Raw genomic sequence first — 224209 nt, forward strand, 5'->3', positions numbered from 1 at the left:
AAAGTTGGAACATAGGGGATCCCTGTAATAAAAGCCCCCCTTTCCCTGCCTCTACCCCTCTTTATAAGCCCACCCCCACACGTCCAACAAAGTGGACCCCACAACGCGTAATACCTCACAAACGAATAAGCCCGTGACCGTAATGTAAATTAAGTAAAGGGGTGCTGAGAAAAAAATCGCATACTATACAATCATCAACGAAGTAAAGAGATCAATTGATTTATATACTTCTCGATCAATATATTTTATAAAATGAAATATTTTTTTAGTTTTTTAAATATTACCATGTTCAATTATTTTTACCAATTCGTAAATATTTTTTTTTTTTTATATATTTTTTCAAATCAATAATGTAAAAAAAAAAATATTAGAATAATGGTGACGATTTTTAATGTTTGATAAATTTTTGGGTGGATATTTTATTATGTATTGTTGTCAGAAATTTTTTTTAAATATAAAAATATTTTTGAGAGTTTTGAGGTTTCAAAAAATCATGAGTTTTTATGATTTATCGATTTTTATTGATTTTTATATTTGAGCAGTGAAAATTGGAATAAAAAAATTATTTTTGATAATGATAAATCGATTCAAAAAAAGAGAATAAACTTACTTTTTAAAAATCATTTGCTTAAAAATTCTAAATTAATAAAATATATTAAATAAAAAATTTACTTTTTCTTAAAAATAGTTCAAGCTTATTATATTATGTTGTATATTTAAAACAAATCAAATTGAAATTAATTTTTATTTCGTGTGTACATATTTCAAACTTTTAAAGCTTGCTTTGAATATCGTAGCTATGTGGTTAAGCTGTCTTCTTGTAACACGGTGAAGCTTATGTTCAATACTTGTTTCGGACAGTTTTTCTTTTTCTTTTTTTGTCATTAACATCACATTGTGCTTGAATCATTGTCGTTGATTCTATTAGACCTCAATATTACATCTGAAAAAAATAAGACAATTTCATATAAAAAAAAAATAATTAAAAAATCGAAATGAGAGATAAGAGTCAAAGCTTATTTCGATTTATCTAAGAAAATCAATTATATCATTCAAAATTCCTTTTTTTTCAATAGAAAAAACTCAAGAACTTCTAAAAAATTTTGAAACCCAGAGTCCAAAACAGTTACTAGAGTTAAATAAAAAATATATTTCAGACAAAAAATGGATATCGAAGGCTTGCAATTTCTAAAAATTTCGTTGATCACTGTGCGATAGAAAAAGCAAGAGCTTATTCATGCGCGCGCTGCGATCACATCCACATGAAATGCATAATGTACAAATATACATATATATATACCGAGTGTGTGCTTTCAGCATAGGTCCAATGTGACACAAGTAAAAGTGATGAAAAGACATTCACACTTGTAAAACCCCTAAAAGACACTAGGTTTCTAGTCATAAAATTTATTTACCCAATTACTTATTGAAGCAGTGATGTTATTTGTCATTCTGCTAATTTTTACATCAAACATTATGTCTTGGGAACATTGCAAATATTGAAATTCAAATTGTCATTCATGCACATTCTTTATGAAAGAACTTTAGTCATTCTTTTTTACCGAAAATGTTGTGGTCTTTTAGAGCAAGTGTTGAAGTAATTGATGAAAGATTAGACAATAGACATTTGTTTGTTAAAAATGTTATAGAATTTGTAGATTTCTAGATATGACAACATTCTAGATGAGTGGAGTTGAACTCGAACTGCTACACGGTCAGTTAGAATGCTACATTCAATAATGCATTCTCTCACTAGTATATATTTCATCCCAGCTTTATTTCCCACCCATGTTCACTGTCAAGAGGGTGGTACGTCGCTCACTACATCATCTGTCCCCTTGACCAATCGACAGGCTAGCGCATTTTTTTCTCGTATTAGTCAAAAATAAAAAATTGATATAAAAAAATTAAAAAAAAAAAAAAATCAAGCTAGGAATTATACAATGCTACGATTGAATTAACGTATGAAAAAAAAAAGCATTTTTTTTTTATACATAGCACTGACCATGTCCTTGTTACTTCTGTAGAATAAAAAATTGTTCTTTCTTTTTTCATCAATGCAGCAATGAGTCATAAACAGATACAAACTATTATCCATAACATAATAAAATTTTATATAAAACATCAAACAAGTCGACAACTTTGAACATCGCAATGTTGAACTTAAATATTTTATTTCTGGTAGATTTCATTTTTACCAACAATTTTAAATGCTTAGAGCGCCAAGACAAGACTTATATTTGAGTTGCATCGCTGTCCTCACTTTCTCGGTGATTTTGAATTTCAAGAAAAATGTCTTTATCAAATTAAATTTTATTTTCTTGTTGATAAAATGTAAATGAATGACAGTAATTTTCTTAAAATTAAATGAACAATTTATAAAAATAATTCAATGATTAATTTAGAAATTTATCGATTTAATTTTATGATACTTTGAAGTATATAGATGAGTATTTGTAATAATTTTAAATTGATTAATAGTTGATAAATAAGCTAAATGAATTGATGTAAAATTCAATTGATATGAATAAATTAAAACACGTTGAAAATGATTATCTTTGATGATTTTGAATTACCCTCGCGAATGTCAATTATCTCGTGAGCGCATAGTCATGATGCATTTGAAATATTATAATGAACTACTACGCGTCCCTTCGTCATGACACACCAGTCATTAAGTCAAGTATTTTGCGTACAAAAGGTAATTGAGATAAGGGGAAGGAAGGATCATTAGTAATCTTAATAACTAAGAAATATAAAATTTTAGATTTTAGAAATAAAAAGCTTTTTTTTATTTTGTTAGTTAACGGTTGATAAAAATATATAGAAAATGAAATAAACAGAAAGTTTTGAAATTTTTTATTGTCTTAGTTTTTTATGAAAAAATATTGAAACTAAATAAATATTTTTCATGCTATAAATTGCTTATGTTGTTTTTAAATTAATAAGATATATTTTGGTAAATAATAATAATTAATAATTATTATTAAAAAATAAAAAAGGGGTATTTAAATAAAATTATTTTTGTTGATTTAATTTTCCTTGTTAAATTTTAAACAATTTAACGTTTTTATTTTCTATTAAGTGAAAATTTTAGAAAATATTTTAAGAGATTTTAGAATAGATTTTAGAATAGAAAAAAATTTGGTTTGCCGTGGCAATTTTATCGGTGAGTTAAACCTCCACAAATTTTGTGGTGGCGTGAAGCCAAATCATCAATAAATCATTTCGATCGAACATCAACGGATGATACTTCAAATCAAATCGAAAAATAATCAAAGTACACTAAAAAAAAAAAATCGATATAAAGAAAAATTTTGAGTTTTATAAAATCGTTTTTATTTTCTGACAAATAATAGTACAAACAAAAAAATTTATAAAAATATTAAAAAAAAAAACATTTTATTATTTATTTATTTCTTAAATAAATAATTTTATTTATTAAATAATTTATTATTTAAAAAAAAAACATTTTATAAATTTTAGAAAATATTATTTTCATCAATTTAAAAACGAGACAAAAAAAAATTATAAAAAAATTCCATTCCATAAAATTTTAAATTACAAATAGATCATAATCGATAAATTTTTCTAAATAAAAAAAACAAATCAAAACATCCTCAACAATATAAAATTTTTACCGAAAAAAAAATTTCGATTATTTTTCATTTCTTACGTCTGACTTACGGAGTAAGTGTCGTTATTGATTTGATAGATCCAAGCGCTGACTATGTCAACTCGTGTGATTCCATCGATCTTATACAAACGATATATTATTATAAAATAAATTTTAAAAGTAACAATGTTTTTTTTGCTAAAACAAATTTCAGGAGTCTGCAAGTTTTTTCTATGTTATCGAAATATTATAAAAAATGCTCTACGAGGTCGTATCGTCAATAAAAAAGAAGAGGGTGAGAGGATGGGAATCGTTGGGGCTGAGTGGTGTATGGCAGATCAATACAATTGCACGTTAGTGCTAATAAATAATAGGCGGTGGGAGCGAAAAAAGCGCGCATTGCAGCAATGAACGCAACACACAAATAATACGCGATACATCAGCGAGGCTGGTCGGGTCGGTACCTAGTCGCCTCTCCCTTCCTCAATTTTGCCCCTGTCATTCTTTTGCACTCTTCGTATACCAATCCCTTTTTTTTTTTTTTATTTTTTGTATTTTTTATTTTTTTTTTTTCCGCCCCACACCTTTGATGGTGAGAGTACCGACAACGCTCATCCTCTATACCTCTCCCACCCCCTGGGGCACCGCCATTTCCGGACAAATAAACTCTAGTTGACGTAATTTTTGGGCTGGCCATACGAACTCCACAAAAAAAAGTGAGGTCTTCAGTCAGGCTATTTTCGATCGTCATATTTTTTTCTTTTAATTTTTTTGTCTATGCCTCCGCCCATATTGAACATTTTTTTTTAACTTTCTTTTCTATGTCATTTGTATGTAAATTTTATGATACCTCACTAATACTTGACATATGATTATTAATATTAATTATATATTTTATTTTTTTTTATTTTATACTTCATCAATGCACTATGTATTATGCTTGATCGATCTTTTGGATCATCGTTCAATGTTGGGTTCAAAAATAAATGACGATTCTAGGATTTAATGAAAATCCTTGATTTATCGATCAATTTTAAATTTCTCCTTTTTAGCGCTCAAATGATTTAGTTTTATACATATTCTTATCCCCTAATTAACAAAATAATTCTCTATCTCTTCCTGTCTACCAGCTTAAACTGCTGTCCCCTCGATACACAACAGTGTTCTTTCCATTTTCAACCCTCATGTTTTTTTATATATTCCCGCTGTTCGATCACTTGCGCTTTGCACCATACGTTGCTCCCCAAACTCTTCAACCCGTTGCATGCACTGATTCTTGAAAAATGAATTGTTTGTTTTTAATGTTTTTTATGTATATAACCAGAATAGCTAGAATAACCATTGTATAAAATATTATTTTCTTTGATGTTATTTTCAAAAAAATCCATACTTTGTTTTTCGTTTTTTATTATTTTTTTTCTTTAAAGTATATCATTTTTTTGATTTTAAAATTACATAATATTTTGATCGTTTTATAAATTTAATAATACAATAAAATTTAATAAAAGTTATATGAGGGATGTATAAGCAATTTTGTAGAATGAGTGTGGATAAGCAAACGACCCGCAGAAAAAGAAAAAAGGGAAAAGTTATGGTGAGTTGACGATTTGACTACGTGACTACATCTTTCCATCGACTGACCATAACCTTTCCTGTAACGAATATAAGCTCATCCACACGGGTGTCTCACTAACCTCCTTTACTCGTTATTGAAGCAATATCTTTTTTTTTTATTTTTTATTCTGGCTTGCTTTTTTTTTTGTGGCTTGGGTAAGTCGTGTGAAATAAATGACGCATAAATTCGTAAAATAATTACAGCAAACAATAAAATAATATGAATCCATTTGGAATTTATTATGTATCATTTTTTTTTTTTTATTATTCACAAAAGAATAATTGTGTTATTTGAAAATTAATAATTTGGTTTTTTTAAAAACCACTGTAATGATGTACGATCAATGAATGATTAATCGATTGGAAAAATAAATTACTCAAATTAAATTGTTATTTTTATTTTTAATAAATTAAAAAAAAAAAAATTAACTAATTGAATTTTCGAATTTCATTAATTTTTAAGTCTTTTATTTCGAACGGAAATATTTTTCAAATTTTTTTTCGATTCTTATGATTTTGAAGCAAGACTATCATTGTATAATTTAAATTTATTGCTAAAATTTAGTGTACAAAATAAAGACCATAAAAAATTCCAAAAATTAGAAAAAAAAAAAAATAACAATAATTTTTTTTACTGTCGAATATTTTCGCGTAGAAAAAGAAATTAATTTTGTAACGATAAAATGAGCTTGAAATTTTTACAAGTTAATTATTTTTTTAACAAATCTTCAGTTGTATTATTTACAATGAAATTTCAATCTTATTAAATTTCATTTCCTGATTTAGTAATTAAATTATAAAAAAATTAAAATTCTTAAAAATGCATTGTTTATTTTTACCTTGAAAAATAATCTGGGGATTTCGATTGCGATCTATCTATCCGGGTTGAGAACATGAAATCGCGATTATCTATCTTTATATAAATACACAAACATGCCTGGAGATATACATCCATCTCTCTCATTCAAGGTAACATTTACTACAATCACATTCCCTCTACCAACTAACAAGCAATATTATTTCATAAATATGTTTAAAACTGGTTGCATATTTTTCCACTTCTTACGATTTTTATCGTCAACATTGTCATTGGCCAAAGCAAGCTAAACTCAATAAAGCGTTAATAATTAATATTAAATATTTTTTTAACTAATTTATGAGTTTACATTTTTTCAAATTAATTATAATAATTAATTTAAATGTCTTTTTTTTTTATTTGTATAATTTTTTTTAATGTTGAAAATAATTTCATCAACGCATTGACACAATCTTTAAATTTTTAAATATTATTTTCACGGTTAGATTTTTATTTCGAAAATGATTGCATATATTTCTTGATCTTCTTCAAAATTATTTATACTTAATTTTAATTTATACGTTTAAAATATAAACCTAACACAAATCGAGGTTAACGCGTTTGGATTTATTCTATTGGCTTATTTATTTATAATTTTTTTTTTTATAATTTGATAGTAAACAAGTAGTTGTAAGTGGGAGAAAATGAATGTACTTTGAGTAGTGTATTCTCCTGGTTAAACAGTCACAGTTTTATATTCCAAAGTAATACAATAAAAATAAAAATAATATTAGAATTAAAAATAAAAAAGTGTTCCAAGTTACACGAGGATTCAATTTGGGGTAAGTCATTTAAGTGTCATTTAAAATTTTTATCGCGTTCTTTTTTGCGATATTGCATATCGCGCAGCAATAACGCTGCGATATCATTGCTAGGTCAAATTTCTAACTAAAAGAAAATTAATTTTTCATTATTATTTTTAAAATTATTTTTCATCACTAGAAATATATCTAAGTTTAATTTCAATTGACAGGTAAATTACTTGACAGTCACTTTTGATTTAAATATTAAATTAAAATTTATATATTTATTATAAATATGAAAAAAATTTTTTCAATGAAAAACAATGTGATAACAATACAAGGTTAATTCAAATAATATTTCCTTTCTATTTTTTTTTATTTTTAATTAACGTTTATATATAATTTTCATATATGATGACAATAATCATCCTTTCATATATAATTTCGCATAATTTTGTAATTGTACAGCTGGTTTTTTCTCTTTGTGATTATTCAGGTCAACTATATTGTGAATCAAATAATTTAAAAAAATAAATAAACGATAAAAAAGTCAAAAAGTTGGATGTTTATTATGATTTAATATTTTTTCAATCGATGTCAAATGTCTTGAATACCTGAATAAATATTATTGCAATTATTTTTTGTTATGAATAAATCAATTTTAAAAAATAAATTATAAGTATTAATTTATGTTTTTCAGTTCTTGGTGAGATAAAATATATAAACAAACAAATAAAATGATCCACGAGCAAGAAATAACTAGAGAAGAAATTTTATTTGAACCATCAGAACGATGGCGAATATTGAAAAATCTGTTGTTAATAAGTTTTGCATTTATGATTCATTTTACGGCTTTTATGGGAATGAGTAATCTTCAAAGTTCGATTAATCAAAATCAATCATTAGGAACATCTAGTCTTGCGGTCATCTATGGAAGTCTTATTATCAGTAATATTTTTTTACCAACATTGATTATTAGGTAAGTTTATATACATTTATTTATAAAAAATATTTTAAATTTATTCATGTCATTATTTAATTTAGCCTCAGATTATTCGCATACTCAAATTTGAAGCTTACATTTTTGAGAATTAAAAGAATATAAAAAGAAAAATTAAAAAATTATTTAAACAATTAAATATTGTACTAAAATAAATATTAATTTAAAAAAAATTAATATTAATATTGACTGAATAAAAAATATAAGTTTTTTTTTTAATTTGAAAAAATAAAATTATATAATTAAATATTTTCTTTAATTAAAAAATAAATAATACTATTAATAGTTTTTTATATCTGGGTCAATAAAAATTAATCATGTGAAACAAAATCAACTTCATTATTTATAATACGAGTTGCCGGGGTCGGCGTTTTGTAATAAGGGTTTACATAAGATTTTTAAGGTAGACGTGTTTTATTTTAATTTACAAAATTATTGATGGTCATTGAATTACTATTTTGATGACTATATTTTTGGTTCATGATTGTTTCACATATTTACACGTGTATATGAAAGAAAGAATAATTTTCAAGTATTTAAATTTTCTAAACTGCATATTTAGCTGCATGTTATCAAATTAATTAATTATTTCATGTAGCTATTTTTTTTTTAAATGTAATACTTAGATTTTTGACCTTGTAAGTTATATTTTTTTTCAAATCAATAATAAAGTATAATTAATTTTGTGAGTTCATTGAGTAAGCTGATGGTCAAGTCAGCAAGAGCCCTGCCTTCAGTGCTAGTACCTCGGGTTCAAATCCCTATCATGGATTTTTAATGTGTGAGTGGCACACTCAACCTGAATTTTAGTTATTATTAGGTTCGTATCTTCTGGTGTTTGGGGCAAATATAATCTGGTGTAGACCATGTGAAATACGCACTTGGTCTACGCCAGGAAATATCTGCCTTACAAACCTTAAAAAAGGGGTATCCTTTTTTTGTTTTTTAAAGAAAGGATAATGTAAAATACACACTTACACATATTTTATCTATCTCTCTCTAACAATTATCGATGACAACTGTTCTTTTTATAATAGGAAGGATTTACTAATTAATTATTTAAATTTCGAATTTTTTTTTTTATAAATTTCAAAGAGTCTCGTCATTTCGATTGTTTCTATTTTTTTTTCAGTGCCAACTTAAATAATATTGCTGTGTAATTTAGGATATAATTTTTCTTAAATTTAAAAATGAATTATTTTTAAATATTTAAAAGAAAACAGTGGTGATAAATGTCCCCGTTTTTCCCGTAAATTTTCCCGTATCGATGCCAATACTGCCAATAACGATTTCGAAAAAAAAACCATAGACAAAAATTATTGAAAATAACGAAATGTAAACGTAACGAAATATAAACAAAAAAAAATAACGATGAAATTATTTTAGTCAATCGCAATATTATATTTTGCTATTTAATGTTAATTTTTTCTAAATGTAAATTTGTTTTTTATTTTTAGATGGTTGGGTTGTAAATGGACAATATCTTTAGCATTCATAGCTTATATGCCATTTATTGGTGCTCAATTTTTTCCAACATTTTGGTCAATGATACCAGCTAGTTTTGCTGTTGGTTTTGGTGGTGGACCATTATGGTGTGCAAAATGTACATATTTAACAATAATGTCAGAAGCGTATGGAAAAATTTCAAATATTCCAACGGATTATTTAGTCACACGTTTTTTTGGTTTATTTTTTATGTTTTATCAAATGGCTCAAGTTCTTGGAAACTACATTTCTTCATCAGGTAAATAAATTAATTAAAACCTTGTAAATAAATTATAAATTCATCTTTGCTTTTTTAATTTATAATTTATAATTTTTTATATTTAGTACTTTCATATGGAACAATTGAGCAAAGCACAAATACAACAAATCAAACAGCTGTCATTGAATTTTGTGGATCACGATTTTGTCATATGGTAGAAAAAGAAAATCCTTTATTACAACGTCCTTCCGATGAAAGAATATATTTTATTTCAGCAATATATCTTGGCTGTATGGTAATGGCATCTTTAACAGTAGCATTTGGAGTTGATTCTTCAACAAGGTAATAAACAAATCTCAAAACAAATTATCTCATTACATCAAAAATTAAATTGACTTTTCCAATAACACCAAATTAAAATATCCATATCGTCTTTTCTAAACTAAAAAATAATTATATATATTTTTATTTAATAGATATGAAACTGCCAGAACTAAAACAACAACTAAAACAACTGGACTGAAATTATTGCTAGTCACTCTCAAATTATGGAAAGAAAAACGTCAACTATTATTATTGCCAATAACAATATTCATTGGTGCTGAACAAGCTTTTTTATTTGCAGATTATAATGCCGTAAGTAACAAGCAACAAATATCTAATATCTAAGTTACATTTCAATGATGATTTTTCAAGAAAAAAAATTGATCCACAATAAAATCAATCGATAAACAGTTGATAAAACAAATTCAATCAATTTTTTACAGTCTTTTATATCATGTACCTGGGGAATCAATCACATTGGCTACTTTATGATGTGTTTTGGTTTTGTAAATGCAATTGGAGCACTTCTCGCTGGATCTGCAATGGAATTATTTGGACGTATACCAGTTATAATACTTGCATTTGTATTACATTTGGCAATTTTAATAACACTCTTACTTTGGGTACCGTCCTTAGAACACTATACATTATTTTTAGTTCTTTCTGGATTATGGGGAATATGTGATGCAATTTGGCTAGTTCAAGTTAATGGTAATTTTTATATTTTATTTACATGATTTAAATAATCATTCTTGATTGATCTACGAAATTATTGCTTATTTTTTAATTAAAAAAAAATACAAATGATATAAAAAAGTTTTAATTGGATTAACTGGATATATTGTTAATTTATAATTTTTTAAAAAATATTTTTTAGCATTGAGTGGATTACTTTTTCCGGGAATGGAAGAAGCAGCTTATTCGAATTTTAAATTATGGGAAGCAACTGGCTCTGTCATCACATATGCATACAGTCCATATTTATGTACAGATACAAAATTATTTGTATTGATAGGAATTCTTGTGATTGGCGTCGTGTGTTATCTTATAATTGAGTTTATCACTAATCAGACTAAAAAAATACAATTACATGATGATAAAACTAATTTTGAACTTGATAATAATGAAGATAATTCAAATGACAAATATTCTAAAAATGACTCATAAAATTTCATCGAAAAATTTACAAATTTAGTTATATTTTAAAAAGAAAATTTAATTTTAATTTGTATTTTTATTTAACAGTGTTAATAATGTTATTATAATTTTTTTAAATTAAAATTTAATTGTAATTTTAAGTAGATATATATTTTTTTAGTTGAAAAATAAATATACCATATAAAAAAATATTTTTATCTATTCAGACTTAACAGTGGCGTAACATGAATGTTGTTTTATAAATTCCAATGGAAATTATTTTTATGAATTTAATCGTGTTTAATTTTTCAACAAGTAAATATAAAAAAAAAAAAAAGGTTAATTTATTATGTAATATTCTTGAGCATGAATAAAGTTTTTAAATAATTTTATAGCTGTATTATAGAAAATGAATTTTAGAAAGGCAACACCTACTCATGCCTGAAAAATAAATATACCAATGGCAAAAAAAAAATTCTCTACAACACAATCATACGTATATTTTTTTGTTTGCATTTGTATTGCATCAATAAATTTGTTTTTTGTTTTTTTGAATTGGTTTTTTTTAAATTGCTATTTTTTTTTTTTTGATGCAATGAGTTTTTCTAGCTTATCAATTGTTATTCGCCGATAATATATCCTCCTAGCATTTTCCTGTAGCGACACTAGATTGTCAGCAATTTTTTTTACACTCTGGTTGGTCAATTCTAAAAAATTTTTACGCGAAAATTCAATATGCGAATGCGTGACTTGGTGTGATACAATCTATACAGAGACCTTGACTGAGAAGCTTTTAGAGCTTTAAAAAAAAACATTGACACAGAAAAACTTTTTATATTTGACAATTATTTAATAAAACTTCTTGAAAATTTAACTATTATTAGACACATGATTATTTTCAAATAATAAAATGAAAATTATGTCAAATAAAATTACAGGTTTAAATAAAAATAATAAATTTAGTATTTAAAAAAAATTCTAAATTTAAAATAAATAACATAAATCGATCAACAAAATTATTTAGAAAAAAAAAAAAAAATTCCATGTAGGGTAAAATAATAATTAAACTAGAAGCAATTTAAAATAAAGAAATTTACAATGGTGTGCAAAATCAGATAAATAAATTCTCAATAACCAAGGGTAAATACCCACCCCATTTTTTTTTTTTTTTCTAAATGCAACCCTTTCTTTTATTAAACTCTTATTATCGACTTGCGCAGAACCACCACACCCAATACAAGTATGGATCCTTACAGTATTTAACATCAGACACGTAGTGTGCCCATTCAGAGTTAATACACTTAAACAAAGTGTACCTAGTGAAACAAGAAAAAAAATAATATATAAATTATTGTCTTTTATATATAATAAATTAATTGTTAAATGTTACGTGTTTTTTTATAATAAAAATATACTAAATTATAAAAATAATAAAAAAAAACATAATTAATAATGTCTCAGGATTATTCATACGCATGTCAAAGAGCTGAATTACTTGGTGTTGCTCCACCAAGTGAAGAAGAATGGAAAGAATCACAAAAAAATATTGGGGTTGATAATGATGATGAAGAAATTATCAAGGACACTGCTCTCGAGGTATAATTATATTATAAAAATAATTTTATATTGTTTCTAAAACATTGTAAAATTTATTAACAATCATTTTCTTTTTTTTTTTTGATAATGTTAATGTGATGTGGATCAATCAGGATGTGGATCAATCTGGGGAAACAATGACTCGAATTGGTGGTGGTCTTGAAGAGCTAAACAGCATTTTAAATGCAACGCAAAAAAAAATCAACAGGTTCAAGGTAACAACTAAAAAACATAAACAATAATTAAATAATTAAATGTATTTTTTAATAATTATTCTAGACTGTATGTGGTAGCATTGGATCATTGTTAAAAGTACGTGTTAATTCACGTAGCAATACACCAGATCATAAACCACTTGCTCAAGATGCTGATCAATCAGAAAAAATTAAAAATGAAGAAGATGAAATATTGACAATTGAAACATCAAATAATACTGATAATGCTGGTGGTAGTGTTGTTGATGATTTATCAACAAATAAAAAAATTGATTTAAATGAAAAAATGGGATCGCATTTGGATAAATTGGATTCATTGATAAGCAAAGCTGAGCATGCCCAGTACAGCATGCAACATCAAACAAAACAGATGAAAACAATTTTAAATAAGTGAGCGTTTTAATAATCTTATTCCCATATCAATATGATTATTCTATTAATTATAATGACAAATATATACACACTTATTGAAACATATTATACCTGAAATGGAATTGCAAATTAACAATATAATATATCTATTTTCCGTCTATATCTGCTAAAGAAAAATTTTAAATCAATTATATATATTTCTGCTAAAAATTGTATTTAATATATTTATTATTAGTTTAGCTTTTATTAATTATAAACAAATTCTCAATATTATACTAATGTTACTAACTATTTCTTGATAATTTTTTTTTATTTTTTATTATTCAATGACACTCTTTGTCATGAATATATTTGTAAATTATAATTGACTGATTTTTTTTGAAACTTGAGGTGTGCTTTTTTTCATGCCTCTATTGTTGTTAATGTTTTTTTTTAGTTTAGGCTTGCTTAGATGATATATAGCTTCCGTCTTGAAATATTTTTAAAAAATATACACACAGGTAGATTATTAAATTGAAAAAAAAAAAAAACGATTTCGCTTCAACGAACATAAAATTATAGTGATAAAAAAATTATTTATGTTTATATTTATTATAAATATATATTGTTGAATGATATAATTTTTAAATGATAATGATATTTTTATTTATGAAAAATTTATAAATATGTAACTGATGTTACTGATTACGCTTGTCCAAAAAATTGTTGTTTTTATACATGTATTACATAATGTTAATGAAAAAATTAAATCATATTTTAATTTTTTTGTCGTTAAAAAAATATTATGTATTCTACAAATTAATTATTCATTGCTTTGTTTCTGCATGAAAAAAAAATAAATATCGTTAAAATATATAATTGTTTACACATTTTTTTTTTGTTCATTATAAAATTTATTCACCGCAAAAAATACCAAGGCAAATGATTGTTTGTTAAGTCATCATTGTGGTCAACATTATTATTTATTTTTTTTTAAATTAATTGTTTTTTTTTTTTTATTTTAGTTTAATTAATAAATCAACTCAAAAAATAATAACTTAATAATTTTTATATTCTACATTATGCCTATAAGCCAAGAAACCATGAAAAAAAAAAATTAAAAAAACCAAAAGTATTAGTAATTAACAAATTAACGACTGTTAATAATTTTTTTTTTTTTTCTTTGTCAACTAACTTAAAACTCTACATTTATAACCAGCAATTTGTTCTTGTCCTTGTGTAACATAAAAAAACATTGGTTCATCTTGTACTGGCCATGGAAAATCAATTTTAATTAATTTTTTTTTTCATCAGTACATATGCATTATTTTGTAATGATCCTTCGTAAAAAAAATTTGATTGGAAAGGTGATAAATCTAGATGTATATGATATTGTATCAGAAGACGAAATGGACGTATATCAAGTACAACTGAATGTGCAAATAATAGTAGTGATGAACCAGCATGTGCTGTTTTTTCACACATAAAAACTGGTCCTAATTGACAATGATCACCAACTAATGGTAATTGTTTAGCATCAAGTACAGTGATGCTTAACTAGTACAAAAAGAACCAAGAAATAACAGCTGGATGAAAATAAATTAATCAAAGAAAAATAATTTGGTAATGAAATTTAATTAATTATTTTTAATAAATCCTCACAATTTTATTATATGAATACATTAGTATAGTAATTAAATTCTAATGTTGTATGAATTTGTATAATTATCAATTTTTTAAAAAGAAAATTAAACCACATGTAGGTACTTATATTGTACAAAGAAGAATAATTTTATTCGTTTAAAATTATGCCGCTGAAAGTTATGTTTGATTTCGTTTCATATCGGAAATCATCAGGAACTTCAAAAGAAACAGATATATTTAAATTTATTTCACGACGTTCTGCCAAGTCACATGTTTCTTCGACATCTTCAAAAGTAACTTTTGTATTTTCAAGATTTAAATTGTTTAAATTTGGCAAGCCTTTAATAAGTTTAACTATTGAACTATTAGCGCAGATGTTAATGCAATTCGATAAGTTCAAGTCTGCTATTGCTTTGTTAACCAAACATTTAATTGATTGATCAGTGATAAACTTATTTTTATTTGATTTGCTTAAAAGAAGACTAAAAAATTGCAATTGATTTAAATTATTAAGTGCAATTATACCTTTATCCGTTATATTTGAACCACTTATATATAAATTTTTTAAATTTTTAGAATTATTGGCAAGATTTATCAAGAATTCATCTGTAACACTATGATTCAATCTAATCACTAGAAACTCGAGATTTTTCATACTGCTAACTACAGCCATTAAAGATTCGTTTTCTGGAGGAATTACCTGAAAAATAAATAATTTAAATTATTATTATTTATTGAAAAATAAAATTTTTTTTTTTATTGTAATAAATGTAAAATTTATATTTACTTCAACTGATGAATCTGGTGAGTCTGGTGAGTCCAAAGGATAAAACTTCTTAGAACCACATGTGATTGAAAAATGTTTCAAGGTTTCACAAACTTGTGCTAATGACTCGATCAAAGTCATTGGTAAATTTGAATCTTTACAGTTCCAACGAATATTCAATGTTTTAAGCTGAGACATGTTAGAAAAAACATCTTCAAAATCTTTACTTTCTATTTCACTAAATTCCAAAAAAAGATTCTTGAGATTTGGACAATTAGACTTAATCAATGGCATTATTTGAGAAGAAGAATATCCATCCATAGATAGCACCGTCAAATTAAATCCACAGAGATTAATCATATATTTTAAATCATTTGGTATAATAGTTTTATCAGACTCATTCCTTTTACAACGAAAAGCATAGTCTGTAAATCCTGAATCAAGGAATCTATTCGACAGATCCTTGCAAACTGAAAAAATATAGAAATGAAAATTATGGTTATTTATTTAATTATATAGTTTTTTTTTTTTTTTTCATTCAACATTATATTGTTAATTTGATTTTATTACTTACTCATTTCAAATTTCGGCTCAACATCAAATAGTGGACGCATGCGCATCAGGAGCGAGTTACGTTGTTCTGAAACTTTTTTTTCATGTTCAGCTATTGCTCCGTAATATTCTTCATCAGTAATATTTACATTATATTCAGTAGTACTATAATTCTCAGTCGTATCGATGTCACTGTCTTCATTGCTCATTACAATTGTAGTACGTGAATAAATATGACTTGGATAAAGATCATGTATTTTAGTTGGGGACTTGGCCTATGAAATAAAATTAATTAACAACCAACCATTACAACAATTAGAAAATTAATAAGTTATATTTATTTGATCTTGATTAATCTAAGAGACATTATAATTAAGTACTCACATCTTCTTCCGCAATTGAAATTAATGTTTCACGCCATTGAGTCTCGCTCATAATTGCATCAGTCGTCATTTTTCAGGTTAATCTATATAGAAATAAAATCAATTGATTATTTAATGTAATTCATAATGGTAAATCTTGAGGTTTTTAAATTAAATTTTTAAAAACCTCAAATAAATTTAGAAAATTAAATGAAAGTACTCGATAAATTATTTGCACGTGATCTGCATACCTTTTTTTTTTTTCTTTGCACGGTTATAAAATTGTGTCTAATTGCCAATAAAACCACGTTGAAAAGAATGTCCACGTGTTTCAGGTGTTTCAGTTTACCTGAGATTTGCCAAAGCTCAGGAGCTATCCCCTCTATTTTAAATAAAATAAAATAAAATAAAAGCGGGGAGCTTATTGGCCAGCTTTAGTAAAAACAGGTATTCTACTATAATGGTATCTTTTTCATGTTCTTCTACTGCTTTTTATTATTTTTTCAATATTTATATATTTTTTACAGGGGACATAGGGATTTTCTTGGGCTCGGTCCTCAACTTCTATAATCAATTATTATTAAAATAGAGCTATCCTCGTAATTTTTTTTTTATTAAATTGTCTAGGATCTAAACTAGTTTAAGAAAAAAAATGGAAATTTTTGAAATGGTCAAAAAGGGGTAGGGGGTGGATTTTAATTTTTTAAAATTTTTTTAACTCTGATAGAGTGAAGCTATCCTCGTAATTTTTTTAAAATTAAACTGCCTAAGATCTAAGCTCGTTTAGGAAAAAAATTACGAGGGTGGCTCAACTCTATCAGAATTAAAAAAATTAAAAACAATTAAAATCCACCCCCTACCCCCTTTTAACCATTTCAAAAATTATAATTTTTTTTCCTAAACTAGCTTAGATCTTAGACAATTTAATGAAAAAAAAATTACGAGGATAGCTCAACTCTATCATAGACAAAAAAATTGAAAATAATTAAAATTCATCCCCTACCCCCTTTTGACAATTTCAAAAATTCTCATTTTTTTTCCTTAATTAGCTTAGATCCTAGGTAAAACTTTTGTATGTAATTTTTATTTAGTGATTGATTATTGATTGATTTGTATGTCTATTGTTTTTTTTTTTTTATTTATTTATAGATTGAGTCAAAAGCTCTTTACAACTATTCCCGGATTCTTATGTTGTACGCTTTAATAAGCATATCATATTAAATAAAATCTCAGTATGGTTTCGAAAATCATCCACCAAGTTCTGACTGTCCACCCTGATAAAATAAACCATCCATTAGTGATTGAAAATCACCAGCGACAAATGAATCATGTGATAGTTCAGCTTGGCTCAAGTCTGATTGTGATCAAATAAAGCCTTGCCAATACATAGACATGTAGTGAAGTACATAGGCTTCTTGAAGTAGCCCGTGATAAAAAAATATATTTCAATATATTTTTTTATAAATATATAAACAACACGTGAATGTGTAAACTAGTGCTAAAGTCCCGGTTGTCAACAGATGTTTACGCGTTCATCTGACATAAACTCCCGGTGATGCAAACAAGTAAACAAAACAAGTAAACAAAACAAATAATAAATAAAAAATAATCATGAAAATTAGTGATTATCAATACCAAATATCATTAATTCGTAAATACGCCAAAGAAATTAATATATCCGAGGATGAAACAACGCAAATTTTTAAAAATTGTTTCACCAAAATTACCAATGAAAAAAAGCCATTAAAAAAATTATTTATTATTTTCAAAATTATAAAAATATGTTTTATTATATTTTTATCATTATTATCAGTTGGAATTATTCTATACAATCATCCAACAATACACAATATGGTACTTCGTCATTTACAAAATTTTATTTATCCTGGTTTTAAATTATTACGTGAATTATCAGTACCAATCATCATCAAGTATCCTTCATTGACAGGTAATTTTTTGGTTTGCTATTTTATAAGTTTAATATGCATTAGAAAATAATAGTAATTAAATTTATAATGATGATTTTAATTTTATAGAGCTTTATGATGAATCATGTCTTTGGGAAAATCCAAATTTTCGAGTACGTGGTATGGACTGTTGGCCTTGCAGTATCACTCAATCAATTCCTGACATGACTGGATGGAATATGACAAAATCACATAGCCTTGCTGAACCTTTTACAAGATATGAGAGTAATAGTTATGTTGATTTTTCAACATTATATTCTGTTTATAAAAGCCAGGAAAAAATGTTTATCACAGATGCTAGAAAAGTATCATCAACAAGTTTTATTTACAATGAAATTAATGATGTCATGGAGAATAGACTGGATCGAAATCCATCTGAGGATAATGACATTCATATTTCTTGGAGAATCAATAGAATGAAACCTTCAAGAGCATTGAGAAAATATTTTCCTAAACCACCTGGTACTCCAGAATGGTGGAGTCAAAGTTCTGAAAGATATGTTTTTATTGACGAGCCAAAAGCTTCTGCTTATCAGCTGGTAATTTTACAAATTTATCCACCAAAAATAGTGATATAATTTTAGCTTGTTTATAAATGTGTTAATGGCTTTTTTTTCAGCCAATTATTGAATGTGGCAATGTCATATTGAGATGCACAAGTGGCTCTAGACTCATCAAGATGATTCCAAGTCCAGACTGCCAAAAAAATTGTAAAACATTTTCAATTTATTTATCAGCTCAAGAAACATGTAAGACATTTTTTTTCGTTTGTAATAAATAGTCAACTAAATAGTCAACAATTAAATATTTATTTTTTAATTTTTCAGTATGGTACAATTGGTGGTATTGGAGACCAGCTAGCTATCCAGCAAATTCAACTGAATTAACAATAAGCTATCTCACTTCATACTGCTAATAAAATTAGAAAAAAAAAAATAATAAATATTTTTTATACACAATTTATACTACTTTTTTAAATTAACAATAATATTTAAATATTTTTTGTATTTTAATATCGAAAATTTTGTAATTAATTTATAAATTAAATCATGACAATAAATTATTATTTAAAAATCAACGATCAACGTTGAAAATTCAATTTAGCTGTCTTTTTAAGTTAAACAATAATTTGAACTGGCAATTAATGGCTGATTGATAAAAAAATTAAAAATAACGTTCAAGAGTTTTATGAATTAACATTAAAAAATACAACATTAAAATTAATCTAAAAATTTTGTACGAAAAAACATCTTGAACATTGGATATTTTATAAAAAATTTCAATGAAAATATGCTACTAAAATTTTATAGTTTTTTTTTATTGTTATAAATATTTAATCGAATTTTTTTTGTAAATTTTTTTTAAATAGTACTGGTACTAATGATAAAAGCGCAAAAATTAATAAAATAATAACACTTGACCAAGACCATGCATCACTGGAAGACGTTAACTTGTTGAGTGTTTGTCCAGCTTGAATGGCAACAAATGAAGGTGGTGCAACACCAAAGAATGTACCAATTGTAAATGGTATCATTGGTACACCAATAACAGGACTGGCCAAGTTGATAAACCAATTTGGTAATAAAGGTGTCATTCTTAAAAATAACATGTAATTTAATAAATTATCTTTGTGTTTGATAACTGTTTGAGACCATTGTGTAGCTTTATCTGGAAAATATTTGAATAGTAATTTTCTGCCAAGAAGTGATGAGAGAAGATAGCAAAGTGATGCACCAATTGCACTGCAAGTGCAAACCATAAGAAGAGCCAAGTAAAATGGAAATAAAAATCCTGATAAAATTGATAAAAATATTGATCCTGGTATGGCGAATGTTTGAAGAAATATGTATGTTACAAAAAGACCAGCTAATACTTCCAAGTAGTAGAGATCTTTGTAGCTTTCCAAGAGTCTACCAAGATTTTGAGCATCTTCAATATTGAATGGTAGCTTTATGTGCTTTTTTTCATGTCTAAAAATAATTTTTTTCTCATATTGTTATCATGTAAATTAATAGATACTGTTTTTTATATTTTTTAAATAAATTTTTCTTACTCTTTAAGCTCTGGGAAATTTGTGTAGACATAGCAAAGTGCTGTTAATGAACCAAGAAAAATTACACCAACTGTTAAAATTGCACGTCGTGTTGACATTCCAACAGCGAAATCAATTGAATCTAAAAATTAAATTAAATTTGCTTATTAACAAAACATAGAAACATGAAATAAAAAATTACTTTTCAAGTCTATAATTATTATTTTTTAGATTTACAAAAAAAGGAAATTAATTTCCAATTACTAATTCAATTTATTTATTGTTAAAATGACATATTTTTGTTTATTTTTAAGTAGCCCAATAAATCTATTTGTTTACCAAAGTTCAATCTTGACAAATGAATCATAGGTTATGTTTTTATTTGTCATTTTGTATAATAAAACATTGAAAAAAACAATTAACAAATTTATGAATTAAATTATAAATATTTGATGATTAATATGTGTTACCTGGTCTTGATAATTTTGTAGTTTTTATCGTCATAATTGCTTCTTTATTTTTGGAATGATTATTTAACTTTACCAACTAAAACAATGGATTTGATGATGAGCTAGATGTATCACCAGATCTGCGCAATAAAAAATGAAAACACTGCGCGAGTTTTTTGGTGTCATTCATGGCGTGGCACCAAAACCAGATTAAAAATTTACAATGATATAAAAAGAGCAGGTGATATAAAATTTATAGCACAAAAAAATTCACATAACTTCATGAAAATAACAGTGATATATATATTTAAAAGAGAACATGAATAATTATAAAATTACAAATTATAACTTTTGTTAAATTAATTAAATATTTTTTTGTCATTAAATTCACTCAACATCATATGATCCAGCATCAACATTAGTAAACAATTTTTTCTTTTTTCTCTTGGCAATTGTGTCATCGTCTGGAGCTCTTTTTTGTGCTTTCTCCAAAGTATCATTTTTTTTTCCTCCAGTTTTTTGAACTTCTAAATCAGGCCAACTGTAATTAAATGTTTTAATTATTTTTGTACTACATATACTTCAAAAGATCTTGATAAATTAAATGAAAAACAAACTTTTTAAATGCAGATGTTGCAGCTGGAGTTTTTTTCTTTCCTTTTGTTGATGGAATTTTTGAATTATCATGAAGTGCTGGATGACTAAATTGTGTTCCTTTTTTTGTCAATTGCTGTGTCAAATGTTCAACCTAAAATAACAACAATTAATAATTCAAACAAAGCAATTTAATTAATATAAAATTTACCCTAGCTTGAAGCTCTTCAATCTTTTTATCTTTGTCAGCAATTTGTTCTTCATATATTCTTTTTGTATGTTCCATATTCATGTTAGCCTGTTGAATTTTTTTCGTCATTTGTTCTTCCTGATAAGCTTGATTTGATTTAACAATTTCAAGATCTTCTTCAAGTCTTTTAACTGAAATAAAAAGGAATTAAAATCATCACCAGCATCATGACAATTTCCTTATATCAATAAAAATAATAAAACATAATTTACCTTCTTCAAGATGTGCCTGATTGACACCCATTAGATACTCATTATTTGCAGCTTCATTTGCATGACATCTTTCCTCTAATTGTAACTTTGCCTTGTTGGCTTGGTGAAGCTCTCCCTCAAGACGATTAATTGTTGCTGTATTTTTTATTTGATACTCAGTAAATGCTGTCACCAACTGGTCAAATCTTTTAATCGTAGCATCAAGCTCCATTTTTTGTAAACGTATCAATTCTTCTTTTGTTTTTGATGATTTTTTTGTATCACAATATTGCTATAAAAAAAAATATATAATACAGTTAAACATACCAATGTTTTATTTAATTGAAATTTGCATTATTAATTAATTTACAATTCGAAATTTGATAAATTTATCAAGAATACTTTGATACTCTGGGCTAAGACAAGTTTGATCCATTTAGATATATCTAAAAAATAACAATGCCCTTTTCGTGGAAACAACAAACAACAACAACAGCCATTATTATTTATAATTTTATCAACAAATAACATTTTGTTATTAGGACTCTAATCTGGAGCAATCCAGAGAGTTTTTTTAAAAATTAAGTACATGACCAATCAGTGACCAGGACCTTGACCAATCAAAAATAAATGACCTCAGCGCCAAAAGTGGCTAACAACTCAATCAATTAATAAAAAAAAAAAAAAAAAAACACACACATGTTTGTGTAGTAAACCTAACCGTGATAAATCATTGTTGTTAATTATCAAAATATAATATTTAAAACAATAAAAAAATGTACAGTCGTAAATTATCAAGTTTATTAATTTCATTTGGTTCGAAATTTCAACAAAAACATGTTGCTGGAATTAAAACTATTACTAGTAGCTTGTTATCATCATCACCATCATCATCAATTGTTGAAACAAAAGTTAAAATAATACCCAATATTTCATTAATTACTGATAGAAATTTTTGTACATCAACTCGTCCACCAAATAAAGATGAAATAGCTGAAATGCAAATGAAAGAATTTGTCAAAGATCCAGAAAATAAAAGATTATTTGACATAATTAAACTTGAAGTTGAAGTAATGAGACAGAATGGTGAAAATGTACCTGAAAAATTACGACCAAGAGATTGGTATGAATTAATATTATCACCATCACGTGGTAAAAGAAGGTAAAAACAATTATTAATTAGTTTATTTTGAAAAAAAAAAATTAATAATTTATTAAATTAAAAATATTTCAGACGTTTATTGGACTTTTTATTTGGCATAGAAAGAAAGAAAGAACACGAGAAAGAAAAAAAAGCTCTTAAACGTGATGAACGTGATAAATATTTTGCTGAAAATGATGATCCAACAATACCAGAACATTTACAATATAAACTAGGTGCTAATACACCATTTTTACGTTTGTATGATACAACAATTAATAATCATTACAATTGGCAGTTGATGAAGGCATCAATGTTTGGTACAAAAATAATTGTTGATTGTGGTTTTGAACAAGATATGACAAGATCGGAAGTTAAAAATTGTGCAAAACAATTACAGCTGTCATTTGCAGCTAATCGTGCTCATAGAGATCCATTTGATTTACATTATTATAATTTAAATACCAGTGGTATGTTGCATAGTGATTTTTATGCATTTATACCAACAATGTATGATCCAACTTTTCCAATTAATTTAACACAAAAAAGTTACCTAGAAGATTTTAAAAAAGAAGAATTAATTTATCTAACACCTGATGCTACAATAGAAATGAAAGAATTTAATCATAATGCTACATATATTATTGGTGCTATTGTTGATAAGGTATAAAATTATTTCAAATTGTTTGATAAATTTAAATGTTAATTTATATATTGAGATAATAATTTGACTGTTTTATTTTTAGATAAGTGGAAAACCATTGTCACTTGCTAAAGCTAAACGAGAGGGCATCAAAATGGTTAAGCTACCAATGGATACTTATTTACACTTTGGTTCTGGTAGTGGAAAAAGTTTGACTATCAATCAAATGGTTGATATTTTGTTGGATCTTAAAATGACCAATGATTGGGAATTTGCATTACGACATGTACCAAAAAGAAAATTATTTGACAGTCGTCAAAATGCAATGGAAAGAAAAGCACGACGTTATTTAGCTGAAACTTCTCAAGAAGCACAAGCATATACAGCACCAAGAGATTTTACACTTGAAGCACGAAAAAAATTTCAAATTAAAAAATAATTAATCAATTTTTTTTTTTGTATTATTTTAATGATAAAAATAATAAAAGTTAACAATTTTTTATTTAAAACATTTATTATTTATTTGTTTTTTTCTTGTAAATTTATAAAATATATATAAAAAGCTTTACAGTCGTAGATTATTAAGTTTGAGATGAATTATTGCCACCAGCTTGAAAGCTTCTTTTAATTGAAACATGTGGATAAAGTTTTCTCCATTCTTGAATTTTAGTATCACTAATACCATCACAAAAACTTAAATCAATCATTTTTAATTGTGGACAACATAGTAATATTCTTAGACAAATATCTGGTGTTAATGATCTTGCTCCAAGTAAATCAAGTTGTTCAAGATTATGACAAAGTAAAAGTGGCTCAATATCACGATCATTTAAACCACGAAGAGCTGCTAGAAATACTTTTTCCAATGAATGACAATTTGTTAAAAATACTTTTAAAGAATCACCAGGTGCACCAATTCCTCCACTGAAATAAATAACAAAATCTTTTATAAACATTTATAATAAATAAATGACAAATTAAACATACCACCAGCCAAAATCAACTTCACGAAGTTTTGTACATTTTGTTAATGCTCTAACACCAACTGGTGTTAATGTTTGAACTTTCCAAAAATCAATACTCTCAATATTTAAACAAGAATTTGATAATTCAATGACAACATCATCCATATTTAAACGTTCATGCATACCAGCTAAATTTAAATGTTTCATTTGATAATTATTTTTTAATATTGCACACATTGCTGGTGTTTCAATCAGTGTTCTATAAAGTTCCAATCTTTCTAGACAATGTAGTTTACTCAATGAATCAAAACCATCTTTTGTAATTGACGTACAATTTCGTAAACATAATTCTAAACAATCAAAAAATTATGTAAAATTGATTATTCAATTATAAATAATAAATTATTATTAATAATGATAAATTTTACCTTTTAAATTTTTACATATTGTTGATACTTGAATGATAAAATAATCATTAACAAAATGACAACAATTTAATCGTAAATGTGTCAACAATGATCCACATGAAGTTAAAAAATCAACAACACAATCAGTTGTTATTTTATTATAATTACCACACCATGATAAATTCAGCTTTTGTAAATATTTACAACGTGGTGCAAGTACTGTTAGAGCATCAGAATCAATACAATTCCAATAAGGTTTTAAATTTAAACTAGTATATAACAATGCATCTTTAGCAATATTGTTAAAATATCTATTAACACGACAACAACAACAAAGAGATTTTAAATCTAAATTATTTAATATTTTAAGCATTGTTTCATCCTAAAAAATAAAAACAATTAATTATATATAATTTTAGATGAATTATATTATTTAAAATACTCACTGGTAGTATTGAAAAATTTCCACAAAAATTTCCAACTGTTGATTCTGTTATTGTTGATGAATTTGATGTTGATATATTTATTTCACGAATTAATTTTGGAAAATCATCTTGTAAAAATTGCTGAAGACTGTTGAATGCTTCTTCAATTGGTGGTATACAATAACAATGAAGACCCAATTTTGATAATAATTTACCTTTTGGAATTTTATCTGATATTTTACTAGAAAAATAAAAATTTAAAAGTTAAAATAACTTATCTTATAATTTAATTTCTAATTTACCTTTTATATAAAACACAATGTTTATGTAAAGTTTTTTTTAATTTTTTTAAATCATAATTTTGGTTTAAATAATCTGGTGTTAAATTAAATGGATCATCAATATTATTGGTTGAATTATTTAATTCTTTGAGTAATGCACTGATACATCTATTTCGAAATCCAACATGTGGCAAAATAAGTTCAACAGTACCAATTAATAATATAGCATCAAGCTCAGTATAGTAATCAAGATTACTATGATTAAATTCAATTCGAATTTTGTTTGTTTTAAAATTACAAGATTTAAGTGGTGGTGAAAATATTCTTGGTTTATGAGCTACAGATTGAGGTGAACCACTCCATAATTTATGCCATTGTTTATTTGTATCCATTGCCCATACTTTAACAACACTTCCTGGATTGTATGTTTCGAAAATTGACACACGAATTGGATAAACTTCTTGATGATATTCAACATCTGTTTAATGACAATATATATTTTTAATTATGTAATTAATAGTAGCTAAACTTGTGCTATTAATTTTCATTATAATAATTATTTACCAATGTAATCTTGACTTTCATAGTCTTCATTATTTTGTGGCATAAAATCAATTAATTTTGATGGTGACTCGTCCCACCAACGTCCATAAGTTCTCTAAAAATCATAATGACATTAATTTGTGTTAGCTAATTTTTTAATAATTATATTTTTTTTTATAATAACCATGACAAATGCCTGGGGGTAATCTCCATAGTCTGGAAATTTACTGGGTTTACCAGCTATGTTATATCCAGTGTAAGAAATACTATTACTACTACCATACTGTGAACTAAAATCACAAACATCTTTGACATATTGCTCAACAAATGTTACTGTTTCATCTTTTTCATTATTTTTATTGTCATGTATTATTGTTACTTTTTCTATTTTTATTTCATCAGAAGATACCATTCTATTATTGTTTTGATAATTATCACTGTCAAGGTTGTTAAGTAATTAAAAAATTTAAATTATTTCGTTAAATAACATTCAATAATAAAACACTTAAAATGTTGACATTTATAAAATTTATTTATTATTTTATTTGTTGGTGATTGTCATCCAACTGTAAATAAATATTTTAATTTTACAAATGTCATCCTTTGTTTTTTTTATTTTTGTTTTTTTTATTTTTAATAACACAAAAAAAATAAATAAATAAATAACAATGTCGACAGCGCCATGGCAAATGTCAAACGCAACAATTGATAAAACAGATATCGACAATATTCACCTTTTGCAAAATAGAAAAAAAAAAAAATACATATATAATAGAAATAGAAAAAATATTTAAACCAAAACTTGCATAGCTCATTTGATCAAATATGACTCAGTTCAAAAAATTACGTGAATCAGATTTGGAAAAAAACTTGGTAAAAAAATATAAAGCTGAGCAAATACCATTGAGTACATCTTCACCTCCAAGACAAATTTCAACACGTTGCAGCGAAATAAAAAATAAGGTTATAGTCAATGATAGTCAATAATTATTAACAGTATATAATATGAATATTAAATATAAATGTTGATATCATTTTCAGCTATATGGTCATCATAATGATCATTCATATGCCAAAGATGTACTGATAATGAAACGTGTTAATGATGATTGCTTGGCTGAAATATTCATGTATCTTTCAGCATGTGAAAGACCAAAAATTGCATTGGGTATGATAATGATAATTAACATACATATAAGATAAATTATTTAATAATGACAATTAATTAATTTTTTTAGTATGCAAACAATGGAAAAGAGCTCTTGATTATTATTCTTGGATTAATGTCAAAAAACTTGAACTAACTTATTGGGAATATGATGAGTATCCAAATTTTTTAACGAAAAATTATCCAACAATCGATGGACAATTTTCTTTTTTGACATCACTTCTTAATAAATGTGGTCGTTATTTAAGAAAATTAGACTTGACAGCATATAGCCATTGTAACATAGTACCAGTTATCAATGAATCTTGTCCAAATCTTGTAGAACTTCGAATAAGAATTGAATTTATTAAATATGCAGTATTAGATAATGCATTCACACATCTTTTGAAACTAAAAGTATTGAAAATTATATTTCAATGTTATAGAGTGCCTGATACATTTATACCTGTTACTTTAATCAAGTCATTGTTAAACGTTGCTGATACATTGACTGAACTGAATTTGTCAAATTGGGCTGAATGCATAGGGATCTATACTAAACTTCCAAAAGAAACCACTAGTGTAAGTTAAACTTTATATTAAAAAAAAAAAAGCAGCTGCTTACTAGTAATATTTCTTTTTATTCTTTACATATAGGTACTTATGAATGATTTGTTTTGCAGGTGCTTTTTGAACTAAAGGCTTTGAAAACGTTTCAAATTGCTGGTATACGTTATCCCGATTGTTTAACTGATTATGTAACTTCGGAAGATCATGGAATAATAATCACTGCTGACGAGTGCAAATTTAATGAAAATAAACTTCATAGCTTCCAAATATATGAGTGGGTCAAGAAATTAGATATTAGAAATTCCCGAGTTACTGATGATTTTTTATATAATGTTGCCAATGTCATGAAGAAATTAGAATCACTACGAATGTATGGTGATTTTATAACCGATGCTGGTATAGTAGCAATTTCAAAGATGAATTATTTAAGAAATCTTGATTGTTACGGATTTAATAACGTCACTGACTCTTCAATTAAATTACTCAAAAATATGGAAATTGTGATGTTACCATTCAGCAATAAAATTACAGATGAATCAGCCATGAAAGTTCTTGAAAATTCACCAGAGTTGGAATATTTTAGAGTTAAGAACACAGGTGTAACTTCTAAATTTATGAAAAAAGCAGAAGAAATATCAAGAAATCGTAAAAAAAAACTGATAGTAGTCATGTCATGTGAAGATGTTGCACCTAACACACAAATTGAATATGAATATTTAACAGTCGATTATGTTAAAAAAGAAAAACAATAAAACAAAAATTAGATAATTCGTAAGCTATATATATGACCAATAATTTTCTATTTAATAACAATTTAACAATTTAACATTTGAAACGACTATAAAGACAGCGCCATGGCAAATGTCAAACGCAACAATAGATAAAACAGATATCGACAATATTCACCTTTTGCAAATATATAGGTAATACATATATAATAGAAATAGAAAAAATATTAAACCAAAACTTGCATAGCTCATTTTATCAAATATGACTCAGTTCAAAAAATTACGTGAATCAGATTTGGAAAAAAACTTGGTAAAAAAATATAAAGCTGAGCAAATACCATGGAGTACATCTTCACCTCCAAGACAAATTTCAACACGTTGCAGCGAAATAAAAAATAAGGTTATAGTTAATGATAGTCAATAATTATTAACAGTATAATATGAATATTAAATATGAATGTTGATATCATTTTCAGCTATATGGTCATCATAATGATCATTCATATGCCAAAGATGTACTGATAATGAAACGTGTTAATGATCATTGCTTGGCTGAAATATTCATGTATCTTTCAGCATGTGAAAGACCAAAAATTGCATTGGGTATGATAATGATAATTAACATACATTGTATAAGATAAATTATTTAATAATGACAATTAATTAATTTTTTTTAGTATGCAAACAATGGAAAAGAGCTCTTGATTATTATTCTTGGATTAATGTCAAAAAACTTGAACTAACTTATTGGGAATATGATGAGTATCCAAATTTTTTAACGAAAAATTATCCAACAATCGATGGACAATTTTCTTTTTTGAAATCACTTCTTAATAAATGTGGTCGTTATTTAAGAAAATTAGACTTGACAGCATATAGCCATTGTAACATAGTACCAGTTATCAATGAATCTTGTCCAAATCTTGTAGAACTTCGAATAAGAATTGAATTTATTAAATATGCAATATTAGATAATGCATTCACACATCTTTTGAAACTAAAAGTATTGAAAATTATATTTCAATGTTATAGAGTGCCTGATACATTTATACCTGTTACTTTAATCAAGTCATTGTTAAACGTTGCTGATACATTGACTGAACTGAATTTGTCAAATTGGGCTGAATGCATAGGGATCCAAACTAAACTTCCAAAAGAAATCACTAGTGTAAGTTAAACTTTATTAAAAAAAAAAAAAAAAAAAGCAGTAATATTCCTTTTTATTTTTTACATATAGGTACTTATGAATGATTTGTTTTGCAGGTGTTTTTGGAACTAAAGGCTTTGAAAACGTTTCAAATTGCTGGTATATGTTCTCCCAAATGTTTAACTGATTATGTAAATTCGGCAGATCATGGAATAATAATCACTACTGACGAGTGCAAATTTAATGAAAATAAACTTCATAGCTACCAAATATATGAGTGGGTCAAGGAATTAGATATTAGAAATTCCCAAGTTACTGATGATTTTTTATATAATGTTGCCAATGTCATGAAGGAATTAGAATCACTACGAATGTATTGTGATTTTATAACCGATGTTGGTATAGTAGCAATTTCAAAGATGAATCATTTAAGAAATCTTGATTGTTACGGATTTAATAACGTCACTAACTCTTCAATTAAATTACTCAAAAATATGGAAATTGTGATGTTACCATTCAGCAATAAAATTACAGATGAATCAGCCATGAAAGTTCTTGAAAATTCACCAGAGTTGGAATATTTTAGAGTTAAGAACACAGGTGTAACTTCTGAATTTATCAAAAAAGCAGAAGAAATATCAAGAAATCGTAAAAGAATAATGGTAGTAGTCATGTCATGTGAAGATGGTGTGCCTAACACACCAATTAAATATGAATATTTAACAGTCGATTATGTTAAAAAAGAAAAACAATAAAACAAAAATTAGATCATTCGTAAGCTATATATATGACCAATAATTTTCTATTTAATAATAAAATAAATTAAATAAGGTTTAACAATTTAACATTTGAAACGACTATAGAGACAGCGCCATGGCAAACGCAACAATCGATAAGACAGATATTGACAATATTCACCTTTTGCAAAATAGAAAAAAAAAAAAAAAGAGAAACACTAATACACTGATACACACACACATATACATAAAACACAATCCGTCAGTTCAGTTGATTTTTTTTTCTCTGTCCAACGAAACAAATAAAAAATCATTATCAAATTTGCTTGTAATCATGGCACTTGCTGATGTTTGTGGTATAAGTAAATTTTGTAATTTTACTAAAACTGATGAAAGTGAAAATTTAGATCATGAAATTCATAAATACAGTCAAAATTTATATAACAACATGGAATTGGCCAGAGTACCATTTGCCGATGTAAGTTAAAATAATATTTATAGGTTATGATATGATTTGTAATATGCATCATCATCTTGTTGTTAATAATTAATTTAAATGATATTAATAGCCAGCAGCAGGTTTAGCACACTTGGCAGGTGCTCCAGATGATAATGGTAAACATCTTAAAATTAATTTTGATCATGGTACAACAACACTTGGATTTCGTTATCAAGGAGGTGTCATTCTTGCTGTTGATTCACGAGCAACTGGCGGTCAATATATTGGTAAATAATAATATCATTTTTATTAATAACAACATGATAATTATTGTGCAACTAATTAATAATATAATTTACTTTTTGGTTTCGAAATAAGGCTCTGGAACAATGAAAAAAATTGTTGAAATAAATGATTATCTATTGGGTACACTTGCTGGTGGTGCTGCTGATTGTGTTTATTGGGATCGTGTTCTTGCTAAACAATGCAGAATGTATGAATTGAGAAACCGTGAACGTATATCTGTTGCTGCTGCAAGTAAACTTATGTCAAATATGGTTTACAATTACAAAGGAATGGGTCTTTCAATGGGTAAATAAAATAATAAACAAAGTATCATTTATCATTGTGATGTTATTAAAAAATATAATGATTTTTTAAGGTATGATGATTGCTGGTTGGGACAAACGTGGACCTGGTCTTTATTATGTTGATTCAGAAGGTACAAGAACACCAGGAAAAGTATTTAGTGTTGGTTCTGGATCTGTATTTGCTTTTGGTGTTCTTGATTCTGGTTATCATTGGGATCTTACTGATGAGGAAGCTTGTGAACTTGGTAGAAGATCAATTTATCATGCTACTCACAGAGATGCCTACTCTGGTGGAATTGTCAGAGGTAAAAATAATAATAATCATTTAAAATAAATATATTTAACAATTTGTTTTTTTTAGATAATTAATTCATTATGTTTTATTGTTTTTTAGTTTATCACATGAAAGAAACTGGCTGGGTTCGTATTTCAGATCAAGACTGCAAAGATCTTCATTATGCTTACAAAGAACAAGCAGCAAATGCAGCACATTAAATTAAAATAACTATTGATTGTATTTTTAAAAAACAATTTTCTTTTTTCCACTTAATAATCATCTTTGAAATTTCGTATGTAATGATACAAAGTTTAATAAAAAAAATAAACTATATATTTGTTGGTTTATTAGGTTATTTATTTATGTTGATTTCTTCAGGTAAATTTTTATCATTTTTTTTATCAATGGCATCAAGTAATTTTGCTGTAACAATCATTTCTTGGCGAATGTTTTTCATGTTGGTGTCGACACTGCCAGACAGTTTTTGAATTTCATTGAGATTCTAAAATAATTTATAAACAAAAATAATAATATTTTGACTGTTTAAAATGTCATTGAAGCTTAGAGACTTACTGCTGAAATTTGTTGATAAAGGTGATCAATATTCTCGGCAGAATATTTCATTCCACCACCAGAAAATGATAATGATGATGAGATTGACTCGTTTGCCATTTTTATCTTGTTTAATTATTATAACAAAATTAAATTACGCCGACAAGTTGATGCACAACAATGACATGTGAATGATCATTGATCACCAGTTTAATTCTGAAAAAAAAAATTAAGGCACCATTTGTCCGCTAGACGGCTACATGAGCCACATGGAATTTAGAAAATGGAGCAAATAATTATCAACAAATACATAATAAATAAATACTCAATCATCAATTATGTTTAAACAACTCGATTAATTTATTAACTTAAAAAAAAAAATACTTAAAAGTACAACAAAATATCGCTGGTTATTCTAAATTTTTAATTTACGTTTTGTATCCTTGAATGATTGTGTATCATCATCAAGAACAATTTCACCTTTATTAACTAAATATTCAGCATATTGTTCTGGTATTCCTTTAAAAGTATTTATTTTAGCTCTCAATTGTTTCCATGTTAATTGATAATAATTTTTTTTATCACGTGCCATTGATTGATAATCTTCACCATATTTATCCATCATAGAAGTTAAAAATTGTACTTGACCACTTGGTAAACGAAACATTCTTTCACGTGGTGCATTTGCATCAGCCTCTAATGCCAATGCAACACTATTTTTTTTTGCTACTCTTTTTTTTTTTTTTGGTCCAACACTAGCTGTTACAAGAGCACCAGATGCCAATAATTTGGCTTTTTTTAACATTTCACTTTTTGTACTTGGGATTTTAATTGATGCATTGGCATCATATGCCAAACCCATTTGTGTTAAATTTGATTTTGTTGATCTTGTTTTCTCCCATGCTTCTTTAACCTGGGGGCTAAAAAATTTATTGTTAATTATTTAATTTAAACAATTAAATTAAAATGTTTACAAAGTATTTATTTATTTATTTTTAGAGGTTATCGTATCACTTACCATGTGATTGCTGGTAATTTTCTCAATTTATTACGTAGTTTTTTTCTGTTAATATTAACTTTGAAAGTTTTTTTACGATGAACTTTACGTACTTTTGGCATTTTTTAAATAAACAATTTACTCTTATTGTTAATAATTAATAATTTTAGTATTTGTAGTCTTCTTGGTTGCCCTTGCCACTTGCCAGAAATCCAGAATGCCAGATGATCCAAGTGGATCCAAGATGATCAACCGCAATCAGAAATAGTTTACGTTTTTCTCCTACAGACAGCACTGTAGTCGTAAACACCTCCATCTTTGGTGTGCTATATCTATCTCTGTCAAACTCACAAATATTTTACAATCTCTCTCAAAACACAAATAATACCAATTTTGCGTCTTGCGTGTTGCGATATTGCTCTAAAAACTTTCCAGAAGAATCTTTAATTAATATCAAAGTAATTAATAATAATATATCTCAACAATTACCATATTCAATCAAAAGCTCATAACTACACCAACATAATAATTTGACAACCCAATTTTAAATTATTACATTAAAAAGAACAAATTAACTTCGTTGTGTACGTGTGTGTGTATTTTTTTTAACAAAAAAAAAATGTCTCTTTTTGGATCAATCATGGGTGATTTTGAAGACGATCCAATATTTGGGTAAGTCCAAAAATTAAATAAAATTTATCATGATAATTAAATAGTGTGTAAAAATATTTTGCCCTTGTTTGATTTAAATGATTGACACATAAAATTCTAATTACTATATTTAAATTGGTACATCTCTATTATTACCCATTATTATATTTCGTAATTGTGTCATAGAGCATTAAAAAAAATTAAAATAATAATTAATATTAATTATTTAATTGATTGTTGTTTTAGATCTCACATGCAGTCAATGCAACATATGAGCAGCATGATGAACTCAATGTTCAATCCATTTGGAATGATGGGACAATCACAAATGATGCTCAATGGACATGCAGGACAACAACAACAACAATTACAATTACAACATCAACATCAACAACAACATCAACAACAGCTACAATTACAGCATCAACAACAAAATCAAATGATGCCATTTGGTTTTCCAATGGCTCCATTTGGCATGGGCGATATGTTTTCTGGTTTTGTAAGTAAACAGTATACTTGACACTTGACTTTGATTGATTATATATTTATTATTATTGTTCCAATTAAAATAGACATTATATTTTATCATAAACAACATGATGTTAATGTTTTTTTATTTAATTAACAGAACAATATGGCATCTGCTGGTGGATCACATGGAATGTCATCAGTATCAATGATGTCATATACAAGTAATGGACCAGATGGACGTCCCCAAGTTTATCAAGCATCAAAAACACTTCGTGCTGCACCTGGTGGAATTAAAGAAACTCAAGAAACTGTTTATGATTCACGCAGTGGAACTAAAAAAATGGCAATTGGTCATCATATTGGTGAACGTGGTCATGTTATTGAAAAACAAAAAAATTTACATAATGGTGATGAAGAAGAGCATCAAGAATATATTAATCTTGATGAAGGTAAATATAAAATGTCCAATTTATTTGTTAATTATTTGTTTAACATTTAATTTATATTTATCTGCTTTTTTTTTATACAGAGGAAGCTGATGATTTTAATAAAGAATGGCAAACTCGTGCTCGTCATTCAAGTCATTCCAATCATGTTGGTGCTGATCGTGCTATTGAGTATCATCAACATCACAGAAAACGTTCTGATCCAAAACGTCTTGCTCTCACTGATGGTACAACAAGGTGAGATAAATTTATATATTTTTTTTTCTTTTAAAATTATATCAATATTATTATCAATTGCACGATTGCTTTTTAATGTGTAAAAATTATAACTGATAGATTTATTTATTTACAAATTAATTTATGTATTTATGTAGACAGAAGAAACGTAATTCAAAACCTGCTCCAAGGCATTAAATTTCGATACAAAATAATATCAATAATGTAATCAATTTCAAATACAATTAGATGTTATTTATTATTGAATGCGTAGATATTTTAATTTTATTTATTTATTATTTGTGTGCTATGGAATGCTTCTAGTAGTCGTTCAAGATTGGCTCCATCAACATCTAGAAGAAATACATCAAAACCTTCTTCATCTTCTTCTTCTTCCACCACCTATGATGTAGGTGATTCGTCGAGGTATGTCACATAATCATCCTCTCTCATCTGGATCATCAATTCTCATCTCAAAATATTATTATTATAGCATGCTTTTTTTTATCGCTTTATCAACATTTTATTTTTTAGAGATAAAAACAAAACAAAAAAAAAAAGAATGAAAATTTGGAATATCTGATTTTGTGCATTACAGGTACTACCAAAAGTATTAATTTATTAACGAGATGGTGTCGTTTGTGCAACGTAAGTAACGTTGTGACAATTTGAATTTTTCATTTTTCTTTCTATAAAAAAAAAAAAATATATATATATGAATACAAAATTTAAATTCAGTAATTGTTGTTTGGTAATTTATGTTTTTTTTTTTATCGTGAGTCAACTGATATCATCACCATTATCATCACCATCACCATCGTCATCATCAGCATAAATAACTAAAAAAATTTGTTTGTTTATAATAAAAAATATTATACGAGAAAATTAAATTTTATATTTTAATTTCAGCTCAAGTACTGAAGATTCTGATGTTGTGGAAGTACCACATGGTGAAAAACGTGCAAAATCACCAGAAACATCACCAGTTGCTAGTCGTAAACGTGAACGTAATGATGATGATGAAACAAGCAACAAACGACAACACATGCCAGCTGATAAAGATAGTGATGATAAAGAATAAAAAATTCTAATTATCATTATAATATTAATGTTTCAATTTAAATATGTCCACATTGTTTATAACCTTGGAATTAATAATAATAATTATTATAAAGTATGGTCCACGACATCATGTAGCAAGATGACGACGTACAAACTTTGACTACCTCTTGGTAATTAAACCAGGATTATTATAATGTGTCAATGATTATTATAAATAAGCTAGACTTCTTTGTTATTATTAATTTTTTTTTTTTTTTTTTTTCTCAATTATTCTTAGTAATTCAATTATTTAAATGATATAGTTAATTAAGTTAAATTTCCTACGTTCCATTAAATGGATAAATCAAAAAAAAATGTATTAAAAAAAAAAAATCTTAAAGTTAATTTAAAACATTATTTTTAAACGTTGTCATGGATAAATAAATATTTAAGATCTGAATATATACATGGTGTCAATCAAGTTTATTTATTAAATCAAATAATTATGTGTTTTTTACAAGTCAAATAAACAAAAAAAAAAAATTAAAGTGATTTACCCATTACCATTTAATTAATAATAATATTTTTGAAAATTAAAATAAGTCATTTTTGAAAATTATAAAATAACAATAAGATCGTCGATATTGTTGTGTAATAATAAAATTAAAATTAACACTAATTAATTTAATAGAAAAAAAAATAATAATTATGCACGAGGATATAGCAAGCAAAATAATCAAAAGAAAAAATTAAGAAAAGTAACGAAATAATGATGAGATGGTTGGTTGGTTTTGAACTGGTGTATTTATCTTGGCGTTAATAGCAAGTACTTGAGCAATGAATGATGTGTCACTCGTAACTTGAGCTAATGCCTCAAGAAGACTGTCAATTTCATCACATGACATGTCCATTTGACGTCCGCATTCAGCAATCATTTGTAGTTCTTCATCAGTTGGACCAGTCTAATAACAAATAACAAATTGGAGTAAATAAAAATATTAAAAGTCATTAAAATACAACAACAACAACAAGACAATCAATTGAATCAATTTGTTCAATTGAAGATAATGATAATTACCTTTGTTGTAGAGCTGAATTTATTAAATGGTATTTTAATTTTACGTTTAGTACCATTACTTGTACGATAAAAAATTGTAAATGTTTGTATATTATCAAGACCAAGTGAAAAATATAATGCTGCAGTAACATGTCCTTTAGTATCACGTGATACAAGACTACGATAATTATATACCAAATTTCTTCTTTCAGTAACATCAATTGCAGTTAAATATGGTCTTGCAACATATATTAAAGCAACTTGTGTTTGTTCCAAGGCACCAGGGCGTGTTTGTCTTTCATGCCATTCAACATAATCATTATCATTTTGACATAATGAATAATTATATTCTTTTTTACATTCAGGTTCATCTGATTGTGTAAACCATCCAGTATGTGGATATAATTTATCAGCCATAACTGTTACAACACGTGCAACATGATAACCTGGATCTAACAATAATACACCACGACGTCCATTTATAACAATTTTAAGACAAACAAGTACATGTTCTTTTTCACCACTATCTGCTGCTGGTGGACCACCAACATATGCCTCAATGTCACCAATAGTCTGTTGATAGAAAAACAAATATAAATCATTAATTTATTTGATGACAATAAACAGCAATTAACAAATAACGTAATTGATGATGTTATCATTACCTCTTCACATGATACCAAATATAATCCATTTGCAATTCCAGAATATTTTTTATTTAATTTATTCAAACGACTTAATAATTCAAAACCAAGACCAACACATGTTTGATGTTTGCGTGTTATGAGAGGTTGATATTTTGAGTAAAAACGTTCTACCATTGTCTCGTTACTCTCTTTAAAGTCCTTGTAAAACCTATCAACAAACAAAATAAAATAAAACATATGTAAACATTTAACAATAACAAATAAAATGTTAATTTAATTTACCTTAGAAAGTTACCAATAGTATCATAGCGATGCTCGCGTAAAAGTCTCTGGGTTTCCAGTTCAACGCTGCCTGCTAGTTCCTCATACTGTTCAACAGTATCGACGATCAAGGGTGATGACTCGTAATGGGCCCATACCGGCAAGGGTAATGGCACACCCCGTATCCAGGGTCCTCGTGCCTGACCCTGTGGCTGACACCATGTTTCAGCCGACTCGAGTCAACTTGGCCATTCACTGCCCCAGCGTCCAACTGTTGGCATGTATCCATGCTCATCCCTGCAGCTGCTTATTGGCTCTACAGGGCTTTCACCGTAATTTAAATCCTTCTCTCGCTCTGTAAATTTTAATTAAAATATTTTTTTTTTATTAATTATTAACAACAATAGCTAATAACACAAATTATTATTATTATCAATAGCGGACATTTTGGTTTCTAGATTGTTTCCTCATTATTGCAACAACACATGATGGATGACTCATCCTTCTTTTTTTTTTTTTTTCCTCCAACCTCGTATTCATTATTACTTCCTTGTGTCTGTTTTTTATTTAATCGATTTATTTATCTTTACCCACACAATATTAACCTTATCATTTTCAACACTTGAAAATAAATTAAACGAAATAAAAAATATAATAATAATGATAATATCAATAAGTAGCCATTTGAACAAAGGTTACTGCGCACCATATTGTCGAATCATTATCAAATTTTATCATGACGCAATTTGGCCCATTAACAAAATTTTCATCCCTTTTTTTTTTTCAAAAAAATATATAAATACAATTAATCACCTTCGAAATTATTAATAAAATGAATATAAAATCTAGAATATATAAAATCTAGGTCGATGGCTTTGGAATGTTGGAGTCGTTTTTTTTTTCAATGCAGATGTCGACATGTTACTTGCTGACCAATTTGATAATTAAATTAAATATTATTCGATGCAAAAAATTGATTTATAAATTAATTTTCAAGGTCATATTTAATATTATAATTGGGTTTTATTTTTTTCTAATTATTATTATTATTATTAATAGGTGTAAAAATTTATTAACTTACCCATACAATGAGCGGACCAATCAAAAAAGAAACTTTCCTTTTCAGGAAGCTTGTTAAAAGCTGTTCACGTGTCCGAAGTCCGAATGGAACTAACGACACTTCTCTATGCGCACACATCTATATATAGTTACGACACTCGTGTACTTAAAGTCTACACAAAGCAGAGTCCACTCCCCTCAAAATACATTTTTTTTTTTTTCTTATTATTATTATCATATTACAAATGTGTGTATATGTACATTTATTATAAATAAAAAAATAAAAAGAGTTAAAAAAAATTCCTTCATGATAACTGTTGATGTGGATTTTTCATTTTGCACTTTGACTTTTTCAAGGATAATTATTTTATATCATTTCGAAAGTATTTATTACGTATTACATTAATAAACAAATAATAATAATAGTCAATATTATTATTATTATTAATTGATTACAGCATATATTTTATTTGTTTTGATAAAAAAAAAAAAAAAAATGTATATTATGAAAAGTTAATTAGTTTTTTGAAGCCCTAAACATGATGCTCCAATTTTTTTATTTAATTTTTTTTATTTGCATTATCTTATCAGTGATTTTTTTGTTTTTCATTGAAAGGTAATTGTTTTTTTTATTTAGACGCAGTTTATTTTACTGAGAAATCATTGACCGTATATACTATTCTTTGAATTATTTTATTTATTTTTTTTATATTTGATGACGTCAGAATTTAATTTTTTTTATTGTTTGAAATGTTGATTATCAACGGAATTTAACAGAAGTTTATTATCAAAATAATATTTTAATATTATCATTATAATAGGTCAACATTAAAGTGTTTTGTATTACAAAATATAAATGTTATGTTTTTAATAATAATCAGCTGTATTTATTTGTATTTTTATTTGAATGATTTTTCGTTTTAACTGTATTTTTTTTTTTTTTTTTTTCGTTTGTCTGAAAATTATATTGATTTTATTTTATTAAATTTTGTTATTATTTTGACTTTTTTCTTATCGGTTAAGTCTAGTGCGCAGTTTCAAGGAGAAAGGTTCAATTAACTTTAATGAAATTAAAAAAATTTTCTAAGGTCACATTGAAATTTAAAAAAACAAAAATTTTTTTTTTCATAAATGTTATATATTTTTTAGATAAAAAAAAAAAAATAATGTAGCTGAAAAAATCATTTTTATTTGATCCATTTGTTGATATTTTTCTAGATAAAATATTGATTATTTTTTTTTTCTTATTTCTTAGATTAGAGAAAGTCTCAAGGACATTACCATTTCAGCCTAGAAAAAAAAAAATAAATAAAAAAAAAAATAAAAACTGACAAGTAGATTTTTGTATCTGCGCGGTTTTTCGTAGTGACTGGTAGTGAACTCTATCGATAAATTTCAAAAGCTAAAATATCAACGTTTACACATTTTGACATTTGTCAAAAATATGTTGACAAAATAATAATTATTTTTTTAACATTATTGTAAGTTTAATAAACCCATACATTTCCATTATATCCATAAAAAATAATTAACTTAAATTTTACAAAATTAAATTAACATTATTATTAGTTTATTTAAAAATTATTTATTTTGACATATTAACATTGAATATTGATGATTCATCAGGTTAACAATATTAACACTGACATTGTTATTGAATTATCACAATTGATGAATTTAAAAAGCAAGAATATTTTTACTATGTTTTGATTATTTACAGATAATAAAAATTGATAAAAATGGGTGGAACACCAAGTCGTTATGATGATTTATCAAAAAATATATATTTAATTAAATTATGTGGCAAGGAAATAATACCACCAAATGATCAATTTTGGAATAAATTTTTATCATTTAATATTAAACCACCTGTTACAAGAAATGATCAAATTGAACTTGATTCACGTCTTGATACAATGTGTCAAGAATTATTAAAAAATAATTTACATACTGGTAATTTTGGTTCATTAATACAAGTTGCATTATTAAGTGCTAATGAATTACTAGCATCTGGACCAAATGAAAATGTCATGATAACATGGAAAACATATAATGCATTATTTTCAATTCGTTGTATATTTAAATATTTAGTTGAAACACTAAGTGAGGATAATGTTATTAAACATACTGAAATTGATTCAAATAAAAATAATGATAAAACTCATAGTATGAGACTTGAATCATTTTTTGAAATACTTATTGAAATTATTATTGATTTGCCACTTTCGTAAGTTTTATTAATATTATTTTAAATATACCTAATTTACATTGTTTATATATTAATTAATTGTTGTAATTTTTATATTTCAAGTGGTCTAACATATGCTGTACATCTTGAAGCAATAAATTGTCTTCTTGTTCTTTTATCAGTACAATTATTTTCTCAAACATCAGCTGAATATAGTGTTGTTTATAAAATGATAATGCATCATGAAACAAGTTTACATGCTCCAGTTGTTGTTTGTACATTATTACATAATTTTTCACAACAAGAACATGCACCACCAGATCTTTTAGTACGTGATGAAGGTGGTAGTTTTGTATTTAGTATTGCAGGTATATAAATAAATTAATTAAATATAATATATGATTAATTGAATATTATTAATAAATGTTTATTATTATTTTATTTAGCTGGATTATGGAATGTTATAAGAATGGGTATGGGTAATAGTTTTAAAAATGTACAAGTTACAAATAATGGCACAACTGAAGAAGAAGAAAAAAAAAGAGATATTGAAACACCACTTGCTAGTCAATCATTATTATTATTACTTGTATTAACAAATCATTGTACAACAACTCATAATCCATACAGAGATGCATTATTTTTTTTTACAAATGCCAATGATAATCAATCAATGATAACAACAAAATCAATAATACCATTTAGATTTAATTTGGATAAACTTTATAATACTATATGTCGTGTTGAAAATACTGATGAAATAACATTGTTATTGTACATGTTGTTGCATCGTAATCAAAGAGTCAAAGAGGACATTATCAAACGTAGTGATATACAATTACTAGTAAGGCACAAATTTATTTAACAAAGATTATTTAATTAAATAGATAAATGTTGATTTCCTTTTTTGTTTTTTTTTTTGCTTTCTTAAAAAGGTTACGCCAATTTTGCAAATTTTATATCATGCACCTGACAATACATCACATCATATCTACATGTCACTTATTATTTTGTTGATACTGAGTGAGGATGAATCATTTAACAAAAGAATTCATGAAATTGTAAGTTTATATATCTACTTTTAATGATAATGATTATTGACATTTAAATTTGGTTTTTTATGATTAAAGATGTTGAAAAATATTACGTGGTATACTGAAAGATGTATCAGTGAAATTTCACTTGGTGGCCTTTTGATTCTAGTTGTTATAAGGACAATACAATATAACATGCTTAAAATGAGGGTAAGATTATTGTTGTATTTTAGTTGATTTAAAATAGAATTTAATAATACAAAAATTTAATATTTAACAGGACAAATATCTACATACAAATTGTCTTGCAGCGTTGGCAAATATGTCTGCACATTTTACATCCTTACATCCTTATGTAAGTCAACGTTTATTGAGTTTATTTGAAACCCTAGCAAAGAAACATTCACGTCTTGAATTAAAAATTCATGGACAAGGAACATCAAGTAGTCCAGAATCAACAAATATTGATATTAATATTGATGCTGGTGATTCTGATTTAATACAAGATTTAACAATACTTGAAGAAGTATTAAGAATGATACTTGAAATAATAAATAGTTGTTTAACTTATCGTATTGGACAAAATCCAAATTTAATTTATACATTATTATATAAAAAAGATATATTTCAATTATTTAGAACACATTCAGCATTTCAAGATATAATACAAAATATATATTCAGTTATTAATTTTTTTTCACATAAATTAGAACAAACAGAACAATCACAAATTGATGTTAATGAAGTATTAACAATTATTAAACAAGGCACATTACAATGGCCAAAAGATAGATTACGTAAATTTCCAGAACTTAAATTTCGTTATGTTGAAGAAGAACAACCAGAAGAATTTTTTATACCATATGTATGGAGTGTTGTTTGTCAAGGTGCATTATTATACTGGAGTGCTGAAAATATCAAATTATTTCCATTAAATAATAGTGAACAAGCAACAGTTGTTGTTTGCTGATAAATTATTTTTATAGTTTTTATTAAAAAAAAAAAAACAAAAAAAATAATTATAATTAAAAGAAAATTTTTCTACTGTTTATCAATTTTTTTTTTTCTTTTTAAATTAAAACAAAAAGATAAACAATATTATCATGTAAATAATAATTTATTTTATTTAAGTTAAATTTTTTTTTTTTAAAAAAAAGAAAATTTTAATTATGTAGAATTAATTGTGATTTATAATTGGTTAAAAATAAATTTATTTAATTTATCAATTTATCAAATAATGTGTTTAAATTTTAATAATGTAAATAATTTAATTATTTATTTAAAAAAACAAACAAACCAATTAGTATACCTAAAAGAGAAATTTTAAAAATGAAAAATGCTATTTTTTTTTTTTCGAATGTACATCTTTATTAAACAAATACAGTTGACGCCTTAGTGGTATTTATATATTTATATAATTATTAATTATGTATTCATGTTAATTAATATATATTTCTATATATAATTCTATATCTGTGCAACTCATATGCGCGTGTGTCTACATATTTTGTTTTTTATATTTTTAATTTCTCACAATATTTCCTGTATTATTTTTTCAATTTATCAATTATTTGAGTTGCTTTATTATTATCATTTTAATTATTTTTCATTGTGAATTATATGATTTGTAATTTGACATATCTGTGCGCACTTGCCAATATTAGTAATCATCATCAGGATGTAAATTATTATTCAGTATCTTGCCCATCTAAATAAAATTTTTTAAAACAATTAATATTTCATTGTTTTATATATATTTATATAAACACATATGTAAAATTAATTCCTTATATGCTCTAATCAATTTTTCTTATATTTTAAAATATGGTTAATATTTTTTTTTAGTTTTTTTTTTTTATATTTTTTAGGAGGGAATATTATTCAAGTCTGCTCGCAGTTAATTTAGGCTAAATATTTTTATCTGATATATTTTTATAATATTTTTTTTTTTTTTAATTATAGCCCATCTAAATTAATTCCTTTTTTTTTTATTTAGTTTACAAATATTCTATGATATTTATTACCGTAAGGGAAAAATAAAAATCATAATAACAGTCTCATTCGGTTTTTTAAAAAAAATCGATCAATAAGTTGTTTTTTAACAATGAAAAATAAAAATAAAAAATTGCTAAAACATGATTTTTTTGTTTTTAATAACAATACTCTTGATATCTGTGTCAGTTGATGTATAAATTTTCTACATTGACAAAAGGTATTCATAAATGTACCAATAACTGATCAATAATTCTTTTCATATTCAGTGATGCATTGTTCCAGGTTTATATAGAAATAGATTGAGTACTATTTTGTTGTTTTTTTTTTATCCCATAAATTGATGGATACGCGTATTCCAATTATTTATAAACTTGTTATTTCATTTTTTGTTTTTTTTATCTAGTTTAAAAACAATTTATTGAAGCAGCGACAGTTTCACTTCTCTTTTTTTTTTTCGTTTTTTTTCATATAGCAGCATTTTTTATTGTTTAAATTTAATTTAACACTAAAATTGATATTTTATTTTTCGACCTGGATGTCATCACAAATATATCACCGTAGAATTAAAACAAGCCATGGGTTTATTCCACAGATATATATTTTTTAACTATCTGTAAATTAAAAAAAAAAAAAAAAATTTGAAAATTTCATTAAAATTATATTCACGGGTTTATTTTATTTTCCGTTTTTTTTTTTTTTTTATTTTCTCTGCAAACAATTATATTTATATATTTATTTATAATATATATATTTTTTAAAATTTTTTTTCATTATTTATTTATTTATTTCATATTAAACTAATACACAGTATTATTTTCTAAATGCTTAATTTTATTTTTTCACAATTTATTATTATTATTATTATTTTTTCTATAGTTGCCATTCATTTTTGCAATTAATTTTCATTAATTTAAGTACATCATTTTGGTGTAAACACCAAGCTATATTATTGTATTGCATTCCTCAAAAAACTGGTACCTGTCCAACATTTTGCATTATTACATTTTTTTTTTTTTTCATTATTTTTTTTACTTTGTTTTTTCTTTTAAATTAAATATTCAATGAATGCACACAATAAAACAATTTAAAATAATAATAATAATAAAATTAAGTACATATTCATATTTAAGTACCATGATTAAAATTCATACCATAAAAAATGTTTGTGCATGTGAAATTTTAAAATAAATAAAAATAATATTTAAAAAAAAAAATCTAAAAAAAAATTCATGCTAACAATTTTTTTTTTATTTGTCTTAGCATATTTTTAAAAATTTCATTTACGTCACTGGGTTGAGTTTATCTTTTAGATTATCATTAGGAATTTATGATTAAAAAAAAAAAAAAATTCAACAATTTAAAATACAACATTGGAGGTAACACATAATTCGGAAGCGGATTAAAATCGTGGATATCTACGATTGATTTTTATTTTTTTTTTGTTTTTATATTTATTTATTATTTATTTATTTTTTTTTTGTTATTTTTATATTATTTGTTTTGTTCAAAAAATTGGACTTGTGTCCTATAAAAATGATATGATATGCATATTGAAAAAATAAATTGTTATTATAGATTCTATGAATATTGATATTCATAATTAAAAATTATAAAGATATTTGACAACTATGTGATTAAATTACATTAAAAATCCGATTAAATTGCATGATATAATTTTTTTTATTCAAAATTTTATAAGGACATTTAAATAAACAATAAATTTTTTTATTTAAATATACTGATTTTAAAACACTGATGATAAAATTATTAAAATACCAATTTTTTTTTTTGTTACCATATATGTAAATATTTTTTTTGCCATGCACGTATACCTTTAAATGTTTTTTCATTTTTTTTTTTTTGAGTAATATGTTTTTACGTAAATGAATGCATATATATAAATATAAAAAAAAATATATATATTTATATATACACAAACATACACACGCGCATATTTGTAATCAAATAATTTATATGCATGTATACAATTATGTCCAGAGCTTGACAAAAAAAAAAAAAGGTTTTCATTTTTATTTAATTTCATCAAGACGTCATCCACTAGTGGGTGAATGCATATAATATTTATAAACATATATGTATAAGGATATGATTTTATACCGTACTTGACATTAAAAAAAAATGTCTCAAGTTCAAAAGACTTATTTTCTCATTATAGCCTTTGTTTTTTTATTAATTTTTTTAAACTTATTTTTAACGAAAAAAAAAAACCATTCAAATCAGCACAATAAAATTTGAAAAAATTATTAATTTATTAGCCATTTAATGACAAAAAAAAAAAATAAACAATAATATTTAAAACTTAATATAGTAATTAGTACAAATTGTGTAAATAATTAATTAAAATCAAATTAGTTGAAAAGCGTTTTTTGAGATATAAGAATTGTTTAATTGAATTTTTTTTTTTTACTTAACTTAACTACTTGTCATTAGAGACGATACGTTTTAATATGTCTGTGTTTTTAAGTGTATTTTGTTGTTATAGAAAGAGTAAACCTAAATAAGCGTGCGCGCACTCGAGTGCTTGTAAAATTTAATTTTTTTAAATTTTTTAATCGGTGCTTAAGCAGAGTACTAATGGCATTTCCAGTATCAATGATAATAATATTATTTTATTATTAATATTCATTATGTTTTTTTATTTTCATATACTTAAAAATTCCATCTAAGGGACGGATATATAATACGCTCATCTTCTTTTCTTTTATTTTTTTGCCTTCATCTTCTCTTTTTGACATTTTTCGAAAAAAAAAAAAACATTCCTTTTTTTCTCTCTAAATACACTCTACTCTGTTATTGCAGCGCGTCGTAGTCTTAATTTAAAAAACAAAAAAAAATAAAAAATATAAATATATATATATGTATTGCAAGAATTTATTTTTATATTTGAAATTTTGGACAGCTGAGTGCCAATTGCAAAATAAAAAATTATCCAAATTAGGAATTTCGAAAAATTTAATTTTAAAAATAAAATTAAACTGTACTCCCCTTAATACCGAATATTCCTGTATATGAAAAAACAGGAGATTAATATTTCCATTATTTTTTCGTTTGTTTGTTAGAAGAATAGAAGATAATTAGAAAAAAAAAAAAATTTTGAAAGTAAAAAAAAAAGAAAAACATTTTTTTTAAAAAAATGAAACTTTTAAAGAAATGAAAAATAAAAAAAAAATTTAAACATCACGATGATCCCATTCAAGATCATGAGGAATTTGATGATGTTGATGATGGCGATGATGACGACGTGTTGATACATCACAATCATTATCACAATCAGATGAATCAATATCATCATCTCTAAATGAATCATCATCAGAATCAGAACTAGCTGAATCATCATGTTCATCATCACGATGCGAATTATGTGAATTATTATCAGCTAAACGTTCCATTGGATTAACTGTTATTGCAAGTGCTGAATCATCCCATGCCATTTCAGTTTCAGCAGTTAATTCATCACTTGCTGTACGACTTTTATTAGCTCCACGTACACGTGTTGCACCAACAACAATCATAAGAAGTAAAAATCCAATACAACCAGCAGCAACAATTGTTATTGCATGACTACCAGTTGAATTTAAAATTTTATTACCTCCATGTAATGATGTTGTTTCATATTCATTTGATACATCAGCATGATGTCGTGATAATTGTGCATGTCCTTGTACTGGATCAAGTATTTTAACAATTGGTGGTAAATCAGTTGGTAAATTTGATGTTGGTATTAAAATTGATGATGATGATGGTGATGATGATGGTAATGATGATGATTTTTCTTTTGGATGTATAACAGCAAGTGTTTGTACATATTCATTACTAGCAAATCTACCAGATAATTCAGAGCATGTTAATTTAAATACACGATCAAGATAATATGCTGGTTTTTTATTAGTATAAGTTATTAATCTTAATAATTGTTGATATTTATATGGTGTATCAGCACCAGACAATACAACACCATCACGATCAATTCTTGATACAATTGCATGTACTTGATGTAATGTATCAGCTGGTAAACCAATTGTTTCATGATCTGGATTTAAACTTGGATATACTGATACAGCACATGCATCTAGCCGTGCTGCACTACCAGCAGTAACACGTGCATCAGAAAATACTCTAACACCAACACGAAAATCATTATATTCACGTGCAATATATGATGTACCATTAACTGTTATACCAGGACGTGGTGGTGGTAATACTGTAACATATGATTGTATTGATGGTATTGTTATTGGACGTATATCATTACCATCACATATTATTGTTGTATCTAAACGGAAATTACGACGTCCTGGTGTTGGAAAACGACGTGTATTTGTATAGCCAATACGACGTAATAATATTTCAACATTTGTATAATTATCACCGTCAATACGTACTTCAGTTAAATCAGAATTTGTTAATAATTGTGTACCTGGTTGTAATAAATCCATTGATGGTACATGTATACCTTCTTGACAACGTCTTAAACATGTTAATACTTCTGATTTTTCAGTACGTCCAACAAGTACAGATAAACCAGCAAGATAACCACGATAATGATGTTTTGTTTTATTATCAGTACCTTGCCAACATGCACCAACAGTTATTGTTGTATTAATATCTTTTGCTGGATGTAATGGCCAATCATCAATAATTTCTGGATTTTTTTCATTACCATGATACTCATCACCATCAACAAATAATGTAACATGTGGAAATTCAACTTGTACATTAATATGATGCCAATGATCATCACATACTTGTGGTATTTTCCATCTCCATTCAGCTGGTCTAAATATATTTGGATCGCCCTCTGAAAAATCACGTCTCAATAATAATATTAAACGACAATTACGTACAAATAAAGCATAATGATGACGATTCATTTTATGATCATCAGCAGCACATAGTATATGTTCTTTAACATGTGGATCTTGTCTTGGACGTGGACGATGTTTCATCCAAACACCAATACTAAATTTTTGTGCAAGTGCATGATCAAGTATTTCAGCTGGTATTATTGCTGCTGAGCTTGTACCATCAAATTCAAATATTTCATCGGCTTCTCTGCCTTCATCACGTATCAATGTTGATGTCCAAGTTGTTGATGGTCCAGGTGTTGGTAATAAATCAATACTATCTTTTGATGCACCACAAAGTTTACGTTGACTTTGTACACTGTATGTATCACGATCACAACCTTTACCAATATGATCTGTTGCTAAACTAAGTGTTGCTCTTAAATTACGTAAATTACATGGTGCATCACATAATTCAAGATGTGCTGATGGTATTAATGGTTGTGGACCAGCATCTGCTGAATAATCAACACGTTCTGGTATACCACGCCAACCAGGTGAACATACACGATTAACTTTAACTGTAACCATTGTTGGTGCTGATTGTTTCATACCACAATCATATGCAACAACAGATAATATATAATTATGTGAACGTTCATAATCAAGTGGCTCGGAATTTTTAATAATTCCTTCATTATTAATATAAAATGGTTGTTCAGCAGTCAGTATTTCATATTTGCATACGTCACCAAATTTTGGTGTACAATCACGATCAGTTGCTTCAACACGTACGACCTCCTCATAAAGACGTCCCTCATCAACTGTGCTGACGTATGCTGGTTCTGTAAATTGTGGTGCATACTCGTTGACATCAATCACTGTTATATGAACAGTTGCGCTATTTAAGCAAAAAAGAACACATTTTTTTTTATTAATTTATTATCAATGAGATGATTTTTTAGATAAAATGTTTTAAATAGAAATTTAAAATAAAAAAAAAAATCAATAAGATTAAATTTCTGCTTTATCTATATCTTGCCTTCAAGTAGATTGATAATTATAAATAAAAAAATAAAAAAAATAGATTAAATTTTAAAATTTACATTTTATTTAATTAATTAATTTTTTTTTTCATACTTTTCTGATTGATATCCATTACAGCCAACAGCAGCAATATCAAATTTATAATTTCTTCGTTTTTCACAATTTAGGACTCGTATTGCTCGCAATTCAGCAATTCCTTTATCTTTCAAAATAATATCAAATGGTGCTTCACCATGATGCTTATTCGATATACGATATTCACATATTTTTGATCCAAATGCACGTATTTGGGGTGTTACTTCAACTAGAGTTTCATTTTCTTTAACTAAACCATGATAACCACTCTCCAAACTGTCCAGATCCAAATGTGGTACTAAAAAACAATTAAAAAAATATAATTTATTCTCAATATTATTAACAAATCAAATTATACAAATAAAAACATTTCCTCCTTTTTTTTTTCATTCTATACTTGTTTATCTCAACTATTGTTTTTTTTTTCTCTTTTTTTTTTCATTCATCATTGTTTATTTCATTTAAAAAAAAAAAAAAAATTCAATGCATGGTTTAAAATAATTTGCATAAACGTGCAAAAAAAAAAGAAGGAAAAATTTAAAAAAATAAAAAATAAAAAAACAGAATTAAATTAAAAGTAAAAAAAAATAGAAAAAAAAAGAAAAAACTAATTTCCATAAACGTCACATCTTCTTTGTATGAAACTATACAATTTATTTTTAATATTTTTATATATATAGCTAAGGAAAATATGCAAATACAAGGAACAAAAGTTGTGTAATGACAAAGGACATTGATATACATATATACACATATAAAATATGATTGTAAATTTATTTGTAAACATGTTTGGCAGGTATTTAATAGTTTTGTATACAACACCAACATAAAATAAGGTCAATTATGGTATACGAAGTGACTTTGAAGCCAACATAATGCAGTATACAACTTAAAAAAAATAAAAATAAATAAATAAAATAAAAAATAACAATTTAATCATGATATTTGATAAGTCTACATATCACCTATTACAAATATCGATTTCTCTTAAATGTAAAATAATCATAATAATACATATAATTATGATTATTTTAATTTTTAAAATATTACAAAAAAATAGTGAATTTATACCGCCCCACTGGATTATTGGCTTTATCTGTCACATGACGTGATTTTCCCATACATATATATATAAATTCCATGCTTGTGTACCTTGATTATTATTATTATTATTATTTTTAGGATTAAATGAGGTAAAGTGTTTTTTTTTTTTAAATATATGTGACTATTATTATTATGATGATGAGGAAATTTATTTATTTTTTTTTTTTTTTTTGGTAAATGGGGTTTTTGGGTAGAGTGGTTATTTGTGTATTTTTTTTCGTTTTATAAAAATAGTTTTTTTATTATTTTTTTTGAGAAGATTTATATTGTTAGGCGTGGGTGGTGATATTTTTTTTATAATGGGATTTATGATTTTGGAGCATTTTGGAGCAATCGCTGTCATTTGGCTAGACAGGATATTGGTTTTTTTTTTTTTTGGTTGAGATCAAGTGGGAGGATTGAAGAGTAATGAGATTAAAATTAATTAATGTTGAATTACCTCCATGATCGTTGAAAGAGGTCGGTGATGGGTCATAATCTGGAATGCTAGCGTGTGATGATCCAATTGTTAATAACACTAATGATGCTATAAGCAACATGATGCTGTTTGCCACAACACACTTTGTATTATATTTAAATTATTGTTTATTTTGGTTTATTTAACAAATTATTTTTATTGGATATAATGCACTTTAATTGGGGTAGATTTTTTATTTTGAAAATAAGCGCATTGCAACTTTACTACGGTAGTTACCTGCGACACACACAGACACAAAATTGTCGAGTCAATATTTGAGTGGAATATCGATTCGCGAGAGAAAAATAATTTAGTTGATTCTTGACGGTGTGGTGCGCTGATGTCGATGATTATTTTTTTATTTTTTTTTTACTCCTTTCTCTCGCTCTCTTTTTATCACTCTCTCTTTCTCTCTCGTTTTTTATCTCAATTTTTATTGCTATTTTTTATTATTTTTTTCTGAGATAAGAATAATCGAGTTATTTCTTGCGCAGATTTTTTTTTTTCTATTAGAATAATGTAGAAGTATAAGAATATTGTTATTTGAATTTTTTTTTACTACAAAAAAATTGTTATTTCTAAATAAATTCAAATAAATTTTTTAAGCACATTTTTATATAATTAATTAAAATAAATTCCAGACATTTGAGTTTGTCAATTAATATTTACTCAAGGATAATTATAAACAATTTAATATTTTTAATTTTAATGTTATTTTCAATTTTAGTTATTGTCTTAATTTTTTTTTTTTTGAATTTTAATATTTTTTCCCGCTAAAATAAAAGTCTACCATCTTTTTTTTGTTAATTGTTAATATTATTTGCATAACATTATTGTTAAAAAAAATTATATCATTAATAAAATTATTTTTTTTTAATTAAAATTATTATATATAAATTTAGTTAAATAATTTTGTTGATTTTTGTAAAGATATTTACATTTTGTCGTCGTCTTGCCGCCATTTTAATCATGGTGTCATGTCCGCCTTGGTGTTAATATCCTACAGTTGGTCGCTTCGTGTTGCTCTATTTTATTGTATTTTTTAGTCATTATTTATACGTTAATTTATTTATAAAATTTACACAATCGATTGATAAATAAATAGTGAATATAATTAAATATTAATTTTCATGAATTAATCATATTTTATGTCATGTTAGTGATTGACAAAAACAGTGAGTTCAGTATGCCATATCAGCCACCTTGACTGTTATTTACGTGATGAAAAATTATCGTAATTAAGTAATTGTTGTAATTATATCAATTGTTTTTTATTCATTCAGTGTTGTTTTATTTTTTCTCTTTCAATTTTACAAGTTTTTGTGGTTATTATTTTTTATTTTAATAAATAAAGTCAGTGTGTTTATTTTTTGTGAGTGATGTGATTGATGTGAGCGATTTGTGTTTTGGAGATCAAGAAAAAAAATCTTTGCTGATGACAATCCTGATAAAAAATGACAAACAACTGCAGCTAAAAATCCTGTTGATCATTGACTTCTGCAAAAGGTAAGGTAAAAAATATCAATTGTCATTATTTTTACTTTTTGATTCATGATCAATACCGAGAAACTCAATTATATTCAAGGACCCAAATTGTTATTTGATCTCCAGTCTCAATGACAATTATTTTACATAATTAAAATGATTTTTTTAATTATATTTTGATAGCAATATCAACACATCGATGTTTAGATCAACATGTTTTGAATTTTAGTTGATTCCAGTGAACATTTCAACAGAGAGCGCCAGCTCTCGGTATCTGTTTCTCTCTTTTTTTATTTTTACTTCTCTCTTTCTCTTTTTTTTTAATAAAAAACACACGCTGCTGGTCTCTAGTCTTTTTGATTGCCGCTTTGCCAACATTACGTTGCATTACGTTTTGCAACGTTTTGTTGACTAAAATTTTAATGATTACAAACGAAAATAGTATTAATAATTTGTGAATGGTGAACAACAAGTTTAAAATAAATTAACAACAAAATAAAATACTCTACTTGAGGTAAGTTAATTCATTATATTAATATTAATAATAACAAATATTTACAGGTAAATTAAACTTAGGTTATGTTTGTTAAATAAAGTTTAAGTATTTGACATATTTTATTATATAGTAATATAGTAATAAATAAATAATATTAAATTAATTTTATTTATTACTAGTTAACATTATCACAATGGACGCAGACCTTTATGATGAATTTGGTAATTATATTGGACCTGATCTAGCATCAGACAGTGAAGATGAAAATGAGTATGGAAATACCGGTGATGATGCTGAGGATCAAGACAGATCTGATGAAGAAATGGAAGAGGATAAAGATGAACAACGTGATAATAATGAACAACAATCAATGGCAGTTGTTCTTCATGAAGATAAACGTTATTATCCAAGTGCTCTTGAAGTTTATGGTCCCGATGTAAGATAATAAAATAAACAAGTAAATAAATATAATAACAGTTTAATTTTACAGCTAATAAATGTTACAGGTAGAGACTCTGGTACAAGAAGAAGATACTGATCCATTGGATAAACCACTTGTAGAACCAACAAGAAAATTAAAATTTCAAATAAAACAAGAATTACCAGAAACAACATACAACATGGAATTTCTTGCTGATATGATGGATGCACCACATTTAATACGTAATGTTGTATTACTTGGTCATTTACATCATGGTAAAACAACACTTGTTGATTGTCTTGTACGTCAAACACATCCATATGTTCACAGTCAAAATGATGAAAAACCTTTACGTTGGACTGATACTCTATTTACTGAACAACAACGTGGTGTATCAACAAAAGCAACACCAGTTACTTTACTGCTACAAGATGTCAAATCAAAATCATATTTATTAAATATATTTGATACACCTGGACATGTAAATTTTTCTGATGAAGCAACAGCAGCAATACGTTTATCAGATGGTGCAATACTTGTTGTTGATGCTGCTGAAGGTGTTATGTTAAATACTGAAAGACTTCTTAAACATGCCATACAAGAAAAACTAGCATTAACTGTATGTATTAATAAAATTGATCGTTTAATACTTGAGCTAAAACTACCACCACAAGATGCATATTATAAACTTCGTCATATTATTGAAGAAGTTAATGCTCTTATTGCATTATATTCAGATGATGAAAATCCAAAATTTGTATCACCAGCACTTGGTAATGTTTGTTTTGCAAGCTCAGAATATAATGTTTGTTTTACATTAAAATCATTTGCTGCATTATATTCACGTGATCATCCATCATTAAATCCAACTGAATTTTCAAAAAGATTATGGGGTGATGTTTATTTTAATTCAAAAACAAGAAAATTCACTAAAAAACCACCACATAATACAGCACAAAGGAGTTTTATTGAATTTATATTAGAGCCAATATATAAAATATTTGCACAAGTTGTTGGTGATGTTGATAGTACATTACCAGATGTATTGGATGAATTGGGTATACGTATGACAGCTGAAGAAATGAAAATGAATATAAGACCATTATTACGTCTTGTTTGTACAAGATTTTTGGGTGATTTATGTGGTATTGTTGATATGTGTGTTGATCATATACCAAGTCCACAAACAAATGCAGCAACTAAAGTACAACATGTTTATACTGGACCAATGGATTCATCAATTGCTCAAGATATGATAAATTGTGATCCAGATGGTAGACTTATGATTCATACATCAAAAATGTATCCAACAGAGGATTGTTCATTATTTATGGTACTTGGACGTGTTATGTCTGGTACAATTGATGCTGGACAAAAAATACGTGTACTTGGTGAAGCATATACACGTGCTGATGAAGAAGATTCACGTGATTTAACTGTTGGTAGATTATGGATTAGTGAAGCAAGATATTCAGTAGAATTAACACGTGTACCAGCTGGTAATTGGGTATTAATTGAGGGTATTGATAGACATATTGTTAAAACAAGTACAATAACTGATGTTATTAATAATACAGATGATGATGAATTACATATATTTAGACCATTAAAATTTAATACACAAAGTGTTATTAAAATAGCTGTTGAACCAGTTAATCCATCTGAATTACCAAAAATGTTGGATGGTTTAAGAAAAGTTAATAAAAGTTATCCATTATTAGGTACAAAAGTTGAAGAAAGTGGTGAACATGTTATACTTGGTACTGGTGAATTATATCTTGATTGTGCAATGCATGATTTACGTAGAATGTATTCAGAAATTGATATTAAAGTTGCTGATCCAGTTGTTGCATTTGCTGAGACAGTTGTTGAAACAAGTTCATTAAAATGTTTTGCTGAAACACCAAATAAACGTAATAAATTAACAATGATTGCTGAGCCACTTGAACGTGGTCTTGCTGAAGATATTGAAGCTGAAAATGTACGTATAACATGGAATAAAAAAAGACTTGGTGAATTTTTTCAAACAAAATATGATTGGGATTTATTAGCAGCACGTAGTATATGGGCATTTGGTCCAGATTCAACTGGACCAAATATACTTGTTGATGATACATTACCATCTGAAGTTGATAAAACATTATTAGGTAGTACTAAAGATGCAATTGTACATGGTTTTCAATGGGGTACACGTGAAGGACCATTATGTGAAGAACCAATACGTAATGTTAAATTTAAAATACTTGATGCTGTTATTGCACAAGAACCATTACATCGTAGTAGTGGACAAATAATACCAACAGCAAGACGTGTTGCATATTCAGCATTTTTAATGGCAACACCACGTTTAATGGAACCATATTTATTTGTTGAAGTACAAGCACCAGCTGATTGTGTATCTGCTGTTTATACTGTACTTGCTAAACGTCGTGGACATGTTACACAAGATGCACCAGTACCAGGTAGTCCATTGTATACTATTAAAGCATTTATACCAGCAATTGATAGTTTTGGATTTGAAACTGATTTACGTACACATACACAAGGACAAGCTATTTGTTTATCTGTATTTCATCATTGGCAAATTGTACCTGGTGATCCACTTGATAAAACAATTACAATTAGACCACTTGAACCACAACCAGCAACACATTTAGCACGTGAATTTATGCTTAAAACAAGAAGAAGAAAAGGTTTATCTGAGGATGTATCAATTAATAAATTTTTCGATGATCCTATGTTGCTTGAATTGGCACGTCAAGATGTACTTCTTAATTACCAACTTTAAGATTTTTTTATTTTTCATATAATTAATTTTTCAATGATTTAAATTAGCTGTATAAATTTGTGTATCTTTTTTCTTTTTCAACAAAAATATAAATGGAAAAAAAATTTCAATTTGTTTATTTTAAAAATTTTTATTTATTTATTCATTCATTTATTTGATAAAAAAAAAAAATATAATTTTTGAAATGACGGTTGCTAAAAATTAAACTGATTATATGAATTTTTCTATGATTTCTGAGGATATTTTTTGTTGAAATACAAAATGATTAAATAATATAGTGTCGTAGGTTTATTTTTGTACAATTTTGTGGTCTAAAATTCACATCCTCTGGACATTGAGAGAAGAAAAAGAAGGAGGAGGCAAGGAGGCAAGTTCGTTAGCAAAAGACCCTGGCACTGAGAAAAAGAACCCTGTCATTATATGCGGCTATTCCAATCATTTTTTTTCTCATTCTCATTATTATTGTTATTTTATTATATATATATATTTATTTTTTTTATTATTTTTAATTTATTTCTTTTTTTATCTTTTACAACCTACCTGATACCCAATTTTCAATGTCTCTTAGAGTCATCATCATATGCCGCTTTCAATTTATTGCTTAAATTTTTAAAAAATATATTTATAATTTTAAACAAACCAACAATATAATGATTTATTTTTAATCAACAACAAATAGCTTTTTCATAATTATTAAATTAAAATTAATAATAAAAAAAATAAAAAAATGTTGATGTGTTTTTAAATAAACACTAAAATTATATTTTTTTCCCATGATGAAAAAAAAAAAAAAATGATGATGATAAACAAGGACAAAACAAAAGTAATTATAATGGTATATAAAATTTTTTCATGTACATTTTATACATGTATATATTTCAAGGTAGAAAAACCGCAAACGGTCAATTGCCAAGAAGATTGTCCAGGTCTTAACTTCCACGAAAGAAAATAATAATAAAAAAAAAAAAAAATTGAAATATCCTTATTTTTGAAAGAAAGATGATGAGAATAAAGTACACAAGTATATAAATTTTATAATAGAATGTAGAAGGTTTTAAATTTTGTACTGTAAAATGGTGTAGGTGGTCTGTTATTTCACGTGGTCTCTTATAGCCATCATCGTCGTCTCCGTCTTCGTCGTCGTCGTCGTCGTCTCATATACCAAGTTGCAATCATTTTACTTAATGACGAAAAAGGTATAAATAATTTTTTTTATTATTATTTTTATCTTCTTCTATATAGTTGGGTTATTTCACTCATTTCTCGTCACCGATTATCCCTCTTTCCTCTTTATATATACATATACATATATCTCGAAAAACGGCGTGAGACGACCTTTATTTCGTCCTCATCATTATCATCATCGTAATTGTCGTCATCTTTTTTGAATTCTGTAATTTACGCCCCGACCAAAACACAAAATTATCTTCTCAATTCAACAAAAATTTGCTTCCTTTTTTTTTAAATTATTAAAAAAAAAAACAAACAATAATAATAATAAATAAATAAAATATAAATAATAATATTCTTAGAAAATATTATTACAAAAAAAAAAACAATAGATTTTTTTTTTAAACTTAAAAATAATTGATCGGAAGTTGTACGTGCAGACGGATGTGTAGTTTTTTTTTTTTTTTTTCATTATTATTTCTCTTTGGAGGGTAAATTTTAATAATCGGAAGGGAAAAAATAATTCAATCAGTGCCGCGTATATATAGTAGGTAGCTAAATAAAACTAAATAGCACATTTTTAGTTATAACCGAAATAAAACACCAAGGGTTTGTGTGTATATATGCGTATTGGTTTGTCGGCACTCTCTTTTTTAGTTTTTAATTTTTTTTTATATATTTTTTTCATCATTTATATTTTTCTTTTTTGCTTGACCGCTAAAAGCCGCTCTCTAGACCTAGACAAACAATAAGATCGATGATGCACCATGCAAGAAAGATCTATTGTCCATTTACCATGTGGATCTGTTGGACCTGTTGCTTGTATTATGGGATTTTATGATGGGGAAAAACTGTTGGTGGGCCCCAATCGTGGTGTATATATACTATTTATGTTTTTTAGTCTTATTTTTTGGGGATGAAAAATACTACTTCACTCACGGCTCATAAGGGGGTAGAGCGGCACGAATTTTTTTTTTTTTTTTTTTTACTACATAGTATTGAAAAGTATATGGGAATATATTTTCGTTGTTATACACCTACACCACGGGTAACTTTTTATATAATTTTTCTTTTCTCTTTTCTTCTTCGTCTTCTTTCACTTGAATGACAATTTTCTTTTTCTCCTCTCTTCTCTTATAACGTACGTGTAAATTTATTTTTTTTATTATTCTAAATTTAAAGGAAAAAAAATACTTTTTTTTTATAATAAAAAATATTTATTTATTTAAATTTATATTTAAAAAAAAACAACAATTTAAAATTTTTATTATATATTATATTTTTGGATATGAAATTCGATGCGACAAAGCCATTCGAGTCTATAGTATTACAACAAACTGAAAAAAAAAAATAAACATATTACATCTGAAGCTTTCTTGATGTTGAAGAGAGAAAATAAAATAAAAAACATTCAAGATGAGCACAAAGATAAAAAAAAAAAAAAAGGGTAAATAATAAGTTCACAGTTTCGGTGCCACATACCGCAAAGTCAATTTCCATCAGAGATTTTCAGGTTGAGAAGATGATGAAGAAGAGTAAGAGATGAAGAAAAATGATGATGAAAAATAAAAAACATTACAAATAAATAAACAAAAAAAAAAAAAGATTGGTAAGTTGAACGCGTGTGTAGACGAGAAGCAAAGTTGCTCCGTTTGTGAATATAAGCTGGAATAGAAAGAGATGATGATGATGAATAAAAAAATAGTAAAAAAATAAAAAAAAAAAACATAAAATTGAATATAATACCTAGATGCAATAGACTGAGATGCAAATAAAAAATAAAATCAAAAACAGCAGCAACCAGCAAAAGAGAAGAAGAAGAAGAAGAAGTAGTAGAAGAAGAAGAAGATGAAGAAGAAGAAAAAGAATCAGCATCCCCAGGTATAAGAGTTGCCGCACATGCATATAGCAGGTATTGCGGGGGCCTTATACCCCCCACTTTATCATATATTTTTTTCATCAAAGATGGCGGATCTACCAGAAGTAGAAAGAAAAAAAATCAACAAATATAATAAAGAGTAAAAGAGAAAGATTCACTATACCTGGGTTAGATGGTTTCCCCCTCAATGAAATAAAAGTCAGGTGAGAGATGCTGAGAGTTTTTCAGGGACGAAAGTAAATGTAACAAACAAAGATGAAGAGAATAATAAAAATAAAGAAAAATAAAAAAAATACACACTACTAAAAGCGGGGCCTTATGAAGTAGTTTAAGAGGGGGAAGATATTGCTGGTTTTGCAGGTGCCGCCATGTCAGTTCAGTGCATGCCCAACTTTCAAACTGTGCGGTACAATAAGACAGATATTAAATATATATTTTTACATTATTTTTTAAGGATATTTATTGTTGTTGTTGTTGTTTGTTTATTTATATTTTTGACAAGTTATTTAATTGAATGATTATCAGTACAATTAAATTATTTTTAGCCTGGATTATATATAATTTTTATTAAGCTAAAAATAACAAACAATATACACAAACACAAATCTTAAAAGATTCCTTTTTTTGTTTAAAAAATTTACTCATTTTTTTTTTGGAGTATTTTGGAGTATTTGGTTTAACAAGTGAAATAATATTTAAATTTGTTTATTATCAATGTGATATATTGTTTAATGATACATTATTCTGGATACACATATTAGTGTATATAGTTATTTTTAAAAATACATATAGTGTATGTGTGTTGTGTATGTGTGTGGCTGGATGGTTGCTGGAGCTGACCGGTTGACTCTTAAACTCCAATCCAGAAGTTGAGAGTTGTGTATATAAAGAGAGTGTGCATACCTGGTATGCCAGTAATATATTTTTTATTTATTTTTTTATTTTTTCATTCTCATAAGTTTGTTTTTTATCATGTTAAAATAAATGAGATGATAAATATAAAATTATTATCATCATAAAAATATAAAAGTGAATTTGAATAATATATTTTTAAAATTGAAAATTTAGTGAATTTTGTGTGATATAATAATCATCACACTAAAAGAAAGTCAAAAAATAATGTTTGTGTTTGTTTTTAAAAATACATATTTATACAGATGATGATGATGATGATGTTGATGATGAGAATGAAAATGATGATTATAGCTAAAAGAGAAAGAGTCGAGAGTGAATTATTAAATAATGAAAAAAAAAAATTACAGTGATAATATATATAAAATTGGTTATTAGTTTATTTAAAAATTTAGAAAAACAAAATGCAAAGTGGTAGATAGTAGTAATTAATTGAAGATGGAGGAGGAAACAAGAAGAAGAAAAAGATCATCATTATCATTATTAAAAATTGGTGGTGATGGTGTTGGATATTTTTCAATATTATTTGTATTTTTAATTGGTATATTATCAGCAAATAGTAATGTAAAATCTGAAATAATAAAATATCTTGAAATATCAGAAAATACACCACCAGGTAGTAGAATTGGTTTTATTGATGCTGATAATCCACCATATTTAATAGTACCAGTACCAGGTTCACCAGTAACAACTGATTTAACTGTTGATCCTGGTACAGGTGAAATACGTACAAAAGTACAATTAGATAGAGAAACAACACCATCATATAGTCTTGTTGCTTTAACACAAAATATTAGAATAGTCATTAAAATACTTGATGAAAATGATAATGCACCAATATTTCCAGTTGATAATATTATTATTGAATATCCAGAAAATTCACCACGTGATTCAAAACGTGCATTACCACCAGCAAAAGATCCAGATCTTGGACAATATTCAACTCAAAAATATGAAATAATAAATGGTAATAATGATAATTTATTTAAATTATCACAACATCGTGGTAGAGATGGTGTATTATATGTTGATTTACAAAATTCTGGACAACTTGATCGTGAATTATGTTCATTTTATAAATTATTAATTGAAGCAAATGATGGTGGTATACCATCATTACGTTCACAATTAAATGTTACAATAATAATACAAGATGTCAATGATAATCCACCAGTATTTAATCAAACAAGATATACAGCAAGTATTGCAGAAAATGCAACAATTGGTACATCTGTATTACAAGTTAATGCAAGTGATGCTGATATTGGTATTAATGGTGATATTGAATATTCAATAAATCGTCGTCAAAGTGATCGTGATGAAATGTTTAAAATAAATACAAAAACTGGTATGATTTATGTTAATAAACAACTTGATTTTGAAACAAAAGAAAATCATGAACTTGTTATTGTTGCACGTGATTTAGGTATACAACCATTAGAAACAAGTGTTTTTTTAACAGTATATGTACAAGATGTTAATGATAATCAACCAATGATTAATGTTATATTTTTAACTGATGATGCAACACCAAAAATAAGTGAATCAGCACAACCTGGTGAATTTATAGCACGTATATCAATAAGTGATCCAGATTCACGTAATGAATATTCAAATGCAACTGTAACATTAAATGGTGGTGATGGTAATTTTGGTTTAGCAACACGTGATAATATAATATATCTTGTTGTTGTTGAACGTAAACTTGATCGTGAATATAAATCAATATATAATTTATCTGTTGAAGCAACTGATACTGGTACACCACCATTACGTGCAATACGTACATTTAAATTAATAATAACTGATGTTAATGATAATTCACCAATATTTAATGAACAACAATATGTTGGACATATTTATGAAACATCAGAACCAGGTACTGAAGTAACACGTGTTAAAGCAACTGATTTAGATGATGATAATAATTCAATTATTAAATATTCATTAAAAAATACAACATCATCTGAATCATTTAATATTGATGAAAATAGTGGTATTATAACAACAAATAGTCATATTAATTGTGATAATGATCCAACACCAATACTTGTTGTTGTTGCAAGTGATATGGGTAAACCATCATTGAGTTCAAGTGCTATTGTTAAAATAACAATATATGATCTCAATGATAATGAGCCAATATTTGATAAACCATTGTACAATGTTACTGTTGCTGAGGATTTACCAATTGGCCATTGCTTTCTCAAGGTATTTCTTTTTTTTTTTTTTTTCTTCATATATTTTTTGCCATATGCACATTCATTCTTGAATTTTTATTTATTTATACCTCCCTTTCTCATTAATACACATGTATAATTATTATAATTATATATTTTTCATTATCAAATGTATTTTTTTTTTTTAATTTTATTTTTCAATATAAATGTTTATAATATTTTTTAATGATTTAAAGATGGGTTGTTTTTTATTTTTTAAAATTGATGGTTTTTTCTTTTATGCTGATGATGATGATGATGATGGAAAATATTCAGAAAATATATTTTTTTGATTACTGTGTTTATTATGAATGTATGTCTATGTTTTTTTTTTTTTTTTTATTTTTCGAAATTTAGAATTAGATTTATATATATATTTTGCGAGTGCCAACGCCCGCAGCAATTGTTGCCGTTTACGGTTGCGGTATTGCAAGTAAATTCTATCTTTCTCAAGCTCTCTCTGTACATTGAAATTTGAACAAGTAAAGTTGCTTACTTACAAACTTGCTTCCTTGCTCATTCTTGGTCCATCCTTCGTATATAATAATATACACACACACAGATATACACAAGAAGACAGACCAAGCAAGCATCAGGTAAAAGCTAAAATGCTCACAGCCTCCTTCGTGATACAAACACACACTCATATATAAACTTGTATACATCATCTGGTGTCTTTTATCAACTCGTTGCTTTGTATAAACATTCCGTGTGCGATAGTAAATATTTTCTCATTCGTTCAACAGCCAAGCTCAAAATTGTATGTGTACCAGTTTTGTATCTTGTATATATATGCGTGATTTGTGTGTTAATATACATGCACATATGGCCATATGATAGTAAAGATTCTTCAACCAGTTGGTGTGTGTATTGACTCGGGACCAACGTCAACTACTCAGATATACCTCAGGGCCAACATTGAATCGATTTGGGACACGCGAAATATGCCGGGGGTAGGCACATACTTGGACCAAACATTTGACACTTTTTTTTTTTTTTTCAACTTTATATTATTGTTTTGTTTTTATTATTAATTTTTTTATCCTTTTCTTTTACAATAAATTGACACTGGGGATGACTTGAAAATCTGGAACAAATATTTTTTTTTTTTTTAAATACCATATCAATGAAAAATATTTCTTAGACATTGCGTCACGTTTTACAATAAATATACTCATTTGTATTTTATTTTTGTTCTATAATAATCATTGTTTGAATATATTTTTTTTTTTTGGATTTTTTGTTTTTTGCCTATTCATGACGAGAATATATATTTTTTTTTAAAATGATTTTTATCTTTCTCGTAGAGTCATTGAATTTATTATTATTATTATAATTTTTAAGTGGATATTTTTTTAACTGGAATAATTTATGAAAATTCAGGTTTTTTTTTTTAATTTTTTTTTTATACAAAATGTGTGTGTTTCATTTTTTGGCAATTATTTCGAAATTGATATTATGCTTGATGCAAAAACTTGCTGATGTTGTATGGGAAATTCATTATTTATTTTCCAAAGAAGATAATTTTGTTTTTTTTTTTATGTACATGAATTCGATACAAGTGAAAGCGCAGATTGCAAATTGAGGCCGCTTAGGCGTTACAAACTTGACTTGCTTGCCACCAATATTATCATTTTTTTTATTTTTTTTATATACATGTATATATTATGTAGAGTTTAAATAACTTTCCAATGAACGAGTATGTGTATTTGATATTATAACAGCGGGAAAGTACGCAGGTATATTGAGTAAAAAAAATTTGAAAAAAAAAAAATTATTTTGATGCTGTGTATGCGCGTGTGTCTTGAAAGGTGTCATGTTCACACGTGCACATGTTGCCACATGCATACCGACGACAAAAGTTCACCTGTTGTTGTTGTTACGATAAACCTTTTTTTTTTTTTGCTCTATGTTATTCAACGTTTGCGGAAATATCAATTTTTTTTTATTGCAATTTTTCTGTTTGTTTTCATTATGTCTTTACAACGATATTTCGTTTTTTTTTTTTGAATTTCGTTTTTTTTTTTTATCGAGTCAGATTAAACAGCGGGTGATGATATTATAATATACCTATATAAAATGGCTTTCATCATCTCACACATCATATACAATATAAAAATTTAATAATATATTTTTTTGCCATTTAAAAAATATTAAAAAAATCCAAAATGATTATTTTATAAAAAATTTTCCAAATTAGAAAAATTAATTTTTATTGTTATTATATCAATTTTATAAAAATTTTTATGTGCGTGTGGATATATAGTTGAAAAAAGAGAGAAAGATGAATAAGAGGGATGAGTAAAATAAGAAAAAAAAAAATAAATAACATTTTTTTAAAATAAAAATGAAAGAAAGAAACGAGTCGACGAGACGAGCACAGCATTCCACAGGGTCCATATTAATTATACCAAGGATAGACATATACACTGATACCTCTTCAAGATTAAAATACTATACTCATTCTAATGACTAATTTGACAATTAGACAATTAGTCGTTATTTTAATTTATTAATTTTTCTTCATGTGATTTAATATTATCTCCAAACATTTTATCATCTCTTCCATTTTTTTTTTTTTTTTTGTATTTAGAATTTTTCGAGTACCTCATCTCTTACTTCATCAGAATCTCACATAAATTCTTAAATTTTTTTTATCATTTACCTTTTCTTCACTTCCTTATGACCAGCATCATCACCAATCATCATATCACCAACAAAAAATTAAACCCCTATACATCCTTTTTTTTTTTTTATAAATTCTTTTCATTTTTTTTTTCTTTATGGTGTCAATGAAAATTCCTTTTGACTATTATCATCATCATCATCATCATCCATATGAGTTATTTATTATAAATTTCTTCTTTTGTCAACTTACATCGTCACCTTTCGTGCCGAAATATTTAAATAATTATTATTCAACACCCACTGCATTGATGTTTTATTATAAATATGCAAAATCGAGTTTTAAAATAATCTTTATATTTTATTTATAGTTATTTATTTTTTTTTATACTGGATAAAATAATGTTGATGATGGGAAGAAAAATCAAGTAGATTTATATATAGGAAGAATAGCTGACGAGTCATGGTTAAGTAATTAATCAAAAATTAATTATCAAACTGGTTCTTTTTTTTGTGGTTGAAAAGTATAGCTTTTGTTGTTGCCTAGAGTTTTTAGGCAACTTTAAATACAGCGATAAAAAAAAAAAAAAATAATAATGGAAAAAATTATTGTTGTTATTATTGTAGATGAAGATGATTTTTATTTATTTCTTGTATTCGTTTTCTTTAGCGGTTCTTTAGTTTTTTAAAATAAAAAAAAAATTAAATAAAAAAAAAAATTATATATATGTATTCCATCCACGCCTCTTTCACCGCACATTTCTGACATCCACCGGCAAAATTTTTATTTTTCTAAATGTATTTTGATGTACGTTTGTGTAAAAGGGATTTAATTTTTTTTTTTTTTTTTCTACCACTTTCTAATTTTTTTTAACTTCACTCATCTTACTGCTTCATCTACTGATTGCATTTTTCATTTTTATTTATTTTTTAGTTTAAACATTTGTTAATTACTTTTTTTTTTCTTACAAAAAAAAAAAGAGTTTAAAATTTTTGACATGGGAGTTTTTTAAATATGAATATTAACAATTTTTTCTGGACAATATATTCAAAATATTTTCATTACTCCAAATTGTAAAATAAAATAAAAAATAATGCTGTATATTTTTTTAAATTACATAAAATATTAGGAAAAAAAAAAAATGCATTATAATTACAGTTGATCTTTTAGAAAAAAAAAAAATAATAACTAATAAAGATTTTATTTTTTAAAAACCTCTTTTTTTGATGATTTTTTTTTGCTGTTCTTTTGGAGTCTGAAAAATGACGAGGGGGTGGAAAGATGATAACCAAAATTGCAACGCCTACGAATGCAAAGTTATTTTTTAAATATATTTATTTATTTATTATTTTTTTTTTTTATTTTGCGGTTCCTGTAATTAACCAAGCAACGTGAGTGTCTGCGTGCACGAGAAGCCATCTTCTTATTTCTCATCTTCTTCATCTTCTTCATTATTTTATATATATATATATATTTATGCAAGAAAATATATACCTGGGTCTTTAAAAAGTCTGACGGTTTCTCTCACAACTCGTTCTTCTTCTTCGTTATTTCATCTTGTCTCACTGTGTGTGTGTCTGCACTCATCTCGCGGACATTAACTCTCGATCACAATATAACACTCATCCTCATCCATCCATCCAACCAACCATCAACCAACACATGCATACTATTAACTTTTTTTTTTTTTCTTTTTAGATATTTAAATATCATTTATCGGAAAATTTTTTTTTAAATTTCATTTCCTTATTTTACCTTATGCTAATTAAATAAAAATTATTATTATATGCGAAAAAGGAGAGAAATTAAAGGGGGTTACTATTTTATTATAATGTAAATAATTTATTTGTTAAACACCTACATGAATTTAATAATAAAATGTCCCTTCTAACAGCTCATTATCATGCAACATTTAACATATGTGAGAAAGATTTTCATCATATCAAAACCTATTATCGATACAAACTTGAGATATTGTTTATAATTATATGATTAATACCAGGTGTTTCTTTTCTTTTTTTTACAATAGCATTTTGATAAATTTTATGATTCAATATATTTTTTTTTTTTCTTTTTAAAAGTGTATTCATGCTTCTGGCTATTTATGCTAGCTGATTTCTTTTTTTTTTTTTTTTTTTAATTATCATTTTTTTTTGTAATAAATTGAATATTGTTAAGTTTAATATTTATTTAAATCATTAATCTTTCATCATTAACCAATAAAATCAATTTAATAAATATTAAAAATTTTTTATAAATCATTAAAAAAATTTAATAAAAATAAAAAAAACAGCAGTATTTTTTATATGCCTATTATTATTTTTGTATTTTTTTTTTGTTGATTTAATTTGAAAAAAATGAATGTTTATGACATTTTTTTTTTCCAACATAAAATTATTAAATTGAATACATAAAATATTCAAGCTTATGCGACAAAATATTTAAATGAAAATAAAGAATAAACATGAAAACATGTCGATATATGAAATAATATATAAATTAATAATTTTTAAAAAATTAAAATGGATCAACAATTTTGATGATATTATTTAAATTGAATAAAATTATATACAAGATGATGAAAAATATATTTTTTTTTTTTTATAAAAACACCAAGTTGTTATTGGAATGGTGTATATAAAAAGGCGCAAAATGCGTTTATACAGCACTTATCTGTAAAATACCTGGGTCGAGGTTTATGCGAGCGATGCCTTCACCAAGATCATCGTAAAACTTGGTATCTATACTACTTACATGCATACAAATAGCCAAGTATTTTATCCAAGTTGCAAGTATTGGTGTGTACATATATTTATTTACATATATGTATAGTGACTATGTGACTAGGCAAATGCAATACACACTGCAATATATTGCACTAACAAACTTGTACATATATATAAAAAAAAAAAAGGAAAAAAATTAAAATAAATCCGTTATTTCCCTTTGAGTTGATTATTTATTTTTCTATTATTATTATTATTTTATTTCTTTCTCTATTATTTTTTTTTTCATAATAATATATCCAATGAAATAGTTTTGTATATTTTGAACGAGTATTTTCTTATCGCTCTGATGATTTAACGAATCATCCAATGACCTATCAAAAAATAATTATTATTATTTAATCCATCAATCAATATATATAGGTATATTTTCCAATCATTTTTCGTTTCTTTTGTTGTATCCATTATTGCGTAACCATATAATAATTTCTTTTTTTTTTTTTTCAAATTATTGTATTTTTTTTTTGTACGTTACTCTTGCGTTGAACCTTTTTTTTTTATGTATTTTTTTTGTTTAATATTATTTGTGTACTATTAGGTTCATTATGTTTGCCTCTTTGTCGTTATTCTCGGAAGCATTCGACACCGGTCGGTGATGCTAAGGTAATTGTAGTGATTACGTTTTTACCCAAGCCGAACTTGCCATTGAATTTGTGGCTTTTTTTTTTCTTTTTTTTTCTTTTATTTCATATTTTTATTGTTATGATTGTTTTTTTTATATATTATTCAATTGTTGAATATAATTTATTTATTTATTTGAATATTTAATTTAGTTTTTAGTGATTTTTTTTGTAAATTTTAATTTATTTATTTATTTTTTCTGCTCGATATTTGATATTTTAATTTTGGAGCAGTTTTTTCAATTTTTTTTTTTTTGGAGTAACATCTGCTGTATGAGATCTGCTCTTTGTTCTTTTGAATGGAAAAAAAAAATATATTTTTTTTTCATTATTATATATATATAAATTTAAAAATGAAAAATTATAGAAAATGAGAATGAAAAATATCTAGTAATTTTTTATCAATTTTTTATATTTGATTTTTTTTTTATTTCCGCTGCCTTGGTATCTTTTTTATTCAAGCTCTTCTTCATCTTCAATTCTTGCCTGGCTGACCCAAGGTAAAGGCCCCCTAGCCCCAACAATTTTTTTTTTTTTTATATATTTTTTATAATTTTATTTTTTACCCGGCTGCTGCCGCCGCCGCCGCTGTTGCCGCCAGTGACGCGCGAGCTATATTCTTCTGGGGCTTTTTATTTTCTCTTATAGCCAGTTGAAATAAACGCGTTAGTATTCCAGCAATAACTGCCCAACAAAATTTACTTTTATATCTCGTCCTCATTCCAGAGAATTTAAAATAGATAAAGAATCACATAATTTTTTTTTTATACATACTTTTTTCATCACAAAATTTTTTATATATTTAAATAGTTTTTTTTTTTTTTTTTCAAATTTATTTATTCGCATCTTTGCAATGTGGAAGCCTTTCCTTTTTTGTATATATAATTTAAATGATCTTTGATAGACCAGCAGAAATCATAACCGTAATCAAACCTAAAAAAGGAAAAATTTCTTCATCAAATTATTTTTTAAAGCTTAGTTTCGATAACAAATATTTTTATTTTTTTTCTAAATTCAATTAAGCTTGTCTTTTTTGAAATATTAATATTACTCTGTGTATTGGGTATGCCCTGGAGCAGTACAAAGTGAGCTTTGAAAAAATAAAAAATTCAAAAAATAAGACCCTGTTATTTTGAGCCGTGTCATTTGACAGGTAAAAGCATCACCTGCTGCTCACTACTCACCTTCTTTTCTCTATCGACTTGTGTATAATGCACCTCAGTGATTTCAACGTCCTTGAGTATAACTAACACACATATATAAATTTTATACACCCTCCTCAATTATTATAGAAGAAAGAAAAGAAAATAAAAGAAAAAAAAATATATATTAACTGCCCCATACGTATTTCCAAAGTGTACCATTGATTTGTTTTTTTTTTTTCCTTTATCCTCTCTCTGTACCTACAACATATAGGATATATTTTTTTTTCGTCTCGATAGATATATATTGGTAAAAATAATGCTAGGTTACATTCTGAAAATCGCGTGTCTCTTCATATTTAGGGATGAACCTCTCACTTTCAGACCTCTCACAGTTGGATATATAAATCCTTCGTAAAAAAAAAATAAGAAACATTTTTGCGAACTGGTCATTTGCCAAGTATTTCGAAGCATTGGTATATTTTTCGTATTGGAACTGAAGAGGAGGATCCTCAACTCTGTCCCGGGGGCTAAAGTCAATTTTCTCCACTGTTTGAATACATTTTTATACATATCCTTTATCTTTTTTTTCTATGTCCCTTTTTTTTTTTTTTTTATAAATATATTTTGAGCTTGCCACTGTCTTCCTGAGAATGATGATGATGATGGCCCCTTTTTTTTTGAATTTTTTTTTTTTAATAGGGAATATATGTGCCTTTTTTTGTTGGGTCATCATAGAAGGATATGTAGGGAAGGACATATAATAGATTGTTTCCACCAATGGAAAATAAATGTGTAGGCGTTGCGTATCCGTTGGTAATTGCTGGTAGTGGGATTCAGACTCTCATTTCAACATGCAACGACATTCCAACTTATGTCTGTATATATACAATCATTTTGTTGATAAAAATTTTTTTCTCATTATAGTATTTTTAAAAAAAAACATACCACACAAACTATTTTAACAAACGAAATTCCAAATTATAAAATATGTAAAGTTTTTGATTTTTTAAAATTACATTTTGTTTATTAAATTTTTTTTATTTTTCATATGAAGAATATGATGATGGATAATATATTTGATTACTTTGACTTTTAAACTGCTTGGAGTATTTTTTTTTTTTTTTTTAAATTTTAATGAACAGGTGCAGCAGCAGCAGCAGCAGCAATGAACAGCATGTTATATTAAACACGTTTGTTGCAATTGATACTGATGCAATTAAACAAAACACAATCTAGTATTTATAAAAAATAAAATAAATTGATTATTCCACAGTTGTTTATACATTATTGACTAAAATATCAACGAAGCGTGTCGTTAATGTGTAGGTTGTTGAACATACGGGGAAAGTCGCCATCGTGTCTCGATTTGCTTTTAATTAGAGCAAGTTCGTGTTTACACAATAATAAAAAACATCGTGATTATAAAAAAAAAACACATATAGGTATATATTAAGAAGAGAAATAAACAAGTTAAATAAATGAAATAACTACTAGTGCAAATTAGACATGTCATTAAAATAGTGGTAAAATGATGTTTGTATAATATTAGTTTTATTTTTAAATTTTTAAAACTAAATTTGGCTACACGACATTTTATTTAACCAATTAATTACATTGAAAAAAATATATATTTTTATTTTATTTATTTGTTTTTAGATATAATTAGTTGAAATCAAGTTTCCTATATTAATTTGTCGCGATTTTTCAACATATATTCGCGCATTTCTTTTAGAAAATAAAAAAATTTTATTTTTTAGATTAAACTAACAGTTGTTAATACAATAAACAATAATAATTTTTTCTATTATTATTATTACATTGTGGTATAAGAAAATAAAGGCATTTATTTTTATTACATTATATTTTTGCATGCATTTATATGCGTCATTTTGTCTCATAAAAATGCGGTAAACATCTCATTGGCAACAATTTATACATATATTTAAAATATAAAAAAAAAAAAAAAAAGTAATATACAAAAAAAAAAACAAATGTCCTTGTAAAAATCATGCTCTATCACTTTGTGGTTTGTTTTAAATATAAAAAATGAAAATTGTGTGCATAAAATATATCGTGAGAATTTTTTAATTAATAAAAAAAAAAAATATAAATAAATAAATAAATTTGGTAGAAGAAAAAAAAATAAAGATTAAGATAAAATTATAAAAAATGAAAGGGAAAAATAAAAATATGAAAATGAGGTATATTTTTGATGAGTGTTTTCCTTGATAGCTGTTGTTGAATCAAGACATGCGGTCGTGTGCGTAATTGGTTTCTCCCTACCAACTCATTTAAACACATCTTTGCCATAATTTTACTCTCTTCTTGCCGCAATATAAAAATTTAAATGTATGTGTTTGTATTAATATTTTTTTTTTTTCTTATTTTTACGTGTGTATTGGTGAGATCTATCACCCCTGAGATTGATGAGATTCGTAATTTTGAATCACCGCATGATTTTCATACTAATCGCAAACGTCCAACATATTTTTATTTTAATTTTTTAATTTTTTTTTTTTCTTTTTTTTTCTACCACACTTTTGTATATGTATATATATATATTTTTATCGTGAAAGAATTATGTTTGCTGATGGTGTAATACACACAGACACCTATACTCTTTTTTTATATATTTAAAATATATTTAAAATTATTGAATCTTTTTTTTTTTTATTCTGTCTTGAATATAAAAATAATTATCGTTTTTTTTTTTTATTTTAAAAAATTTTTTAAATATGTTTCTTTGGATATTTATTTATGAATTTTTGTTGGTAATGTTTCTCAGGATTTTTATATAGTGATATATGAATTTAGAGAAAAAAAAAATATATTTTTTTCAACGCCCTAGACTTGATTGAATGCTACGCTTAATTCTTGGATAAAAAAGTGTTTTTAGAAAGACCATTGAAATTGAAATAAAAGGGTGAAAATCTTTTTTTTTTTTTTTGTGGGTAATAATGACTGAATGGCCGTTGTGGGAAATATTTTTTGAGGCTTTTTAAAGAATTAGAAGGAGAAAAAAAAAAAAAACTTCCGAGTCCCACAAACAAGTGTTGGGTGATTTGCGGTTTTGTCAATTTTTCATCAGTGGTTTTGAAGATTAAAGCTTTTTTTTTCTTCTATGATTGAATTGATAAATTTAAAAAAATTATAATTTATATACATCTCCATTCACGTTTATGTTATTTGTAAATTTTTACATATTTTACATTCAAAAGCATCATGATAATATTTTTTAAAAAATGATTGGAATGTGATAATGTGAGCTACGATGAGTTTGGACTTTAGTGAATAACATTATTGCCAACTATAGCATATTTATTTTTTTTCCTTTACAAATGCATATGGAAAGTCTGTAAATATTATTGTGATCTAGAAGAATAAATACAAGATATATTGCACATAAACAGACGAATATAAATACCAATGTAAAAGCCGCATATAATATTTTATTTATTTTTAAAAACTTTTCAAATGTACCGCTTTTCTTACTTACATCTCAAATCTTTAGCTGTTTCATATAAATTATTTGAATATAAAAAAAAAATAATTAAAAAAATAACTATTTTTTTTACATTCAATTTATATAAATATATTATAATATTTTAAATTGAATAATAATTTGATTTTCCATGTCATCGCAATATACTGTTAAATTCTTTTTTTTTTTCTTTTCAAATAATTATTTGTTATTATAATTTTTTTTGTATATTTTATTATTTATAACGGCCTACACACATTCATGGATATGTTGGATGATTATCAACCAGCCCAAAGAGTCTTTGTATTGGCCTTTGATATATGCTATTCAAACTTTGTATCGTAAGTTTAAGTATCCTCATGCGGAAATCGGAACGCCTATCTCGTGTCTGCAAGTATTTTTATTCTACATCATCTTCTTACTCACTTTGACTCATTCAAAATGCACAGTCATTCTAAACTTATATATATTTCAACAATCAACATTTTATATAGTTTTTTTTTATCAACTATTTTATTGTTAATATTATTATTATTATTTATAATAATAAAAAATATAAACAAAATGTATATTGAAATTTCAAGTGCTAAAATGTATATTGTTTAAATTATAATGTAAAAATTTAGATGTGAAAAATGCACAGGTGTCATGTAGATATATCGGCTGTAATTTCAGAGCTTTTTTTTTTTTATAAAAAAATATTTTCGTGTGCCTTCCAAATGCGGGTGTCTTTATATATCAATTTTTTTTTTTTATCATTTTTCATGGCATCTCATGTTGCAGCAATGTTGTCAAGATAAATAGATATATTTTTTTCTTTTTCTTATTTTTTTTTTATCTTAAATATTTTAAGGGATGTTTTTTTTTTTTTCCTTTCTTCTTGCGTTGTCAAGGTTATTTTATTTTTCTTTGTCAATATCTATTCTTGAAAATTTAAGTTTCAAATTGTCTTTTATAAATGTACGTGCATGTCTTTTTGACTTTTCGATTTCTTTTACTTTATTCTGAGAAGCTGATTTCATTCATATCCTTGTTTTTCTTTTATGTTTTTTTTTTTGTTGGAAAAAAAAAAACGTTAACGTGAGAATGAACATTCAATTTGTAAGTAATATTCATCAATCTACATTTGCAAAATGAAAAAATTGATTATTTGATAAAATAAAATAATGTAGCGAAAATTTTAATTGACTGTATTATTTACTGAATGAGAAGAGCAAAAAAAAAATATTCCACTGCTAATTTCTTGAAGATTTAAAAAAAAGATATGCCCAAACAAATATAATGTGGGATGAAGATTTATTTTTTTAAATTCAAATTGTTTTTTGGATATACACACACAAAAAAAAAAAAAAAAAAAGTATGGTAAATAAAAAATAAGGGTAAAAGAGTTTTGGATAGCTGTCTGGTTATAAGAATAATCACGAAGGTTTTCTGGTCATCTTGGTCCATCGTCTTGGTCTTGATCGTCGTCTTCGTCGCGTCTTGATGGTCGTTGTCGTATTTCGAAAGCAAAGCAATGGGGACAAGTCTCTTGGCAATTTTAAATGTAAAAAAATAAGAAAAAAAATAAATATATATATATAAAAAGCACTCGTTGTTGTTCTCTCAACTTGTGACTTTCGGACGTGCATACGTAATATCTGATTCCACCAACGGCCGAAAAAGGCAAGTGCCGCACGCCCGCGTGCAATTTAAGAATGCGTGTTTGGGTGTAGATATTATATACTTTGATAAAATAAAAAATAAAAATTGTTTAAGAAAAAAAATAACATTACGATTTTTGCATAAATTGATTGCAAGTGAATATAAACGAGACAGAGTCTCTCGCGCGTTGCACCTGCAAACCCCCAAATGATCCATGATTTTTTATTTAAAAAAAAAAAATAAAATAAATAAATAAATATATAAATAAATGAATAAAGTTTAAACTGACGCCATGAAGAAAGGATAATAATAAAAAAAAATAAATAAATAAAAAAAGACGCGGAAGATGATGATGAAAAGAAGATGAGAAAAAAAAAAAAATGGACTTGCCCCACCAATGGACCTATTGTCCTCGTGTCCACAAGCCTTTTTCAATTCAAATTGAAGTCACAAGATGAAGAAAAAAAAAAAAAAAACTTATGGACCCAGCAACATTTTTATGTACAAGTGAAAGAAAAGATCTGGTTTATCTTTGTCTTTTACCCTGTCGTTTGATGAGAAGGTACGAAAGGTACGAAGAGGGCCCACCCCAGTGAATTGGTACTGATACTTATTCTCTTGGTTGGTTGATCTTCCTCTTTTTCCTCCTTCTTCATCATCATCATCTTCTTCTCTTCTGACTCTTCCTTGTACTCGACATCGTCGTCCGGCAGATTCTATCGTCAGTCCGTTTACTTTTTTAAAAAATTTTTTTTATACCTTTGGCTTACCTTCTGATGATGGTACCATCTTCTTATTCACAGCCCTATTCCTTGTAGAAAAAAAAAAATCGTACCTCTCACATACACCCCTCTATTTTTATATGCGATCGCATTTCGGTTATTTTAAATATCAAATCGAGACAAAGAAATCAGGCTTGCTTCGGATAAACCAACCACCATGATGATCTAAATTTTTTTTTTTTTATATATAAACTTAGATTTTAATATCATTAAAATGTTTTTATATAAAAATTAAATTAACTTTTTAAATACTTGATAATTTATAATTTTTATTATACAAATAATTAATTTTTTGTTATTTTTAATGTCTGTTTCAGGTAAGAGATTTTTTTAATCAAATAAAAATCATTTAATTATCATATGGAAATTGATACTTTTCTTCTACAACATATTTGGCAAGTAAAAAAAAATTTAAATTCAAAAAATAAAATATAATTAGACAACAAAGTAACAAGATGTTTAAAAGATACATTGACAAGTAAAGCATATCTCAACGTACAAATGCAAAATAAATTTCAAAAAAAAAGAAAAAAGACTAAAAAGCGGTAAAAATAACAAATAAAAAAAAATTAAAAAACAAGGGATTATTTAAGATCTCGTTGTCGTTGTTGCGTTGCGTTGAAAAGATTTTCGAAGGAATTCTTACTTTGCATTTGTTTCGGCAATATATCGGTTTTATATTATTTTTTTTTATCCCTTTTTTTTTTGTTCATCTTCTTCTTTATTCTCATCTTATTTATTTATTTTTTTATTATTATTATTTTCGTCTTTACCCCATTTGAGCTGTCTTTTGCCCCTCGTTTTAAACTTTAAAACCATTTGGTATATTGTGTATATATATATTTACGAAATATTCACCGACAATCCGTTTTACCATTGGTCCCTAAATTACCAAGAGCACAAAGTCTTTTTTTTTTTTTTTTTTCATTTTTTGCATCTTTTTCTCTACTCTCTTTTATCCATCCACAAATATACATACCCTGGCAAAGATATAAATTTTTTTTTCATTTATTTTTTACTTGTTCTCCATGTGGATTATTTTGGACAGTCCAAAGAAACCCTCAGCGACAAAGAGATCTGACCAATCTGTGTATGTGAATATATTTAAAAATATATTTAACATGTGTCTTTGATTGTTGTTGTTTTTCTTATTTTTTTTTTCATTTTACAATAATAAATATATCTGGGCATGTGTGTGTGTGTGTTTGTGATGTCAGCTTCTGTGGTATTTTCTCGTTAATTGATAACTGATATCTCAAATCTTATTCAAAAGAAAGGGGATCTTCTTCTTCTTCTTCTTCACCCTTCACAATATAAAGCCACTATTAAAAAGATGCTCGTTTCAACGGCTCTTTGATTCTTTCTCGTTGTATAAATATATATTCCAAATTCACCGCCACATCACCTGACTTCTCTTTATCTTATTTTTTGGCAATACCAGAGTTTGAATCTCGATGGTTCTTGGAGCATTTTCGAGGCCCGCCTTTCGTTTTGTCTTTTTTTTTTTCATTTTTTATTCCCTTGGTTGTGTGACCCCTCTTTCTCCCCTTTTTTTTATCTTACTTTGTCTTCGGCACGTCTTCAATTGAACGTTTTCGCAACGAGAGAATCTTTTTTGATTTTCCTCGCAACTCTTTCGCCAGTTTGTAAATATATACCGAAAATGCAATCTCGTACTTTCTTTCGTTCTTTCGTATTTTTTTTTTTTACATGCAGCAATGGTTTTTTAGTTTATTTATTTATTTATTTATATGTATTTTTTTTTTGTGGATTTTTTCGTCGGTTATGTTCGTCGCTGTGTATATATATTCTTTGGCTTATATATACCATAAGATTTTTTTATTTATATTCTTTTCCGCAAATTTTTTTTTACCATGAGCAATGTCCCTCGTCAAGGCTCTTTCTTTCGCATTAACTTGAATCACTTTTTTTTATTGTTATTATTTATTTGGTAGTGGTGGTGGTTGGTTTTTTTATTTTTGTTTTTGGTTTTTTGATCTCGCATACTTGAGAAAGAGAAATTGTTGCTGATGGAAAATTCAGACTTTTTGATATGTAAGGTAGAATTATTATTATTCTTTTTTTTTTTCATATGTATATATATTTTTTTTTTTTCATTTTGGACTCGTGATGTTGTTGCAAATCACGATTTTCATGATGATTAATGTATGGTGATGTCACGTGACACTATAACAGAGAGACTTCTAACCTCAAGTTTTCATTTGCTATCTCAATCTTGAAATTTGATATACAAGAAGATCTTTCTACACCCGCAATGTATTCACCATGAATTCTAATGCCATATATTTGTTTTTATATATATTTTTTTTATTTTATAAAAAGAGCTTCACGAGGTTGGCATACTAACAAGCGTTACCTTTTTTTTTTTATTTCTTCCTTTTATTTAAATACATATATTTTTTATTTCCAAAAAAAAAAATAAAGAAATCAATAAATTATAATATATTTAAATTTGTTCGGTGAAAAATCGTGAGGTGAAAATGAAAATTTGTATTTTTAAAAATTAATTTCTTCTTTTTTCTTTTCGTTGTATATGTATCATGTGGCAAACCACAATTCAAACTTATGAGATTTGTCCAATTGTAATTTTATATACATCTTAACTATCAGTTTACATTAAAATAACATATCGCTTATAAAAAAAAAACCAAAATTTAAAAACAACTTTTTAGCAAACGTGTTAATAAAAAAGACAAAATAAAAAATATCCTGTTTTTTTTTAAATAAAAAAGAATACATCAATCTTTAAGTATAATACCCAGGTATTAGTTGAAAAAAAAATCCGTTTCCGCTTTTCTTAACAATAAGAAAAATCTATACATTGTGATTTATTCACCGTAAAAATTCTGCTCGACTTGTTGCGATAGTTTTTTTTCAAACTTTTATCTTGTGAATAGAAAAGAAAAAAAAGAAAAAATAAAAAAGAGCGGTAGTATACATCAGAGAGTAAAGAAAGACCTATATAAAAATATGTCACATTAATGGGGTAGTTGAGTATATACAAGAGGGTATATAAAAAGTATGTAAAATCTTTTTTTTTTCCAAGATAATCAAGCGAATTTTGGTAAAATAAAAAAGTACATATAATATAATGAAAATATGAGTTAAAAAAATAAATAAATAAAATAAGGAAACAACAACAACAGAGTTAAGGGTGATATTAAAAAAATAAATAAAATATATAAAAAATAAGATAAATACCAGTTGGCTCCCCCACGAATACCTGGGGCATTATGTATTACATCCTGAGCACAACAGGAGGCCACTGAGAAGACGGTGGTCGAGCGTCGCCCGTGTTGTATTTAAGCGAGGACGTGAGCTACCGCTTGATTTCTACGTTCAGATAACTCAATCCGAAAATTCACTATATATTCTATATATATATAAATAAATACATATCTATGTATATATATAGTCTTTAAATAAGCTGAATCAAAAGTCACACACAAGTTCATTCTCTTTATTTTTTTATATTTATTTAGTTGTTTTTTTAATATATTTTTTTTTTGACCTTCTAAGAAGTCAAGGTAAATAATATAAAAAAATATATATAGCCAATAATACGGACATTATCAGGTGAGGGTCAATAAAAGTAGGAGAGGGTGGGAGAAATTAACTGGCGCCTGCAAAAAGCTCTCGCTGCGATTCGCATAAAACACAGTAGCAAATTTGTGCTTTTTTTTTTTTTTTTTTATTGACTTTTAATAAATGCAAATTTCCTTTTTTTTTTTTTTTCATTCACATATATGGAGCAACTTACATATCATAGGAAAAAAAAAATAAAAATAAATTGTCACGATTTGGTGTTGATTAATCGTGTGAGGTCACTTGTGGGTTAATTCCTTGTCGTCTTGTTGAATAATTTTCTTTTAAAAATAAATTAAATGTATATTTTATTATAAAAAAAAAAATAACAAAGTTACATTGTGAATTAATTACAGTGTGAAATGTTAATTTAAAAAATACGATATATATAAATTTTCAAATGAAAAATAGTTTAAATAAAATATAATTTACGATTTTTAAAAAAAAGATTTTGATGATTGAGAATTGTCAGTTAATCTCGTTTTTTTTTTTTTTTCGAAACATCATCCAATATTCTGATTATTTAGGCAGTGAATGTTTAATCGAAGCATTGTATCAACTTGGCATTTTCTCTCAACAAGAATACATAACTTTTTTTTTTGTATTTTTTGTCTTTTAAAGATTTTTTTTTTTTAATCATTCTTTCATTCTCTTACTCTCGTCTCTCGTATATATATATACATTTATTTTTTATTCGTTTATTTGCTGGTGGCTGATACCTCATTACCGCGACAGATCCATCGATAAGCCAACCATTCTCGGAAACACACAATGCACCCTTGGATCTTTTCTTATATATATCCACACATATAAATTTTTATTTATTTGTATATCTATAAGATAGAAAGTCAAGAAACTAAATCGATGAACTGCATACTAAATGAGTATGCCATCTCTCTTTTTTTTTTTTTTGATTTTTTCTGGACTTGTTCATGAGTTTTTTGAATTTTTATATTCATTTTAATATTAAAAATTTTTTTTATTATTTTAAAATGCCAATTGTAAGTTAAATTATTGAGATTCCATATTTAATTTTTGTTAAATATCACATAATGATTGTTTAATTATTATACAGAGTTGAAATAAATATCGTGGACCTCCTCATTGACGTCCCGGATGCTTGACCATTGAGAGAACTAATTAAATAAATCCGGTTGGGTTTGTTGAGTCTTTAAATGTACATGTATGTGTTTGTGTTGATGTTTTTCATGACTGTATTTTGAGATGAGAAACAATCGGCATCGTTAGTTGCACATCAACGCTATTTAAAACTTTGAATTTACCTGTGGTTGAAAGCTTGCTGTTGTTGAAATAATAAATAAATTTATATTTATTGATAAAAAAATTTTCTTTTATTTTTATTTGATAATTTACAGTATAAATATATTGTCGCCTCGAGGCACGTTTTGTTGATTTTATGAATTTTTAAATTTTTTTCTTCTTACTTGAATTAACACGTATATATATGCGTGTTTTGTCTGACTGTTATGGTAGTTGTAATAATTACGATCATATAAAAAAATTACGGCCGAGTTTTTTTATTTTATTTTTAAATTTTTTTATATGGGACTGATTGAATTTTTTTATCACGAGTGTATTACTCTTGGAATACACAGAGCTATTTATGTATGATTTTATTATTTTTTTGAATTTTAAATTTTGTCCTGGCAATTTTATGAGCTTAGTATATTTTTCGATAGAATTCATGTCTATTTAAAAAAATATTTATCAATTACGAATTTTATAATGCTAAAGCATGATTATTAAACAACAAAATAATATAACTATTCAAAGAGTAGCATAGCATTTAATTTTGTAGAAAAAAATCAGGACTTTTCGCTGCATATTTAAAAAAAAAAAAATGTTTCTAAACATAATTTTCATAATATTATATGGATCACGGGCTGAAAAAAAATTATAAAGGACCGATTATGTAAAAATAATTACGGGAGGTTGTAAAGGAATGCTTGAATATGATGTAGGATTTTTTTAATAATTTTTTACGCGATCGGTCAGGGGTAGATTGGGGTAAGTTCGGACATAAGCTCGTTTCTGCTAGGAATTTTTGAAATATAATTTTTTTTAAGTTAGATAAAGGGCCGATTATGTAAAAATAATTACAGGACAAGGTTCAGTGATAAATAAAGATAATCGAAAATTCGAAAATAAAAATGATTTCTTTAAAAGTCCATAATATCAGCTTCTAGTATTTAGACAACATCTCAATATAATTATCCAAAAAGTTATTCACAAGTAATTTCAAATATTTCATTTTCTTTCAAATTAAATAAATAAATAGATTTGCGAAATTTAATTGTAGGCATATATATAAAAATAATACGTGAGAAAATAAAATATACATAATTTTTTTTTATTCATTTTTGAATTCTTTATTATTTTATATATAATTTTTTTGTCGGTTAAAAAATAAAAAATTATTATTTGATATATAGCAATGTTCTTGCCCCCTTAATATAGGTGGGTAGACACAAAATAGGGTAGGTTCATTCCACGCCCAACAATGACCTTGACATATCCTCATCATTTTTATCTAAATTTATTTATTTTTTTTTTATTTTATAGTTTATTCTCTTCTTGACCCATCAACATTCTCCAAAACCATATTATCATTATGAGCAATAATAAAAATAACGAAAAAAATAAAAAATAAAAAAACTTTTATTAGTAGCTTAATACTGTTTTTCCACTGTAAAGAAAAATTACAGTACAAGAGAAAAAAAAAAAGAAAAAAAAATGATGATAACTGTAAATAATAATTTAAGTAACATTGTTGCAAAATAAAAAAAAAATATTTTTCGGTAGAAATAAAATAAAGGTCTAATTGTGAGAGTCCTCCAGCTCTCATTATACGTGGGTCAAAATTATAGGGGCAAAAAGAAATAAAAATATTTTAAAAAATATCATATTATATAGATTTTTTTTTTATTATTATCATTTTTTTTTTTTTATATTATTTTATTGCAAAACTTTCACTAATTTCCACGAAAACATTGCCGTCGGACAAACGTATATATATATATTTAATATTTGTACAAAAATAAATAAAATTATATTTTTTTTCAACAGTGTCATTTGTGCGAGTAGAGATAATTTACTGAAATATATATACCCCAGGGGTTTGAGCCTAAAGAAAAAAAAAGATAATCAGAATTAACCCAAAAAAAGCAAATCTCAACTTGAAAAAAAAAAAAAGTTACAAATTGTTTTCTTCTCTACAATTATAATGTACCCATAATAATAATATAAATTTATTTTTTTTTCTCTCATTGAAATAGCAATACTCAAAGGTGAGATAAAAAAAAAAAAAATTAAAATAAAGTTAAAAAGTTAAATATTTATTCAAAGTTGACGCGATGAGTGCATAAAAATATCCTTAAAATGCGTTATAAAAAAAAAAAAAATATAAATATAAAAAATAAAAATTTAAAGATTGCATACATCTCATTACCAATATCTTCCTCACGATTTAAAGAGAGTGACGAGTTAAATCCAATTAGGCCTGCCGATACAACACTCAAACTCTATATAAGATATTTTCGGCGTCAGAATGATATATTGCGATTGATTTGGCCCCCGAAGCCATATATACACACAAAATCTTTTTACAAACTTTATACATATATAATCGATATTGCAGTTGAATACTCTTGCATTTGCTGCTGAAAAAAAAAATTAAAAAAAAAAAAAATATTATAAATAAAAATAATATAAATAAAATATATATTACTTTTTTTTTTTTTTTAAATTTTTTTTTCCTCTCTGTGCGGTTGAAAATGCAGTGTGTGTGTACGAAGAAGAAATGACCTCAGAGATGAATATCGGTTAATAGCTTTTTTTCGAAGGATATACCTTCTTCATTTTCCCTCTCCATATATATTTTTTTTTCCATCCATCTGCTCTCCAACCATCGTCAGAAAAAAATGAAGCTGACCTTTTGCAAAAAAAAAAAGCAGCTTTTTTTCCATTTTTTTTTTACCTCCCTCCTTATATTTTTAAATTTAAAAAAAAAAAAAAAAGCTTTTTTTGTCTCAATATTACTCATCATATATCATCATGTTGAATTTGTGCATGGTAAACATCCATCGGAGTCTCTTTCATCCATCTGATATACAAGGAAACAAAAAAAAAAAAAAATTTAAAAAGAAAATTTATTTATATTAATTTAAAATATTTTTTTTTTTATACAAAGTGTATTTTTTATTGGACAAAAATAATATATATTTCAATGTTATCTTTTTTTATTTGACTGTAAAGGTTTTAATAATGATATTTATAATTTTTTTTTTAAGTTGTATTAAGATATATATTTTATCTGGTGTATTGGTAAAAATTTCATGTCATTGCTGCTGGTTTAAATTGTCAATATATATTTTTTTAAATATTGTGCAATTTTAGCTGGTTAAAAAGATTATCTTTTGATGGTTGTTTAAATGTGTTGGTAATTATATTTTTTTTATAAATGTATTAAACCGGTTGATGGTATTATTATATTGACTCTTTATTGACGCTGGTGTGTCAATTAGATAGTGTCGTTGTGTTTATTTAAAATGTGACAATTTATTTATTTTTTAAATATTATTATATACATTTATTTATATATTATTTTTGTTGTTGGCTTGTCGGTGGTAATAGGTATAACTTATTGTTCAATGACGGTGGGATTAACAAGTCATAGTGCTTTTTTTTTTTTATTTTATTTTTTTTTTAATGGGATATAAAGGGATGTTCAATGTTCATATACACATCGCGTGTTTGGAAAATCGAATCATTAATCTTAAACACTAATTGCACGCGTGTAACTATAAAATAGTTGAATTAATTATAAAAAAAAAAATTTTTAGCATGAGAAAATTGTTAAATATATTTAACACATTTTTTCATTTTTTTTATAAATTATTATCATTAATATTAAATATATATAAATTGTGATAAATAAAATTTAATATATTTGTTTTAATTTTATTTACTTAGAGTATAGATTTTTTTTTTTTTTATTTTGACTATAATATTTGACATATTTTTGTCGGTCTTTAGTGATTTTTTTTCCCTTAAAAGTTTAAATATTTACAGTGTATCCTATATATACACACATGGGTTACACATATACCTGTCATTTCCTCGAAATTTTACAAGATGAAATCATGAAAATAAAAAATACCTTAGTGTATTTACATTTTCGTGAATAAATAGAATAAAAAATAATAAATAAAAAGAGCCATTCATGTTGCCAATGTAAAGAGATAAATTTGGTTTTTAAAATCGTGAGATAAGTTAATACACATTGAATAAATAAAACTGCATGCTTAAAGAATGAAATAAAACAAAAATAATAATTTTTTTTTTTTATTAATATTATATTTTATTGTTAATAGGAAAGGTTTATTGGCTTGCTATCATACAGATATCTTTAACAACACACACATTAACAAATAAACACTCACGCATCATCTTAAAAGGTTAATTTTATTATTTTATCATTTGGTCTGACCACAAACGTACTTTAACTACTTATTCCATTACAAATTTTTTAACTTTTTTTTTAAATTCATTTAACGTCTTTTTTATATTATTTAATATTTTTTCATTGCTTATAAAGCCGATTATACCATTAATACTATCATTTAATTATCGTTAAATTCATCCATTAAAAATAGAAAATAAAAAAAAAAATGATAATAAATTTTTAATATTCAAAGTGTCCTATATATATATTGTGTTTTTTAATTGATAAATTTTTTATTCTTTTAAACATTTTTAAACATAAAAAGTCATTTTTTTTTTTTTTTATTATTTTTTGTTATATCGTATTTTATTTTTCATTACTATCGCCATCATAATCACCATCATCATCATCATCATTATCATTATCAAAAGCACTCAGTATCAATCTCATTATTATTGCCTTCATTTTACAAATAATATTTTAACGGCAAATACAATTTTTTTTTATTATTTTTTATGTATTATTGTATACATATATTTTGTTTAAAAAAATATAAAAATTTTTATTTTTAAAAAAATTTTCTTCAAACTGGCGTATTGCCGGCGTCGATTTTTCTTTGCTGATATATATATATGTATATAATATATATTGCTTCCATCATCATTCCAGGACTGGAACCACGCCTCTACTCTTTTCGTTTCCACCCTCAGTCTGATCCTATCGTCCACGCTCTACCATCAGTTACCAACCAACTCGTCCACCTTCTTTTATCCACACATTTATTACTATTACTGTACATATATCCATGTATAAATAAATACACATATACATATAACCCTCGTTTAATTATCTTAACATTGATTGGTAGAAAAATAATTTCACGTTGAGTTATATTTATTTTAAATTATTCAATATTTTTTTCAAATTTACTTTTTTAAAAAATTTTAAATCCTTTTTTTTTTTATATAAATTTACTAAATTTATAAATTAATATTTATTAAATATACAAATATAGGTAATTTTTTTAGTGCAACAGGTCACTTGAAATGTCAATTTGTTTTTATGATAAAATATTTTTAAAAAATGATAATTAAAATAAAAAATTGAAAAATTAATCTTTTCAATAAATTTGTCAATTTCTTAAATATTTATTATTAATAACAATTGATAATACATGATTTTTTTTATGCAATTCATCATGATAAATAGATGAATGCAAAAAAAAATTTGACGAAATTTTGGGATGACAAGTTGTTTCTTATTATGTATTTTGTTGTGTCAGAGATTATATTTTTTTATAAATAAAAAAAAAAAATTAAAATAAGATATTGTGTGGATATATAGTTATAAACAACAAGTGAATACATCCAGCAGCAGTAGCAATGAGATAAATGTAAAAAGAGAAGAATAAAATGAAAAAAAAAAAAAATAAAAAATTGAGATAGAGGAAGAATGAGAAGCTGAGAAAAAGAGAGTGTTGACCATGCGCGCATCACTGATCAGCAGCAATCTTCGGATAAAATTCTTGCATTGCAGGCGTGCCGTTAAACGCGAATGACACACACATTTTTAAAACATATAGTTATATACACATGTCTCTTGTTCTCAGCTTTGCCGACGTATGTCAACACCTATCATGACATATTTTTTCATTATTAACTTATATTTTCATAAAAAAAAAAAAAAATTAATTTTGATTTATTTTTACATAGTTTTTCTAAATAATACCTATATATAAAATTTTTCAAGTCAATAAAATCTTTGATATATATAACACTATTTAAAATACTTGCAAAAATTCATATAATAATTAAAAAAATATTTTTAAAAAAAAGTGTTGCGTGCGTGAATTGTAATAAAAAAAAATATGAAATATTTAAACTACGGGAATACATAGCAGTGTGATAATGACATGGGGCGTGTCATTATTGTTGTTATATATATTGCAATGGAATTTATGAGGTCTAGGTGAAGTTACATTGATGATGGTAATACTGTATGTGTATATATGGGAGCAATGGGGTCAGTGGCTTCCAACAGTCTTTCAAGTTTATATGTGTATATTTTTATAGATATCAAAAAAATGTTTATTTTTATTTTTCATTTTTCATATTTATATTTTTACATGTGTGTATGGATATATATATATTTTAATACTGTAATATACCAAGAGCTAATCAGTCGGACATAATTGATCTCACTTGTGATCTTGAGATGCGAAAATATCGCGAACCAAGTGAGCCTCGACCAATAATTATTGTTAATACCGGGACTTCAGTATCCGCCCTTATTATTTTTTTTATTCTTCATTTATTCAGCTCCTCATCATCTTCATTCTCATTTTCTTTTTTATCGTTTTATATTCTTTTTTTTTTTTTATTTCATTTTTCATTTACATTCAGGTATATATAAAAGAGATTATTACATATATATATACTCGAAAACATGACATGAACACAAATTCAGGCATTCCATCATTGAAAACTAAGCTTTATTCACTGATCAACTTGACATGTATTTTTGTTAAATTGTCTTATAGAGCTTTTTTTAATAAAACTATATATTTTTGTTTATAAATCCATATGGTGCATAATTTTTTTAATGAATATATTCTGTTGATTTTAAATAATGACTAATGACTTTTAAAGACTTCCTGTATGCAGCTTTAAATTTTATAATTTTGTATGGGGTTAATTAAATTTCATCAAAATAATATTATTTTATGGGTTACATCAATGAGTAATGACTATTTCTATTTTTTTTAGATTTTTTTGTGGCACAGGAAATTCAGCCTTTTCCTGTTCCACTTGAGGTGTGTTTTAACTCAATTTTCGTGGGATTGTTATTTCAAAAAAATAATTATACTAAATTAAAATTGTATATCTAGGTTGAACCGATAAATATCAATTTGTTCTATTTTATTTTTTCATAACTATTACTCACTTTTAAATGCATCAATTTTCACTGTAATTTAAAAATGAAAAATATCATGATATTATAATTATTTAATTATTATTTAATAATTAATAAAATACTACGTGATTTTCAATTTTACAAGTGACTCGAAATTATAGTATAAATAATTGTAGAAAAAAAAAAAATTGAAATCCCTGTGAAATAGAAAATTAATATTTATTTAAAAAAAAAAAAAAAGAAAAAATGTTACAATTAGCATCTCTTTTCTTTTATATCCGACGGTGGCAATACTTTTTTTATTACAAATTTTTTTTTAAATAAATTTTTTAATGCAATAAGAAAAGGTATGTGTTGTTGTTGGTGTTGTTGTCTGTCCATTTCTATATACATATATTGAATGCTCCCAGCATAACGAGCTTTCATTAGCGACGCTGTAGGCTAATGAGTTCCGTTGTCTTATTAAACATTTTTTTTTAATTTATTTTTTCTCAGCTTTAATTCGTTTGACATTTTTATTTTTGTTTGAGATATATATTTATTTTTTTTCGAGTGTTGCAGTGAAGATAATGGCGGAAAATAATAGAAAATAAATTGGAGTATGTATGTTTATAACGGGAACAGTGATTACATTTTTTTTTTTTTTTCTTTTTGATATTTGTATATGGTTAATTTGTTCATGATGAAAGTTGTGAGAATAAGCATTGAGTCTGCGAATACAAAATGTAGCTTGTTTTAATTTTTTTTTTTTTTCTTTTAAATAAATCTTTTCTTTTGTTTTAAATTTTTTTTGCTGTTTTTTTTTTTGTTAAATTTCTTTGTCTTGTTTGAGTCTGTTGATGGTGACAAGCCAGTGTGTCTATATATGAGCACAATTTACCTTAACTTTTATATACATACAAACATCAAACATTGTATGGGTGGTTGTAACATTATTGTGTCTGTTATTTTGCTGCTTAAAGTCTTGAGAGTCAATTGATTTTCATTTCGTGAGACTTGATAAGTTGAATTTCTCAGAATGTCTTCTTAATGAGACATATAATATATATTATCGTATTGTACAACAACAGTGTCATCACAAGACTCTTGAATTAATTAATTAATACATTTTTTTTAAATTTCTCTAAACATATTTCCTTGGTTTTTTCTACTTTTTTTTGTTTAAAAAGAATTTCAACAGTTTTTAACAAAATAAGTACTATTTTTTATACTTAAAAATTGTTTTTTTTTTTCATATTATTAAATACAATAAATACAGTTATTATTTTTATAAGCCTTTTTAATATTATTTTCAAAATATATTGACGACAAATTTATTGTTAAATACATTTTATCTATAGACACGATTTTTTAATCCTCAAAAATCCATATAATTCAGGGGCCCATGATGGTTACACCGTTATGTAAAATACTGTGATTCTTTATTTATTTATTTTTTTTTTTTTTAAACATTTTGGAGCTTGTACGAGAGAGTATATATTGGATATATAAAAGAAATAAGTTGAATGCACGTGGATAATCGCAGTTAAAAAGGATAAGAAAAAAAAATAAATAAACAAGAAAGAATTAAATGGAGAAAAAAAATATTCATGTGTAAGTCAAGTTTATATTTGACCTTTTTTTATATTTATTTATTTTTTAAGTACATGATTTTTGACGAAAAAGAAAAAAAAATAAAATTCAAATTCACGTATATATTCAGGTATATTTCAACAAAAGTATCTAAAAATTTAAATGAAAAAATAATATTATTTTTTTTTTTTTTTTTTTGGGATTTAAGGAATCCTAGTTTTTATTATTTTTTCTACTTACAAAGTCAATATAATAATTTCGACATAAGATTATTTTTGCGTACGTGATTTTTGACTGAATAATTAATTTTTTTTTTAAACATTATTTACTTGATAAATTGTTAATTAATAATTATTTTATTTTTTGTTAAATAATTTTTAAAATACTGAAAGCTAAATTTTTAAAAATTTTATTTACAAAATAATAATTTTACCTGTTGATATTTTAATTTTAATAAATTGATTTTTTATATTTAAAAAAAAATATATATAAAAATTATTAATAATAATAATACCAGCCCCATTAAATAGTTGTAAAAAATTTTAAAAAATTACAATTATTTTTTTTCTCTTTACTGATTACAAATAAAATTGAAAAAAAAAAAAAAATTCACTTAAATGTACAATGTACATTTTATAAAATCATATGACCTTGTTGGTTTTTCTCTTTTCTCCATTATATTCTCCTTGATGGTTTTTGTTGTCGTCGTTTTCCTTTTTTTTTTGTATTTATTTATTTACTTATATACATTTTTTTTAATCCACGAGAATAGCCACTCAAGTACTTCACAAACCCAAGACTCAAATAATCACAAAACAGCATTAAAAAAATTGTGAAAAAATGTATAAAATATATATTTTTTTTTCATTTAAAAGTGCAGAAAGTTTATGAGAAGAAAATGAGGGTCAGTCGGCGATTAAATTCTTTGATTTTGCAATGATAATGCACTTTGCCTTCAGTGTGTCTTTATATACACATCTTGAATGAGTCTATATATAAATAAATAAATGAAATATCTACATTGCACCTTACTTTTTTATTCTCCTGTTCTTTTGCGCCCTCGAAATCATCATCTTCTGCGGTTGGACGCAAAACAATCAACACGTATATATCCATTTTTTTTAATTTTTTTTTTTCTATTTTATTCCATTTTCAAATTTACACGCACTTTTTTTTTTTATTTTAAACAACATCTGTATATTTCAATCTCACTTATTTACTCCAAAAAAAAAAAAAAATTATTTCCCCATTTTTTATCCTCAAAAAAAAATCCACAAATTTAGCGAAAAAATTTATATTTATTTTATAATTATATTCTTAAATATATTTTTTTTACCCATCTACAAATATTATCTACATACAAATAAATAAATAAATAAAAAATTCCATGCAATATTATCTTAACATTTAATTTTAATTTAAAAAAAAAAAAAAAGATTTAATAAAAAAATATATTTATATCTTCTTGATATTTTGTATTTTTTTTTTACTTTCATTTGAGATAAGATGTGAATATATAAAAATAAGTAGATAGAAGGATGGTTAGGGGGGAAATTTAAAGGGGTTATTGAAGGGGGGTAAGGTGGTATAAGAGTGGCGGTCGAAGCAACCCAGGTTAATGAGATCACGCGTAACCGAAAATTGTCGGCCGTCTTATTTTATTGGATGGCTTCAGAAGTCAGGAGGAGTCTCATCCTACATCACACACACATACACATTTACAATATGCAATGTTGCTATAAAATTAACAGTATCAAGATTCTACTCGTTCAAATCTAAGCACTATAAAAAAATAAATTAAAAAAACATCTCAATATCAAACAGCTTATCAAACACTAATTTACATCAAATATATTTTGCTTTTTTTTTTTTAAATTAAAAATATATCTCATTGCAATTTTCAATCTTTTAATCCATTTCGCACTTTCTATTGAAGAATTTATTTACGTAATGATAAGTAAATACATTTTAATAAAAAAAAAAAAAATTTTTAATTTATTTTAAATACATTATTTTTTCTCACGATGCCAGAAACTCGATCCAATCTATGCGAAAGCATCTATGTAGAACGAGCTGGCTCATTTGTCTACTGATGGTTATGTTAAGTTAGTATACAGTAAAATTATTTACTTGCAATTTTTTTTTATTTTATTTGTTTTAAATTTATTTAATTTTAATATTTGAATTAACCGTTGTGGAAATTCAATATAATAAGTGCAACCGGATATAGGCTGGAACTTTAAGACTTATTATTTTTTTTTTTATCATTCATGGATATTAATTTTAGTAATCAAATGAAAATATATATATTTATTTGAAATTAAAATATAATAATAATTAATAAAATTATTGACATACTAGAAATTTATAATTTCTTTGATGTTAAAGCCAATTATTATATTACGTATTATATATTTCTTATCTTGAATATTATTCTTGAGTGTTTTTACGATACAACTATTATAGAAAAAAAAAAAGGATATCGTTAAAATAAAACATCGAAATGGCTATATAATAAGATCCATCATATAGATTCTGAATAAGTCAAAGTGGCTGTAAACAAAATTCCAGTTTTTCGCATTAAAAAAAAATAGCAAACAAGAGAGAGATAGATATGGAAAAAAAAAATTAAAAAGTATATGGTAAAAAAATAAAAATCAAGGTTATACATGGCACTCTGATTGCTGAAATTTTTTTTTATTAAAAGAAGCCGGCATTAATGGTTATAATTTTTATCTAAATTTATATTTTTAATTATTAAAAATTGATTAAATATAATTTTTAAAAAATAACTAATCATATTATTATTATTTTTATGTGAATTTTTTTTTTTTTTTAAGTTGCTCTTGTGCAAGTCATATTTATAAAGATAAAAAAGTTGAATTTTTTGTATATTAAATTATATACTTTGTCACTGAAAAATAGCACTTTTTGTAAATTTATTTTTATATATAAAAATTAAATTAATATTGAAGAGAAAAAAAAATTATTTGTCGTGTGGGATAATTTAAAGACTATTACAATTTATCTTTTATTTTTTGTTGATGCGTTGACTTTCACTATGAATTGACGACGTAAATGAAAATGTTAAGTATTTTAATCTTTATTGAATTTTAAGCAATACTCAGAGAGAAAGGCTGCAAATGATTTAAGGATTTTGATAAGCGTATATATCAGTGTAATAAATAAATGAATAAAAATTAAAAATAAAAAAAAGGAAAGAAAGTTAAGGAGGGTTTTTGTATATTTATAAAATGCCAAATGTAATATCAAACTTTCCTGTGTGTACACTCGTAATTTGAATTATCAATATTGTCAATCTGTAAATATGTTTTTTTAAAATTGTCATCGTGATTTTATCGATTTATATTGAGAAAATCTGCGTGTTTATTTTACCCTATGTTTTTTTTAAATTCACAATAAATTATACTGTATAGTTCACGATGAAAAAATTATATAAAAATTATATAAAAATATCAGAAAAATACTATAGAATTTTCTTTTATTTATTTAACAATTATAATTATTGTTTATAAATTTTATTTAATTGTTTTTTTAATTTTTAAATTCATCTAAATCATCATACAAATGAATCAACTGACAAACAGTCAAACGGTCTTTTAAAACTTTTCAATTATTTTCCATTTCTTTACAGAATATTATTGTTTTAATAACTCGATAATTACATCCAAGTATTATTCTAATAATTAAATAAATTTTTAAATTTTTTCTTCACGCTTTAAACAAGTGACGAGAAAAATTCATTCACCATTTGGTTGGCACTATTATATTTAAATTTTCACATGGCTATTAAATTATTCTCATAGGTATTGTACCTAGAAAAACCATTGCATAATGCAATTGTTTTTTTTTTTCCTTATAACAAAACAAGAATATAAAAAATAAAAATAATTTTCAATGCCTCAATAACACACGATTTGTATTAGGACAATAATATTATCTTTAAATATTTTTTTATTTTTTGTTTTTTTACTTTAATATATTTTTCTTTTGTTTCGTTGTATTTAATTTTTTTTATTTTCATTTATTTTTTTATTTATTTTTGATTCAATGTTGAGATAAGTTAAATCTTGCAGTCGGCACTATTCGCAAACCAACGTGACTACTGCCATCGAACTTTTGTGTTTCAACTCGTTGGCGAACTTGTATTCACGCGAGGTCGATTTAACGGATGCGCATTTATTCTTGATTCGTGCAAATGAAATAAAAATATAAATAAATAAAATAAAGAGAGAGAGAGAGACAATTTTTTCATGTATCAATGTGTATGTATAAATTTGAATTAAGGTAAAATCGAGCTTAATTACCAATTAGATGTTGCACGCTTTTGACCCAGGTAAAATCGATTAGCCTTGCTTTATAAGATACACATTCGCAAGTATTTAAGATATAGATTTAAATTGATTATAACTATTGAAAAAACAATGAAACATTATTATATTTTTTTACCTTGTAATGTTTTTATATTTAAAGTTTACAAAAAACATTATTTTCATTTAAAAAATTTACTTTTTTAATTAATTTTTATATTTTTCCACTAAAATTTAAATGATAAAATAAATATTGAGTATAAAAAATCATCAGAGTATAAATTTTTTAATTTACGATTTTTTAAGTATCTATATTATTATTATTTTATTCAAAAATTGAATTTTTTTTTTTTTTATGTATGTTAAATAATCTTGTAAAATAAATAAAATTATGATTTACTGTGACAGTAAATAGTGCTTTAAAATAATTCAAATAAATTGAAAAATAAAAATTTATAGATAATTATTTTATGTGTCATAATTATTTATTATCGATAAATTAAAAAATAAACATTGTACTATCAATTATTATAATTATAATTTTAATTAAATTATGAATTTTAAAAAAAGTAAATTTTATTTTTACAAAGTCAATAGATTCAAGCTTATAGCGACCCAAATTTTCAACAAAAAAATATAAAATAATTCTTGCAAAAAATAAATACTGACATTTCATGGAAAGAAAAAAAAAATTAAATTATCAATAAACAAAAAAAAACATGTCAACAATTTATAAATAAAAAAAAATTGGATTGAGTTGAAATTTTTCAAGGATACTTATGAGACTTCATCTCCACCCATTTTTCGATTCAACTCTTTAAAAATATAAATAATAATAATAATATAAAAATGCAAGACACCCTAATGTATATAACCAAGATGAAAAAAAAAATTAAATATAAAAGAGAATGACGAGACACGATGACTTGAAACGTTAAGGGCAGTTGAAAAAAAAAATTTTTTTTTTTGATAATCTTCGAAACTAATTATGCATGGTTTACCAACATATAACTACAATATAAAAAAAAATATATATCATAAAAGGCGCTAGAGAAAGTGAATAATAAAAAAAAATAAACAAATTTTTTTTAATGATAAAAAAATTTAATAATAATAAATAAATAAAAAAGAAGAAATTACACTGCGCGGCATTACACATCCTTTCAATCATCACACAGGTATGCACATGTGGCAGTTTTTTAAATTTTTTTTTTTTTATTTATAAAAACCCTGATAATGGTATTTCACAGTTATACGCAAGGTCCATTTTACTTTTTACAAATTCAATAAGCATATATCATATTTAATGCACGCCTTGAAGCTCCGAATATATTTTCAAGCAAAATTCATTTTTTTTTTATTTCATCTTAATTTTTTTTGCTTTATCTTTTGCTGATATATATATTTTTTTATTTTTCAAATCAACCAATTCATTTTATACTCGATGATGTACACTATCATGGGCTTAAGATATCACTTGATATATCAATTCTTTTCAATAAAAAAAATTTATATACAACCGCACATAATTTAGCAAAATAAAAATGCAAAAAAAAATATTATTCAATATAAAAAATAACTTGAAAAATATCAATTAAATAATACCAAATTATTTTTTTATCTTATTAAAAAATTTTTAAAAAAATTTCCCATCATCATAATAACCAGTGATGAATTATTTTTTTTTTTTTTTTTAGCACAAAATCGCATAGTCACGTTTCTTCATTACACGAAAAAACCGCAGCAAGCTCATCTTTTTTATTTTAAATTTTTTATTATAAAAAAATTTAATATTTATTTTTTTTTTTTTTGTTATTCAAGTTTTATAATAATAATTAATGATAAATAATAAAAAAAGTTTTTTTTTTTTTGTATTTAATATGGTTTACAGCAAGTAGAAAAAAAAAAAAAACAAAATCAATTATTTTTTAATTTCTATCATTTGAAAAAATTTTTATAACAATAATTACAAACAATATATAAAGTTGAATCAATAACCCGTAAAAAAAGAAATTTAAAAAATAAAGAAATTCAAAAAAAAAAAAAAATATAATATGTACTATTTATATTTTATGAACGTCGATCATCGGAGCTTGCAGGCATAATAAGATACCAATCTACATTATTAATTCTGCATAAATATATGTAATATATAGTTGTATAAAATAAATATATTTTAATCAAATATGATAGTTGTTGAATGAAAAAAAAAAAAAAATACAAAAAATACTTTGCTGCCACTTGTCGATATTACTTATTAAAATAAAAAAAGAGTAAAAATAAATTTTTTGTAAATTAAATAATCAAGTAAATAAATAAACACAAGAAAAATAATGAAGAGTGATAGAGTAACTTGAAAGTATATATATATAAAATTACAAGGTGCGTAAGAAATAAATTTAAAAAAAAAATGTGGATAAAAAATTTGTAGAGATGTTGCAATGTGAATGAGTGAAAAAATTACGATAGATTTTAAAAGTCTCGTTTAGTTTTTCATGTCTATAACCTATATATAACACAAGTATTAAATACAATGATAAATATATATATATCTGTATCTGTCCCTTATTCGAGCATTCAGAATTTATATGGTACGACAGACAATTTTACTCTCAGACTGTCGAGACATGAGTTTAAAAAACTCTGGAAAGTCTAGATCGATTGCTTCGCGTTTCGATGAGCTATACGCTCATTTTATTTTTAAATTCATTAATTTTTTTTTTTAATTATGTTTTTTTTTTTTTTTTACTTTTAATTCAAAGAGACATACTACTCTTCGATGGTGTATATAGACTCTCCATCATCTGGCTATAATACTTATTTATATTATTTTATCATCTGGATTTTTTCATTTTTTTTTGAGTCTTAATTTTTTTTTTTACATTTGTTGTCCTTGCATTTTATTTGGTTTTAACATGACGGATGGATACATTAGCAAGATGATTAGGTTGTTCAATACAAAACCAGTATCTTTTTAAATATATATTTTTTTTATTTTAAATCCCTCTTTGTCGGATAAGTGTATATAAAAAAATATATATATAAAATATTATTTAATCGGATAAAACAGCCAGTAGTCTAGTCATTACTTAATAAATTATATTTAATAAATAATTATTAATATTTTGGTAAATAAAAATATATGCAGTTGTGTGTGATAAATATATTTTATTTTTTATATTTTTAAATGTGTATAAAGTTGTGTGTGATGGTTGTTGTGGAATGATGTTGTCGCCCCTGGTGTCGGCATTATCTCGACACAGGAGGGCACTTACCTCATGATAACTGAATACCTTTCTCTTTCACGCCACTTGAAACCACCTCATCATCACCTCTCTATCGATCCGTTATTTTTTATTATATACCCTTTGGCTTATTAATAATTTTATTATATATTTATTTCAATTTTTTCTTTTTTTTTTTTTTTTTATTTATTTTACTTTGTTTTTATTATAAAATCATTACTCAATGTCGTTATATAAAAATTTTATTATCAAAAAAAAAAATTTTCCATTCGATTGTGTGTGTGTTTGCTAAATAATTTTGTGTTTTTTTTTTTTTTTTTAATTCAAATTTACACAAATTGCTAATTTATTTATAAAAAAAATAATTTTTTTTTTTTCGAAATATTCGAATTTTGATAACAAATAAATGGAGACATAAATATTCAAATGAGACAAATGCGATTTAGGATTTTTTTTTGCAAATGTGTTAACACATTAAAATATACAGATAGTTTTTTTTTTTTTTAAATTTTTTTCTGGTGTCTGTAGAGATATATATGCAAAAAGGAGAAAAAATGAATTAAAATTTTTTTTTTTTTCTTGTAGCGCGCTTTTTTATTTTTTTTTTTGTGTGAATGTTATTAAATAAAAATTTGTATTTAATGTGTGTGTTTGGATATGAGGGTTTTGTGAATATAAAATGAAAGGGGAATATGTGAAGTACATCAAGTGAAAGCGCGGTGTTTGTGGCGTTTTGTTGCAAGTTTCTCGGGAACGGTAGCGATTGCCCAGGGCATATCACCACGACGAAGGGTGTACCTCGTTATTTATCGCAATATCAACCTATATATATTTATATTATAAAACACGAATGTTTTTTTTAACTCTAACACCATCTTGTAATATCTACTTTGAATTATTTATTTTTTAAATAATTTTTAAATCTCTATTAATTTTTTTTTTTTCTTTTTCAATATCAATTCTCGTCTATTAATGTATTTTTAAATTATTTAATATTTTTTTTTTTTCTACTTTCAATCTAATCGTAAAATACTTTTTGATAACACTATACCTTATATATCAATTGATGTTTTTTTTTTCATTTTAATTATATTTAATAGAAACTCTGATTGAAAAATTTCTTTGGAGAAATATTTCTACCGCAGAGAATCAATTTTTTTTTTCTCTTTATAAAATGCATGTGTTTTTAATTTATGTCGCAATAGTTTGATGAAATTATTAATCGATAAAATCGATATGAATAAGTAATCATAATGTGATATATTTATTTACCGATGATCGCGTGTTTTGTGCAATGTATGTTGTATTACTCGTTAGTAATACTATCCTATATGCTGTCAGACATGCGTGTTTGTGTATTTTTTTTTTTTTTTACATTTTAAATAAATAATATTTAAATAAAATATATATTCAAACTTGTCATATATCTACCGAGACTAACAGAAATTTATTTTGCAAAAAAAAAAAAAAAAACCAACAAATTTTTCATATTTAATTGATAAATAATTAATATAAAATGAAAAATTTATTTATTTTTCTTTTTGGTTTTATTACATAGGTTGTTGGTATTTTTTAAATATTATTTTACAATGACAAGGTGGTAATGATGTGAATTTCTATAGACTGAATGTATATGTGTGTTGTTAATGTGTTGGCGGAGAAATAAGTTATTCGACCACAGTTGTCTCACTAAATCATGTCTCCATACATGAGTCAAACACCATTGCCATTTAATAAACTTGCTAGTAGAAAAAAAAAAAATAATAAAAAAAACAATGAAATAATATTAATAAATCATCATAAATTAAAATTTTTCATTATACATTTATGTAGAAATTATTATTTAATGAAAAATAAATGTTTTAAGTATAATTAAATAAAATAACTAATAATTTTTTATTATTTCATTACAGGTACATGCAACTGATCCAGACTGTGGTGTTAATTCAATAGTTAATTATACACTTGCACAATCAACTGGTAAATTATCAAATGAACAATTACTTGTACGTAGTGATACAGGTGAAATATGTGTTAAATCATCATTGGATTATGAACTATCAGCTTACCTGGAATTATCAGTTGTTGCAACAGACAGAGGTTAGTAAAAAAAGTCATTAAAAAATCATAATTTTACAAATAATTTATGAAATGAAAATTATTTAAATATCTATTTACTTTTTTACATAAGAAAATAATAATAATTTATAACTTTCATTTGTTTAAATTTGTTAAAATAAATTATGTAATAATAGCTGTTTCGATTTAGCTTGATAAATAATTTTTTTCGAAATAATAATTTCGATTTTTTGAGCAATTTGATTTTGATTTTTGTAATGAAAAATTGCTGGAAATTATTGATAATATTTATAGCAAGTTTCAATAAATAAAATCAATAAATAGTCTTTTTTAGAATTACGTGTTTTGATTTAGGTGTCGTGTGGTATTTGTATATGTAATAATTTTTCAATAGAAAATAATCATGAGAGAACAAATAGAATGTTTTCAGTGTAGAGTCAACTGTACATACTCTTTATGTATATTATATATATTCAAGAATACAACAATAAAAGAATAATGGCTCTCTTTTTGCTCACGTTTTTTCATACATATATATTTCCCTGTAAAATAAATTTCTCCAGTTTATTTCTTTGTACTAACTTTCGAAAAATTTACAAAGGAATTTAGATTATTTTGTCCATCAATAAAATAATTTATTTGTTTTAATAATTTAATAAGTCATAATTATTAAATTACAAAATTAATAATTAATTTATTATAATTTTTTTCAGGTGGTTTAAGTTCAATTGCAATTGTTAGAATTCATATAACAGATGTCAATGATAATCATCCAATATTTAATCCATTAATTTACAATACAACAATAAACATTGATGACACAAGTTTACAAAATGAAATAATATTAAAATTAATTGCAACTGATAATGATGATAATTCATTTGGTAAAGTATCATACAGAATAACAAGTGGTAATGATAATGGAATATTTAAAATTGATAATGATGGACAGCTACAAATAGCACGTAATAATTATCAAAATTATTTTTTAAAATCAACAATTTATCAATTAAATATAACGGCAGTTGATGGTCATGGTTTAAAATCAAATTACGATGCAACAGCATATATAACTGTATCAAAAAAATTAAAAATTAATAATGGACAATATTCAATACCACTATGTCAAAAATCAAGATACAATATTCCAGTTAAGGAAAATATTTTACAAAATAGTATCATTGGAAATGTCAAAGAAAAATTATCAACTGAATCATCATTATTTGGTAAATATATTTTTATATAATTAATAATTTCATTTATGTTTTTTTTTTTCGTTTTAAAATTACTTTTTTTTGCTTTTGTTTTAATGAAATGAAATAAAGGTAACAGCATCATGTATAGGCATAAAATAAAGGGTGAAAAAGGGGGATAAAGAGTTAAGCAAATGTATCCGTGTTTCCACACTCGGTGGTATATTCGATCTAAGATACGGTATACGGAACGTCACGACCTCGGATTTTATACCAACATACTTATTTCGATTTATATATTTGCGCTGTTTATTTTTTTCTTTTTATACATATGTTTCAATTTTTTATTTCTTTATATTTTTTATACATGTTAGGTAAGATAATATTATTTATCTTTATTTTTTCATTCATCAATAAATTTTTCCAAATAAATTAGAATATAAATTTCTGATTAAAAAATAAATGTATTAAATTGTAGGAATAAATGTTAATTAATTTTTATGTCTTTTAAAATTTCGCGGGAAAATATTACAGGTAAATCGAGTTTAAATCAAAGTAGAATTTATGAAAATAAAAATTTATAAAAAAAAAATTAATCAAAATAATTTTTTTGAGTTTAAGAAAAAAATTTAATTAGACTTAATGTAATTAATTTTTGTTCATTTTAAACTACGGTATTAATTATTTCTAGATTTTTTAATTTGAATTTGGAAATAAACTGTGTAAATCTTGTCTGAGTACTAAAAAAATATTATTTTAATAGATAAGATTTCGAGTTTAGTTAGTTTATTCGGTGAAAAATATGGCTTTAGTACTTGATTACATTTATATTTTCATATTGAACGATGTAATACAGCCAAATGCTCTTGTGGTTGAGTTGGCAAGCACCTTGCCTACGAAAGTGGAGGTCTATAGTTCAAATCGACTCAGATATCATACTTTTCATGTAATCATGTTAGGCGTTGTCTGAGCCGTTGGTTTGTAAGAAATAATTTGCGCCACTGACTGTTTCTGTAGCTTTAGGGCAAGTACCTCCTTGCATAGAACAAGTAAGCTTCAAACTCCTTCACTTGTTCTATGCTTAGAAGTATTTGCCCTCATGCAAATAATTTTTGATTTTTTTAAACAAGTTGCATAAATAAAACAATTAAAAATATAAATGCTTTCTTTTTTTTTAAATTGCTCAATCAGACAACAAATTAAATTTAAAAATAAAAAAAAATCATTTGTTAAATTTGACAGTAGATAAGTTAACAATGATTAATTATATTTGCAAAAAATTATTTCATTTTAAAAGATGATTAAAGCGTGAAGAAGAAGCTTTTGTAGAATTTTTTTTTTTTTCGGATAAATCTTGGAATTTTCTTGTTTAGTATTTAAGTTATTCTTAAAGACCATTTGGGATTTTGTGTGCTTATGCAGCTTCAAGATGACCAAGCGATTGTACCTATTTACTTGACTTTTTTATTTTATTTTATTTTTTTAAATATATATAGTTACATATAAGGACGTGCACACGCCACTGGACCCAGCTCTTCAGGTCCACAACAAATTTAGCGTGCACCTCAGCAGCACACTCTAATTTGCGTAACTCCATTCCAAGAAATTCATTTTCATTATTGGGCTTTTTTTTTTTTTTTTATTTAAACATTTCTTTCTTTGTAGATTTAATTATTTATTTATTTTTTTACCATCATACCTTTTCGCTTGTCATTTCACTCACCTGTTTCTGTAATTTACTTTATTTTTTTTATTTTAAATCACAATTTTTTTTCTTTTTTTTGTTCCATTATGAAACATTGTTTATATGTTATTTATTTTTTATATAATTTTATTAGTTATTTTATTTTATAATATAAATATTTAAAAAATGAAATATTTATCCTGCAGCTGGAGCATTCCACTTTATTTTTTTTATTTTAACCAGACATTCATTGCATATCTTTCTTCTTCTTCTTCTTCATTTAAAAATTCATTTTATTCTTCTTTTTTTTTCATTTCTATTGTATTTTATTATTGATAGATTTTTTTAAATGATAGATTTACAAATTGTCAAAATTTTCAGGCAATTTGTCTTGGTTACACCCACGTGATGTTGCCTCCTGCAGTGAGACTTTTTTTTATATTTATTTATTTTTTTTTCTTTGTCATGTCTCTTCCACTAGCATCACCACCACTCACCAGATTAAATGTTTTTTTTTTTAATTTTATTATATATTACATATGTTGTATATGACTTGCAAGACATCCTGAATATATTTTTTAATCATTTATTATTTTTATTTTTATTATTATAATTTTTCCATGAGTTTTGTCTCATTTGGTATTTTCATCAAAGTAAAATCAACGATTAAGCAGTGAAATTTTTTTTAATATTTAATTTTTTGTTTTTATTGTTGTTGATTATTTTATTTTTTAATTTTTTTTTATTTATTTCTCAAAAGTCAATGAGAGTTATCCAAGACCCCCATGAATATTCCATGGTAAATTAACATAACTCGGTGTGTCGTTGAGCTTCAAAGAAATTTAAAATTGTGTGTGTGTGCATGTACCTATATGTTGAGACTTTAGAAAGAATGAGAGTTGAGTTTAAAATGAGCCCAGTGTAAACCAGTAAAAATTTTTCATTCTTTTATTCTTTTAAAAACTTGTTCTTTTGTTGCACTCTTACACACTCATCTTACCATTTTGATTATAATTCATGGTAAGAAAAGGGTTGAAATACCAGTCTACATAGATGTTGTTTGTGTATTTGTTGCCAATGTTGTACTTTTTTAAAAAACAACAACAAAAAAAAACAAGAATTTTTATCGAGACTAAATTTTGTGAATCAATTTTATATGTTTTTTCACACAATTTAACTTAAAATTTTATGCATGATTAAATAATTAATTAAATGTTTTTTTTTTTTATTATTTATAGTTTAATTATTAAATATTACTTACTTTTATTTCAGGTAAACAAAATTCACGTTTTTTTCTTGCAACTGGTGATAATGAATTTTCAATTGATTCAAATACTGGTATTATTAGAACAAAAATAACATTTGATAGAGAATTAATTGATCATTATATACTTAGTATTGGATTGAAAAATGATTATGGTATTGGTTATTGTCAGGTAAATATATAATGCATATAATTAATTTTATTAATTAAAGTTAACCAGAGAAAATATATATAAAATTATATAAATTTTATTTTTATAGGTTGAAATAAGTATTGAAGATGTTAATGATAATTTACCATTATTTAAAAATTCAAAAGTACGTATATCAATACCTGAATCACAAGCACTTGATACACCAATATATGTTGCACATGCAACTGATCCAGATATAACACCATCAGTACCAATACGTTATATTGTTGGACAAGAAAGTAGTAATGATTTATTTGGTATTGATGCACATCATGGTGATATTTATTTATTACGTAAACTTGATTATGAAACACAACAACGACATATGTTATTTATAAGTGCAATTGATGGTGGTGGTTTAACATCAAATCAAACAATAACAATTGAAGTACAAGATGTCAATGATAATCCACCAGTATTTGAAAGAAATGAATACAGTGTTGATTTATCAGAAGGCACAAAAATTAATTCATTAATATTACAAGTAACAGCACTTGATCTTGATACTGGTAATAATGCTAGAATAAGTTATCGTCTTCATGGTTCATTATATTTTCGTATTAATTCAAATAATGGATCAATATATTTAACAAAATCATTAGATCGTGAAACAATGAATTATTATAAATTAACAATTTATGCATCTGATAATGGTAGTCCTGCAGCAACAGCAACGACAATTGTTAATATAAATATTATTGATGAAAATGATAATAGTCCAATATTTGATAAAGAATATTATACATTTGATTTACAAGAAAATTTACCATCAGGTACAATAATTGGTTGTGTATCAGCAAATGATAATGATATTGGTAAAAATTCATTATTAAAATATACAATTGTACAACAAAATAGTAGTTTTATTATTGATAGTGATACTGGTATAATTAAAACACGTGAATCATTAGATCGTGAAGAAAAAAATATACATGATATTATACTTGAAGCTAAAGATCAAGGTATACCATCAAAAACAACACGTGTTAATTTACGTATTAATGTATTAGATGTTAATGATAATTCACCAGATATTATTGATCCACAAGGTAATATTGTATCAGTTAGAGAAGAACAACCAATTGGTACTGAAGTTGCACGTGTACGTGCTATTGATAATGATTATGGTGAAAATGGTACAATAACATATAGTATATTAAAAGATCGTGATTCAAATGGTTGGAATGTATTTACAATTGATTCAATAACTGGTATAATACGTACAAAATTAATACTTGATCATGAAGAACATAATGTTTATCGTGTATCTGTACAAGCAAGTGATAATGGTAATCCAATAAAAACAAGTGTACGTGCATTTAGAGTTGAAGTACTTGGACTTGCTGATAATCGTCCAACATTTACAAGTACAAGTTTAACATTTCATGTTAATGAAGATGCATATATTGGTAAATCAATTGGTTTATTATCTGATACTGGATCAATTGGTCATGTATCATATACACTTGATTTACTAACACCTAAAAAATCACCACTTGTCACTAGCAATGAACAATATCCAGCATTTGATGTTGATACAAGTACTGGACAACTTGTTGTTGCACATACACTTGATCGTGAATATATTAATGAATATCAATTAAAAATACGTGCACTTGATACAACATCAATTGGTAATCCACAAAGTATTGCTGTATCTGTTAAAATTATTATTGATGATGTCAATGATAATTATCCAATATGGCAAAATGATCCAATTATTATTTATGTCAATGAAAATACATTAATTGGTACAATTATTTATAATTCAACGGCAATTGATATTGATAGTGGTGAAAATGGTGAATTAAGATATGAATTAATTAATGAATTACCATCAAATGATAGTTTTATGATTGATTCATTAACTGGTGCATTAATTGTCATTAAAACAATTGATCGTGAAGATATTGATGAATATACACTTATATTACGTGCATATGATTGTCCATTAATGTCAAATAAAAGATTATCATCAACAGTTACTGTTAAAATTATTGTTATTGATGAAAATGATAATAATCCGTATTTTGTAACAACACAAAATAATAAAATATCTTTAAATGAAGGTACATTACCTGGTACTGATATTTTTCGGGTTATTGCATTGGATAATGATGCTGGTGATAATGGACGTGTTACATATGTCATAACATCTGGTAATGATGATTCAAAATTATCAATTGATTATGATAGTGGTTTAATAACATTAATTAAACCAATTATTAGTGATACTATTATTGAAGTAACAGCTAGTGATCATGGTATACCAGCAAGACATACTAAAATTAAGCTAACAATTACAATTATTAATGGACAAATTAATGGACCACCAAGATTACTTATTAATAATCCAATTGTTAAAGTATCAGAGTATTTAACAATTGGTGGATCAATTGCAAATGTAGCTGCAGGTGTCATCAATGATCATGGTATTTATAAATTTATTTTTCATTATTATACATATATTTATATTTAAAAAAAAAAGAAATATTATTTAAATTCAGACAGGATATGTTAGTTTAGAAAATATATATATTTATTTATTTATATTTAAAAAATAAAATATAAAGAATGAAAGAAAGAAAATAAGTTAAAAAAAAATATTGTAATAAAAGTTGAAGGTAGTTTTAAACAATGGCCGCGTATATCATCGTGCGGAACTTGCAGATTTAAGTCGTTGGTGTGCCGCTCCTGCTTTTGCATCAGTGACTGCCGTTTACAGTATATATACGCATAGGCAAATCAACTGGTATCCATCCTTTTTTTAACTGGAATCTTTGGTGGCGGTTTGCCTTTGTCTAAAATTCTCTGGTTTAAAAATAATAAAAATAAATATCACCGACAGACTAAACGACGTACCATGGAATTTGAGAATTGAATGCATTTAAATGTGAATGTTCTTGTTGTTTGTTTTAAAATATATATATTTTTTTATTTGTTTGTGTGTGTATTTAGTCTTTGTATATATATATAATTGTATCTATTGAAGATTATTTTATTCTTGTTTTTTCTTTCAGTTAATGTTAGCTTTCATGTATCACCAGCGTACACTGATAAATTTACCATATCATCAAATGGATTGGTTACACTTGTTGCACCACTTGACCGTGAAAAAATATCTTATTATGATGTACCAATTATTGCTAAATCAAGCAAGCTACATGATCAAACAATTCTTAAAATTCAAGTTGATGATGAAAATGATAATTCACCACAATTTCATCCAGGCTCTTGTTATACACTTGTTGTACCAGAAAATCAAGATTCAGCTGTTATTCATGCAATCACTGCTTTTGATATTGATGATGGTAAAAATGGTGATATTAGCTACAACATTGTTGGTAAGTTGTTGCATTTATTATTAAATTAAATTATTACAAAGAATTTGTTTTCTCTTTCAAATTAAAAATAATATTATTTGGTTTTATTAAATTACAGGTGGTAATATTGGTAGAAAATTTAAACTTGATTCAAAAAGTGGTGAATTATCATCATCAAATTTAGATCGTGAATCACAATCAACTTATGTATTATCAATATCAGCCAAGGATAATGGTCGTCCAAGTTTAGAAGCACGTTGTAATATAACAATACGTGTTATTGATGTTAATGATAATTCTCCAATGTTTACTGAATCATCACAACATAATCCATCAACAAATGATTATCCTTCATTTACTAGTCATTATGATAATTTCAATTACATGTCTGGTAAATACACAGCAACAATAAGTGAAAATTTACCAACTGATTCATCTGTTATGACAATTCGTGCTGTTGATCCAGATCAAGGTGTTAATGGAAAAATAACATACTCAATATTTAATGAAATTAATTGGCATTTTAGAATTGACAATTTAACTGGTGTCATAACAACTGCTGGGTAAATATTTTTTATATTAAATAATAATAATAATGTTAAAGATAAAAAAACAAATCATTTTTGGCAAGGGAAAATATATATTATGCATAAATTTTTCGTAAGAAATAAAACAAAAAAAAAAAAAGAGCAAAAAAAAAAGACTGGGATTTATTCATCTTGGTTTGTTATTAATCTGCATTTCTTGGTGGTGCATCATGTCGTCTACCCTGTCTCATCGCATTTCGTTATGCTATACGAATCCCACCAGTCGTATACAAAACCATACAACATTTATAACGCATACATACACTTGTGTTGTATATACAACTTTTCATCCATGTATAACTTAAACATTAAAACATACATTTGTACATTTGAAAGTTTCTTATATGCTTTGGTTTTTACGTCAGCATAATATACATTTTATACGCGATATTTATTCTTTTTTTTTTTTTTATTTTTTAAAAAAATTCAACACACGACAACCGTGTGTCATTTCACTCGAGATATACCACATGGCATTTCAATACACAATTTCATTCCTCACCAAAAAAAAAAAAAAAAAAATCATAAATAAAAATGCTCGATATGTAAAATACTCTACTACAATACTTGATTTACAACACATACTATTCAAATTTAAATATAATAATGAAAAAAAAGAAAAAAATATTTATACACCTATATATGTATAAATAAAACAAAATAATAATAATAATATGGTTTTTTTTTTTTTGTATTTAACAGTCCACTGGATCGTGAACGTCAAGAAACATATAATTTTTTAGTTATTGCAACTGACGGTGGTTTATACAATGTTAAAAATTCAACGATACCTGTTGAAATAAATTTAACAGATGTTAATGATAATTCACCAATATTTATTGATACACCATTACGTAAAATAATATCACCATCAACACAACCTGGACACAGTATTATGACAATAAAAGCATATGATTCTGATATTGGTAATAATGGTGAAATAATATATTCATTATCATCATCAAATGATAATGAACAATCAAAATTTCGAATTAATCCAAATACTGGTGTATTGACAACGACAAATTCACTAACTCAAGATTATGATAAAATTTATAATATTGAAATTATTGCTCGTGATAAGGGTAATCCATCATTGAGTAAAAGTAATTTTATTGAATTAATTATAACAGATAATGATAATTATTTAAAAATGTTAAAATTTCAAAATGATACATATAATATTATTGTACAAGAAAATTCACCAATTGGAATGGAAATAATAAAAGTTAATGCTGTTAGATCTGATGGTAGACGTCAAAAAATTTTATATTCAATATGTTCAGGTAATGATTATGATACATTTATTATTGATGAAGAAACTGGTACTGTTAAAATAAATGATCCAACAAAACTTGATGCTGAAATTGAAAATAATTATATTGATAATGAAAATATATTAAATGATAATTTATTACAAGATAATAATCAAGAATTAATAAATAATATTAATGTTTTAAAAAATGAAAAAACAAAACGTGTATTAACACTTGTTGCTAAAACAACTGGTACTGAGCCATTAATGGCATATGCTAAATTAATAATTTATATATCAGATGTTAATGATAATCCACCAATATTTACACAAACCCAATATTCAGCAACAATTGCTGAAGGTAATACAAAAGATAATTTTGTTGTTAAATTAACAGCAAATGATGCTGATCAAGGTATTAATAGTAAAATATTATATCATATTGTTGATGGTAATCCAGATAATGCATTTACAATAAGTCCACCATACAGTGGTATTGTCAGAACAAATATTGTACTTGATCGTGAAATAAGAGATAAATATAGATTAACAATTATTGCAACTGATCAGGGTAATCCACAATTAACTGGTACTGCTGCATTGAGTATTAGAGTTATTGATGTCAATGATAATCAACCAACATTTCCTGTTCACAATGTTATATCAGTATCTGAAGGTAAATTATATACTCATTTATTTTATTATTATTTAAATTAAATTAATTTTTAAATTAAAGTGTCAAATTTATTAAAAAAAAAAAAATTATAATACGTTAAATGATTTAATTTTTAATTAATTAAACGGAAGTTGGTCGGGAGAGATATTTAGTTTTTAAAACAAGTTTGATAAATCTTTTCTTTTTTTAAATAAAAAAGTCTTGATAGTTTTTTTTTTTTTTATTAATAGTTGGACTTGTTTTTCATCTTGACTTTTTCACAGCTTGTTTGCAAAATAATAAAAAAAAAAAAAAAAAAAGAGAGATATATTTTTTTATAGATGAAAAAAATATATTGTATTTCTGTCACCAAGTAATTCAATAAATTTTTTTCAGTTAGTAAATTTATTTTTCATATATAAATGTAAAAAAAAAAAAAAAATTGAGAAATACAATAAAGACAGTTAAAAGTATTTTAAATGACTTTAATGGTTTCTCGGTTGTAATTTATGAGTGGGTGTTTGACCACGCGTGCACACCACAAAATATCAAATATTCACACATCACTCGGGCACAAGATGTACCTGCAAAAGGTCGTGACACTTGACGCGTTAGTATCATTAAAATATAAATGAATAAATAATAATAATAAAATAAAGTTAGTGGTAAAATAAAAAAAGTAATATTTATTTTGTTTTTTTTTTTTTATTCTTTTAAAAATGAAATTAATCTTTCGATGCACGTTTTTAATATGATATATCTTTACCTTTTCAAACGTGATAGCAAAACACGTTGGAATAATTTATTTCGATAATTACAAGTCATTTTTATTTTATATATATATTTTTATTATTTTTTATTTAAGACTCAATAATAATTCGTATCGATTCTACACACGCAATCATTGAAACGAGACAATTTATATTAAAATAAGAAAAAAAAAAAAAAATATTAAATATCAATGAAATAAAAAATAAGACAAAATTCAAATTAAAATTTAAAAAAAAATTATGAAAATTTAAATTAAAAACAAATTTAAAAAAATTTAATAAAAATAAAAGTATTAAAATTTAAAAATTTTATAAAGGAAATGGCTTTCCATCCAGTCTTTCTGCTTTTTTTTTTTTTTTTTGGTATTGATGAGGTTGATTTCGATGGATCCTGATGTGATATTAAATACGCGACCACAGCGAGTATGAAAATAAATTAAAAAATAAAAATAAAGTGAAAGAATAAATCAAGGTCGTGTGATATAGAAGATGCTTGTAGTTTGTTGGCTCGTCTGACTGACTTGTCTAGACAAGACTATACAGACAAGTCTTGAGGTACAGATAAAATATCTCTATAGAAGCTCGTGCTTTTTTTTTTTTTTTTTATTTTAAATATAACAGAATAATCATTTTTATCAACACTACAATCTCAAGTGTATTTTAATATTAATATAAAATATCTTTTTATCGTTTTTATTTTTGTCTTACATAAAATTTAAATTAATATTTATTTTTATTTTGTTTTACAGGTACAACTGTTGGTAGTGTATTGACAACAATAACAGCAAATGATGTTGATAGTTCACCAGCATTAATTTATACAATTGGTAATGTCAATGATTTTGGTCCATTTAGTATTGATAGATATGGTGGTAAAGTAACATTAACTGGTCCTCTTGATGCTGAAAAACAAAATGAATATACACTTAAAATAATTGCAAGTGATTCAATTCATCAAGTTACAACTGATTTGATTATTCGTGTTAATGATGTCAATGATAATATTCCAAGATTTAATCAAGCTATTTATATGGCAACACTTGCAGGTAAATTTATCATTTATCATTTAAATAAATATCATCAAATAATTTTTATTAATATATTATTTATTATTTAATTAATTATTAGATGGCTGGAGTGAAAATATTGGCAGTGGTAGTGTTGCTGATCTTCAAGAAGTCATTATTGTAAATGCAACAGACAATGATATTCTCGAGGAAAATAATAAAATTAATTATCATCTACAATATTCAGTTAAAGGATTTACAATTGACTCATTGACTGGTGCAATAATGGTTAATAGAACAGCACTTGTTCGTCCATTGCCAAAAGAAATTGAATTAATTATTATTGCAAAAGATACTGGTAAAGTATCATTACACAGTACATGTCTAGTTATTGTAAGACTTAATCAACTTGAGTATTCATCATTAACAAGTAAAGAATTTAAAATAAATATCAATGAAAATATAAAACGTGGAACAACAATTATTAAATTAAATGATATTGGATTATTGGATGGTACAATAATATCAAATGGAAATAATAATAATGATACATTTGAAATATTCCAAGATAATTTAATTGTCATTAAAAATTTAGATCGTGAAAAGAAAGATAAATATTTAATTCAGCTTGGATCTAAAAATGATAAATCATCAATGTTGAATGATGGAATATTAATAACTGAGGATAATGTTATTGTTACAATAATAATTAATGATATTAATGATAATTATCCAATATTTTCTGATGATATTAATGAGCTTAGTATTAAAGAAGATACACCAATTGATAGTTTATTAATAAAAATAAATGCAACTGATAATGATTGTCCAGATACATTAGCATCAAAAATAACATATAATATAACATCTGGTAATGATGCAGGATTATTTAAAATTGATAAAACAAATGGTGAATTGAGAATTAATTCAACACTTGATTGTGATTTAATGCCTGATAGTTATAGTATTGTTATAACTGCTTGTGATAATGATAAAAAAATACAATTATGTACAATGAAAAAATTGAATATTCATATTGATGATGTTAATGATAATTCACCTAAATTTCCAGTTATTGAATATGTTGAATTTGTTGGTGAAAATGAGCCAATTGGTACACGTGTTGTTTCAGCAAGAGCATATGATATTGATCGTGGTGTATTTGGTAATTTAAATTATACAATATTATCAGCATCAGATCCAACAATGATTGTTAATGATTTTGCTGTAACAGATGATAGCTGGAAATTATTTAAAATTGATAAAAATAATGGTTTAATAACAACAAATGTTATATTTGATTATGAACAAAGAAATCGTTATGCATTTTTAATACGTGCAACAGATTATGGTGGTAAATATACACAAATTAATGTTAAAATTGAAATTGATTCACGTGATGAATTTTATCCACAATTTACTGAACGTATGTATAGATTTTTATTAAGTGATGGTGTACAAACAAAAATTGGTACAATAATTGGTTACGTTAGAGCAACTGATCGTGATAAAGGACCAGATGGACGTGTTGTTTATCAATTATCATCACAACATACATATTTAAAATTAAATCGTACAACTGGTGCATTAATTATTAAAAAGAAATTAAATTATGATATTATTGAAGATTGTTCACGGCTAATTGTCAGTGCAAGTTCTGGTAGACAAGGTTCATTATCAAATATGACTGTTGTTGAAGTACGTCTTGTTGAAAGTAATAGTAATGATATTTATGATGCAAATTCATTATCAGCTAGTGATAATTATAAAAAAAATATGACTATTGAAACATCATCAAGTTTTGCAAATTGGACTGTTGGTTTATTATTGTCATTGCTATTAATAATATTAGTTATGTGTGGTATTTATTATGTTTATTTAAATAATCGTAAATATAATAAATCAAATAGTAATAATAATAATCATCATCATCATAATCATAATAATAAAAGTAGTTTAACTGGTGATTGTAATAATCAAACATCATCAAATAGTTATGTTGATCCAAGTGCCTTTGATACAATACCAATTAGAAATATTAATAGTAATAATAATAACAATAATAATAATAGTAATATCAATAATAATAGTAATAATAATAACAATATTATTAATAGTAATTGTTTATTACCAAGTAGTAGTGTTACAACATCAAATGGTTGTAGCACTAACACATTTACAACAAATTTACCACCAAAATATGATGAAATACCAGCATATAGTACATCAAGAAGTTCAACAAATGGTGGTGTATCATCACGTCGTCATGAACAACAACAACAACAACGACGTCATCATCATCCAACATCTGATTTATCAGAAAGTGAACAATCTGGTTCATCTGGACGTGGTTCAGCTGAGGATGATGGTGATGATGAAGAAATACGTATGATTAATGAAGGTGGACAAACAACTGGTGATTCATCAAGTGATTTATCTGTTAATAATACACAAGAATATTTAGCTAGACTTGGTATTGTTGATAATATATCATCAAGTGTTTGTACACCACGTAGACCACAAGAAGCATTACCAATTGATAATATACATTTATTTGATGATGTTAATGATGTTGGTGATGCTGATATAACAACACTTATTTATGGTAAAATTAATTGTGATAATAATAATACACATTTAACATCAGAAATTGATTCAATTGGACAAGGTGGTCCATCAATGAATGGTTCATTAAGTTCAATTGTACATAGTGAAGAAGAACTAGCTGGTTCATATAATTGGGATTATTTACTTGATTGGGGACCACAATATCAACCACTTGCTCATGTATTTGGTGAAATAGCTAGACTTAAAGATGATAATGCTAGTATTAAAAGTGGTGTATCAAATAATAGTACTAGATTAAAAAAATCATTACATAATAAACCACCACCACCACCATTATTAACATCAGTTGCACCACGTTTATTAGCAGCACCAGCATTAGCACGTGGTATATTACCAAGATCACCAATTAGTCATGATACATCATTGTATCCATCAGCAGCATTAAGTCCAAGTTTTTCACCATCATTATCACCACTTGCAACAAAAGTATCACCTAGTATTAGTCCACTAGTACCACCAACACCAACACAAAGAATTCATACAAGTGGTAGACTTCCAACAGCTGTTGTTGTCAATTCTGACAATCAAATAAGAATTTAATATTATTTATATATTATTTATTATTTTAATAATAACAATTTTTTTTTTATCAAATTAATTTTTTTTTTTTTTTTCCCATGGAAAAATGTAAATAATATACATAAAATGTATTTTTAAAAATAAAATTAAAAAACAAATTGTTAAATAATTATGTATTTACGTAAATCATGTACAGTAATTAAATAATTAATTACTAATTTTTAATAGACTGACTGTACTTATATATTTTTTTTTTAATTGTTTTTTTTTAAATGTAAAAAAAAAAAACATAAAAAATTATAGATGAAAATTTTTAGAGTAACCACGATTTGACTGAACTCGTAAATTAATTATATTATTATTAAAAATAACATAATATTGTAAAAAAAAAAAAATTATAGAATAGAGGATTTATTGCCAACTGTTATTGTTGTTGGTAATTAGAAACCTCGATAAAAAAAATTTCTAGTGAAACGAATAATAATGTAAAATAAAACAAAATGAAAATTTAAAAAAAAATTTGTTTTTTTTTGTTTTTGATTAAATTAATGTATACTTTTTTTTGATAGGTTTTTTTTTTTAAATTTTTATTTGATGTATAAACTTGTTATTTCTACTACAATATTTATACAACTTGGATTTTATTTATTTATTTATTTAATAAATAAAACACATTTTTTAATTCTACTTTCCAAACATGTTAATAAACCTGACTGATAATACTTTTATTAATTGAAAATTATTATTGAACACACTATATATAAACGTCAATTGAGTTATCGAATTATTTTTTAAAATTCATTTTTCAAATGTGAATATGTGTGTGCCTGTATAATAAGTGCACATTTTTTCATATGACTAATTCATCGGGTAATTAAACATTCTACACACAAACTCAATGATCATTCATACATTATTTTTTTTATATACATTTTTTTATTATTAATTATTAATTATTGTTGAGAGACTCTGAGAGACTCAGGACTGTTAATTATTGATTTTTTTTTTTTTACACTGTTTTACTTTTTTTTCCTTTTAATATTAACTACTTTCTTTAAATATTGTGATACGTTTTAAATTGTTTACATCAATTTTTAATTATTTGTCATTTTATTTAATGATTTTTTTTACGAGAATGTTTTTAAATATGTTTTTTGAATTTTGTGATATTTTTTTATTCATTTTTATCTATCAACTATAACAATGTATTATTCAAAAATTTATTTACTTGGTACAAACAGTCTTACAATTCTCGTGTGTTACCTTGTTTCCTCGATACGTTATTTATTTTTTTAAATTTAATAGAAATTAATTATTAATTTATTTACATCCTAATGTTTTTTCTTTCATTTCAATTTTCATTATTTCAAATTTTGTTATTTTTTATTTATCATCAATTTAATTATTCAATTTCATTTTCGAGGACTCAAAGTTTCGCACGTTATTTGACTTTAAACTACTGCTAATTTCTTTTTTTTTTTTTTTTTATTATTGTTATTAATATTGTTAACCTTTTTGATTAATACTTTTGGAATGTCTTTATTGTAAAATAATATTTCTTAATTACTAAAAGCACCAATAACAAACTAAAAAAAAAAAATATTAATTTTCTATTTGCTTGATCAATTTATTGTTTTTCTTTTGCTTATTCTGATGCATTTATTGAAATAAGGCACCATAATCATTTATTGAAAAAAAATAAATAAATAAATCATTAAATAATTTAAATCATTTAAATAATGAAACATTTTTTTTTGTTAATGGTTGTTCATGATAATCACTTTCATGTACCTATAATTATACATATAAAAATTTTCCAATGATATGCCACATTTTCCTCATCAAATTAATTTTTTGTGATTTTAAATTGTCAATAATTAATGGCACAAATCATGCAAATTAATAAGAGTATTTTAAACATATTATTATTCAAAAATTAGCTATATGGACGTTCTATTGTTGATTACAGGTGATAGCTTGAATTAATTGGTGGATCAGTCGGTGGTCAGACAGTCTCTTCAATTATATTTTGAGACAATTTGTAGCTTATGCTAAAATATTAAAATTAATTTATCACTATTTTTATTTATAGAATGAGAAAAAAAAAAAAAACCACATTACAAGTAGTTTATCTAAATATCTAGTCAGACAAGCATGTGCTAAATGATCGTTAAAAGCATTTGGAGAAAAATGAATGAATAAACAATCTAATTATTTACTAATAAATAATAATTAGTGAATAATTAAAGGGGAGTTTTTTAAAAAAATAAAATGTGCAAAAATAAATGTGAATAGTGTGATTCTAGCCCTACCAACAATTCTTGCTTTACTTGGCGATGCCGGTTATACGTGTGTCATCTTGCATTTCGACGATGACTGTGTCTGGATCTGGTACTCGATTTGCTGATATACATCCATTGGCAATTGTCGTTGGTAAAACTGATTCCGACTGTTGAAAAATAAAACAATAATAATAAATATATTTAAATGAAAATTGGGTAAATTAGTATTAATTATTACCTGATAAGCTGCAGCATCAAGTGCCATTAATTCTTTTTTTGATAAATGTTCAACAACAGCTGCTGTGTAGCAATCACCTAGCATGTTGTTTGTTGTTCTAACACGATCTCTATAAAAATATATATTATATCATGTAAATTGTCTATTGTTTAGACAAATTATTATTGAATAATAATTGAGTGTAAATACTTACACTAGCCAATCAATGGCAAATAATAAAGAAACATCTTTAACTGGTGCATCAATTGCACTCAAGACAACAAGAAGAAGTACAAGTGCTGCACTTGGTACTGATGCTGATGAAAATGATGCTGCAGTTGATGTTAATCTATAAATTAATTAAGTATTAGTTTACATCAACACTAATATGAGTTAGTAATTGTTGATTTTTTATAAATTAAACTTACATGACTGTTATTACTTCACCAAATCCTAAAAATATGTTATTCATCTGGGCAATGAAAACACATGCTGATGCAACAAACAGGGCGGTACCATCCATGTTGATATTACATCCAATTGGTAATACAAATCTTGTTATTCTTGTATCAACTCGCAATTTTTCCGTCATCAATCGAAATGTTACTGGCAATGCAGCAGCCCTGTACAAATCTTCATTAGTTAAAATTCAAAATTTGGGTTTTTTTTTTTATTTTATATTTTTCCTATAATTAAATTTTATTATCTTATTATTATATTATACTGTTTTTCTAGGTATTATTTTCCATTCAGCATTTTCATCCAGAGTTACCTTGAAAAATAATTTTTATATAAAAAAAAAAACAAAAAAATAATTTCTTTTTTTTTAAATTACGATCATTCTGGATTATACTGTGCCGGCTTTTATTTAAATATTTTTTTTTTTTTTAACTATTTAATTTAGCAATTTTTTTATTCAATAAAAAAATTAAAATTTAATTAAGCTCGGTAAATAGCCAGAATGACCGTTATTATTATTTTGATAAAAAAATGATAAAAAAAAAAAAAAAAATTGAATTAAATAAATAATAGATTAAAAATAAAATTTAAAAATTAAAAAAAAAAAATTAATTTCGATTGTCTCTCTCTCTTTACAACTCCAGACTGAGCAGGTAGATTTTCTTTTTTTTTTTTTTTTATTCTTGTGATGATGATCTGAAATTGAAAGTGTTTTTTTTTTTTTTGTGTATTCCTTAAATCCGGGTGTGTTACTTACCAAGCACCCCCTTACCAAGCTCTTAATCTCTCACTTTAATATTTAATCATAGAGAGAAATAGAGGGTGAGAGAGAGAGAATGATATTTTGAACCACCTGCAAATTGGGCTGCATGTCACACTTGTTCAAATACATCGTCATTGATATTCATACAGTAGCATGTGTGATTCACTTAGTCACAATCATTTATTTTTTTTAATCTGGAAAAAGTTAAGGTTAAAGATTTTTTGGAATTAATAATCTTTTAAACTTATTAAAGTGTTTTTTTTTTTTTTTTTTCTTTTTCTAAATTTCTTCTTCTATTAAACAAAAAATAGAAAAATTTTTCTTATTTTTTTTTTTACTTGAATTTTTTGTAATTTAAAAATAAGGAAAAATAAATTTTCTTTTAAATATTTTTAATGTTGTTCGGCTGAATCCAGTATGAGCTGCATACAAACATGAAAATGAAAAATAAATTTTCTTCTTTTTTGTTGGAAAAATAAAATAAAAAATAATTTATAAACTGCTTTCATGATGATCTGGAATAAATCAAAACTTTTAATTAATCTGAATAATAAATCTCCGCTAACCACCTGAAACTTCATGCCTCATTTATAATATTTTTTTTTACTTAATAATTTTATATTTCTTTTTTTTTTTTTTCTTTCATTCTTTTAATGACCTAATGCTGTAGAAAAATTACTATCAAATTAATCTTGATAACATAATTTTAATTATACCAAAAAATAAAAATAAAATAGAACTTCAAAAAAATTTAAAAACAATTTGTTTTCTTTTTTTTTTTTCAAATCAAGATTCAATTTTTTAATCCTGAAATTTATTAATTTATAAATTTATCATCTTCTTTACCTAAAAAAAAATATCTAAACTTTTTATCTGCATTTATAATAAATTAATTTTCGATTTAAAAAAAAAATCGGAAAAATTATAAATCAACAAAATGATAAAATGAAATGATTAAATTATTTTTCAATTCAAGGACTAAATAAAAAACAAAAAAAAAGAGAGCGAGAGAGAGAGAGAGAAACTGGAAAGGAAATAATTATATAAAAGAGGAATTTGGAATTTTAAATTAATGACTCACGTTGATGCCATTGCAAATGCAGTTAATGTTCCTTGTGCCAAACCAGCGTAGAATTTAAATGGATTTTTTCTAACAACAGCCAAATAAATTAATTGCATTATGACGAGTTGATAAAAAAAAACACCAATGACTATTGTCACAATGAACCAGGCAAGTTGTGACATAACACGTGCCAAATCACTGACACCCAATATTTTACCAGCTATCACTGATGTTATTCCAACAGGTGTCAACCTAACAAATAAAAAATCGAAAAATTCATATTTAATTATTCAATTAACAATTTAAATTAATAACAACTTACCACATTACACTTGATACCATTTTCATAATAACTTCAAATACAGTTTTAAAAAATTCAATAACAACTTGTCCTTTTTTTTCACCAAGTGTACCCAAAAATGTACCAAATGCAAGACAAAAAAAAACAATACCAAGTGTATTTGTTCCACTTCTATATTGTAAAACTCTTGATAATTCTTCAGTATCATCATGTGAATTATCATCAATAATTAAACCATCAGTTGTATCATTTTGTTGTACTCTTGGTTTTTTTGGTACATAAACAGTATGTGCTTGTTGAAATGCTGCTTGAAATAAATTATCCGGAAACATATTTCTACCAAGATCAAGAAGACTATCAAGTATATTAACAGCACGATCATGTGTTGCAAGTACTGGTGAATTTTTAATACCAGCATTACCAGGATGTATTAATAATGTTAATCCAACACCAAGTATTGCATTAAATAATGATGTTAAAATAAAATAAACAAGTGTTCTAACAGCTATTTTACCATTCATTTTGGCATTTAAACTTGCTGATCCTAAATATTACAATTATAATTAATTATTTCAACAATCATTATTTATCATAATTCATAAATAATATTAAACAACTTACCAGAAATTAAACTTGCAATAACTAATGGAAGAATCATGAGTTTAAGTAATCTCATAAATAGTTCACCAGGATAACTAATCAGCATAACTGCGTCATCACCAAGACCCAATGGTCGCAATCCAAATCCTTGAAAAAAAAAAAATAATAAAAAATAATCAATTGATTATTATTATTATCATTATGTAACACATGATGCTAATCAATAATAAAAGTATCGCGTGGATGAGTAATATTATGAATGAGAAAAAATTTAAAATGCATTTATTGATTTTTATTAAGTATAACATCATCAATGACACGGTCATTGGGAATTATGAAACCTTAAAAAAAATTCAATTCTACTGACATACATATATATTTAACAATGACTCATAGATAAAAATAAATTTAAAAAATAATTACCTAGAATTACACCAAGTAATACACCAGATAACGTGACCATTAACAGCATATTTTCACGTATCCATTTTCCAGTATCAGCTGTCACCTTTCTGGGACCCTGTGAGGCCGAGACATCATGTCCTCCCATTTTTGCAAATAAATATTCAGAGAATTTTGATGATGATTTATCCTCCATTTCAATGATAAAAATAAATTTTGTTTCGCGTCGTACTGTGTACGTGCCCGAACAACAAATTTATAATGACGGGTTGCCGTTTTGGGAATTGTTATTAAAAAATTTAATAAACAATAGTTTATATTATTAATAAATATATAATTTTTTTTATTAAAATTTGACTGAACCTTGCAGGTTCACTGACTGATTTTAAAAATTAAAATTTTTTTTATTTTATATAGTTTAATAAAAGGTACAAGTGGCAGTTTTATTGGAGGTGGATGATAATATGATTGGGTGGGTTGACTTTTAACGGAGCCCTTCTTCACTTGAAAATCTTTCTTTTTTTTTTTTTTCACTTGTATCAATGATATGATAAAGTAGGGGAGGTAATGACGACAATGTCAGAAATCTTCCAAGTGTTTTAATATAATTTTTTTTATTGTTTTAAATTATTATAGAAAGATTATTATCTCTATTGACAGATAGGGTGTTGTTTTTTTTTTTTTTTTCTTTTTAATTATTACAGCCTCTCTTGACATATAATTTTATTTAAATTAAAATATTACTATCATGTGATAAATTGTATACTGTATTGGCCCGAAATATTTTTTTTTTTTTTTAACAACTTGGTAGTTGTAACTTGACTGTTACTTGCACCACAATATTTTTAATTTTTATTTGATTTTATTTTGTTGTTAATTTTCAAATTGCAAATTTTAGTATTTATATTTTTTTTTAATTTTATTATTTATGGTGATGATGATGACGGTGATAATAATGAATGAATTTAAATATTATTTTTGTTAACTTGTTTTTCAATCACTGATTAAATTGCAACACTTTGAGGAAGTTTATAATAGACGAGCCCGGACTACTTTTATTTTGTGCTGGATTCTTTTTTTTTTTTTTCAAAATTATTTTTATTATTATTTGGCGTAAAACGGGGTAACACTTTATTGATTGTGGGAAATATTTGCGCATGCTTTGTAGTTGTTTTAAATTGTTGCAAATTTATTTTTTTTTTTATTGGAAGAGTTTGTGCGCCTGTCTGCGAAAATTTCCACATGATTGTTTCGAATTTAAATATCGGTGGTGCTATTGCCACCGTATATGGGGAAATTCACGCTTTACGAAAAGACGGAGATATTTATATGCAGGTTACGGGAAAATTTTTTAAAGTAAATTTCTCCGTATCGGAGAGAATATAATTATTGATGGTTGGAATAAAATAATTGGATCGGATTGATCGATAATGTTAACGACCAAATAATTTAATTTCGATTTCTATTTTATTTATTTATACTTTTTTTTTTTTTTTAGATATATCGTTCAAAAAAAATTATCCCAATTGTATAAAATAAAAAAATTAATAGAAGGATAAGAAATTCATTATTAGTGCAGGCGTATCGGTATCTTTGATTGTCTATAAATATTAATTTAGTATTATGACATATTGAGTTTAATTTGAGTTATAAGGTGAATGCAGGGGTTTCTATTCGGTGCAGGTGTTTATAACCGTCTCGTATACTAATTATTTGTACAGGCAAGTGGCTTATAAAAAAATACACAGACGATCATAAGCCCCATCACCGGACAGAACCCCCTGCCTTTACCCCAAACCAATAATTTAAATTTTTTAAATAAATATAACAAAATTTGATTACAAATGAAAAAGTATTTTCAAATAAATAATAAAATTTATACTAAGAAATAATTAATTTAACATTAATTGTTTTTATATTTAAAATTAAAAATAATGTTTTATTATTTAAATTATTTAAATTGTCTTGTTAAAGATAACAAATCATTAATAAATTGAATTTAAAAAATGTGATATATTTGTCAAGTTTTTTGGCTTTATAGAAAAAACTTTGAGAATTGTTAATTAGCCATGAAAGATTGAAGATTAATCCACTTGGGAAAACAGGACTGATAAAAACAACAATTAATCCAAGTACAATGTTTTTTAAGAATAAGTATTTTGCTGATATAACACGTGTTAGCCTTGGTCAATAAGAATTGTAATAAATACCATAACTCCATTAAAAAAAGGTCAACAAGTTTTTGATAATAATGGATACGGTTTTAATGAAAAAGGTCGTAAAGGATTAAAGTATCAGTATCATCACATTTTGGTCTATTGTTATTTTATCGCTTGTGTTAATAATTTGAGTGTTGAAGATTCAAAAATAACTGGTGGTGCACCATCATGATGTTGATTTAATAGACTTGGAAAAAACTAAAAAATATATTCAATTATTAGAAAAAAAAGTTGCTGTTTTGCAAAGCATGGCAAGTAATTATCATCGTAAAAATGGTAAATTATGGGATCCATCAGAAATTGTTGATGAACTAATCAACTAATTAAACTTGTGACAAATGCACTTTGGATTAAGGCCCTACGTTTGTCTCAAGTACCATTCATTAATCCAGAGTAATTATCTAATTTTTTGTATGAAAAAATTAAATTCAATGTATAAAAATTAAATTAAAATCATCATTAAGAAATTTTTTAAAATAATAGAACGATGCAATTGATTCGCTTATTAATATTTTAAAATAATATATATTTTTTTTCTTTTAAAAATTTTTAAAATACAGAAAAATATATTGGAAATTTTTTTTGCACGTGGTTTTTTTTTAGGTTCGAGAATCGAGAGCATGGCATTCACGTGTAATTTTTTTTTTCACCTGGCGCGAAACGTGTATTTCAAAAAATTTTGCTTGGCGTTAGCCAATGGCTGATCTGCAGAGGGCGAAACTAGACAGTAATTCCTAGAAAAAGCGACCTCTAGGACTTCTAGGAACTCTAGTCTTCGTCTAGGATTGTCGAGGATATATAAAGGACGTCCTAAACGAATTGTAGTCAGTTCTTCTTCGGTTTCATCGGGTTAACATCATTCTAAAACTTTGCGTCCATTAAATTCGTGGTTAGAAATATTTTAAATTACCTCGTGGTTGCTTGGTGTTAAAAAAAAGTAAAAGTGTAAAATAGTAAAATAGTTTCTTAGATTTTCGTCGTTTCGTTTTAGTTTTCGCGGAGTGATTATCGTATCGTAATTTTTCGTCCGTTAAATTTGGTTAGGAATATTTTATACGACCGCGTGTAGATTGACTCGCGATTATAAAATTAAAAAAAAAAAGTGAAAGTGAAAGTACAAGTGCTAGTGAAAAAGTGATAAGTGTAAAAGTGCCAGTTGCTGATTTGGGATTAATTGGATTATTGGAGACTACCATACCAGTTGCTGTTTGGGATTATTGGAGACAACCTTATGACAATTTCTTCATGGCTTCGCTGAGAGGATATGGTGGAATTTATTTGGATTATTGGAGACTACCTGGACAACTTCTTCATGGCTGTTTGCTGGCATAAAGTAAGTTCCTCTAGATCACGATTGACTAGTTGTAATTATTAACCTATCCCGGAAAAGTGCTTCAATATCCTTGCAGTTTCAAAAAATTGTTGCTATATTTTTTGAAGCTTCTTGTCGTTCCAAATTATTATTTTATGTATTGATTCATATTGACTGACTTTTACAATAATTATATATTCAATTTTAATGTCAAATTAAATATAGTCTTAGTGTAAAATATAGTCAAAATGAATCGACCTTGTCTTTCTCAAACAGAGTAGACGAGGCTGGTTAGGAATTATTATCTATCGTGAAAATTTATAATAGATAAATTATCACCCTATTTTCCATTCGCGATGTATGTTAGTATTTAAGAATTTTTTATTTGATATTGAATGCACTTTTCCAAAAATAATAATTAAATTTTTGAGTATGTTTCAGGTTTTTTTATTATAATATCAGAATTTTTATGTTTTCAGGCTTTTTATGCTTTCAGGTTTTTTATGCTTTCAGGATTTTTATGCTTTCAGGTTTTTTATGCTTTCAGGATTTTTATAATTTTAAAATTTTTATGTTTCAAAATTTTTATAATTTCAAAGCTTTTTTGTTTCAGGATTTTTTGTTTCAGGTTTTTTATAATTTCAAAATTTGTATGTTTCAGGATTTTTTGTTTCAGATTTTTTATAATTTCAAAATTTGTATGTTTCAGAATTTTTTTGTTTCAGGTTTTTTATAATTTCAAAATTTGTATGTTTCAGGATTTTTTGTTTCAGGTTTTTTATAATTTCAAAATTTGTATCTTTCAGGATTTTATAATTTTCAATATTTTAATATTGAATAATAAAAACTGTACCTGCAGCTATGAGCGCGGGTATAGTTATATATATTTTTTTGTTTTTGTACATGCGTGTGCCGATATACTTGCTGCTATGAGCGCAATCGAAAAATTTAAAAATGCGATCGAAATAATTCTAGCTGCAGCTAGAAAACGTGCGAAAAGTGGAATAGGTCTACTGGAGAAACCACTTGATGAAAAAAAAAACGCGTCAATGTCTTACCTCCTGGGTGATGTGGAAAAGACAACGTTTATAATTTACCTTTAATTATTTTTTTTTCATTTTTCAGCTTCTATAATTTAATCAACACCTAAATATTTCTTGAAAAATTAAAATTCATATCAAATAATAATAATTTTGTCTATTTTTTATTTTATAATAAATTTGTTTTTAAATTTTCAGTTTTTTTATTCAACAAGACAACGAAGTTTTGCTGTATATTTCGTTTCTTTTTTCTATGAGTAATTATTTATAAATTTATAATAATTTAATAAATATTCATCAATATTATTTAATTAATATCTACGAATAAGCAATTTGTGCGTGAACATATACAACATTTTTACTAAATATATTCGAATTTAATGTTGTTTTCAAAAATTTCGAATTTCGAAATTTGTTTTCGTCATAGAAATATATATAGGTAAATTACTATTACGCGATATAAATTCACATTTTGCCGCTAATAAATATATAGTGACTTTTTAATCCAACGATAGGGAATTTATATTGATAAAAAAATAAAACCCCACCTCCTTCTCATTGCAATAATAATAATAAACTTCTGTCAAGATCTATAGGTTATGTTAAAAGTTTTATACGAAATTCTGGGAAACGAAATTTTTTGTGATTGTGTATGCAGTATGTGTCAGTGTTATCTAGTGTCATAATATTATTTATTTTTAACTATTTTAATTTTCATTACTATCAATATTAATAAAAAATAAAAAATTCTTCAATTAAATTTACAAAGTGCTCCGAAATGAGAACAAAAAAAAAAAATTCAATGCTGAGATCATTGACATTGGACTAAAAATTAATGCAGTAAACTATATACATATTTTTTTTTTGCATTGCCCAGGTAAATAATAAATAAACAAAAAAAAAAAAAAAACCTACCCTACATAACAATAATAACGAGTACAATAATATTATCTAAAATAATTTTTTCAGTTTGCTTATACACCACTTGACAACTGGACTTATAATCAATGATAAAAATGAAAAAAAAATTGGTAAGTTAAATAATATACATATTTATCTGATGATACATTATATAAACAATAATTTATTTTATTTTATTTAAAAAACAAAAAAAAAAAATAACAAAGCAGGCAGATAATGAATCAAAACGTTCATTAAAATTTATCTTTCCTCGTCAATTATCAAAAAATGGTAAATTTCGTTCACAATTGAGTCCAAAATATTTACGAATATTACGTGAAACAATATCATTATCAAATGATACAATTGATTATCATACACCACTAAAATATCCATCAATATTTACATCTAAAAATGAGGAAAAAATTAATCTATACAGTTGCAATGAATGTATGGATTCATTTCAATTTGAGACAAGTTTGACTGATCATATGACTCGAAGAAGTTGGGTGTTGGGATATTATGACAATACATACTCATCAAATGACACCAGCCTCATTAAATCATCATCATCTGATGCTAAAAATACCAATAGAAATACAAGAAAAATATTAAACAACACTGAAACACTAAAAAAATGTGTTAAAATAAAACGAAAGAAATATGTTAAATTATTTTACAACAAATGTCAATTTCTGCTGTATCTAAATGAGCATAACATAACAACAATTGACACAAGATATTTAATGTTAATGCCATTACCAAATGAATTAGAATCAATAGAATATCATCAATTTGATGAAACATGTATTAAATTAATGGGACATTTATTTGCAAAAGGCATACATATTGTTGATTGGCTTGAAGCACAAAATATACACTCAAAATGGTGGTGTAACAGCAAGCTATTCAACAACAATTCATGTTCAATAAATAACATATCATTCTTTACTGATAAACCATTATTATCATTAATCAAAAAAGTAAAAAATAACACAACAAATAAATTAATAATAGTATGGAACAACTTTATTAATTTATGTCATGAAAAAAATTACAACAAAAATTTTTCATTTGATAGTGATATTAAATTTTCAATAATAATATCAAAATTATCACCAAAATTAAATAACAATAACAATGATATTTTAAAATTATATAATAATAATAATAACAATAATAATAATGATATTATTTTTGATAATAATAAAAATAAAATGAGTCAAGATTTTATAAATTATTGGAAATTTAAAAATGAAAATGATTTTAATAACAAGCCAACATTGAATAGAAATAAATATGGTGAATATGAATTACTATCAGCTAAAATACAACAAGATGGAACAGCATATTTGTTGATTAAAAAAAATTTAAATATAAATATAATTGATTATGAAAAAAATGTATTTATTAAAAAATATAATAATGATTATTTTCAAGATATGATTGATAAATATAAGCTTAAATTATTTAATAATTTACATAATAGTAATTATAATAATATATTAAAATTAATTATAAATGATGTACGTAATGTGTCATTAAATTTTTCAAAAACAAATTTTATAAATGATGAAATTGTACTGTCAGTTAATTTAAAAGCCATGAAAACATTTTACATGTTATTAAATGATAATTTTAATAATAATAATACAAGTGATGTAAATAATGACAATGATGATGATAATGATGATTGGGAATATAATTTAGACACTTGTGATAATTGTGATGTATGTAAAAAAATTAAAAAACCAACAAATTATATACCAGGTGTATCAAAGCCAGCAGTTAATGAAACAATATACTGTCAGTGTTATAATTTTATATGTCATTTGTGTAATTCACAACAAGGTAATTATAATCGTTATAATCGCCATATGAAACTTCATCAAAAAGTTAAGCCATTTGAGTGTCCAGATTGTTTGAAAAAATTTCAATCAACAAGACAACTTGAACAACATATTTGGACAAAGTGCTATCATATATTAACACAAGTAATATATTCATGTAAAATTTGTAACATTGAAGGTTTTCTAACAATTGAAGAATTAACTCGTCATTATTCACATGCTCATATTAAAACAATATATTATTGTAATAGTTGTTTTAAAATATTTACATCATACAATGATTGTTTAATACACAAACATGATTTATCAATTAATTCTGGTGAGACTGAAAAATTATTTATTTGTGAATTTGGACAGTGTATTGTTAGACCAGATAATTATCATCTACATTTGTTAAATAATCATCGTGAAATTGGTATTATCACTTATTACACATGTCCATTTTGTTATTTTATTATTAGAAATAATAATGATGATAAAAGCTTAATTAAAAAACATATATTTACAAATCATTTAAATCGTTTATCAGAAATAATAACAAATGGTACATTAAAAAATTTGCTAGATAATAAAAATTTAATATTTAATAGAAAAAAAAATAATTTTTTAAATAAATTAAATCAAAGAATTGCATTTAATTGTCCAAATAATTTTTCAATTGATTTTAATTGTCATTTATGTGGTGATATGATTGATACAAATTCATCAACAATTAAAAATCATTTTGGTGATAAACATTCTGGTTATTATAAATTATGTAATGTACATTTATCACTAATTGATGAGACAAAAAAAAATAATGTATATCATGATAATTTTGTTGATAAATTAGATGATAGCTTAGTAGATGATAAAAAAGCTATTGAAAAAAGAAAAATTGATATTGTTGATGATGATGAATCATCATCATCAGCATCATCATCTTCATCAACAAAAAATTATTTAATAAATAAAAAAAAACGTTTAAAATATGATGATTATGATGATGATGGTAAAAAAATAATTGAACAAAAAAATTATAGCAATGGTTTATTTATTAATAAAGAAATAATAAATAATACAAGTGATAATTTTAAATGTAAAAAATGCAATTTAATATTTAGTAATATTGATTTACTTAAAAAACATATTGCAAGTGATCATCGTATTAAAATAAATTATTCAATATGTCTTGAATGCGGTGAAAATTTTATTGTTGCACCAAGTTTAAAAATTCATTTAAAAGCATTTCATGGAATATCTGATCCGAATGTTTATTTAGAAAATAATAAAAATTGCATTCCAAATTCAAATTTAAATGACATTAATGGTGATGAAAATAATGGATATAATTGTCATGTTTGTATGGCAACATTTGAAAATAATGCAGCTGTTGAAAAACACTTGAGAGTTCATGGTATGGCATTTTTAAATAGAAAAAAAATACAAGCTAAAAAAGCTATGGATAGTATTATTAAAACAACTGAAACACCATGTAAGTTTATTTATAAATTATAATATAAATTAATATAAATTAAATAAACCATTTAATATTTATATATTATTTTATTTTTTTTCGATAGGATTTTTTAACAGTTGGAAAATTTTATATTTCTAACATTATCACAAGGAGTTAACACTTTTGTAAGTCTACATAATATACTTTCTTTATTTTAACATTAAATTATTATTGCTTTGTTATTATTTTTAAATATTTAATTTTGATATTACTAGAGAAAAAAGAAAAATTAAATTTTGGTCCCAAAAAGGTTGACAATAAATTTTCATAAATAATACTTTTAAAATCTATTGGGGATGTTTTTTTCTTTTGATTCCTGATAGAGCTTGTATTGCTAATGATTTTTAAAATTATTTAATAATTATTTTTTTTGTTTTATTAGTAATTGTTGTATCCTCCATTGAATGCCATCTTTGATTTGCCATGGATTGATTGTCATTTGATAAATTTAAATGATTATTTGTCGTTAAACAATGTTGTGAATGACAGTGTTGTGTATTTTTAATACTTTTATCATCTGTAAATAGATAATTGTCCATTAAATAATTAATTTATTAATTTATTTTCATTTTTTTATTTACTTGAAAGGAGGCTAAAGCTGACACCATCAATATTTTCACTCTGTTGCACATCATTGAGACTTGAACGACGATCATCTTGACTTGTAACATGAATTATTGGTCCAGATCCATGAGCACCACCATCACCAGCATTATCATCACTCGAGGTATTTGTGCCAGTCACTAAACCAGGCACTAATCCCATATGAATTTTCAAGACTGATGCAACACCTTTTTTTTTTATTTGTCAAATTTTAATTAGCACAATTTTATTATTTATTTATTTATATATTTTATTTATTTGTTTTATTATTTATTTTTAAATTTTATTATCAATGTATTATTTTTATCAAAAGAAAAAAAAAATTGTTTATATTATTATTTTAACTTACCAGTGTATGACGTCGTTGAATCTTTTCTATTATTTTCATCTGTACGATTATTAAATAATGTTACAAAACGTTGAAATACACCAAGACGATGTGGTCCTTCTGTTTCACGACGCCATTCGTAATTATAATTTTCATTAATTGATGAATTATTTTCTGTTATTCTTTCAACTGGAGTAAATTCAGGATGACTTCTAAATGTTATTGATTCACGATGAATTCCTGTGTATAAAAAAAAGTCAAAAAGCGTTATTATTTAATCAATAATTTTATTATTTATTTTTTCAAATTAAAATAAAAAACAATTGCTTGAATTTAATTATTTGTGGTTATTTTTTAATTATTAATTTATTTTTATAATTATAATATTGATGATTGTTTTATATATTTTATATAAATCTTACCAGATGGATTTGTTGATGGCCAACTTGCTCTTGGTATAACTGGTGGTAAAATACTCAACAAAAGTAATGGTAAACCACCACCAATACTTGTATTACGTTGTGGTATTGATACACTTGATGATGTAGAATTATTAATTGACTCACCAGCCAATTTTTTTTCCAATCTAGCTAGTTGTAATTCCAATTGTGCCATTTCACGTCGATAGACACGATTTTGTACTTCAACACGATACTGCAATTCTCTTGAAAATTAATTGAGATTAAAACTTTTAATTATCAACACAAAAACTTTTAAATTAAATCAATCAAAATTACTAGTTATTTGAATTTTCATATACCTTTTATCTTCAGTAACAAATCTTCTTGTATTACATTCAATTTTAAGACCAAGACTTTGAACAATTGGATCTGGTGCTTCACCACCAATGACATTATTTAATTGTGGTAAAAATAGTAATAAAAGTGTTGCTGTTGTTGATGTAAGTATTAGTGTTGTTATTGTTATGAATGCAAGTGTTGCACGATCAGACATTAAATTAGCTAGTACAACAACAATGCCAGATGTTATTATAACTGAATAAACACTCATTCCAATATATTGAGAATCATTTAATGCTGGTATTTTAACATGTCTATAAAACAAGAAAATAATTAATCTACAATTTGCATTATTTTATTTTTATTTGTCGTTTTTTTTTTACCTTGTTTCCCAAGCCATGTAAACACCAACGACAAGTAAAACACCCTTGTAAGCATAGAGTGAAGCTAGCCATCCATTTGTATGTTGTGAACGACAAACTTCAATCTGCATTAAAAAATTTAATTTAAAAATAATAAAAACAATTTAATAATGATATTTTAAATAATTTAGTTTTTGTTTTTTTTTTTACCTGTGGCTGATAGACAACACCTCGTTCTTCAGGATTAATTTCTAATGTTAAATTTCGAAGATAACGTTCCATTGGATCTAGTGTTATCCACAATGTTACAACAATACCATCAATAAATAATAATACACATATTAAACTAATAAGTTGTGTATCTTGAAGTAATTTATTTTTAATAACACCACTACGACTTGTTGTAAATATTCTATGTACTCTGTATGTTTTTGTAAACATTGATCCAAATGCCAGAGAAAAACCAGCAGACAAAAGATAAACTCGGGCCTGTAATTAAATTTTTTTTTTGCTATTAATTAACTGTGATAATTTAATTAATTATTTAGTTATTTATTACAGTGCATATTGTTGGAAAATAATTTTTTGATAATGTTGAATCATCCAAGCCAAGTAGTATAACTGCTCCATAAACAAGTACACAACCAAAAGCTGCTAGATTATTTAATCTTGGACTTGATATCTTGATACTTCTAAAATTTTATTTAAATTAATTATATTAATTATATTATTTTTCATTTGGTTAATATATAATTTTTTTAAGACTTACTTTCGTCGACGATAATGAAGATTAAATATTAAAAATGATATTGACAATGATATACCAAAACTAGAAATACTAGTGATAACTAAAAATGCTGTACGATCAATTGTCACCATTCTTATTCTAAAAAAAAAAATTATACATTTAAATATACCAATTATGATTAAATAAAATGTTGAGAATATTTTGAAATATTTTTAAAAAACCTGAAGACTCTTTTTGCAACTGGAGGAAGAAAACGATTAGGCCATTTAGCTTGAGCGCATCCCAAACAATTCATTGTCAATTTTTCATTATTCGGTGTGTATATTGCAATTTTCCTAAGTACATGACCTGAAAAATGAAAATAAAATGAAAAATTTATATATCGACATAGTCAATTTCGATAATAAAATAATGACGATATTCGAAATAGAGGTAAAATTTAATTTAGCTAATGGACACCACATCTCAAAACTACATGTATATAGTAATTGAATCGATATTGATTTTCAACATCCTGGCCTAGAAAATAAATAAAATCAAAGCCTAATAATATGACCTTCTCTGTGTACTTACTTATTTTTCAAGTGTATTTTTATCAATTTTTTAAAATTATAAAAAAAAAAAAGATAAAAAGAGCAACGATATCATAATAGATAGGATGAGACACTTAAAATTTAAGATGAAAGTGATGAAACAAAAAATGTGCTGATGGTACTGATGAGTAATTTTAGTTGAATATTTAATTTACCATGCATTTGATAAAACGCTGTAATGCCAATTCTATCAGCACCTTCAAAAGACACCGGACCCTAATTAAAACATTAAATTAATTAATTAAATACATCAAGTATTTATTTATCAATTTAAATTATTATATTTTGTTTTTATTTACTTACTGATATACCATTGAAATTTAAACTTTTGAATTCTTTCAATAGTCGTTGAATAACACTACGCCTTGATAGTGTATACTCATTGATAGTTAAATTTTGTTGATTTAATATATTTTCAAGTTTTGATAAAGCAAGTCCCATTGACCAAACAGCATCATATGTTGTTGCTGAATACTTTGACACAGTTACACCACGTTTTGCAAGTTCAGCTTTGAATTCCACGCTTGTCTTTCAATTCAAAAGAAATTAAACAACAGTATTTTTTTTTACTTGATTATAAATTAATCGAGTGATGTATTAATTAATAGTTTCTTGAAATTTAAATTAATTTAATATACCATGCCTGAAGAAGTTGATTGATTACTTTCAAATACTGACGTTACATCGTAACTCTTAACAATAATAACACCGTCAAGTGCCTGAGCCAGTTGTGATGATGAACAGCCAGTTGATCCAGGTCCACTTGATGACACATGCCACCAATCACTTGTCATACCGGATAAATCAATTGTTTCATCTGGCAAGATCCACGCGTAATCACCACCAAACATTTCCAATTTCCATGCCTCGAAAAAAAACAAACAATATAAAACAATTAAAATTTCTAATTTTCATTTAAAATATAAAATCAATTAATTTATATTTATTTATACATACTTCACAAAATAAAAGAGGTGCAAGTTTTGATGAAAAACTACCGACAATAATACGAGTGTCAAGTTCCTTGAATTTTTATAATTAATAAAACAAAAGTAATTAAAACATTTCAATTAATTTTGTATAATTTAAATGAAATTTAAAATTATTAATTAAATAGTCATTACCTTTAGTAATTTAAGTTGTTCTTTATAATCATTTTCACTAAATGTTATTGTTGCTGTACATGTTATATTTGCTGCTTCAAGTTCAGTAACTAAATCATTCACAGCCTTTAATAAAAATAAAAAATTCATGAAATACAATATAGTAATTTTAAATTAATAATTTATTATTTATACCAGTGAAAATTTATCACTATTTTGTGAGAGTGCTGTTATTGTATCCCATCCAAAATATTTAATAATTGAAATTCTTGCTGTATTGTGACTTGAATCTGGTGCAACAGTTCGAACAAATAATGGAAATCCAGATAATGCTGGTGCCGTTGATCCATATGATACCTGTATCATATTCCAATATGGTACTATTTTAGCAAGTGTCTCAGTTGGTTCAGAACATGCACTGCCCAATAAAAATGGCATTGTTTTTTTATTTGATTTATATTGAGCATAAAAAAAACGATCAACTGCAACACCTGGATCACACTAAAAATTAAAACAAATTAAAAAAAGCTATTATAAAACAAAAAGGAAAATATATTTTGTATTTTGATTTTACCTTTGTATCATTGTAAATGAGATTTATTTTAAATTTTGGTAATATGGCCTTGTTGTTGATGTGATCGATTGCCAATTTAGCCGCTTGCAATTCACTTGGTCCCTCGGGTCTTGCCTCACTTCCGTCTTGATGTGATTGTGTCAATTCAAACAATCCCAAAATTGTCACTTCCAATTGCGTATCATTATTTTTTATTTTATCATCATCGTCAATGTCAATTAAATAATCATCAAGATAATCATTCAAATCCTCCAATGAATCACCAATACTACCAATACATTTACCATTATTTTCAAATCTTTCATCTGAATTACACAATTCAATATTATCAAAAAAATTATTTGTATTATTATTATATATATTATTTAATTCTAATATTGATGATAATTTTTTTAATTCAATATTATCATTTGAATTATCACAAAATATAATTTTAATATCTGATAGTAATATTGAAATTATTAATGAATTTGATAATATAATTGATTGAAAAATAATTATTATTTTTAATGATGAAAAAAGAAAATTATCAAAACGTAATTCACTATTATCAAACGACATAATCAGTCGTTGTCATTGCCGGTATAAATTTCTTTATGAATTATCTGAAAAATTCGAAAAAAAAAAAATCGAAATTCAGTTATTTTTTCGATTTTCAAATATAAAATTTTAAAATATTATTACTTACTATTGTTTGTAATTTATTTAAATAATATAAATAATAAATAATCATTATGTGTTTTGTTTAAAATTTATATTATTGGTTTAAATAAAAAAATAAATAAATAGTTTTTTTTTTAAATAAATGCATGTGTCCAGTTTGAGGACAATTCGTATACTGTTTCAATTTACTCGGTGGAGTATATATCATTCTCAATCATTGTGGAGTGTGACCACCTTTTCAACCCCCACTATAAAGGGGTAAAAAAAACGATAAGTAACAAGTATCTACCACGCAGACTCTCAATTTCTCAGACGAAGTAGTTCAAGTCATTCCTCAACCGTCATCCCCAAATGTTCCTTTACACACTTCAACTTACGACACCAATCTACCCTTTTTTTTTTTTCTTTAGTAAATAATAGAAATCTTTATTTAAGTACAAACACACACACACATACATTTACAATCATCTTCTCATTCTTTTTTTTTTTATTTTTCTATTTTTTTTTATTTCCAATTATTGCTTTTTTCTAAAGCACCCTTAATCCCACATACATCACTGGGAAAATAAGGATCATCATTACTCAATAATAACAATCGTTAAAAAAAAAAAAAAAAATTATTTTTTTATACGCTGAAATAAATAATTTATATATATAGAAGATTTAAAAAAAAATAAAGCAGGCTTTTTGGTTGAAATTTTTTTTTTAGAGTGTATAAAATTGTAAAGTAAAAAAAAGAGACTTTTAGAAATGGGGTTGAGACACAAACACTCGAGTTTTCAGGCTGACACAATTTTTTTTTTTTTTTTTTTAAATTTTTTCATGCTTTATTGTTCTGTCAGCATTTCTTTTTTTTTTTTATTTTAGTTTGTAAAAAAACAAATGGCAAATAATTAAGACAAAAAAAAAAAATGAAGCATTAAAATATGAAAAAAAAAAAAAGTATGACACTTATGTATATATTTTATAAAAAATAAATTCTTTTTTTTTAAATCTATAAATAATTCTTTTTATTCAAGTATTATATTTTAATTTTTTTAACGATTTTTAGTTATTAAAATAATTATTATTATTTGTATATAACTTGATTACTTAAGTATTTTTTTTTTATCACAAATTTTTTTATGTATTAAAATGATAAATTGATTGATCAATTATTTCAATAGAAAAAAATTGATTAAATTAATTTTAATTGACAGTTTTTTTTTTTTTTAATTATTTCTTAATTATTATTATTGTTTATAAAATTATTAAAAATATAATTTGCAGTCGGAACGATTTGCATTTTCTGGCCAATCACAAGTTTGAATATCCGGATTGTAAATCAATCCATTCGTGCATTTGAATTCCTGTAGCTGTTTATTACTACATCGGAAGTACTGAAACAATTATTACATAATAATTACCAAACAATAAAAAACAATTGTAAAAATGTATTTAAAAAAATAATTAAATAATTAAATAATTCTTACAGTATCACATTTTGCACCAGGAATAAATGCACCTTCATTATCACACTTAGCTTTGTCCTCAGAATTATCAACACTTGGATAATTAATTGTCGTTGTTGTTGTTGTTGTTGCTGGTTTAATAGTCATTGTAGGTTTTTTAGTCGTTGTTAATTTTATTGGTTTTTTAGTTGTTCTAATTGTCGTTGTCATCCAGCTTCCTTCTGTAATATAATTAGTAACTTCCTTATGTGGTTTTGTTGGATAATTGCTTGTTGTCATAACTGATCCAGTTGATGATGGAGTACTTGGTGGTCTATCCCAATCAGGTCTTGGTTTATTATTATCTTGTGGTATTGGTACTTTATAATTTTTCATATTTTCATAAAGTATTTTAATCAATACATCTTTTTCACCACATATACCATGAAAATCATCCATATCAATTGCCCAATTCATTGCACCAGCATAGCCTTTTGATTTGATCCAATCCATTTTAATTTGTACACTCTCTGGATCTTCATAACCAACCCATTGTGTATCTTTATATGCATACGGAACTTTTCCAATATCATCCCATTTTTTAGTCCAGCCACTTTCTGGATCATTTACTACTGAACAAATCTAAAATACATTAAAGAAATTAATTATTATAATTAAATGTGTTATTTTTGTTTATGATGAAATTATTTACTTACTTCGTAGTATGATAAAAATCCTTTTGCACCGGTATATTCACCTGGTGCACCACCACCAGCTTCTTTATTAATATAAGTACCAATATTATAATTATTATTACTTGAACTTAGTGTAAATGTACGTCCATAAAATGGTATACCAACAACTAATTTATTTGCTGGACATCCATAATCTACCCACAATTGTAATCCATCATTCTAAAAAAATTTAATTATATATTATTATTATTAAAGACATATTAAATTTTATTTATGATTAAAAAAAAATACATACAACGTTGAGTTTTTCATAAGCATATTGATCAGTTGGTCTTTTGTAAAGAGGACTATGAACATCAGCAAATCCAGCCCAATTACCTCGTAGATCGTATGACATGACATGAATAGCATCAACATTTCTATTGAAAAATTGAAAAATAAAAAAATGATTGAATTTAAATTAAAAAATATATATATTTTTTTAACTTACTCGCAAAGTTCTGGTACATGATAACCTTCAGCTAGACGAAATTTAGCCATTGGTACAGCCATTGTTATTTCCCATGATTTTTTTTGATAATCAAATGCTCTACGTAGCTCTTCAACGAAATAAAAAAAATTATCTCTATCTGAATATTTACCACCTCTGTCTGTTGCACCAGGATATTCCCAATCAAGATCAAAACCATCAAAGCCATATTTGTACATAAATGCTAAGTGAAAAAAAAATTTATCAATTAAAAAAAAACCCGAAACATTTGAATGATTAAATGATAAATTTTTTTACTTACAAACAATACTACTGATAAATGTTTCACGACGTTTTTTATTACCAACAAGTGCACTATATTTTCTACCACCCTCACCCCATCCACCAACAGCAACAGAAGTTTTTAAACCAGGATATTTATTTTTTAAATTAACAAATTCATTGAATCCACCTTTATCAATATCTAATTCTGGATCAATCACAAGATATTCCCATGTGACATTGCTAACACCAATAAATGAATAAATAACATGTGTACATAAATCACCACGTACATCTTTTATACCATAGCTACCAATACCTGGACGGTATATTGCCCAATTACTAAAATAACATACAACTCTAGCATTTTGTTGTTGGCTTTCTTTACCTGTAATATTTACAATTGAAAAAATTATACATGTTTATTTGAATTTTTAATTAAACATACCAAAAGTTGATGTAAAAAAAAATGTTAAAGTCAACAACAAGGCTAGCATAGAAATAAAATTCTTCTTTGTCTTCATTATGCCAATCTGTAATTTAAAAAAAAAAATAAAATTTAACAATTAATATGTGGAAATTATAAAACTATAATTTTTTTTTCATAGAAAATAAATATATCAATAAAAAATTTGATGTTTTAACTTAACTGTATGCAAGAAAACTAACGGATTAATCGAAACACCGATACATAAATAAATTCGAAATTAATATTCTTGTCGTCATCTTAACATGTATCAACATTTGAATAATATATTTTATTTGTTTTAAAAAATAAAAAGAACCTTACAGTAAAATAAAAAAATTTTTAAAAATAGTAATATTCTTAAACAAGGAAGAAAATTTCTTTCAGTGTAAAATTTCGAATGTATTTTTTTCGTTTAAATTAATTTATAAATAAATATTAATTATAATAATAATTATTGTTAAATTGTGTAACTTACCTTGTTTGTTTCAAGTTAAAAAAATCAAACATTTATGATCATACAGTTGTGATTCCTTCCTTTATATACCAGTGCCAAGATCTTCTGGTTTGCTTGAAGGCAAAGAGAGAATCTCATTATAATTCTTGGGCCACACGCGATTGGCTGGTTCGTCGAACCCGTTGTAAATATATATATATATTCTATCATAAATATATATACTTTGCATTTATTTATTTACTTATATTTTATTTATTCTTGTACATCTTCCTTCATCATCACCATCAGCATTATCATTCAGACAACCCTTCTTAAATTGAATGAAAAAAAAAAAAAACTTAAACAATAGATCTTTTAAATTATTCATTGTAATACAAGCCTTAGATTTATATTATTATAATTTTTTTTTTTTTTTATTTTACTAATGTTTCTTTTGTAGATTTTACATTGTCAATTATTATTATCATCATCAATCGTATTACATACTGAAATTGCATATACTTTGTAATCAAAATAAAATCAAAGCAACATCTTATTTTTTACCTTTTTTTTTCAAAAAGTTCAATGAACGTTTGGTTCAACGAACGGAATATTATGGACCAAGAACATATCCAAAACCTGCCCTACAAACAGACAAGATATATCAATATATTATTGTACTTAAATTCAAATATACAGATATACATTTACTAAAAAAATAAACGTTAGGCCATCAAGTCGTCCCTAAAAAAATATAAAACCAGTTTTTTTATTTTTTTTTTTTTTTGCATTTTTATTGAATTTATCTTTTTTTTTTTATTCGATTTTTTTACTTCAGTATACAGTTTAATCAATTTAACAATTTTTTTTTTTTGTCCATTATTATAATTGTTTTTTTTAATGATTTATTTTATAGGATTTTTTGTTTTTTCTAACATCAAGTTTATCAAATGATTATTAAATTTATCAAATTTTTCTAATTTACAATTTTACTTAAAATTATTACAGTGTTGTAAAAATGTATAATTATAATTATATATATATGAAATTATCAACTTATTATACAATTATGCAATAACAATAATCAACGAATTTTTTTTTTTTTTTTTTTTTTGTTAACAAGTTATTAAATACTTGTGTGCAAAAAACAATAATAATAAAATTGAGCATCTAAAAAGTTTTTATAATTATTCGGCACTTGCTATAATAAATGTAAATATTTTTTTTTTTTTCTACGTGTATTAATTGTAACAATTAATAAGTATGTTTAACAGTCGTGATAAATTTATCAGGCAATTTATTAATAATAATTTTAAAAAAGAAAAAAATATATCAGTCGAAAAAATTGTATTTCATCGAAATGGTATAAATTTCCAATAGAAACATTAAATTTGTAAATTTTTTTTTCAATAATTATTAATTTAAAATTCACTAAGAAAAATGACAAAAAATTAATAAATTTTCAATTTTTTTAAATCGTTGAAAAACGATTATTAATAACAATAAAAATTGTGACTAATTTTTTATCAAGTGCATAGTTGAATATTTAAATTAATTATAACAACAAATAATTAATAATAATAAAAATAATATTATACAATTAACAACAACATAAGTTAATTATTAATAATTAAAAAATTTGACATTTTTTTTACTTATGTCTTAAGTCTTTGATTGTTTGTATTTATTTTTAAATTCAAATTTAGTATATATATAAATTTGTAAAAAGGGTGTATAATTATAATTAATAATTAGTAAATATTAATAATTATTAAAGCTCATTTATATCGTCTTTCAATATACTAATTAACCACAAGCTTTGTATAACATTTATTATATTTTTTTCATCTACGCTAATAATTTTCTAAAGTTAATCAATCGATGGTTCTTTTTTCTTTATCAAGATGAATATTCTGGCACTTTTATTATTTTTATCTAGTAAAAATAATTATCACGCTGTTGATACAATGGCATTTGCGTTGGTGATAAATCATTATAATCATCATCATCATAATTTTTATCTGGTTGAATAAGTGCAGTTACTGAAAGATTATTCACAAAAAAAAAAAGAGCATATTAATTTTAATAAATAACAATTTGAATAATATTACTCAGTGCTTAACAATGATATGAATAAATTAATTTATAAACAAACACATGAATTAAACAAACCTGAAATGATACTGGATATTTTATGATGCTTCCTATTATTTATTTAAATTATTTATGTTTTTTTTTTTGTAATTAAATTGAATGACAGGGGTATCATTCATGTTGGCAAGTGCGATTGATTACCTATACACACAACACAAATAATCCAAACAATACTATGAATAAACAATTAAAACCATGCACAAATGGAAAAAAAAAAAAAAACAATAATTTAAATAATTTTTTAAATAGTTTATAACAATATAAATATAAGTAAATATATATTTGAACGTTGTTGTTTTTTTTCTTTGCAATAAGTGATAAACAAACATGCATAATGAATTTAATAATATTTTTTGTTTTTTGATTAATTGTTTGTTTTGTTGTTCATACCAGCAACCATTTTACTTTTTTCCATAACTTGTTTTGCCAGTATTTGATTTAATTGAAGTATATGATCTCTTTGTTTTTTTTCTTCAGCAACTTTTCGTTTAAAATCATTTGATTTTTCATTATTTACTACTGTATCATCTGAAATTAATAATAACAATTAATTAGCTATTAAATTTAATAATAACTGATATTTATTTTTATATAAATTTACCATTTGCATCATCAGCAGCTGTTACTGTTGTTTCAGAAAGCATTTTACGTATGGCATCAGCTTTTTGTAAGCGTTGTTTTTTTTCTTCAGCTGATAATTCTGGTGTCTATATAAATAAATAAATTGATTATTAAATTCAGCTCCAATATCAACAAGTATTTTAATTTGAAAAAATAATAAACAAACCTGTTCAGGAACATAACGTTCAGGAATAAATATTTTATTTGGTGCACCAAGAAGTTGATCAATCATATTTTCATTAAATTTAAGTTCTTTTTGACTCAGTGTTGATCTGACAACATCAGGAGCATTTATTCTTGGTCTCAATGCTCTTTCCATATCCAAATCATCTCGGGCTCTACCCATTTGCTAAGAAAATTAAAAGAAATAAGTAAATATTTATCATCAAAAATTACTATTAAAATCATTAATCCCAAACTCATAAATAATTAAATTAAATAATTATAATAAAAGTAAATAATAAATTTTTGAAATAATAAAATAATACCATTTTTGAAAAAACATCTTCAAGACCTATTATTGGTTTACTACTTGATACAGTATAATGTCGTCTTTTTTCTTTAGGTATCAAACGTTTTTTTGGTTTATCAATTTTTTTTTCTGTCATTTCTTTAATTATTTGTTTAGCAGCTTCACTTTTAAATACTGGTGATAATTGTGGTGATTCACCACCAACACTATTAACACTTGCAACTGAATTTGTTAATTTTTCTTGTGATAATTTAATTGATTGTTGTTGACATTGTTGTATTAAATTCATTTCTTGACTTTTACGTAATTTTGTATATGGTGATGCATAATTTTGATATGACATTGGCAACAAAGAATTTTGTTGTTCATTGATTGTAGTATTATTATCATTAATACCATCATGACCAGAATCCAACTAAATAAAATAAACATCAAACAAAAAATAAAAAATAAATAAAAACAAAAAAACCAATCAATAATAAATCATAAAAATAATAAAAAATTTAATAAATCGAAATGAAAAAGTATTGGAATAAAAAAAAAAAAAAAAACGTACTTTTGTTGTTTGACTGCAACGTGCAATAATATTTTTCAATGCATTCATGCTGTCACTTCTTGGTGGTGGTAATACTGGTGGAGCAGTAACAATATCCTGTTGATTTTTTTGTCCACCAAAACCTCGAGGCAATGACATACTTTTCTCAACTTGTCTATTACTATTATTGCTATTATTATTGCTACTATTATTATTACAATTATTATTATTATTATTTACTAAATCTTTTTGTTGATAATACTGATTTTCATCTACTCTTGGCATACCAATATGATCATAATCATGTCCACTAGATATTCCATGTCCATTCATCAATGGTATGCCAATATTATTATTTCTACAATTATCACCACGATCACGATCTCTTTGTCGTCTTTCTGATTCTCTTTTAACAATTCTAACTGTTTTTATTTCTTGTTGTTTATCACGATTATTATTGTTGACAGTTCCATTGAACATTGAATCATCAATGAGAGGTGGTGGTGGTGGAGGTGGTGGTAATGGTGAGCCTGGAGGCGATAATGTTGATGACAATTGTAAATGAGAATGAGAATGTACTGAAGAAGATTGTAATGTCGGTGGTGGCGGTGGTGGTGGTGATATATATTCTGGTGGTAAACCAGTATGAATAACTTTTCTACCATCTGTATTAACATAAAGTGGTATATTTGTTAATATTGGACTACTTCTACTTTTACCCTGTATTCTATCTTTTAATAGCTGATTTTTATGAATTTGTTGTTGATGCATTTGTTCACGTAGCTGTGGACTTAGCTGTGTCATATGAATATTTGTATAATTCATTGGTGATAATGATGAACTTGTTGTTGAGCTTGATGGTGATACAAGACCATGATCAAATGTAACACCAGAATCAAGATCAGTTTCAAACCATGATGTTGGAATTCTTTTTTTATTTGCTTGATAAATATGATGTACACCAGGTGTTTGTATTGATGTAAATGTTAATGGACTTGTTGATGGATTTGGATTAATTTGTTTAACTAAATTATGTGATTTTTCAGTTAATTGATGTACTTGAATACTTAAATCTTGTCTTTGTCGTTGAAGATCACATACAAGTTGTTGTACACGTTTAAATTCAAATTCTAAATTTGCTGTTGTACCTGGTGTATTTGAATAACCACCAGAATAACCACGTGATTCTTGTATTTTTTGACGTAATATTACAAGTTCATTTTCTAATCTTGTATTTTCAATAATAGTTTCTTCTAGTTTTTTAGAATTATGTGATAATAACATTCTAACACGTGATAATTCACGTTCAAGTAAATTTTGTTGTTTTTTATATTTTTCAAATTCAACATTATTTGTACGATTATCTTGTAACTTATTACGTAAACCACCTAATGCTTTTTCAAGTAATTCTTTGTCTTGTTGAAGACTATACATTGTACCAGTTTCTTCTTGAAGTAAACGATCAATTTTATATAATTGTTTAACTTTTTCTTGTAGCTTTCCTTGATCAGCTGTTTGTTGATTTCGTTTACGATGTTCTTCTAATAGCTTTTCTTCTCTTGCACGTTGATTATTTTCTGGATAATTATTAATGTGACCATTTTTTTCATATGGATTTGCATTTAAAATACTACTGTTTCCATTAATGCCATTACGATTGTAAAGAGATCCAAGCTTTACCATATTATCAACTAAATTAACAAGCGGTTTTCCTTTTTCATACTGCAATAAATTTAAATAATCAATATAAAATAATTATCATAAAATTTAAATATATTTTACCTGTTTTTCTAGATCAATCAAATGATTTTTAAGTTCATCAAGTTTATGGAGATTTTCTAATCTTCTTGGTGTATCCAGCTCAACAAGTCTTGCCTATAAATCAAGAAAAAACATTTCATTAAATACAGTTACATAAATATTTTTAAAAACCATGTGTTATCTACAGCCACCAGTAATTATCATCATTTACCATCACCTTGATAAATAAATAAATATTATAAATGAATAAAATTAATTATTATTAAATATGTATGTGAATTATGTTAATGTTTGATTTGTTTATTCTTTTTTTGTTTCCTTTCTCTATTTTAAATGTCATTCATGCAATTATGTAAATTAAAGAAAAAAAAAATAGTGAAAGTTTTTAAAAAGTAAAGAAAATAAATTTATTAGTGTCATCAAGACCTGTGCCTCAATTTCCATATGACATTTTTCCATTGCTTTACACAGCGATGCACTTTGACGTCTAAGTTGTATCAATAACAAGACCAATTCTTCATGTGTTCTACCCAATAATTCACCAGCTGATACCTGAACTAGATTTCCAGTTGTTTTTTTATCAATCATATAACTTTGATGATGATTCTGATTTGTACTTGCCATGTTCATCATCTATTTTAATTTATAAATAAATTGAAAATAAAAAAACGTGCATAATAATTTAAATAAATAAAAAAAAACGACCCGCATTTAAAAATAAAATAAAATAAAAAAAAAAAGAAAGTAAATGAAAGTAAAAATATTATAAAAAAACAAAAAAAATTCTTACTCGTTTGTAGGTCTGATGATCAATAATATCAGAATCTTGTGGTACCTGGTGAAGTTGTCTGTAACTATTGCCACCAATGCTACCATTCATATAATTAATTGGTATTTTATCAGCTGAAAAAAATAAAAAAACAATAAATAAAAGCTATGAAATTAAAAAATATAATTTAAATAATGTCTTACAAGAATTATGAGTATGTCTTTCACTATCACTTGGACTTGATATACGATAGTCAATTGGCGAAATAACACGTAAATTTGTTGAATTATTATGCAATGATTCACTGCTCATTCTAAAATAAAAATTACAATTATAATTATTAAATATTTCTGTAATGAAAAAATATTATTTAGATAGAAAAAAAAAAAAACGGAACATACGTTGTTGAATTGTTGACATCAGTTGTCCCTCGACAAATTGATGAATCTATATCATTACCATTTTGTCGCATTTTAGTAATTGTTGCTGACTGTGGTGTTGATTGATAAACAGGAAGTGGACTTGTCATTTGTTGTTGTACACGACTATCATGTCCATTGACATGCGACTGTGATGATGAACGTGGCTGATTTGTTAAATTATTTTGTGACAATTGAGACGTGCTAATTGCACGTGGTGGCAAGGGATCTCTTCCAATCACTGAGCCAGAACCAGAAGCTATAAAAAAAAAAAATAATGAAATTTTAAAAGCTAATTATTTAAGTGATAATATTTTTAATGTGATTATTGATTCAGCCTTGTTCTACTGTCTAATAAAAATCAACTAAATTAACACTTTACTATGTTAAACACATTATTATATAATTAAATAATTGTATCATACACATGGGAAAAATTCTCGACAATGTTTTTATTTTTTATATTACAAAACACTATATATATTTACTCAAGTAATTGAGATAAAAAATTAATTTATACGTCGCATTAATGTTGAGAAATATGGATATACTTTTCTTTTTTTTTTTTGTATTTTTTATACAATGTAATAAACACAAGTTAATAACCCAGGTAAATGGTCGTTTAGAAAAAACAAAATAAAAAAAAAAAAGATAATAATAAATGAAAACTAAAAAGAGACAGTGGTTTTTTTTTATTTATTTTTTTACCACATGACGTTGCATTAGATTAGATAAATAAAAATAGAAAAATGTTTAACAAATAAAAAATGAACGTTTTATGATAAAAAAAAAAAACATATTTTAAAAATAAATTTCAATAAATTTATGTAAGATATTATTAAAAATAGCTGTAATAAAATATTTGAATAAAATTATATTTTTTTTAGAATAACAAAAAATTTATTTTATCGTATCGTAAATAAATTTTTTAAAAATAGGATCAAGTTTGACCTTGGTAGTTAGAAAATCCTGTCTACAAAAGATTTTTAATTTACCTCTAGAAATATTTTTTTTGCAGTAAATCCTATAATTAAAACAACCGGTGCAAACTTTTACATAAATTGACCTCTATCTCTGTCAATAAATCTACTATTAATTATATATTTTTATAATCTTTGCAATTTCTAAAAAATATTTAAAAGTATTAACTTTTCCTCGCAAGAATATTAAGATGAAAGCCGGTCAAAATAGAAACAGAAAATAAAAATAAAAACGACATCAATCCACTGTAATAAAATATAATCAATAAGAATCATCGTGTCCTCATTCAAACGCATACCTGACAGATACTTTTAAAACTTTTCTCTTTTTATTTACACTATTTAATAATAGAAAAAAAATAAATATATATACTTATAAATTTTTTTTCATTTATAATTTGTTTTTTTTTCTTTTTGTTTTTTTAAATATTATAAAAAGTTTTGAGACCTAAATAATTATACATTCACAAGAATGACGAGAATATTGTCGAGTCCAAGATGATAACGGTACCAATAGTGCGAGTAACCTGATGTTTTTCTTACATACTTTAACATTTCTTTGCATACCAATGTCATTTTAATTTTTATCCAGTTATTTTTGTAAATAACATTATTAATCATTAATCAATAATACCATAAAAAATATATTTAAATTTTAAAACAAAATAATAATCAATAAAATTTTATTAAATGACAAATTTCGTTAATTAATTTTTGTCAAATTGGCATTGTCCGTTATGGATCCAGTTACAAAGTTGGCAGTAATAAAAAAGTATTCCAAGAAACTTGCAGAAATACAAAAGCACTCATTTTGTCATTCAGCATTTTTTTTTACATATTTTTTTTTAATTTTACTGTCTTTATTTTAGCTAAAATTCTTTGGTGTTGTTTTTTTTTTTTTTTTCAATTTTTAATTATATTAAGTGCTTGAGTTTTATGTGCTTGAGTTTTTCATCATTTTTAATATGTAAATTGTATATTAAAATACTTTTGATACATACTGTACTTTCCGGACCAGCAGCTTCCGCAAATGAGACCAACTTTTCCAGCACCCATGATTCAGTTGTATATCAATTACCACACCTTGCCGGATATTCTTATATAGATTATAAATACGATACATTTACTATATACAACTCAAACATGTGGCTCAAGTTGAAAAAAAAACCTTCTTTTTTTAATATCATCACATGCCAAAAAAAAAAAACAAAAATTCCACTCTTGAAATACAATTTTATATATCAATACTTGAACAAAACTATTTTTAAATATTATTTTAAAAATTATTGATTTTCATTATCTGGCTTTGAATAATACTTTCCAATTAGTTAAACTAATTAGTATTTATTCGTGAAAAAAAAAATGAAAAAACTTCACTTGCTGATGTTAAAATTAATAATAAATAATTTAAATTTTCTTAACACGAATTTTTGGTAATAATATTTGTTTTTTTTTTTTTTAAATAATGTCCAAGATTATTTATTTGTATAAATTATTTTGAATCAAGCAAATATGTTCAACAATAAGACAAGAAAAGCTTTTTACATATAAATTCGAGTATTAAAATGTTTTTTTTTTTTAACTTTATTCTAAAAAAACACGCAACTCTCTCGCGGTCAACGAGCGCGCGAGTCTCATAACGAGAGGAGACCTGTTCGACTAACAACACTCCAGCATACTCCAGCCAACTCTGACCACCACCACAATATCATCATGAAACCATAGCCGCGAAGTCAACCAAGTGAACTGAACAGACAAACACGATTCACTCGTTCTTTCTACTATACTCACCAACATTTACAAACTTGAAATATAAAAAAATTTAAAAAAAAAAAACCATATAATAATAATATAATCATTATAGGTATAAAATAACATGTGTGTGTGTTATATACAATGTCCTATAGACAAGTCTTTCAAGTGAAAAATATATTTATATGTTTTTTTATTGCTGGTGATGTTCTGCAATGAGCTAAATACCAACTATATAAATAATAAATATATTGGCTTTTGTAAAAATTCAATGGGTTACTATTATATACATATGGCTATGCATATTGATTATTGTTTAAGTCAATCAACTTGAAAATAAAAAAAAAAAATAAACTGTTACACTTACATATTATATTACTTTTGTCATGAGATTTTTGTTTAAAAAAAAAAAAAAGATTTACCTATTATAGATAATTTTATTTATTCAAAATATTGATTTGTTCTTTTTTTATTATTATTTTTTCGATATAGTAAAAAATATATATATGTTTGTATAATATTTACATTATAAAAATGAATTTTATTATTTAGAAAAATTAATATTAATTATTATGCATGATTTTTGTAAAAAATAATATTAAATTTAATTATTTCTTCTTTTTTAATCGCAAGTTTCGTCATTTTTTTTTTTTTTTATAGACTGCGTTCCAGTTAATTAATTTATTTAAAAAAAATATATATTTAATTAATTTTTGTACAACTTGTTTGTATATGGAGAAGAATAAAGGCATTTGATGGTTTTTTTAAAAAATATAATCAAGCTGGAACACAGCCTTTTTTTAAATTTTTTTTTTCATAATTAACCGGATTCAAAATGCCACTCACCTTTGCCATTATTCTTCTCCATTGTTTCATCTTCATTTCTAGCATCATCAATAATTTTATCAATATCTTTATCTTCATTGGTTTGATTATTAATTATTGTCGTTGTCATTGTCGTTGTTGTCATTGTTGGTGTTGTTGTTGTTGTCGTTATTAATGTCATATTCTGACCATCTTCTTGTTGATTTTCTAAAACTGGCAACCCTCGCACCGATACATCTCCCATCAGTGTTCGTTGTTCCTGGTGTGAGCAAGCGCTCGACAGTAGATCCCACTGACGTAATTTTTCGCGATCTATTTCGAATGAACTTTGTGTTTTCATATGTGTTTTCGGAGGAAGGTTGCCAACGTCTAAAAAATGATTTTTTTTATCATCATCATCATTATTATTATCTTGTATTTTATTATATGTTTCACTATTTGGATCCCATATATAACCACCAGTTGAACGATTCATTTCAAGACATTCATATGCACCGTCTTCATTTGTTTGTCGATTATTATTAATACTTGTTGATGTTGATTGTTCAACTTGTGATAAATTAACATGACAATTTTCTTTTTTATTTTCATCACCATCTTCATCATTATCATGATTAGTATTATTATTATTACCACTACCACTAGCACTACTAGCAACACCATCATCACAACCACCACCTCGTTCTTTGTCACGATCTTTAACAGTAATTGGTGAAACATATCTCATACTATCATTAACATAAACAGCATCACGTGTTATTTTGTGTCTTTCTCTTGAATGATCATTTGTACTACGACTCTCTAAATTATCTAATGATCTTGCATGTCTATGACTTATTCTTCTAAGACTATCTCTCCATAAACTATCCTCTTGCCATGGATCTTCTTGTTGATCAATAGGTCTTGTTAATTCATTTGAATTTATTCTACTAAATGTATTATTACCAGTATCATTATTATTGTCATCATTTATAATTTCACGTTGACTTATTGGTGGTACTGATGATACACGAAAATTATTTCTACTACTATCATTGGCAATTAAATTTTGTAAATCAACATTATCTAATAATCCCTCAAGTGATCTTGATCTTCTGTGATTTGGTTGATAATTAACACAATCCCAATCACTTAATTTCATTGTTTTATCACGTATAAGACCATGTGGATATATATTAACATCATCATTATTAATTAAATCAATTTTATCATCAGTACGACATTTGAAACGTCTCAATGTATCTGATTCATAAAAATTTTTTTTATCATCCATATCACTTTTACATATTTTATTAGCACTATTTGATAAATATTCACATGATTTTTTACGTAATTCAGCAGCAATTAAACGTGCCTCATCAATATCATCAACTTGTATTGTTCTTGGTAATTGTTTTGTTATTGGATTAACTAAACGACCAATATCATTACGTTTATTTGTATAATTTATTATTGTATTACCACGTTGATTATTTAATTGTGGTAATCTTGATGTGTATGCAATAAGTACTGGTTGTTTTATTTGTACATTATTATTTTCATTAATATTTTGTTGTTGACCATTTTGTAAATCAGAATAATAATATGGTGCTCCAATTTGATCATTATCTTGTTGTTGTTGTTGTTCTTGTTGGCTTGGTATATTTTGTAATTGACGATGATCATTTATTGTTTTATTATCATCATCTTTTTTATTTTTTTTATCACATTTATTTAATAACTTTTGATTATATGATAAATTAAATGATTCATCAGATGTCATTGTTGGTAATGGTGAAAAATTTGTAACATTTTCATAATAAGCTGACAGTGATGTGATTTCATCAGTTGTTGTACAGCCACTAAATGATTGTGAATGTTGATGATGATTTTGTGGTAAATCAGTTATTCTCATTGCTGGTAATGATGATGCTGAATTTGTTCTTGTATTATTATTAATATGATGATGATGATGATGATGATGATGGGAATGATGAGGATGAGGTTGATTATCATTTATATTAACACTTGTATTTGGACTATTTGTAGATAAATATTCTGTTGAATTAGCTACTGATATTTCACTGCTTATTGTTGATAAATTACTTTTATTTAATTTATTATTATTAAATTTATTATCATTATCATTTAAACCATATAGACTATTGTAACTTAAATCCTTGCTATATAAATCAACATTAAATGCATCTCTTATACGTAATTCTTCAAGATACTGATCTAAATCAATACTTGCACCATCAAAACGACTACCCAATGATTCAAGTTCATCTAAATTATCAAATATTTCACAAACATCATTACTAACTGGACGTCTTTTTAATTTTCTATAACGTGCTTCTTCATCTTCTTGGCTATTGTCATGATCATATTGTAATCCACTTGCAATACTATTTTGGCTATCTTTAAATTTTGGTAAATTTATTAAATTTGATGTTATTTCTAAATTTTTTGCAGTTATTTCATCAATTTTATCATCAATTTCAAGTGAATCAAGTTCATCCAAAGGTGGTGTTGTTGTTGGTATTGGTGGTGGTGATACTAAATCATTGTCCTGAAAATCTTCTGAAAATTCTGATAAATTAATATTTCTTCCAATATCAAGATAATGTGATGCAGGTCTAAATGTATCTGATAAACTAAATCTTGGATGTCTTGGTAAATTAATTGTACCATCATAATTTGATGATTCTAAAAAATTATCATCATCACAATTATCAATATCATCATCATCAACATCACCACTATTATTATTTTTCATAATTTTATCACTCAAATTAAAACTAGAATCGGTATTATCAATAATTTTTTTTTCTCCACAATTATTATCATCATTTTTATTAATTTTTTTATCACGACAATAATCATTATTATTTTCATTATCATCAGCATCATTATTACGATCATTATCACTATTATTATAATTTTGATTATCATTTGTTTTTAATGTTGTTAAAATATCTGGAAGATCTGCTGATAATTGTGATAATCTTTGATTTTGTTTTTTTATATTATCATTTGATGTTTTATTTTGTTGATTTTTATGATCATGATCATTATTTTTGTTAATTAATTGACAAACTTCCATGTAAACTGGTTCAATTTTATTATCAGTAACACATACAAATTCATAATGTGAATTATCAAGTGTTGTATAATCACCAGAATCAAGCATGCTTTTATTATAATTATTTATTTGATTTGGTGCAAGTACAGAATAACGTTCATCATCACAACGTGATGTTCTACCACGTTGTGTCATTTCAACATATGAACATTCTTCATGATCTAATTTTTGAAATAAATTTGACATTATTTTAGAGGCACCATTTGATACATCATTATTTGGATCAAGTATAGCTTTTTTTGGTGACATTGGTAAATAATGAGCTTCTGGACTACCTTTATCATCATTTTTAAATGATGAATTTATACTTATATTGTCACTTGATAATTCATCATTACAAGTAACACCAATATTAGCAATCATTGAATCAGCAACACTGTGACGAACATAACACTCACTAGGATCATCAGAATTAATTAAACCACAATTTATATTATTTTTATTTGATAATTCAAAATTATCTTGAGTAATATCTTCTACTTTTAATTCATCCTGTTTATCATTTTCAGCTTTATGTACAAATTGATCAGATTTTTTTTCATAATCAGCCAATAAATCTTTTACTGATTTACCACTACCACCAACACCACCACTGATATTTACTTCAATTGATTGAGATGATTCTTTTGAAATAGAATCATTAATTTGATCATTATCATCAGTATTATCCGTGTCACAAGTTTGATCATCTGATTTAAAACTAACTGATTTACTTTTATCATTTAAAGATTTATTATCATCAAGATAGTCTTCATCAGCTTTTATATATTGATAAGAAAACTCTTTAATAAATTGACTTTCATCAACATGATTTTTAGAATTATCTGGTGAATTCCATTGAATTGTTTTTGATGATGATGACAAGGAAGATGTTGGTGATGGTGTACTGTGTGGCCAAATAGCTTTTCCTCTTCTTAATGTTAAATTTTTTTTAATCATTGATGAAAGATCACACTCGTAATTATTATCTTCATCAATATTATACTGATAATTTTTAGTTTTTAAAATACTTGATTTTTTTTCAATAATTGTATTTTCAGATTGATCCTTTTCATTGTTAATTGAATCATTTAAATTTATTGATGTATCATGATATTGACTCACTGGTGACACTGGAAATTCAGTATCTTCATAACCACAATAACCAACATCTGGACTTGTAATATTTTTATTACATTTATTTGAATTTAATATTGTTTTATCATCATTTCGATTTGTTTTTCCTGATGTTTGATGACTGCTCTGTCTACGTGTCCTTTTCCTTTTCACATCATCATCTGGCTCTGGATATAATGAAATAATAAAAAAAAGAAAAAATAATCAAAAATAAATTCATTTTTTTTTTTTTCAATTAAATCAAGTGATTAGTTATCATCTCATGCTAAGCATCATAATCTCCAGCATAACACGTTCAAGCCCCAATTATATTAATTTTTTATTTTAAATTAACAATTTTTTTTTTTTATTTTGTTATAAAGTGTTAATTTTTCCATTTACCAGTGAGTCAAGATTTCATAGCAGAAAATATTTTTTATGGTTTTTTTTTTATATTAATAAATTGATATTTATATCAATTATTTACTTTTTTTTTTTTTTCTTGATTAAAGATTAAGATTTTGTTTTATTTCACATACAAAAATTAGTAAATAAAAAAATTATAATTACATTGTAAAATAAATAATAAAAAGTAAAAAAAAAAAAAAATCAAATAAATTCATCTACGAGAATGACGATACTTGCGATTAAGAAAACCTTATTTGTAAAAAAAAAAAAAAAAAAAATTGCACCATGTTAGATTGTAATTAAAATTATTTTAATATTATTATTCCACATAATTATTAATCGATTAATGGTGTACATGGAACAAGGGTAAATAAGAATATAAAAAATACAAAAAAAAAAAAAATTTTTAAAAAGTATATTTAAAATGAAATTTAAATAATAAGCTCAGGCGATGAAGTTTCCCTACCTTCATCGTCACTGGAGTAGCTGTTGTATCTAATAATATTATTGGCTGATCGACATCCATCTGAACTCTTGCTACGTAAGTGTGAACGATGTGATGAATTATCATCACGTCTTGGATGACGTGGTTGACGTGCTTCCGCAACAGATGCCTCATGTGCAGCAAGATCAAGTAATGCTTGACGTTTATAATGACTTGACAATTCTGTCTTAACAATTGGACTGTTACTTGTTATTTGTGATGTTGGTTTTTTTGTTAATGGTGACTGTAACATTCTTTGTTTCCATTCAAGCAAACGTTTCATCGATTCTTCACGCTACAAAAAAAAATAAACGTATGATTAATAATTCAAAAAAATAAACAAACAATATGTCATTGAAAAGAAAACAATAACAAACCTGTTGAATTCTTCTGTCTCCATCACGAGAACCAGGTGATTTTAATCCTTGCTCATAACAATCATCAGCATCAATATCAGCTGAATTTTTACAATCAACTTGAATTGTATTTGAATGACGATTACGTGGTAATCTTGCTGATGCTGATCTCATAAATTGTTGATCATGTAATCTACGTCTATTTAAATGTTCACCAACTTGTCGACTTTGTAATCCATAAATATCATTACCATCATCATAATTATTACTATCATTTAATCTTATTCTTGTTAAAATTGTACCATCATTATTTGTATCAATATATGAAGAATCATTAAATGAATTATCATAATTTTTTTCTCTCAATGAACGTCTCATCATTCCACTATTATAAAAATTATCTGGATGTCTTTTTAATGATTGTGTTGTTGATGATGCTGTAATTTTATTATCTTTAATACCATAAATATTATGACAATCATAATTATTTTCATTATTATAATTTTCATATTTTTTAGTTAACAATGATGGTGTTGTTGTACGTGAATTATTTCTTTGTAATTTATGATGGCTATGATAATTATTACTGTTATTTATATGTGAAGAATATAATTGATGATCAACAGAATCAATAGTACCATTTATTGATTGTGGTGATTTTAAATATGTTTGTCGCATTTGTGCTGCATATTTTTCTTCTGTATAATAATCATTTATATTTGAGGGAATTGGTATTATATCCATACTTGATTTTGGTCGTTGATGACGTTTATGTAATACTTTATTATTATCATCAATTTTTTTATTACTAGTATTATTATTATTACGTCGTTTAATCATATCATGTTCAAGAAAATCAGCACTATGTGGTCGTGGTGGTTGATCAATTATTTTTTGTTGTTGTTGAACATATATTGATTCATTATTATCAATAATTGGTGATGGTATATCAATTGGTAATGGTACTGGACTTTTACAATAACCAACTGGACCAATTGGTCTTTGATATAATTGTGGTCCAGCATAAACATCCTCATAATCTGATCCATTAATACGTGTTTTACGTGAATTTGTTTTAGTACTTCTACCATATGTATCTGGTGTACGTCTTTCATTATTACTTTGTACTTGATTATTCATATAATTTAAACCAGATTTATCTGTTCTTAATGGTACAACAGATTGTTGATTTATTTGATTTATTCTTGTTCCATAAATTATTGAATTACCATCATAATCTGGTGATTTTTGTTTAACTCCAATCATATTCCAACCAGCTTTTTGTTGTTGTAATAATTGTGGTGTATTGTCATCTTGATCTGGTGACTTTTGATTAGCTCCAATCATATTCCAAGCAACTTGCTGTTGTTGCTGGTGTTGTTGTTGATATGTTTGTGGTGTATTATCATCTGGATCTGGTGATGGAGTAGAATATTCAGTTGATCCATCAGTAAGCCTTCTTGGTTTTGGTGGTGCATTTGCATAAACTGGTTGACCAAATTTCCTTGGCATTGTTTCAATATTTTGTACATTAAATTGTTGTTGCTGCTGGTGCTGTTGTTGTTGTTGTTGACGTGTACAACCATACATATTATGCATCATATTTGGATTATGATAGTGTCTTTGTTGCCAGCCATTGTTAATAAATTGTGATTGCAATTGTCCATTATTGTTGTTACTATTATTATTAATAATATTTCTTTTACAATTATTATTTATATTATTATTTGTTGTATTTGGAATACAAGATGAATTTGGATATGATAATGTATTTCCACTATTTGGAGTTGAATTATTATTTGATAATATTTGTTCATCTCGTGATAAAAAACCATGAAAACCTGAATCACTATCATCAGCACTTTGATTCATCATTGATGATATTGATGATACACTTGGTCTTGCACTTTGTTCACCATCACAATTATCATTAAAATTTGATGTATTTGATGATACTGGTGTTGTTATTTTATAATTTGTATTTGGATCTTGTACAAGTGTTGCTAATGTCAATGAATTTATCCATTGTAACATACTATCATGTGTTTCAGCAGCAAAATAATATGTTCTCATATTAAGATGTTCAGCTTTAAATGCATATTTTTTTTTATTTGTTTTATCATCTTGTGTACAAATACTAACACAATATGATGGTAATAATATTGATCCAAGTAAATTTTTTTCTTCTGGTGTTTTGTAATAAAATAAACAATATTCAGTTAAAACAAACCATCTTCTTTTCCATAACATAAGACCTTCTGAGCCTCGTTTATATAGCCAGCCTTGTAATGCAACTGGTGCTGATAATGGTCGTTTAGCTGCTGGTGAACGTAACAATATTTGTGGTCCACTACGTCGACGAGCACCTGATGGCATTGATTGTACACCAGGACTCGATGGACATACATTTTCTATATTATTTTTCATTTGATGTGATATTGTCATTTGATTTGACATCATCTCCGTCATCTAGAATTATTATTATTATTTATTATTTATTTTTATATCATCAATAGTCGATATTTAATAGTTAATATTAGATTTACATACTCTTTTATCCTCCATCCCGAGACTTTTTATTGTCATCGGTTGGTGATCAAGCCTAGAAATAAAAAAAAAACAAAATTAAATTTTAAAAAACATTTAAATAATTATTTTATCATTATTATTATTATTATTTCAAGAAAGAGTTTTCTTATTGATTTTTAAAAAAATAAAACCAGCTAAATATAAATATAATTTTTTTTTTAATTTTACCATTCGAAAACATTACAAATACACCCAAACATTTTTTAAAATTTAAAAAAAAAATCTTTTTAAATATTATTGATTATCATAATAAATAAAAAATAAATTCACATTAATAATTTTACGATAAATTTAATGATAAAAATTGTAAAAAATTTTAGTCAACATTGTGCTTTAATAAAAAACAAATTATTATATTGTTTTATAAAAATTGTAAAAGCTATTTATTGAATTGGAAGTGTAGAAAGAAAAATAATTGAAAAAAAAAAAAAAACAAAATGTATGTTGGAGTAATTAGTGAGACGAGGCTCAACTGAAGTCACCCCTTGATGTTGTTCAACCCTTTTTTATGTACAAGCCTTACTCAACACAAACTTGATTTACATTTATACAACCAACATCTGGGCATGCTTACAAGTGAACATACCCAGTGCGCATCATCCCTTAATAATAATTCCACCTTGTTGCAATAAAAAAAAAAAAAAAAAATATCAAAAAGAAAAAACTATCACGACTGGGCAAAATTATCTAAATAAATAAATTACCTTTAGAAAGTTGAAAAATCATGTGATGAATAAAAATAAAATAATCTTGTCCATTGTAAATTTTTATAAAGTTCATGATAATATTTTTTTGTTTAAATACATTTTTTTTTTTCTCATCAAAATGTTGATGAATCCTTTGAAGTTTTAAAGCCCTCTTTCATATCTAAAACAAGTAAAATAATAATAATATATTTAAAAAAAATTTTACATGGTTTTTTTGTTGGTAAATAAAAAATTTAAATGACAGTTATTTTTACAACAAACATAAACTATTTTAAAAAACTGAGCACCACTGTAAATTATGATTCAACCACAGGTATATTTTGTTTATTTTTTTCCCACGCATATACTCTTTCTTCTTACCGATTACGACAATGTTCTATATATTTAAACAATGATAAGATAATAAATTAAATAAAAAATCTAAAACTACATTTGATAATGATAAAAAAAAAAATTCAAATAACAACAACAACACTGACAACAGTCATTACAGCGCGCATCATCAGTTGACTATTTTTTAAAAATTAAAAAACAATTTATAAACAAGTTATTATGATGATGAAAATAAAAATTGCGAATATGTACACTTGTGTGATAAAAGAGACTGAAAGAGACTGATGAAATAATAAAATAAATAAAAAAATTTTTAACTTTCACTGTAATAATAATAATAATAATTTTTTAAAAAAAATATATGTTTTATGATAAATTATTATCATCATCTAAGTATACATTGTAATTCATAAATTTAGTTAAATATAATAAATTGTTGTTGTTTTTTAGAATATAAATAAATTTAAAAAATGATAAAAGATAATTTAATGTTGTGGTATGTTTGCAATGTTGTGTAGATGAACTCTCAAAGGTATGTTATAAGTATACACATAAGTACAGGAGAGCCGAGAGGAAGGCCACTCACCTCTCTCAAGACTTCAAGATATCTTTGTACCTTTTGCATTTATTTATTGGGACTTGGGATGCTGTATACCACAGCAAAACATTAAAAAAAATACACAACAAAATATCATTATTTTTTACTCCAAAAATATTATTATTTTTTACTCCAAAAATAATTTTATAATTTTATTTAAATAATACATAAAAATATATATTAATTATTTTTTTAATTAACAACTTACCAATCATTATTATTGTTGTTGTTTTTGTTTATTTTTTTATTTGTTTATTTATTTATTTCAAAATAAAACACAATATTTTTCTTTTTACTCCAATATGATTATTCAATTTTTGACAGTTCTTTTTATCATTAAAATTGATTATTTATTAACTTTTAAATTGATATATTAATTTATTAATATTATAAAAATTAATTTTTAAGACCGGTTTTTTTTTCAGCTTCGGCATTGGCCTCGGCATGTGCTCCACGTATGTGCATGTTCAAGTATCCACATTTTTTCTCCACTGTTCACCACAGATGAGATAAAAAAAAATATAATAATAATTTTTATATTTAAAAAATCACACACACATACTAACACTCGTAAACACAAAATAACAATAAAAAAATGTTGAGACTTTCTATTGTTTTTTTCCTCTGATATTAATTAAATTATCCAAATTACGTTGATTTAATTTAAAACACACAAAAGCGTCACTTGTATATAGCTCGTATATAATCCAATTAAGTAATTAAAAAATTGTGTTTGTTAATGTTATTATAACAAATATATTGTTAAACAAATTGTTGTTTTGTTAATGTTTATTGTGATGATGATGATGATGATGATAAAACAGGCTTAGAAACAAATGGCTTGATAAACCGCTTGGAACTAATATGAAAAAATTAGAAAAAAAAACTGGAAAGTGGATAGATGTGTTAGTTGTAAAAAGCCCGGCGGTTATCCAGCAAATGTAAATGAAAATGCTTGGTGTGTCATGCTGTGAAATACATTGAAAGATTCACTCACCCACACGAGAAACAATATTAAATAAAAAAAGAGAAATATAAACTAACACATCTAGGCTTAAAAAAATACACACACTGTATCATAAAAACGCATGGCAATGGAATCCAGTGAGGCATGGAGAAAAAGAGGGAGGAAGCAGGAGAAATAAAGCAGGTGTCTTTAAAACACGTTAAACCAAAAGGTGTGCTCAAATACGTTACTCAAAAAATATCATTAAAGTTTTAATCTCATTTCCTCTTTTAAATAAAACGACAATTTTATTTGCTCATTTTTTTTTTTTTTTTTTAATACTTTAATCATATTTTTCGTTTATGCAACAGCCAACAGGTGCTCAATGACTAGATTTTATTATTATTTTTTTTTTTTTTCATTATTATGACATGAATGAGCTAGGATAATTATTATTAATGAAATATTTTTTTTTAATTGAATAAATAAATGCGTATGTGTGTTGTAAATTTTTTTAAAAAAAGATGACATTATTGGAAAAAACTTTGGGTATAGAAAAAGGCTGGAGTAATGGCGGAGAAATATTTCTACCAGAGTTATATATAAATTTCTCCGTCATTTCTCCAGCCATGGGTCATTTTCGGAAAAAAGTAAAGAAATAGCGGAGAAATATTTCCACCAGGTTGATTGAGACTTTTTTAAATTGATATAATATTTATTCAAGGCTTTTTTTATTTAATTAGAATTTATCGAGTCTATCTGTAATTCTCATGTATGGGCCAACTTAAAAAAATTGTATGTAGATAGTCTGATTGTTGCTATAAAAAAAAAAAAAAAAAACAATTGAGGTAATGGTAGGTATGTGATGCCAGCAATATAACAATTATTTGCATCATTAAAAACTCTTGAAGTTTGTATTCCAAAATCGACTTATTATGGACTGGCCTCTTCGTTCGGACTATTATACTATACAAATGCAACTTCTTTTCATCCGCAGCCTTGGAAGATTGAAAAAAAAATAATAATAATTTATGCTGTAATAAAATAAGAAAGCAATAGAAGATACGATAGAAAATAATCTTATTTTTCATGCAAGTTCTTGCAGCAAGACCTTGTACCACCAGACATTACCAAAATTTTCAGTGATATTCAAGTAAAATATAGTAATATCTAATGATGCAAGGTCTTGCTGCAAAAACTTGCATGAGAAATAAAATTATTTACTACTAAAAATTGCAAATATTATAATTATAAATTTTAAAACAAATTGAGATAATTCGACTTTTAAAACTCATTTGTCCACAGCCAATCAAATTAATACAATTTAATATTTCTTGATATTTGATTGGCTGTGATCATTTGAGGAGTCATTAAAATCTGTTGGCATAAAAGTTTTTTAATCAGTGCATATATTTTCGAAATTATACTTTGCAAGTGATATTGAATATCGATATTACCTGCTTATATCGAATAAAAATATATCGGGATCTCTGATATACCGGCCGTTATCACACCCCTACTCTCTAGCTACCATCCCTTATTTTCTTTACGATCTCTTTAAAAATTTTACATATGACTTTAAGACTGTAACAGGTCTGGACAAGTCCAGCCAGATCCTGCGTATTAAGCTTTATTTTCAGTGAGTAAACACAATTTTATCCACGTGCAACGAAAAAAGGTACTCATGCAGTATCCGAGATATTGTATTATCAATCATATTATAATCATTTGATATAGTAATTAATTTTTTTATTAATTAAATTAATTTCAAGCTCAGTTTTGTTTTCCCTTGAAATTCCATCATCCAAGACACGTGGAAAAACACGTGTAGATAATTATTTTATATAATTATTATAATTACTAAATAAACAAAATTAAAATTATCCACGATGTACAACTTTAAAGGAATAACAGTGGTCTCTTCATCAAAGGTATATATTAATTAAATTTTATTATTAAAAAAAAATATAAAGTTATTTTTATCATTGCCACATGTTTAACAAAATATTAATTTTCAGGACATGATTGATATAACATTATCAAAAACCCAGAGAAAAACACCAACAATTGTTCACCAAAATTACAAAATAACTCGTATACGTGCATTTTATGGAACAAAGGTAAAATATACCCAGCAAACTTTCCATGATCGTTTGTCAAAAATAATTCAAGAATTTCCAAAACTTGATGATGTACATCCTTTTTATGCTGATTTATTGAATGTACTTTATGACAAGGATCATTACAAGCTAGCTCTTGGTCAAATAAATACAGCAAGACATTTGATTGATAATGTTGCTAAAGATTATGTTAGGCTATTAAAATATGGTGATTCATTGTATCGTTGTAAACAGCTGAAAAAAGCAGCACTTGGTCGTATGGCAACAATAATGAAACGCCAGGGATCAAACTTGACTTATTTAGAACAGGTACGTCAACATTTAGCACGTTTACCAAGCATTGATCCATACACACGTACCATAATCATTTGTGGTTTTCCAAATGTTGGTAAAAGTAGTTTTATCAATAAAATAACACGTGCTGATGTTGAAGTACAACCATATGCATTTACAACAAAATCATTGTACGTTGGACATACTGATTATAAATATTTAAGATGGCAAGTTATTGATACACCAGGTATACTTGATCATTCACTTGAAGATCGTAATGTCATTGAAATGCAAGCTGTAACAGCACTTGCACATTTACGTGCTGCTGTATTATATGTTTGTGATGTATCTGAACAATGTGGTCATACTATTGAAGAACAAGTACAATTATTTCAATCAATTAAACCTTTATTTAATGATAAACCATTGATTGTTGTTGTTAATAAAACTGATGTATTAAGTATGAAAGATTTAAGTGATGATAAACGTAAAGCACTTGAAGTTTTGAGAGACAATGGTAAAGTACCAATTATGGAAATGAGTACAGTTGATGATATTGGTGTTATGGAAGTTAAACAAGAAGCATGTGAACGTTTATTGTCATATCGTGTTGATCAAAAAATTAAAACTAAAAAAGTTGATGGTTTATTAAATCGTTTACATGTTGCATTACCAACACCACGTGATGGAAAATCACGTCCAGCATGTGTACCAGATAGTGTACTTGCTGAAAGAAAAATTATTGCTGAAAAACAACAACAAAAACAAGAACAAGATGAAGAAGAAAATAAAACAACAAAAAAACGTAAATTGGAATGTGAAATTGAAGAAAAAGAGGGTGATGATTATGTTCTTGATCTCAAGAAAAATTATGATATTGAAGAAGATGAAAAATATGATAATATACCAGAAATGTGGGAAGGACATAACGTTGCTGATTACATTGATTCAGATATTTTAGAAAAATTAAATGAATTAGAAAAAGAAGAAGACTTGAGAACTGAAAGTGGAATTTATGATTATAAAGTACCACAAGTAACAGATCCAATGAAAGACATACAGAGTCTTGCTAAAGAAATTCGTGAAGCTAGAATAATCATGAAAGAAGATTCACGTATTGTCAAAGCATCAACAAAAACACATATGCCACGTACTGCTGCAGTACAGGTACGTGGAAGATCAGTAACCAAACTAAAGAAAGAAATGAAGAATCTTGGTGTTGATATGGGTGATACTGATAATGCACATTTCACTAAAACACGTGAACGTTCTAGATCAGCATCTGGACCAAGTAAAAAACGTCTTCGTTTTGGATCAGTTGGACGTAGTTTGTCACGTAGTTTAACACGTAGTTCATCTAGACCTCGTAATGAAATGGGCATCAAGGATATTACTGTAATTATATTTTACTTAAATTATTTTTATTTACTAAATTCAATTTTATATTTTTATTAATTTATATCTTGCTTTTTATATTTTAATTACAGATGAAAGACAAGCTTAAAAATATTGCCCACAAAGCTATCTCAAAGAAAGTTGGCAAGAAAGGTCTTAAAGGTGAAGCTGATCGTTTTATTGGTACCAAAATGCCTCGTCATCTTTTTGCTGGCAAGAGAGGTGTTGGAAAAACTGATAGAAGATAATTTTTTTTCAATTTAAATTTTTTTTATTTATACTTAATCATAGTATTTATAAAATAACAAATCAATTGTAAATAATATTTTATATTTTTATTATTCCAGTATGATTTATAAATATAATCAAAATAAAATTTACAAATTTAAATTGTTATTTGTATAAATTATAAATTCAACATGTTAAAAGACTTGACTAATAAAAATAAAATATACAATTAGCTACACTTTATTTATTTTAATAAAAAGAAAAAAAAGAAAAAAAAAATCACAGAATTAATAAAAATAATTTTTCGTTACATAATTTTAAACAATAAAACTAAAATAAATTATATTCCAAATTATTTTAATTATGTACATTGTAACGATGCGTGTGTCGGTTGTAATTTTAAAACAAAAAAAACAGCCATTGAAAAAACAAAATAATTATTATTCAGTCAATTTCCCATGTCCATGGATGATCGGGTATATAACCATACTGTATATTTAATAATGTTTTTAAAAATAATTGATGTACTGGTTTCGATTGTTCAGTTGTTGGTATATGAAGCATTTGTCCCAGATAATCAATATTTGATATTGGACTAATAACACAAGCTGTACCAGCACCAAACATTTCAAGTAACTAAAAAAAAATCATGAAATTAAATTATTAGGTAATTGTTTAAATTTATATTGTTGTAACTTAATTAACTTACTCTGTTTTCACTTAATAGTTGACATATTTCACTCATTGTTATTGTTCTTTCAGTTACTTTAAATTGATTCATTTCATTTGCTAATGATAAAATTGAATTTCTTGTTATTCCTGGTAATATTAATCCATTCAATGATGGTGTTACTAGCTCTTTATCTAATGGAAATTAAATTAAATAATTAAATGATAATCTTGTTGAGTAAATATATCAATCATTTAATTAGTTGATGAATAAACAAAGTTAATAATAATTTACCGCCATTTTCATTAATGAAAAACATAAAAACATTCATTGTTCCAACTTCAGTAACTTGATGATCATCACCGTACAACCATAAAACTTGTTGTAAGCCCATTTCAACAGCTGTATTTTGTACGTGAATTGTTGGTGCATAATTGCTTCCAACTTTACTATTACCACAACCACCAGGCCATGCTCTAGTATAACGTGGATCAGCTAATAATGAAATTCCTTTTTGTGCATTTGAACCATGAAAATATGAACCAACTGGACAAAGTATAACAAATAACATTGCTGAATTTGAAGTTGCAACACCAAGTGTTGGCTAAAATTAACAAAAAAAATTCATATTAATATTTAAACAACTGTAATTTGTAATTAAAAAAAAGCTGATTAATTTTATTTATCAATTAAAGATTAACAAATTAAACTAATTGACATTAACGTGTTGAAAAAAAAAAAGTAATTTCGTAATTTAAAAAATTATATTTTTCATATAGTAATAAAATAAAATAATCTAAAATGATAAAATAAATATATTAATTGAGTAATTATATTTTTTATAAATAAATTAATTAAAAAAAAAATTAATTAATTAATTAAAATTAATAATGAATTAACTAAAATAATTTTAATAATTTGTTTATAAATTATAATTTGATTAAAATAGAAATAAAAAAAATTGTAAAAAAAAAAAAGAGTAATTTATCAGTCAGCCATAGTGTTGAGAAATATTATTATCAGAATAACAGTAATGACCAAGTTGACGTCTATGACATAAGTTAAAAGATTGGCCTCAGTATCATCAAAAGATTAATTAGAAAACATCAGGCATATTGACAGTGGCATTTGATTTTACATACATATTTAAATGATAAATAAAATTTAACATACACACACTTGAAAAGAAATTATTCAAATAATCTTTGTTGTATTCAACCTTTGCTCATGACTGTTTTTTAAATGTTTTGTTTTTTTTTTATTTTATTTTCATTATTGTGAAATATTTTGTTATTATAAGTAAATTAATGTTAAAAAAAAAAACTTACATCAATTCCTATTATTGTTGGTCTTATGTATAGACTTGATGATTCCGAATGTGGTACCCATTCTTGATCAATACTAATTAATCTACTAAAACATTTAATTAATTCATTTGAATTAAATGTTGGTAGTCCCATTCTACGTGCTGACATGTTCATTCTTTCCATATTTAATTCTGGTCTGAATAAACGTATTTTACCATCAACACCACGATATGCTTTCATTCCTTCAAATGCCTTAAATATATAATTTATATTATGAGCTTGTTGTTGTTTTAATTAATGATTTATTTGATAAATTATCAATACCTCAACTGCATAGTGAAGCACTTTTGCTGCTGGATGAAAAACTAAATTTTCAAGTGGTGTTATAACTGGTTGTTGCCATCCACCAAGTGATTCATGATAATAAACTTTAAACATATGATCAGTAAAAAATTTACCAAATACTAAATCATGGACATTTGGCTTTTGTTGTAACATATGAGGTTCAGCTAAATTAACTGAAAGATCTGAATACTAAAAAATAAATATTATATAAATAATTTTGTTTTCTTTTTTATATTTTTTTATTTTTTTTTCTTCAATTAAATTACCTTGAAAAAACGATCATTTTCTGGTTGCGTTAATTCTTTGTCTCTAATATTTAATGACGAATAAAATCTAACATTTTTTTGTAATTTTTCCAAAAAGCCATTTTTGATTAAAATCTAAAAATCATATAAATAAACATTATGTATTATGTTGAATAATGTTTAATAAAATACAAAAATTGCGTCAGTTGTTTGATAATTTTTTTTTTTTTTTTTTTATGTCAACTCATTGATGCGTTTTAATTTCATCAACAAAATAAATATATTCATACACATAACCTGATATTTTTTCAATTAAATTTACCTGTATTTAATCAATTGGAAAATTTTTAATTCAATAAGTAAACTTTCAATGAAATATTCTTTCGAATAGAAGGAATGATATTTTTTCGAAATATTTTTGTTTCGAAATTTTCTATCGATGTATATGAAATAGATTAACCACGTGTAAGTAATTTATAAAAATATATTTAAATTTATTAAACAGCCAGGTTTGACTGGGTTAACTTGAAAAAAATTAAATTCAAAAATTCAAAGCGAATAAACAACACTCTGCACTCGCGTGAATCAACTTGAATATTTAATAGCCAAATATTTTAAAAATTGGTAAATTAAATTATAATTAATATTAAAAAAATATAATTTAAAAAAAAATAAACAAAATACAAAATAATATTTTTCAACATTAAATTTCAAAGAAAATATATAAAATTTATATGGATAAGTAAAACACTTGTGTAAACTTATATTCACGAAATCGTTTGTCGAAATAAAATGAATTTTAATTCAACTACCGGTTTAATATTTTATTTATCAGTTTTAAAAGAGGGTGTGAGTTATGGAGGGAGAATTAAAGATAATGAAAATTACCAAAGAGGGAGAAAAAAAGTGATAAGAATTTTAACATAATTATAAATATTTAAATTAATTATATTATTAGTCTATAAAAATTATATTTCCTCTTTTTTTAATTTACGAAATGAGCAATAAACAATAAACAAATTGACAAATTGAAAAATTAAATTTTTAAAAAATTACATTTGATAAAAGTAAAAGAAAAAAAAAATAAATTAAAATATCTTTACTAATTTGTAAATTAATAATAAACATATGTAAAATTGATAATAATAATTTACAATAATTATAATTATTTTTTATTAATATTATAATAATACAACAAAATACTTACGTCAGCATTTTATATTAAATTTTATTGTGAAACATATTGTTTTTCTTCACTTGTTTAAATATTTTATTATTTATTTATTTTTTTTTTTTTTACATATAATCAATGTATTGTATTTATTATTATTATTTATCTGAAATAATTATTTTTTATTTATTCAATAACTTGAATATTCTATGGATTATTATTGAAATAAATTCTAATAAATTTTTTTATCATCAACGTCATCTGTATACGTCATATTATTTATTTCAAAACTTCATTAATAAGATTTTTATTTATTATCTTCACTGATGAACCATTTTGATGACTGTCGATTCATCAATTTAAAATCATCATCAGTTATTAATATGGTTCAATGAGTTTATGATGAAAATATTTCTAGGATTAAGAAAATTTCTTTGTTTTTTTTTTGTCTCATAGAAAATATTATAATTCATGTCAATTAATATAATTATTGGCCTGAATAATAATATTATAAATAATTGTCAAGATTTTTCTATTATTTCAAAAATTATTATTATTATTTTATATATGTTGTTTTTAATGTTGATGATTCATGACATCACTGATAAGATAACAATTTAAATAAATTAAAATTAATTAAAAAATTGTAAAAATTTTAGTTAATTAAACAATATGTTAATTAATCATTTGACTAAACAAAATTTATCCTCGATGTATTGAAATTTTCGGATAAATATTTAAACAATTGTTATCAAGTTTGATGTAATTTTTTTTTTCTTTATTTTCGAGAAAGAAATCAACGTCATTTTTATGATGATATTTTAATTTTTTTTATTTAACATTATTATCTCTCAACTATGTTTTTTTTAAAACTCCAATGTCAATCTTGAATTAATCAGTTGTCATTATCATTCAAAATATAAACAACATTAAAAAATATTCTAATCACTAAAATGATTTAATGGTTTTTTTTTTTTTTTTCTTTCAATATTATACGCAGTAAGTTTAATTTATTATAAACCTTGATTAAAACAAAAAGTATTTAATCTAAATTTATATAAAAAAAAAGTTTAGAAATTTTTTTTTTTAATTATTATTTTTCATCGTATATTTTATTTCATCATTAGCACATAAACAATATTGTGCATAATAAATATCGTCACACACTATAATAATATCAATAAAACATGTGTTAATATTTTTTTTTTTTTTTGTTATTTACTTTTTTTATACAAACATTACTTAGATAAATAATCATTTACACTATTAATATTATTACTGTTATTACTATTATTAAAATTAATGACTTTTTTAAATAATTTCCATATTTTCCTTTTAAATAATTAATTATAAAGATCATTCACATCACAGCATTTGGAAGGATAGTTTAACAAGTAGAATTAAAGATTTTAATTCACTTGTATCCTTTTTTTTTGCAATTGTTAAAATTTAAAAATCAAAAAAACAATAATAAAATTCATCAGTCATATAAATTTTCCATCATTATACCACCACCACCACCGCCACTCTCTTCATTAATAGTTGTTAAATGTTTTTTTTTATTTTCTTGTATACCAATTTGTATATTATTATCATATTTATGTGAATTTTCATCAATACAATAATTAATATTATTAATTTCACAATTATCATTATTATTAAAATGTTTTTCATATTTATTTGCTGACCAATAGTTTGTTGTTGGTGATAAATCAGATGATGAACTATCAGTACATGAAAAATCAACAAAACTACCATATATTGATGATTGTTCAATTGGATAATTAATTGTTGAATTATCATTTCTAATTTGTGTATTATTATCATCACCATTAAAAAATATTTGTCTATAATAATTACCATCAATATTATTATAATGTGATGTTAATGCAACTTCAGATGGTCTTGATTTAACTCTTATTGGTTTAAACAACCATAATAATATCCATATTGGTAAAAAAAATTTTATAATCATAAATAAAAAATTTATAAAACTATAATAAATTTGTGTGTGTTGATAAATAGCACTACAGCCATTTTCATTGTTACAAAATATAACCATAATACTATCAAATAAAACAGATACAATTGCTGATAGTTGATAGACAAATGTTACAATCCAAATATCACGACTTTTTGAATTAATTATAATATTTTTTCTGTTGTTATTAGTCTTTGTATGATTATGATGTTTATGATAACTATAATGAGTTATATAAAGACTAACAATACTAAATAATTGTACAGCAATTAAATCAGCAATTGATAACATTAACCAGTATGGACGTAAACACTCAATCCATGTACCACTTGTATCAACCATTCCCATTAGTACAACAATTGTACAATAAAGCATAAACAAACATAATATTGGATTAACAACATGTTGCAGTATGTCATCACGATGTCTTGAACGTGTTATTATTGACCAATAATAATGAGCAATCAATGTAAATTGTAGGAGCTTTAAAAAATTTGTTGAAAAATCAAGTTGTGGATAACGAACACCAAAAACAGTACTTGCACCACTAGAAATCAAATCAATTATCAATAGAAATAGTAGCTTGTTTTGTTTTTTTTTTTTTTCGATTAACTTACCATGATAGACATTCAATTATTGATACATAAAATATAACATAATGATGAACTTGTGAATGTTTATTAATATGATATTTAATTATTTTTAATAACAAAAATAAACATGTTATTCCACTTATAATTACAAGTAAACTTATTCGTCCACATGCAATTAAATTAAAATTATCAATACATCCTTTGTTCAATACATCAATTGTATCATTACCATATTTTTGACTTCTTGCCATATTTTTATTTATTATTTATTGAATAATATTTAATTTGCTTATCTAATTATGTATAGAATAATTTATTTAATAATTTTTTCAACGTTGATTTAATCATTTTCTGTGAATAATTTATTGTTTATTAATTTTAATTATTAAAATTTCTTTGTTTGTCAATTTTTTGACAAATATAATTTATTAATAATATTATTAATTTTCATTTAAACTTACTGTTTATTATTATTTATATAATGACTGTGGATTGTTTATTTATTTTTTTTTTTTTCGTTTATTTTTATTATTTTGGAGTAAATAAGTTTGACAGTTTTTAATTGTAAAATTACGCCATGTTGGAATTATGTATATTATTTCTATCTTTATCCAGTTTACACACACACGCGTGCGCAATTTTTTATTATTATTTTGTATTTATTGTTATCAAAAAAAAATAAATAAATAAATAATAAATACAGTGATTGTGTCAAACTATAACCTTAAAATTTTTTTACACGTCACACAATAACACAACACCGTCATCATAAATAATGTAAAAAAAAAAATAAAAATATTCACAGGTGTCTTATCTAAAAACTGTATATCTAATCAATTTATTTTCGAAAAAAAATGGAGCTATGCCAACTATGTTGACAATAATTAACACGTGTAATAATTTTTAAAATGTGAGTAATAAAAATTTCTAAGAAATAAAAATAATAATTAGATAGAAATTAATTTGATTGTATTTATATTTTTAATTTAGATAATTAATAACAATGACAAAGTGGAGCATTATTTTATTATTAACATTAATAATTGGCTGTATTGAGAGTACCCATGACTATCAAATAAAAGATTTAAATAATTTAAAAGAAGAAGTTAGATCAATGTTTAATCATGCATACTCAAGTTATTTGACTTATGCATATCCATATGATGAATTACGTTCATTAAGTTGTGATGGTTTTGATACATGGGGTAGTTTTTCATTGACATTAATTGATGCATTAGATACACTAGCTGTTATTGGTAATTACAGTGAATTTCGTCGTGTTGCTGAAATTGTATCATCAAGAGAAAGCTTTGAAGCAAATATAAATGTATCAGTATTTGAAACAAATATACGTGTTGTTGGTGGATTACTAAGTGCTCATTTATTATCAAAAAAAGCTGGTATTAAATTAGAACCTGGTTGGCCATGTAATGGACCACTTTTACGTCTTGCTGAAGATATGGGTAAACGTCTACTTGCTGCATTTGATACACCAACTGGTATGCCATATGGTACTGTTAATTTAAAATATGGTGTACCAGAAGGTGAAACAAGTATAACATGTACAGCTGGTATTGGTACATTTATACTTGAATTTGGTACATTGTCACGTTTAACTGGTGATCCTCTGTATGAAGAAGTTGCTATAAATGCAATAAAAGCATTAGATTATTATAAATCAAAAATTGGATTAGTTGGTAATCATGTTGATGTACTAACTGGTCATTGGACAGCAACTGATTCTGGTATTGGTGCTGGTGTTGATTCATATTTTGAATATCTTGCAAAGGGTACATTACTATTACAAGATCCATTTTTAGCAAATATATTTCATCGTCATAAAGAGGCCATTGAAAAATATGTTAAACGAGATGATTGGCATTTATGGGTATCAATGACTGAGGGACAAGTTACATTACCAGTATTTCAATCACTTGATGCATATTGGCCAGGTGTATTAAGTTTATTTGGTGATGTTGATAATGCCATGAAATCATTACATAATTATCATCGTGTATGGAAACAATTTGGTTTTACACCAGAATTTTATAATATTGCACAGGGTGAAGTTGGAACAAATCGTGAAGGCTATCCACTGAGACCAGAACTTATTGAATCAGTTATGTATTTATATAGAGCAACAAAAGATCCATATTTAATTAAAGTTGGTGTTGATATATTAAAAAGTATACAATATAGTGCTAAAACAATATGTGGTTATGCAACAATAAATGATGTTAGAGATCATCGTAAATCAGATAGAATGGAATCATTTTTTCTTGCTGAAACAACAAAATATCTTTATTTATTATTTGATACTGATAATTTTATTCATAATAATGGACAAAAAGGTGATATTATTAATACACAATGGGGACAATGTGTTGTTAATGCTGGTGGTTATATTTTTAATACTGAAGCACATCCAATTGATCCTGGTGCATTGAGTTGTTGTCAAATAAATCCAAGTTTATTTAATGATAATTATCAAAATATTATTAACAATAAACAACAACAATCGAATGAAGAATTTAACATTCAAAAATTAAATAAATTATCAGAATTTAAAGAAAAAATACGTGAAAGTAATAATGATGCTATTAATAATAATGAAGCAAACCAAAGTCAAGTTGATGATTTAAATGATATTACTAATGAAAATTCATCTGTTAATAATAATGATGATGATAAACATGATAATAAAAATGAAAATATAATAAAAGAAGCAAAATTAATACAACAAAATACAACAAATAATAATACAAATGAAAAAAAAATATTTATACCACAAATATTACTTGAAAAAATACGTAAACAAAATTTATATCCAATTAATAAAACAATTAATTTGGATTATCAATTTTTATCATGTCAATCACAGTCATTTTTACAACGTATATCAATTGTTGGTGAATTTTTTTAGAACAAATTAATTATTGTACAAATGAAAAATAAATTATTTTTAAAATATATTCATGTACAAAGTGTATATTTATAATTTTTAATTAATATTGTTGATAATGAAGACAACTGTTTAATAAATAACGTCATCATAAATAAATTATTATTTTTTTTTAATATACTTAAATTAAAAAAAAGCAATATACAATTTTCTGCGCAGCCTCGAATTGAACTGTCTCTCCCACCTACCCACCCACTTACCCACCTTCCCTACCAAGTGTATTTTATATTATGGATAAATAACAAAAGTAAAATATATACACTTTATAATAAAAATTTATTACAGGACATAGGATTGACTGACAATAATGTTATTAAGATAAAATAGAAAAATTAAAAAAAATCTTGTATAAAAAATAGCTTAAAATTTGATTTTAAAAATTGTTTATTAAAGCTTTAAAATTAAATTACATAAAATTATGTGTAATATAATTAAATATATTTTTTTCAAGTGATAAAAAGTGATTAGTTTATTATTGATAACGGTAGTTTGTTTAGTGTGTTTTGGCTGCTGTCAAGCAGCTGATTTAAAATAACAAATAAAATCGAAATTAATTGTCAAATGATTTCGAACAACGATGAGCCAAATGTCAACAACTATCAACGTTTCGATATTAATATTAGACAAAATTTTGATGATGATAGATATGGTGCAAGCTCCAGTGAGTATTTTAATAAACAAAAAAAAATTTAAGAATTAATTAGCTTGAATTAATAATAAATTAAAATTATGAAATAAATATTTTTTGGTATTATTGTTAGTTTACTTTTTTCTTTTTTTATTTCTTTGTGTAAATAACTAGTGTTAAGTCACATATACCTGTTAATACCCACCCACACAAAAAATTTACATTATGCAATATCCAGAGTTGATCCAATGCAATCTCAATGTCAACTTTCAAACTTGTGCTAATGATAAAATGCTAATTTAAAAATGATAAATAAGATGTTATGCCTGGATGATTGTCAGCAAACTATTAAAACATTTCAATTAATTTTAATTAGTTATTATAATTTATATTATCGTTTTTCAATTTGCTTATTCTTATTTTTTGCTTGCTTGTTTTGCTTGGTATTTTTTTTTTGGTTTTTTTTTTTTTTTCGATATTTATTTTTTAGACTATGGAACAATTTTGTCATCTTCAGACACACGTTTGAGAATGACACAAAGAGATGATACAACAACTGGTCAAGATACAGCATCATCACCTGGTGAATTTTATCAACATCAGTCAAGAAGTTTTGATGGTGATGAACTCACAGAAAATTCAATCTTTGCAAGACAATCATCAGGGATGGTTGATGCTGAAATGTACTGGGAGATGAATTATCATGAGGCAGCAATATTCTTAGAAGTAATTTAAAATAAAAAATAACAATACTATATTAATTTACATTTATAAAAAAATTAAATTATTAATTTACTTCTAGGAAGGAAGAAATAATGAAAAATTTGATTCACATCCAAGACATCCAGAGGATTTACCAGCTTATTTATTAGTTCATAACAGTTGGTATTATGGTCTTGATCTATTGACATCATTAATTTTACTCGTATTAGCATTTGTTGAAGAACCAGCTGTGGCACTTTTTCAAGTAATTAATATAAAAAATTAAACTAATCCTCAACAGTTGTTATGAAAAATAATAATACATATATTTTTTTAAATTTAGTTTCCAGTTTGGGCACATGGATCAATTGAATTACTGGCATTAATAACAATCGGTGTTGAATTATCATTAAAATTACGATGGATTGGATGGGGAACAATACTAAAACACAAACGAACAATGTTAAAGGTAAATAAATTATATTTGAAAAAATATTTCCATAATTAAAAGATGAAATTTTTCATATTAAAAATATGCTTTAAGAAAAAAATTAACAATGATTAATTAAATATCCCCAGACATTAATTAATAATCTAAATGATATTACAATCAATGTTGATTAATATAAAAAAAAAAAGATTAATTATTTTTATATTTTAGTGCATTACCCTCGCTATCATGTTTCTCGAAGCAATCATTGTAGTAATACGACAATCATCACATTTTCGTGTAACAAGAGCACTTCGTCCAATATTTCTTGTTGATACAAAATACTGTGGTGGTGTTAGACGTTTTATACGTCAAATATTACAAACATTACCACCAATTATTGATATGCTTGGATTATTATTATTTTTTATTGTAACATATATGATACTTGGTTATTTTATGTTCTCTGAAACAAATAGAAATTTCGAAACACTTCAAGATTCATTTGTCAGTTTATTTGTACTTTTAACAACAGCAAAGTAAGTTTAAATAATTTTTTTTTTTCTCTGTTAAATTATCAATAAGAATAAATAGTTAATTTAATTTTTATTTTTAGTTTTCCTGATGTTATGATGCCATCATATTCACGTAGTAAATGGTACGGAATATATTTTGTAACTTATTTATGTACAATGTTGTACGTTATGATGAATTTAATGTTGGCTGTTGTTAATGAAACATTTACATCAGCTGAACGTGATAAATTTAAAAAACTATTTTTACATAAACGTAAAGCATGTCAGCATGCATTCAAGTTACTTGTATCAAAACAAAATCCAAATAAAATGAGATTTCGTCAATTTGAAGGATTAATGCGTTATTATGCACCAAATAAAAGTACACTTGATGTTATATTGATGTTTGTACATATGAATAATTCAGGAAGTGGTTCATTGAGTGGTGAAGAATTTTTATCTGTTTATGAAAGTACAACATTACAATGGGAACAACAATATACTGGTGTACCATGGTATCATGCTGCTTGGCAACCATTACAAATGTTATGTACTGGTGCTCATAAATTTATTGAATGGCCATATTTTGAATCAATTGTTTGTAAGTTTATACTGATAAATTAATCAACATCTTAAATATATTTTTTTAAATATTATTCAATTGTTTTTTTAGATGCAACAATTATTGGAAATGGAATTGGAATGGTAGTACGTTTATTTCAACCATCAGATAATCAAATTGAAGCTGCACAAAAATTTGCAGCAAGCTGGGATACAATACTATTTGGTGGATGTAAGTTTTTTAAATTTATTATTGCAAATAACAATTATTAAATATATTTTGCTTTTTCTTTTTTCAAGTGTTTGTTACAGAGGCAATCGTTAAAGTGCTGGGTCTCGGTATGAGAAGATATTTAAGTTCTGGATGGAATTTATTTGATCTTGGTGCATCAATAATGACACTAGTTGCAGCATGTGGTTTAACATTATTTTCACGTGCAACATTTTTTGTAATATTTCGTCCATTACGTATGTTACGTTTATTTAAAATGAAAAAACGTTATCGTGATGTTTTTGGTACACTTGTTATAATATCACCATTAATGTGTTCAACAGCAATTGTCATGTTAATACTATATTATTTTTTTGCAATTATTGGAATGGAAATGTTTGCTGGTTATGACATGAGAAATTGTTGTATGTAAGTAATCTTAAATTCGCTTTTGCCCCTCCACTAATAAATTAATAATAATAATAATTTAAATAATTATAATATTGTTTTTTTGTTTTAGAAATACAACAGTTGAAGATTTTTATAAATATTCTGGTAATGGAAGTACAGCACTTGGTTATTATTATTTAAATACATTTGATAATTTAGTTGCAAGTTGTATGACATTATTTGAATTAACTGTTGTTAATAATTGGTTTATACTTATGAATGCATATGCATTTAAAGTTGGTCTTTATACACGTCTTTATTTTATGATATTTTATTTGATAACAATGATTGTATTGACAATTGTTGTATCAAGTTTTTTGGAAGCATTTAGATTTAGAATTCAATATAAACGTTCAACATCAAAACGTGATGGTAAATTTTTCTATTAATTTATATGAATATTTTTTTTACTATTAATAAGATCAATTAATTGTTTTGTCAATTGTTTTTATAGAGGAAAAAATGCTACATGAAGAAGTTGAATTAAGATGGGATGATTTACAAACAATTGTTCAAGATTTTCAGCTGTTGGAACACTTGAGATTATCAGTTCCAATTAATGTAAGCAACAAATCATTATAAAATAATTAATTTAATTGAAATAAATGTGTTTTAATAATTTTTAGAATACTGCAACGTATATTGGATCTCGACCAAGAACACGAGAAGTATTACAACGTCGTATGTATACAAATGAAATAAATGAATGGCTTAATGAAGCTAGACTTGAAGAAAAAGACAATGGATCTGGTATAATAAGTAGCTTTGATGAAATTGGAGTTGATGATAATGAAATTGATCCTGAACAAGTTATTATAACACGTGGTGGTATATCAAATTATCAAAATGGCATTACGACAAGTCCAATGTGATAAATAAAATTATTCAACATTCTACAATATTTAATTTTTAAATTTTATATAAAATTTTTTGATTATTTATTACTTAGAATTTAATGAAAAAATATCTACGTAATATTTATATACATAGTAAATTTTTTTAGTTAATTTTTACCAAAGAGAAAAAAATAAAAAATATCAGAGTATTGAAAATAATGCAGCTAGTAGTTATTTACAGCTATTTATTATTTTTTGATAATAATAAAATTAAATTTTTGTGTTAATTTAATTAGTCTGTAATTAATTTTAATTAATTTAAAATCATCAAAACAAGCACCATAAAATCATTTTTTTAAAAATAAATAAAAAAAACATTTTTCATCAAATCATTACCATTAAAATTATTATTTATTAAAAGTAGACATAATAATTTATAAAAAAAAAAAAAAAAAAATTATCATTTTTTGTACAAAAATGAAAGAAAATAATAATAAATTTGTTCATGTTTTTACTCACATTAATTACCATACTGTAGTTTATTGTAAACAAAAATAAAAAATAAAAATAAACGTGATGTTAAGAGAAAAAAAAAAAAAAAGAGAGAACCAATTTATTAATAATAAAAAATAATTAAGTATCATGAATTTGAACACCAGCACCACCAAGACGTGTTAAAGTAACAAGATAACCATTAGCAATAAGTTTTTTAGTGATACTTGTTATTGTTTCAGTCGTTGTATTTGGATGAAGTAATACATAAGCATAGCCACCACCACCAGCACCAGTAAGTTTTGCAGCAAGACCATAATTTGTTGCTTCAGCACAAATACGATCCAATGATGGATGTGATACTTGACAAGTTGCTAGTAAACCTTGATTAACATTCATAAGAATCTAAAGCAAAAAAAAAAAATGATAATAATTAAAATATATATAAATATAATAATGATAATTTAAGATAAAAATCATTTACCATTAATTGTTTATAAGCTTCATCAAGTGAATCAGTTGGCTGATCTGGTAAATTACGTATTTCTTTGATAACAACAAGTGCCTCTTTAGCAACACTATCAATTGATTCAAGTATTGGTGTTATAATACCAGGATATTTTAATTTAAGTCTAGCAATATTTTCAACAAGTGCTCTTGTACTTCTTTGTACTCTTGTATCAACAAGTAATACTCTCATACCTTTTGCAGCAATTATTGGCTCTAATTTCTCGCCTTTTTTAAATTCAATAATTGATCCATATGTACAAATTGAATTATCAATACCTGATGGTGTACCATGCATTATTTTTTCACAATTTAATGCATACATTGATATTTTATCAAGTTCATGTATATTTAAATTTAACTTTTCTTGTTTTTGTAATTTTGATAAATTTAAAAAACATGTTGCAATACATACTGCAAATGATGCTGAACTACCAAGACCAGAACTAACAGCTAATGCTGTTTCAATAACAATTTGAAATGGTTTTATTATAATATTTTCTGTTTTACATATTCCAATGTATAAATAAAAAAATGCTTCAAGTGCTAATTTTTGTTGTAAATTATTATGTTCAATTTTAGCAACAAATGTTTCTATATAACGATGATAATTTTCATGATCATCATATGATGGACATTTATCATTGTAAAAATATTGATAAACTTGAGGTAATGATATATTTACGAGTAAACGAATTTTTGGCATTGACAAAACAATTAGCTCTGAGTTGTCAGGTAAATCTTTGTAATCAAGTATTGTTCGTAAGTCGAGTGATGCAGCAACTGCTGTTTTACCATAAACAACTGCATGTTCACCATATAAAATTATTTTTCCTGGTGCTGATACACGAAATTCAATCATTTTAACTATTTATTGCTTTTAATGGTAATTTTAGTATTAAAAATAAAATGGAACTATATTTTTTTATTGTTTAATTTTAACTAGATGTGTTTATTGGACTTTGTGATTTTTCCCACTGTTCTGGTGTAAGTGTTTTTTGTGAAAATGCGTGAATTTCTTTGAGCTCTTCTTTTAATATCTCATGAACAAGTCTAAAAGATACAAATAGATATCAAGTAAGTTGTTGTAAATTTTTAAATCTATTTATTTATTTACCTGTGACGCAAAACAAGAGGTTTTCCAGCAAATTTATCAGACACAATTAATACAAAGAATTTAGCACCACATCCATCAGATTGATCTTCAACCATCTATTTTAAATAATTTAATAATAACAAAAAATAATAAAGAATATTCTACTGAATTTAAAAAAAAAAAACAAATTAAATAACGAGAAAAAATAGTTTTTTTTACAATTGAAATTTATAAATTTATTTAAATATATTCATTAGTTTACAAGTTCAAGAATAATGCAATTGAGATTTTTTTTTTTAGATAATATTTATAGATTTTCAGGTTGACAAAGGTCAGCATATATTATCTTGACAATATTTATTATTTTCTTTATTTTCAAGTTGTTTATCATTCAAAGTTTTTTAAATTTCATAATTTTTTTGTTAATTAATTTTTGACTATCAAAAACACCCAGTTGTTTACAATTAAAATATAAAAAAAATAAACAAAAATGTATACAAGAATATACAGAAATTAATAATGGAAATAAATCTGGATATTTTTTAGGTGGTTTTAAAGTAACACTTGAAATTGTAAGAATAATCATTGTCAATATTGAAGCATGAAAATTACAAATAATTGAAATAAATTTAACATTAAATAATGTATTTTTCCAAATGGTACAAATTGACAAAAAATAAAATACCATTAATGAACAATAGGCAATAAATAATTGATCTTTAATTAACAATGGAAGCATACTAAATACCGAAACAATTAAAAACCAAAAACAAGCTAATGGATCATTATGAAAATATAACAAAACAGGTATGGCAACAAGTAGAATTGATTTTTCATGTACTTGAAATGAAAATAAATAAAAACTCAATGATACATTAATCAAAGAAAGAATTAAATTATCTTTGTTTGGTTTTAAAAAAATATTTAAACATGATGGTAAACTAGTAATGACTGTTGCAGCAAGACAAATCTTAGCCAATTGCATATGATCAAATAAATTTTTAAGTTTTACAACAACATTAATTGCACACCAAATATTAGCAACTTTATCTTCAAACACACCTCTACCAAATGGAAATAATCTTATCAATACATCAATACACGAAGGCCATTTATAAATAAAAGGTGACCAAATTAAAGCAAATGTTGCTAAAACAGTTAAACCAACACTTGACAATATTTTTAAACTATTAAATAAATTTTTTTGTTTTTTACAAATACCAAGAATATAAAAAAATATTGGAAGAGCATGATAAAGTTCCATTTGTTTATAATTTAATGCAAAAACAAAAAATAATGAACCAATTGAATAGCAATTATTTGCAATAAATTTAACAGATAATATAAATAAACCAAGTGACACACAGTTATACTGAAAGTGTCCATAATCAATGATAATTATTCCTGGATAAATAAGAAATGTCAACAATAAACTGTTGAATTTTGATAAATTAAATATTGAGTTATCATCATTGCTATTGTTAGTTGATGAATATTTTAATTTATCAATGAAAAATAATAAAACAGCTGGTAAATAAATTATTAAATCAGAAAATAAAACAGTTAATCTCATGAAATTTTTATGATTATCTGATTCAATTCCACGTGATTTTGTTAATTCAATGTAGCTGTTATCAATGAGTCCAGCAATTTTACCAATAATTAAACTGTGATAAGCTGTTAATGGTGGATAATCAAGTCCCCAATATTGAAGATCATTATTTGTACTATTTTTGTACCAATTATCCAGTGGTAAATTAATTGTTATTTCTTGCCAGTGACGTTGGGCCTCATAATCACCATACATTGGCGGTTTTCCATATCCAGAATAAGGATGATAACTTATCGACCAGCGTAATAGTAATGCAATTCCAATGCAAATACTAATTATCCTTAATTCACTCATCTTCTTTTATTTATATTTTTAATTATTTATATAATTTTGTTTTTTTATTTTTACATTAATTTTACTGGAATATATAAATTTATTCTTGCTTCAAAAATTTAATTATCATTTTTTTAAATATTATTAATATTATATTTCTCGTTAATTAATTATTGTTTTTTTTCTTTTTTTTAATTATTATTTTTAATATCTATTTATGAATTTTACTTACAACATGAGAAGCTGGCAATTCCTTAATCAATTTCTCTTTGATGTATGACGCGGAATATGGCATACTTGATATTTTTTTTTAACTCTTTCTTTTTTTGTTTTTTTTTTTTTTTTAATATTTATTACTGTTTTATTTATTGTTATTATTATTATAACTTATCTACTTTTTGCAGATTGATAATTTTGTATGATGTTGTAAGCAGTTGTAAATATGAGGACGTGTAATATATAATATATATTCGAGTTTATAACCTCACTTTTTGTGTGTTGATGACATGGAGGTGTATAAGGAGGGTAATCTCTCGAATTTCACTGAAGCTTCAGAATTGCCGGTGATGACGCAGGAGGTTATTCAAAGTCACATGTTGTTTGTTATGTTTTTAAGTTTGTTAGTATTATTATGTAAATTATGTTAATTCAACTTGTAATACTTATTTATTTAAAAAAAAATTAAAGCATTTTTGAAATTAAAATAAACACCAGGACAAGCAGTGTCTCAAGAAATTAATGTTGTTACCATATAGTAATTTCTTTAATTATCACTTTAGCTTCATCTTTTTAGTTACTGTCATTTGTATTTTTATGATAATGTTTACTTTAATGTTAAATAAATTTTTAGAAAAATAATAGATTTGTATTTGTATGGTGATGAAACATGCTGAGGATGTTGTGTAATTTATATCACAATTTTTTAATGATAATATAAATAAATAATAATATCATTGTTTTACGATTAAAGAATGCAATATTTTATTTAGATGCGCTAGTGTATTCATCAATAGTTAAAAACAATAAAACGTGTTTATAGTAGTACAAAATTCAACCATTTGATCCAATGCCACCAGTTGCTGATATGATTATTAAAAGATTTACAAATTTTTTTGTTAAATTAACAAACAAAAATTTGACAAACGACTAAAGTCTACAAATTACAAACGAATTACCAACTTTTTTACTGTGTATAAATGGAATATTTCCTCTTTGTAATCCACTTCGTATAAATCATCTGGAGCTGTATTACTTGTTGTAACAATATGTTAATGATTGCAATAAGTACACAATCAAATAATTCAGTAAATAATGTTTCAATATCGTTGCATCAGCAACATCATCAAAACATATATTAGCCATGATTTTTCAATAATCATATCAGCAACTAGTGGTATTGGATCAAATGGTCAAAGTTTTGTACTACTATAAACACGTTTTATTGTTAACTTGATGAATTTTACTATGTACATCTAGCATAAATAAATAAAATGTACACGTTCTTTTTCTCAATCTGTAAACAATGATATTTATTAATTATTTATTTATATTATCATTAAAATAATTGTGATATAAATTATCTTACAACAATCCTAAAAGATCCATCAGCATGTTTTTCTATCACCATACAAATACAATCTGTATTATTTATTCTAAATTATTTATTTAACATTAAAGTAAAACATTATCATAAAAAATACAAATGAAAATAGTAGCTAAAAAGATGAAGCCTTAATTGATGTGATTATAAAGAAATTACCTATATGGTAAGCAACATTAATTCCTTAGCTTTATCTTTTTCTTAGACACTGCTTGTCCTTGGTGTTTATTTTATTAAAATAAATTGCTTTAATTTTATTTGTTAAATAAATAATGTATTATGTAGTTGTATTATTTTTTTACATAATGAAGGAATACTCTAACTGAGCTACAAAAAATATAAACAAAAACAACATGTGACTTTGGATCTTCTCGCTACTAGCGTCATCACCGGCAGAAAAACGTACTGACTTGCTCCATTCCGTGAGCTTCAACAGCTCCCTATGCCAATACACAGTGTGACGTCACAGATTACCCTCCTTGTTAAACTCCATGGTTGATGATGTTGTTGATGACTTGTGCGCATGACGGAATCTTTAAATAATTTTTTTTTTTGTTTTTACGTATGTTAAGGGAGATTTCCATTATGCAAGATTGTTTATTAACTAGTAATTAACTGTTAATTACAAAATCTACGTAGCTATTTTTGATAATAAACGGTCATATAAAACTCAATCAAGAACCAATCAAGAACTGACATTTGACATTTACTTTGTTGACTTTTTTTAAAACTTCCGATTGTCTCAAAAAAATAATATTTGTATCTAGCTGTAAATTAAACAAACATGTTAGGTATCATATTATTTTTTTTTTTTAAGACGACAAATTTAATAAATAATTACATAAATATTTACTGATATTTACATGAAAATTACTCCGGCAAATAACACTAATTTTTACTAATTTTTAACTTTCTTTTAACAAAAGAACTTCATGAACTTAATGAATGATCTAATTTAATTTCAAATATTCATAAACTAGACTTAGCTTTAACAAGTACATAATATTATTACAAATTGATCATGATCCTTTATTTTGCCTAATTTGAAAATAACAATTAAAAAAAAAAAACATTGTACCGGCGCGCGCATGCTCTTGTGTATTTACGCATTTCTTTCATGCATTAATTTTCATAATAAATATATTAAATGTTATTAAATTAAAAAAATGGATTTAATAAGAATAATGCTACGTCAAAAATTAAACAAACCATTGCTAGATGTGACAACGAAATTATTAACAATACAAACATCAAAATATGTCAGGTAAAACAACCATATTAAATTATGTTACGTAAATTAAAATCAAGTTAACCCTTAAATAAATTGTCACTCTATCCTTATTAACAACCAAACAAATAAACAAATAAATAACAATATTAATTTTATAGATTGGCTGAAGTTGGTAAATTAGAAACACCAAAACTTCAAGGAAAATATGAAACTGGACAATTTATTTTACATCGTGTATTTGGTTATCGTGGTGTTATATTATTTCCATGGTTAGCAAGAGTTTATGACAGAGATTTACCAAATAAAAAAGACATAAATGAAGTGGTTAATAATAATAATAATGTTGCAAAAGAAGTTAAAGGACGTACACATACATTTTATCAGGTTTTAATTGATCAACGAGATTGTCCATTTATTGTAAGTTAAATAAATAACATTAATTAATTATCAATTTTAATGTAAGTTATAAATTATAAATTATAAATAAATTATAAATTTACAGAGAGCACAAACAGAAGCTGTAACATTTTTAGGCAACAATGAAAGTAGCAGAAGTCTATATGCAATACCAGGTCTTGATTATGTTGCACATGAAGATATACTTCCTTATTCAACAAATGACAAATCAGCATTACAACATGAATTATTTGATAAATTTTTATCATTCAATCCAAATCATGAGCCACCTTTTATGGCCCAAGAGACACTCAGACAGTGGCAACAAAAAAATCATCCATGGCTAGAATTATCTGATGTTCATAAAGAAACAACTGAACAAGTTCGTGTTACAGTCATACCATTTTACATGGGATGTAGAGAAACACAAACAACATCAGTCTACTGGGTAATTATTAAACTTTGTCATTCATTTATTCATCGGATATTAATTTAATTTAATAATTTTACAGTGGCGTTATTGTATCAGACTGGAAAACATGGGTGACTTGAGTGTTCAGCTACGTGAAAGACACTGGAGAATTTTTAGTTTATCTGGTACACTTGAAACTGTCAGAGGACGTGGTGTTGTTGGACAAGAACCAGTTTTATCAAAAACATTACCAGCTTTTCAATATAGTAGTCATGTCAGTCTTCAAGCACCAAGTGGACATATGTGGTAAATTTTAATTGACAATATATTTTACTATTAATCATTAATTTATAATTTTGTTGTTAAATAATTATCAGGGGAACATTCAGGATGGAACGTGAAGATGGATATACATTTGACTGTCGAATACCACCATTTTCACTTGAATCAAAAGTTGAAGAAGAGACAACAACACCAAATTCAGATGCATAAAATATTAATTTTTTAAAAATATCCCAAGTCAAAATATTAATTTTACAAGAAAAACTAATAATACACCAAATGAAATAATAAAACATCATATGGTAAAAATGATAAAAATAAAATAAAATAACGTTATAAAAAAAAAAAAAAAAAGTTGTAAATATAGAAATATTTATTATAAAAATTAAATTTTAAAAATTTATTGTATTAAAAAAAAAATAATAATAATTACATTTAAATATAATTTTTTGTTTTTATTTGCAAATTTATTTATGTTATTTATTTAAATATTTTTTTCTGTTGCTTTTTATTTCTTTGTTGTATTTAATTTTCCCAATTCATTTTCGGCGCATTTTTTTTTTTTTTAATAATAGAAACTAGCCTTGATTTTTCAACTGCACTCTTATAGTCGTATGCACTTTGTGTGCATCATCTTTGTGCATCAATATATATTTTTTATATAAATTCATACACACACATATACACTATGGATTCAATATTTAATACCCACGCTCACGCGCTTCTATAGAGCTCTTGATCAGCAACATCTCTGTGCGGTTCATTGCTCCCAATTTATTTAGTCTTTCTTATGATAAATAACAGTTAAAACAAGTCATTAAAATACCTGATACTTGTGCAGTTATCTATTTTAAATAACTGTATTCAATCTAATAGAAATTTTTAATTTAGTTTTCTATAAAACCACGAATAGTAAAACATTTAAAATGGAAAATTTTGGTGAGTTGTTAATTAAATATATATTCAATAATTTGTTTATTTATTGATTACTCAATTATTTAATTTTTAAATATAAAAAAAGCTTGTTAAAAAATTAATTTAATTTATAAAAAAAAATTTAAAAATAATGGATCATTGTTTGGAGATTTTTATGTATGCATTTTTTTTTTTTTTTAAATATACTATCTCAGATGTATAAACGTCACCAAGCAGCTCCAATAACGCCAAATCATTAGCCACGTATTTTATTTGTTTATTTTTAATCTCAAGCTTTATGATTATATCTCGAGTATAATTTTTTTTCTTCTCTTTGTTACTCGATAAGTTAAATAAAAAAAAAATGCAAAAACAATGTTTATTTATATTTATTATTTAAATTATTTTTCTATTGTATTTTTGTAGCTAGTGAACTTTCAACTGGAGTATTGGATGAATTTCGTGATGATTTTTATAACAATGAACGCAATGTTCAAGCACAAAATGTTTGTGTCCGAAGTGATCCACTTGAGAGTTGTTTATCAAGAAAAGTTTTGGAGCACACAAATCATATTTTTCAGCATAAAGTTGCTGAAATAAAACCAATGACAAATCAAAAAAGTTCTGGTAGATGTTGGTTGTTTGCAGCATTGAATGTTATACGTATACCATTTGCAAAACATCATAACATTGAAGAATTTGAATTTAGCCAATCATATCTTTTCTTTTGGGACAAGGTAACAATGATTTTTTAAAATAATAATCAACTCCCTAGTTGGTGGAAATTTTTCTCCGACTTTTTCCAACTTTCTCCACTTTTTCTCCGACTTTTTCTAGCTTTCTCCACTTTTCTCCGACTTTTTCCAGCTTTCTCCAATTTTTCTCCGACTATATATTTGATACATTTTTTATTATATGATTGATAGATTGAACGAAGCAATTACTTTTTGAATAACATTGTCAAGACTGCTCAACGTGGTGATAAAGTTGAAGATCGTCTCTTAGGATTTTTACTCAATGATCCAATCCCTGATGGTGGACAATGGGACATGATTGTTAATTTAATTAATCGCTATGGTGTTGTACCAAAGAGCTCATTCCCTGAAACATGGACAACTGAATCAACAACAAGAATGAATTCACTTTTATCCAGTAAACTTCGTGAATTTGCAAAAGAACTAAGAACAATGATTGCAACTATAAATGGATTATCAAATGAAACAATTCAAAAAAAAATTGCTGAACAAATGAATGTTATATTTCGTATTGTTGGTATATGTCTTGGTATACCATCTAGAAAATTTATATGGGAATATTATGATAAATCAAAAGTATATCATTCAGTTGGTCCAGTATCTGGTCTTGAATTTTATACAAAATATGTCAAGCCATATTATAATTTTGATGATAAAGTATGTTTAGTTACTGATCCAAGAAGAACAAATCCATTTGGTCATGTTTATGAAGTTGAATTTTTGGGAAATGTTGTTGGTGGAAGGAGAACACTTTATAATAATCAACAAGCCGAATTATTGTTGAATGTAACTGGGGAAAGTATCAAAGCTGGTGAAGCTGTCTGGTTTGGTTGCGAGGTATCTAAAAGAAGCGCAACTAAATATGGAATTCATGATATCAGCTCAGTTGATCTTCAAGCATTTTTTGGGACTGATATACAGATGGGATTGGCCAAAGAAGATAGACTTATTTATGGTGATTCAGCAATGACACATGCCATGGTCTTTACTGGAGTTTCTTACAATGTAAATATATTTATTTATCATCATTTTATTAATTAATCCTTTTCATTAATGATTTTATCTCTGTAATTATTTTTCAGAGTGAAGGAAAAGTTGAAAAATTAAGAGTTGAAAACTCTTGGGGTGAGGATAGAGGAGATAAAGGATATCACGTATTGACAGCATACTGGTTTAAGGAATTTGGATTTGAAGTTGTTGTTGACAAAAAATTTGTACCAGCTGAAGTCATGGCTGTATTTCAACAAGAGCCAGTGCTATTACCAGCTTGGGATCCCATGGGCTGTCTTGCTTATTAATATTTTTTTTTTCCTCATATATCACACATAAAATAAAATTGAAGACTTTTTTTTTTATTTTCATTTCGATTTGATACCTTTTTAAATTGTTGTATGTGCAATTCAATTTTTAATTTTGTAGCATCAAATGTAATCATTTTTAAAAATTTATTCACATGTTGAAAACAACATTTAAAAAAAAAATAAAAAAATCATGAATTTTTACTATTAAATAAATACTAAAGTAAATAAATATTTCATGACTATTTTTTTTCGTCAGCTACATCCTCGGTGGAAATATTTCTCCGTTTTTTTTTCGCTTAGAAAATTTCTCCGTTCTACGTCTAGAATTTTCGGAGAAAATTCTCCACATTGGTCATTTGCATAAAAAATAAGATAAAAAAAAAAAAAAAAGTGAAAATAAAAATTCAAAAATTTTTATAAAAAAAAAAACAAGCAAATAAGTTTTTATTTTTTTACAAATTTATTTAATTTTAAACAAAAAAAATAAAATAACTTTTGGTGGCAGTTTTTAACAATATTAAACTATTAAAATTATTTATTATTTTTTCTTAATGAATAAGTGTATTGTAAAGTTGCCCAAATACCTTGACACATTTTTCCCAAATGTTTATCTTTTTCTTTAATTGAAAATTTATATATTTTCGGTATAATTTTACGTGGTAATTTAAAATGACCCTGTTGAATTAGACTGAGACAAGCATAAAGTTGACATCTTGATACTAAAAGTGGATTACCAAGACGAAGTGCTAATTTAAATTGATGAATTGATATTTTACCAGCAGTTTCAGCCTATAATAATATATCAAAATATTAATATTTATTTCATTTAATAATAATAACAATAATTGTTTATGCTATTAATAATAAACAACTCACATATATTTTATTATTAAAACCTTGAGATGAAAATGCACCACCAAGAGTTGATAACCATGACATTGCATAATCAATTTCTCTCTGTTCCAAAGCTAGTATTGTTATTCTTTCATTCCTAAAATAATTTTTAAAATAATTGAACAATTCAAGTATTTAAATAATTAATAATATATTACCATTTGTAATCCAGAAATTCTTTATCAACATATTTTTTTAGCTTCAATAATATGACTACTGTTTTGTTGTTGTTGTTTGATGGATCACTGGACACCAACTTGGCAAGATACTTGTGGGCTAATTGACGATAAACACATGATGATTTGAGCAAGCTAACATATCCACCAACAACATATGGACATAGTCCATGTTTATTAAATTTAATATTAACAATACTTTGTTGTATTTTTGTATTTAATGTATTTTTTTGTTGATTATCTTCATTGGAATTTATGTGATTTTTAATGGAGCCAGGAGTGACATCAAAGTCATCATAAATCACCTTACGATAATGGATAATTAAACGAATTTCCATTGTTTATTTTTATTGACAATTGTGTCAATTTAATTGTAAATTTAAAAAAATATATTTGGCTAGTTGTCAAAGAGACAATTAAATTGAAAAATTGAAGACAATTAAATTGGAAAATTAAAGACAATTGTTGTTGATATAAATATCTAAAATAAATAAATATTTAGTTAGTAAATTTACAAATTAAATAACAAATGTTTTAATAAATAATACACACTTACTTATTTATAAAAATATAAAAGTATTTTTTATTTTTCAATTGTTGTTAATGATATTTTAACTAAAGTATTTATTCCAACTCCATTTTAATGATCACCTGGACGATTAAAAGCACATGGATAATATTTATTTATTTATTTATTATCCCCACTAGTCAATCTCAATGTTTTTTTTTTTTAACATGATGTAAAAAAGAAAATGAGTACGAGAATCGTACGATCTCCAGTGACATTGACTCAGTCAGCTGTGTGTGTGGTGAATAGTGGATTTAATAAATTTTGACAATGGCGCAAATGATGAGATGTAAATTTGGATTATTTTCACTTAAATATATAAACAATCCACTGTCACGAATTATTAAATATGATAAATATCAACGTTCATGTTTTCATACAAGTTGGTTATTAAATGGTAAGTCTGTCAGTCATTATTTATTTATAAAATGAATGATAAAAATTATTTAAAGGTTAGAATGACATCTTTATAATATTTTAAAATTAATATTACTCAAAATTTGTTGTTATATTTAATTAAATTTATTTTTAATAAAACTTATTTTCAATTATTTTCTATTGTTATTAAAAAATAATCAACATAAATGGTATTTATTTAAAAGTCATTGCAATAAATATCAGTAATTTTATTGTTATGCAACTAACTTATCAACAAGCTGATAAATTAATTAAAAAAGTTGATTAAATTTATTTTTAAAATTTAAATTTCTAGTCAAAGGAAAAGAGATATTTATGCCATCCTTGTCTCCAACAATGGAGACTGGAACAATTGTCAAATGGATGAAAAAAGAGGGTGAAACAATTCAGCCTGGTGATGCTCTAGCTGATATACAAACTGATAAAGCTGTTATGACATTTGAAATGGATGATGAAGCAGTGCTTGCTAAGATTTTAATTCCCGAAGGATCAAAAGATATTAAAGTTGGAGAATTAATTGCACTTATTGTTGAACCAGATGAAGATTGGAAAACTGTTGAATTACCATCATCATCTCCATCAGCTTCAGCACCATCAACACCAGCATCAAGTGCTGCAAGTCCTGTAGAAGCTGCTGAACCACCAGCTGGACAGTACGGTATCTTTTTAATTCATTTGATTTATCAAATAAGAATAACATTTTAATATTTATTTAAAATTTAATTTAATTTTTTAGAATCAATGTTGCAATGCCAGCTTTATCACCAACAATGGCTAGTGGAACAATTGTCAAATGGAACAAAAAAATTGGTGATACAATTGAACCTGGTGATTCACTTGCTGACATTCAAACTGACAAAGCTGTTATGACATTTGAAATGGATGAGGATGCAATATTAGCTAAAATACTTGTGAGTATTATTTTGATTTTATAATTTACTATTGTTTGAAATTATTTATTAATATTTTATATGATAAAATGCAAGGTTGAAGAAGGATCTGAAGTAACTGTAGGCCAAATAATTGCAATAACTGTTGAAAAAGGAATGGATATTGCATCAATTGTCATGCCATCGTTATCTAGTCCAGCTGCATCAGCACAAATTGATACTCCTGTATCATCACCTACATCTGCTACAAAAACATCAACACCAGCTGCATCAAGTGCATCAACAGTACCTCCAAGTGGACAGTGAGTTTTTTTTTTATATTCATTTAACTGTCTAATTAATTTTACATATTTTAATGTAAATTTTTTTAGAATTTATGGTTTAGCTGTTAAAAGATTGTTGGAAGAATATGGTCTTAGTTCAGGATCCATCAAGGGTACAGGACGACCAAATCGTCTTCTCAAGAGTGACGTTCTCGAGCATATTCAATCAAAAAATATCCAAAAAGTTCCACCACAAATAGGTTTTTTAATTTATTAATGTTTATTCTTTTTTTATTTTTATATTTGTTTTAAAATTTAAAACATTTTTCATAGCATCAACTACTACTGCTGCTGCTCCAACCAGTGTGCCATCAACTCCTTCAGCAACATCAGGTCTACGAAGAGGAGCACCAAAATCTGGTCCTTCAACTTATAAAGACATTGAAGTTTCAAATATACGAGCAGTCATTGCAAAACGTTTAGGTGAATCAAAGGTACAAAAATATTTCTATCTGTTTAATTTATAAATTTATCAATGAAAAGGAAAAGCAATAATTAAATTTTTTATTAATTTTTAGAGAGGTATTCCACATTCATACGCAACAGTAGATATTAAATTGGATGCACTCAATGAAATTCGTGAACAATTTAAAGCAGACAATATTAAATTATCAGTTAATGATTTTATAACAAAAGCAGTTGCACATGCATTACTTCAATGCCCAGATGTTAATTCACTTTACAAGGATGGTCAAGTATGTCAATAATTAATTGAATTAAATTTTTACGTAATTGATTATATTATTTTTTATATTATAAAGGTAGTTAGAATGCAAAATGTTGATGTATCAGTTGCTGTTTCAACTCCATCTGGATTAATTACACCAATTGTTTTTGATGCATTATCAAAAAGTTTATCTGATATATCAAATGACATTAAAACTCTTGCTGGAAAAGCAAGAACAGGTGGTTTAAAACCAAATGAATTTCAAGGAGGAACTTTTACGTAATAAAAATTTACAGATAATAATATTTTAAATTAAATGTTTTAAATTTTAATTAATGTTTAATAATATTATTTTTAGAATTTCAAATTTGGGAATGTTTGGAATTAAGGAATTTTCAGCAATAATTAATCCACCACAAACTGCAATTCTTGCTGTTGGCACTGGTCGTGATGTTCTTGGTAAAATAAATAAACAAATATTGAAAAAAAAATTACTATCAATTTAAAAATTAATTATTAATATAATAATTAATAATTTTTACAGATACAACGTTTAAAAAATCATCTGTTATGAGTGCAACATTGTCATATGACAGACGAGCAATTGATGAAGATCAAGCAGCAGACTTTTTGTCTGTATTAAGATCAATCTTAGAAGATCCAACAATTCTTACAATTAGCAGGGGACAACAAGCCCTACGACACAGACGAAATTAATTTAATTAAAATCATGCATGAATTAAATAAAATTAAACATGAATAAAATGTATAAATAATTATAATAATAACTACCACAAATTTGAGATTCAAGATATTGTTTTAATAGAAAAAGAAAATAAGAAAATTTATTTTAAAACATCAATTCAACGATGTGTAAATTAAATTGATGAAAATATAGTTCAATTTTCAATAAAAAAAATTAAATCATTAATTATTTTGTTGAATTTATTTATCAGTATTGACGTTTTTTATTTTATTTTTTTTTTCATTCAACAGATGTCTTGTTTTATTTAATTAATTTTTCAGCGAAACAGTTTGCTGATAAGATATTTATTTTTTTAATCCCTAATACTCGAATTTCATAATCACTAAGTATAAAAAAATATTTGCTCAATGGAAAAAAAAAAAAAACAAGCAAAATTAGTTTTTTTTAAAAACAAGTTATTATTTCTAAGAAAAAAAATTTCTAGCAATTTTAAGGATAAAGAAATAACAATGATATTAGTATGGACATTCAATCAAATTATTTTTTATTGTATAAAGTTAATATTCGTTGAGCAATAATACAGCAATGCTCTAGGCACAATTGTTGAAAAAAAAAAAAAAAAAAAGTTGTCAAAAATATCTTAATAATAATATAAAAGTAAATTTTTACAAAATATTTTATCTCATGTAAAAATTGACAAATTAATTGTATGTTATATTTTTTCATCTTGCCAGAAAATTTAAAAAAAAAAAAATATTTATTGTTCCATTAATATTATTTTGTTTATCTCTTTGAGATTATTAATATTTGGTCCTCAAAAATCACAATTAATACTTAAATACATCAAGAAAAAAAAAATAGAGAAAAGAAAATTGATAAATACAAGTCTCAATTGATAATACATCTAATAAAAAAATAATAACGAAATAAAATAATTTAAAAGAGATAAAAAAAAAAAGATTTTCTTTTTTGTTTTTTTTTTTAATGCACTTTTTTTTTGTCGTCAAAACTTTTAGCATTAATTGTCACATGTTGATTAACTTTAAGGCCAATTGTCTCATAACATCTTGCCAAGTACTGAGTTAACAATGACGTTAATTATTCGTTAACAAGGAAAAAAAAAAAGTCATCACAACACAGTATGAAAAAAAAAAGAAAAAAAAAACAACAGCAACAACAATACATACAGACTTTGTTATTAATTATATTATTCAAAGTCCTTGCGAAGTATTTGTTGTGCAGCACGTATAAGAGGTGTCAATGATGATAAATCAGCACAATTATCTAAAAATTGATGTTTCAAGAGTTCATCAGCTGATGCTCTATCGTCAACTTCAACAGCAAGACAACGTTCTAAAAAATTTTGTAATGTTCTACTTAGTTCATCCCATTTTGGTATTGATGGTTTACCTCTTGATGCTATTAAATATAAGGCACGTAATGGTGTTTCTTTTAAATATGGTGGTTCACCCTCAATCATTTCAATGGCCATTATACCAAGTGACCATATATCAACTTTTTTACCATATTGTTTTCTCGTAACAACTTCTGGTGCCATCCAATAAGGTGTTCTATTAATTTAAACAAACAAATACACAATTAATAATAAATAAATAAATAAATAAATAAATGATTTATCATGTTAAACTTACCCAACCATTGTTTGTCTTTTTTCATCACCATCAATATTTGCACAAAAACCAAAATCTGTAACTTTAACTGTACCATCCATACCAAGTAGTACATTATCTGATTTAATATCACGATGTATAATACCTTTTGAATGCAAAAAACTAATTGCTTTTAATACTTCACGACATACAGCTGCAATTTGTATTTCTTTCATAACTGTTTCAGTAACAACATCTGTTAATGGACCACCTTGTAATAATTCCATAACAACCCATAAATGTTCATTAACAATATATGCATCAAGAAAATTAACTAAATTTGGATGTTGAAATTCTTTTAATACTTTTATTTCAGTTAATATTAATTCTTTTTTTGGTTGTTTATCAAGATCAATATCTTTAATAGCAACTTTATTATAATATATTAAATCATTTGCAATAAATACAGTACCAGATGCACCAGCACCAACTTCTTTTGTTTTTTCAAAACGTATATTTGGATCATCTGTTTGACATATACTACGTAATTCATCATAAACTTCTTTATCAGTCATACGATTTAATGATGAATCAGTTTTTCTACGTAAAATTGGACTCTCATCATAATTTTGATCATTTTTAATAACATCATAATCATCATAATCATTTCTAAATACATTTAATTCTTCTAATATTTCAGTTAGAGTTTTTTCATCTCTATCATCATTATCTTTATTATTATTTGATTTAATAATTGTTTTTCTTGGTGTTGGTTTTGGTGGTTTTAATATTGGTTTTAATGGTTTTGTATTTTGTTTTATTGGTGGTGGTGTTTTTGTTGTTGTTGTTGTTGGTGTTGCTTTACCAATTTTTGGTGGTAATTTTGGTATTTTTTGACTATCTGTTGAACTACCAGATGTTGATATATCAGAATCATCAGATTGATATTTTTTTTTCTTAGCTAATATTTTATCAATTTCTTGTGATTCTTCAATTATTAAATCTTCAGTTACAAATGGCTTGAATACTTCTTCTTGTGGCTTTTTTTTAATTGAATAATTATAAAATTTTATGGCTTGTAATGCTGCTGCTGGATGTGAATCTTGTTCTGATTTTGATATTTGAGTATTTAATAAACGTATCCAAGGATCTGGTAGACCCTCAAGTTGTCCTGTTTCAGCATTTTTACTAACATGAAATTCATGTGATACATTTGTTGGTAAACCAATTTCACCAACTGACAATTCATTACTACCTGATGATGATGTTGATGATTTTTTTTTTGAAAAAAATTTTGATATATTTAAACTCATGTTTTTTTTTTTTAAATAATTAAAATTATTATTAAATAATTATTAAATGGCAAGTTGATATATTATTTTCAAATTTTACTTTTTTTTTCTTTTCACTTTCAAGATTGAGACACACTCATGTTATTAATCACACCCATATTTTTTTATTTCAATCAGTTTAACCAACTACGATTTACGTCAACAAAACAATTCTTATCTTCATAATTCAATAATTTTATTGATAATATATAAATATTCTTTATTTCTTTCTGTAAAACACAAAATACATTATAAATTACATTTAATTATTAAACACTAAAATAATAAAAATAAATAAAATACTAATACATACAGAAGAAAAAAAATTATACACTTTTCACGCCCATGTGGAGGGAAACGAAAAAAAAAATAGAAAAAAAATATTCTCAAGTCATTGAAATTGAAAATGAGAGGAAAAAAGAGTAATATTACTTTGTAATTGGTTTTTATGTGTTATCTTGGCTTTTGTTGCTCCGTGGCAGTTGACTCATTCACGATAATAATAATAATAATCAATATAAATTTATAATAAATTAATAATAATATTTAGTCTATAATAATTGACCATTGTTGTATTTAAATTTATCCAAATTGAAATTAATTGAAAAATAAATACTTGCAAATTATTCAAGGTGTAACTACATGACTAACTCACTTACTCAGTACATGTACACACGTCACACACACACACATATACACACATGTACATAATACATATATATATTTATTTAATTGATAATAATAATGATAATATATCAATTATCAAAGTGTCTTTTAAGTCTGACTCCAAAATGAAAGAGAATTTTGTTTTGAATTTTTCACTGTAGGTGGCATGAATTTAAAACAACAATAACAAAACATAAAAATAAAAACACATGTTAAAATTTATTTACATATTTTGACAAGTTTGATGATGGTGATGATGAATCCAAGTTTTTATTTATTAATTGAACTTTAGACTGGTTTTTATTGATCAAGGAAAACTAGAAATTATCATTAAAAAATCATGGAAATTACAAATTAAAATATTCATCAAGAATATTTGATATAGAATGTCACTTTTCAAGGAATTCAACAATTCATTATCATCAATATCATCAAGAGGTCAGTAAATATTCTCTCACACAATGTAGTAATGAGTGTTAATTGATAAATTATTTGAATATGCTAATAAATAAACACAAAATATTGTCATAAATAATCAATAATTAAAAAAAAAATTAAAGATTTATTCATAAAGTTTCTTGGTAATTATTGTCTATATATAAATCTCATGATTATATCTATAAAATCAATCAACACATTTTTTTTTTTGTTAAATAATCAGGTATATTGTTGGTAATAATAATTGTTTATTTGTTTTTTTTTCTTAAAAGACAAGCTAGTTAATTTTGAGTATTAAAAAAAATAAAATTAATATATTCTGTTGATGATAAACAAAAAAGACATTGACAGTAAACTTGAATATATCTTGAATTCAAGTGTAAACATTATTGACATTTTAAAAATATTAATAAGAAGGGGAAGTATAAATAAGAAAAAAATATATACTGAGTAGAGATGGAAGTGTATTATTATATATTTTAAAAATGAAGAAAAATATAAAATCAGTTTATATTGATACTTGATTAATAAAACATTTGGATCTATTAAAAATCATTCATCAATAATGATTTATACCTCTAAATTATTATTTATTATAATAATCATATTATTGTTACAAAAAAATTGTTTATCAATTGGTTTTTTAAGAGATTTATTTTTCCCCAGAGTGCCAGTTTTAAATCGTGTTAGAAGTTTCACTGAAACGAGATCATCTGGCAATAATTTTGATTCACCAATACTTGACATTGTAAGTAGATTAAATTTCAAAAAAAGTATTATCATTAATTAATTAAGTTTTTGCATTATTTAAATAATATCATTGTCATATTTTTTTAATGAATAAATTATGTTTTAATAACTTTAATAATACTTTGTATATTTGAGCAATTTTTTCATCAAGGATAACGTGTTTGATTCAGATCGGTCTTGTTGAAAAACATGGATATCCATGTCTGGAATATAATATTACAACAAAGGATGGTTATAAATTAAAACTTCACAGAATACCAGAAAGTCCATATGATGAAAAAAAATATAAAAATCATGAAAAACCGGTAGTTTTTCTTCAACATGGAATACTTGCATCATCTGATAGCTGGACACTTTTAGGACCGAATAAAGACCTTGGTAATATTATCAGATAACCTTGACTTATTATTATTATTAAACTCTATATTTTAACGTGAAAAAAAATGTCAAATAAATAATTCTATATTTCATTTTTTTTATCTTAAAATTATTTGTATAAAATTACAAAATTTTTATTCTTTTTAAATATTTCTAAAATGGGTGTGTGTGTCTGTGTCTATATTTTTTTTTTTTAGAATTAATTATATATATATTTGCATTACACAATTGACGAATACAAATATCCATTTATTTGTTTAAAAAAGTTTTTAAATTAAACACTCAAATAAAACCCTCAGGTCTGTTTAAAATATATTTTTTTTTTTCAACTGAAGGCCAACAGGATTTATGAGAATGAAATTTATCATATTGTTGTTAAATTTAGAGCTTAAAATTTATTAAATAAATAATGATAAGTAGTGACTAGTTGAAATTAATTATTATTTATTTATTTTCGTAATTTTTTGCAAAAGCATTTATACTAGCTGATGAAGGTTGGGACGTCTGGCTTGGAAATGTTCGAGGAAATACTTATGGAAGATCTCACGAGGAGTTATCACCAAAAAATAATGAATTTTGGAAGTTTAGGTAATATATAATTACCGTAAATGAATTAATTAATTTAAAAAATTATATAAATAATTATTTAATTGTAAAATAATGTATTTTAGTTTTCATGAAATGGCTGTTTATGATTTACCAGCAATGATTGATCATGCATTGGAAGTATCAGGTCAAAAAAATTTATTCTACATTGGTCATTCAATGGGTACAACAATGTCCTATATACTTTTATCAATGAGGCCAGAATACAATGATAAAATTAAATTTTCAATAAGTCTTGCACCAATTGCATTTTGGAATGTCATACCAAAATTTCCAGGCTCTGATGTTATTTTAAAAAATTATAAAAACATTAAGGTTTGTTTATTTTATGACATCATATACAATTGTAAATTAATAATTTATTAATTTTTTCATTCAAGATGTTTCTTGATAACAATGACATACATGAAGTACTGCAGTTGACATCAAGATCTGTTAAATTGGGAAGAAGTTTTTGTAGTGATGGAGTTGTTACACAGCCAATTTGTGCTGAAATGTTATTTGCAATTTCTGGAAGAAATGAACATTTTAACAGAGTAATTAAACAATTATAAAATGAAATATTTTATTGGCTAAGTATTTTATTTATTTTATTTTTTACAGACACTTTTGCCACTTTTGTTGTCATACTTTCCAGCTGGTGCATCAATGCAAACGTTCTATCATTTCGTCCAGAATATGAAACAAAGTATGTATTAAAAAAAAAACTATATCATCAATTTGTTTAAATTTATTTAAACTATTTTATTTTCAAGGGAAATTTCAACAATATGATTTTGGATTTGTGAATAATTACAAACTATATGGTCAAAAAAAACCACCAGTTTATGATTTAACAAAAATTAATACTCCATTTGCTTTGGTATATTCAGAGAATGATCCAATGGCAACAAAAGAGGTAAATTAAATACTCCATAATTAGTTTAAATTAAAAATAATGTTATTTTCTTTTTAGAACGTCATGATGCTGGCTAAAAATCTAAATAATGTTGTGGCTGTTGAACGAGTAGCATCAAAAGAATTTAATCATCTTGATTTTCTTTGGTCACTTGAAGGAAAAAAAGTATTATTTAGTAAAGTTGTTAATCTATTAGAAAATTATAGATAATTTAGTTTGAAAAAAAAAAGAAACAAAGCTATTTAAAATTGTATAAATAAAAATAAAATTGTTATGTTTATTGATTTTCATTTGAAGGACATTTTTAATTTTAAAATTTCCCTCGCTTTGACGCCATGTTTGAACAAAGCGCTATATTGCGCGTCAGAACCAGCTGTTGTATGTGTATACACAACAATCAACAATTTTAACAATCAACACAGTTAATATACGAAAAAAATAACAATTAAAAACATATTAAAAATATTTTAATAATTTGCATTAATTAATTATTGTTTATATATACAATATATAATTAATTTTTTAATTCATTATTAATAAAATTAATAATGTGGGCACTTAAAGCATACGAAAGTACTGATGATGAGAGTGATAACGACAATGAAACAAAAATTAATACTGATCACAATAATATTGCCGGAACAAGTAAAATTAAAATTGAAATAACATCAACAAATGAAACAGAATCAACTGATGAAACAGTTACATCATTGAGTCTCAATAATTTTTCAGTTACTCCAACAACATCAACAGTAAGTTTAACATTATTTCCCTCGCGTTTCTTTGACGCTTACATTTGCCAACACAATTTCTACAACGAAAACATATTTTGTATGTGTTAAAGAAATAGAAAAAAAAAATGTACACGTACAACATCTACATGTTCACAAACATGTATCGATATATTTTAAATGTTTTTAAAAATTTTTAAATTTATTTAGGATACAAATACAAATGATAATAATAATCAGAAAAATATTAAAATTGAAGATGATGATGATTTGGAAAATGACTTTGTATCTGAACAAAAAAATATTACAAAAATTATTATTTCTGGATACTCTGGTGAGTCGTCATCAACAAATGGAACAAATTCTGCAAATGAAAAAAGTAACAGTAAGTTTAAATATGAAATTATTAATGAAGGATATATTGTAATTGATGATTGATTTTTAGGTCGTGTTAAAAAACGTAAAAAAACAGAAACAGATGATGAATCTGATCATGAAAATGTTAATAATCATCGTATAAAAACAGAGCCAACAACTGAAGATGTTAATAATCATCATATAAAAACAGAGCCATTAACTGAAGATGAATTAATTATTGAAGTTGAAGAAGAAGAACAACAACAAAATCAACATGAAGAATCTTTTGTTAGAAAATTAAAACAACCAAAAATGGAAGATGACATAGCACCAATTGATGGTACAGCATTACACATTGCTGATCCAATTGATAATCAAGGACGTTCATTTCTTCATCCACCACTTAATATTGGTGTTAATATACCAATTGATTTACCAATTGAACATACATTTTTACCAAAAAGAACAATTCATACATGGGAAGGACATTTAAAAGGTGTATCACAAATACGTTTTTTTCCAAAAACAGCACATTTATTATTATCATGTGGTAATGATCATACTGTTAAACTATGGGAAGTATATAAAGAAAGACGTTGTATACGTACATATCGTAATAATGATATTGATAATGATATTAATTTTGATAATGATGGTACACATTTTTTATCTGGTGGTAATAGTCGTTATATTAGACTATGGGATACTGAAACTGGTGTTGTTATTAATCGTTTTACAAATGATAAAATACCATATTGTATTAAATTTAATCCAGATAAAGATAAACAAAATTTATTTTTATCTGGTAGTGAAGATTATAAAATAATATGTTGGGATATTAGATCTGGTGATATTGCACATGAATATAATAAACATACAAATGCTGTTAATACAATAACATTTTTTGATAATAATCAAAAATTTATAACAACATCAGAGGATAAAACATTACGTATATGGGAATGGGGTATACCAGTTGATATTAAATGTATTAATGATTCATCATTACCAGTTATTAAAGCTGTTGCATTATCAAAAAATAATAAACTACTTGCATGTCAATCAATGGAAAATAAAATATATTCATTTTGTTTAAAAAGATATAAAGTTAATCATAAAAAAACATTTACTGGTCATACTAATATTGGACATACATGTTCAATTGATTATTCACCAAATATGTATTATTTGGTGTCTGGTGATGCTGATGGTAAATGTCATATTTGGAATTCAAAAACAACACAAAATTTAAAAAGTTGGAAAGCACATGATGGTGTTTGTAATACTGTACTATGGAATCCACATGATCCATCAAAACTTGTTACAGCTGGTTCAGATTCACATATTAAATATTGGGAATAATTATTTTTTATTATTTTTATTATCAAAAAAAAAAATATATATATTTCGTTTTACAACTATCTAGTTTTATTCATTCATAATTTTTTTTTTTCTTTTCAATTGTAATTATAATTATGATAATTTAAATTTGTATGATATACAAAAAATATCAAAATATATATGGAATTATAAGCATTTTTAAAAAATTTATTATCTATTATTTATTTATAATTATTTTTAAAATTTATATGTGTATCAATATATAAACCACAGGTGATTGTGGTGAGAGGGGCAAAGTCCTTGCCACAGCTGTATGTCAAGAAAAAAGAGACAGGAGGAACAAAGAGGGACCGGTTAAACCAGACTTATTAAAATGCTTTTGAGTTGCAGCAATACACTGACACATGGACCTTCATTTTATTTAAAAAACAATCTTGTGTGTTGGTGTTGTTATTACACTCATTTTCATTGTGTGTCCATTGATACTTTATTTAAAATCAGCTGTACCAGTTTTTTTTATTTTTTTTATAATTTCTTATCTCATTTTATATTTTTTTTTTATTCATCCAATCAGCTTCAAGCAACTTGCATTTATTATTTATCTCGTTGAGATTTTTTTATTTTATTTTTTATTTATATCTTATTTTCTCTTTCTTTTAGAACTAACGGGATATTTTTTTTTTTTTCGTTTATCAATGATGATGATGGGTATGCAAGAAAGCATCAGTTTTGTTTTCAGTAGCATAGTGAATTTGTAAACTATGTGGCTGTTGTATATCAACAAATACGATAGTAATATGATTGTTTTAAAAAACTTGTGATTGGTGATATCAAGGCATTTATTGATGTCATGTAATTTAATTTTTTTCATTTTTTAAAATCAGTTTTATGTGAGAGTGTTGAGGGAAATCTAACAATAGTCTTTGTTGTCTTTGTAAATAATTTATATTTATTTATTTATAAATTATCAGTGTTGTTATTATTTTTTTTTTTCTTTTTGTTTATTCAGATGCTGTGTTTGCGTGTTTATAATTTGTAATAATAACAATAATTGAATATTTTTTAAATTGAGATTTGCGCGTGACATTATACTGTCTCATTTGAAATAGAAAAAAAAAAAAAATAAAGAAACACATTCACGTTCTCATTACGGTGACATGCCATCACACACAAATTGAAAGTCGCGGGAGTTAAAAAAATTTTTTTTTTTTTTTTTTTTTTTATTTTTTTATCAAATTTTTATTATCTATACTGTGATAAATACAAAGAATAAAATTTAGTTTCTGTTAAAAATTAATTGTAAAAAAAAAAAAAATATATTTTTCTAGTGATTTAAAATATTCAACTTTTGATTAGATAAAAAAAAATAATCATTTAGTCAGTTATTGAATTTCAAAGTGTCGAACAAAAAAAAAAAAAAATATATTATCTTGAAAAATAAAATAAAAATTTTACATTTATTTTTGAAAATATATAGTCTTTTTACGGTTGCCTTCAAGTGGAATTGAACATTTTTTTTATTTACTCATTTCATTGAAATTTTCATTGAAAGTAAAATTAAACATTTTTCATTTTTTTTTTTCATTGTTTAGATTATAAATTATCGAGTCAGCATCTTGACCCTGTGATATCATTTAAAATATATATTCTTTTTGTTTCATCTACATGGTAGATTTTAATTTCAATAATTTCTCAGTATCATTTGATTATTATGAAACATTATTCACTCATTACCAGCACGATATTTATAATTTTTTAAATAAAAATAAAAAACAAATCTAGTCAACCAGTTTGTGCGATAAAATTACACGCGATTGAATACTCAAATTATGCCATTTTTATCATTAACAATTATCTACAATAATCTTGAAATAAAAATTAAAAATTAATCATTATTTATAAATTAAATAACAACAAAACAAGGAAAATTTAAATTAAAAAAAAAACATGGATTTTATAAAGAAAAAATTATTTAAAAGGTAAATTAATTTTTAAAAATAATTATAAATTTTATCCTCACACATTATCTTTGTATTTATAAAAAAAATAAAAATATATATTTTTTATATTCAAGAGAGAATCAAGTGGCGATTGATGATGACCTAGAAACGTGGACTGAAAAATGTGAAAGAAAAAAAAGTATTCATATTATTCATTTTACAATGTTTTTAATGACACTTGGTTTTTCAATTGTATTAACTGGTGGTTGGCCTTACTTAAAAAAGGTATAAATAATAAAAATTAAATTAAATTATTATCCAATAATAATAATTATTAATTATTTAATATTTTTTAGTTGGATCATCAAGCTGATAAAAGATTTTGGAGCTATGTTGTTGCTGCAAATCCACTTGGTGCAATGTTATTTGCACCACTTATTGGCTGGTGGGGTAACATAAGAGGATCACCAACATTACCAATGATTGTAACACTATCATTATTTGTTATTTCATCAAGTTTTTATAGTTTACTTGATGTTTTACCAATTGATAATAAAAAATATTACATGATTGCCACGAGATTTTTTGTTGGAGTTAGTGCTGGTAAATAAATTAAATTATTTATTAAATTAAATATTGTTATTAAATGAAAAATTTATATTATTTAATTTTTAGCTAATATCGCTGTTGCAAGAGCTTATTTATCAGCTGCAACAAAATCATCTGAAAGAACACATGCTGTCTCAATGCTTGCACTTGCTCAGGTTTGTTTTATTGTTTCTTTTTCTCTTTAATCTCATTGTTTTCATAAAATTTATAATATTATTGTTCAACAGGTTATTGGCTTTGCAATTGGACCAGTTATACAATCACTTGTCACAGAACTTGGTGAAGAAGGATATAAATTTATGGGTATCAGTTTTAATATGTACACAACACCAGGATGGATCAATTCAATGATGGGAATATTTAATATTATATTATTTTTACCATGTTGTTTTAAACAACACAAAATTGCTGCACGTGAAGCTATGAAAGAACAAGGAAAAAGCACTGGTAAATTATTTTTTTTTTAAATAAGCAATTAATTATTAATTAATCAACAATATTATTTATATGTATTTTAGAAAAAGAAGCATGGAAAGAATTGAAACCAGATTCATGGGCTGCTGTTACACTAATTGGAGCTAATTTTGTATTAGTATTTAATTTTGTTCTTTTAGAAACGTAAGTCAAATTAATGAACAATATTTAATTGACTTATTGAGCTAATTATTAATTAATAATATTTTTTTTAGATTAGCAACATTGCTGACAATGGAACAGTTTGCTTGGTCAGCACAAGAATCAACAATGTACATGGGCTGGTTGATGGGAATTGGTGCATTTGTTGCATGTTTTATATTTCTTGGAATTGAGCCACTTTGTAAAATGTAAATTGATATATTAATTTATAAATGAATTGAAGAATAATATATTTTTTTTATTTCTAGATTTGCTGAAAGAAAAGTTATGTTATGGGGTGGTTTTTTCATGATGGTAATTGGTAGAGTATTATATATACCATGGGGAACAGAACCACCAAAAATAGCATATATAAATTTAACATTAATTTCAAATGATAATTATACTTTACCACCTGGTTGTCCAAGTACACAAGAATGGTGTTTTACAATACCACAAATGACAATATTACAATTTATAATTGGTTATGGTTTTACAACACTTGGTTATCCAATTGGTGTAACACTTGCACAAACAATATTTAGTAAAATACTTGGACCACGTCCACAAGGTGTTTGGATGGGAATGATGACTGGTGCTGGTTCAGCATCACGTGTTATGGGACCAATTATTGTTGAAACAATTTATACTAATTTTGGTACTTATTATACTTGGAATATTACTGGTGCAACACTTGTTGCTGCAATGATTGGTATTTTAATTGTTGATAAACGTTTAATACCAAAATTAAAAGATACTAAAATTAATAGTGATAATAATAATCATTGTGTTTTAATATTTAATGAAAAAAATATTGAAATGCAACCGTTAAATCAAAAAATAACAAATGAGATTAATTAAATTTAAAAAATAAAATAATTGTTTTTACTTAATTTTTAATAATAAAAAAATATACCTACAATGTTAAAAATTTTAAAAATAAATTATTTTACATGTTAAATAAATATTAATTTGATAGTAAAAGATTTAAACAATTTTTTTTTAAATGATTTATTTCCGGATGTTGTTATGAACGAACGATGCGTATATCGATATTTGTTTTTTTTTTTTTTTATTTTTTTTTTTATATACCGGAGAAAACAGTAGATTTTTTAGAAAAAAAAAAAAATAAAAATCATGTTTTTATTTTTTATTGAGAGGCAGCTAAGCGAGACGTAGATATCATCATCCGCTATTGCAAGATATATAAATTTTTTTTTTCAAAATTTATGATTTATTTAAATAAAATTTATTCATATTATTTGTTTTGTTAAATAAATAATCGTATGGCTTAATTTTTTCTATGTTAAATAAATTCTAAGTATTATTAATTACTAAAAAAAATGTGATTAATTATTTTTATTGTTTTAAATTTGATATTTAAAAGAGTCTTTTTCATGGTTGGTTGACCGACCCCGGCCTTGTCCTCCCACTATTGTTGGATCCCCACAATTGAATTTTTTTATTTTTCTTTTTTAAATTCTCTTTTTAGATTATCATTAATATTTGTTTTTGGATTAGTCAAGTTTTACCTGTCGAATCATCAAGTTCTTAACGAAACAAAAATTGATAAATAAATATATTTTTTAATCATGTGGAGTATTATGTTGCGGTGCATTGTTGTTTTAAGTAAGTTGCTAAATATTTATTAATAAATAAATATTATAAATATTATAATTTAAATTATTATTTAGGTTTTTTGGTAACAACAAAAGGACAAAGTTATGATCTATCAGATGATGAATTAGTTGATCGAGTTAATTTTGAAGTTGAAAATTTAAAACCAAGTAGAAAACGTGCTGATTATAATGAACAATTGATACATCAAGATAATCAAGAAAATATATATTCAGTACCATCTCAATATCTTGAACCACCAGCTAAATTTTATTCTAGATCAATAAATGATTTTCCCTTTGAAGAAACAAGCACTGATTCGACAATTAAAAATCAAGATTTATCAACAGCATCATCATACGATACCTCGACAATAAAAACACTAAAAATTTATGAAATAACATCGTTCAATTCATCAACAACATACAGACAAAATCATGATGATGATGATTTCGAAACTAAAACTTCAACAGATTCAACAGAAAATAATAATATTAAAAATAATTTTGGTGGATCTATTGATTCTTCTGATTCGATTGGTAATAAAGAAAAAAATACTTGGAAAAATGATTATCAATCGTCGGCTCCAAGAGATAAAATTAATTCAATCAGGACAAGTTTTTCACGGGGAAATCAGAGATATCAGGATAACATTGGTGAGACAATAAATAAAAAAAATAATTGGCAAAGACCAGTTAATAATTGGAAAGAAAAATCGAATCAACAAATAAATAATTACAAATTTCAAGGTGTGTGTTTATGATGTGATATTTATTTATCATTTATTTATTATTTATATAATTTTTTAAATTAAAATATTTAGATAGAGACAGTGGAGCTGCACCAGGTACACCAGATTATCCAATAAATTACGAACATATTTATTATAAATTACAAAATAATAATGGAAGATTTCCGTGTCCTCAAAAATTAACAACACATTTTTATCTTGCTGATCGTTTATCAAGATGTCAGGTAAATATTATCAAACATTTATTTAGAAATTATATATAAAAATAAAATGAATGTATAAATTTATAATATATATCTGATTTTAACACGCAAGTGTAATGCATACTAATTCTTTTTTGTTTTATTCAATAGATTTTTTATGTGTGTTATGGAAATAGAGGAAATGGTGTGCCAATGATTTGTCCAAATGGTACATTGTTTAATGAAAAATTACAAGTTTGTGATTGGTGGTATAATGTAACTTGTTAATTTAAAAAATTTATATTTTAAATATTAATTTTTTTAAAATAGAATTTCAAATAAATAAAAATATGACTTATTAATAAAACAAAAAGGAATCAAATGGAACAAAATATTTGAATTAATAAACAATAGTAATTATTATTTTTTTCGATGAAAATTTGTTCATTCAAATTTTATCTGGTGATAATGATTAATGACGCAATAGATAACTGTACCAACTACGAGTAAATAATTATTTATTGATTGTAAAGAAGAAAAACATCGGTAAATAATTATTTGTGATGCAGCTTTTTTTTACTAAATTCAAAGCAAGATGGAGCTTACTGTATCAAAATAAATAATTTAAAAATATTTCAAATAATTGAATTTATAATAAACATGTGTTAATTATTTTTCTAATATTTGTACTCAAAATTAGCCTAAGTTTTTAGATTATTAAATAATTTTATCAATCACCAATTTAATATAAATTATCAATAAAATATTTTAGACAAAAAAAAGAGTAAATATTTTAATAATTTTTAAAATTACAATTACCAAGATAGATAAATTAAACCATCAAAATAATAATTAAACTTTAATGCGATTTTATAGTTATTTCTTGTTTTGATTTATATTGATAATTTTTTTATGTTGTTAAATTATATTTTCAATTTGAATTGACTAATAAAAAATAAAGTTAAATAAATAAAAGGGTCGAAAGTCGTGAAGGAATATGTCGGTAGGGGTCAAGCCCAGAAGTATAATAATCCATTGGTCATACTGGACTACCTACGATACATCATTTTCGGCTGGAATGATCTTACGCTAGATTTACCGTTTGTACAGTTTATGGGCGTTGGTTTGGGTCATAAACTTGCTTGGCAATGACGTCGTAGTGGTATACAACCATTGTCAATGTGTTGGACTCTTTGTAAAATCATATATATACGTATATAAGAGGTTTCATATCGTTTTATATATAATATCAAAAAATACAAGTATAAAAAAAAGTTATGGCCAAGCAAGATATCCTGAAACTTGGTGAAAACAAAGTTGAGAATATTGAAAAGCATTTTGGTTTGAATTTGCTTTTGATATTGAAGGCAATAAAATGTTGACTTTCATTACCGACATTTAACAATTTCAAGAAATATTATATTCTTGTTTTATTAATGTAAATTTTCATTAAAATTTCAATATATATATATTTCTAAAAATCAAGAAAAGAAAATAAAATAATCATCATTTCGATATTTTTTCTCTAACAAATACGTCGTTTAAATTTAAAACAATAATTTATATTTTTATATAAATCTATCAGTCAAAATTATAACAAAATTCCATATGAAAATAGACCACACCTCTTTCAACATTGTTCAGCATGTGCAAGTATATCCTATATATTAAATACAAGGTTAAAATCTCCCCTTAAAATACCCCTGAACATTTTATTCGGCTCAATGTGTTCAATGGATTTAACTTTCCAATATCCACACCTGTACTTACCTGCTCATCTTGTGGCATCATATGAAGCGGAAATAATAAGACCAGCTTTCTCATAAGCTACATAAAAAAAAAAAAAAAAAAATTCTATACCAAGATGTTGATGATTAAAAACATAAATAAATTTTCATAAATTATATATTTTTTAAATGAGAATAATAATTTCATTGTCTGTTGGAATTAATAAAAAAATAATTATTTGTATATTAAATTCAAGAGGTGGTATGAACATTGACATGAAGAGACAAAAACAGAAACAAAAAAAAATTAAATAAATGAAGAATTGGCAAATGGCAAGCATCTGTCTCGTTTTGACACAGCATCACATGATGCAGAGGCTCGTGATGTTTAAACATGTACATATATATTATTGCTATATATATTTTATATATACACGAAGAATAGTGCGTTGTCCTGATATTACTTCCATGACGGTAAGCTTGAATACACGCCAATAGTCGCGGCGGGAAACCAACGAGCCTACCCAAAGTCGGTCCATGGTTTTCACGCATCCAACCCGAACCCCGTTCAACAATACACCTATCCGTACTTGCATTTACTTATTCTCTCTCAGGTTTTATATGTGGTTTAACATGTACATATATATATTTTACACACACTTTATTATCATCATCATCATTCCTATACACATACACACTTTAAACTAAACATCGGCCGCATATTAACACCAACATGACAAGGATGAGCAAAGAGAGACTTGCTGGCTCTTTACTCTGAGTACAAAGGAAAAATAAAAAAAAAAAAAAAAAACTATATTTATAAAAAATAATGAAAATAAAAAAGATGAAAGAGGAGAAAAAAATCAGAGGAAAAGATAGTGCATGATGGCACGAGAAAAAAAATAGAAAAAAAAAAAAAAAAGTAATAATCTCGGGGATCTTTTAAAATCCATCGAAGCAGATAAAGCTGTGCTGGATTGTGCGCCGTGTGTTAAGAAAAACTATCGTTTTTTATTCCATTTTTTTTTTCTATATATAGTATAAATTTTTTTTTATATTTTACTTGATTTTCAACACTCATGTTTTTTTTAAAAAAAATTAAAAATTAACAAAATAAAAAGAAAAAACAAAAATACACATTGACAGTTTGATAAATAGTATCTATGATAAAAAAGGAAAAAAAAAAAAGTGAATTGAGAATTTCCATTCGTCTTTAGATTCATCGATAGAAATCCTATCGGATTGCGAATGTCCGTGTATCTATCGGGGCGTACATGTGAGACCAAATCCAAAATCCAAATGCATGTATATAAATGGACAAGGGAAAATATATATAGATTGAGAGGAAAAGAGAGAAAGAGAGATGTAAAATTGCCGAGCAGCCAAACGGCCTAACAGCCACACATATATATACATAATATACCGGCCTAGAGTTGATTCGACTGACTGGCTATCGAACGATGCCGATGCAATTCCAATTCCTGGCTGTCAGCGGCAGAGCTGCGGGAGACGCGTCCATTCGTGATCAGTCTACCGTGAAATCCTGTGCCTCCCGGACTGCCAGAGCAACCAACTCACCCTTCAATTTCCTTCTGTATATAACTTCAATTTCTCTATCTCCATCTCTCTCTCTCTTTTCATCCCCTGCGCGCACGCGATTTCCGCAAAATCGTAGCACCCTACGTTAACATTGCTTCAACATCCTCAACCGATGAGATCTCATTTTGCATTACGATTATATAAACACACACTATAAATATACAAATATTTATTTATTTTTTTGACATGTTTTTGTCATAAATAAAATAATTATTTTACAAAATTTTTTACTCAATTATTTTTTTAATTTAAATTTAGGAGATATTTTTGATCTTTTAGATCATATTGATGTTGTTTTATTTGATGAAGAATAATTGGCTAAATTTATTTTGCAATTGCATCAAAAATATATGGTTATGATGATCAATAAATATATGTATATAGCTTAGTTGAAATTGATGATTAAATGATTGGTATTATTGCGCAGAATACATCTGTGAAAAATAAAATATAATAGACGAGCAAAATAGGACCATTTTAACGGATGATCTGACATTGAGGATCGATAGTTGTCTTCACTTGAATGAAGTAACTACCATATACATATGTGATGTACACCAATATTACAGTGTTTGGAATGAGTAAGAGTATGATGATGAAGACTATAGGATAACCAAGTACATAGTGCCAAGGAGGCTTCCGTTACCTCCATTGGTGCATGAAACTATCGTTTCATTATGTTTGCTTCAATTCACATCACCTACGTTATTACTAGTTATATATAACAAATCGATTACTCTAAATACCAACTAATTTTCCATTAAATATATTTATAAAATAAACCATTAGATTATAACACTATTTTTAATTATATTCGCAAATTAATCAATCAATTTTTTTAATTAAAAAATATGCAAAGATTATATATGCTGGTTGATTTTTGTCGTAAAAATTTTAAAGATAACTTTTTTTATTTTATCCAATGGATGTATTTCAATGCGGTGGATTTTATTTGTAAAATCTGAATTGACTTTTTTTTTAGGAAAAAAAATGAGCAAGTAAAAATTGACAATGAAAGCATATAGTATAAATACTGGCATGCGTATTTGATGAAGAAATAAAAATAATAGAAAACCAAAAATAAAAAAATTTTTACCCTGAATGTGAAAATTACTGGCCAGTTTGTATTTTTCAATTAAAAAAATTCAATCTCTCAAATGCTTATATGTGTGTAGTGGTTTTTACTGTCAATATTAACGTGGCCAAGTTAAAAACTGCCTCAATTCTCTGAGGATTGCTAAAAATTTATTTATTTATTTATCTATTTTCTTTTTTTTTTATTATTCTTTTACGTGTGGTTATTATATATAGTGGCTTGATGCCTTATAACAAAGATAAGTAGTAAGATATTTAGTTTGATATTTTTTCAATTTTCTTTGGCACATTTTACAAATTCTCATAGAAAAAAAATAAAACCATTATTTAAACTAAATTTTTTCAAATTTAATAACCAAAAAATTAATCATTTATCATAAATAAAAAAATTTTATTATTAAAAATTTATTTTTTAAATTAACAATATATTATAAAAATTAAAATTAATTTTATCAATAAATAATTGATAAATTTTTTAAATACTATCAGATATATTTTTCAATAAATTTTTTTTTATTTTTCCAACAAGTTATATGAATAAAATAAAAACCATAAAAACTAATGATAAATAAATTTACAAAGTCTATCAAATGAAGACATTACAACGAAGGGTTGAAAGAAGAAAAAAAAAAAATAAAAAAGTCCATAAGGGAACGATGATGTTGAGAGGCGAATAAAATTTAAAAATGGACATATCAAGCTAGTGAACCAAGCAAGTAAAAAAAAAAAAACCCCACAGTGGTAGCGGCTGTACTTGCCACCCTCGACAAGCATACATGTTTATCCATGATAAATTTTACATTCAAAAATTTTATACATTTACTTCATGGACTGTCATAACCGGAGGGTGGAGGGGGGATTTTAGTGAAGTATCGATAGCCCTCAAGCATCGTTTGCCTTCATGCTAATAACGTCGTGATAGTCTTGCACGCGATCGTTCTCACACCACCCTTTTCATACACTCCAACTAAAAAATAATATATAAAAAAATAATAAATCGAAAGGGTCCAGTATGATCCCTATTTCTTTCTCTTTTTATTTCATCCCTTTTTTACCCATTCCACCCCCTTTACGACACCTCCTCAATATGACTTATGTTTCAACGATAAACTCACGACCCTTTTTTTCTAAAACATTAATATATCAATGATTTTTTTGACCCTCATGTAAATTATTTGTCTATATTTGTTTTTCATGTTTTTTTTTTATTAACATTTTATTTTTTTTTATTGTTATTGGTGGTTTTTTTTTTCGGTCATTTGTCAGTTCCAGTTTCTCGTTATCCCAAATGATAAAAAATAATATAATAAAATTGAATGAATATGAGAAAAAAAAAATTATTATAAATTGGGGTAAAAAAAAAGGCAGTTTAGGGGTTTTTTGAATTATTTTTTGCGTATGTGAGGAGAAAGAAGGAAGTAAAAAAAAAAAAAAGGAAAAATATACTTGAAGAAATGTTGATGAGAGGATAAGAGGAGGTAGGTCGAAGGGCGGAGATTAAGGGTCGTCCAAGAGGAGATGAGTTTGTTAAAAAGGCAAAAGTGGTACGCATCAGGAACATCAAAGCGATAAAACGAAATGAAATCCCAACTACTATAACTCTGTTTCACTCTCATCTAGCTTGTTTTTATTTTTGTTTTTTTTTTTTACCTAGTTTTTCTTCATATCTTTGACATCTTTTTGTCTTGTTTTATCTTTTGGACCAGTCTCGAGAGTACATCATACAATTTTTCTTCTCTATTTTCATTTTACTTATAGTATTTTCATTTTTTTTTTTTTTTGTTATTTATTTTTCTAAATGTGTTGTTTATATGAACTGCTACATGTTTATACACAAATACTTGCAAAAATAACTTTGTAGTTTGGAAAAAAAAATTAATTTTCTTTTTAGTATTCTTTCTGTTTTTATTATAATTTTTTTGTTGCTCTTTTTTTTTTTAATTTTGAATACTTGACAACGGTGGAATGAGTGGATACTTGTATACAGTCTCTGGATTCAACGTAATTATGATTCTCCAAGTATTGCAGAACTTAAGGAAATTTTGGTTTGCGCATTGTTGAGTAGTTAAGAAATAACAAGAAAAAAGTTTGACAAGGAGAACTTTGTTACTCATCGTAGTTTGAATTTAAAAAAATTAAATTTAACTTTTAAAAATAAAATAAAACTTTTTAAATAATTTTTCTGTATAACAACAAGTCACAAAAAAAAAAATCTTAATTATATTTTTTTCATTCTTTATATAATATTTATTAAAAACTAAAAACAAATAATTTTTTTTCATTCAATTTATAACTTATTTTTATATTTCAAATGAATTTTAAATTAATAAAAATTATTTAAAAAAATTCACAACAATAATTTTTAATTAAATTTTCGTTTATTTTATTTTTTTAAATTTTGGTTACATTTATTTTCTTTTACAGGTGAAAATTTTCATGTGAAAAGATGTGGAGGTTTGAAAAGTAAAAGAAAATTAGGACAATGATAATTCAGTCAGTGTGTGTATGTGTGTGAGAGTTTGCTGAGACAAAGTGCGAAAACCTCGGACCTGGAGTGATAGAATCAAGTGTCTGAAGACAAATCCTTGTGGGAATCGTGCGTCAGGCTTGAAATCTTCTTAAGCATCACCATCAGTAAGTATAAAATTTTATTTTTCAAAAATTAATTTTTCAACAATGACATATATACATTACTAAATTACAATAAAAATAATAAAAATTTAAATAATTTAATAATCACAAGTAAAAAATTCAAAAAAAATAAAAAAAAATTTCATTAATTCTTTTTAAATTTTAAAAAATAATTTAAATTATATTTAAATAATTAAAAAAATAATCATAATAATTATTTTTGAATTTAATAATGAAAAATCAAATTTAATAATTTTTTTATTAAATTAAATAATATTTTTTATTACTTTTTATAATAGAAAAAAAAAATGTGAAAAGATTGTAAAATATTTTCGTACATATATGTATGTGACACAGTCATTTTATAAATTTTATTACGCTTTGCACCTCCATGGCATTCCCATACTCTGTGTTAACGTTCATATCCTCCATCGCGATCTCTAGGTGCCTTAGAGAGTCGTCTCTATAGCAACCCTCCTACAATAAACCAGACAATGGAAAACGACGTCGACGATACCCTGAGACTACTTATATAGAATCCTCGAGATTCGACGCCCTTCAGCCTTGTATTATGTAGCACCTATCTTCTTCTTTATCAATCTTGGTCTCTCTTATATTCCCTTATTTTTTTTCTTTCAATTTTTTCATTTATCTCTTTCTCTCTCTTGCTCTCTGTCCCTATGTCCGCCCATTCGTCTATCTATACTACTCAATAAACCCAACAAGCAATCTTTTCTCGCGCTAAAAAATCCCTTTATCAAAAAATAAAAAAAACATATAAATAATTGAAAAAATAAATGCAAATAAATTTTGTATAAATATCAATTTTAAAATAACAATGCGTTACAACATTTGAATATGAAAAAAAATAAAAATAAATTATTTAAAAGGATTTCGTGGTTTTATTTAATTTTTATATAATTTTGTAATTTTTCTATGATTATTTATTAATTGTATTATTGAATGAAAAAGGAAAAATAGAATTTGAAAATCATGGTAGATAATTTGTTGAGTGAAAAATGTGTGTAAACGACTTGTATGACTTTATCATGGCAAATGTTGCACTTAATGATGTACAAAGCGATAAATGATTAGAAAAAAAAAAAAAAAACATTTACTGTGTTGTTTTTTGAAATACAATGGGTTAGAAAATATATGTGTGCATTTTGTTATAGACACTGGAAAAATAAAAATACATCCCCTTGATGAATTGTCCGCACGTGCCATTGAACAGCACGTTTTTCTCTAATTACATGACGATTTTTAACGCATTTTTTGCTGTAATCATGTATAGTGACGAAAATATTTGATTTATCTTGATAAATAATGATTGATTATTAAATTTGAAGGATTATTAAAAATTAAAAAATTAAATAAAGCTTTATTTGTTTGAATTATTATTATTTTTTTTTTTTTGGATTTCTAGGGTTTCTTGTGGTGCTTACAATGGAATTGTGTATGGAGTGCTGGACTATTGTTTTTCAAGTGTTCATTAATTATATAGAGCTTGTTAATTTTTATTTTTTATAATGTGATTATCAATTTAAATTAAAAAAATAATCGGAGAGTTAAGTAGAGTGCTTATTGTTTTAAAAAAATTGTTGATTGGAAATTACTGATTTACTGGTAATTGGAATTTTTTATATTTTTGTAATTTAACATTTGTAAATTTCTGGTTTAAAATTATTAAGGATATAAAATTTACTTTTAACTACTATCAAATAAAATTACGAGTTGTAAATTAAATGAAAAATTGTTTATTTTGTTGGACTATTTTTGTCTGTGACATATACATGAATGTGATCACGGTGTCCATATTTGTGGCTCGAAAATCCGCTTGTAAATAAAACTATCTGCCACACAGATTAACAAAAAACAACAAATTATTCTCTTGTATTTTTTTTTATTTAAAAAACAATGTACGAACACAAAATGTACACCCATCACTTCTGCTACATAAAATTGTCAGTTAAATTAACTTCAGTTGAAATAAAAATATATTCTAAAAAATAATAATTACCAAAATAAATTAAATGAAAAAATCAAAATTTCAAATCATATAACTTATCAACAAAGAGAATAATATTTAAACTAATTTTTATAAATCAATTCTATATATAAATATCCTTGTAAATAGCAAAATTAAATTATTTATATTTTCTTTCGATATTTCATAATTCAACAAAATATTTATCGTGGTTTTTTTTAAAAATAAAATTTAAATAAATCCATTTCATGTTTATTTGCTATTTGCTTTGAAAAATAATAAAATTCCTATCCTAAAAAATAAATAAACAAAAACAAAGAGCAAGTTGATGTAATATAATTTCGAATAAGTTTATGACCATTTTGGTCCACAGTGGTTTGCATAAAACTGAGGGTAAATTTTACAAGGATTTTGAAAAGGATAGGGAGATTGTGTACACAATATTGCCAAGAACACAGAGCTGCAATAAAAAAATAAAATAAGAAAAAAATAAGGGTTGCTTTCTTGTCTAGTAAACTTTACAGTTGGCGCATTTTATGACCGCCGAATGGATTATCATTCCTCCATGTTTCTCTTCCTCGTTTTTTTATTTTTTTATTATACATTTTCTCTTTGCCTTTTATCTTTACATATTTTTTCATTATTTTTTTCATATTTTTGTATATTCAAAAATATTTTTTCGTGTCTTTTTACCTCATATCAAAAGCAATGCAAAGTAGGATGTCATTTTTTTTTTTCTTAGAAAAAAAAAAATACATAAAAGGTTCTTTCTACATTTCAATTGAAATAAAAAAAAAAAAACTTTTTAATAATATATACTGTTTGCTTTTATGTATAAAATGAGGTTTTTTATTTATTTAAAAAAATAAATAAAAATAAGAGATTATTATAGATCGGTTGTTGTGTAAACTTGGATGATTGTCCTGAGGCATGTGTATCCACGTGTCTTACTCATACACAAGCCATTCAATACGTATTTGTTACAAGTAATTTTGACAAAAATTTTATTCATCTTTGTTACTATTAACCCAAGTGAACCTAATTTGAATGTTTTTTTTTTCAAACAGTTGCTCCAGGCAATGTAATACACAACTGTCATTTATTTTTTCAGCTATTTTGTCATTTAAAAAAATATTAACTTCTTTTTTTATTTATTCAATATTTTATTCTATATATTCCAGCATTAAATTGTTGTCAATTGTTACCAATTTATTCCTATTTTAATTTAAACACATGTTTGTTAAATAAATTGTTTGTATACATTCGCGAAAGACAATTTAAAAAAATATATTTTACTTGGTGACTATTTAGAGTTGTTTGAGTGTCGATAGTTCAATGAGGAGTGACAAGAGGGGTTTATGTATATATAGGTGGGAAAAGAGAATATTGGCTTGGCACGTTTCAGGTCATTACAAAATGCAAATCGTGCACGCGAGCAGATCGATTTAGTTTGTATATATATACTATGTTCCACGCAAGCAAAGCGGCCCTGCGTAACGTCGTTTAACTGGTCAGGGGTGTCGACCTATTCTCACCCTGTACATATACATTTACATTAAACATATATATATGTATATACTGTGTACATTGATGTCTATGACACGCGCCTCGTTACTTGTCGTTTACTTTTTTTTTTTTTATTTTCTCATTTTTCATATTTTTTATTTTTATCGTTCAAATATTTTAATAAGTCTTTTAACCCTTTTTGCAATTTTTTCTTTCTTTTCAACCCTTTCTAAAATAATAAATACATTTTTTTTTCTCCTTAATTTATCTGATTTATATATATAAATAAATTGAAATAAAAAATTATTTAAAATATATTTTTTTAATATTTAAATGAAAAATTAATTTCTGTTTTTTTTATTTAAATTTTGGAGCTGTCATGATGAAAATTGACATGTAATATCGTCACCAAGTGTGTCAAATGTAAAAAAAAAAAATTTTTGGGGGTGTCTAAAGTGGGTGGCTCATTGGTAACGTTAAAACTTGCAAGGATATGACCGGAAGGGGATGTATGACACGTGTCTGCTCGTGGCACAATAAAAGAAAAAAAAAAAAAAGCTTATACGGACGAGAGACTCTGTACCACTGATATATTGACGAACAAAATGAGTATTTTCATATTCGTTTAGTATATGTCCGTATAACTGAGGCAACCTCTTTATATCATAAGTAAAAATTTTTTTAACAAAGAGGATTCAACACGCGTTGAATTATTTAGGGTCTCAATACAAAAAAAAAATCGCCAACAATTGCGTCCGGCATGTAATTCGATTCGATATCGTGAATTAAAATTATTATATCAACTGGTAATAATATCGAAACAGGTCTTACTGTTCATAGGTGCTTGGGGCGTAAGGGGGTGGATCAAAAAATATATAATAATATTAAAAATATGGCAAGACACGTGTTTGTTTTGTTGATGCCAATTATAACGCTAGCTTTGCCAACTTTTTCTTTGACAGATGACTTAATTTTTTCAAATAAAATCTATTGTTAAAAGATTAATTTATTTTATCTACAAAGCACATCAAATTGACTTTGTTATTATACATCATAATTTTATTTTATCACGATACTTTAAACTCCATATTTTTTTTTAATAAAAAAATAAATTTCTTTTGAGTATTTTTATAATTTAAAATAACAAAAAATATATAAATTCATTTTAATAAATAATAATTGAGTTTAATATAAATAAAAATAAATAATAATAATAATAAAATAGTAATAATCTCAGTAAATTAAATGTGCAGCCAATTTATATAAAAATAACGATGAAAATTCAGTGTACCATAACAACATGTCGATGTCCAGTAGCTTTATGTTTTTATATATAAAATATATCATAAAAATTGACAGTGTAAAATTTACACAACTTTTATTTTGTCCATCAACCATTCATCAAACAAATATACATATTTCAATATTTTTCATTCCACTTTAATATGAAATTTTTATTTACATTTTTTTTTTTTTTTTTTCCATTCAAATATATATTTTTTTATGACTGAAGAAATATGCTCAACGATACGTAATATACTGTCATATTAATCTGGCGTATATGGATTAATTAAAAACATGTTAGTCTATATAAAAATAAAAAAAAAAAAATCATTAATACATAAAATGATATAAAAATATGAAAAAAATAAATTGTAATAATTCAATGATAAATATAATGTAAATTTGGCATCAACTTTTGTTGATAAAAATTGACAAAAAAATATTAATTATTCCAGGTCAATAAACATGACCTGTAATATATGAAAAGATAAAAAAAAAAAAAATATTTCTTTTGTCTTTTGTAGAAATTTTTCATGTGATTGGATCTTCCCTTTTATTGGATCAAGGGTTTTGAAAATTTGAAGGGCTACTGTTATGTACAAGGCAAACTTGGTGTATTATCATCATCATCATCATCACCATCATATATAAAATATCATATATATTATATTTATTACAAGAAAGAGAAGGATAAAATATACATCGCGACCCATCGCGGGCTGCTGTCGCTATAATCTGTTTATAAAACAATTTGCAGAGCAAGTGATGCATGAGATACAATATATCTGCAAACATTGTTAACATCGACTCGATGAGAATTGCGGGTTGAAATTGGTAGGGATAGTGGTAAAGTCGGCAATTCCCTTGAGGGTGATGTGCGGGAGGTAAAGAAAAAATATGAAAAAAAATAAACGGGGGGTGGTTTGAGTGGTACTCGCGTGATTGCTCGTTCACTGATTCATCTCGAAATTCAATAAGGAAATATCAAAGTTTCAATGTTTTTCAATGAAGAATTTTTTTGTGTATTAATTTTATTAAGTGTCAATTTTGTATGACAGCAAGTGGCTTTAAATATTTTTAAAAAAATAAAAACAATAATTGATATAAGAAAGTTGGGAAAATGAAATTGTTAATTTTATTTTTCATTATAAAATTTTAATAGTTTTGAATGTGTTTATTTATATCCGGTTACCGGAAAATTAAGTTGAAATCAATGTCTTATTTTGTGTTGTATATGTAATAGCGGTTAACCCGATGGGTTGTCCGGTAGTGAAGAATATCCTTATTGTGGTTGTACCGTTGACTTAATGGCCTGTGACCTATGGGGAATATATTTTGCCCTTATTTACATTTTTTTTTTTATATTTTAATGACGCAATGTTACCATCACTTGTTGTATTTATATATAAAATAAGTTTGATAGTTGATAAACTATATAAATGCAAACAAAGAAACAAAGTTATATGTTTGAACGACGGAAGACCGACGGAAGAATGACGACGACGTTGTGACGCGTCTGCAAGGCGTCTCCGGTCGCGTGCATTTTTATGGCATTTTATTTCAACTGTCAACTTGGTTTTTTAAATTTTAAATACTTGTCTGATTTATTTTTGAATTTTTATAGATCATTTTAAATAATTATATACATGATAGTATTTTTTTTTCTCTGATATTTTTACTGACAATTAATTTGCAAATTACTTGAAAAAAAAAACAACAATAATTTTAATTTTTTAGATAATAAAATTTATTTATTGTGGTTTTTTTTTTTCTTTAGAAATTATTTAAATCTATTTAGTTTATTGTGATTATTTTTTTTTTGAATCTTTTGGAATGTAATTTTCTTGTTAGCCGCATGAAATTCAATCACTGGATTTTGCTGGGACAAGCTGTCACGACCCTTCAAATATACTGGCAAGAGTAACTTCTGGTACTTTCAGTAAATTGAGTTAAGTGTAACCCTTCTAGTCTCATTGCAAAAATCTCGGCAAATTTTTTTTATATCTCGTTTTTGTCTAATATAATTTTACCCATATTTTAATGCTTTTTTTGTATTTTTTAATTTTCTTTATTCTAAAATTCATTCATTTGTTAAATTACAATGGCCTTTTTTTTTTCTTTTTTTCATCTTATTTTATTAATAAAATAAATTTTTCATTTAAAATTGTTTTACACTATCCATTTGAAAATATAAATTATTTATATTTTTTTTTAATTATCATGTTCATATAATAAAATTTTATAGCCACACTAAAATGACATTATTCAACTCTAAACCACTCGAGTTTTATAATTAGTCATCATAAAGTTTCATCGTCATTTGTATGCCAAAGAAATATAAAATGCAATTTCAGTGTCATCAAAAGACCCATAAAAGCAACATTTATTACGAAATTACAAATTTTTCTGTGCAAAAAAAAAAAAAAAACCAATTACAATAATGAAAAAAAAAAAAATAGTCAGGTCATCCTTTTCGTTCTATTCCTCTTTGGCATATCTCGTCATGAGAAAAATAATATGGCATTCATGAAATGAATAAAATGGAGAAATGAATGAATGTCGACTCTCGAGAATTTCTTTATTAATTCATTTTGACGATTCAGGCGTATTAAAATATACGAAATTATATAAATTTAGTTTTTATATGTACAAAAATTTTATATAAAAAATTAAAATTAAGAAAATAAATTTTAATATATATAATGCTATAAAATTTTAAGAAGAATCTTATTTATTATCCCAAACTCTTGGGTGAAGAAAAAAAATAATAAAAAAATAATAAAGTTTTAAGGGTGAGTCACGAGGTGAAGTGGACAAACGTTGGAACAATTGCAAACTAATTCGGTTTCCTTAATTACCGGCAAAAGAACAATAAGAATCAGCGTGCTTTTGTCTCGAGTAAAAAATGAAAAATTACATTACGGGTCGTTGATTTAGCCGCGAACAAATGGATGAGTGAAATTGAGGCTCGAGTAAATAGAAAAAAAAAAATGATTAAAAATTTTTAAAAACAATCAAAAAAAAAATGTGAGAAAATTATTTGATTGAAATTAAATTTAAAAATATTTTACATAATATACAATGTTAATTAATTAAGCGCTATAAAAATTATAAATTTATACAATATTTTAAAAATAATGTCCAAAAAATCATTTAAATTCCAAAAATATAATTATTAAGCTTTTTAATTTTTTTTGTAAAAAGAAAATCATTGTTTTTTATTGTTTTCAAATGATTCGGTTCGTTAGAATTCAGGATTTTGCAAAAAGCTCTACTTGTTTCACTTTATCTATTTAGAAATTCAAGTCAGATATCATTTTAAATTTGATTTTCGCTTTTCGAGTAAACAAAAATTTAAAAACACACTCAAGACCTTCATACACGTATAATCCCTCATACATAAAACCACGAGTCAAACTCTAACCACCTAATCCACACCCTCCCTCAATATTATTATTATATTATATTTTTCAAACGACAATAAATGCCTGATGTTGGCAAACCTCCAAACTTGACGTGATTCAATCGACAATATTTTCAAAAAAAAAAAAAAATCATCTCAGCAAATCCTGACGTTTTACACCATCAGCAAAAAATAATAAAAATAAAATAAAACTCATATTAACAATAATCATGTTAAATAATTTTTTTTCGTTAAAAAAAATTTGATGATAATTTTGAATAGATTTAAGAGGGATGAAAATGATAGGAGGCTAACTTCCGGCTCACTTCATAAGCACGCGTCACCCCATGTATAACACGTAACAATTTTTTTTTTTTATTTTTATTTTTCTTCTGCATTCGATGTCCCACTGTGTTGAAGCCCTATCGCGTAAGCGATACACTATTTTCACCCCCATCTCAAATAATTTTTTTCCCTTACAAAATAAAATAAAAGATTCGCGTCGATCATTGCCAGAAACATTGTCCCTATTTCTCGCAGTTTCTTTTAATTTTCCTTTTTATTTTTTTTTTTCTACCCACAATATTACAGAGAGAAGAATAATACGTCTATCCTCTTCGTAAATTTTTTTTTTGTCTCTCTCATTCATGATCCAAGTTCCGGATTAAAGTTTAATTGATTCAACTCCGAGGTCTGTGCCCACTCAGGCGAATTCAAGAAAGAGGGTATTCGTTCGAGGCAACTTTAAGGGTATGGGGTTTTTTGCTTTATTCTGTACCTTCTTACCGCGACCTCCTTCACAGGATGCGCCCATTACTCCTTTCCGCGTCTTTCTATTATTTTCAC

At 25.1% G+C, this 224209-nt stretch overlaps 37 protein-coding genes across 49 annotated transcripts; 20 read left to right on the forward strand and 17 right to left on the reverse strand.

Moving 5' to 3' along the window:
• The first annotated feature begins 6615 nt into the window (after positions 1–6615).
• Positions 6616–11389, forward strand: LOC122855445 (UNC93-like protein). Its single transcript, XM_044156812.1, has 7 exons — positions 6616–6868; positions 7530–7808; positions 9287–9573; positions 9660–9876; positions 10011–10170; positions 10302–10569; positions 10736–11389. Exons 2-7 carry the CDS (start codon positions 7567–7569, stop codon positions 11023–11025), a joined length of 1464 nt encoding a protein of 487 aa, XP_044012747.1. The 5' UTR covers positions 6616–6868; positions 7530–7566; the 3' UTR covers positions 11026–11389.
• An 849-nt stretch (positions 11390–12238) lies between these two features.
• LOC122855446 lies at positions 12239–14304 on the forward strand. The gene is made up of 3 exons (XM_044156813.1): positions 12239–12591; positions 12705–12806; positions 12871–14304. The coding sequence occupies exons 1-3, from the start codon at positions 12448–12450 to the stop codon at positions 13198–13200; spliced, it is 576 nt and encodes a 191-aa protein (XP_044012748.1). The 5' UTR covers positions 12239–12447; the 3' UTR covers positions 13201–14304.
• A 3301-nt stretch (positions 14305–17605) lies between these two features.
• Positions 17606–19390, forward strand: LOC122855448. The gene is made up of 4 exons (XM_044156815.1): positions 17606–18429; positions 18518–18987; positions 19068–19197; positions 19276–19390. The coding sequence occupies exons 1-4, from the start codon at positions 18093–18095 to the stop codon at positions 19362–19364; spliced, it is 1026 nt and encodes a 341-aa protein (XP_044012750.1). The 5' UTR covers positions 17606–18092; the 3' UTR covers positions 19365–19390.
• LOC122855447 (transmembrane protein 41B) lies at positions 19239–21112 on the reverse strand. Its single transcript, XM_044156814.1, has 3 exons — positions 20951–21112; positions 20502–20622; positions 19239–20418 (listed from the first exon to the last, which is right to left on the reverse strand). The coding sequence occupies exons 1-3, from the start codon at positions 20982–20984 to the stop codon at positions 19782–19784; spliced, it is 792 nt and encodes a 263-aa protein (XP_044012749.1). The 5' UTR covers positions 20985–21112; the 3' UTR covers positions 19239–19781.
• Positions 21113–21316: 204 nt separating this feature from the next.
• On the reverse strand, positions 21317–22461 carry LOC122855449 (myosin heavy chain, non-muscle-like). The gene is made up of 5 exons (XM_044156817.1): positions 22335–22461; positions 21986–22256; positions 21735–21904; positions 21547–21677; positions 21317–21470 (listed from the first exon to the last, which is right to left on the reverse strand). Exons 1-5 carry the CDS (start codon positions 22398–22400, stop codon positions 21317–21319), a joined length of 792 nt encoding a protein of 263 aa, XP_044012752.1. The 5' UTR covers positions 22401–22461.
• Positions 22462–22644: 183 nt separating this feature from the next.
• Positions 22645–24263, forward strand: LOC122855451 (mitochondrial ribonuclease P protein 1 homolog). The gene is made up of 3 exons (XM_044156819.1): positions 22645–23126; positions 23199–23769; positions 23852–24263. The coding sequence occupies exons 1-3, from the start codon at positions 22741–22743 to the stop codon at positions 24185–24187; spliced, it is 1293 nt and encodes a 430-aa protein (XP_044012754.1). The 5' UTR covers positions 22645–22740; the 3' UTR covers positions 24188–24263.
• Positions 24247–26996, reverse strand: LOC122855450 (F-box/LRR-repeat protein 4-like). Its single transcript, XM_044156818.1, has 7 exons — positions 26554–26996; positions 26391–26484; positions 25848–26304; positions 25567–25786; positions 25142–25502; positions 24736–25063; positions 24247–24672 (listed from the first exon to the last, which is right to left on the reverse strand). Exons 1-7 carry the CDS (start codon positions 26779–26781, stop codon positions 24330–24332), a joined length of 2031 nt encoding a protein of 676 aa, XP_044012753.1. The 5' UTR covers positions 26782–26996; the 3' UTR covers positions 24247–24329.
• A 3939-nt stretch (positions 26997–30935) lies between these two features.
• On the forward strand, positions 30936–32342 carry LOC122855454 (proteasome subunit beta type-5). Its single transcript, XM_044156827.1, has 5 exons — positions 30936–31176; positions 31268–31424; positions 31516–31728; positions 31799–32032; positions 32122–32342. The coding sequence occupies exons 1-5, from the start codon at positions 31033–31035 to the stop codon at positions 32220–32222; spliced, it is 849 nt and encodes a 282-aa protein (XP_044012762.1). The 5' UTR covers positions 30936–31032; the 3' UTR covers positions 32223–32342.
• A 6-nt stretch (positions 32343–32348) lies between these two features.
• On the reverse strand, positions 32349–33772 carry LOC122855455 (nucleolar protein 16). The gene is made up of 3 exons (XM_044156828.1): positions 33575–33772; positions 32578–33476; positions 32349–32506 (listed from the first exon to the last, which is right to left on the reverse strand). Exons 1-2 carry the CDS (start codon positions 33673–33675, stop codon positions 32972–32974), a joined length of 606 nt encoding a protein of 201 aa, XP_044012763.1. The 5' UTR covers positions 33676–33772; the 3' UTR covers positions 32349–32506; positions 32578–32971.
• A 146-nt stretch (positions 33773–33918) lies between these two features.
• On the forward strand, positions 33919–36848 carry LOC122855452 (myeloid leukemia factor). Of its 5 annotated transcripts, none has more exons than XM_044156823.1 (7): positions 33934–34225; positions 34451–34703; positions 34833–35124; positions 35205–35358; positions 35662–35763; positions 35936–35985; positions 36247–36363. In XM_044156823.1, exons 1-6 carry the CDS (start codon positions 34173–34175, stop codon positions 35952–35954), a joined length of 873 nt encoding a protein of 290 aa, XP_044012758.1. In that variant the 5' UTR covers positions 33934–34172; the 3' UTR covers positions 35955–35985; positions 36247–36363. The 5 variants fall into 5 exon arrangements, with proteins under 5 accessions (XP_044012756.1, XP_044012758.1, XP_044012759.1 ...); XM_044156824.1 differs by having other exon boundaries at positions 35665–35763; XM_044156821.1 differs by lacking the exon at positions 35936–35985 and having other exon boundaries at positions 33919–34225; positions 35665–35763; positions 36247–36842.
• Positions 36838–39553, reverse strand: LOC122855453. The gene is made up of 5 exons (XM_044156826.1): positions 39425–39553; positions 38365–38698; positions 38101–38290; positions 37457–38008; positions 36838–37340 (listed from the first exon to the last, which is right to left on the reverse strand). The coding sequence occupies exons 3-5, from the start codon at positions 38254–38256 to the stop codon at positions 37128–37130; spliced, it is 921 nt and encodes a 306-aa protein (XP_044012761.1). The 5' UTR covers positions 38257–38290; positions 38365–38698; positions 39425–39553; the 3' UTR covers positions 36838–37127.
• Positions 39554–40751: 1198 nt separating this feature from the next.
• On the forward strand, positions 40752–43862 carry LOC122855456 (dymeclin). Its single transcript, XM_044156829.1, has 7 exons — positions 40752–40883; positions 41123–41629; positions 41714–41958; positions 42037–42434; positions 42526–42651; positions 42721–42834; positions 42905–43862. Exons 2-7 carry the CDS (start codon positions 41142–41144, stop codon positions 43592–43594), a joined length of 2061 nt encoding a protein of 686 aa, XP_044012764.1. The 5' UTR covers positions 40752–40883; positions 41123–41141; the 3' UTR covers positions 43595–43862.
• Positions 43863–47415: 3553 nt separating this feature from the next.
• On the reverse strand, positions 47416–52407 carry LOC122855457 (calsyntenin-1). Its single transcript, XM_044156830.1, has 3 exons — positions 52090–52407; positions 50565–50844; positions 47416–50325 (listed from the first exon to the last, which is right to left on the reverse strand). The coding sequence occupies exons 1-3, from the start codon at positions 52187–52189 to the stop codon at positions 47811–47813; spliced, it is 2895 nt and encodes a 964-aa protein (XP_044012765.1). The 5' UTR covers positions 52190–52407; the 3' UTR covers positions 47416–47810.
• A 1527-nt stretch (positions 52408–53934) lies between these two features.
• On the forward strand, positions 53935–57407 carry LOC122855458 (116 kDa U5 small nuclear ribonucleoprotein component-like). The gene is made up of 3 exons (XM_044156831.1): positions 53935–54106; positions 54268–54524; positions 54595–57407. The coding sequence occupies exons 2-3, from the start codon at positions 54282–54284 to the stop codon at positions 57295–57297; spliced, it is 2946 nt and encodes a 981-aa protein (XP_044012766.1). The 5' UTR covers positions 53935–54106; positions 54268–54281; the 3' UTR covers positions 57298–57407.
• Positions 57408–60858: 3451 nt separating this feature from the next.
• Positions 60859–114941, forward strand: LOC122855459 (protein dachsous). Its single transcript, XM_044156833.1, has 10 exons — positions 60859–63469; positions 99606–99792; positions 100485–100997; positions 103921–104084; positions 104173–106537; positions 107126–107449; positions 107547–107991; positions 108718–109946; positions 111445–111741; positions 111824–114941. The coding sequence occupies exons 1-10, from the start codon at positions 61697–61699 to the stop codon at positions 114868–114870; spliced, it is 10344 nt and encodes a 3447-aa protein (XP_044012768.1). The 5' UTR covers positions 60859–61696; the 3' UTR covers positions 114871–114941.
• A 464-nt stretch (positions 114942–115405) lies between these two features.
• On the reverse strand, positions 115406–122030 carry LOC122855460 (excitatory amino acid transporter). The gene is made up of 9 exons (XM_044156834.1): positions 120958–122030; positions 120556–120681; positions 119956–120478; positions 119652–119885; positions 117777–117971; positions 117563–117697; positions 117370–117478; positions 117162–117298; positions 115406–116900 (listed from the first exon to the last, which is right to left on the reverse strand). The coding sequence occupies exons 1-8, from the start codon at positions 121130–121132 to the stop codon at positions 117176–117178; spliced, it is 1620 nt and encodes a 539-aa protein (XP_044012769.1). The 5' UTR covers positions 121133–122030; the 3' UTR covers positions 115406–116900; positions 117162–117175.
• Positions 122031–126075: 4045 nt separating this feature from the next.
• Positions 126076–130457, forward strand: LOC122855462 (protein PFF0380w-like). Of its 2 annotated transcripts, none has more exons than XM_044156837.1 (5): positions 126076–126384; positions 126477–126538; positions 126638–129731; positions 129820–129880; positions 130344–130457. In XM_044156837.1, coding segments are annotated over exons 2-4 (3120 nt in total). In that variant the 5' UTR covers positions 126076–126384; positions 126477–126514; the 3' UTR covers positions 129822–129880; positions 130344–130457. The 2 variants fall into 2 exon arrangements, with proteins under 2 accessions (XP_044012772.1, XP_044012771.1); XM_044156836.1 differs by having other exon boundaries at positions 126115–126384; positions 126635–129731.
• LOC122855461 (gamma-aminobutyric acid type B receptor subunit 2) lies at positions 129703–135411 on the reverse strand. The gene is made up of 17 exons (XM_044156835.1): positions 134807–135411; positions 134428–134733; positions 134254–134358; positions 134087–134152; positions 133768–133995; positions 133433–133657; positions 133285–133345; positions 132758–132884; positions 132558–132674; positions 132348–132480; positions 131999–132277; positions 131810–131913; positions 131447–131740; positions 131109–131350; positions 130708–130926; positions 130337–130546; positions 129703–130272 (listed from the first exon to the last, which is right to left on the reverse strand). The coding sequence occupies exons 1-17, from the start codon at positions 135365–135367 to the stop codon at positions 130106–130108; spliced, it is 3444 nt and encodes a 1147-aa protein (XP_044012770.1). The 5' UTR covers positions 135368–135411; the 3' UTR covers positions 129703–130105.
• Positions 135412–136646: 1235 nt separating this feature from the next.
• LOC122855463 (endochitinase) lies at positions 136647–139409 on the reverse strand. The gene is made up of 8 exons (XM_044156838.1): positions 139290–139409; positions 138794–138878; positions 138386–138733; positions 138085–138307; positions 137890–138013; positions 137616–137813; positions 136942–137541; positions 136647–136848 (listed from the first exon to the last, which is right to left on the reverse strand). Exons 2-8 carry the CDS (start codon positions 138867–138869, stop codon positions 136720–136722), a joined length of 1698 nt encoding a protein of 565 aa, XP_044012773.1. The 5' UTR covers positions 138870–138878; positions 139290–139409; the 3' UTR covers positions 136647–136719.
• A 602-nt stretch (positions 139410–140011) lies between these two features.
• On the reverse strand, positions 140012–159480 carry LOC122855464 (putative uncharacterized protein DDB_G0282133). Of its 5 annotated transcripts, XM_044156840.1 has the most exons (17): positions 159438–159480; positions 158296–158458; positions 157553–157604; positions 155024–157471; positions 154629–154941; positions 149557–153942; positions 145961–146237; positions 145763–145872; positions 145581–145693; positions 145217–145423; positions 144812–144904; positions 143051–144751; positions 142511–142909; positions 142189–142371; positions 142003–142108; positions 141792–141929; positions 140927–141289 (listed from the first exon to the last, which is right to left on the reverse strand). In XM_044156840.1, the coding sequence occupies exons 3-17, from the start codon at positions 157586–157588 to the stop codon at positions 141183–141185; spliced, it is 10617 nt and encodes a 3538-aa protein (XP_044012775.1). In that variant the 5' UTR covers positions 157589–157604; positions 158296–158458; positions 159438–159480; the 3' UTR covers positions 140927–141182. The 5 variants fall into 5 exon arrangements, with proteins under 5 accessions (XP_044012774.1, XP_044012775.1, XP_044012778.1 ...); XM_044156839.1 differs by lacking the exons at positions 158296–158458; positions 159438–159480 and adding an exon at positions 157760–157873 and having other exon boundaries at positions 140012–141289; XM_044156842.1 differs by lacking the exons at positions 140927–141289; positions 158296–158458; positions 159438–159480 and adding exons at positions 141425–141542; positions 157760–157873.
• Positions 159481–161378: 1898 nt separating this feature from the next.
• On the forward strand, positions 161379–164211 carry LOC122855466 (nucleolar GTP-binding protein 1). The gene is made up of 3 exons (XM_044156845.1): positions 161379–162106; positions 162194–163963; positions 164056–164211. Exons 1-3 carry the CDS (start codon positions 162065–162067, stop codon positions 164209–164211), a joined length of 1968 nt encoding a protein of 655 aa, XP_044012780.1. The 5' UTR covers positions 161379–162064.
• Positions 164212–164598: 387 nt separating this feature from the next.
• On the reverse strand, positions 164599–166897 carry LOC122855467 (branched-chain-amino-acid aminotransferase). Its single transcript, XM_044156846.1, has 6 exons — positions 166780–166897; positions 166493–166702; positions 166190–166420; positions 165156–165465; positions 164901–165055; positions 164599–164827 (listed from the first exon to the last, which is right to left on the reverse strand). Exons 2-6 carry the CDS (start codon positions 166664–166666, stop codon positions 164636–164638), a joined length of 1062 nt encoding a protein of 353 aa, XP_044012781.1. The 5' UTR covers positions 166667–166702; positions 166780–166897; the 3' UTR covers positions 164599–164635.
• Positions 166898–168001: 1104 nt separating this feature from the next.
• Positions 168002–170869, reverse strand: LOC122855468. The gene is made up of 2 exons (XM_044156847.1): positions 170528–170869; positions 168002–170457 (listed from the first exon to the last, which is right to left on the reverse strand). The coding sequence occupies exons 1-2, from the start codon at positions 170752–170754 to the stop codon at positions 169410–169412; spliced, it is 1275 nt and encodes a 424-aa protein (XP_044012782.1). The 5' UTR covers positions 170755–170869; the 3' UTR covers positions 168002–169409.
• Positions 170870–171045: 176 nt separating this feature from the next.
• LOC122855470 (ER degradation-enhancing alpha-mannosidase-like protein 2) lies at positions 171046–173564 on the forward strand. Its single transcript, XM_044156851.1, has 2 exons — positions 171046–171413; positions 171494–173564. Exon 2 carries the CDS (start codon positions 171507–171509, stop codon positions 173424–173426), a length of 1920 nt encoding a protein of 639 aa, XP_044012786.1. The 5' UTR covers positions 171046–171413; positions 171494–171506; the 3' UTR covers positions 173427–173564.
• An 8-nt stretch (positions 173565–173572) lies between these two features.
• LOC122855469 (two pore calcium channel protein 1-like) lies at positions 173573–178399 on the forward strand. Of its 2 annotated transcripts, none has more exons than XM_044156848.1 (11): positions 173573–174126; positions 174584–174819; positions 174896–175060; positions 175139–175264; positions 175457–175764; positions 175842–176341; positions 176414–176533; positions 176602–176941; positions 177033–177334; positions 177417–177523; positions 177589–178399. In XM_044156848.1, the coding sequence occupies exons 1-11, from the start codon at positions 174027–174029 to the stop codon at positions 177832–177834; spliced, it is 2550 nt and encodes an 849-aa protein (XP_044012783.1). In that variant the 5' UTR covers positions 173573–174026; the 3' UTR covers positions 177835–178399. The 2 variants fall into 2 exon arrangements, with proteins under 2 accessions (XP_044012783.1, XP_044012784.1); XM_044156849.1 differs by having other exon boundaries at positions 174611–174819.
• Positions 178398–179659, reverse strand: LOC122855475 (mevalonate kinase). Its single transcript, XM_044156857.1, has 2 exons — positions 178775–179659; positions 178398–178695 (listed from the first exon to the last, which is right to left on the reverse strand). The coding sequence occupies exons 1-2, from the start codon at positions 179657–179659 to the stop codon at positions 178432–178434; spliced, it is 1149 nt and encodes a 382-aa protein (XP_044012792.1). The 3' UTR covers positions 178398–178431.
• A 76-nt stretch (positions 179660–179735) lies between these two features.
• Positions 179736–182268, reverse strand: LOC122855478 (bolA-like protein 2). Its single transcript, XM_044156861.1, has 3 exons — positions 182011–182268; positions 179915–180009; positions 179736–179850 (listed from the first exon to the last, which is right to left on the reverse strand). Exons 1-3 carry the CDS (start codon positions 182071–182073, stop codon positions 179736–179738), a joined length of 273 nt encoding a protein of 90 aa, XP_044012796.1. The 5' UTR covers positions 182074–182268.
• Positions 180226–181857, reverse strand: LOC122853660 (probable dolichyl pyrophosphate Man9GlcNAc2 alpha-1,3-glucosyltransferase). The gene is made up of 2 exons (XM_044154078.1): positions 180344–181857; positions 180226–180260 (listed from the first exon to the last, which is right to left on the reverse strand). The coding sequence occupies exons 1-2, from the start codon at positions 181797–181799 to the stop codon at positions 180226–180228; spliced, it is 1491 nt and encodes a 496-aa protein (XP_044010013.1). The 5' UTR covers positions 181800–181857.
• A 2163-nt stretch (positions 182269–184431) lies between the features above and the next one.
• Positions 184432–186165, forward strand: LOC122855476 (polymerase delta-interacting protein 2). The gene is made up of 5 exons (XM_044156859.1): positions 184432–184642; positions 184768–185026; positions 185112–185453; positions 185518–185723; positions 185795–186165. Exons 1-5 carry the CDS (start codon positions 184545–184547, stop codon positions 185907–185909), a joined length of 1020 nt encoding a protein of 339 aa, XP_044012794.1. The 5' UTR covers positions 184432–184544; the 3' UTR covers positions 185910–186165.
• A 144-nt stretch (positions 186166–186309) lies between these two features.
• On the forward strand, positions 186310–188901 carry LOC122855474 (bleomycin hydrolase). Its single transcript, XM_044156856.1, has 4 exons — positions 186310–186638; positions 187041–187351; positions 187541–188374; positions 188452–188901. Exons 1-4 carry the CDS (start codon positions 186626–186628, stop codon positions 188665–188667), a joined length of 1374 nt encoding a protein of 457 aa, XP_044012791.1. The 5' UTR covers positions 186310–186625; the 3' UTR covers positions 188668–188901.
• A 275-nt stretch (positions 188902–189176) lies between these two features.
• Positions 189177–190166, reverse strand: LOC122855477. Its single transcript, XM_044156860.1, has 3 exons — positions 189723–190166; positions 189547–189661; positions 189177–189459 (listed from the first exon to the last, which is right to left on the reverse strand). The coding sequence occupies exons 1-3, from the start codon at positions 190076–190078 to the stop codon at positions 189202–189204; spliced, it is 729 nt and encodes a 242-aa protein (XP_044012795.1). The 5' UTR covers positions 190079–190166; the 3' UTR covers positions 189177–189201.
• A 321-nt stretch (positions 190167–190487) lies between these two features.
• Positions 190488–193536, forward strand: LOC122855471 (dihydrolipoyllysine-residue acetyltransferase component 1 of pyruvate dehydrogenase complex, mitochondrial-like). Its single transcript, XM_044156852.1, has 10 exons — positions 190488–190705; positions 191021–191378; positions 191462–191636; positions 191712–191917; positions 191987–192138; positions 192212–192372; positions 192457–192633; positions 192700–192884; positions 192964–193064; positions 193150–193536. Exons 1-10 carry the CDS (start codon positions 190579–190581, stop codon positions 193320–193322), a joined length of 1815 nt encoding a protein of 604 aa, XP_044012787.1. The 5' UTR covers positions 190488–190578; the 3' UTR covers positions 193323–193536.
• A 588-nt stretch (positions 193537–194124) lies between these two features.
• LOC122855473 (serine/threonine-protein kinase PAK 2) lies at positions 194125–196944 on the reverse strand. The gene is made up of 3 exons (XM_044156855.1): positions 196566–196944; positions 194964–196482; positions 194125–194882 (listed from the first exon to the last, which is right to left on the reverse strand). The coding sequence occupies exons 2-3, from the start codon at positions 196232–196234 to the stop codon at positions 194519–194521; spliced, it is 1635 nt and encodes a 544-aa protein (XP_044012790.1). The 5' UTR covers positions 196235–196482; positions 196566–196944; the 3' UTR covers positions 194125–194518.
• On the forward strand, positions 196659–200216 carry LOC122854019 (lipase 1-like). The gene is made up of 10 exons (XM_044154432.1): positions 196659–196674; positions 197320–197356; positions 198023–198104; positions 198277–198484; positions 198958–199072; positions 199156–199405; positions 199471–199626; positions 199694–199778; positions 199846–199988; positions 200046–200216. The coding sequence occupies exons 1-10, from the start codon at positions 196659–196661 to the stop codon at positions 200196–200198; spliced, it is 1245 nt and encodes a 414-aa protein (XP_044010367.1). The 3' UTR covers positions 200199–200216.
• Positions 200217–200285: 69 nt separating this feature from the next.
• LOC122855472 (pre-mRNA-processing factor 17-like) lies at positions 200286–202623 on the forward strand. 2 transcript variants are annotated; one of them, XM_044156854.1, is made up of 3 exons: positions 200286–200740; positions 200930–201098; positions 201165–202487. In XM_044156854.1, the coding sequence occupies exons 1-3, from the start codon at positions 200537–200539 to the stop codon at positions 202436–202438; spliced, it is 1647 nt and encodes a 548-aa protein (XP_044012789.1). In that variant the 5' UTR covers positions 200286–200536; the 3' UTR covers positions 202439–202487. The 2 variants fall into 2 exon arrangements, with proteins under 2 accessions (XP_044012789.1, XP_044012788.1); XM_044156853.1 differs by having other exon boundaries at positions 200299–200740; positions 200930–201104; positions 201165–202623.
• Positions 202624–203072: 449 nt separating this feature from the next.
• LOC122855479 (major facilitator superfamily domain-containing protein 8-like) lies at positions 203073–206565 on the forward strand. Of its 2 annotated transcripts, none has more exons than XM_044156862.1 (9): positions 203073–203351; positions 204010–204396; positions 204492–204642; positions 204714–204960; positions 205033–205121; positions 205194–205413; positions 205485–205584; positions 205656–205790; positions 205851–206565. In XM_044156862.1, exons 2-9 carry the CDS (start codon positions 204365–204367, stop codon positions 206440–206442), a joined length of 1566 nt encoding a protein of 521 aa, XP_044012797.1. In that variant the 5' UTR covers positions 203073–203351; positions 204010–204364; the 3' UTR covers positions 206443–206565. The 2 variants fall into 2 exon arrangements, with proteins under 2 accessions (XP_044012797.1, XP_044012798.1); XM_044156863.1 differs by having other exon boundaries at positions 203078–203269.
• A 459-nt stretch (positions 206566–207024) lies between these two features.
• On the forward strand, positions 207025–208448 carry LOC122855480. Its single transcript, XM_044156864.1, has 4 exons — positions 207025–207210; positions 207276–207947; positions 208022–208173; positions 208303–208448. The coding sequence occupies exons 1-4, from the start codon at positions 207174–207176 to the stop codon at positions 208417–208419; spliced, it is 978 nt and encodes a 325-aa protein (XP_044012799.1). The 5' UTR covers positions 207025–207173; the 3' UTR covers positions 208420–208448.
• The last annotated feature ends 15761 nt before the right edge of the window (positions 208449–224209 follow it).

The sequence above is a fragment of the Aphidius gifuensis genome, linkage group LG4, assembly GCF_014905175.1.
Source record: "Aphidius gifuensis isolate YNYX2018 linkage group LG4, ASM1490517v1, whole genome shotgun sequence".
NCBI lineage: Eukaryota > Metazoa > Arthropoda > Insecta > Hymenoptera > Braconidae > Aphidius > Aphidius gifuensis.

Bases quoted from the DNA above. Each gene is read 5' to 3' on its own strand.
- LOC122855468 (XM_044156847.1), bottom strand. From the start codon at position 170,754: ATGGCAAGAAGTCAAAAATATGGTAATGATACAATTGATGTATTGAAC. The intron at 170,458-170,527 runs GTAAGTTAATCG...TTTGATTTCTAG, and splicing joins ATAATTGAATGTCTATCATG to TGGTGCAAGTACTGTTTTTG.
- LOC122855457 (XM_044156830.1), bottom strand. From the start codon at position 52,189: ATGTTGCTTATAGCATCATTAGTGTTATTAACAATTGGATCATCACAC. The intron at 50,845-52,089 runs GTAATTCAACAT...ATTGTTTTTTAG, and splicing joins CTCTTTCAACGATCATGGAG to TACCACATTTGGATCTGGAC. The intron at 50,326-50,564 runs GTATGAAAAAAA...TTGCTTAAATAG, and splicing joins AATGGATATCAATCAGAAAA to CGCAACTGTTCATATAACAG.
- LOC122855452 (XM_044156820.1), top strand. From the start codon at position 34,173: ATGTCTCTTTTTGGATCAATCATGGGTGATTTTGAAGACGATCCAATA. The intron at 34,226-34,450 runs GTAAGTCCAAAA...TTGTTGTTTTAG, and splicing joins GAAGACGATCCAATATTTGG to ATCTCACATGCAGTCAATGC. The intron at 35,764-36,246 runs GTATGTCACATA...TTTTAATTTCAG, and splicing joins GATGTAGGTGATTCGTCGAG to CTCAAGTACTGAAGATTCTG.
- LOC122855458 (XM_044156831.1), top strand. From the start codon at position 54,282: ATGGACGCAGACCTTTATGATGAATTTGGTAATTATATTGGACCTGAT. The intron at 54,525-54,594 runs GTAAGATAATAA...TAAATGTTACAG, and splicing joins TTGAAGTTTATGGTCCCGAT to GTAGAGACTCTGGTACAAGA.
- LOC122855471 (XM_044156852.1), top strand. From the start codon at position 190,579: ATGGCGCAAATGATGAGATGTAAATTTGGATTATTTTCACTTAAATAT. The intron at 192,373-192,456 runs GTACAAAAATAT...ATTAATTTTTAG, and splicing joins AACGTTTAGGTGAATCAAAG to AGAGGTATTCCACATTCATA. The intron at 192,885-192,963 runs GTAATAAAAATT...TATTATTTTTAG, and splicing joins TTTCAAGGAGGAACTTTTAC to AATTTCAAATTTGGGAATGT.
- LOC122855466 (XM_044156845.1), top strand. From the start codon at position 162,065: ATGTACAACTTTAAAGGAATAACAGTGGTCTCTTCATCAAAG. The intron at 162,107-162,193 runs GTATATATTAAT...ATTAATTTTCAG, and splicing joins CAGTGGTCTCTTCATCAAAG to GACATGATTGATATAACATT. The intron at 163,964-164,055 runs GTAATTATATTT...TTTTAATTACAG, and splicing joins TGGGCATCAAGGATATTACT to ATGAAAGACAAGCTTAAAAA.
- LOC122854019 (XM_044154432.1), top strand. The intron at 199,073-199,155 runs GTAATATATAAT...AATGTATTTTAG, and splicing joins AATGAATTTTGGAAGTTTAG to TTTTCATGAAATGGCTGTTT. The intron at 199,627-199,693 runs GTAATTAAACAA...TATTTTTTACAG, and splicing joins GAAATGAACATTTTAACAGA to ACACTTTTGCCACTTTTGTT.
- LOC122855463 (XM_044156838.1), bottom strand. From the start codon at position 138,869: ATGAAGACAAAGAAGAATTTTATTTCTATGCTAGCCTTGTTGTTGACT. The intron at 138,308-138,385 runs GTAAGTAAAAAA...TTTTTCACTTAG, and splicing joins ATTTATCAGTAGTATTGTTT to CATTTATGTACAAATATGGC. The intron at 137,814-137,889 runs GTATGTATTTTT...AAATTTTTTTAG, and splicing joins CTTATGAAAAACTCAACGTT to AATGATGGATTACAATTGTG.
- LOC122855475 (XM_044156857.1), bottom strand. From the start codon at position 179,659: ATGATTGAATTTCGTGTATCAGCACCAGGAAAAATAATTTTATATGGT. The intron at 178,696-178,774 runs GTAAATGATTTT...TTTTTGCTTTAG, and splicing joins AAGCTTATAAACAATTAATG to ATTCTTATGAATGTTAATCA.
- LOC122853660 (XM_044154078.1), bottom strand. From the start codon at position 181,799: ATGAGTGAATTAAGGATAATTAGTATTTGCATTGGAATTGCATTACTA. The intron at 180,261-180,343 runs GTGTTTTTGATA...TTGAAAATAAAG, and splicing joins TTTTAATTGTAAACAACTGG to AAAATAATAAATATTGTCAA.
- LOC122855477 (XM_044156860.1), bottom strand. From the start codon at position 190,078: ATGGAAATTCGTTTAATTATCCATTATCGTAAGGTGATTTATGATGAC. The intron at 189,662-189,722 runs GTAATATATTAT...AAATTATTTTAG, and splicing joins GAATTTCTGGATTACAAATG to GAATGAAAGAATAACAATAC. The intron at 189,460-189,546 runs GTGAGTTGTTTA...ATATTATTATAG, and splicing joins GTTTTAATAATAAAATATAT to GCTGAAACTGCTGGTAAAAT.
- LOC122855449 (XM_044156817.1), bottom strand. From the start codon at position 22,400: ATGGATCAAACTTGTCTTAGCCCAGAGTATCAAAGTATTCTTGATAAA. The intron at 22,257-22,334 runs GTAAATTAATTA...TTTTTTTTATAG, and splicing joins AATTTATCAAATTTCGAATT to CAATATTGTGATACAAAAAA. The intron at 21,678-21,734 runs GTAAATTTTATA...TTGTTATTTTAG, and splicing joins TTGAAGAGCTTCAAGCTAGG to GTTGAACATTTGACACAGCA.
- LOC122855467 (XM_044156846.1), bottom strand. From the start codon at position 166,666: ATGTTACAACAAAAGCCAAATGTCCATGATTTAGTATTTGGTAAATTT. The intron at 166,421-166,492 runs GTATTGATAATT...TATATATTTAAG, and splicing joins TGCTTCACTATGCAGTTGAG to GCATTTGAAGGAATGAAAGC. The intron at 165,056-165,155 runs GTAAATTATTAT...AATTTCCATTAG, and splicing joins TTTCATTAATGAAAATGGCG to ATAAAGAGCTAGTAACACCA.
- LOC122855456 (XM_044156829.1), top strand. From the start codon at position 41,142: ATGGGTGGAACACCAAGTCGTTATGATGATTTATCAAAAAATATATAT. The intron at 42,652-42,720 runs GTAAGTTTATAT...TTATGATTAAAG, and splicing joins ACAAAAGAATTCATGAAATT to ATGTTGAAAAATATTACGTG. The intron at 42,835-42,904 runs GTAAGATTATTG...AATATTTAACAG, and splicing joins ATAACATGCTTAAAATGAGG to GACAAATATCTACATACAAA.
- LOC122855472 (XM_044156853.1), top strand. From the start codon at position 200,537: ATGTGGGCACTTAAAGCATACGAAAGTACTGATGATGAGAGTGATAAC. The intron at 200,741-200,929 runs GTAAGTTTAACA...AAATTTATTTAG, and splicing joins TTACTCCAACAACATCAACA to GATACAAATACAAATGATAA. The intron at 201,105-201,164 runs GTAAGTTTAAAT...ATTGATTTTTAG, and splicing joins TGCAAATGAAAAAAGTAACA to GTCGTGTTAAAAAACGTAAA.
- LOC122855451 (XM_044156819.1), top strand. From the start codon at position 22,741: ATGTACAGTCGTAAATTATCAAGTTTATTAATTTCATTTGGTTCGAAA. The intron at 23,127-23,198 runs GTAAAAACAATT...AAAATATTTCAG, and splicing joins CCATCACGTGGTAAAAGAAG to ACGTTTATTGGACTTTTTAT. The intron at 23,770-23,851 runs GTATAAAATTAT...TTTTATTTTTAG, and splicing joins TTGGTGCTATTGTTGATAAG to ATAAGTGGAAAACCATTGTC.
- LOC122855476 (XM_044156859.1), top strand. From the start codon at position 184,545: ATGGATTTAATAAGAATAATGCTACGTCAAAAATTAAACAAACCATTG. The intron at 184,643-184,767 runs GTAAAACAACCA...TTAATTTTATAG, and splicing joins CAAACATCAAAATATGTCAG to ATTGGCTGAAGTTGGTAAAT. The intron at 185,724-185,794 runs GTAAATTTTAAT...AATAATTATCAG, and splicing joins GCACCAAGTGGACATATGTG to GGGAACATTCAGGATGGAAC.
- LOC122855470 (XM_044156851.1), top strand. From the start codon at position 171,507: ATGACAAAGTGGAGCATTATTTTATTATTAACATTAATAATTGGCTGT.
- LOC122855454 (XM_044156827.1), top strand. From the start codon at position 31,033: ATGGCACTTGCTGATGTTTGTGGTATAAGTAAATTTTGTAATTTTACT. The intron at 31,177-31,267 runs GTAAGTTAAAAT...TGATATTAATAG, and splicing joins CCAGAGTACCATTTGCCGAT to CCAGCAGCAGGTTTAGCACA. The intron at 31,729-31,798 runs GTAAATAAAATA...TGATTTTTTAAG, and splicing joins AGGAATGGGTCTTTCAATGG to GTATGATGATTGCTGGTTGG.
- LOC122855479 (XM_044156862.1), top strand. From the start codon at position 204,365: ATGGATTTTATAAAGAAAAAATTATTTAAAAG. The intron at 204,397-204,491 runs GTAAATTAATTT...TTTATATTCAAG, and splicing joins AAGAAAAAATTATTTAAAAG to AGAGAATCAAGTGGCGATTG. The intron at 205,414-205,484 runs GTAAATTATTTT...TATGTATTTTAG, and splicing joins AGAACAAGGAAAAAGCACTG to AAAAAGAAGCATGGAAAGAA.
- LOC122855461 (XM_044156835.1), bottom strand. From the start codon at position 135,367: ATGTCGTTTGATAATAGTGAATTACGTTTTGATAATTTTCTTTTTTCA. The intron at 131,351-131,446 runs GTATATGAAAAT...TTAATTTTCAAG, and splicing joins TTTGTTACTGAAGATAAAAG to AGAATTGCAGTATCGTGTTG. The intron at 130,273-130,336 runs GTAAATAAAAAA...ATCTATTTACAG, and splicing joins CAGCTTTAGCCTCCTTTCAA to ATGATAAAAGTATTAAAAAT.
- LOC122855464 (XM_044156839.1), bottom strand. From the start codon at position 157,791: ATGTTTGGGTGTATTTGTAATGTTTTCGAATG. The intron at 145,424-145,580 runs GTAAGAATTTTT...AAATTAAAATAG, and splicing joins ATCATCAGACCTACAAACGA to ATGATGAACATGGCAAGTAC. The intron at 144,905-145,216 runs GTCTTGATGACA...CTTGATTTATAG, and splicing joins ATATGGAAATTGAGGCACAG to GCAAGACTTGTTGAGCTGGA.
- LOC122855455 (XM_044156828.1), bottom strand. From the start codon at position 33,675: ATGCCAAAAGTACGTAAAGTTCATCGTAAAAAAACTTTCAAAGTTAAT. The intron at 33,477-33,574 runs GTAAGTGATACG...TAAATTTTTTAG, and splicing joins AAATTACCAGCAATCACATG to CCCCCAGGTTAAAGAAGCAT.
- LOC122855469 (XM_044156848.1), top strand. From the start codon at position 174,027: ATGATTTCGAACAACGATGAGCCAAATGTCAACAACTATCAACGTTTC. The intron at 176,534-176,601 runs GTAAGTTTTTTA...TCTTTTTTCAAG, and splicing joins TACAATACTATTTGGTGGAT to TGTTTGTTACAGAGGCAATC. The intron at 177,335-177,416 runs GTAAATTTTTCT...TTGTTTTTATAG, and splicing joins TTCAACATCAAAACGTGATG to AGGAAAAAATGCTACATGAA.
- LOC122855474 (XM_044156856.1), top strand. The intron at 187,352-187,540 runs GTAACAATGATT...TATGATTGATAG, and splicing joins ATCTTTTCTTTTGGGACAAG to ATTGAACGAAGCAATTACTT. The intron at 188,375-188,451 runs GTAAATATATTT...ATTATTTTTCAG, and splicing joins TTACTGGAGTTTCTTACAAT to AGTGAAGGAAAAGTTGAAAA.
- LOC122855445 (XM_044156812.1), top strand. From the start codon at position 7,567: ATGATCCACGAGCAAGAAATAACTAGAGAAGAAATTTTATTTGAACCA. The intron at 9,574-9,659 runs GTAAATAAATTA...TTTTATATTTAG, and splicing joins AAACTACATTTCTTCATCAG to TACTTTCATATGGAACAATT. The intron at 9,877-10,010 runs GTAATAAACAAA...TTTATTTAATAG, and splicing joins GGAGTTGATTCTTCAACAAG to ATATGAAACTGCCAGAACTA.
- LOC122855473 (XM_044156855.1), bottom strand. From the start codon at position 196,234: ATGAGTTTAAATATATCAAAATTTTTTTCAAAAAAAAAATCATCAACA. The intron at 194,883-194,963 runs GTAAGTTTAACA...TTAAATTAATAG, and splicing joins AAAAGACAAACAATGGTTGG to AACACCTTATTGGATGGCAC.
- LOC122855459 (XM_044156833.1), top strand. From the start codon at position 61,697: ATGGAGGAGGAAACAAGAAGAAGAAAAAGATCATCATTATCATTATTA. The intron at 107,992-108,717 runs GTAAATATTTTT...TGTATTTAACAG, and splicing joins GGTGTCATAACAACTGCTGG to TCCACTGGATCGTGAACGTC. The intron at 109,947-111,444 runs GTAAATTATATA...TTTGTTTTACAG, and splicing joins TGTTATATCAGTATCTGAAG to GTACAACTGTTGGTAGTGTA.
- LOC122855453 (XM_044156826.1), bottom strand. From the start codon at position 38,256: ATGGTAGAACGTTTTTACTCAAAATATCAACCTCTCATAACACGCAAA. The intron at 38,009-38,100 runs GTAATGATAACA...TTCTATCAACAG, and splicing joins ATTTGGTATCATGTGAAGAG to ACTATTGGTGACATTGAGGC. The intron at 37,341-37,456 runs GTAATTATCATT...ATTTGTTATTAG, and splicing joins AATTCAGCTCTACAACAAAG to ACTGGTCCAACTGATGAAGA.
- LOC122855478 (XM_044156861.1), bottom strand. From the start codon at position 182,073: ATGCCATATTCCGCGTCATACATCAAAGAGAAATTGATTAAGGAATTG. The intron at 180,010-182,010 runs GTAAGTAAAATT...TATTTAAAATAG, and splicing joins AATTGCCAGCTTCTCATGTT to ATGGTTGAAGATCAATCTGA. The intron at 179,851-179,914 runs GTAAATAAATAA...TGTATCTTTTAG, and splicing joins CCTCTTGTTTTGCGTCACAG to ACTTGTTCATGAGATATTAA.
- LOC122855447 (XM_044156814.1), bottom strand. From the start codon at position 20,984: ATGACGATAAAAACTACAAAATTATCAAGACCAG. The intron at 20,623-20,950 runs GTAACACATATT...TTTAATTTTTAG, and splicing joins TACAAAATTATCAAGACCAG to ATTCAATTGATTTCGCTGTT. The intron at 20,419-20,501 runs GTAAGAAAAATT...AATTATTTTTAG, and splicing joins AATTTCCCAGAGCTTAAAGA to ACATGAAAAAAAGCACATAA.
- LOC122855450 (XM_044156818.1), bottom strand. From the start codon at position 26,781: ATGGTATCTTCTGATGAAATAAAAATAGAAAAAGTAACAATAATACAT. The intron at 25,503-25,566 runs GTGAGTATTTTA...TTTATTTTTTAG, and splicing joins GAAATTTTTCAATACTACCA to GATGAAACAATGCTTAAAAT. The intron at 24,673-24,735 runs GTATGTTTAATT...TATTTATTTCAG, and splicing joins GAAGTTGATTTTGGCTGGTG to TGGAGGAATTGGTGCACCTG.
- LOC122855448 (XM_044156815.1), top strand. From the start codon at position 18,093: ATGAAAATTAGTGATTATCAATACCAAATATCATTAATTCGTAAATAC. The intron at 18,430-18,517 runs GTAATTTTTTGG...TTAATTTTATAG, and splicing joins CAAGTATCCTTCATTGACAG to AGCTTTATGATGAATCATGT. The intron at 19,198-19,275 runs GTAAGACATTTT...TTAATTTTTCAG, and splicing joins TTTATCAGCTCAAGAAACAT to TATGGTACAATTGGTGGTAT.
- LOC122855480 (XM_044156864.1), top strand. From the start codon at position 207,174: ATGTGGAGTATTATGTTGCGGTGCATTGTTGTTTTAA. The intron at 207,211-207,275 runs GTAAGTTGCTAA...ATTATTATTTAG, and splicing joins GCGGTGCATTGTTGTTTTAA to GTTTTTTGGTAACAACAAAA. The intron at 207,948-208,021 runs GTGTGTGTTTAT...TAAAATATTTAG, and splicing joins AAATAATTACAAATTTCAAG to ATAGAGACAGTGGAGCTGCA.
- LOC122855462 (XM_044156836.1), top strand. From the start codon at position 126,515: ATGATAAAAATGAAAAAAAAATTG. The intron at 126,539-126,634 runs GTAAGTTAAATA...AAAATAACAAAG, and splicing joins TAAAAATGAAAAAAAAATTG to CAGGCAGATAATGAATCAAA.
- LOC122855460 (XM_044156834.1), bottom strand. From the start codon at position 121,132: ATGGAGGATAAATCATCATCAAAATTCTCTGAATATTTATTTGCAAAA. The intron at 120,479-120,555 runs GTAAGTTGTTTA...TGTAATATTTAG, and splicing joins TATTGCAAGTTTAATTTCTG to GATCAGCAAGTTTAAATGCC. The intron at 117,479-117,562 runs GTAAGTATTTAC...ATATTTTTATAG, and splicing joins TTTGCCATTGATTGGCTAGT to AGATCGTGTTAGAACAACAA.
- LOC122855446 (XM_044156813.1), top strand. From the start codon at position 12,448: ATGTCTCAGGATTATTCATACGCATGTCAAAGAGCTGAATTACTTGGT. The intron at 12,592-12,704 runs GTATAATTATAT...TGGATCAATCAG, and splicing joins TCAAGGACACTGCTCTCGAG to GATGTGGATCAATCTGGGGA. The intron at 12,807-12,870 runs GTAACAACTAAA...TAATTATTCTAG, and splicing joins AAAAAATCAACAGGTTCAAG to ACTGTATGTGGTAGCATTGG.